The sequence below is a fragment of the Callithrix jacchus genome, chromosome 8 (assembly GCF_049354715.1).
Source record: "Callithrix jacchus isolate 240 chromosome 8, calJac240_pri, whole genome shotgun sequence".
Classification (NCBI taxonomy): domain Eukaryota; kingdom Metazoa; phylum Chordata; class Mammalia; order Primates; family Cebidae; genus Callithrix; species Callithrix jacchus.
In genome coordinates this window covers 109,856,855-110,141,327 of record NC_133509.1, presented here as the reverse complement: position 1 = coordinate 110,141,327, position 284,473 = coordinate 109,856,855, and the positions used below count along the sequence as shown (strand labels likewise).

Below are 284,473 nucleotides of genomic sequence, written 5' to 3'. Positions count from 1 at the left end.
TTGTATTTTTAGTAGAGATAGGGTTTCACCATGTTGGCCAGGCTGGTCTCGAACTCCTAACCTCAGGTGATCCACCCACCTTGGCCTCCCAAAGTGCTGGGATTACAGGCGTCAATCACTGCACCCAACCCCGTGTGTATCCTCTTATCATTCTAACCCTGGTGCTTAGCACAGTGCCTAGGCACACCAGATGCTCAAAAAATGTTTATTCACTAACAAGTTTCTCCATTTTTACCACTCTCAGCAATCTTCAACAAAATGGTTATTTGTGTATACATACTTCTCCCCATCTTGACATCTTGATCATAAGCTGCCTTTTTATATTGTTTTGAGACAGAGTCTCACTCTGCTGCCCAGGCAGTGGCATGATCTTGGCTCACTGCAGCCTCAACCTCCTAGGCCCAAGCAATCCTCCCACCTCAGCCTTCTGAGCAGCAGGAACTGCAGAAGCATGCCACTACACCAGGCTCATTTTTTGTATTTTTTGTAAAGACAGGGCTTTGTCATTTTGCCTAGGCTGGTCTTAAACTCCTGAGCTCAAGCAGTCCTCCTGCGTCAGCCTCCCAAAGTGCTGGGATTACATGGCTAAGTCACCACACCTGGCCGTAAGCTGCTTTTTAAATAAAAATTTTAAAATATCTTTTGTTTTGTTTCGTTTTGAGACAGAGTCTTGCTCTGTTGCCCAGGCTGGAGTGCAGTGGCACCATCTCGGCTCACTGCAACCTCCGCCTCCCGGGTTCAAGCAATTAGCCTCAGCCTCCTGAGTAGCTGGGATTTCATCTGTTTCCCCTTTTTTTTCCTGAATTATTTGGACGTATGACTCAGACATCATGAATCAAACACATCTTGGGGGTTGATGTGTCTTGTTAATGTTTCTCCTGGCCTTTAGCTTAGCATCTGGCCCTAACAGATAACAATTGTTAACTAAATTAATCAGAGAAAAAAGTGATTCATTCATTCAAAAATTCACTCAACAAATAGTTATTGAGCAGCCACTATATACCAGACACTGTTCTAGACATTGGGGATAGATTCTAGTGGGAGGAAACAGGGAATGAACAAGTGAATGAATGAATAAATGACAAAATTTTAATTTTTTTTTGAGATAGAGTCTCACTCTATTGCCCAGGATGGAGTGCAATGGCATAATCTCAGCTCACTGCAACCTCTGCCTCCCGAGTTCAAGCTATTCTCCTGCCTCAGCCTCCTGAGTAGCTGGGATTACAGGCATGCACCACAACACCGGCTAATTGTTGTATTTTTAGCAGAGATGGGGATTCACCATGTTGCCCAGGCTGGTCTTGAACTCCTGAGCTCAAGCAATCCACTTACCTTGGCCTCCCAAAGTACTGGGATTATAGGTGTGAGCTGCTGCACCTGGCCAAAATGACAACATTTTTGAAAGCACACTACTGCAGATTATATGAGGCAAAAAGAAAAGAAAAAACACCCCTGGTAATGGTATGCAAATAATTAAAACAGGAGACTGTGATAGCAAGTGATTAAGTGGCTACTTAGAACAGGTGGTTAGGGAGAGCCTTTCTGAGAAGGTGACTTTTATACTTCGTCTTGAATGGCAAGAAGGAACCAGCCGTGGGAAACTGAGTGAGAAAAGCAGTCCAGATGGAAAGAACAGCAACTGCAGTGTCCCTAAGGCAGAGCCAGCTTGACTGTTTGAGGAACAGAGAGAAGGGCAGCATGGCTAGAGTGGGGGGGGCAGGGGAAGTGGTGGAATGAGGTCTGAGAAGCAAGCAGAGGCCACATCCTGTAGAAATTAAGGGTTTTGTTGAAGGACTGTTTGGAATCCATTGGAGGCTTTGCAGCAGAGTGATATAATCTGTTTAAAAGATCCCTTTGAAGCCACATGCAGTGGGTCACACCTGTAATCCCAGCACTTTGGGAGGCTGAGGCAGGTGAATCACTTGAGGTCAGGAGTTTGAAATCAGCCTGGCCAGCATGGTGAAACCCCAGCTACTTGGAAGACTGAGGCGGGAGACTGAGGCAGTAGAATCACTTGAACCTGGGAGTGGTGGTTTAGTGAGCTGAGATCCTGCCACTGCACTCCAGCTTGGATGACAAAGTAAAACTCTATCTCAAAAAAAAAAAAAAATATATATATATATATATATAATTTTGTAGCCTGTGCAATATATCAATACCCCGTCTCTACAAAATAACAAAATAAAAAATTAGTTGAGCACATGTCTGTAGTCCCACCTACTTGGGAAACTGAGGCAGGAAGATCACTTGAGCCCAAAAAGTCAAGGTTGCAGCGAGCTGTGATTGCACCACGACACTCCAGCCTGGGCAACAGCAAGATCCTGTGTCAAAAAAATTTAATAAATAATGTTTTTATTTTATTATTTTTTTCTTTTTTCTTTCTTTTAATGGGGGCAGAATGCAGAGGCCACCTGGTGTAACCACCACCCAGCACCCCCAATAAATAATGTTTTTAAAAAAATAAAAGATCATTTTGGCCGTGGTGTAGAAAATAAGGCATAGAGTGGCAAGAAAACCAATGAAAAGGCAATTGCAAAAGCTTAGGTGTTTTAGGCCAGGTGGAAGCAGCAAAGATGGAGAGAAACAGAAGACACAGGAGATGTGTTGGAGGTAGAGTAGACGGGTCTTGCTGATGGATCAGATGTAGATGTGAAGGAAAGAGTCAAAGATGAAGAGAAGAAAGGCCATTCTTTTTTTTTTTTTTTTTTAATAGAGACGGAGTTTCACCATGTTGATCAGGCTGGTCTCGAACTCCTGACCTCAGGTGATCCACATGCCTCAGCCTCCCAAAGTGCTGGGATTACAGGCATGAGCCACCATGTCTGGCCAGGAAGGCCACTCTTACAGAGTGAGGGGCACCAGTGATGGAGAGAAGGCAGTCAGGGGTTCCAGCTAGTGAATAGCAGTGTGGGCATACATGACATCGGGTGGCATCAGTCAGGCTCAAACAGTTTTACTTCAGCACCAGCCTCCGATTCCTCATCTGTAAAATGGCCATGACAATGACATTCTGAGCATTTTCATTTCAAGGTTAAATGAGGAGGTGCATGAAGGATCAGTAGTGAGCTAGTGCACAGCGAGTGTCCTTACCCACTTCCCCTGCCTAGAATGCACCCTCCCACTGTGCCATCCTGGGGAGTGGGTGTACTTCCTTGCTCCTCTGGGAGTGTCACGCTCCCCAGGGAGAACCCGATTCACCCACTCACTGGTTGGGTAATTCTTGTGCTTTTGGTACTCCCGGTAGGCATAGCCAGGACAATAGGGAAATCCTTGCCCCAAGGCTAATGCTTTTTTAGGGGATGAGTGAGATCCAGGACTCTTGGGGGCCTGGACTTCCCCAAAAGGGGATAAGAAGGAGAACGGAGCAGGAAGAGTAGCAGACTGTGGGTGCTGCTCCTCTGTTTATGTGGGATCCGGGGAGGCGGGAACCCCAGAGACCCGGGGCCCTCTGCCCATGGCTCACCCCATGACCCAGTGATTCAATAAACACAAAGTGCCCCAGGAACTTGCCTTGACTTGGATTTGGGGAAATGCTTCCGGACCTCCTATAACCAGAATCAGAGAGCAGGGGCCAAGCCACCTAAAAGTAGTTCTCCCCGCTGTCTCCCTCCTGGCTCCCCAGACAGCACAAGTGCTAATTTTTTATTTTTTTTTCTAAGATGGAGTTTCATTCTTGTTGCCCAGGCTGGAGTGCCATGGCATGATCTTGACTCACTGCAGCCTCCACCTCCCAGGTTCAAGGGATTCTCCTGCCTCAGCCTCCTGAGTAGCTGAGGTTACAGGCATGTACCACCACGTCCAGCTAATTTTGTATTTTTAGTAGAGATGGGGTTTCTCCATATTAATCAGGCTGGTCTCAAACTCCCAACCTCAGGTGATCGCCCACCTCACTTCCCAAAGTGCTGGGATTATAGGCATCAGCCACTGCACCCGGTCTAATCTTTTTAAAAGTTATATATATATACACGTATGTCATATTTTATAAGTATGTATATGTATAGAAAGACTAAAAAATAGACATTATGATGTTAAAGGTATATTTTCTCTGGATGGCAGAATTGTGAATTATTTTTATCTTTGTGATTTTTCTTTATTTTCTGCAATGTATTTTTTCCCAAAAGGGCAAAATATTACAACTCAAGAACTTCTAAAATATCTTTCTTTCAAAGTGCTCAAAATCTTCCATGATTCTGATCTCTCCCTGAAACCGTTTCCATGGGAAGCATTTGTATAAGAGTGATAATAAAGCCTGGGCACAGTGGCTCACGCCTGTAATCCCAGCACTTTGGGAGGCTGAGGCGGGTGGATCACCTGAGGTCAGGAGTTCGAGACCAGCCTGACCAACATGGAGAAACCCCACCTCTACTAAAAATACAAAATTAGCCAGGTGTAGTGGCACATACCTGTAATCCCAGCTACTTGGGAGGCTGAGGCAGGAGAATTGCTTGAACCCAGGAGACAGAGGTTGCAGTGAGCTGAGATGGTACCATTGCACTCCAGCCTGGGCAACAAGAGGGAAACTATCTCAAAAAAAAAGCATGATAGTAAAGATCATTTGTTCTTTTTTTTTGAGACAGTCAAGTCTCACTCTGTCACCCAGGATGGAGTGCAGTGGCACGATCTCAGCTCAATGCAACCTCCGTCTCCAGGGTTCAAGTGATTCTCCTACCTCAGCCTCCTGAGTAGCTGGGATTACAGGTGCCTGCCACCACACCCAGTTAATTTTTATATTTTTAGTAGAGACAGGGTTTCACCATGTTGGCCAGACTGGTCTCGAACTCCTGACCTCAATTGATCTGCCCACCTCGGCCTCCCAAAACTGCTGGGATTACAGGCATGAGCCACTGCATTTGGCCCATTCATTCTTTTATGTAGTGAATATTTATGTGCTTAATGTGTATTATTGCTGGACCCTATAGTAATTGAAGATGTTTAGGATACTGTTCCTGTCCTCTTTTTAATTTAGATTTTAAAAAATTAGGCTGGGCAATGGCTAAGGCTTGTAATCCCAGCACTTCGGTAAGCCAAAGCAAGAGGATTGCATGATGCCAAGAGTCCAAGACCAGTCTGGGCAATATAGCAAGACCACACCTCTACAAAAAATAAAACTAAAACATTAGTGAAAAAACATTTAATCCGAAAAAGGTGAGGAAATGAATGAATAATATGGAAAATTAGGGGTCCTGAGGAGGATGACATAACTACCATCTGGAGACATTAAAGGTAATTACATGCCAGCAATGGGATTTCTGGCTGGGTGAGGTGGCCCACATCTATAGTATCAGCACTTTGGGAGGCTGAGGCAGGCAGATCACTTGAGGTCAGCAGTTAAAGACCTGCCTGGGCAACATAATGAGAACCTGGTTCTACAAAAAAAAAAAAAAATTAGCCAGATGTGATGGTGTGCACCTGTAGTTCCAGCTACTCAGGAGGCTGAGGCAGGAGGCTTACTTGAGCCCTGGAGGTTGAGGCTTCAGTGAGCTATGAAGGAACCACTGCACTCCAGCCTGTGTGACAGAATGACACCCCGTATCAAAAGAAATAGAATTTCTGAGCCTCTAGGGGATTGATGACTTGGATAAGCAGAGCGGGTGGAAGGGCATTCCAGGCAAGGCCAATGGCATAAGCAAAGGCACTGATGCAGAGATGTGCTAGGATTGTTTGGAAAATAGTGAGGAAGGGATATTGACTCTCTTGATTGTCATGGCTACCAAGTAAGGGTTTACCATATATGCATGTGTATATACTCCCTTGGGAGTTTTGCTCACTGTGATCCTATAAAGTCGATGGGGATTAGCATGCTCCCATTTCATAGGTGAGGAAGTGTAAAGTCTGCTGAGACAATGGCTTCTATCTGAGGCCTCCAAGTCGAAGTGGAAGATATGGAAAGATAAAGTTTTCAGATCTCCTAACCCCATGGGTGCTCACATCTGGGAAAGAACCTGTGAATACAGACAGAAGGTTTCTCATCAAGAAGAAAACCAACCCACTAAGGATATGGAGCAACATTCCACCACCCATAAATCAATGACCAAACCAACCTGCCCTCCACATGCACATAGGCTGTGTGTCATTGCTTGAGCATAGAGAAAGGTATAGAAAACTGTATACCATGCTGTCAACATTTATTTGGGTGGAGGAGGGTGCAGGAAAAGAGAGAAGGAAAGTGGGGAAAAAAGAAATACAAAGAATAAAAAGTTTTCAAGAATGCAGTTAGAAAAAGCATAAAGATGTTTGCTGCAGGCATAGTTTATAATGACAAAAAATGTGAACAACTAAAATGTTTAGGTACAGATTTTAGTTAAAAATACTTAGAGCACATATGTGCTATCAGAAATTTTCTAACTATGTTTAAAAAATAAAATAAAATTACCCATTTCCAATCATGTTCAAAAAAATTAATCAAAATTATAAAAAGCATGTACAATTATCAACATGGAATGGTGTTAGGAGAATTTTTTTTTTTTTTTTTTTTTTTTTGAGAGGGAGTCTCGCTCATTCACCAGGCTGGAGTGCATTTGCAGTGGCTTCATCTCAGTTCACTGCAACCTCTGACTCCCTGGTTTGATTCTCCTGCCTTAGCCTCCCAAGTAACTGAGATTATAGGCATGCACCACCATGCCCAGTTGCATTTTTAGTAGAGGTGAGATTTCATGATGTTGGCCAGGATGGTCTCTGTCTCCTGACCTCGTGATCCACCCGCCTCAGCCTCCCAAAGTGCTGGGATTATAGGCATGAGCCACCTCGCCTGGCTGGGAAAATATTTTTAAGTAGAAAAAAAGAAGATTATATAACAGTGTTAGTATGTTTTGTAGGAGCCCAGAGCCCAGCTCTGTTAATTTGACCTTGGAAGTCACTTTAATAAATGCTGTCAATGGCTATAGGATTTTTTGTGCCTTTCCTCTTCAATTTTGCTTCAGTATACTTAGCAGTTTTTCTTTTTCACTCTTTTTTTTTTGAGATGGAGTCTCACTCTGTGGCACAATCTCAGCTCACTGAAACCTCCACCTCCTGAGTTCAAGCGATTCTTTTGCCTCAGCTTCCCGAGTAGCTGGGACTATACTTGTGAGCCACCATGCTCAGCTAATTTTTGTATTTTTAGTAGAGATGGGGTTTCACCATGTTGGCCAGGATGTTCTTGATCTCTTGACCTCATGATGGGTCCACCTTGGTCTTTCAAAGTGCTGGAATTACCAGCATGAGTCACCAAACTTCCACTTTGCAGTTTTTCTAAATTAAATTAATTTTTTTAACAAGCAGATTGCTTTTTAAGATAAGGAAAGTTAACAAGAATTCTGATCTGCTTTAAAATTACATTTTCTTAGTCACTAGATTCAATCTCAGACATTTTCCTTCCTTGGTTTTCCTAATAGCTCTGCTGGTGCACCTGCCCACGTGGCACACCGCTTCCGTCTTGCAGGGCTGCTGCCAGCTTTGTGCACTTCCTGAAATGTCTCACCAGGGAAGACATCCTGTGGCCTGTCCTGGGGCTTATTCATAACAGACCCTACAGCCCCAAAATAAATAGCCAGGGTGTTTCCTCTTCCTAAAGGGGAAGCAGAAGCTCCTGGTGAGCAGAGGGAAGGGTGAGCCCTGTCTAGACCACCATCCCAGGGGAATTCTGTCCACAGAGTTCCCCATGGAAATCCCCAAGGCCCAGAGCAGCTCTGCTGACTCAGGCCATTCTAAGTGTGCCTCGGAACCCTGTCAGCCTTCCCTCTCCAGCACCCTCCATCCCATACCTCCTGAGGAAAACAAAAGATCCCAGAAGCACCTACCTGGGTGCAGGGGGAGCTTCCAAAAGAGAGTTTGCTCAGGTAAGGCAGTGCATCCAATTAGAGTTTCCTTGATTGATCAGGCTTTCAGGTCTCACCTTGAGCACCACCTGGAGATAATCCTCTGCTCCCATCTCTGGGAACTGCCCTGGCTGGGGTACCGCCCAAAGGGACTCCAAGAACAACAGATGCATTTTACGAGTGCAGGTAAAAGGCTCCATGTTCATTTCTGAATAAAAGAATCGAGTGCAGTGATTATAAGCCATGGGCAATTTACCCCTCAGGATGTATTTGGCAATGTCTAGTGACATCTTGGGTCTTTGCAACTGTATGCTGTGTGCTACTAACATCCGGTAAACATCCTCCAATGCTCAGGATAGCACACAGTTCCTCTCGACCCTATCAAGTAATTAACCAGTCCTAAATGTCAATAATGCTGAAATTGGGAAACCCTGGTCTAAGGTGTGCCCTGTACCTTATAGATGCAAAGAAAGGAGGTACTAGGGCATCCCAAGACTTGGATTTTCTGAAATGAAAGATCCACTGGGGGAAGGATTTTCCTAAAGAATACGAGCAATGTTTCCAAACTGCTGGCTTCCACCAAAAGCAGGGTATATCTCTATTTCTTTTTTTTTTTTTCTGCGACAGAGTCTCGCTCTGTCACCAGGCTGGAGTATAATGGCATGATCTCGGCTCACTGCAACCTCAACTCCCTTTTTTCAAGGGATTCTCCTGTCTCAGCCTCCCAAGTAGCTGGAGTTATAGGCACCCACCATCACACCGAGCTAATTTTTGTATTTTTAGTAGAGACAGGGTTTCACCATGTTGGCCAGGATGGTCTCGATCTCCTGACTTCGTGATCCACCTGCCTTGGTCTCCCAAAGTGCTGGGATTACAGGCATGAGCCACTGTGTCTGGCCTATTTCAAAAAAGACTTTTTAAAGCTATTATGCTATAAGAACTTTTCTTTCTTTTTAAATTTAGAGACAGGGTCTCTCTCACTCTGTTGTCCATGGTGGAGTGCAGTGAAATGATCATGGCTCACTGCAGCCTCAACCTCCTATGTTCAAGCTATCCTCTGGCCTCTACCTCCTGAATAGCTGGGACTACAGGCACACACCACCACACCAAGCTAGTTTTCCATTTTTTATGTTGCCAGGCTGGTCTGAACTCCTGGGCTCAAGCAGTCCTCCTGCCCAGCCTCCCAGAGTGCTGGGATTGCAGGTATAAGCTGACGTGCCTGGCCACAAGTATTTTTTTTTTTTTTTTTTTTTTTTGAGACAGATTCTCACTCTGTGGCCCAGGATGCAGTGCACTGGTGCAGTCTGTTCTCATTGCAGCCTCCACCTCCCATGTTCAAGCGATTCTACTGCCTCGGCCTCCTGAATAGCTGGGACTGCAGGCACTCACAGCCTCACCCAGATAATTTTTATATTTTTAGTAGAGGTGCGGTTTTGCCATGTTGGCCAGGCTGGTTTCAAACTCCTGACCTAAGTGATCTGCCCGCCTCAGCCTCCCAAAGTGCTAGGATTACAGGCACGAGCCACCACACCTGGCTACTTTCCTTAATTTTAGGCAAAAAAAAAAAAAAAAAAACCATGAGAAAGAATAGGGGATGGAAGGAGAAAAATCTGGATTCTGGTCACTAGCTTTGCTCTGGTTCTGAGCACTTGGTAATTAGACATAAGATTCTCCTGTCAGGAATCCGGCAAATAAAAGAAAACAATGGGATACTTATTTGTTATGTTAACCCTGATCATTGTCTGGAAGCTTGGAAATACATTTGACCATGCCTGAAAGTTATCAACACAAGACAAAGTGAACTAAAAATTCTGGTTCATTTAACACGTGGTCAAATACCTATAGTTAAAGTTGCATCCATGAATATTTGCATTAACTATGACTGCAGTGATGACATTTGCCAGATCTTTGCTTGACTTCTCCCTGCAAATCCTGGGTATTTACTTGGATATCTTGAGCCTCTGGTAGAATGCTTTTGCATGTCCTCCTCTTTCGACTCTCTTCTCAAGAGCTGCTTTGATTCGACAAGACTCCACTGAGCCCTTCAGATGTGCCCCGCAGTGTAGTAGTTGCTGTGGATACACTCATAGTACGTGGATGCTAATTTGGGATCAGTCTGGCATTTTGAGACTGAAGGCTTGAAAAAAATAGTACTGCCTCTAATGGAAGAGGACACTAAGTGAGCGAGTGGGAGCTGGGTTGGTCTGGAAGACAGTGACTCAGGGCATGAGGTGATCAGGGCATCCCAGAGGAAAATGTTTATGAAGTTGTTGGGGCTGAAGGATTGGATCTTAGGCAAGAATATGAGCTCAAGAACTAAATGTGGAAGTCTTCCACATAAAGGTGAGTCCACTGAAAAGGGCAGAAATAGAACAGAAGCCCAAGGGCTGGACCTTGAGGTGCAATTCTGAGATGAGAGGTAGGAGGCTAAGAAAGCAACAAAGGAAATGAGTAAGAACAACTGGAGAAATAGGAAGAAAGCCAGGAGAACTTGGCACTATTGCAGGTTAGGGTGAAGCGTGCTTTGCTTTGTTTTTTTCTTGTTGCTGTTTTAATTATTTTTTTCCTTTTTTAATGAGACAAGGACTCATGTTGACCAGGCTGATCTTAAACCCGTGGCCCCAAATGATCTTCCTGGCTCAACCTCCCAAGTAGCTGGGATTATAGGCACACCCCACCATACTAGCTTTTTTGGATTTTCTGTTGTTGTTGTTTTATTTTTGAAACAGGGTCTCATTCTGTCCCCCAGGCTGGAGTGCAGTGGCACAATTATAGCTCACTGCAGCTTCCACCTCCCAGGCTCAAGTGGTCCTCTCATCTCAGCCTCCCAAGTGGCTGGGACTACAGGCAAGCAGCACCACACCCAGCTAATTTTTAAATTTTTGTAGAGATGGGGTGTCATTATGTTGCCCAGCTTAGGGATTTATTTATTTATTTATTTAGAGACGGAGTCTCCCTCTGTCTCCCAGGCTGTACTGCCGTGGCACAATCTCAGCTCACGGCAACCTCCACCTTCCAAGTTCAAGCAATTCTCCTGCCTCAGCCTCCGAGTAGCTGGGATTGTAGGCACACACCACCACACCCATCAAGTTTTTGTATTTTTAGTAGAGATGGGATTTTACCATGTTGGCCAAGATGCTCTTGAACTCCTGACCTCGTGACCCTCCCACCTTGGCCTCCTGGAGTGCTGCGATTACAGGCATGAGCCACCGAGCCCAGCCAGGTTTGATTTTTTTAAGGGACAATCAATAGGTTTCAAAGCTTCATAGCATGAACACTGAGAAAAGGCCTCTAGGTGTAAGATGACAAACCATCCTAGTTTGCCCAATATTTTCCCAGTTTTAGCACTGAAAGTCCTGTATCCCAGGAAACATCTCAGTCCTGGGCAAACAGGACGGTTAAGATATGCAGAGCCTTACAGCAAGGCACTGAGCTGGGGCACTAAAAATGAATAGTTCGGCAACTGGGAATGTCAATACATACCCTCTAAAAGACCACATTTTAAAAAATCAGGTTCTGCATTTGCCACATCCTCTGGGCATGACCCTGGCCCAGACATAGGCCAGGGTTAATAAACTGAACTCACTGGATCCAGTCTTTGAAAACCTTTAATCGTTTTTGAGGGTTTTGGCCTGGAAGCATTTCCTACCATAAAATTCAGTTAAGTCAATCTCTTATTTGGCTCAAGTGCTGTTTTTCTGAATTGCCTTCACCCAATCAATTGCTTTTACTGTAAACTCAGGGGTCAAGATAGAATGGATGGCCTTTCAGAAAAGAGAGTAAACCTCAAAACTGATGCACCTGATAGAAAGATATTAAAGAAAATTAGTTCACTCCATCAAAGCTGGAGATCCGATTTTAAGGAAACTGCAACAGACCTGGGGAGCTACAAGGTACATCCCCGGCAACTTCCAGGCCCATGGCTTTTCTGAAGACCCAAGGCATTGTGTTTTAGTTAGCAGTGATCACAAGGCTCTTTTTCCAGTCATATCTTGTGGTGCTTGGAGGTTAGAGGAAATGGAACGGCTTGCATGTTTTCTGTTTTTGTTTTTTACATGCCTTTGGTTCTCCCCATTTCCTCTAAGCTGGAGGCCAAAAGCTGGCAGCTTGGGTGGACCAATTCAGCCTACGAGTGTGTTTTGTTTGGCCTACAGGTTGTTTTTTAATAATTTTGACTTCATTGCCAGCATTTACAAATCAGTAGGTTTCACCAAAAAATCCGGATTTCCTGCTTTTCTTGAAAAATTGGAAGAGCTGAAGACATGGGGACTGCAGGTCCACGTGACAACAACAGACAGGACCTGAGCAGCAAGACCCCCTTTGGATGTGGCCTGGGTGCCCCCTGAGCCCCAGCCCCACCTAGCTCTCTCCTCTCCTCTCCTTTACTTAACCTACCAGGCCCATTCCTAAATCTCCACAGAGAATGAGGCTTCCAAAATACCTCAGTCATTAGTTCTGAACCACTTGCCTTGACCTATTTCCTGCCCTACATCCCAACATGTTCCCCAGCCTTGGAGGTTCCGACGTCATGACTGCTTTCTGGTTTGTGGGTACGACTCATCCTCCTGGACCGACACCTGGTACCGTTCCCTCCCATCACTACCAGGTTACCTGTGCTTCCTGCCCACACTGCCCCTGCCCCGCCAAACCAGGAAGACACATTCATGCTCTGGGCTGCTGGTAGCCACAAAAACCAAACCACAGGCACCTCCACTTGGCCTGCTCTCGCTTTGTATCTGTCCCTGATCTTTTTTCCCACTCTCCACTCCCTTCAGGTTCCATTTGGTTTCTGACCCTTTGACTTTCTCTTTTGTTTCCATCTTTGAAATCATCCCTTGGATTTGACCACAGAGTTCAGCTCTTCTTGCTGTGACTCTTGGCCACTCTCAAGGTGGAGTTTAAACACTGTGCTTCTTCTTACAAAGTCTTCAACTCAATCCAGCCCTGGGCATTGGAAACGTATTAGTCAGTGTACTGTTGGCTGCTATAACAAATGCATCCCTAAAACAATGATAATCAGCCAGGTGTGGTGGTTCATGCCTAATAATCCCGGCACTTCGGGAGGCCAAGAAGGGTGGATCACCTGAGCTCAGGAGTTTGAGACCAGCCTGAGCAACATGATGAAACCCCATCTCTATAAGAAATACAAAAATTAGCTGGGTGCAGCCAGACACGGTGACTCATGCCTGTAATCCCAGCACTTTGGGAGGCTGAGGTGGGTGGATACAAGGTTAGGAGATAGAGATCATCCTGGTCAACACGGTGAAACCCCGTCACTACTAAAAATACACAAATTAGCCAGGTGTGATAGTGCGCACCTGTACTCCCAACTACTTGGGAGGCAGAGGTAGGAGAATCACTTGAACGGAGGCAGAGGTTGCAATGAGCTGAGATTGTGCCACTGCACTCCAGCCTGGGCAGCAAGAGTGAAACTCCATCCCAAAAAATAAAAATAAAAAAATTAGCTGGGTGCAGTGGTATGCACCTGTAGTCCCACACACTGGGAGGCTGAGGCAAGAGAATTGCTTGAGCCCGGGAGGCGGAGGTTACAGTGATTTGAGAATGTGCCGCTGCACTCCAGTTTGGGAGTGAGACTCTTTCTCAAAAAATAAACAAATAAATGAATAAATAATTTTTAAAATGATAATAATAATATCCAATTTGGCCTTAACTAGAGCATGGCAGAAATAACGAAAGGCAGTCACTGTGGTCTGAACTAAGTTCTTGTGCCAAGTTGCCAGCACATTATGTTTGTTCCTCTAATGAGGAGGACTTTGTTCGGCTCTTGGCAAACTTAAGTGGGTCTTATGTTTGGGCAATTGCCCTTATTTCATGTGCTTCTTGGTGCAGTAATGGAATCCATGAGCAGCGCATAATCGTAGTAGCCTCAAATATCAAATAATATTAGAAGTCAACAGCTATAATCTGAAAAAAATTCCCAACATTTCAGCAGCTCCACATCAGGAAAGTTTGTTTCTCATTTACATAACAGTCAAATGTAAGTTGTCCTGGTCCCAGCCTCCTTCCACCTGTGGCTCAGCCATCTTTGAGGGCCTCAGAATCCTCTTTATCCAGCTGGTGGGGAGCAAAAAGGAGAGAGTGGCGAAGGAATCCCTACTTTTTAACTGCCTCCTGGAAGTGACACACATAATTTCTACTCATATTCCATTGGTGTGAGCTAATCATGGATCCCCACCTAAACACAAAGGGAGATGGGGCATATAGACTGTGGTGAGATGCCACCCCCAGTGACAATGACATGCAATGGTAGGAAGGGCTTGAATTTTGGGCAGACAGTGGGCTATCTCTGTCACCCCATCAAGTCCAAGCAGAGGCCACATTGCTGGTTCCCTGGATGAGCAGTGCAAACTTCTGCCGCCATGAAGTAATGGTGGAAGTATGTATTCTACTTCCCATGAGGAATGAGAGGGAAACGCACATTTTCCTCCAGGATTATAGTAGCAGTCAGAACTCTCTATAGCAACTGATAGAAACCCAAATCAGCCCAAGAAAAAGGGCACATAGGTCAGGCATGGTGCTTCATGCCTAAATCTCAGAACTCTGGGAGGCCAAGGCGGGCAGATCACTTGAGGCCAGGAGTTTGAGACCAGCCTGGTCAACATGTCAAAACCCCGTCTCCACTAAAAATAACAACAACAAAAAAATTAGCTGAATATCGTGGAGCACACCTGCAATCCCAGCTACTAGAGAAGCTGAGACATGAGAATTCCTTGAACTCAGGAGGCAAGGGTTACAGTGAGCCGAGATTGTGCCACTATACTCTGACCTAGGTCACAGAGCCAGACCCTGTTTCAAAAAAAAGAGAAGAAAAAGGGCACATGTTGGCTGTCATAACTGGAAAGTCCAGGGGGTTGAGCTTGTCTAAAGTACAATTGCATCCAGGCACTTAACACAAATATTAGTTATTTCTTCCTCTCTCCATTTCCATGTCCTGGCTGAGTCCCTCTTTTCTCCTATAGACATTCGCCACATGGCAGGGAAGGTGGCTGACGGCTGCCCTTGACTCACATCATCCCAATTCCATGCTCTAAAAGGCAAAAGTTCCTTCTCCTCTAGCTCCAGCTTTTAAAACCACAGAGAAGATAGACCCGTGACCTACCAGGGAGGAAGGTGAACTATGAGTTCCTTTCCCACCACGTTGAAGTGGGGTAAGAGCAGCTTCCTCAAGGAAGCAGGTACAGTAGGACAGACAAAGCAAAAAATGACTGCCACAAACATGATGCAGACTCTCCTTTGACCACACAGCCTCTGACCATACCTCTGTGGCCAGCCCAGACCCTGAGCCTCAGTGCAGGTCCTGGGGAGATGCCTCCTGAGACCAGAGCACACCCACTGTACACTGTTTTAGTTACGGTTGTAGTTTCTGTAGGAGTTAATAAGATCTTCATGGCTTTCTATGAATTCACCAGAAGGAATTGGAAAAGGGCTTTTGATAAGTTTTTTACAAGGTTTGAAGAAAAGTTCCATCAAAGGGGTATACTTGCATAATGAAGTATCACTTGAAAATGCATGTTTTGCAGGCAGGAATTTACTTCAAATGTTGACTTACCTCATTTACTCATCCATCTAACAAATAATTATTAAACACCTATAATGAGCCCTGTTTGGAGTCAGGTGTTGGACATGCAATGATGGATAAGTTCAAGTCCATGGTCTCACCAGACTTAAGTCTCTAGTACATAAGAATACAGAGAAATACAGTTAAGGCAAAATGTGATGCCAATACCAAGTGTTTAAGATAGTATTGTTACATAAAGAAACAAGCATACAAAGACATTTCCTCCAAGCATGGAAGAAGTTCCTGATATGATCAAGAAAGAAAAATAGGAATCAAGAACCAATGGCAGCCAGGCTATCTTGGAATTCATGTCATATGGCAAAGCACTTCTGGAGTGTTGGTGCCACTGGTATGCCACATTGCCGGGTATGCTCTTGGGACCATCTGATCCCTTCTTTGATTGCTACTTAGGTTTGGTTAGAGAATCTTTTCTGTGAATACACATTTCCAACCTATTGTTAAATCAATGGCAATTGTTTCATATTTATAAAAACTTGTTTTATATTTATGGAATATTATTATGTGAGGTGAAGAAAATCTATACAGCTATCGAGCTCTTGATTTTTTTTTTTTTTTTAGATGGAGTCTTACTCTATCACCCAGGCTGGAGAACAGTGGCGTGATCTCGGCTCACTGCAACCTCCACCTCCTGGGTTCAAGTGATTCTCTTGCCTCAGCCTCGCAAGTAGCTGGAACTACTTGTGCTCACCACTATAACCAGCTAATTTTTGTATTTTTAGTAGAGAAGGGGTTTCTCCATGCTAGCCAGGCTGGTCTGGATTACAGGCATGAGCCATCACACCCAGCCTAGTAAATTTTTTATTTTGAAAGAATTTTAGATTTACAGAGAAGTTGTAAAGATAACACAGAGTTCCCAAATACCCATCATCCAGTTTCTCCTGTATTCTTATATTACCATGGTACATTTGTCAAAACTCAGAAACCCACATTGGTACATTACCAGTAACTAAACTCCCTACTTTATTCTGATTTCACCAGTTTTTCTTCTGTTTTTTCCCTGTTCCAGGATCCAAACCAGAATACCACATTGCATTTAATAGTTCTTGATTTTTGAAGATCATTATTCTTCAGGCAGGAGCCAATGCTGCTTCTTTTCCTCATTGCTGCCAATGTTTTAGACATTTCATGGTTCATTAGCACCTCTACCAGAGTGTGAGCAAGGGAAGGAAACAGCTTTGAAATGCAAATGAGCCAAATGTTGTTATTTGTTCATTTGTGGCTGTTAGCTCAGTTGCTAATGAGGCCAAGGTTACTGGCTTCACCTCTGAAAATGAGTCGCTGCCTCAGCAATGACAGGGAAAATTTTGTCCGGCTGGCCATTATTTGTACCCCAAATCCTGTTAAGCTTCTCTTAAATGCAAACTTTTCACCACTGCGAGGTAACGGTGGGAGTGGGTATCCTATTACCTTGCTACTCCAAGTGTGACTCCTGAACGAGGAGTCACCATCATCTGGACCCTTTTAGAATGCAGATGCTCCGGTGCTACCCAGACTCAAGAAGGAGTCTGCACTTTAACAAGATTCTTATCCAAGTGATTAAGAAGCATGACCATGCAACAAATATTTATTGAGAACCTACTCTGTGTCAGGTGCTGGGGTTTCAAAAGTAAAAATAAAAAGAAACATCTCTCTGTTATTCTAGAACATATAGTCTAGTAGAGAATAACAGTTACAATTATAAAGACAATTGTGATGATGGGTGCTGCCAGGGAACAAAAGAGGGCCTACTCTTGAACTGGAAGACCAGAGAAGGCTCTCAGAGAATGTCATATTTATTTTGTTGTTGTTGTTTGTTCGCTTTTGTTTTTGATTTTTTTGAGACAGAGTCTCATTCTGTTGCCCAGCCTGGAGGGCAATGGTGCCATCTCGGCTCACTGCAGCCTCTGCCTCCAGGGTTCAAGCGATTCTCCTGCCTCGGGCTCCTGAGTAGCTGGGATTACAGGCACCCGCCACCTCACCCAGCTAATTTCTGAATTTTCAGCAGAGATGAGGTTTCACTGTTTCGGCCAGGCTGGTCTCAAACTGCTGACCTCAAGTGATTTGTCCACCTCGGCTTCCCAAAGTGTTGGGATTACAGATATAAGCCACCGTGCCTGGCCCTGAGAATGTCATATTTAGCTAAGACCTGAAGAATAAGAAGATTTAGCTAGTTGAAAGAAGGAGGAAGACACAGGGAGTGAGGGTGGAGAAAAGCAAGTTAGGGATGGAGGAACTCAGAGGCAATGCATTCCATGGTGGTCTCTGCAAACTGCACGTAGTTCAATATGGCTAGAGCATCAGACACCAACCCTGCTTGAGGTGGATGATCTGGAGATTTTCCTCCCTCTCTATTCATCAGCATCATCAACACATATTATTGTGCAGCTACTATATGATGGGCACCATGATAGGTGTTGGGGATATGGGTAAAAAACATCACAAACCCATTATACACAGGACTTCAGTCTAGCTTTGCTATATACTACAACTGGAGGGAAGAGGTACACATACATCAGAGGTCCTGCAGGAATGCTCAGAAATCCCCCAAGCAGAAAAGTCCAAGGGAGGCCAAGCCTAGGATCAGATAGGGTAGGTGGAGTGTGTCAAATATTGAGAGGCTAAACAAAGAGGTCCCAGCTAAAGCATGCCATAATCAAAGAGTACATGGCTGCGGCTTACGCCTGTCATCGCAGCACTTTGGGAGGCTGAGGCGAGCAGATCACCTGAGATTGGGAATTCTAGACTGGCCTGGCCAACATGATGAAACCCTGTCTCCACTAGACACACAAAAATTAGCCAGGAATGATAGTGTGCACCTGTAGTCCCAGCTACTTGGGAGGCTGAGCCACAAGAATCACTTAAACCCGGGAGGCAGAGGTTGCAGTAAGCTGAGATCGCCCCACTGCACTCCAGCCTGGGTAACAGAGCCAGACTCTGTCTTTAAAAAAAAAAAAAAAAAGAGTCCCTTAGGGCTAGAAGGTGCTGCTGAGGAGGTCAACCTGGGCAGGGCATGAGAGGTATATTAGTTTTCTATTGCTGCATAACAAGTCACCACAAACTTAGTGACTTAAAATACACCCATTTATTGGCTCATGATTCTGTAGAATTCACAATTCAGACTCTGGCAGGCTCAGTTGAGCTCTCCATTTAGCTTTTCACAAGGCTAAAGTCAATGTATCAACCATACTGGGCTCTTATCTAGAGGTGCTGGGGGAGACCCCACTTGGCTTTTTTTGAGACTGAGTTTCACTCTTGTTGCCCAGGCTGGAGTACAATGGCACGATCTCTGCTCACTGCAACCTCTGCCTCCTGGGTTCAGGTGATTCTCTCACCTCAGCCTCCCAAGTAGCTCGGAATACAGGTGCCCACCACCATGCCTGGCTAATTTTTTTTTCTTTTTTTGTATTTTTACTAGAGATAGGGTTTAGCCATATTGGCCAGGCTGGTCTCGAACTCCTGGCCTCAAGTGATCTGCCTGCCTCGGCCACCCAAAGTTCTGGGATTGCAAACGTGAGCCACCCTGCCCAGCCAAGAGCTCACTTCTAAACCCATTCAGGTTGTTGCCAAAATCCAATTCCTCATGGCTGTAGGACTGAGATCCCTGTTCCCTTGCTCACTGCTATCTGGAGTTCACTCTCTAAGTGGATGCCCTCACATTCTTCTCAAATTGCCCCTCCATCTTCAAAGTCAGCCACAGTACATCTCATCTCTCTCCCTCATCCTTTGAATCTCTGACTTCCTCCACTGCTGCTAGCTAGAGAAAGCTCTCTGCTCTTACGATTAGGTCAGGCAGACCTGGATAATCTCCTTATCTTGAAACAGAGCATAATGATGGGACTGAAATCCCAGCACATTCAGAAGTTCCTGGGATTTGGACATCTTTTGGGAACCATTTTAGAAATGTTGTCTCCTACAAGAGCTAGGAATCAAAATAGAGGCTTGGAATACTAACTGGCAGGCCTTTGCAGCAGCCAAACTTCTGTGAGGGTAGAAGGGGGTTTGCATCCTAACGAGCCCCCTGGGAGCTGTGTCTCTGCAGTGTAGGAGTGCACGCATTTGCAAAAGGCCTCACACCCACTCTGTTACTTCAGTGATCTCCTAGGACATTCTGATGGTCAAAGTGATTTTGGAGGCCAGGTTCCTCCTTCCTCTGAATTAGGTCAGGCTGCAAATCTTTTTGCTGTCCCCATGAAGCGTCCCTATTGTGTCCCACCACAGCCCAGTTCTGGAGCTCAGTCGTGTTCTAGTCTTGGCACTCTGTGGCATTGGTGGGTGCAGCAGTGGACTTTAATGAGGGCTTGAACCATGCCCTCCATCCTCTTCCTTCACCCAGCATCTCTTCAGAGGACCTTCATCCTCGTGGCTCTCTTCCTTCTCTCTCCTCCAGTGTCCCTTCTCTCAGTTCTTTACCTCGTCCCTGCTTCTCAGAAGCCAGCTCTGTATCTCCTTTTTCCTTATGCAGGGATTCCATTTTCCCTACCTCCAGAGCAGAATGTTTGCACTTTCGATGATTTGGCTAAGGCTTTGCCTGTCACTGCCTGTCAGGACCTACCAGATTAAATCCTTAAATCAAGGCCATACTCCTCCCACACCTTTGTCTTGCAATGGGAATAAAGGTTAAGGGGTTGCCTTTTTCCACCTTCACCTGTTATGGATGGAATTAATGGAGGTACCCAGTACCACAGGAACACTGGGTGGGAGGACCACCTCCCCAAGCAGGTTACAGGGAAGCAAAGCCCTGAAAGGGTGACTAGGAGGGTAGAAACCAGATCCCAACTGAGAAAACAAGGGTTTCTTTTAATTTTGTTCTTGTTTTTGAAACAGGGTCTCTCTCTCTGTCACCCAGGCTGGAGTGCAGTGGTGTCATTTGGCTCGCTGCAGCTTCGACTTCCTGGGATCAAGTGATCCTTCCACCTCAGCCTCCCAAGTAGATGGGGTCTTGCTGTATTGCCCAGGCTGGTCTCAAACTCCTGGCCACAAGCAATCCTCCCACCTTGGCCTCCCAAAGTGCTGGAATTACAGGTGTGAGTCACTGCACTCAGCCTTTACTGGGTTTTATTATTCTTATTATTATAAGTCTCTCTCTGTTGCCCAAGCCGGAGTGCTGTGGCCCAATCTCAGCTCACTACAACCTCTGCCTCCCAAGTTCAAGTGATTCTTTTGCCTCAGCCTCCTGAGTAGCCGGGATTACAGGAACAAGCCTCTATGCCCAGCTAATTTTTTTTTTTTTTTTTTTTTGTAGAGACAAGGTCTCACTGTGTTGCCCAAGTGGACTCTAACTCCTGGGCTCAAGTGATCCTCCCCGCTTGGGCTGCTAGAGTGCTGGGATTACAGACACGAGCTACCCAGCCAAGAGTTTTTACTAATACAGAGAGGAGAGTGGGAGAAGAAGACCTGCTTTAGGAAGTGAGGAAAATGCACAGAATTGGCCTTGAAGAAAGACTGAGACACAAGTTAGTCGAGAGGAAGAGGACAAGCCCTTCCAGGCAGCACCCTATCAACCAGGAAGGCAGGAAGCGGGGACTGTTTGGCTGCTTCTTATCCAATCACTAGAGCTCTTTGACCAGAATGGAGGGCTGTCATAGAATATGCCAGGTGTTAAGGGATGAGAGGTTAACTAAAGGCCAACTTGTAAAAGGTATGGTATACAAGGCAATGAGGAGCCATAGAGGTTTTGGTGTGGCATGTCAATTTGTGCTACCAAGGTCAATTTTATTGACTTAACCTGTATGTTTGTAAGTGTGTAACTTCAGATTACACAAAACCTGGTTTTGCACACATACACACATGCATACTTCCCCCAATTCACATAAGAGCACTATTTGGTAACATAAGAACCTGCACTAAATTGTGGGTTTCCATGGTTTTTTTCCTACCGTTGGCTTAGTGATTTCTTAGTTTACTGGGAATTAGCAGCAGAGCTGCCACTAATCGGCAGTTTAATGAATATGACTAACTGGCTCTCAGTATCCATTTTCACCTTTACTGGCCTTTCTCTCTCTCTCTCTTTCTCTCTTTTTTTTAAGACATGGTCTCACTCTGTTGCCCAGGCTGGAGTACAGTGGCATGATTTCAACTCACTCCAACCTCTGTCTCCCGAGTTCAAGCAATTCCCCTGCCTCGGCCTCCCAACTAGCTGGGATTACAGGCGTGCACCACCATGCCTGGCTAATTTTTGTATTTTTAGTAGAGATGGGATTTCACCATGTTGGCCAAGCTGGTTTTGAACTCCTGATCTCAAGTGATCCACCTGCCTCAGCCTCCCAAAGCGCTGAGATTACAGAGGTGAGCCACTGTGCCCAGCATACTAGGCTTTCGTATGTTAAGAAAGCTCTCCAGCTAAAAACTCAGACTCTCTCGAGTTAGAGCTCTGGATGATGCAAGTAAGCCCATCAAATTTGATGCACTCATGGGATATTTGGAAGATAGAAGGAATTTGAGCCATGAGCCCCCTTCTTGCTACTTTGGCCACGTTCTGCTGCAAGCAATGTCAAAGAGACATGGGGATCCGTAGCAGTCCAGTGTGCAATTTCCAGATCCATGAGTATCTACTGGAACTCGAGGCAGAGGAGGTGGAGGTGATACGTAATCCCTGGATTACAGCTATGATGGTGGGAAAATCTTAAACCGAGCCATCTCATTAGCAGCATCCTGAATATGAAGGAGTTACAGGTCCCTGGGAGGTCAGTTCTGGGGTGCTCGGGTACTCAATCCAAGAAGGAGCTCAGTTCCCAACCTTCAGATAATATAAAATTATTCATTTCCAGCCGGGGTCAATGGCTCATGCCTGTAATCCCAGCACTTTGGGAGGCTGAAGCAGGTGGGTCACCTGAGGTCAGGAGTTCAAGACCAGGCTGACCAACATGGTGAAACCCCGTCTCTACGACAAATGCAAAAATTATGGTGGCAGGCTCCTGTAGTCCCAGCTACTTGGGGGACTGAGGCAGGAGACTTGCTAGAACCTGGGAAGCAGAGGTTGCAGTGAGCCATGATAGTGCCACTGCACTCCAGCCTGGATGACAGAGCAAGAGTCCATCTCAACAACAACAACATATTATTAATTTTGTTCTTGCTTACAATACCTTGGGTAGCTTCTGTTTCTGGCTCTGATCCTTGACTTCTGCAGCAAGAGGATATATACAAAAGGGTAGCTTTTCAATAAATAAACAAAAAAGTTCTTACATTTGGCACTAAAACGACAATGAATTAAGGAGTCTGGAATCAGTGGCTTCTTAGCTCATGGACATTCCTAGGCTAATGTTCCCAAACTGATACATATACCACTAGTGGCACAAGGGAAGATTTTAGCACGTGGGTGAACATTTACACAATTTCAATAAGTGTATATTTATTTTAACGTGTGCTAGAAAAAACTTCATAGGCAGCGTACCAGACCTGATTTCATGAATCAGCAACTTCATGAATATGATAGTTTATAGCAAGGCTAGAGTGGGTAGTGATTATGCCAGCAAAAATATGTTAATTAATGAACAGCATAAAATAAATAACAGATGGATAACATGAAGATTTGGCAAAAATCATGAGGATAGTATTCACACAACTGAAGTTTGGGAAACCCTTTCCTAGTTATTCATTCTCATGAGTCCCCTCACTGAAGGGCTGGGGAGATGCAAGTTGGCACCGTAAGTCATGTTCTCCCACCTGTACCACACTCCCACCCCCAAAGACCACCATTCCTTTTAAACTCCAGCAATTAATGAAAAGTCAATACTGTTCTTCAGTGTCCTAGAAGAGAACTCTGAGAACCTGAGGTTTATCACATGCCAAGGCTGAATGTGCCCATCAGCAGGACCAAAGGGTGGAGTTGGGAGGAGAAACTGCAAAATGAGTCTGTCTCCAGGAACAGCATGTATTCAGCACAGAGCCATAAGTTCAGAAATACCAGACTTGGGTGTGTTTGTTATGGAGACTTACTATAGCAAAAGGGAGGACAAAACTCGGGATTATTGTCCTCAAAGGAAAAGCTGACAAAGTCATCTCTCAAGAGTCCCTGTCAAAAGCCAGAAGCCCCAGACACGCTAACAAAATGAGGCGGCAGCTGGGAGCCAACATACCTCTCTGTCTTCATTTTCATTCCAAAGACCTCAGAAGAGATCCTGCAGATATGTGACTCTAAATGTAATGAGTACAAATTGCAAGTACTCAAAAGCTAAGCTTTGATAATGCTTAACTGCAAGAGCAAAGAGATAAGATGAGAAACTGGACTAGAGGACGTTTAGAAAAAAAGGTCTAATAGGTCAATGGTTTTCAAATGCCCATCTACACGGACCAGTGTCCTCTATGAAGGATGGCTGTGTGTTTTAAAATTGTAGATTTCCAGTCACTACCCAGAGAGGATTCTGGTGTGGGCTGGAGATGAGCTCCTGGGGTCCCAACTGCCCCAGATAGCTCAATTGGGGGCAAACCTTTTGTGCCCTTGTGCCTCATATCCGGTTACTTCATTTCATTCTTCACCAGCCTGGCCTGATTCACTTCTTCCACAGTGGTAAACAGCTAATAACTTTCTAATTCATCCCGTGCCTCTCTCTATCTCTCTCTCTCTCTCTTTTTTTTTTTTTTTTTTGAGACAGAGTTTTGTTCTTGTCACCCTGGCTGGAGTGCAATGACGCGATCTCAGCTCACTGCAGCCTCCACTTCCCAGGTTCAAGTGATTCTCCTGTCTCACCCTCCTGTGTAGCTGGATCTACAGGCATGTGCCACCACGCCCAGCTAATTTTTGTATTTTTAGTAGAGATGGGGTTTCACCATGTTGATCCAGCTGGTTTCAAACTCTTGACCTCAAGTGATCTGCCCCCCCTCAGCCTCCCAAAGTGCTGGGATTACAGGTGTGAGCCACCACGACTTGCCCTCTCCCTTTCTTTCTTTTCTTTTCTTTCTTTCTTTCTCTCTCTCTCTTTCTTTCTTTCTTCTTTTCCTTCCTTCCTTCCTTTTCGGAGTCTTGCTCTGTTGCCCAAGCTGGAGTGCAATGGCATGATCTTGGCTCACTGTAACCTCCACCTCCTGGGATCAAGTGATTCTCCTGCCTCAGCCTCCCAAGTAGCTGGGATTACAGGCACTCGCCACCATGGCCGGCTAATTTTTCTATTTTTAGTAGAGACAGGGTTTCACCTTGTTGGTCAGGCTGGCCTCAAACTCCTGACCTCAGATGATCCATCCACCTTGGCCTCCCAAAGTGCTGGGATTATAGGCATGAGCCACCATGCCTGGCCCTCTCTCTTTTTAAATTTAATCTTTTATTGTATGTTAGTCATTGCCATCATGGTTAAGTACAATTTAACACAGACACAGCATTTTTTAAAGACACACAGAAACACACATGCCTGGCCAGGCTTGGTGGCTCATGCCTGTAATCCCAGCACTTTGGGAGGCCAAGGCAGGTGGATCACTTAAGGTCAGGAATTTGAGACTAGCCTGGCCAACACGGCGAAATCTCGTCTCTACTAAAAATAGAAATATTAGCTGGGTGTGGTGGCAGGTGCCTATAATCCCAGCTACTTGGGAGGCTGAAGCAGGAGAATTGCTTGAACCTGGAAGGTGGAGGTTGCAGTGAGCTGGAATCGCTCCACTGCACTGTAGGCTGGGCAACACAGTGAGACTCTGTCTCAAAAAAAAAAAAAAAAAGAAAGAAAAAAAAAAAAAGAAAGGTCCAGTGCCTACTAGAGCAAATATGTCTCTTCTGTCTGGCCAGCATCTGTTCCTTTGGAATTTGTCTCCCTTTTCCTGTGCAGAATTCTGAAGGTCAATCAATCCCAGGTCCCATGAAGGGGGTACATGGCCTAAGCTAAGCCATTCAGACTCTCCTGGGAATTTGAATTCTGAACAGGGATTCAGGGATGAGAAAGTTGAAGTTGAATCATGAGTTAATCCTCAGGAGATCCCCTCTTGCCTGGTCAGTTCTTCCTTCAATTCCGTAAACTCCCCAATACCCTTCCTTCCTTCAGATGGCTTTTTTTTTTCCTGTTAACCCAGAATTGGTTCTTATCTCTTGAAACTGAAGATCCCCAGTATAGTTCTCCATCGTCTATAGAATAAAGCTTACAATGCTCTCACCCTATATTACCGATTCTCCCCATTCTGTTAATATCTCATGTAATGGCTCTGCCCTAACTAAGCTTTAAGCCCATGTGATGATCCTCTGTGAGCTAGCAATTAGACAGTCTGCATTTTATAGGCAAGCAGGACGTATAACTCATCTCAATAAGGCCTTGAGGTTTCATGCTAGATGATATGATATGTTTTGATCGGATTTGAGAACTAGCTCTGACATTTTATTTATTATTTATTTATTTATTTATTTATTAGAGATGGGGAAGCTTGCGATCTTGCCCAGGCTGGTCTTCAACTCATGGGCTGAAGCAATCCTCCCACTTCACTTCACCCTCCCAAAGTGCTGGGATTATAAGCGTGAGGCACAATGCCCAGCCCTACATATTCTAAAGTAAGAAAAGGTGTTGCGATATTTAGAAATGACTGCCAAATCACCATCCTTTTCTTGGGGTTGTGCTACTGTCCAATGAGCACACAGTGAGGGCAGAACTGCTAACACCTACCAAAAAGATAAATAAGGCCTGGTGCAGTGGCTCATGCCTGTAATGCCAGCACTTTGTTTGGGAGGCCGAGGTGGGCCGATCATCTGAGGTCGGGAGTTCAAGACCAGCCTGACCAACGTGGAGAAACCCTGTCTCAATTAAAAATACAAAATTAGCTGGGTGTAGTGGCACATGCCTGTAATCCCAGCTACTCGGAAGGTTGAGGCAGGAGAGTCGCTTGAACCTGGGAGGCAGAGGTTGCAGTGAGTTGAGATCACGGCATTGCACTCCAGCCTGGGCAACAAGAGCGAAACTCCATCTCAAAAAAAAAAAAAAAAAAGAAATGATAAAAATGAAAAATAGAAGTGGTTTCCAGAGACTAGGATTACCGACAACCTGGATATAAACTAAGTTCTGGGGGTATTTTAAAAAGAGTATTCTAAAGAGTATATTCTAGGCCAAGCACAGTGGATCACACCTCTAATTTCAGCATTTTGGGAGGCCAACGTGGATGGATCACCTAAGGTCAGAAATTCAAGACCAATCTGACCAATATGGTGAAACCCTGTCTCTGCTGAAAATACAAAAACCAGCCAGGTGTGGTGGTGTGTGTCCGTAATCTCAGTTACTTGGGAGGCTGAGGTGAGAGAATCACTTAAACCTGGGAGGCATAGGTTACCATGAGCCGAGACTGTGCCACTGCACTGCAGCCTGGGTAACAGAGCAAAACTTCATCTCAAAAAAAGAAGAAAGAAAAGAAAAAAAGAGTATATTCTTTTCCTTTGGTTGGAAATTAGATTTGGAAGTTTAAGATAGCAGGCCCAAGCAAACTAGCCCACTGACCTGATGAGGCCAAATCCCTCTGGATTGTTGTTTCCCAGGAATTTAAATCAAGCAGAATATATGTATCTATTCTGCAAAAGGCAAGGAGTGCAAATTCATAACAACACAAATAAAATTAAGGAAAAAAGTTGCTTCCAGATTGATAGCAAGACTATTAGTGAATTTTCTTTCCCTTCCTTATCCGCCCTGCTCCCTTGGCCAATGTTATTAGCTCCAGCCACCAATTAGCCACTGCTATCTGGAGCCACATTCACCAGGGCTTTTTCATTCCCTGATAATGGAGAAAGGTAATGAGCAAGGTAATTTCTCCTTCAAGAATGATGCAATAAGCGAGACTGTCTTGGAGTCCAATAAAGTCGGGTTCATATCCTGCTCTGGCACTTGTTGGTAGATTAACTTTGAGCAAGTTATTTCCCTTCTCGAAGTCTCAGATTTTTAATCTGTTGAATCCTTGGAATTTTGTTTTGTTTTGTTTTGTTTGAGATGGGGTCTTGCACTGTTGCCCAGGCTGGAGGGCAGTGGTGCGATCTTGGCTCATTACAACCTCTACCTCCCAGGATCGATCAATTCTCCAGCCTCAGCCTCCCAAATAGCTGGGATTACAGGCACCTGCCACCACACCCAAGTAACTTGTTTGTATTTTTAGTAGATACAGGGTTTCACTATGTTGGCCAGGCTGGTCTTGAACTCCTGACCTTGTGATCCACTCGCCTCGGCCTCCCAAAGTGCTGGGATTACAGGCATGAGCCACTGCAGCCAGCCCAGAATTTAGTTTACAGTGCCCAGTGGATTGTTGTAAAGATTAAACGTATGAAAAACTCTAGACTAGTGCCTGGCACTGAGTCAGAGCTCAGTCGATGTTCCTTTCCCTTCTCCTTTGGTGCCCTCTTCTCTGGCACCATCTGTCCATTTCTACCCCAGACCTCTAATCACATTATATACAGGCATAGCTATATGTCTATGTACATAAAAACACGTAAGTTAATATATAACCACTCATGTTCATTTCCACTTATTTGTTTAATAACTAGTTATTAAGAATTCATCTGTGCAGGCACTGTGACAAACCGGTCAGACAAGTTCCTTGTTCTCATGGAACTTACTTCCTAGTGGGGAGTATTGTAGGTGATAATGATAGGGAAGAATGGGCAGGGAAAGTAGTGCCACGTGGACTGGGCAGGTGAGGGAAAGCTTCTCTGAAGAAGGGACCTCTGAGACCTGGAGGATGAGGAGGAGCCAGCCATGAACCAGGCTAGGGAAAAGCACCAAGCTCAGGGCACAGGAAGTGCAAAGGCCTGGGGCAGGACCAGCTCGGTTCGTCTGAAGAACAGGAAGGTGCTAGTGGTGGCCTGGTGCAGTGACTCACATCTGTAATCCCAGTGCATTGGGAGGCTGAGGCGGGTGGATCACCTGAGGTCAGGAGTTCAAGACTAGCCCTGGCCAACATGGTGAAATCTCATTTCTACTAAAAATACAAAAATTAGCCAGGCGTGGTGCTGGGCACCTGTAATCCCAGCAACTTGGGAGGCTAAGGCAGTAGGATTGCTTGAACCTGGAAGTCTGAGGTTGCAGTGAGCCTAGATTGCACCATTGCACTCAAACCCGGGCATCAAATGCAAAACTCCATCTCAACAACAACAACAAAAAGGAAGGTTACAGTGGTGTCAGGGGTGAGCACAGGGAGGAAAGTAGGGGAAGAGCCAGATCCCAGAGCATCCTACTGCCCCTGGTGAGGAGGTGGGATTGAAATGGGACATATTGGAGATGCTGAAGTGGGAAAGGGATATGATTTATGCTTTGTTTTGTTTTGTTTTTTGAGATGGAGTCTTGCTCTATCACCCAGGCTGGTGTGCAGTGGTATGCTCTTGGCTCACTGCAACCTCTGCCTCCCAGGTTCAAGTAATTCTCCCATCTCAGCCTCCTGAGTAGCTGGGACCACAGGCATGCACCACTACACTCGTCTAATTTTTGAATTTTTAGTAGAGATGGGATTTCATCATGTTGGCCAGGCTGATCTCAAACTCTTGGACTCAAGTGATCTGCCTGCCTCGGCCTCCCAAAGTGCTGGGATTACAGGCATGAGCCACCATGCCTGGCTGATTTATGTTTAAAGACCTCATTCTGGTTGCTATGTTTCAAAGGGTAGATGGCAAGGGGCCAGGATGGAAGCAAGTTCTAGTGATTACAACATACACATCACACCAGGCATGCAGACACTTGGAGACAGAAAGGAGCACAGAGGAGCTCTGGTCCAGAGACATGGGAATGCCTCGGGGTCACCAGCCTTGGGAACACTGGTCCTCATCCACCTTTGCACAATGCAGTCACCTAGGGCAATATTTTTTGTTTCGTGTTGTTTTATTTTTTTGAGATGGAATCTCACTCTGTCACCAGGCTGGAGTGCAATAGAGCAATCTTGGCTCACTGCAACCTCCACCTCCCAGGTTCAAGTGATTCTCCTGCCTCAGTCTCCCAAGTAGCTGGGACTACAGGCGCACACCACCACGCCCAGATAGAGACAGGTTTCACCATGTTGCCCAGGATGGTCTCAACCTCCTGACCTCATGATCTGCCCCCCTCAGCTTCCCAAAGTACTGGGATTATAGGTGTGAGCCACTGTGCCCACCCACCTAGGGCACTGTTAACACAATTTTAGCATCTATGGCCACTGTGAACCAATGGAAGCAGAATCTCAGAGATGGGGGCCAGGCTAACAGTATTTTTACAAAACTCTTGGGATATTTTGTGGGCATCCAAGTGGAAAACCATAGTATCTGGGTAAACTCTTCAGGGCCTAAGTTCTCGCTGCTGCCTCAGAGACTTTTCCAGCATGGAACATCCATTACTACAATGTCCTTTCCTAGAATGGGCTGAAATCAGCCTCTGGGGTACCTTCCCTGCACACGCACTACTGTCGGCCAGCCTCTCCTTCCACCCCTACCAACACCCGAGGCAAAGCTTGGCCAAGGGGACTGAGGGAACACAGACACAGGGAACATGGATGGGGAGGGGGGAGTTGCCATGCTTCTGGGCATGCTCCCTGCCCCACTCCTGACTGTCTGCCAGGCTAGTACCCAGGAACACTGGCATGTGCTGCTCAGAGAGTGCAGCCTTGCAGCAGCAGCCACCATGTCCCCAGGAGGTGAACTGCTGTCTTCTCCCACCCAGTCTACTCACAGTGCCAGAGAATTTTAGAACTTCAGAGACTTTAGCATAAATAGTTTCATTCTAATTTAACCATGGGTTGGCAGGGAAGGGAGCCAAGCACTAAATATAGTCAATCTTGTATTTCTGGGGCACTCCTGGAAGCTTGAGAGGGGGAAGGGAACTTGGTCGCCTGCATTCTGGCAGGCTCTGTGCTATACAACTTACAGTCCTCGCAAAAGAGCTATGAAACAGATGTTGTTGTTCTCACTTGGAGATGAGGGAACTGAAGTTCAAAGAGGTAAAGTAACTTGACCTAGGTCACATAGCCAGTCAGTGCTGAGGGCCCCATGAAAAGCGAGGTCGGCCTCACAGCAAAGCTCATGCAGTCCATGGCTGCATCCATAGCTGCCCTTTGCTACCCCTGGGTGTCCTTCCCCAGAATCTTCCTCCAGTGCCGGGATTATCAGCATCCCTCTTTTCCATGTTACCCCATTGGAGGCCAGGAGGACCGCTGGCCCAGATTCCCAAACTCTGTGACTCCTCACCAGCCCATCACTCTGTGCTTCGTCTCCCCATGCTCCACCCATGCCTTCTACCATGGCCAAGCCTCCTCCAGCCCTTTTCTCCTCTTCTCTCCCATGTTTCCTGTAAACCCAAGCTACAGTGCGAAGCAACTCTAAAGTACTGAGAAAGAACAGAACATGTAGGTTTAAAGGTTGTCCATTGGTTGGGCACGGTAGCTTATACCTGTAACCCCAACACTTAGGGAGGCCAAGACAGGTGGATCACTTGAGGTTAGGAGTTCGAGGCCAGCCTGGCCAACAGGGTGAAACCCATCTCTACTAAAATACGAAAATTAGCCTTGCATGATGGCATGTGCCTGTAGTCTCGGCTACTTGGGAGACACGAGAATTGCTTGAGTGGGAGGCGGAAGTTGCAGTGAGCCAAGATCATGCCACTGCACTCCAGCCTGGGACACAGAGTGAGACTCCATCTCCGTACACACACACAAAAGGTTGTTCATTTAGGTTGCCTGTTTTGATGGCGGAGTAAAGAAGGGAAGCCGTCATTCCCCTGTGTCTGGATATGCTGATGACTGCTTTGCCTGCATTGCCGTGATTTTGCATGCTGATCCCTCAACACTGAGAAATTTCTCCACTCATGCAGGCTTGCAGAGATCTCTCCTTCACAGGTTGCACCCACAAGATTAGCATTTACCTAGGAAACAAACTTATTCCATAATGATCTCTTGTTGTTGCATATGAGCATATTAAAACTAGGATCCCTTGGTGTCCTTCCTCAGAATCTTCCTCCAACACCGGGACTATCAGCATCCCTCTTTTCCATGTTACCCCACTGGAGGCCAGGTGGGTCGCTGGCCCAGGTCCCTAAACCCTGTGACTCCTTGACAGCCCATCACTCTGTGCTTCCTTCTCCCCACGCTCACCCCACTAATAGACACTCCTTCTACCGTGGCCAAGCGTCCTCCAGCCCTTTACTCCTCTTCTCTCCCGTGTTTCCTGCAAAGCAACCCTAAAGTACTAAGAAAGAACCGAACATGTAGGTGTAAAGGTTGTCCATCAGTTGGGCACTTTGGGAGGCCAAGGTGGGAGGATTGCTTGAGTCCAGGAGTTTGAGACCAGCCTGGGCAACATAGTGAGACCTCCTCTCTATAAAAAAAAAAATAAAAAAAAAACTAGGCCGGGCACAGTGGCCTTGTAATCCCAGCACTTTGGGAGGCTGAGGTGGGCGGACAAGATCAGGAGGTCAAGACCAGCCTGGCCTACATGGTGAAACCCTGTCTCTACCAAAAATACAAAAATTAGCTGGGCATGGTGGTGCGCACCTATAATCCCAGCTACTTGGGAGGTTGAGGCAGGAGAATTGTTTGAATCAGGACCCAGGAAGCGGAGGTTGCAGTGAGCCAAGATCACACCACTGCACTCCAGCCTGGGTGGCAGAATGAGATTCCTTCAAAAAAAAAAACCTAACTCCCACCATCACCCACTCCAGTTGAACTAAAGGGTTATGTTTATGCTTCATGTGTGTTCCCCACATTACCCAACATTTTGGTTTTGAATACCTTCTTGTTGACTGGATGATTGGCTGGCCCTGTAGTATGCAGGGACCCCTCAATTCATACCTGAAAGGTGACACCACATGGACTGTGTAATGTCCTTATCTCGGGTGCTCTGCCAGGCCCCCTAGGGATCTTAGTTAGTCCTCACAGCCAAACCTAAACAGCATTATTCTCATTTTACAGTTAAGGAAATTCAAGATCAGAAAGGATGCCATTTGCTCCAAGGTAAGAGAGGGAGTAGAGAGCAGAAATGGGATTCCAGTCCATGGTGCTCTGGTCCACAAGGCCCAGGGAATCTGAGCCACCTCGAATGCTTCAGCTCTACCAGACTCGAGACGCCCCAAGGTGGACAGCAGGCGTGGGTTCCCCACAGGTCTTAGCACAGCACCCTACATAAGGCAGTTGTATGGTAAATGTTTGCTCAGTAAATTGTCAGAGGAAGTTTACACTGATTACCAATTGTGTGAGAACCAGCACTGGGGAAAGAGGAAGTGTTTGCACAGTGATAAGGCCTGTGTGCCTGATGATACACCCCATGCCCTGGGCCAGTGATGAGAGTGGGAGGTGGGCAGCAGAGTGGGGTGGTGTGAGACGCCTGCCCTAACAGGGCTGACAGAAGGACTGGGGTGCCCAAGAGACCTGGGATGTTGTGGAGTATAGGAGGCGCATCCTGAGGGTTGATTAGTTGGTAGCTTCCCGGCATCAAGACCTTCAGGTTTTCGCGCCAGAAGCTACAGAGACAGGGGAGTGAGAGGGAGGCAGCCTCTCAGTGGACACAGAGTCACCTGGAGGATGTGGGGGAAGCCAGCCAGAGTGGCTATGTGTGAGGAGAGGACTCAAAATGGGGATGCTGGGGAAGGAGGCATTTGGGTTTGGGAGACCTTGGGAACAGAGGTAGGATTTGAAAGAGCTTCATAGGAAGATGGAGGAGAAATATGGTCTGATTCAACAAGGAAAAGAACATTTTCTTAGAATGCCCAGGCCAAGAATGCAACAGAAAAGCATAGTTTGAAGAGATCAGATAAAACTTTTTTTTTTTGAGACGGAGTCTTGCTCTGTCATCCAGGCTGGAGTACAGTGGTGTGATCCCAGCTCACTGCCACCTCCACCTCCTGGGATCAAGCAATTCTCCCATCTCAGCTACCTGAGTAGCTGGGACACAGGTGTGCACCACCACAGTTAGGTAATTTTTGTATTTATAGTAGAGAAGGGTTTTCACCATGTTGGCCAGACTGGTCTTGAACTCCTGACCTCAAGTGATCAGCCTGCCTCAGACTCCCAAAGTGCTGGTATTATAGGTGTGAGCCGCCACGCCTGGCCCAGCAAAGATGGAATTTGATGTAAGGCAGCTATGTGATGGGAGGTTTAAGGAGTTGGTTTGAGGAGATGGTGGGCCTGATGACCATACAGGGAATGTCTTTGGGGTCACAGAAATGCAGAATGGCCGTAAAGGCGGGGCCCAAGCTGATATTTCACATCCCTGCCTCACCCTTCACTGGCTATAGGACTTTGAGCAAGTTACTTAACCTGTCTGACCCTCAATCGCCCTATAAATGAAATGGGAGTTAATAATATTACATGCCTTACACCCTTGTTGTAAGAATGAAATGAGATAAAGCATGACCTGAGCTTGGCGCAGTGCCTGGAAGAGAGAAAGGTCCAATCAACATCAGTAATAATTAATGATGGTGGAAAGATCAGGGTATGTTCCTGGAAGAGAAGGATCTAGAAATATAGTGAACAATAATAATAATAGTTAAAAAAAAATAAGCCATTGCCAGCCTGTTCTGTTTCATGACAGCTTACATTTACTAAGTGCATATCATGTGATATGTGATAGACACTGTTCTTTTTTTTTTTCTTTTTCTTGAGATGGAATTTTGCTCTTGTTGCCCAGGCTGGAGTACAACAGCATGATCTTGGCTCACCGCAACTTCCACCTCCTGGGTTCAAGTGATTCTCCTGCCTCAGCCTCCCGAGTAGCTGGGACTACAGGCATGCGCTGCCATGCCCAGCTAAGTTTGTATTTTTAGTAGAGATGGGGTTTCTCCATATTGGTCAGGCTGGTCTTGAACTCCTGATCTGAGGTGATCTGCCCACCTCAGCCTCCCAAAGTGCTGAGATTACAGGTGTGAGCCACTCCGTCTGGCAATAGACACTGCTCTAAGAAGCTGGACAGGGTGGAAATTACCCCAGCACTATAATGCTAGCATTTGGGAGGCTGAGGCAGGAGAATTACTGGAGCCCAGGTATTTGAGACCTGCCTGGCCAACAGTGAGACCTCGTCTCTACAGAAAATTTTTAAGATTAGCCAGGTATGGTGATGTGCAGCTGCTTGGGAGGCTGAGGATCTCTTGAGCCTGGCAAGTCGAATCTATAGTGAGCCATGGCCACACCACTGCACTCCAGCCTGCATACCCAATACCTTGTCTCAAAAAAAAAAAAAAAAGGACACTGTTCTAAGCATTTCACATGCTTTATTTCATTTAGTCATCCTCACAAACTTACGAAGTAGGCACTATAATTTTCTTCATCTACATGAGGAAGCAGAGATGCAGAGAGTCCAGGTAACTATCCTGAAGTCACATATTTCATGGATTGTAGAGCTTGGATTTGGCTGTGTCGTAGTCCATTTTGTGTTACTATAACAAAACGCCACAGACTGGCTAATTCATAATGAATAGAAATTTATTTGACTTACAATTACGGAGTATGGGAAGGCCAAGAGCATGGCCCCAGCATCTAGCGAAGGCCTTGATGCTGCATCATCTCATGGTGGAAGCCAGAAGGGCAAGAGAAGGTGATAGCAAAAGACATAGAGGGCCAAATTCATTTTTATAACAACCCACTCTCACCATACCAACCTCACTCCTACGATAATGACATTGACTGTTCAGGAGGGCAGAGCCCTGATGGACTAATCACCTCTTAACAGTCCCATCTCTTAACACCATCATCACAGTGCCAACTACATTTCAACATGAGTTTTGGAGGGGACATTCAAATCGTAGCATTCTACCCCGGGCCACACAAAACTCATGTCCTTCTTACATACAAGACGCATTCATTCAATCCCAATTGCCCCAAAAGTCTTAACTCATTCTAGCACCAACTCAAAGGTCCCAAGTTTCATTTGAATTAGATAGGGATGAGACTCAAGGCATAATTCATCCCAAGGCAAATTCCTCTCCAGTTGAGGGGCTGTGAAGGGAACAAGTTTATGCACTTCTAAAATACAATAGTGGGTAGGCATAGGATAGACATTCCCATTCCAAAAGGGAGAAATAAGAAATGTGTAATGTCCCAAGTAAATCCAAGACCCAGCAGTGAAAACAACATTAAGTCTTTTTTTTTTCTCTCTCTCTCTTTTAGAGACAGAGTCTTACTCTGTCACCCAGGCTGGAGTGCAGTGGCAAAATCATGGCTCACTGCAGCCTCGACCTACCAGGCGCAAGCAATCCCCCCTTCTCAGTCTCCTGAGTAGCTGAGACTACAGGCATGCAACACCACACCTAGCTAATCTTTTTTTGGTAGAGGTAGGGTCTCCCTATGTTGCCCAGGCTGGTCTCCAACTCCTGGGCTTAAGTGATCCTCCCACCTCAGCCTCCCAAAGTACTGGGATTACAGGCATGAGCCATTGCACCTGGCCACAACATTAAGTCTTAAATCTCCAGAATAATATTCCTTGACTCCATGTCTCACCCTTCTAGGCACACTGGGGTGGGGATTGGGCCCTGTGGCTTCACTGGGCTCAGTTCAACTAGCAGTTATCATGGGTTGGGGTCACATGCTTGTGGCTCTCCCAGGATGATGCTGCAAGCTGGTAGCTCTACAGTTCTGGGGTCTCAGAAGTGGTCCCATTCCCATGGCTCTACTAGGCATTGCCCTACTGGGGACCCTGGGTCAGCTCTGACCCCACATTTCTGCTCAGCACTGTCCTAGTATGAGGTTTCTGTGGGCTCTCTGTAGAATTTTTTTTTTTTTTGGCAAAAGAGTCTTTGCAGGGGTAATTAAGTTAAGGATCTTGAGATCATCCTGGATTCTCTGGATGGGTCCTAAATCCAATGAAAAGTGTCCTTATGAGACACACAGAGAACAGACACAGAGAGAAGCCCATGTGAAGACAGAGAAGAGATTGTAAGGATGCAGCCACAAGCCAAGGAATGCCTGGAACCACCAAAGAGGCAAGGAAGGATTCTCCCTTAGGGCCTTCAGAAGGACTGCATCCCTCCCAACACCTTGATTTCAGACTTCTGGCTTCTGGAACTGTGAGAGAATATATTTTCTGTTGTTTTCAGCCACCCCCTCTGTGTTCAGTTGTTACAGCAACCAAGGAAACAAACACAGTCTTTCATCTTAGTCCCAAAAGTGGCTCTGGAAAGGTCTTTGCAACAGGACTCTGACCTACAGAGGTCAGAGCCTGCAGACACTTGAGCTGTGCTTGCCAAATCCCCAGCTGGGACCCCAGACCCTGAAGGAAGTTGGTGAAGCACAGCTGTGAGTGATGGAGTATCATCATCCTTGTGAACTTGATACTTCTTCACTTCTCTTTGGATGCAGATTTGGAAGAAGTCAAAGAAAGGCTCTGTTCTCAGTTTCTGGCTTCACATTTTACAAAGAAGGAATTCAACACCTAGAAAGGGTACCAATCAGCACAAGATCACCCAGCAAGAGGGTGGCAAAGGCAAAGCCTCTGTCCAGAGCATACTCCTGTGGGATGCCCAGTCTGTATCGTCAAGGTCTGGTTGTGATCATGATGTAATAATGTTACTTTAATTTTACTGCAAAAAAAAAAAAAAGTTGGCTGCCTCTAATGACTTTGCTTGGTGGTCAGTCTTCTTGTCCCTGACCAACATGTGGGTAGTGGCTTTTCACCTCTGGCTTAGAAATGAAGATGGTTCTCTTCCCCATGGTTGAGTCTTCTGCTTTAGGGATACAAGTTGAGCATCCAAAATGCAGAAGTTGGCCATCTGTAGAACTGACAGCACTGGTTGCGGTTTTGAAACACCAAATGTTGGAGAAGTGCATCTTTAGAAAAGTTATTAATACTTCCTTTGTCCACGTGCCATGATGACTTTCTGCAAGGGAGAAGGAAAAGGCTCCCCCATGCGCCTGTGCAGAGAGCTTCCTCCTCTTCTGAAGTCCTAGCTTCCCATTTCTCCGTCTTTGCTGAAACTTGAGCTGGTAGCACGTGGCCAGCAGAGGAATGAACCTTGTCCTCAAGCTGGTACTGCAGGTACTCTACTCGCCAGAGGACAAATTCATACGATGTTCTAGGTGAAAGGGTGGCAGTGCTTCAGCAGGGGAAACAGGGATGTAAATCGAACTGAGCAATATTTATTGAGAGCATGCTACTTGAAATACATTGAAAGATTAGGTCGTGAGGCCAGGTGCGGTGGCTCACACCTGTAATCCCAGCAATTTGGGAGGCTGAGGCAGATGGATCATGAGGTCAGGAGCTCAAGACCAGCTTGACCAACAAAGTGAAACGCTGTTTCTACTAAAAATACAAAAATTAGCTGAGCATGGTGGCAGGCACCTATAATCCCAGCTCCCTAGAAGGCTGACACAGTAGAATAGCTGAAACCTGGGAGGCGGAGATTGCAGTGAGCCAAGATCGAGCCATTGTACTCCAGCCTGGGCAACAAGAGTGAAATTCTGTCTAAAAAAAAAAGAAGAGGAAAGGATAGGTGCTGAGATAGGAATGAGCAAGCATTAATTTGGTTTTCAACAACAGATATACATTGGATCACAGGGGAGTTTTAAAAAAATACTAATGCCTAGGTTATATCCCATATCAATTACATCAGAATGTCTGGGAGTGGGAGACAGGCATTAATATTTTCTGGGGGTTTTTTTGTTTCTTTTTTTGAGACAAGGCCTCACTTTGTCACCCAGGCTGGAGTGCAGTGGTGCAATCTCAGCATACTGCATTCTCCGCCTTCTGAGTTCAAGCCATTCTCCTGCCTTAGCCTCCTGAGTAGCTGGGGTCACAGGCGAATGCCACTATACCTGACTAATTTTTGTATTTTCAGTACAGACGGGATTTCGCCATGTTGGTCAGGCTGGTCTGGAACTCCTGACCTCAGGTGATCCACCCGCCTCAGCCTCCCAAAGTACTGGGATGACAGGCATGAGCCACTCGTCCCGCCAGCATCAGTATTTTCTAAAGATCCCCACGTGATTCCAATGTGCAGCAAAGTTGGGGAACCATGTACCATACCTAGATGTTTTGTTTTCATTCATCTAAGTTGGTAGTTTTTAAAACTACTCAGGTGATACTGGTATGCAGAGACTATTCATTCCAGTAGATAATAAAAAATAATGTAGGCCAGGCATGGTGGCTCATGCCTGTAATCCCAGCACTTTGGGAGGCCGAGGCGGGTGGATCACCTGAGGTCAGAAGTTCAAGAGCAGCCTGGCCACATGGTGAAACGCTATCTCTACTAAAAATACGAAAGTTAGCTGGGTGTGGTGGCAGGCGCCTGTAATCCCAGACACTTGCGAGGCTGAGGCAGGAGAATCGCTTGAACTGGGGAGACGGAGGTCACAGTGAGCTGAGATTGCACCATTGCACTTCAGCCTGGGCAACAAGAGTGAAACTCTGTCGCAAAAAGAAAAAAAACAATGCAGTCGTACAGGCCACATCAAGTTGTACAGGCCTGCTGGTACTCTTTTTCCATCTATATGATCCATCTCTCTCATAGGATGGAGTTTTGTTGAAGGATAATGACTTTTGGCAGATTTTAGAGCCAAACAGTGATGGTGGATGCCAGATACTGACCACTTAACGGCCTGGAGAGGAAAACCAAAACTTTCTCAGAGCCAGGAATGAAGATGAATAAGGGCGTAGTTTTCCACTCTAGGCCACAGAGCTTTACAGTTTCAGAGCCCTTTTGAAGTAATCCCAGGCCCTCTGAGAATCTGCACGTACTCAGGCTTCAGGCATGATCGTGTCCAGGTGCAGAACGTAGCTGGTGTTTGGGGATGGATGCATTTTGACTCTCCATTAATCCCTCTTCGGAGGCCTCAGCTCTGGGGCTATTTCTCAAAGCTCTGAGCAACTTTCCCATTTCTTTCTCAATATTTCTTTCCCTTCCTTTGTTGGTCTACAGACATAAGGTAAACCAGGGCCCCTGCAGTTCCCATTGGACCTCCCTTACCCCACCTCTTTCTCCCATAGAGTCTCATCTTTACAATTCTATTTTTCTTTTTGTCTCTTGGTTCCTCCACTCAGACTAGTTCAGTGGATGTCCTTTTCTCTCATTCCTTCCTTGGGATACTGTCTTCCTGACCTCTAGGACTTCATCTCTCTGCACCAGGACCTGGGGCCAAAGTTCTCCATAAGCAAGCAGTGCTTATGGGGCAGAGGAGATGCCTCTCTTCTTTTAATCCTGTTTTTTTTCAACTTTGTTTGTTTTTAAAGAATATGAGTAGTGGTGATGGTTCATGTAATGATTCTTTTATTTTCTGAACTTCTTGGAATATATAACTTCATCTTATATATTTTGCTTGCGTCATCTCTAAAATTCTCCCTAATAAATGCTGTTGTTGTTGTTAAATCCAGCCCACTTACGTCAATCACTAGAAGAACTGTGGTCCTGACAATCAGACTTACAGGTTATATGATAGCATCTAAGACAGATTTCTAATTGTTTTTCTTAAAAATGTCCTGTAGACAACATTGATAAAGGGGAGAAACTTTCTCAACCTGTGTTTTTCCTCCGTTCTCACAGGAACATGCAAATGAACACAGGAAAAGTTTGGTTTTTTTCGAGACAGAGTCTCCTTCTGCTCCCCAGGCTAGAGTACAGTGGTGTGATCTTGGCTCACTGCAAACTCCACCTCCTGGGTTTAAGCAATTCTTCTGCCTCAGTTTCTTAAATAGTTGGGGTTACAGGCACCCACCACCATGCCTGGCTAACTTTTGTATTTTTAGTAGAGAAGGGGTTTCGCCATGTTGGCCAGGCTGGTCTCCAACTCCTGACCTCAAGTGATCTGCCCACCTCAGCCTCCCAAAGTGCAGGGATTACAGGCATGAGTCACCGTGCCCAGACCAGAAGAAGACTTTTGAGTTTAAATGTGTGAAAGCTTTTCCTCACACACCAAGCAGCAGGGCATCCTCTGATTCAACTGCAGCACTAACTACCTGGAGATAGCATCAGATCCTACAGGATGAGGACTCTGTCCCCAAAACTTCCTCCAACCTTGCCCCCAACCAGGCCAAACTTCTAACCAATGGGTTTTAAGTGGGGTTCCCACAACTCCCTCTTTGAGTTTGACAGAACTCAGGAAACACTTAACGTTTTTTGTCTTATTATAAAGGATATAGATAGAGATGTGGAGGGAGAGGTATAGGGCAAGGAGCAGGAAGCGTCCACACCCTCCCTGGGTGCTCCACTTTCTAGGAGCCTCCATGTATTCAGTTATCTGGAAGCTCCCAAAACCAGTCCTCTTGGGCTTTTCTGGAAACTTTGTGAAGGCAGCATTCCTTCCCACAGGGAACAGCGCAGGACTCTCTCTGGGGAAGGTATTAAGACCCACCATCAGAAAGGTGGAGGAAAATTAGAGTCCTGCCTTGGGGCAGGTGAAAGGAGAGCAGAAGAAGGTCAGCGAGATTCTATGACCTAAGGCCTGCCCCTGAGGCCTGACACACCCAACGTTACAACAAAAGCTGTAACAAGGGCTACCAGAGTTATGAGCCAGAAACCTTGGAGAAAAAACCAACGGATACCACAGGGGTTCATGTTTCCCACCTAGGGAATCTGGAAAAGAAGATAAATCTGGTTTTTTAGAGGGAGTTTCAGGTTTTGCTATTGTTGTTCAGGCTGTAGTGCAATGGCGCGATCTTGGCTCACTGCAGCCTCCACCTCCTGGGTTCAAGTTATTCTCGGGCCTCAGACTCCCAAGTAGCTGGGATTACAGGTGTCCACCACCACGCCTGGCTAATTTTTTGTATTTTTAATAGAGACGATGATTCACCATGTTGGCCAGGCTGATCTTGATCTCCTGACCTCAGGTGATCCACACGCCTTGGCCTCCCAAAGTGCCATGATTACAGGCATGAGCCACCATGCTCAACTGATAAATCTTTTTTTTTTTTTTTGCCAAGCAAAATGAGTTTAGGGGAGAGGCTAGTGGGTTACAAGTTTCAGTATTAACTACTGACATCTTCATGGATGTTCTAGAAACTTTAAATTCACATATAAAACCACAAATGTCATATTAGAACTATAAGTGAGGGTAGAGAAAGGCTGCCCAAGAATTTAAAACTTCTTGGTAGAGTGGAAACTAAATCATAATACCAAATTTTATCAAATGTGATGACAAAGACTGGTCTGCAGTTAGGAACTCTCAATTCTATTTTCGGCATTAACACTGACTCATTGTATGCCTTGAGGCAAGTCACTAAACAGTTTCAGACCTCAGCTTCTCCATATAAAAAAATGGCAATTAAAAGACTGTACCTACCAGATAGAGGAACTAGCATTTATGGAGGAACTGCTCTATGTTCATCTTGTGCGAGGAGCTTTACATTATGTTGTATTTCATTCATTCAACAAGCATTTGTTGAGCACCGACTAGGGACAGGATATTGTACTTGATCTCAGGGAAAGATCAGGTAAAAATCAAAGTCCTTGCTCTTCTAGGCTTAAATTCCAGTGGGGTAGGGTGATAATAAACAAGAAAGATATGTTCAAGATACTTTCAGTGACAAGAGCTACACAGATAATAAAACTGGGGCCTGGTACAGTGGCTCATACCTGTAATCACAGCACTTTGGGAGGCAGAGGCAGGAGCATTGATGGAGCTCAGAAGTCTGAGACCAGCCTGGGCAACATATTGAGACCTCATCTCTACTAAAAAAAAAAAATTAGCCAGCTGTGGTGGCGTGTGCCTGTAGTCCCTGCTACTGGGGAGGCTGAGGTGGGAGAATCGCTTGAGCCAGAGAGATGGAGGCTAAACTGAGCTATGATGGTGCCACTGCACCCCAGCCTGGGCCCAGCCCTTTGGGAGGCCAAGGTGAGCAGACAACTTGAAGTTAGGAAGTCAAGACCAGCCTGGCCAACATGGTGAAACTCCATCTCTACTAAAAACACAAAAATTATCCAGGCACAGTGGCATGTGCCTATAATCCCAGCTACTCTGGAGGCTGAGGCAGGAGAATGGCTTGAATCCGGGAGGTGGAGGTTGCAGTGAGCCAAGATCGTGCCACTGCACTCTGGCCTCAGCAACAGAGGGAGTCTCTATCTCAAACAAAAAAAAAAAGGAAGAAAAGGAAAAAAAAAGATAATAAAACCAGATAATATACTAGAAAGTAACCCAGGGGCGGGGTTACTGATGTCGGGTGGTGACATTCAGTTGGGACCTAAATGATGAGAAGCAGTCAGCAGAGTCTACGAGACAACAGCTGAGAAGGAGAGCTCCAGGTAGGCAGCAAGGTCCACAGCTCTGATGCAGGTAGGAGCTTACACTGTTTGGAAGGCCAGGTAAGACGTTCATGGGTAGGATGAGCACAGAGAGGCAGGCACGAGCCAGAGCACAGTTCAGCCTTCAGGCTGTGGCTGAGTGTTTGGATTTTAATCTAGTTGATCCGCTTTACTTAAAAAATATATATATATATCACTGGACCTGGTAGCTCACGCCTGTAATCCCAGCAGTTTGAGATGCTGAGGCTGGGGAGATCATGAGATCAGGATTTCAAGACCAACCTTGCCAACTGGGGAAGCCCCATCTATACTAAAAATACAAAAATTAGCCACATGTAGTAGGCTCCCACCTGTAGTCCCAGCTACTTGGGAGGCTGAAGCAGGCGAATCGCTTGAACCCAGGAAGGCAGAGGTTGCAGTGAGCCAAGATCACGCCACTTGCACTCTAGCCTGGGCAACAGAGTGAGACTCCACCTCAAAAAAAAAAAAAAAAAAATTGCCGGGCGCGGTGGCTCTCGCCTATAATCCCAGCACTTTGGGAGGCCAAGGCGAGTGGATCATGAGGTCAAGAGATGGAGACCATCCTGGTCAACATGGTGAAATCCCGTCTCTACTAAAAATAAAAAAATTAGCTAGGCATGGTGGCGCACACCTGTAGTCCCAGTTACTCAGGAGGCTGAAGCAGGAGAACTGCTTGAACCCCGGCGGCAGAGGTTGCAGTGAGCCGAGATCCCGCCATTGCACTCCAGCATGGGTAACCAAGAGCAAAATTCCGTCTCAAAAAAAAAAAAAAAATTCTGGGTATATTAATGAGTATGATTATTGTCAGGCAATAATAAAAGCAGAGATAACCTTAAGGAGTCTTGTTTTCTTAACTGAGAGAAACAAACTCTTTCTGTGAAAGGTCAGATAGCAAATATTTCAGGCTTGCAGGTCACTTGAGCACATTCTTCTCTACTTTCTCCTCTTCCCAAAAAATGTTAAAGCCATTCTTAACTCTTGTGCAAAAGAAAAACAGGAGGTTGCGTGCCAGCTTGCCCTGCCTAGCTAGGCAGCAGTTTATGGATCCCTAGGTTATAGACAAGTAGAAACTGACCAGCATACGTTCTAGGACCCAACCCAGAACTGATGGGACTTCTTGATGAACTGGCTCTTTCTGGGGAGAAGGCAAGTTAAAGAGGAAATAAGAATGGTCTCATTGACTAGACAGAAGGTGGTGCCATTTACTGAGATGAGGAAGAATCGGATTCGGGAATGGGGTGGGGGAAGAGGGTAGAAGGGAAATCAAGAGTTAAGTATGAATTGCCTATTCGTCATTCAAGTGGAGATGTCAAGGAGGCAGCTCAATATAGATTCTGGAGCTTATGGGAGAAGTGAGGAGATCCACATTTGGGATAGGTCTACAGACACATTTAAAGTCATGGGGTTGGGCTGGGCACAGTGGCTCAAGCCTATAATCCCAGCACTTTGGGATGCCAAGGCGGGTGGATCACCTGAGGTCAGGAGTTTGAGACCAGCCTGACCAATGTGGTGAAACCCCATCTCTACTAAAAATACAAAAATTAGCCAGGCATGGTGGTACACACCTGTAGTACCAGCACTTTTTTTTTTTTTTTTTTTTTTGGGGACAGCGTTTTGCTCTTGTTGCCCAGGCCGGAGTGCAATGGCACCATTTCAGAACACCCACAACCAATGTCTCCCAGGTTAAAGCAATTCTTCTGCCTCAGACTCCTGAGTCGCCAGGATTACAGGCGCACACCACCATGCCCATCTAATTTTGTATTTTTTTTCTTTTTTCCTTAAAAAAATTTTTTTTCACAGGCAATTTGAGACCATAATTTTGTATTTTTAGTTCAGATGGGGTTTCTTCATGTTGGTCAGGCCGGTCTCGAACTCCCGATCTCAGGTGATCCACCCACCTCGGCCTCTCAAAGTGCTGGGATTGGCTGGGTGCAGTGGCTCACGCCTATAATCTTACACTTTGGGAGGCTGAGGCAGGTGGATCACTTGAGCCCAGAACGAGACCAGCCTGGGCGACATGTTGAAACCTCCACTCTACAAAAAAATACAAAACTAGGCAAGCACATTGGCAAGCACCTGTAGTCCCAGCTACTCTGAGAGGCTAAGGCAGGAGAATTGCTTGAATCCGAAAGGTGGAGTTTGCAGGGAGCTGAGATCAAGCCACTGCACTCCAGCCTGGTGACAGGAGTGAAACTCTTTGTCGAAGAAAAAAAAAGAAAGATTTTTTTTTTTTTTTTTTGAGACAGAGTTTCACTCTCTTTGCCCAGGCTGGAGAGTGATGGCACAGTCTCAGCTCACTGCAACCTCTACCTCCTGTGTTCAAGAGATTCTCCTGCCTCAGCCTCCCGAATAGCTACGATTACAGCTGTGCGCCAACATCCCTAGTCATTTTTGTATTTTTAGTAGAGATGTGGTTTTTCCATGTTGGTCAGGCTGGTCTAGAACTCCCAACTTCAGATGATCTGCCTGCCTCAGCCTCCCAAGGTGCTGGGATTACAGGCGTGAGCCACCGCATCCGGCTAAAAGAAAGAACATTTTAAAAAGAAAGGACTTGGCCGGGCACAGTGGCTCATGCTTGTATTCCCAGAACTTTGGGAGGCTGAGGCGGATGGATCAGGAGGTCAGGAGTTCAAGATCAGCCTGATCAACATGCTGAAACCCTGTCTCTACTAAAAATACAAAAATTAGCTGGGCATGGTGGCACGGGCCTAAAATCCCAGCTACTCAGGAGACTGAGGCGGGAGAATCACTTGAACCTGGGAAGCAGAGGTTGCAATGAGCAGAGATCATGCCACTGCACTCTAGCCCAGGCAACAGAGCAAAACTCCATTTCGAAAAAAAAAAAAAAAAAAGAGAATTGAGAGCTATAAATAATATAGAAAAGTAGTTGCTCTGCATCTCAGTTTCTTCATCTGTAAAATAAGGAATAACAGCACCTTCCTGAGGAAAGGTCAGGCCCCCAGACTGCTTTTGTCACTTTTAAGCTATGGGATTTGGGGTACTGACCAAGATTCTCTTCTTGACCAAACTCTAGCCACGCTGTTCTGATCTGTCTTCTCAACAAGGCTCTGACTTTCAGACTTCCACAACTCGTCATTGTCCAATTTTAGCAAGAATCCTGCTAAGTTAGTTTAGCCAGAATCTCCCCTTACTCCCAAATTTCCTGAGTAATTTTCCATCCACTGACCCTGATTCTTGACTGTAAATCCCTACTTTTTCTTGTATTTGGAATTGAGCCCGATCTCTCCCCCACTGCTACAAAACCCCATTGTTGTAGGCCCCTGTATTACGTATCTTGGCAGGCCCCCTTAAATAAAAGTTTGCTTTACAGTTCTTTAACAAGTGTCATGAAGTATTTTATCTTTAACATTATTGGCCTCTCAGAACCTCAGTTTCCTCATCTGTCAAATGAACACATTGCCCAGATTATTTCACAGGCGTTTTTAAAATGTCAAAGGAGATCACGACATGTGAAAATATTTTAAATTGCATTATCTATTATGTAAACCTAAGACAGAAATTTAACGAAAACACAGTTTTTTCATGGGTTGCAGATCTCTTGCTATTGGTCAGCAGAGCCTCAGGAATGCAAGTAGACAGTGAATTAGATAACTGTTTATACTGATTCCCTGCCTTCGCAGGGAAAAGGCCAATGCAAATTATCAGGATGTACTGTGTGCACTAGCAATCTTATCTTAGATCAGGGATACAACAATCAAACTAAGTGTTCCTAAGTGGACGCCTCATAAAATAATTATTGTATGGCATTTGTCAAAACTTTAAATGCTTTACAGCTCCTTTGTTTGTTCTTGTTTTGTTTGTGGGATTTCGTTTCCAGGAAAAGAATTAAATGGACTAAATTTAAAAAAATCATGTACATTACTAAGGGCAGACAGTCCATCTTCTGGATATTTCTGAAGATGCTCAATAAACGTTAATCAAAGTAGGTAATGATCCCCAATATGGGTTATTGTGTCTTCCATGTTTCTTTTCCACACTTGATCTTAGCCGAAAGGCAGAGAATCGATTCCATGTTTATTTTCATATATTCTTCATCTCTGATTATTTGATAGCATCCCAATAATAGTTTGTTAAATCAACAAACGTGTTGATATACATGCATAGTATAGTGTCTGGCATACAGTAGGTACTCCGTTGAATGAATGCATGAATTATTACCATGTCAATTTGCTTGTCTATTTGAAAATATTAATAGTTAATTTGATCCCTAAAGGGTTTGTGCACTTAAAATACACACATACTCACTTTCCCTGACAACACTTATTTGGTAAACCCTCAATTATGTTCATCTGAGACTGGATCAAACAAAACATGTTGTTTTATTCAATTTAAATACCAAATTCAAATTTGGTTTGAATATAGTCTGCCATAGGAGACGTTAAATGTTTGCCTCCCAAAAAAATTACCCTGCACATTGAGGAAGCCAGTCACTCCAGCCCAAATACCCTGCGGGGGACATGAACTGGAGATCTTGCCCGATACACATTCATCAGGTGACCTCTACAATTTCTTGTCTAAGGTACTGGTCCACACTCGCTAATAGCCAAGTTGAAATCTTTCTTCGAAATATTCCTCTCTAGTGTCTCAATGCCCCAGTTGTCATCAAGATGTAAAAGGCGCTGCGGTTGCCCTGTGCCCGGAGACACAGCCTCATTCCCCCGCCCTCGCGCCCGGGCGGCCAGTGGGTGGGCCCAGCGAAGGGCCTTGTGGCTGTTTCCTATTGGGCCTTGGTTGCTATGGTGTCACTCGCCCTAAAACTCGTGGGTACATCTCCCGGAAGTTAAAGGATAATTACTTCCAGGGCTGCCCATACTTGCCATGGCCGTCTCAGTAGTCACTAACCTCAATAAAAATAAAACTTTTGAATATTATTCTAGTAAAGCTTCTTAAACCCCTAAGCTTGCGGTTTTGACATGGTACCTATCCTTTCTTCCCTTTTCAAAAGGTTCACTATAGATTCTTTCACGATTTGCCAGACTCCAAAATGGCGCGGACGGCATCAGTAGGTCAGAGGCGAATCACGTGGGTCCTCCCGGTTCCGGAGCGGTAGAGGCCTGAGGTGGTGAAAGAGTCTCCAGCACCATGTCTGGTTTGTCTGGCCCACCAGCCCGGCGTGGCCCTCGTCCGTTGGCGTTGCTGCTTTTGTTCCTGCTCGGCCCCAGCTTGGTCCTCGCCATCTCCTTCCATCTGCCCATTAACTCTCGCAAGTGCCTCCGTGAGGAGATCCACAAGGACCTGCTAGTGACGGGCGCGTACGAGATCTCCGACCAGTCTGGGGGCGCTGGCGGCCTGCGCAGCCACCTCAAGGTGCGGCACTGGGTGACTTGGGGCTGGGAGGGAAGACGGCAGGCTTAGGCGAGGGGAGGCCCGGGTTTGGGGTGTCGGGCTGGAGGAGGCCTGGAAGTTGTTCTCGCCTCCCGGGAGCGCGAAGGACGTGCGGTGGAGCCCGCCCCCTCAGCCCGCTGGTTGCCATTGGCGGGGCGGGGCTGAGCACCTACGCCTGGGAACCCCAAGAAGGGCTGCGAGGCCTTGGCGGATGTGGTGACTCCTGAGCTGAGACGGTTGTTTTCAGGATGCTATACCAGTTTTGGTCCCAGATACCTTGAACCGTAACTTGGTTCTCCAAAGAAGCTTTGGGATGTTGAATGTTTATGGAGCTTGGCATCATAAGATACCGCGATACCTGCAGGAAAGTAATGGAGACAAAGCTAACTGATTAATAAAATATGTTATTTATTGAGCATCTGCTGTGTCAGTTACTGTGCTACTTTGCATATATTACCATTTGGTTTAGGCACTACCCTATGAAGTAGGTGGGTACTGTTAGCCCCACTTACAAATGAGGAATCAGAGAGGTGGGATAAACTAGTAAGTGTCACAGATGGAATTGATTCTTATTTAGTTTGGTGGTGAAGTATGTTGAAGGGGAAATGCTGCAACCTTATTCTCTCCTTGTTTTAAATTTGTGATTTCTGTAGTTGATTAAAGTCGATTATTGGTTACAAAATAGTCTCAGTCTCTAGTCCTTTTTGTTTGGTATGCCAGAATCTGGACTTGGCTGCTTTTATGTAAATATCAACTATGCTCTTGCATGGTGACAACTGCTGTCGTAATACCAGTTTGGTTCCATTTTGGAGCTAAGAATAGTCTGGCCTGGTCTTCGAGACATCAATATAATTTAATATCCGTCAGTATTTGGTTGCATTTTAGGTAATGTTATTCATTCACAATAAGCAAAGTGTCTTTTTTTTTCTTTGTATGGGGCTTTTCTTATATTAAATAGTAAGAAACATTTTTATTTTTTAATATAGTTTCAGATGTAATAAGACCATGACATATGTTAAAGTAGTGGAACCCAGTAGGGTGGTAATACGTGTAATTTATTTCTACTTTATTTAGGAGAAAGAAACTATTTTCTAGGCAGTTACTCTGTGACTCTTGTTCTCTTTGGGTTCCAAACTTCACTCTACTCAGGAAAATAGTGATGGCATAATTTTAGAAGCTTAGATACAGTGTTCCCAGGGTGAGAGATCATGCTTCCTACTCTTCAGAGGATGTTCATGGACTCAGGGAATTTCACCAGTGAAAGAGACCTTGCTCTCATCTCCAGTGTTGCTTTCTGATTTGTTCTTATATTTTAAAGCCCTTCAGTGGCTCACTATTGCTTGTTGATAGTTTGAATTTCTCAACATGCTTTGTTGTCTTCATGATCTGCTCCTGAGCTGTACATATGGTCACTTCCCACTTTGCATTCTATGTGGAGTCACCCTGAACAGTACCCTGAACTCACTTATTTTCTGAACTGCTTTTATTTATGTTTCGTCTTACTTATTAGCCTATTAGTATCCTCAGGGTAGGAACTATTCTCAGATTCATCCTTTCTAGAATGCCAAACCTGTTACTTTGCTTATAATAAGTTCTCAATAAGTAACAGGAACTGTAGTTTAGCATGGCCTTATGGGAATTACATTGAATCTAGGGCTGCTGAAGGGACCACAACAGCAGGACTTTAGGCTGGGCGCCATGGCTCACGCCTGTAATTCTAACACTTTGGGAGGTTGAGGTGGACAAATCACATGAGGTAAGGAGTTCGAGACCAGCCTGGCTAACATAGTGAAACCCTGTCTCTACTAAAAATACAAAAATTAACTGGACATGGTGGCACATGCCTGTAATTCCAGCCACCCCAGAGGCTAAGGCAGGAGAATTGCTTGAACCCGGGAGGTGGAGGCTGCAGTGAGCTGAGACTACACCACTGCACTCCAGCCTGTGTGACAGAACAAGACTCCATCTCAAATTAAAAAAAAAAAACCCAGCAGGATCTACACCCAGCATTTTGCCAACACTCAGTTGCTCTGTTGTGTCTGCTCTGTTCTTTTGCTACTAACCAGCTTAGTGAAAGTACAGGGGTCCTAAACCCAAATGTCAAATAGGTAATATAATTGAAGGAATTGGACCAGGGGTGTGTGTGTGTGTGTTTTATTTTTATATTCATATATGTTTTATTGCACTTTAGGTTCTGGGGTACATGTGCAGAACATGCAGAATCATTGCATAGGTATCTACATGGCAGTGTGGTTTGCTGCCTCCATCCCCCTGTGGACCAGGTATTTTTTAAAAGCAGCAGTGATGATAAACGGAATAATTGGGTGTAGTGGAAACTGTTAATTAGAGGTGACCAATACTCAGTTCTTGATGAGACTTGCCATGCAAGCATGTGGGCTCTTTTACCACATCTGATTTTTTTTTCTTTTTTCTTTTTTTTTGAGATGGGAGTCTTACTTTGCCACCCAGACTAGAGTGCAGTGGCACCGTCACAACTCTGTAGCCTCTACCTCCCCAGGGCCCAGGTGATCCTCCTACCTCAGCCTCCTGAGTACCTGGGACTACAGGCACATGCCACCGTGACCAGCTAGTTTTCATATTTTTTTTGTAGAGACAGGGTTTTGCCTTGTTACCCAAGCTGGTCTCGAACTCCTGGGCTCAAGTGATCTGCCCACCGTGCCCTCCCAAAATACTAGGATTACAGGCATGAACCACTGCACCCAGCCCACATCTGATTTTTCAAATGAAATAGGAATTCCAGATTTTGAAGTGAAAGGTCCAGATTTTTATTTTATTTATTTATTTATTTATTTTTTAAGACGGAGTTTTGCTCTTGTTGCCTAGGCTGGAGTGCAGTGGTGTGATCTCCGCTCACTGCAACCTCCACCTCTTGGCTTCAAGTGATTCTTCTGCCTCAGCCTCCCAGGTAGCTGGGATTACAGGTGCCCAGCACCAACACGCTCAGCTAATTTTGTATTTTTTAGTAGAGATGGGGTTTCTCATGTTGGTCAGACTGATCTCAAACTCCCAACCTCAGGTGATCCACCCACTTCAGCCTCCCAAAGTGTTGGGATTACAGGCATGAGCCACTGCGCCCAGCCAGCTCCTGATTTTAAATTTCACCAACCAGCTTTCAGTGCTGTAGAGCCTTGGAAATTCTGGCCCACCGGAGAACCATGGATCTCATCGTCCTCACCGTTGCTTTGCCACTCCATTCCCCTCAATAAAATGATTTGGCCCCCTAAAAATTAAATAAAATAAATTTCACCAACCAATTCAAATTGGTTTTGGCATTGATTTGTTTTCAGCGTTATGGAGAATAGTATAGTGAATTCACCTTTATATCTATTACTCAGATTCAGCAATTAACAGGATCTTTCCACACGTGTCATCTTAACTGCTTCCACCATATCATTTCATGCTAAATTGTTTTAAAGTAAATCACAGATCTCATGATATTTCAGTCCTGCATACTTCAGCATGCATCTCTTTATTTTTATTTATTTTTTTGAGACAGACTCTTGCTCTCACCCAGGCTAGAGGGCAGTGGTGCGATCTTGGCCCACTGCATCTTCACCTCCCAGGTTCAAGTGATTCTCCTGCTTCAGCCTCCCAAGTAGCTGGGACTACAAGTGCGCACCACCACACTGAGCTAATTTTTGTTATTTTTAGTAGAAATGAGGTTTCACTGTATTGGTCAGGCTGGTCTTGAACTCCTGACCTCAGTGATCCACCCGCCTTGGCCTTTCAAAGTACTGGGCTTACAGGCATGAGGCACCATGCCCAGCCTGCATCTCTTTAAAAATATAAACATAACCACAATGTTATGTGGCTATAATCACACCTCACAAAATGAACAATGGTTCTTTAATACCCAGTCCATATTCTGATGACCCCACCTGTCTCAAAAATGTCTTTTGAAAGTTAATTTGTTGTCTCTCTCAAGTGTCTAATCTAAAGCAGTCTCCTCTTCCTCGAACCTCCTTTTTTTTTTTTTTTGACATGGAATCTTCCTCTGTTGCCCAGCCAGGTTGGAGTGTAATGGTGCGATCTCAGTTCACTGCAGCCTCCGCCTCCTGGGTTCAGATAATTCTCCTGCCTCAGCCTTCCAAGTAGATGGGACTACAGGCATCTGCCACCACACCTGGCTAACTTTTGTATTTTTAGTAGAGATGGGGTTTCACCGTATTGGTCAGGCTGGTCTCAAACTCCTGACCTTCTGATCCGCCCATCTCAGCCTCCCAAAGTGCTGAGATTACAGGCATGTGCCACTGTGCCTGACCCCTCTCACCTTTTTTATGCTTGCAATTGAATTGTTGGAGTCAACTGCTCTTAAAAGAATGTCCAACATTTTGGATTTGTCTGTTTGCTTCTTAGGTGTCTTTTAATGAGTTCTTGCCCTGTATTTTGTAAAAGAAATCAGCTGTAAAGGTGTAACCAGATTCAGGTTTATCTTATTGTCAAGGGTATCACTGCAGGAACACAGTACTTTTTGTGCCCCACATTGCTGCTAAGATTGATCAGTGGATTAAGGTGTGTCTTAGTGGCTTGCTGCTGTAACAAATTACCACAAATTTACAGCTTAAAACAACAGAGATTTGTCTTACTCGTTCTAAAGGTCAGAAGTCCTAAAATCAGGGTGTTGGCAGAGTCGTGTTTTTTCTGGAGAATTGTGAGTGAGGTGGGGATCCGTGTTCTTGCCCTTTCTAGCTTCTTGAGGCCACTTCTATTTGGCGCACATCTCCTCCTCCATCTTTAAAGCCAGGAAGGGCATGGTGGCTCACGCCTGTAATCCCAGCACTTTGGGAGGTCTAGGTGGGCGAATCACTGAAGATTAGGAGTTTGAGACCAGCCTGACCAACATGGTGAAACCCTGTCTTAACCAAACATACAAAAATTAGCTGGCATGGTGGTGCACACCTGTAGTCCCAGCTACTCGGGAGACTGAGGCAGGAGAATCTCTTGAACCTGGGAGGCAGAGGTTGTATTGAGCCATAGCACTCCAACCTGGGTGACAGAGCAAGACTCTGTCTCAAAAAAAAAAATTAAAGCCAGTAGCATAGTATCTTCAACTCTGTCTTGCTCTCCTTCCCTTTTCCACCCTCCACTTTGTTCCTCACCACCCTCTCTGCCACTGTCCTCCTCTCCCATGCTATCATCTCATCCTCATACTACCTGCCTCCCTCGTTCCCTTATAAGGATCCTTGTGACAATCTTCTCCACCTCAAGACCCTTCATCTGATTTAATCACATCTGCACAATCTCTTTTGCTATGTGAGATAACACATTCATGGGTTCTAGGGATTAGGATGTGGACATCTTGAAGCATTTTTCTCTCTACCCGGGTAGTAGTAGCCTGAAGACTTCATTGTAAAGTTTCCCATTAATCTTTCACTTAGGAATTTGCTGATGACCACTGTGTGGATTTATTATTTCATTAAGGTTGTGAAATGATGATTTTCTAATTCTGTTACTCCTTCCATATTTATTAGCTGAAATTATTCTTAAGGAATTAATTAATATCATCTAATTACCCTAAAATGTATCATTTATGTAGGCAGGATAAATGCAGAATTGATTTCTTCTAATTGCTAATTTTCAGAGTAAAGAATTGTTGCCCTTGTCATTTTCAGTGTTGTCCAAGAGTTTTTAGTTTTTTTTTAAAGTATTTTACTGAACTCTTCGTGTTTGTTTCAACTTTTAGAGTCATTGTGTTTTTAGGCAGTTGTTTCCATTCTTTTTGCTCATTTTGTCCCTTTGGTTCCTTCATATTGGCACCTGCATTTTTTCAACATAATCCTGTTAGGCTTTGATAGCATCCTTGTTTTCTGGCACAACAAAGTATTTTAGGCTTATCTTGCATATATCTATTCCCTGACCTCAAAACAACTGTTTCTCTACAGAATTCTGGTTCCTTTTTGTGGGGATTGGTATTGGGAGACCACAAGCCACGTGTCATTTTTGAAAATGTGATATACCATGGAAGCCACAGAACACATCTGTGAGCTGATTCAGCCCTATAGCAGCTTTCAGTCTTTTTCAGTGTCTGTTCACTTAGTTCCACTTTTTCTTATATTTTGACAACTGCTTCAAGGATTCTCTCTGTGCATCATTTTAGCTATTGAGGTGCAACTCCTGAGTGCCAGAGCTCCTTTTCACATGCTAGGCCACATCAAGGTCTCAGATCAGCCAATGGCTTCTCTTCTCTTTGGTCACATGTCCACCCCTGGTTCAGTCAGCTGTGGTTTGATTTGAAGTAGGAGGAGAACTGGAAAGACTGGTGCAAAACCTGGTCACCTGAGCTTAGCATTTGGCAGTTGTGCTGAATGGGGCAGTCTTTTTTTTTCCCCCCTCCCCCAAGATGAAGTTTCTCTCATTTTGCCCAGGCTGGAGTGCAATGGTGTGATCTTGGCTCACCACAACCTCCACCTCCCAGATTCAAGTGATTCTCCTGCCTCAGCCTCCCGAGTAGCTGGGATTACAGGTGCACACCACCATGCCCGGCCAATTTTTGTATTTTTAGTAGAGATGAGGTTTCACCATGTTGGCCAGGCTGGTCTCAAACTCTTTATCTCAGGTGATCTGCCTGCCTCAGCCTCCCAAAGTGCTGGGATTATAGGTGTGAGTCACTGTGCCCAGCCCGAAGCAGTCTTTCTTCTAAGGGTCTGTGTGAATGTAGTGTCTTAATTAATCTGTCTGATTCACTTTCTTCCTGTCTAGGAACATCTTAGTATCCAGTGAATGAACCTGTGTTATTATACACCTCTCTGTGTTGCAGTTTTGTGTTTGCCCATTTCCTGGGATAAACTCTAAGCTGCTTGAACAGAGACTAGGTTTCATTCATCATTGCAATGCTTGCCTAATATAGGGCCTGGCGCATAGAAGGACTTCATCCTAAGGAATTAGTGAGCAGATGAACAAGCACCATCCTTGCCTCATCTCTGATCTTTCCCTCTTCTATTTTCTTTATTTCCTTCCTCCCACTCTGACTCTAGCTATACTGAACACCTTACAGTTATTTGAATATAATGTTCTCTTAACCTGGATCAGTCTTTGCCTTGCTGTGTCCCCTATGTGTTCCATTGGCTTATAACTTTTTTCTCCCCTCACCAAAAGCTGTATGAAAAGATACTGTAGCACATATACCATTACATCCTATTGTACATGGCACTTTTCGTATAGTGCAGTGTTTACTTTGTGAACTCTTCAATGCCTTACTCATCTTTGTGTCTTCAATTTAATGTACACATTGTTGTACAACTGAGTTAAACATCTTAGTCTTCTTGAGAAGCCTTGTGGTATAGTAGAAAGGGACTAGATTGGCTGGGCGGGGTGGCTCACACCTGTAATGCCAGCGCTTTGGGAGGCTGAGATGGATGGATCACAACGTCAGGAGTTCAAGACCAGCCTGGCTAACATGGTGAAACCCCATCTCTACTAAAAATACAAAAGTTAGCCAGGTGTGGTGGTACACACCTATAATCCCAGCTACTCAGGAGACTGAGGCAGGAGAATCCCTTTAACCTGGGAAACGGAGGTTGCAGTGAGCTGAGATCGCACTGTTGCACTGACTGCACCTCAAAAAAAAAAAAAGACTATATCTGAAGTAAGGTAGATTTGGTTTAGATCCCACCAGCTCCACCACCTAAAGGGTATGTGGGTCTTGCGGGGATTACTTAACCCTTCTCCTCTGGTCTCCTTTCTGTAATATAGGAATTGTAGAGCTCATATACTTGAAGGCCTGATTGAGATGGGTAAGGTTTTTATTGTGTGTGGCCCATTATGATGCTCCATAGATGTTAGTACTCTTTTCTTTCCTTTATATTGAACAAAAATTGAATTGCTCCTCAGAGTCCCTCATACTATATGTCATTGAAATAACTAGATATGGAGTATTTTAATGAGAGGAATTATAAGTAGCTTGTGATTCTTTCATTCATTCGACAAATATTTATTTGATACTTAGTATGTATCAGACCTGGCTGGGAATATGGGGATAAATGGGGTACAATGTCCTTGAGCTCTCGTGGGTAACAAAGACAAAAAAACAAGTTAAAAGAGTAAAAATTTCAGGTAGTGATCAGCACTATAATGAAAGTTCAGGCACCAGGGAGTAGTGGGTGACTAATGAGTTGAAGAGTGTTTGAGTGGTCAGGGGAGGCCTTTCTGAACAGAGAGAGAGAAATGGATTGAAATGATGGGTGATCCTCTACTGCAAAGATTTCTACTTCAGGCCTATGTTGAGATGTATTTTGTGGTAAGCTTTCCAAATCGAGTCTGTTCCATACTTCCCTACTCATTTCACTAAATGAGGCTAAATCAAGCTAACTAGTGTCAGATATAAAGATTTTGCTGTACATAATTGAAGCAGGAAGTATCAACTCATCATTCATAGTGAATATAGAATTTTCCCATTACTTCAGGTCCATTATAAATGCCTGTTGTAGGGACTCAGAATCTTAGCTGTCTTGATTTGAATTGAAAACCACATTTATTTTATTGTATTTTATTTTTGAGGCACAACTTTGCTCTTTTTGCCCAGGCTGGAGTGTAGTGGCGCGATCTCAGCTCACCACAACCTCCGCCTCCCGGGTTCAAGCGATTCTCCTGCTTCAGCCTCCCTTACAAGCATGTGCCACCATGCCCAGCTAATTTTGTATTTTTAGTAGAGATGGTGTTTCTCCATGTTAATCAGGTTGGTCTCGAACTCCCGACCTCAGCTGATCCGCCCGCCTCAGCCTCCAAAAGTGCTGGGAATATAGGCGTGAGCCACCACATTTTTATGAATACTAAATGATGCCATAATAGTTTAGTATTCATAAAATACTAGGATTCGATGCTATTTATTATTTAGAATGCTTCTTAATAGTGAAAATCTGGGGATGAGTTAATTTTAGGAGATAAGAGGAGTTGTTTTCTAAGGATGATTTATACTTTGGAAATAAATTACGGAAGGGGGAAAGCCAGTTATGAGGAATTGTCATAATCATCACCAGAAAGGATAAAGAAAGCCTGATGGTAATAATTTATTTATAACACCTTTTTAGCTTCTTCCAAATAATCTAATCAGTCTGACATTTTTTAAATTGTCATTTTCAAGAGTGCTGATGCTAATTAACAATTCATTTGGTGAAATGAGATTTTCTAAAATTTGGGTATTTATTATTTTGCTCTGGCTGGAGTGCAGTGGCATGATCATAGCTCGCTGCAATCTTGAACTCCTGGCCTCAAGTGATCCTCCCACCTCCACCTCCCTAAGCACTGAGATTACAGGCGTGAGCCACCACACCTGGCTGAAAATCTGGATCTTATACCCAGTTATGATTTTAATCCTTCCCAACTAGCTGATGGAGAAGAAAGCCAAACAGATCCCCTAAAGAATTCAGCTTTCAGTCATAGGCTTACCACAACTTAAGCCTAAAAATTATGAAGAAGTAATTTGGCAGTTGAGAAACCATTGACTTATAACTTCTTTTTTCCTCTCACAAAAAGTGTTATGAAAAGATACTATAGGCCAGGCATGATGAGAGAGAGAAGGGGTGGGTGGAGAAACAGAGTGGTAGAAGGGAGAAGAGGTGGGGGGCAGGAAAGAAGGAAAATATGCTATATAAGCTATAGTTTTCAGATTATTTTGTTTGAAATTACTGTATTTCAGCTTTTTTATTACTGGTATCTGTACTGAGGTCTGTTCTGTGCTGACAAGGAAAAAGAATAGGATGCTTTGGCCAGGCACGGTGGCTCACACCTATAATCCCAGCACTTTGGGAGGCTGAGGCAGGCGGATCAGGAGATCGAGGCCGTCCTGGCCAACCTGGTGAAATCGTGTCTCTACTAAACATGCAAAAATTAGTCTGGTGTGGTGACATGCGCCTATAGTCTTAGCTACTAGGAGGCTGAGGCAGGAGAATCACTTGAACCCAGGAGGCAGAGGTTGCAGTGAGCCAAGATTGTGCCACTGCTCTCCAGCCTGGGCAACAGAACAAGACTGTGTCTCAAAAAAAAAAGAATAGGATACTTGTTGCTCATTCATCAAAACAAGCCATCCTTTTTATCAATAACTATCCCATGAACCCTTACTTAGGCCAGACTTTTTCTGTAGGGAAAAGTACAGCCCTTTCAGTGTGAATTTAATGTGATTATTCTCCACCAGGTTAGAAACAGGTCAATAAATAGATTGCTTAGTACAGAAGGCTAATTGGTACATTAACATTTAATAATATAAATTAATTTCTTTTTGTATTATGTACAAAATTTCTAGCTTTTGTGTTTCCTTCTCCATAAAAATTAAAGGATACATTACTCCATTTAAATCTATCTTACTCAGTAAACAGTTGTCTGCAGCCTTCCCTGTTTTGAATTGATCTAGAGAAGGGGGCTGCTTCCAGTTTGAAATTGCTACACTCTGTCTTTATGATGACTTCTGAAGACTGAATCTGGTTTCTAGGAAAGTGGAACAAATATATAAAGGTAACCTGGTGGGGGTGCAGTAACTTCTATGCTGTTTCTTGTGTAAATTGCTGACTGGTAGTTTGATCCTGAGCCATTGCCCCCATATGCATACGCAGCCTGGCAGCCTGGACAGTAGAGCCCTCTGTGAAATCAGCCAGTTGGCTGCAAACCAGAATTTGGGCTCCCAAACAAGTCTCCGACTTGAGGGAGGTTGATGTCATCTACTTTATCCTGTGCTCCCAACCTCATTGTTCAACATAAAATGTGGGAAATCAAGGGACTAGTTGTTAAGAAAGAACAAGGCTTTGTTTGTGCCTATAATAAAAGGGTCACGCTGGAGGTTTTTACCGTAAATAACTTTGGAACAGTATGAAAAAAAACATTTGATCTGGCTTCACCCCCGCAGTGGTACTGTTAGGGCAGCAACTGGTCTTTCCTTCGCATTCACCTCCTTTCCTCCCTTCTCCCCTTTTCTTCCCTCCCCTCCTCTCCCAAGTGAAGCATGACGTATTGCCTATGTTAAGTTAATGTAGCAAATGCTGATAGAAGCAGGAAGAGAGCATCTATCCATTATGCCAGTGCCTGGAAATTTTCTATTTCTGTCTTTTTTAGCATTTCTAGAAAAAGCCTCCCAGCCTCCTTGATCATATTTTAGCTTAAGCAATACTTCTGTAGTATGCTATACCATCAGTGAATTGTGCTAGAAATTTGAAAGAATTTAGTGTTGCCAAATGCTGCCTTTCTAAGTTTGACTTTGTTCTGGGTAAAATCTAGATGTGATCCTTTGATTTCAGGAATATATGTGATAGACTTTGTACATGCTTTTGTTTAAAAGATCAGCTGACATTCATTGTTTGCCCATTAAATATAGCATCTAGGCCATCAGAGTTCATATTTTTCATTTTTGAGATACAGTGGTCCCTTTTTTTTTTTTTGGCAGAGTTTTGGTCTTGTTACCCAGGCTAGAGTGCAAATGGCACGATCTCAGCTCACCACAACCTCTTCCTCCCAGGTGATTTTCCTGCCTCATCCTTCCAAGTAGCTGGGATTGCAGGCATGTGTCACCACGCCTGGCTAATTTTGTATTTTTTGTAGAGACGGGGTTTCACCATGTTGGTCAGGCTGGTCTCGAACTGCCAACCTCAGGTGATCTGCCCATCTCAGGTGATCCACTCACCTCAGCCTCCCAAAGTGCTGGGATTACAGGGGTGAGCCACTGCACCTGGCCCAGTGGTCCCTTTTGAAAATGTTTCTGATACTATTTTGCTATCTAAAACCATAGTGTCTTTAATGAGTTGGTGTTCTTTCTGCCTTTTTATATCTTAGGGGATTAGGCCCTTTGGCTCAGTATTTACTTGTGAATTCTTATGAAGTAAAGCATGGAGATAATTATATATACAACCTCAATCTTCTCTCTCTTTCCTTCATATCTAATGTTGGATTCTTCATGTAATTTGTTCCTTATTTAGTTAAAAACCACATATAGGAAAAGCTGGCATCATCTTGGATTTCTCACTATCTCTTTTTATCAGCTAAAAGGATCAAACATCTGCTTTGTTAGGCATTTTGTATCCTTTTATTTTCTAAATCTTGCTGCTGCTTCCTTGAGAGTGTACCTGACTCTCCCTTTCTCTCTGTTTCCATGCAATAACCATTTAAGCCCTAATCATCTCTGGGTTTAGTGAACATAGCACAATTTCTCTATTTTGCCATCCATTAGTACTGTTAGGTTAGAAAACACAGTTAATGGGCCGAACACGGTGGCTCACGCCTGTAATCCTAGCACTTTGGGAGGCTGAGGCAGATGGACTGCCAGAGCTCAGGATTTTGAGACCAGCCTGGCCAACATGATGAAACCCCACCTCTTCTAAAACTACACACACACACACACATATAAAAGCTGGGCATGGTGGCACGCACCTGTAGTCCTAGCTGTTCTGGAGGCTGAGGCATGAGAATTGCTTGAACCCAGGAGGCAGAGGTTGCAGGGAGCCAAGATGATACCACTTGACTCCAGCCTTTATGACAAAGTGAAACTCTGTCTCAAAAAAAAAAAAAAGGAAAGAAAATATGGTTAGTGACCTAAATATTTATGGAGTTCTGAATTATCACCAACAGACAGTTACAACAATAATATAACACCTATTGAATGCCTGCTATGTGACCAACACTGTTCTAGGCAGTTTACCTGCGTAACTTTTAATCCTCACAGTACCTGGGCATGGTGGTATATCCCTGTAATCCCAGCTACTCAGGAGGCTGATACAAGAGGATCTCTTGAGCCCAGGAGTTCATGACAGCCTGGGCAACACAGTGATACCCTATCAACAAAAAAAATCTTCACAATAACCTTATGAAGTATATACAACTGTTGTCCTTGTTTTACAAATGAGATAGAGGAGTTAAGGAACATGCCCAAGTCTTCACAGCTGGTAAGCAGCATACCTGTGATTTGAGCATGGACCAGAAAGTCTGACTCTAGAACCTTCCATCTTCAAAGTACTATGTTGTGCTGTCTCTCAGAGAGAGAAAAAGCTAGATATTCCTGTTTCCATTTATTTTTATCCAGTATATAGAGCTACTGCAAAGGACTTGCTGCTGCTTAATTTCTGAGTTAGGAACTACAAGGTTGATGGTTATCTTTAAAATGTACACATTGCATACTCAGTTTATACCACAGACTGATCATAAACCTGAAGAAGATGGAGTGCAGGTAGGAGCCTCTTTGAAGCAAGTTGCGTCTTCAGATTTTCACCAGCTGCACCAAAACTACAAGCTGAGCGACCTCTCCTGCTCCCAGAAAAGAATATGTTTTTGCTTTTTTTAAAAGTGAAGCAGCTGGGCGCAGCATTTCACACGTGTAATCCCAGCACTTTGGGAGGCTGAGGGGGTGGATCACCTGAGATCAGGAGTTTGAGACCAGCCTGGCCAACATGGTGAAACCCCGACTCTACTGAAAATACAAAAATTAGCCGGGCATGGTGGTGTGTGCCTATAATCCCAGCTACTCAGGAGGCTGAGGCAGGAGAATGACTGGAACCTGGGAGGCGGAGGCTGCAGTGAGCCAAGATCATGCCACTGCACTCCAGCCTGGGCAAAAGAGTGAGACTCCGTCTCAAAAAAAAAAAGGAGTGAAGCAAGGGGAGCATAGACTGGTGGGGTATGGAGCTGACTCAGCAAATGAAAGTTATATGTGACCTGTGCCAGTGGGAAGACAGAGACTAGCCACCACCTCTGGATCCTATGTCATTTTACATGAGTAGGAATAGGCTTGTCCAAATGAGCTATTTGCATAGACTTCATAAAAAGTAAAAAGTATATGAAAATGCTTGTTTGCTTGCTTGGCTCTGAGTAGACTAAATTTCTTGAGAATTTAGAAGGGGGTATGTGTGTGTACATACAGGTTGAGAATCTTATCTGAAATGCATAGGGCCTGAAGTGTCTCAGATTTGGGTGTTTTTGGATTTTGGAATATTTGCACACACATAATGAGATATCTTGGAGATAAGGCCCAAGCCTAAATATGAAATTCCTTTGTTACATATATACTTTATGTACATAGTCTGAAGGTATTTTATACAGTATCTTTAATAATTTTGTGCATGAAACAAAGTTTTGACTTTGACCCATTACATGCAGTCAGGTGTGGACTTTTTCACTTGGAGTGTCATGTTGGCACTCAAAGTGTTTTGAATTTTAGAGCATTTCAGATTTTTGGATTAGGGATGCTCAATCTGTCTATGTATTTGACTTTATCCTTCTGGATAGTATATTTTTTAGTAAACTTCTTTTTAGAAAGTTTGAGGTTTACAAAAAAATAACAAAGATAGTATAGTTCCCATGTACCCTAGACCCAGTTTCCCCTGTTGTTAACATCTTACATTATATGATACAATTGTCACAATGAATGATCCAGTATCGATACATGATTATCAAGTAACAGAGTCCATACTTTATTCAGATTTTGGTAGTTTTTTTAGCTTATGTCCATTTTTCTGTTCCAGGATCCCATTCTGGATACATTATATTTAGTCATGTCTATTTAGGCTCCTCTAGTTTGTGACAGTTTCTCAGACTTTCCTTGTTTTTGATGATCTTGTGAGTTTTGTTTTGTTTTTTTGTTTTTGAGATGGAATCTTGCTGTCTCCCAGGCTGGAGTGTAGTGGCACAATCTTGGCTCACTGCAACCTGTGCCTCCTAAATTCAAGCAATTCTGCCTCAGCCTCCCAAGTAGCTGGGATTACAAGTACCTGCCACCATACCCAGCTAATTTTTGTGTTTTTGGTTGAGCTGGAGTTTCACCTTGTTGGCCAAGGTGGTCTCAAACTCCTGACTTCGAGTGATCCGCCCACCTCGGCCTCCCGAAGTGCTAGGATTATAGGCATGAGCCACTGTGCCCAGCCTGTGAGTTTTTTTGTTTATGTGTTTGTTTTGAGACAGGGTCTTGCTCTGTCATCCAGGCTGAAGTGCAGTGACATGATCACAACTCACTGTAGCCTTGACCTCCCAGGATCAGATGATCCTCCTGCCTCAGCCTCCTGATTAGGTAGGACTACAAGCATGTACCACCACACCTAACTAATTTTCTTAAAAATTATGTAGAGGCAGGGACTTCCTGTGTTGCCCTGGCTGGTCTTGAATTCCTGGACTCAAGTGATCCTCCTGCTTCGGCCTCCCAAAGTGCTGGGCTTACAAGGTGTGAGCCACTGAGCCTGGCAGACCTTGTGAGTTTTGAGGACCCTGGGCAAGTATTTTGCCCTCTGTTGGGCATTTGTCAGATGCTTTTCTCATGATAAGCTGAGGTTATGGGTTTTGAAGAGGAAGACCATAGAGATAAAGTGTCATTTTTTTTTTCTTGTCAAAACCATGGATTCACTTGTAAAGTGTCATTTTCATCACTTCACATCAACATGATCTGTCACCGTTGATACTGCCCTTGATCATTTGGATGAATTAGTGTTTGCCAGGTTTCTTCACAATACAATTATTCTTCTCTTTCCTTTTTTTACCCTTAATGATGTTTTCATCAGTCCACTACAGAGTTACTCTTTTTTCCCCCTTTCCATACTGTGTTCTTTAGAAGGAAGACACTTTATGTAGCCCACACTGAAGGAGTGGGGAGTTACACTTAACCCTCCTTGCGGGTGCCTACATAAATCATTTGAGAATCTTCATGGAAGATTTGTCTCTCTTCCTCATTTATTTACTTAATCATTTAGATGTAAGAGTAGATTCATGGATATTTATTGTGTACTTTGGATTATAAACCAATACTATATTTGGTTGCCCTAATTGTTTCAGCTTTAGCTATTGGGATCTCTTTCGATCGGTTCCTGTGTCCCTTTGACACACCCCCATTCTTGTATTTTTTGGATTTTGGTTTTTGTTTGCTTATTTGTTTGTTTAGAGACAGAGCCTTGCTCTGTCGCCCAGGTTGGAGTGCAGTGGTGCAATCTCCTCTCACTGCAACCTCTGCCTCCTGGATTCAAGTGATTCTCATGCCTCAGCCTCCCAAGTAGCTTGAATTACACGTGGGTGCCACCTTGCCCAACTAGTTTTTGTATTTTTAGTAGAGATGGGGTTTCTCCATGTTGGCCAAGCTGGTCTCAAACTCCTGACCTTAAATGATACCCCGCTTTGACCTCTGGTTTTTGTTTTTGAGCACCTTCTTACTTCTGCACTATTGATGCTCCAGGCTCATTTTGTACATTTCCTTCCTCAGTCTTAGGATCGTTTCTCAAAGGAGCCCTGGTTGCTTTTATTGGTGAAGGGAATTTGGTCTGGGTGGATAGTGTTATTTTTAAGGCAGCTTTTTCTGGTACCTTTTTTTTTTTTTTTTTTAAATGCAATTGTGGTACCAAGTGGCCAAAAGTAGTCCCATTCTTCCTGCAACTTTAGAGTAAGGCTGGAATTCTTTGAGCAGCAGGAGTGGTAGTGCATAGGAGCAGGGCAGAGAACCAGGTCTCAACTCGGCATTAGGTCAGGCCATTCATTATTAGGGAGGGTGAAAGCAATCATTTGAACTATACTTCTATCTTTAGCAAGACCATGGTTGAAAATGAAGAGTCTATTAGTTACAGTCCTTTCACGAGGACCTTCCTGATAAATTGTTGTTTGTGGTTACTTCCAGGAAAATTGTCCCTGAGATAAATTTGTGAGCTTTCATCAGAAAACAAATGATGTCTCTTTTAGTCTTTTAATTTTGGCTTCCAGAAAACTTAGAACCAAATTTATTATGCAAATATAATTTGCTCAATTCAGGTTCTTGAATAAGACTTGTTTCTTCCGTCAGGTGAACTCTATTCCATTTTATTTCTAATTGCCTTACTGACCTAAGCTACTTATATATCCTTTTGAAGTGTTATCTTGAATGTTTGGTAAAGGAATGAGCGCAGGTTTCAGTAGCAGGACCTGCTGTAAAATCTTTTTCCAGCCACTGCCTAGAATGGTCCAAGAAAATCAAATTGTAAATGAGTTTATCTTCCCAGTTACCTGTCTTCTCACTTCTCACAGGTTCAGTGTGAGTATTCACATACTCTTGACATCGCCTACTCTGCATATACAATTAACAGTTATTTTTCTACCTTTTTTTTTTTTTGAAATGGAGTCTAGTTTTGTTACCCAGGCTGGAATGCAGTGGTACAATCTCGGCTTACTGCAGCCTTCACCTCCCAGATTCAAGTGATTCTCCTGCCTAGGCTTCTGAGCAGCTGGAATTACAGGTGCCTGCCACCATGCCCAGCAAATTTTTTATTTTTGGCAGAGATGGGGTTTTGCCATGTTGGTCAGGCTGGGCTCAAACTCCTGACCTCAAGTGATCTGCCTGCCTCAGCCTCCCTAAGTGCTGGGGTGACAGGCGTGAGCCACCATGCCTGTCCTCCCTACTTTATAAGTTGTGAACTTTGGTTTGCCTTTCTTCAGAAGGCAATATCTAGAAACAAATCTTTATTACATCCCATTTCTTGATGTCATATGGGGAAATATTATAGCTTGGTATTACCTTTGTTTAATTAAAGAACATTATGATTAGTATTATAAGTACTTTTATTGTTATCAGGGAAGAAAAGAATCCTTTTAAGGTTTTGCTATTATAGTAGGTAAAAGTAGCAGTTATTGATTCATCAAGGTGATTCTCTAGGACAATTTAAGAAGAAAAAAAACCTCTCGATTCTTGAGAAACCAGATGATCTTTAAGGTGATCTGTAATTAGAACATTTTAATTAAAGGAAATTAAACTATCATTTCAGCCTATTAGACTTTGCTGGCTCTGGTTAATCATTGAGCTTGTCCCAGTTTCCTGTTCCCTAATTTTAGCTACTTGTTTTATGTAATTATGTTGAGGTTGGGGGATATGATTTTTTTTTTCTTTAAGGCTAATGTCTTGGCTCCTAAATAACTACAAAGTTATATGAATTAGATAGGAAACCTACTGATTTTCAGAAAAATCCTGAGATGCTTTAGAATGCCCAGACAGTCCATATGAGTTAGCCTCACCTGAAAGTTCAGTTGTCAGGTTGCCTGCCTGGATTTCCGAATAGCCAAAGAAATTCCCTCATATGGTTGTGTCATCTGAAGATTATAGAGAGTGTAGACATGTGGAGGCCCTGGGGGAACTTCTAGCATCATCACACGCTATTTCTGGAAGGTAAATTTCTTGTTGATAAAAAGTGCAGGCTACAGTAGTGGGCCCTTTGCCTTCAGCTTCTTGAAATTTGAGTTTTTGCCTTAAAATGAGTCTTTAATAATCTGCAGATGTCATAGAGAGAAGACACAATACAAATGGTTCTTCCGTGATTGCAGTTCCTTAGTACAACATGGTAGATAACAATTTAAATAGTATTTACCCCTTCAGAGTACCAGTTGGAGATGTGATTTTCCTGGAGTTTTTCAGAAAAACAGCAAAAATATTTTCTTTTTCTTTCTTTTTTTTTTTTTTTTTGAGACAGAGTTTCGCTCTTTTTGCCCAGGGCTGAAGTGCAATGGCACAATCTTGACTCACCACAACCTCTGCCTCTTGGGCTCTAGCGATTCTCCTGCCTCAGCCTTCCAAGTAGCTGGGATTACAGGCATGATCCACCACACCTGGCTAATTTTGTATTTTTAGTAGAGATGGGTGTTTCACCATGTTGGTCAGGCTGGTCTTGAACTCCTGACCTCAAGTAATCCACCTGCCTCAGCCTCCCAAAGTGCTGGGATTACATGCATGAGCCACCGTGCCTGGCCAACATAGCAGATTTCTTAATTCATTTTGTAAGGTACTTTTAGCAATGCCGTAACATGAATTTTATGACCTGTATTTAAGCTTCTTTATGATGTAGAGAGACTCCTCTCCTTAAATTAAAAGAAAAAAAAGTTTTTGAAGGACACTGTTAATATCTTGGAGGAAAATAAAGAGATTATAATCTATTCTTCCAGGAAATAAGGTGGTTGGGCAAATGTGTGCCAGATCCCGCAAGCCCTCTTAAATTGAATTGTTTGTTCTAGGCCAATGATTTAGTCTCTTTCCTTGCCTTAGCGTGGAGATGATGAAATATGTGATGACTCTTTTCAGTACTTTAACCTTGATGCTTATCATCAAAGTGAGTATCTGTGTGGGTCAGCTGATTCTGAAGAAAGGAAGAGAGGCACCACACTGGTGACTACACATTACTTAGTGATTTGGTTAGTTTGCAGACCTTTTTGACTTACATGTGTGTATGCAAGGTTCTAAAGTACTTTTTGGCTGTGCATGGTGACTCATACCTGTAATCCCAGCGTTTGGGAGACCGAGCTGGGAGGATCACTTGACCTGAGGACCAGCCTAGGCAACATAGGGAGGCCCTGTCTCTACAAAAAATAAAACAATTAGTTGGATATGGTGGTGCATACCTGTAGTCCCAGCTAATTGGAAAACTGAGGTAGGAGGGTGACTTGAGCCTATGAGGTTGAGGCTGCAGTGAGCTGTGATTATGCAACTGCACTCCAGCCTGGGCAGCTTGAGCCCAAGAGGTCAAGGCTGCAGTGATCTAGTATTTACTACCTGATTGTGCCACTGTACTCCAGCCCGGACGACAGAGTGAGGCCCTGTCTGAAAAAAAATATATAAAAATAAGGTAGTCTTTTTTATGCTGCATCTTTCAGTTTATGATTCAGAAAAAGTATCACATGAACAAGAGGCCTTTAGGAATCTTCAAGGCTAAATTTCCCTGGAAGATTGTTTAGCTCTTGCTAACTTCAAGGTCTTTACCTTGTGGCTGCCTGCCGATCTCTCTAAGGTGGAGAATGCAGACTGATCAGTGCTGTGTTACACTTGAGAGGATTCTTAACTCTGATTTGCACTGATCGAAAGATTCCAAAGATTCTTTTAGTCTTTCTTGGCCTCTATATATTCCACTTCATTCAGACATTCCTTTTGGGGGAAGGCAGCACGGGATGTGGAAAGAGTGAGTTTTAGACATTTCTCAAATCCACATAACACTATTTATTTCTATTTTTTATTTTTTATTTATTTATTCATTTTTTTTGAGACAGTTTCGCTCTTGTTACCCAGGCTGGAGTACAATGGTGTGATCTCGGCTCACTGCAACCTCTGCCTCCCAGGTTCAAGTGATTCTCCTGCCTCAGCCTCCCGAGTAGCTGACATTATGGGCACACGCCACCACGCCCAGCTAATTTTTGTATTTTTAGTAGAGATGGGGTTTCACTGTGTTGGCCAGGCTGGTCTTGAATGCCTGATCTCAGGTGATCCACCCACCTCGACCTCCCAAAGTGGTGGGATTACAGGTGTGAGCCATCATGCCTGGCTATTTATCGAGACATGTTCTTACTCTGTTGCCCAGGCTAGTGTGCAGTGGCATAATCACGGCTCACTGCAGTCTCCACCTCAGGCTCAAGTAGTCCTCTCATGTCAGCTTCCTGGGTAGCTGGGACCACAGGTGCATGTCGGCTGCACCTAGCTAATTTTATTTTTTGTACAGATGAGATCCCACTATATTACCCAGGCTGGTCTCAAACTCCCGGGCTCAAGTGATCCTCCTACCTTGGCTTCCCAGAGAGCTGGTATTACAAGTGTGAGCTACCATGCCTGGCCAACACTATTTATTAACCATGATAATGGACAAGTTACTACGTTTTCTCATTAGTAAAATAGGGATAACAAGACCAGTTTCCGTGGAGTTGTTAAGAAGATTAAAGATTATGTTTGCAAAGTGTATAGCATGATTCTTTAATACTTTTATCTTTCCAGACCACTCAGCTGCAGAACCCCAGGCTCCGATCAGTTCATGCATGTTCCTTTTCTTTGCTTCTGCATCCTGGCTACTAGGTTTTACCACTAGAAATTTGTTCATTATCTTAGCTGAGATCGCAGTGCTATCTAGCAGTCATTCTATGTAATGTTAGTCAGTTTTCTTTCTGTCCTCTGCAGAGGGCAAAACTGTTGACCCAGAAAAATGTGGTTTGGTTTTGTTTTCCTTGAGATTGTTTTTCAAATGTTGGGATTGGTTGTAAAGATTTAAAAATTAGGAGATTTCGAATAAAAGTTAAAATGTCTAGCTTCTCTTGAAAAACTGGATGATCTGAAAACCCGAGTGCCATGGTAGTCATTGGCTTTTCCTATGACACAGGCCATCTTTTCTAGTTTGCCATGTATGACTTGTGTTGGTCCGGTAGACCCAGTACATTTCTCACTGGATCTCTGTGGGCATTTACTTTTTGGTTTTGTCCTGTAGACTTTACCTCCTTAAAATCCCTCAAACTCTTCAGTTAATGCATTACTAAAAAAACTTTTTTATTAAATAAAATTATTTTAATTACATAAAATCCATCCCTTTCTCTGTATACTGAAGGCCCTCCTCCTTTCTTACTTGGAATAGTGTACTGGAGTACTGGAATAATGTCCCAACCCACCTCCTTATCTCTTGGGTTCTCTCTCTCTAGTCTGTCTTCATAGTACAGGTGGCTTAATCTTAGAGAGGTACTGGCCAGATCGTGAACTAGGATAGCACACATGTGCTGTTCTAGTTCACGATCTGGCCAGTACCTCTCCAGGCACTTAAACTCTCTGGGCCTCAGTTTCTTCCAGTGGAACATAGGGAAAATAATTTTGCCAGTAAGGTTATAGTGAGGATTAAATTTTAAATGCTTATAAAGCAGTGATACAGTATTTGACGCTTAGTAAGTGTTCAGTAAATACTAGCTGTTAGTAATATGATAATGCCATATTTTCATTTATGTTTTTCTGGACCCAGGCCTTCATATTGCTATCTCTTCTACCCTGAATGTCTTTATCTCTCTTCTTGACTGAAATTCATCCTTTAGGATGCAGCTTATGTGCTACCTGCTCTGGATGTTGGCTCACCTGACCCTCCATAATCCCATGGCACCTGTGCAACTGGTAGCATGCTTTGCACATTGCAGTGAAGCGCTCTCTCTTAGCTTTATTAAGGTATAATTGACAAATAAAAATTGTTTATATTCAAGATATGTAATGTAATGTTTTGGTGTACATATGCATTGTAAAGTGATTACCACCATCAAGCTAATTAATATATTTTATCACCCCATACAAATGTCTAACAAATACCTTAAAAGGTCCTCAGTATCACCAACCATCAGGGAAATGCAAATCAAAACCACGATGAAGGCATGTCATTTCTTATCACTCTCCTCTTCATTTAGACTCATGAGCCCTTTGAAGACAGGAACTATCTTACTCATACTTATATCCCCAGTGACCAGCACTGGTCTAGGTATCTTAAATGTTTGACAAATTAGGCCGGGTGTGATGGCTCATGCCTGTAATCCCAGCACTTTGAGAGGCTGAGGCAGGCAGATCACTTGAGGTCAGGAGTTCGAGACCAGGTGCTTGGCCACCATGGTGAAACCCCATCTCTACTAAAAACATAAAAATTAGCTGGATGTGGTGGTGCACCCCTGTAGTCCCAGCTACTCAGGAGGCTGGGGCAGGAGAATTGCTTGAACTCGGAAGGTGGAGGTTGCATTGAGCAGAGATTTCACCACTGCACTCCAGCCTAGGTGACACAGCAAGACTTCATCTAAAAAAAAAATTATTTTTTTGACAAATTAATAAATGGTGCCAGATGGCAGAAGACAGTTGACCAATATTTTTTTTTTTTTTTTTTTTTTTTGAGACGGAGTTTCGCTCTTGTTACCCAGGATGGAGTGCAATGGCGCAATCTCGGCTCACCGCAACCTCCCCCACTGGGTTCAGGCAATTCTCCTGCCTCAGCCTCCTGAGTAGCTGGGATTTCAGGCACGCACCACCGTGCCCAGCTAATTTTTTGTAATTTTTTTAGTAGAGACGGGGTTTCACCATGTTGACCAGGATGGTCTCGATCTGTTGACCTCGTGATCCACCCGCCTCCGCCTCCCAAAGTGCTGGGATTACAGGCTTGAGCCACCGCGCCCGGCTGACAGTTGACCAATATTAACTACTGTTATGATTAGGGAATTTAGAAGATGTGCCATAAAACTTTTTTTAGTTAATCTGTCATTTCAAATTTATCTAGTGGTGAAAACTTTAGTTATTATGAGTTTTTTCTAAAATTAAATAGCTTTAGCCCGGCGCGGTGGCTCAAGCCTGTAATCCCAGCACTTTGGGAGGCCGAGGCGGGTGGATCACGAGGTCAAGAGATCGAGACCATCCTGGTCAACATGGTGAAACCCCGTCTCTACCAAAAATACAAAAAATTATCTGGGCATGGTGGCGCGTGCCTGTAATCCCAGCTACTCAGGAGGCTGAGGCAGGAGAATTGCCTGAACCCAGGAGGCGGAGGTTGCAGTGAGCCGAGATCGCGCCATTGCGCTCCAGCCTGGGTAACAAGCGAAACTCCGTCTCAAAAAAAAAAAAAAAATTAAATAGCTTTATTATTATTTTTGACTGTAAACGATAAATGCCTTTTTTTTTTTTTTTTTTTTTTGAGACAGAGTCTTGCTCTGTCGCCCAGGCTGGAGTGCAGTAGTAGTACAGTATCAGCTCACTGCAACTCTACCTCCCAGGTTCAAGCAATTCTCCTGCCTCAACCTCCCAGGTAGCTGGGATTACAAGCACCTGGCACCATGCCCAGCTAATTTTTTTTTTTTTTTTTTTGTGTGTGTGTATTTTTAGTAGAGATGGGGTTTCACCATGTTGACCAGGCTGCTCTCAAACTCCTTACCTCAGGTGATCCACCCGCCTCGGCTTCCCAAAGTACTGGGATTACAGGCATAAGCCACCACACCTGGCTGAGCCACCACATCTGGCTACATGCCTTTTTAAAAAATGGGAAAAAAAAAAATTAAAAATATAAAGAGGAAGTCTTACTCCTTGAAATAACTACTGTTATAAAGTGCTTTTAAATGTATAAGCTTAAATGTGTGCTACTTAATTTTCCTGCTTAAAATTTCCCCTTAAAAGAATTATGTTTTAACAAATAGCATTAGGACATCCAGTTTAATATAATTAAGCTACTATTTTTGTGTTCCACATTGCACAGTAGCTTCCAGTCTTAAGTAATGAAATGTGCCTTCTACTAAGACAGTCATGTGCTCTAGAAAAGAAGGCTGAGATCCAGGCTGTTAAATTACCATGGAATTCCCTTGCTTTGTATGTGGGCATTTACTTACCAATGTATGCCCTTTCTTCTGTGCTGATAGGCCATTCTCTAGTAATAGAGCAGCTTTAGCAGAAGAACTAAAGCTAAGGATCTAGAAGAAAGGAGTAATCATTTATAGAAGCCAAGGATGTCTTTTTTTTTTAGGAGAAATTTCTTCTTTTTCTTGTGTGTGTTTTTTGAGACAGGGTCTTGCCGTCACCCAGGCTGCAGTGACAGAGCAAGCTTCCCAGTAGCTGGGACTAGAGGTGCGCACCACCACACCTAGCTAATTTTTGTATTTTTTATAGAGATGGGGTTTTGCCATGTTGCCCAGGCTGGTCTCTAACTCTTGAGCTCAAGCAATCCTCCTGCCTTAGCCTTCCAAAATGTTGATACTGCAGGCATGAGCCACCAAGCCTGGCCAGGAAGTTCTTGTTTGTTTCCTGTGTTTTGCTCCCACTCTACTTAGCCATTGACATAATTAACATGAAATTTGCAGGAATAGAACTCCTGGCTTTTCTTCTCTATGCATTCCTTTTTTTCCTGCTGTCCTTGTATTGTATGTTCTAATTTTATTCTCCACCCGCAACCCTTCCCTATCAAATTTGTTTTTATAGAAGAAATGTGTTTTTATATATCTTTGTCACTCGTGTATAATCTTTTGATAATTGTCTACTTTCATTTTTGTGACATGTCCCTCTACAGGGAAAGATACTACTCTGCATTCTGTAAAGTGAATTTTTGCAAATAAATCCAATGTATATAACTTGGAGCATTGGCTAGATTAACTTTTTGGTATGGTAAGACATCCTATAGCAGCAACAGATTTTAGCCTACAATGCGATTAGAATATTTGAATGAATGAAATTGCTATATTTGGATTTAATCTTCTAATCCAGTTTTTGTCTTTCGGGATGGTTGGAACATAGTCATCATAATGACTATCAGTTGTCTTTCATAGATAGTGTCTCTGTCTCCCCAGTTTCTGTAAATTCTCTTCCTGAGTGTTATTTGCTGCCTATGCCTATTCTTACTACTTATCTTATCTTAGATCACAGATTCTGCTGGCCATATTCTCTACTCCAAAGAGGATGCAACCAAGGGGAAATTTGCCTTTACCACTGAAGATTATGACATGTTTGAAGTATGTTTTGAGAGCAAGGGTGAGTAACCAGAGTGTTTCCCTGTATTAAAAATCTTCTCCAACTCTAGTGCTCCTTATTACAGTCAGCACTTAATATCTAGTTTCCTTTGTTTGTTTATTCTGATTTGGAGACCTATTACCTTGTAGTCTTTGGAGCACCTTTTAAAAGGTCGTCTAAGTGGAATAAAAGATTGAATAGGTGTAACAAGAGGATTTTTAGGGCAGTAAAAATACTCTGTATGGTACTGTAATAGTAGATTCATGTCATTATATGTTTGTCCAAACATTACATTTGGAATGTACACCAAGAGTGAATCCTAATTTTCTTTGGATTGATAATTATGTGTCCATATAGGTTCATTATTTGTAACAAATGTACCACTCTGGTGGGAGATGATGATAATTGGGGAGGCTATGCATGTGTAAGGGGAAGGGAGATATGGGAAATCTTTGTACCTTCCTCTCAGTTTTGTTGTGAACCTAAAACTGCTGTAACAAAATGAAGTCTTAAAAAAAAAAAGAAAGAAAGCTGGACACGGTGGCTCACACCTATAATCCCAGCACTTTGGGAGGCCAAGGCAGGCGTATCACTGAAGATTAGGAGTTTCAGACCAGCCTGGCCAACATGGTGAAACCCTGTCTCTACTAAAAATACAAAATTAGCTGGGTGTGGTGGCTCATGCCTATAATCCCAGCTACTCAGGAGGCTGAGGCAGGAGAATCACTTAAACCCAGAAGGTGGAAGTTGAAGTGAGCAAGATTTTGCCACTGCACTCCAGCCTGGGTGACAGACTGAGACTGTGTCTCAAAAAAATAAACAGCAACAGCAAAAAACAAAAGTGGCTGAGCATAGTGACTCATGCCTGTAATCCCATGCACTTTGGGAGGCCAAGGCAGGCAGATTACCTGAGGTCAGGAGTTCAAGACCATCCTTGCCAACATGGTGAAACCCCGTCTCTACTAAAAATACAAAAAATTAGCTGGGTGTGGTGGCGCATGCCTATAATCCCAGCTCTTAGGAGGCTGAGGCAGGAGAAGTGCCTGACAGTTCTCTGTGCAAGAGACTATATAGACTTGACTCTGACCATTCTGAGAAATGGTTGTTAGGTGATTTTGTTGTGCATATATCAAGTGTACTTACCCAAACCTAGATGGTATAGCCTGCTACCCAGCTCAGCTATATTGCTCCTAGGCTACAAACCTGTACAGCATGTGACTGTACTGAATACTGTAGGCCATTGGAACACAAAGGTATTTGTATAGCTAAACAAGCAAAGATTTAGTAAAAATACAGTATTATAATAATCTCATGGGACCACATTCATATATGCAGTTCGCCCTTCACTGAATTATCTTTATGCAGTGCATGACTGTACTGTGCTGTGACAAACAGGGAGGTAGTTGGAAGACTCTAAGTAAGAGGACAGCCTGATCATTTGGACCAGGTGAGGCTGGGAACTGCTTGGGTTTCACAACTTTTTCAATGAGGAAGGAAAAGCAAAAATTTGCATTACATCTTCTGTGGGCAATGTCATAATCAGGATTACACATCGGATTTGGGAGAACAGAACACTCTGGGTACCACGTTTTGTTTGGAGATTTGTTGTTTTCATGCTCAGAAGACATCCTGTGACTTGTCTTACTTTGTTCTGTCTTACCCTGTGCAGTCTTATTTATATTTCTCTTGCTTTCAAATTAATCTTTCCAGTCTATCCAAAAGATGTTCTTTTTTTAAATTTAATTTAACCCAGCAACATTCTTGGATTTATTTTTAAATATTTTATTTTACTTTATTTTTTTGAGGCAGAGTCTCGCTCTGTCACCCAGGCTGAAGTGCAGTGGCATGATCTCAGCTCACTGCAGCCTCCACCTCTAGGGTTCAAGCAATTCTCCTGCCTCAGCCTCCTGAGTAGATGGGATTATAGGTGTGTGCTGCCACGCCCATCTTATTTTTTTTGTATTTATAGTAGAGATGGGGTTTTACCATGTTGATCAGGCTGGTCTGGAACGCCTGACCTTGTGATCTGCCCACCTCAGCCTCCCAAAGTGCTGGGGATTATAGGCGTGAGCCACCATGCCTGGCCAACTTTTGTATTTTCAGTAGAGATGGGTTTTGCCATGTTGGCCAGGCTGGTCTCGAACTCCTGACCTCAAGTGATCCATCTGCCTCGGCCTTCCAAAGTGCTGGGATTACAGGTATGAGCCACCATGCCCCAAAAGAAGTTCTTTACTGTCTTTCAAATATGCCATACTCCGATTTTAATTTCTGAGCCTTTGCTAATGCTTTGCTATCTGCCTAGAGTACTTTGCCTAAGCCCTGCCTTTAGGTGTTCCCTCTTTAGTGAAGTCTGTCCACAACTACTATCTTCCCTCCTCTTACCTTTGCTCCATATTGGGATTATCTGAACCAATTCTTTTGGCTTAACATTTTACATTGCTTTGAATTTTCACCAAAGCTGTTTTGTGTATATGTCTTAAATCCCAATTGAATTATTTAAAGGCAGGGATTGTATCCTGGCTTAGTCCATTTTGTGCTGCTGTAACAGAATATCACAGATTGGGTAATTTATAAGCAGTAGAAATGTATTTAGTTTATGGTACTGGAGCCTGGAAAGTCCAAGATCAAGGGGCCACATCTGGTGAGGAAGGGGTATACAGAAGGTATCACATGGCGAGAGAATGCACAGGAGAGCAAGAGGAGGCTGAACTCACTTTTATAACAAACCTACTCCTGTGATAATGGTATTAATCGATTGATGAGAGCAGAGTCCTCATGACCTAATCAGTTCTTTTTTTGAGATGCAGTCTCACTTGTCACCCAGGCTGGAGTGCAGTAGTGGGATCTCGGCTCTCTGCAGCCTCCACCTTCTGAGTTGGAACCGTTCTCCTGCCTCAGCCTCCTGAGTAACTAGGACTACAGGCACCCACCACCATGCCTGGCTAATTTTTGTATTTTTGGTAGAGACAGGGTTTTACCATATTGGCCAGGATGGTCTTGATCTCCTGAACTCATGATCCGTCCACCTCGGCCTCCCAAAGTGCTGGGTTTACAGGCATGAGCCAGCACAATGGGCCTGACCTAATTAGTTCTTAAAGGTCCTACCTCTTGTTCAGGCACAGTGGCTCATGCCTGTAATCCGAGCACTTTGGGAGGCTGAGGCAGGAGGACCACTTGAGCCCAGGAGTTCCAGATCAGCCTGGAAAATATAGCAAGACCCTATCTCTACAAAAAATATGAAAATTAGCTGGGTGTGGTGACTCACACCTGTAGTCCCAGCTACATGAGAGGCTGAAGCAGGAGAATCACTTGAGCCCAGGAGTTCAAGGCTACAGTGAGCCATGATGATGCTACTGCACTCCAGCTTGGAGGACAGAGCAAGAACCTGTCTCACAAAAATTTTTTAAAATAAGTATATAAAATTAAAGCTTCTACCTCTCAACACTCTTGCATTGGGGATTAAGTTTCCAACACATGAACTTTGAGAAGGATTCATTTAAGCTGTATCCTATCCCTTTAAAATCTCTAGCACAGTTCTAATACTTAGTGAGTTCTCAGTGAGTAGTCACTGAGTTGACTTCAGTTCATTTCAGAAAACTTTCAGTGTCTCTCAGGCATCAGAGGGTACAGTACCATTCATTGTGGCTTATGGTCTCAGGAACCCCAGTGCTTAAGTGGCACTATGCTTCCTAAAACTTCTAATTTCATGCAGGTAGTTTTAAATTTTATAACTAGGTGAATTCCAGGGCATTGGGGCTGAACAGTTTTCTGGAGCTCTTTGGATCTTTTCCTTTCTCCTACTTGATGATTTAAGATTAGAATGCCTCTTCGATCCAGCTGAATCAGATTGACTCTTCTAACATGAACTCTTTCTATTATAAGAATCATCCCTAAGATTTGAACTCTTATTGTAAAGTATTTTTTCCCCTTGAGCTGTTGTAACTCTTTTAAGGGCTTGGTGGGAATAGCTCTGTAACATTTTATTCATCTGATGAAATAAGAAATACATTGATCACAATGTTTGAGTGGAATATTAGATAAAACTTGTGCTCTTTTCAGTGCTCAGATTTATATTAAGTAAATCCAAGCTTAGCACATATCCAATAATCCTAATTCATCATGGCCTTCCCTCAAAATTTGACAGGGCAACCTTTTCAGATATGGAAATATGCATTTTCAGCCCAAGTTAGTGACCATTATTTCTTGATTTATATGCCAATCAATTTCACACTGTTTTGATTTTTGAGTTTTATTTCTCAATTCAATAAGCCTGTGTGTTTTCTCTTCTGCTGTTCTGTTCCCCTGTAGCAGTTGCAGTCTCTTGTGTCCTTGCCTGCTCAGAGATGTTTACCAGCAGCATGTTCTTCTTGCTTTCCGGCACCCCACACAGATAGAGGCTTTGTCTGGAATGTTTGTGATTTTAGCCAGAGCCAGGAATTTTCTGCAACTGAGCAGGGGGAGGAGTTGTGGCTGTTTCCCTCTATTGAGTGGGCAGGGGTTCGGGGAGGGAGGGTGGGTGGGTGGGTAATTTCCCGGAATTTTAAGTATTCCACACAATGAATCCTTTTATTTCTTTCTCAGGAACAGGGCGGATACCTGACCAACTCGTGATCCTAGACATGAAGCATGGAGTGGAGGCGAAAAATTACGAAGAGGTATGTTCTACAGTAACAGCCAGAAGAGGCAGCAGTGTGCTGTGCTGTGAGGTTTCTGTGACCTCGCCAGGCCCACAGGCTGTGCTTTGCCCAAAAGGCTGTGGTTTCTTAGCAGTCATGTGACAGCCAGCCATGATCTTACTGATAAAAAAGTTGTATTAACAGCCTTGAACAATAATTCTGGCTGTGGTGTCAGCCAAAGGACTGAACTCACTGTCCCACAGAAATGTTGGTTTGGTAAAACACTCAAGCATATTGCATTAGTTCTCTCTCTCTCTTTTTTTTTTTTTTTGAGACAGAGTCTTGCTTTGTTGCCCATGCTAGAGTGCAAGTGGTATGATCTCAGCTCACTGCAACCTCTGCCTCCCGAGTTCAAGCAATTCTTCTGCCTCCCAAGTTCAAGTGATTCTCCTGCCTCAGCCTCCTAAGTAGCTGGGACTACAGGCACTTGCCACCACGCCTGGCTAATTTTTGTATTTTTAGTAGAGATGAGGTTTCACCATACTGGGCAGGCTGGTCTCCAATTCCTTACCTTGTGATCCCCCTTCCTCAGCTTCCCAGAGTGCTAGGATTACAGGTGTGAGCCATTGCACCCAGCCGGCATTAGTTCTGAGTCAGAAACTAAATATGTGTGTGTGGAGAGAGAGAGAGTGATTTTAAAATGTTTAAAGCTGAAATTCAGTTATTTTTTAATGCCCAAGGTGAAGAAAAGTGATTTGTTTTTAATTCCTAAGACTTTTTTCCAAAGACCAACAGTTGTTTCTGTCTGTCTGTCTATCTATCTATCTATCTATCTATCTATCTATCTATCTATCTGTCTATATCTAGGGCATGGATTCAGTGCTGTTTAGTCTTCAACAACTGTTCTGTCTTTGGGAAATAACAATAGTCAAAGATAATTTTCAGTTACAATCATTCAAACTTATAAGAGGGCAGGATGGAGGAAAAAGCTGCAAGAGACTAGGAATGGCGATAATAGAAATTTGATGCTGATAGGAAGTATTTATTATAGAGTAATAAAAACTGACATTTATTTGGGTGACAGGGAGATGGAGGTGTGCACAGAATGAGAAGGGCAACAGCCTTTTTCATCTCTGCGCGAGACTTTGAGGGCAGCACAAAAGGGTTCTTCAAACGAAGGGCACCTTTGAAAAACCACCAGAACTATTTAAGACTAGAGAACTGATCTTTACAGAAAGATAAGAGTATTTTTACCCAGCAGAACAGAACCCGAGGGCATGAAGGAGGAGTGGGGTACAGGAAATAGAATTGACCTTTGAAGAATGCGAACCAAGAAAATGAAGGAAAATTGGTTTAAGTGATTGAGGAAAATTGTCTAGGAATAGTGGAACAGAAGTTGCTCTCTCTTTGGTCAGGACTTTGGAAGGAAAGTATCCTAAAATGGAAGAAGATTGGAAGTGACTGGGTAATTCTGCAACAGGAAGTAGCACAATTGCAGCTCCTCCTTGTTCAGATCCTCAGTTGAATGAAACTAGGTAGTGTTACTTAGAGGCAGTAAGTAGGAGCAAGTGATACAGTTGTGAATGGGTGACAATTCCCGGTAGAGACTTTAAGTTGTTTGTTTCTGTTTCCAGGCTAGTTTAATTTAAATGAATAAAACCAAAAAACCTCTTGATTTGATGAATTTAAGAGTAAATTGAAAAATCTTTTTAAACCTTCATGATTCAGAAGAATCTTAATTATATTTATATAAGATTATGTTCAAGTGCTTTTGTAAGATATAAACACTAGGGAAAATGTTGTCGTTATTAAAGAATAGGTAAAATGATTTCCAGTTTGTGGTTACTGCTTCTATTCCCCAACTGTGGACCATTCTCAGTTAAATTTGTACTCTGCGGAATTTTACCTGTTTTGGTTTTTTTCTCCAACATGATGGTTGTTGGTATTTATTAAATAACAACACATCAGTGCCCTATTAGACAGTAGACATAGTTCCCCTGAAAAATCAGAGGACATTATTGTGAGTTTATATAAAGAATGCTTTAGACACAGTTGTTATATAGCATTTTAGAACCCCTGTACCTCCTGGAATTTCCATCATCCTTGGACTTTATAGACATTAGGAAAGGGGCTTATCTTTCCTGACCTTTTGCTTAATCCAAGAGGGGAATCCCTAGCCCAAAGGAAACTACGGTGCTTCCTTTGCCTGCTTCCTGCTTCAGATGTCTGACATGTCCTAAGCCTTTTTTTACGCATGTAGTTACAACACACCTCCAAAGTTCTGCTTCTTAACCAAGAAACTCCTCCCCACTACTGTCTTTAACATCTCTCCCCACCCTCCAACCCCTCCCCTCATGCCCCGCAACAGCAAACCAGATTGATGCAGAAGAGGAACGGCTATGACACAGTCCAAGGACCAGCCCTTTCTTCAGTCTGCAGCAAGGCTCCCTTGAACCTTCCTTAGAAATGACTATTAGCTGGTTGGGCACAGTGGCTCACGCCTGTAATCCCAGCAATTTGGGAGGCCAAGGTGGGCGGATCACCTGAGGTCTGGAGTTCAAGACCAGCCAGACCAACTTGGCAAAAACCCCATCTCTACTAAAAACACAAAAATTAGCCGGGCGTAGTGGCAGGCACCTCTAGTCCCAGCTAGTCAGGAGGCTGAAGCAGGAGAATCGCTTGAACCCCGGAGACGGAGGTTGCAGTGAGCTGAGATCTAGCCACTGCACTCCAGCTTGCGCGAGTGCAGTGAGACTCTATCTCAGAGAGAGATTGAGAGACCAGTATGGTCATAACAGAGTAAATAGGATCTTTCTAAATTTCATTTAGCCCTAACATTGACAGTTTTAACCGGACTTATTTTGGCACCTTGGTGACCTTTTGAACTTGAGAGAAAGGGAAAAGAAAAGGAAAGAAATGGCTGTTAGTTGTCTCTGAGCTAATATCTGTGACAAGAACACACATTATAGAAGCACTTTGGGCCGGGTGTGGTGTAATCCCAGCACTTTGAAAGGCTGAGGTGGGCAGATCACCTGAGGTCAGGAATTCAAGACCAGCCTGACCAACTTGGTGAAAACCCCATCTCTACTAAAAATACAAAAATTAGCCAGGCTTGGTGGCAGGCATCTGTAGTCCCAGCTACTCAGGAGGCTAAAGCAAGAGAATCGCTTGAATCTGGGATATGGAGGTTGCAGTGAGCCAAGATCGCACCACTGCACTCCAGCCTCTGCAAGAGTGCAGTGAGACTCCATCTCAAAAAAAAAAAAGAAATGGCTGTTAGTTGTCTCTGAGCTAATATCTGTGACAAGAACACACATCATGGAAGCGCTGGGCCGGGTACGGTGTAATCCCAGCACTTTGAAAGGCTGAGGTGGGCAGATCACCTGAGATCAGGAGTTCGAGACCAGCCTAGCTAACATGGTGAAACCCCATCTCTACTAAAAATACAAAAATTTGCCTGTAATTCCTGCTACTCAGGAGGCTGAGGCAGGAGAATCGCTTGAACCCGAGAGGCAGAAGTTGCAGTGAGCCAAGAGTGCACCACTGCACTCCAGCCTGGGCAACAGAGCAAGACTCTGTCTCAAAAAAAAAAAAAGAAGCACTTTGTTCCTTTGCTAATCAGAGCACACTGAGCATGTGTAGAGTTTTTGAGGCATTTAATTTCAGGCCCTTGAGATAATGGAGAGACTTTATCTCCAGAGGATTTGGAACCTTTGGCATCAGTATTAAGGGAATGTGGCACAGTCCTTTAACTTTCTTCACGTCCAACACATCTCTTCCTCATATTTGTGGACTCATAATTCTGAAATCCCATGTGGTCCTGTAAAATTGAATAGTAATTGTACCACACTACCTACCTAAATTGTTATTAGTTAATGCATGTGAAATTGTTATGTAACACAATACAAATGTAAGGTGATAGTATTTGGAAGACAGAATGCTTGTCATATTGTAAAGAAGCATTAAGTCTTGTCATTTGAAAGAGAAAAAAGGAGAGAAAGAATACCTCTGTCCTCAGAAATAAAGAAAGCTCTTGGTTTTGATTTCCTGTATTGTAGTTTATGAACCTCTGACCACTGTCTTGCTTCTGCCCTTCAGAGGGTATGTCTTTGTAGATTCAAGATGTGAACCAAGTCGCTTCTTTTTAGTTTATTATCTGTGGACTGCAGCAGTTGTTTGCAAGGACGTATTGTCTGATTGTGCAGCTGGGAGAATGCAGGCAATTACTGTCCCACAAAGAAGGAGCTATCTGACACATCTTCTAACTCCTGGGCTGTGCATCCCACAAGTAAAATACTGTTTTGCCGAGGGATTCTATTTGTCTGTCATTGCTATCAACAGATATACCAAAAACAACAGCTGCCCTGATTGGAGCAATAGCTGAAGACTTCCCAAAATTTCTGTTTCTCTGAGTGCTCTCAGGAAAGAACTTTGACCATGTACCTCAAAAATCCTTTTCTTTCTTTCTTTCTTTCTTTTTTTTTTTTTTGCAGATAGAATCTCGCTCTGTTGCCCACTGGAGTGCAGTGGTATGATCTCGGCTCACTGCAATCTCTGCCTCCTGGGTTCAAGCAATTCTCCTGTCTAAGCCTTCCAAGCAGCTGGGACTACAGGTGCATGCCAACATGCCCAGCTAAGTTTTGTGTATTTTTAGTAGAGATGGGGTTTCACCATGTTGGCCAGGCTGATCTCAATCTCTTAACCTTGTGATTTGCCCACCTTGGCCTCCCAAAGTTCTGGGATTACAGGCATGAGCCACTGGGCCCAGCCCCCACTTTTTTTTTTTTTTCTCTTTTTGAGACAGAGTCTTGCTCTGTCGCCCAGGCTCTAGTGCAGTGGTCAATCTTGCTCATTGCAACCTCTACCTCCCAGATTCAAACAATTTTCCTGCCACAGCCTCCCAAGTAGCTGGGATTATAAGCGTGCACCACCACACTCAGCTAATTTTTGTATTTTTAGTAGAGACAGCGTTTCACCATGTTGGCCAGGCTGGTCTCAAACTCCAGACCTCAAGCCATCCAGCCACCTTGGCCTCCCAAAGTGCTGGGATTACAGGCGTGAGCCACTGTACCCGGCCACAATCCTTTTCTTGATATAAGTTAAATGAAATAACATGGGTAAAGCACCTGACACATAATTAGTTTGTCATTTCAGTATATTTTATACTCGTTTTGGAAACCGGTATGGTCATAACAGAGTAAATAGGATCTTTCTAAATTTCATTTAGCCCTAACATTGATAGTTTTAACCGGACTTATTTTGGCACCTTGGTGACCTTTTGAACTTCTATGACTACTCTCATCTCCAGGAAGTAGATGTCCTTAGATCTAGGTAGGTCTGTTAATTTTTTTTTTTTTTTTTTTTTGAGACAGGGTCTTATTCTGTTACCCAGGCTAAAGTGCATGGCTCATGGCTCATGGCTCATGGCTCATTGCAGCCTCAATTTCTAGGGCGGCTCAGGTGGTTCTCCCTTTTTTTTTTTTTTTTTTTGTAGAGATGGAGTTTTCCTGTGTTGCCCAGGCTAGGCTCCAACTCCTGGGCTCAAACGATTCACCTGCCTCAGCCTCCCAAAATGCTAGGATTACAGGCATGAGCCACTGCACCCAGCGGTGTTATGTTTATCTTGCTGTTAGACTAGATCGTCTTCACATTTATTGCTGCTCCTGGAGTAGTTGGTGGGGCCTGTGGTGGGAGGTGTGGAGGCAGCAAACTACTTTGAATTTGTCTTGTCACAAGAAGCTTCTCTCTTGGATCTTGATGCTCCACCAAGGAAAAGAATCTAGAGATTCTCTAGAGGTTAGATTAATACCTCTGTTTTGAGAAGCAGTTTTTTTCAGAGAGTTAACGCCTTTTCTTGGCACAAATAACTGTGTAAACTCTTTAGATTCAAATCATCATTATAATGGGCGATTTTGATATGGTTTAAAAAGAGTTTAATTTTACTGGTATTTTGGAGGTGTTATACAGGAAAAGGCTTTGTAACGTGTAGCTTTTCCAAACAGTACCTACCATGACTGCTAAGAATGATGTTAATAGATAGGGTGGTAGAGAAGGCTTTCTCCTAGGCAGTGAGCCTCATGAAAATAGATGTAGGCCTGGCCCGGCCCAGTGGCTCACGCCTGTAACCCCAGCACTTTGGAAGGCTGAAGCAGGTGAATCACCTGAGATTAGGAATTCAAGACCAGCCTGGCCAACATGTGAAACCCTGTCTCTACTAAAAATACAAAAATTAGTCGGGCATGGTGGCAAGCACCTGTAATCCCAGCTACTCGGGAGGCTGAGGCAGGAGGATTATTTGAACCCAGGAGGCAGAGGTTGCAGTGAGCCAAGATCATGCCACTGCACTCCAGCATGGGCGACAGAGTGAGACTCCATCTCAAAAAGAAAAGAAAAAAGAAAATCGATGCAGAGTGCTGTTAGCATATAGGAAACACTTGCTTCAGGGGACCAGCAGCACTTAGCTACTTTGAGAAAGTTGGCTTCTTTGTAGAAGGCATAGAGTGGGCAGAACAGGTCAATTACAAGTGTTTACTATGTATCAGGTGTTTAAGACTCTATAAACTATAAATCATTTTAATTTCCTTGAGTTCAGGGGCCAAACTAGTGTGGAGGGAGGGATAGGATAAAATCAAAACAATTTGTGAATATGACAATATATGATTGAATGTTAATTGTGTGACACAGTAAGTGTTGTAGGGGTTCGGGGAAGAGAGAGCATGGACAGGAGTGGTTGAAGGAGGCTTGAAAGATAGGTCCAATTTGGGTACAGTGAGCATGTATGCTTTTGGAAGTCAGTTTAAATGCTGTAATGACACTGGTAGGGAGTTAAGAGACCATGGTACTGTTCATCTTGGTTGGCCACCCAAAGGGCTGAGTAACTTTACGGAATCTTTAGTTTCCTCATTTACCTTGTAACTATAACATCCTTTGATTATTTAACAACTACATTCAGCTTGCCAGGGGAATGTCACCCCCTACTGGAGAACCTGTGGTGCACATTATCTTACAGACTTGGCAAAACACCTCATGCTTCCAGCCGTGAGGGAAAGTAGAATAGAATACCAGCCTGCCTTCATGAGGCATGTATAATTTGGCATTCTTAGAGATCTTTTGTACAGTTCAATCAACTGTTTAGAAGAACAGAACAACAGAAAAGTAAGAATTTCGATACTGAGGATTTGTTTTTTAGCTTTTTGCACTATGATATAAAGTCTTAATGCTATTTATTGGATGCTTAGTCCTGAGCAAGTAAAGAGGGTCTTCTTGAGAATACTTACCATGATTTGTCTTAAAATTTTACTCTATTGCCCCATAAAAATAATAGCAATGGGAAACCTAGGAAGTTTATTAGTCAAACTTTATTAGTCAAGCAAAAAGGGCAACTTATATAGATCCTTGTAGCCTAATATAGCTTGTTCATTTCAACTTTGATTCAGGGAAAACTTAGTATAGTCATCTGGTTTTCTTTATTAAATTTCTAGTACTTACAGAATAAACTCGGATAGACTTGAATTCTGATCCCAGCTGCACCAAGCTGTGATACTTTGGGCAAGTTATTTAACGCCTCAGAGCCTTAGTTTCCTCATCTACAAAACTTAAGGATAAAAATATTCACCTTATAGGTTTGCGAGGATTAAATGAGATTATAAAATATACCACATTGTGAGCATATATGAATAGGTCTGATTCATTATACTACCTTTTTCATCCCCTTCCCCAGTTTCGTCTCAGCCTAACTTTGGAGCCTTTTATTTGCTATTATCCCCTACCCTCCCAAAGCATAAGTATGTGGCAGTCATGTGTGTACACACACACACACCCTATAGTCTAGTTTCTAGCACACCAGACTGTTTATGTCTTGACTATTCATAGTTGCTAAACATGCCTGCACTTTACTTCCTCCGTGTTTTGGTTTACAGGTTCCCCTCGGCCTTAAACGCCCTCTCAAAAGTCCTGCCCAACTTGTGAGACCCAGCTCACCCACTTCCTGTTAAGCTTCGCTTTGTCCTCCCAACTAGAACTCGGTTTTTAATGTGTATCTTTGTTGTAGAAGTTACTACATAAAGCCATATATTATGGTTATAACTTACTGTATAAGCCTCTCCATCAGATTATGAGAGCTTAAGATCGTAATTTATCTTGGTACCTTGCACATAATTAGAACTCAGAAAAAACATTAAGGCCTTAAAATGTTTAAAAAAAAAATCAAGAAACTTTTTACATTTGTTTTAAGCTGGCTACAAAAGTCTATTTTTAATTATGTATTCTTACAATAAAGTTTTTTTCTATCTTATTATTATTACTTTGTAATAGAGATGGGGTCTTGCTGTGTGTTGCCCAGGCTAGTCTCCAGCAATCCACCCGCCTTGGCTTCCCAAAGTGCTGGTATTACTGACATAAACCACTGCCCCTACCCTGCAATGAAGTGGGTTTTTTTTGTTTTGTTTTTACCACTGACTACTACTATTTCTTTATTTTTTTTTTTCGAGACAGAGTCCACTCAGCCCAGGCTGGAGTGCAGTGGTGCCTTCTTGGCTTACTGCAACCCCTGCCTCCCAGGTTCAAAGGATTCTCGTGCCTCAGCCTCCTGAGAAGCTGAAACTCCAGGAGTATGCCACCATGCCCAGCTCATTTTTGTATTTTTAATAAAGACAAGGTTTCATCATGTTGGCCAGGCTGGTCTCGAACTTTTGTCTTGAAGTGATCCACCTGCCTTGGCCTCCCAAAGTGCTGAGATTACAGGTGTGAGCCACCACACCCGACTAATTTTTTTCTTTTGTAAAAATTAACAACAGAAATTTATTTCTTACAGTTCTGGAGTCTAGGAAGTTGAAGATAAGGGCGTCTTGTGGTCAGGTTCTGGTGAGGGCCCTCTTCTGAGTGCATACTGCCTTCTCACTCTGTTCTCACATGGAGGAATGTGGAATTACTTTCCTTAATAGCATTTCATTGTTGTCTGTCAGATTTTGGTGGTTTGAACAGATCTTTGTTCTTTAATTTCCTCCAAATACTATTTTAATTTCTAGTTTTAGATTCAATGTAGAAATAGATCTATGATTGTTGTTACTGTTGAGTATCCATAGTGTACTAGGTGTTTGGAATAGCAAGTTAGATTTCAGTATTGTTTTAGTCTCTTGAGATTTCTTTAAGATTTCTAGACTTTAGTATCATGAGTGAACGTAATTATTAGGCAAAAAACTGACTTTTAGGCAATGAGACTTCATCCCACTAATGAAGTTTTGAAAATAATTTCCTGGATGAAAGATGGGATTCAACAGAGATTTTTTGTGTGGGGAGGAGTTATAGTCTCACTGTCTCCCAGGCTGGAGTACAGAGGCGTGATCTTGGCTTACTGCAGCGTTGACCTCCTGGGCTCAAGTGATCCTCCTGCCTCTAGCCTCTCAAAGTGCTGGGATTATAGGCGTGAGCCATTGTGCCTGGCCTTGGCAGAGATGTTGTTGGGGAAATAAAATCAACTTTGAAGATAGGAATTTGACTGTTTGGTTATGAATAGAGGTGTAGGGTCTGGAGTAGCACCTATACTAGGAAAGCGGTTGGGGATTGAATGATTAAGTAAACAATGTGGAATATAAGCAGTGTGGAATGCTATGCAGCAGTTAAGAAGAATAAAGTGAAGTGATAAGCACTGACTTTTTTGGAAAGATCTTATTAAATGGAAAAAAGGCTATAGAACAATGTATGTAGTATGATCTCATTTATACATATATTTTAAGTTACATTTTTCTGTGTACATTTACATACAAAAGCATAGTGTCTCAGAAGAAAAAGTGTGTAAACATAATACATCAACTTTATAACCGTTGTTACCTCTGGAAATCAATGCGGGAATGTGGAGATTGAGGAACCATGAAGGTAGACTTTTGGTTTATATTCTCTGCTTCTGGAGTTTAAATTTTTAGCAGAAGAATATATTTATGTGTTGGTTGTACAACTAAAAAATAAATTTTATTACTGGAAAGGGATTGGGTACTGCTTGCAGGGGGCTGTAATCTACAAAAGCCATCTTCAGTACCAAGTTTAATTCCATCATTGTTTTTTGGGCTTTAAGCCTCTGGACTATTGTCCTTTAACCAAAAAAAGGGAGGGGGGGGCAGGAAAGGGGGATTAAGTAGGCTTTAAAGTAATTTTTAAAAATATTATTTTCAGCTGGCAGAGACACAGCCATAGTTTCACTTCCAGTTTCTTTTGCAAATTTCTATTTAGGGAACTTTAAATAATTTATCTCTAAGAAGTATCATGCCATTTCTTTTATACTGTCTCATTCGGGAAGCTCTGGGGTGGGGAGGGAAGTATAGAGCAGGAGGAAAGATGTTAGACCAAGGCTCAGCTTGTATAGCTCCTGTATTTTTCTTGGGGAATGTTTTTGTTCTGCAGCTCTGTATGAGATCAATGAACAGATATATATTCTGGGTTAATGACAAAACCTGGCATTTGGCCATACAACTAGGAAAGTTAGCTCTGCGCATTAACCATTGGTTAAATCTTACACCCAGAAGCTGTTCTGCAGTTACCAGTCACACTGTTAACTGTAGCCAACATTTTACAAATGCAAGAAAATGTGCATCTGGTGAGAGAAAACGTAGGTGTATCATCACAAGTCTATCACCATATTTTTATGGACCTTAAATATAAACTCAGTTTTTATATCCCAATCTTAACAGCAGTTTGTTTTATTTTAAATAACTTTTGTTCACGCATTTAGTGAAGAATATAATAAGAAAACATAAAATAAATGCCTCCTGTTCATCCCTTGTTGACTGCTGTTAACACTTCATAGAGAGAAAGGACAAGGACAATGAATTGAACAAAAGAGAGGGAAAAAGTGGGCCATAGGGAATGTACAGTAAATAGGGAATGAAGAGGCAGATATAGAAACAGAATTATTAAGGCCAGGTGAGGTGGCTTATGCCTGTAATCCCAGCACTTTGGGAGGTCAAGGCGGGCAGATCACCTGAGGTCAGGCGTTCGAGACCAGCCTGGCTAACGTGGTAAAGTCTCATCTCTACTGAATATATAAAAATTAGCCTGGTATGGTGGTGCACACCTGTAATCCCAGATACTCGGGAGGCTGAGGTGGGAGGATTTAAGATCTGGAAAGCTGGCCAGGAGTGATGGTGTACACCTGTAATCCCAGCACTTTGGGAGGCCGAGGTGGGCAGATCACAAGGCCAAGAGATCCTGGCCAACATGATGAACCCTGTCTCTACTAAAAGTTCAAAAAATTAGCTGGGCATGGTGGCGCATGCCTGTAGTCCAGCAACTCAAGAGGCTGAGGCAGGAGAATCACTTGAACCCTGTAGGCGGAGGTTGCAGTGAGCCAAGATTGTGCCACTATGCTCCAGCCTGGTTTCAGAGTGATACTCCATCTAAAAAAAAAAAAAAAAGAAAAAAAAAGAAAAAAGCTCTGGAAAGCTCTGGTGGTTTATCCCATTTTAAAGACAAGTATAATCTAAGATTGCTAAGAAAAAAACATAGAATAATGAAATCTTTGCTGGTGTGATACATGCCTCTAGTTATTAGATACTCTTAGAGTTTTCTTAGGGGTCTAAGTTGAGAACAGGAGACAGTTAATTTCTTTCTCATATCCTTCATTCCTCAGTATACAGGGAATTCCCTTCGAGATTTCTTTTGATAATTGGCTGTGTTATTTCTAAAAGAAAAATCAGTGCAGTTTTCTAACATCTGTGCTCTGATATTAAACCTTAAAGTTATTGTAGGATTTATCGGAACAAACCAGAATTCTCTACTTGTGTATTTTGAATTATTACCTTAATGCTATAATAACACATGTTTAATAACATGCTGTCAGTCCTATGTACTGTCCAAGGTTTAATGAATTTAGTGGTTTTTCTTCTGAAATCAGGTTTGACCTAATATGACTCTCAAATTTATTATATTAATAATATTGTTTACTTCTTACACATGAGTGGAAGGGCAAAGTAAAGTGCTTTACTAAAGTCCAAAATCAGCTGGGCCTGGTGGCTCACACCTGTAGTCCCAACACTTTGGGAGGCTCAGGTGGGCAGATTGCTTCAGCTTAGGAGTCTGAGACCAGCCTGGCCAATATGGTAAAACCCCATCTCTACAAAAAAGTACAAAAATTAGCTGGCAGTGCGTGACTGTGGTCCCAGCTACTGGGGAAGCTGAGGCGGCAGGATGATTGCTTGAGCCCAGGAGGTTGAGCCTGCAATCAGCCGATAACATGCCACTGCACTCCAGCCTGGGCAACAAAGTGAGTGAGACCCTGTCTCAAAACAAAAAATTTTGAGACAATAGTATATCTTACTTAATAGCCTACTGTTGTTATATTACTTCTAAAGAGATTTTAGTCAAAATTAAAGTATCAAAAAAGGTCTGAAATGGAAAGATATAGTCTATAGGGAAAGAAAGAAGCCCAAATTTAAAAATGTTAGGATGATTGATAGGGAAGAATTTAAATCTGGTGAAACTTTTAAAATAAGACTCCTAAGACTGGCACAGTAGCTCACGCCTTTAATCCCAGCACTTTGGGAGTCTGAGGCGGGCGGATCACAAGGTCAGGAGATTGAGACCATCCTAGCCAACATGGTGAAACCCCATCTCTACTAAAAATACAAAAATTAGCTGGGCATGGTGGTGTGTGCCTTTAATCTCAGCTACATGGGAGGCTGAGGCAGGAGAATGGCTTGAGCTGGAGAGTTGGATGGAGGTTACAGTGAGCCAAGATCACACCACGGCACTCCAGCCTGGCGACAGAGTGAGACTCCATCTCAAAAAAAAAAAGACTCCTCCGTTGCCTTCCTTATGTTCTTGACTGAAGCAATGTTTTCAGGGAGCTGAAAATATTCATTCTTTTCCAGATTGCAAAAGTTGAGAAGCTCAAACCATTAGAGGTGGAGCTGCGACGCCTAGAAGACCTTTCAGAATCTATTGTTAATGATTTTGCCTACATGAAGAAGAGAGAAGAGGAGATGCGTGATACCAATGGTGAGGGGGAAGGCGACTCTTCTTAAGTGATCCATAAATGAGACCATTCCCAAACTTTGAATTCTGGTGTACCCTTTTCTCAGTTTTGCCAAGACGGGTAAATGGAAGGGAAGTTGCTTGCTTCACTGTTGCTGCTTCTAACGGTAAATGAGCCTTGTTAGATTTTCAAGAAAGTAGAAATTTCTACTGTGATAAATGCAGTTGACAACATCCTGTTAACCTATACCCATATCAAATAGCACCAATCTTTGTAATTTTCAACATTTATATATAGGATAATGAACTTAAAAAAAATTAGCTGAAATCCTACTATTAGACCTAGGAACAGAGTGAAGTTAATTGCCTTTACCCACCTCCCCTGCCATTGTTTAGCCAGCTGAGGAGGCTCACTTCATTATGTTTATAATGCTTTTTTTTTTTTAGAGTCAACAAACACTCGGGTCCTATACTTCAGCATCTTTTCAATGTTCTGCCTCATTGGACTAGCCACCTGGCAGGTCTTCTACCTGCGACGCTTCTTCAAGGCCAAGAAGTTGATTGAGTAATGAATGACTGAGGCACATCTTCTCCCACCTTGTACCTCAGCCAGCAGAACATCGCTGGGACGTATCTGGCCTAAGGCATCCTACCAATAGCACCATCAAGGCACGTTGGAGCTTTCTTGCCAGAACTGATCTCTTTTGGTGTGGGAGGACACGGGGTACCACCTACACCCAAAAAGTCAATGAGGGACTTCTTTTTAATTTGGTAGGATTTGGACTGGTTTTGCAACAATAGGTCTATTATTAGAGTCACCTATGACAAAAAAACAGGGGTTACCTTGATAATGCCAAAGTCAGCATTTGTCCTGGGTTCCCTTGTGTGATCTGTTTGAACCATGTTTTCTTTTCTTCTCCCACTTGCTCAGCAGCTTGGGCTTCCATTGTACTTCTTTTACCAAGATTTTATGTGACCATGTTGACTTCATTCGGATTGCCCTCTTTCAGTTTTCTTGTGAAAACACCCTTAACTTTCCCTTTACCCTTAGCTGAAATGTTTACATAGCTTCTGGTGATACGTTTTCATGACTTTATGTCTCTGAAAATGGTGATGGATGTGACACTTCATAAAAGTGAGCTTTGAACTGTAGATAACTCTTAAAGAAAATGTCATTTCAGGCAATTAAAATATTTGTGCTCAACTGCTTGAACTTTATTCGTGTATGTTTATTTAGTTCTGTGCAATTTTATCACATGTGGATTCATGTGACTACCATCACAAGAGACAGAACAGTTCTATCACACAGATCCCTTTTGCTGCCCTTTTACAGCCACAGCCACGTCCCTTATCCCCTCACCCCAACCTGTGGCTACCGCTGTTCTGTCCACCATCTCTGTAATTTTGTCATTTCAAGAATGTTCTATGAATGGAATCATATACAATGTAATCTTAACGAGGTTGATTTTTCTTCATTCAGTTAATTCTCTTGAAACCAAGTTGCATGTATCAATAGTTTGTTCCTTTTTTTCTTTTAAAAAATGTTTTATATATTTAGGGGGTATAAGTGCAGATTTCTTATGTGCATATATTGGATTGTGGTAAAGTCTGGGCAGTTCTTTTTGATTGCTGAGTAGTATTCCATGGTATGGATGTACCACAGTTTGCTTAACCATTCACCCACTAAAGGACAGAAGAGTTGTTTTCAGTTTTTTGCCCTTACTAATAAAGCTGCTGTGAACATTCATGTACAGGTTTTTATGTGAACATTTTCATTTCTGGGATAAATGCTCAAAAGGGCAATTGTTGGGTTGTGTGGTAAACATTTATTTTTGTAAGAAACTACCCTACTCTTTTTCCAGACTGGTTGTATCTTTCACATATAGCCACTCATACAATTCATACAGCAATGTATGATTGATTGTTTCTTCACATCCACACCAGCATTTGGTATTATTATCTTAACCATTCACATAGATGTGTATAATGATGCCACATATGGTTTTAATTTACATGTTCCAATGGCCAATGATGTCGAATATCTTTTCATGTGCTCATATGCCATCTATATATCCCCTTCAGTGAAATATATGTTCATGTCTTTTGTTTATTTTCTATTTAGATCATTTGTTCTTTTTACTATTGAGTTTTGAGTTTTTTATATATCCTAGCTAAAACTCCTCTGTTAGATATGTGGTTGCTTGAATTTTTAACATAACTTCTACCAAGGAAAAATAAGTAAAATTTCCAACTCTTTTTGCATGGCCACTTACTTAATTCTGTGTTCCACCTAGAGAATTAAGAGATATGATGTATAAAATAGACATCTAGGAGGGCCATTAAGAGAATAAATACTTACAAATACATGTTATGAAAGCAAAGCCAATAATCACTGTAGGAGTGAGTATGAGGTACCTAAAGGGCCAAAACTCATGTAAATAAGAGAAAATGCAGATATAAATATTTATAAAGTTATGAAAAATGCTATCACTTGAAATCTTTCCCACATCTCCCAGCGAAGTAGGTTGGAGTTTATCCTTTCTATAATCTCTTTTTAACCCTGCTATTACAGGGCTTATTTAATCACAGTGGCAAGAATTTTATGTATCTTGCAGTAAAGAAGCAGAATATTGGAATTGAACCCTGATGTATTGGCCTGGATAAAGTACAAAGGTGGAAGAGGGAGTGAGTTATGTTGTTAAAATCTCAGGATATTCTGTTAATGTTCCAGCCACTATGAACCCAAAGCTTTTTTTTTCCACTTTTGACTCCTTGTACTTTATGTGGTATTAAAGTAGTTCTGTCATTAACTTGTACAACATTGCCATCTGCTGTTGAGAATTGGTAGGTACTGCTTCTGAGAACCTGGATGCAGTTCCTCACCACAGGGGCAGCAGATGTTAAAAAAAGTCTGTTTGTACTATTACATATACTAAGTTACAGAGGATGCATCCAAATAGAGAATAATAAGTGGGCTAAGATCCATTCTCAAACTTTTTTCTTGAGACAGAGTCTTGCTGCAACACCCAGGCTGGAGTGCAATAGAATGATCTCGGTCCACTGCAACCTCCACCACCTGCGTTTAAGCGATTCTCCTGCCTCAGCTTCCCAAGTAGCTGGGACTATAGGCGCATGCCACCACACCTGGCTAATTTTTGTATTTTTAGTAGAGACAGGGTTTCACCTCAAGTGATCCGCCCGCCTCTGGCTCCCAAAGTGCTGGGATTACAGGCGTAAGCTACCACGCCCAGCCGCCATCCTTAAACTTTTAAATGTGAAATTCTATCATGTACCATTAGCCTAACAAGATTTTCTTTCATATTTCTGACTGGTGCCTTTCCCCTTTTTAGGAGCAATGAAAGCTACTGTTAGTTATGTTCTTCAGATGTGACAAAATGTCAAAGAAAAAGATAGGAAAAGAGAATATTTTATTTTGTTGATGCTTTTGTTCCCAAGTGTGACCCTAAACTTAACCTTTGTAGGAACTAACATTCTTTCATGTCCCCTCCCTTTACTCATGCCAAAACTATCAACTGGGACATTTTGTGCTTTTGTTTTAAAAGTTAATTGATATTATACTTTGGTTTTATCCAAAAAGGAAAAGTATTGCCTTTGACAAAAAACTGATATAAGAGCAAATAAGCTTTAAAAACGGGTGTTATCTGCTTTCCTCCGTTTTTGAGCATATTAACCAAAATGGTCTGTATAATATAAATGAGGACACAGTTTAAGTGAGCTTTGTTATACCATTGTCATGGACCCCTGTCATAAAGCCATTTTTTTGATTTGTTTGGGAAAGAGTCATGTGGGATTTATACAGATTCACTTGTAAATGTTGGATTGGGGGGTTTTGTGTAAATTTTCACAAATAAAGGCTAGCAGAAACCATTTTAGGTGTATATTCTGTTACTCTTGAGTATTTCTATGTCTGGATTGGTGATAATTCTTCCATATTTCTCCACTTTTAAATTATGGCAAATGATACCTGATGAATTAGAGAAAAAATATTGTTATTCTTCAGTTACTGCAGTTCTATAGTTGATATGAGCTAGTAAAAGATTATCATATTTTTATGTATGTAATATATGTATATTTTTATACATAATTAAGAATCCTTCATTATGCATCTTCAGACCAAATACAGTTCTGTAAGCTAGGCATTTTATTCCCTTTATCTTCTCTCTTTTGGAAACTGCTACTATTAGGTTGGTGCAAAAGTAATTGCGGTTTTGCAATTAAAATTGCTACTACATAGACTCATTCCTACAGAGAGCCATCTCCCTTGCCTTCCATTCCTAAAAGACCCCTCCTAATATATGACCCCTCAGCTCACTTTAGGCCTATCATATCCAATGCAAAGCCCCACTCCAGGAGGTAAACGCCATTTTCTCCTCTCCTTTCACTTACATTTGAACATTTTTCAAAGCTTTCCAAGAGCCAATATGAAGTGCTTTGCACACTCACTGACTGGCCTCTTATTTATCCTATCTGCATTCTCCCTCAAACTTTATTATGAATCCATAGTCTGTAAAGTAGTGGTTTCCATTATTTGGGTATAAATGCTTTAATATCAAAAATGTTGGCAGGGCACAGTGGCTCACGCCTGTAATCCCAGCACTTTAGGAGGCCAAGGTGGGTGGATCATGAGGTCAGGAGATCGAGACCATCCTGACTAACAAGGTGAAACTTCGTCTCTACTAAAAATACAAAAGATTAGCTGGGTATGGTGCGCACGCCTGTAGTCCCACCTACTTAGGAGGCTGAAGCAGGAGAATCAGTTGAACTTGGGAGGCAGAAGGTGCAATGAGCCAAGATTGTACCATTGCACTCCAGGCTGGGCAACAAGAGAGAAACAAAAAAAAGTTTTCAGGCCGGGCACAGTGGCTCATGCCTATAGTCCCAGCACTTTGGGAGCTGAGGTGGGTGGATCACGAGGTCAGGAGTTCAAGACCGGCATGGCCAACATGGTGAAACCCTGTCTCTACTAAAAATACAAAAAATTAGCTGGGTATGGTGGCGAGTGCCTGTAATCCCAGCTACTCAGGAGGCTGAGGCAGGACAATCACTTGAACCCAGAAGCCAGCAGTTGCAGTGAGCCAAGATCATGCCATTGCAATCCCGGCTGGGTGACAGAGCAAGACTGTGTCTCAAAAAAGAAAAAAGTTATACCTTTAGAATAAATGTTGACTATTTTTGAACTTATGAATATTCAAAGATAAGACAATTTGTTTTAGTTACATCCAATATGATGAAGAATTCAGCAGGAATGTCTCTGCTCTGTAATAGGTCATGTTTCTTCTAAGCTTGTAGTATCTATGCATTACCATTAGAACAATTCAGTTTCAGGCCAACCAAGTTATAGAAAACTAGTTCCTCGTTGCAAAGGTGCCAGGAAAAATGAATTTTAAAGCTTAGGCTGAAATCTATTCAGCCTCTTCAACATTCCCAATTTGAAGTAATTGTTTTTTTTTTCTCATTCAACTGAGAAACACTTTATTGAGCATCTTTTCTGTTTAACAAAGTTAACTGAGAATAACAGAATTAACAGTTAATAGAATTAACATATTTAAGCCAAACTAAACTCTGGAGTTTATCTAAAGAGGTAATACCTATCCTCAAAGTGCCTTCTAATTTATAGGAGGATGTAGATGGAATGGCCTCTATCTGGAATGATCTCTCTACTTTGTTTAGCCACCATTGGATTTAACATTCTGTATATTCCTCTGGGGAGTCTGCACTCACATGGCAAGTTTGGCTTGGACAGACGCCCCCCATAAATGCCTTTCTAGAATCTTGCACTTTAACAGCCCTTATACAAACTGTTTTAATTGCCTGGTGGTTTTCTGTTACATGGATTGTAAGCTGTTAAGGAAGGAATTTTTCCCAAATCCATATAACACTATTTACTTATTTGAGACAGGTTCTTGCTCTGTCACCCAGGCTGGAGTGCAGTGGCATGATCTTGGCTCACTGCAACCTCCGCCTCCTGGGTTCAAGTGATTCTCATGCCTCAGCCTCCCAAGTAGCTGGGATTACAGGCATGTACCACCACACCCAGCTAATTTTTGTATTTTTAGTAGAAATGGGTTTTCGCCATATTGGCCAGGCTGGTCTTGAACTCCAGGTTTCAAGTGTTCAACCTACCTCAGCCTCCCAAAGTGCTGGGATTACAAGCATGAGCCACCACGCCCAGCTAGCCACATGGCTTTCTCAGCTCCATCACATCCTGCTTTTTCATGGCTCAGGAGCCAGATTGCGGGGTTCAACTTCCCAGCTCCTCTTAATAGGTCGGTCACATTGAGCAGGTTACTTAGCCTCTCTGTACCTCAGTTTCTGTAAAATGGGAATGTTAAGATAATACATAGGACAATACATAATAATGTGTGGGATAATACATGAAAAACTTTTAGCATAATATCCAGAACATAACAATAAATATTCGTTATCTCTGCGATGTAGACCACATTCTCACAACTTTATAGAGTTAAAAAAACAAGCTTAGAGATGTAAAGTTGCCGAAGGTCACATAACTGATGAAACACATTGTTCACTGTATTGATGTTTTCCTACTTGATAGCAGGGAGCATGTTATTGCAGATTTCCTGTTTCCAGTGTGTGGCACCAAGTGCTCAAAAAATGTTTCATGAGATCATATGGTCAAAGATCGAGAAAAACATATAGAAGAAATTGAATCGGGAGAAAGAGAAGGGGGAAAAGTAAAGCAGGAGAGTTGACTTACAATATTTTTGGAGTTGTGTAGAAGACGGAGGGACTTAGGATGGCTCTGGGAGAAAGAACTGAGCCCAGGGACCAAGATGATAGGCAGACATTGAGGCTGTCTATATATTTTTTTCTTTTGAGACAGAGTCTCACTCTGTCGCCCAGGCTGGAGTGCAGAGGCGCGATCTTGGCTCACTGCAACCTCCGCCTCCTGGGTTCAAGTGATTCTCCTGCCTCAGCCTCTCCAGTAGCTGGGATTACAGGTGCCCACCACTACGCCCGGCTAATTTTTGAATTTTTAGAGTAGGGGTTTCACCAGGTTGGCCAGGCTGGTCTCAAACGCCTGACGTCGGCCTCCTAAAGTGCTGGGATTAGAGTACAGGTGTGAGCCAACCTGACCCGCCACATTATCTTTACTATACTATCTCTCTAAACAAGAATGCTGTCCAACTTTGGAAGGGGGAAGAAGGTATACACTGAGGCTGCTTCCCCAATCACCCTCTTGAGACAGGCCTGACGCCAAGATGAGACTGGACGACCTCTGGAACTCGAAGTTGTATGGGGACCGGACCAGGGAGGCCGAGGAGGGTCAATAGACCCGTGAGGTCGTACCGTCAGTGATGCCCTTGTTCCCGTGGGAGCTCTTCGGTTCCACGCGGTTCCCACCACGGGCCCGCCAACCCCAGCCCGAGGCCTCACTTTGCAGGCCGGGCCCGAAATCAGGAAGCCTTGGCCGTTAGACGAGCCAAGCGAGGAGGCAAAGACGGAGGAAACTCAGCCGGGCCGGAAACAGAGAGAACTGCTTCCGGGTCAGGGGGCAGTAGCTACCATGGAGCCTCGCGGGGTAGCTGGGCTGACGGATTCGCGGGCCGGTGTCTGAAGCGAGCGGGGCGCAGCGCGGCCAGCGCCGCCGGGCATACGCAGGCCGGTCCCTAAGGCCCGCGGTCGCCGCCATGTCGGTGCTGGGCGAGTACGAGCGACACTGCGATTCCATCAACTCAGACTTTGGGAGCGAGTCCGGGGGTTGCGGGGTCTCGAGTCCGGGGCCTAGCGCCAGTCAGGGGCCGCGAGCCGGCGGCAGCGCGGCGGAGCAGGAGGAGCTGCACTACATCCCCATCCGCGTTCTGGGCCGCGGCGCCTTCGGGGAAGCCACGCTGTACCGCCGCACCGAGGTAGCGGCCCTAGACATCGGCCGCCTTGCCTGGCGCTGCCGGGTCGCCCCAAGCCCCTCCTTCCCGGTCCCGCTTTCCCCGCGTCGTGAGCTTAGTCCTTAGGCTCCCACAGGGTATAAGTCTCAGGGTCTTCACCATTTTGCTCACACTCACCAGCACTGGAAATTGGTTAGATCATTGGTTTTACTAACTAGTCATTTTTGATTTACCTAAGTCACCGAACCGTCTCTGAGCTTTAGTTTCCCCATCTGTAAAATGGCTTAGTGATAATACCTTGAAATCATCTTTTTTTGTTAAAGATTATCTTAAGAATCAAACGAAGGCGCTTGTTCTGTAAATTAAAATGGTATACGAATGTGAGGTATTGCCAAAACTTACTTCCTCTCATGCAGTATATATATAGCTCTCCAAGGTCGGGGTGGAGAGGAGGGGCATAGCTTCAAAATTCCCACACCAGTGGCATCTCCGTTATTTTTGTCATTATCTTTAAGTTCAGCAGTGATCACTCAATTGGAAGCTTTTTTTGAAGCTCATTGGGAAGATTTTTGTGTGTTGGTTCTTCATCAGTGTTTATCCTACAGGGTTTATGCATGTGAAATACTTTGTTGGCATATTCTGAGCCATTAGTTCTTAATTTGGGGGGCACAAGGACCCCTTTGAGAACCTAACATAAGCAAAGTAATCTTACTCCCTCCAACACGTTTGCACATATGCACATCCTTTGGAGAGATCCATGGATCATGGAATTCCAAGTTAATAATATATACTAGTGCAAAACTCTGCAGTGATGATTCTGCTTCCAAAAACTAACAATACACTGGATTTGATTACTAAAATCTTACTTTAGGGTAAATATTTAATGAGAACTTGCTGGGGTTGCTGAAGGTGATTCATGCATCAGAAATCCATCTGCAGTTCTGGTGTGTGTTCCAAGGCAGCATACTTTTAAGGCTGAAAGATGGAGGAGAGAAGTGGTTGCGAGGGAATATTTTTAAGTGTTCTTTTTTATCCTGATGCCACATTAATGTATGATGTTAGAGTTATTCTTAGTAGTCTATTTTCTTTTTGCACTCAAAATGAGAAAGAGGAGATAAGGACTGTTATTCCTATATTTTAGTTGGAGAAACCAAGACAGTATATTTAAGTGACTTGCTCACTTAAGTTACAAGTAAATCTTGGACTAGAACTAAAGTCTTAAATCTCCTTGCCCATTTCCTTTTTATTATCCTGTTGAACTTGATTACTGGGTTTGAGTTAAATCTGATTACACTTCCTAAAAATTGCATAGTGTTATCCGTATCACCAAATATTTATTAGATCTGTGAATTTACGGAAGTTCAGAAGCACCCTTTTCCTCTAGAAGCTTATATTTCAATAGGAAAATAAATTAGCCATTGTTAGTAAACAAAGAGCATTAAGTTGCACATGTGGAGATCTGAAAAGAATGGACAAATAGCATTTCAGCTTATGAGGTCTAAATATGAAAGGCATAACCATCAGTGTTTATCCTGCAGAATTTATGCATGGGAAATACAGTAAAAGGTTCATCAGAGTCTTTTCAAAAACAATGTAAAGGCTTGGCAGAGGCATTCAAAAGGATAGGGAGAGTTATATAGATGGAGATGCTCCTGGGCTAGGAAGCAGTGTCAGCAAAGAATGAGGCCAGGCACGGTGGCTCAGGCCTGTAATCCCAACACTTGGGAGGCCAAGGTGGTCGAGTCACTTGAGGCCAGGAGTTCTAGACCAGCCTGGGCAATACAGTGATACCCCATCTCTCTCTTTTTTTTTTTTTTTTTCCTTTTTTGAAACAGAGTCTTGCTCTGTCGTGAGGTGCCAGGCTGGAGTGCAGTGGCATGATCTTTGCTCACTGCAACCTCCACCTCCCAATTTCAAGCAATTCTCCTGCCTCAGCCTCCTGAGTAGCTGGGATTACAGGCACTTGCCACCACACCCAGCTAATTTTTGTGTTTTTAGTAGAGACGGGGTTTCACCATGTTGGCCAGGATGGTCTCGATCTCTTGACCTTGTGATCTGCCTGCCTCAGCCTCCCAAAGTGCTGGGATTACAGGCGTGAGCCACCTCGCGCAGCCATACCCAATCTCTTTAAAAAAAAAAAATTTAGCTGAGTGTGGCAGTGCGTGCCTGTAGTTCTAACTGCTGGGAAGGCCAAGGTGGGAGAATTGCTTCAGCCCAGGAGTTGAAAGCTGAAGCGAGCTATGAGTGTATTCTAGTTTGGACAACAGAGTGAGACCTTATCTCTAAAAAAACAAAAATAATAAATAAAAGGATAGTAGACATCAGGAGCTACAGGTAAGTTTTCAGGAATAGAAGAAAATGTGATACATAAAAGTGTGATAGGAAATTATAGAGTTGCAAAAGGGGGCATGACTTACTCTTAGCGGAAAGGGTAAGTGAAAATCAGTAGGGAAGTCTAAATTTATAAAACTAGAGGCAAGTTTAGTATTTTCATTTTAGATGAAGCTGTGATCAGCTATAGATAATTGCTCCCCAGTTCTCTACTTCTCCAGAATTCTTGCCCTGCTATAATCACCATCATGATTAGCAGTCTGTCATAGTGTCCTCAATAGAATGTTTTTGAAATCTATCCCCAATCCATATTTTTACCTGGAACTAACATCATGCAAATTAAGTGTTACAGCAACAACGTCTTAATGCTTTACTTCCCCTGTCCTGCAATAAATTATAGTGCTGAATTCTACATATAATCTTTAAAGTCTGTTAAAAGGGAAAAATAAGAGGAGTCAGTCTCTGCCCCTCTAAGAAGTTTTCCGTCTAGGCTTACAGATGTAGGTATGGATTCGTTTGCTGTCAGGCAAGAGGAAAGCACGATACCTCTGTTACTGTGTTGTAGGATGACTCACTGGTTGTGTGGAAAGAAGTTGATTTGACCCGGCTATCTGAGAAGGAACGTCGTGATGCCTTGAATGAGATTGTTATTCTGGCACTGCTGCAGCATGACAACATTATTGCCTATTACAATCATTTTATGGACAATACCACTCTACTGATTGAGCTGGAGTACTGTAATGGTAAGGTAGACTTCAGTGGGCCTTTCTCCAGCAAGACTTTCTTAGACTCATACTTACCTTGAGGATAGGAATATAACAAGAGGCATATACAGTGATAAAAACTTTAAATGAATTTATAGAGTTTAAGAGAAACTTTTCAGGCCTTGGAGAGTTTTCAAGTGGTATACCAAATAAGGAGAGGGATTTTCCCCTGCATACCCAAATTTTCTCTTGTGATTATAGTTCCATTTTCAAACTATTTTTTCTTTGGTTGGATTTATTTTTCAAAGTTTTTCTTTATGAAATGACATTAGTTAACTGGAGTGTGGATTGGTACCACTTGATACAATATTTAATAAGATTTTACAGGTGATATTTATTTATATTGTCTTCAGCTAAAGCTATCCTATTAAAAAGTGGTCCAAAGATCATAACTGAGTGAAAATGATAATATGGGCCGGGCGTGGTGGCTCACACCTGTAATCCAAGCACTTTGGAGGCCAAGGTGGGCAGATCACCTGAGGTTGGGAGTTCAAGACCAGCCTGACCGACATGGTGAAACCCCATCTTTATAAAAAGAAAAAATGATAATATGGTAAAGCATGGCCCTATTTATCTGGTCTTTGATTTCTTCAGATCATTTTCTTGTAAGAAAGCAATATAGACTAGTTCTTAAGAAAATAGACTCTGAACCCACATCCGAAGTTTCTCTACTTTCTCTATAACCTTGGTAAGAAACTACTACTCTGTGCCTCAGTTTCCTGATTTTAAAATGAGTTTGTTGGCCAGGGACAGTGGTGCACACCTCTAATCCCAGCATTTTGGGAAGCCAAGACAGGAGGATCCCTTGAGCATAGGGTTTTGAGGACAGCCTAGGCAACATGATGAAACCCTGTTGCTACCAAAAATACAAAAAATTAGCTGGGTGTGGTGGTGTGCATCTATAGTTCCAGCTACTTGGGAGGATGAGGAGGGAAGATGGCTTGAGACCAGGAAAAAGAGGTTGCAGTGAGCTCAGACCACTGCACTCTGTCCTGGGTGATGGAGCGAGACCTTGTCTCAAAAAAAAAAAAACAGCATAGTGGGTCACACCTGTAATCCCAGCACTTTGGGTCAGAAGTTCGAGACCATCATGGCCAACATGGTGAAACCCCATTTCTACTAAAAAGACAAAAATCAACTGGGCATAGTGGTGCATGCCTGTAATCCCAGCCACTCAGGAGGCTGAGGCAGGGGAATCTCTTGAACCAGGGAGCAGAGATTGCGCTACTACTCCAGCCTGGTGACAGAGCAAGACTCTGTCTCAAAAAAGAAAAAAAAAAGAGTTTGTGGATAACAGTACCTACTTTCTAGGGTTGTTGTATTAAGTGCATAGTGCTTGGTAGGTAGGAAGTGTTTGCTACATACTGTACTAGCTGTTAATTATCTTATTGTACAAGAGAACCTCCAAAGCCCTATTCTGAACTGCCTGCTAAAGACGTCCCAACATATTTATCACTTACAACATTCTTGTGTTGACTCTTGTATATTATGATCATTGGTGATCAAAGCCATTTTCAAGATTATGTTAAAAATTTTCAAAGTAGCAGAAGCCCTAGGTAGTTAACTTCTTTCGTGATTAGGAAGAACTGGAACAAATGATACATTTATTGAAACTAAATTATTAAGTTGCAGGGGAAAAGCAGTTGTAAAAACTTAAGACGAACCATCATTACTTGCAATCTGTATTACTTGATAAAGGAAAGAGAGAAGTAAATTCACACTTATTCCACAGGAAGGAATTAGTAAAGAGAGTAATGATTGGAAACAGTCTAGGGGTAGACCCTAAATTTTGGGAAATTTTTCAGTGTGAAGTAGAAAATATGTCAATATACACCCTATAACTACAAAACATTGCATCACAGACGTGATCCCATTTTTTTCTTTTTTTCCCTGAGATGGATTCTCACTGTCACACAGCCTGGAGTGCAGTGGTGCTGTCTTGGCTCACTGCAACCTCTGCCTCCCAGGCTTCCTGAGTAGCGGGGACCACAGGCGTGTACCCCAACACCCAGCTAATTTTTTGTATTTTTGGTAGAGACAGGGTTTTGCCATGTTGCCCAAGCTGGTCTTGAACTCCTTAGCTCAAACGATTTGCTCACCTCAGCCTCCTAAAGTGCTGGGATAATAGGCATGAGCCACTGCACCCAGCCTATACCAAGTGTTATAGTAGTCACAACTGGGAGAGTTGTTACAAAAATATTGCAGAGTCCTTAAAGGGGAGTTCTAGAAAAGAAATCATCTGATTTTGAATATATACTTGTTGGGAATAACAGGAATGGTCTTTACTCTTTTCTAAAAATTTCTTTTTTTGTATTGAGCCTCTTGTGTTAGAGAGGAAAATCTTTGAAGAATATTTCTGATGCAGTCCTTGAGACATGGGAAGAGTTTTGTGCCCGTGTGAAAAGCCAAAAGAAGTAGTTGCCTATGGAGAGAAACAGAATCCTTCATTTCTTTTGTGTCATCTGTTAAAACCCTGTTACAGGAGCCAAGCTTTGATCTGTATTAAGCAATTCAAACCTGTGTCTTGTTTAATTGCAGGAGGGAACCTGTATGACAAAATCCTTCGTCAGAAGGACAAGTTGTTTGAGGAAGAGGTAATTCATATTTTTATGGAAGGAAGTTAGAATTGTAGTGTTGTAATTCTTGCATTCTAGTTCTGTATTTACTCTTCCAATAATGAAGAGTGTTTTTTTCCTTTTGTTCAGACTCCTTCCAGGCTCTGATATTCATGAGAAAGGAAACCTCTAACCAGGAAGCTGTCTATAGCTGCTTCCTAAACGTTTTACCTCCACATCATGATTCTCTGTGGGCTTTCTTTCCTGGTTCTATTACTGCATACTGGTATGCCCAGTTTTTAATAACTTTGCATTCTTCCTGAGTTTTTCCACATGTCTGCTTTACCATACTATATTTTATAATGACATTGGAACTGTTTTATGAGGAACCTGTTTTTTGTGTTTTTTTTTACCCCTTCACTTTTCTTTGCCTACTCAATCTGCAAGGAAGAGGTGTCAAGTCATGTTGAATCATAACTTCTGGTTGCAGCTTTCTTTTGTTTCGTTTGTTTGTATATGTGTGTGTGTTTACTTAAATGGAGCTTTTTGTTTCTAATTCAAGTATTTATTGTTTCTCTGCAGATGGTGGTATGGTACCTATTCCAGATTGTTTCAGCAGTGAGCTGTATCCATAAAGCTGGAATCCTTCATAGGTAAGAAGTGAAAAAATTTATGGATGGATTCTTTCCTACCAATTTAGCCCGTACCCTGGATACTCCCATCAACACTTTTCTTTTCTTGATTAAGCAGGCAAGAGTTTTTCCATTGATATCATTAGGAAAGGAAAGTAATGAGGAATGTTATTTTCATTTCCTGAGGTTAAACTGTGTTTATGATCTAGGAAGAATCTCCTCAGTAGCTAAGTACTTCCTAGTCATTTCTTTTTTTTTTCCTTTTAAGACAGAGTCTTGCTCTGTCGCCCAGGCTAGAGTGCAATGATCTTGGCTCACTGCAACCTCCACCTCCCTGGTTCAAGCGATTCTCCTGCCTCAGCCTCTTGAGAAGCTGGGGTTACAGGCACGTGCCACCATGCCTGGCTGATTTTTATATTTTTAGTAGAGACAGGGTTTCACCATGTTGGTCAGGCTGGCTCGAACTCCTGACCTAGTGATCTGCCTACCTCGGCCTCCCAAAGTGCTAGGATTACAGGCGTGAGCCACTGCACCTGGCTGTCATTTCTTTAACAGACAAAAATTTTAGAGTTCAGTTTGCTAATTTATCAGTAAAGCTTAGAAAGCCTCATAAGGAGTGTTTGGTAAGAATTCGCAGCAATAATAATTGCCAATTGTTTTTGAGTCTGTAATTAAGCTCTTTTAATTTAAATAAAAGTCTCTTCACTTTGTACGATTAAGTGTACAAATTTACCAGATCTCTGGGGAAAAAAACTTTCATTTCTAGCTAATAAAGAGAACCGTCTCAATAACATTTTCACATCATTATAACCTTCTTAAGTGAGTCATTGACTAGTGCCAGAGATTAATTATAATATACTAAGATTTCTTTTTTCATTGGTTTGTTCATTCAATTAATGTATATTTCTTGATAACTATTGAATGGCTTCTGTTGCATGTTGTTATTTTCTTTTTAAAAGTAATGAAGTATATTGTTCTGATTTATTCGCATCTTTCAATAAAGGAAGCCCTAGTGAACCAGGCATAGTTCATTTTGTTTTACATATGGTCCATTCACCCTTAGAAAAATAGCTTGTGATTTTATTTAGATGACTAAATGGCCTAAGCATATTGTTACAGGGACATGTAGCCTCTTCTCTTGCCTTAACAGATTATTCAAAACTTTGACACCAACCAAGTTTGTTAAAGTTGTCTTGATATCACTTAATTCAAGGCATAAGTAATAGTTGAAGGGGGGGGTATCTTATGGGAATTATGGTTACCTATAGCACCATTTTCCTCATCTGACCCTCTCAACTTTTTCTAATAGCTTCAGTAGTATTTCTATGCTGTGAAGTCCTAGAGGATGAAATTAATTCTCTGCCTTCACTTCTTTAAGTTCTCTTTTCATTGTTAAACAGCATGTGAAAGTGATGACCACTGTGGAATGTTTAGGACAGAATATGAGCAATGGTAAAACTCTTTTTTGTTTTGTTTGATTTTTGAGACAGGGTCTCACCCTTTGCCCAGGTTGAAGTGTAGTAGTGCAATCATGACTCACTGCAGCCTCAGAGTCCTGGGCTCAACTGATTCTCGGGTGCTTTAGCCTCCCAAGAAGCTAGGACTACAGGCGTATGCCACCAATCCTGACTAATTTCTTTTTTGTAGAAATGGGGTCTCATTATGTTGCCTAGGCTGGTCTAGAACTGCTGGCCTCAAGCAATCCTCCTGCCTTGCCCTCCCAAAGTGCTGGGATTACAGGTGTGAGCCACTGCACCCGCCCCACACTCATTTTTATTCTGTAATAATCCTGGGCAAGATGGGGGATGAAATAAAACAATTATCTGTGTGAACTTAATATGCAGCATCTTTTTTTTCAGAGATATAAAGACATTAAATATTTTTCTGACCAAGGCAAACCTGATAAAACTTGGAGATTATGGCCTAGCAAAGAAACTTAATTCTGAGTATTCCATGGCTGAGACGGTATGTGTTGCCCTTGTCTTCATTTTTATTTTATTTTCCTTTCCAGCACTGTGAAATATAACTATGTTCCCTAAATCTTGCATATTTTTCTCAGTATTCTTGGAAGTTCTCCATACTTTTAATGCAAGTCTTCAGAAATCTTTTTCCTGGGCTCACTAGCAGGCATTTACATGGTCAGGTGTCTCTTTAAGAGTCATTGTCCACATTATAGCTCTGACCTCATAGCCTTTTCCAACACTGACTAAGGACTTAATCTAAAAGCAACAAAATGCTTTACTATTTTGTCCAGCCTAGGATCTTTAGTAGATTTCACTTTATCTCTTATTTAATGTTTGAGCCCAAGGTGTTAGACGTCTCTTTTTGTATTTTCTTTGAATGTTTCTGGTTCAAAGAGAAGCCCCATATTACAAATGAAGGCTGATGCTCAGAGAACAGTCTATTCTTTCATATCATACACAGTCTGAACTGTACAGGGGTCCCCCTCACGTGATTTTTAGAAAGATCATTGATAAAGAGTAGACATAAGTTGATCTTTAGGACAGTAATCTTATCCTTTTAGGAATAAAACCCAGTTATTATTATTCTCGTTTCACAATGCTCTATCCTTAACTTGAAAACTGATTTTGGCCAATACTTTTCTTTTTTTTATGTATAATGTCAAGATATGCCTGCAAGCAATTAGACGTTTAGGGTTGGGAGTCTCTGCTTCAAGGACTCAATGGAGGCCAAAGTGAGCTTCTGAAGAAGCAATCATTTCTTTATATGGATTTTTCTCATCAAGAACAATCTCATAAAACCAAGACTTGACTTTTTTTTAGCTAGTTAAATGCAAAGAAGGAATGATGAAAATTTATAAAAGCCACATAAGCCATCTGAAACTTGCTTTGCTTTGCTGATTAAAGCTGACTATGAGTTTTATTAGAGCTGCTAGGGCATTCATTATATCTCATCTTGGGAGAGGCGTGACTTCTTAGGACATTTTTATTTCCAAATTTATTTCTGAAGTCAGAAAATCTTTTTCAAATTCAAAAGAAATTCACGGCCGGGAGCGGTGGCTCACACCTGTAATCCCAGCACTTTGGGAGGCCGAGGAGGGCAGATCATGAGGTCAGGAGTTCAAGACCAGCCTGGCCAAAATGTTGAAACTCCATCTCTACTAAAAATACAAACATTAGCCGAGCGCAATGGCAGACACCTGTATTCCCAGCTACTCGGGAGGCTGAGGCAGGAGAATCACTTGAACCTGATGGGTGGAGGTTGCAGTGAGCCAAGATCGTATTACTGCCCTCTAGCCTGGGCTACAGAGTGAGACTCCGTCTCAAAAAGAAAAAAAGAAAAAAAAAAGAAATTCACTAGCTGTGTTAGTGTAACAGATGCCAAATTGGGCCATTTTAAAAGTTTCATTACTGCATATTTTAGTCAGAACACCTAATTCCTTCATTCGGTTATCAGCTCCCCACTGCCAGCGTTTGGTTTTTTTTTTCCCATTGGTAAACTTTTACTAAGTATTTCTCTACTGTGTAAAGTCTTTAGTAGGCCTTGACTGCCTGAAGCCTATGTGATCTGGGAATCACAGTTATTGAGCTCCTCAAGTTACCACAGTTCCTTTACTTCAGAGATTGTCCCTTTATGATTGACCCAAGAGATTTGATGTGAATAAGATTTATTTAGGCCAGGTGTGGTGGCTCACGCCTGTAATCCCAGCACTTTTGGGAGGCCAAGGCAGGTGGATCACCTGAGGTTGGGAGTTTAAGACCAGCCTGGCCAACATGGAGAAACCCTGTCTCTACTAAACATACAAATTAGCCGGGTGTGGTGGTACATGCCTGTAATCCCAGCTACTTGGGAGGCTGAGGCAGGAGAATCATTTGAACCCAGGAGGCCAAGGTTGCGATGAGCCAAGATGGCGCTATTGCACTCCAGCCCTGGGCAACAAGAGTGAAACTCTGTCTCAAAAAAACAAAGTCTTTCCATGGTGGCATCATCTCATAAAAACCATTTTGGAATCTGCTGATGAATGTTTTATGGTACTTACCACTAGTTCCTGGGAAATTGAGTTAAGCTGTTGAAATGTTAACATAGTACCTCAGAAAAGAGATTATTCTTTGATTGTTTCTTTGTTGCTCAGCTTGTAGGAACCCCATATTACATGTCTCCAGAGCTCTGTCAAGGAGTAAAGTACAATTTCAAGTCTGATATCTGGGCAGTAGGCTGCGTCATTTTTGAACTGCTTACCCTAAAGAGGACATTTGATGCTACAGTAAGTTGGCATATTATCCCTGTTTTACATTTAGCAGGTTGCAAATGATATAGCTTGGCCAAGCAGATCAACTCTATTCCCAGGCTCTGATCTCTGGCAAAAATAACCTGTATTCAGGTACAGGATTCAGGTACAGGTAATCTATTATTAAAATGCTATAAACCCAGCCAGGTACAGTGGCTCATGTCTGTAATCCCAGCACTTTGGGAGGCCAAGGTGGGTGGATCACTTCAGGTCAGCCTGACCAACGTGGTCAAACCCCATCTCCACTAAAAAATACAAAACTTAGCTGGGCATGGTGGCACATACCTGTAATCCCAGCTACCTGGAAGACTGAGGGACAAGAGCTGCTTGAATCTGGGAGGTGGAGGTTGTAGTGAGCCAAGATTGTGCCACTGCACTCCAGCCTGAGCAACAGAGCAAGACTCTGTCTCAAAAAAAATGCTATAGACCTGATTAATCTCCAACTTAAATTCCCTGTTGAAATGATCATAATCAAAGTAGTTTGAATGCTGTGCATGAATTTGTTCATTGTCATTTTAAAACTGGCTTTTGGCCAGGTATGGTGGCTTATGCCTGTAATCCCAGCATTTTGGGAGGCTGAGGGGGGTGGATCACCTGAGGTCAGGAGTTTGAGACCATCCTGGTCAACATGGTGAAACCCCATCTCTACTAAAAATAAAAAAAATTAGCTGGGCACGGTGGCGCGTGCCTGTAATCCCAGCTACTCAGGAGGCTGAGGCAGGAGAATTGCCTGAACCCAGGAGGTGGAGGTTGCAGTGAGCCGAGATCGCGCCATTGCACTCTAGCCTGGGTAACAAGAGTGAAACTCCATCTCAAAAAAAAAAAACAAAAAAACATATATATATATATAAAATTAGCTGGGCATGGTGGCAGGCGCCTGTAATCCCAGCTACTCAGGAGGTTGAGGCAAGAGAATCGTTTGAATCCAGGAGAAAGAGGTTGCAGTGAACCGAGATCGCACCATTACACTCTAGCCTGGGCAACAAGAGCAAAACTCCATCTCAAAAAAGAAAAAAAAATCTTGGGTGCGGTGGCTCACGCCTATAATCCCTTTTTGGTTTATGGGATTTTGGGAGGCTGAGGTGGGCAGTTCACATGGTCAGAAGATCAAGACCATCCTGGCCAGCATGGCGAAACCCCGTCTCTACTAAAATAAAAAAAAATTACTCTCTAGGGTCAACTGGTGTGATGCTGCGGTTTGGAAAAGCCATTTTATTTCTTACACTTTAGCTACATTTTTTTTTAAGCTGATTATATAATACCCATTAAAGTGTTTTGATCTTTTTTATGAAAAATTAAACACCCTGACCCTTATTAAAGATTAGTGGTCAGGTGCAATGGCTCACACCTGTAATCCTAACGCTTTGGGAGGCCAAGGCAGGAGGATCACTTGAGGCCAGGTGTTTGAGACCAGCCTAGGAAACATGACGAAACCCCATCTCTAATAAAAATACAAAAGTTAGCTGGGCACGGTGGCTTGCACCTGTAATTCTAGCCACTCAGGAGGCTGAGGTACAAGAATCACTTGAACCTGGGAAGTGTAGACTGCAGTAAGCTGAGATCGCACCACTGCACTTCAGCCTGGGCAACAGAGCAAGATCCTGTCTCAAAAAAAAAAATAAAAATTAAATTAAATTAGAAAGTTCATCTCTTAAAAGCAAAAAATGGAATATGATGGTTCACTTTTTCAAGCAGTAGAAATTAGAACATTATTAACAGCAGCCAGATGATCATGCGACTAGCAACTACTGCATCACTTTCTTGGAAACATGTAAAAGGATGCAAATCTAGTGAACAGAATGGAATGGAGCAAAAGATAATTGTTTTAATACGTCTGGATCTTGCTCTGTTGCCCAGGCCTGGAGTGCAGTGACGTGATCATAGCTCACTGCAGTCTCAAACTCCTATGCTCAAGCAGTCATCCCCACTCAGCCTCCTGAATAGCTCAAACTCCAGGCATGCCTCACCATGCCCAGCTATTTTTTGTAGAGATGGGTTCTTACTGTGTTATCCAGGCTGGTTTTGAAATCCTGACCTCAAGTGATCCTCCTGCCTTGGCCTGTGCTAGTATTACAGGTGTGAGCCCCCATGCCCAGCATGTTTATGCCTTTTTCTAAATTGTTACTTCTTTGTGGCTTTATCCTGTAAACACTTCTGACATAGCACCAGTATCACTTGATTGTACTTAACTTTTTTTATATAGCTGTGGTTTGCCAGGTAGTCTAAAACCCTTCTAAATGTTTGCTTTATTTTCTGCAATACCTAATACATTGTGCATGTTTAATAAATATTCATTGACTGGGAAAAAAAGTTTATCTGTTAAAAAATAAAGATTGTCATAATTTTATGGACAATGAATCCCTTTAAGTCTTTTTTTCTTGTTTTAAGTAAATTAAAATGCAGCCTGACATAAAGCAGTACTTCTCAAACTTTAATAGGCATACATCTTGTTGAAATGCAGATTTTTGGGGGGATGGGGTTGATATTCTGTGGTTCTAACAAGCTCCCAGGTGATGCTGATGTCACTATTACATGGAGCACACTGAGGGGTTAAAGTGGATTCACATCCCGTTGGCTCTACCAACCAGGTGTGAGAATTTAGACAAATCCCTTCATCTCTTTGATCCTCTGTTTCATTATCTGTGACATGGTAACAATATATATTCCCCACACAGGGATTCTCTTGTAATGTATATGAATAATGCAAATGTACAGTAATGCAAATTCATTACCCTTTCATGAGACCTATTCATTTTTCTAAATCCTGAAGATTGTTCTAGTATATCATCTAATTCTCCCAAATAGTATGGTGGAAGAAAAATTACTTGGAGTTAGAGGCCGGGCATGGTGGCTCACTCCTGTAATTCCAGCATTTTGAGAGGCTGAGACAGGTGGATCATCTGAGGTCAGGAGTTTGAGACCAGCCTGACCAATATGGTGAAACCCCATCTCTACTAAAAAATACACAGGCCGAGTGCAGTGGTTCACCCCTGTAATTCCAGCACTTTGGGAGGCCAAGGTGGATGGATCACAAGGTCAAGAGATCGAGACCATTGGTGAAACCCTGTCTCTCCTAAAAATACAAAATTAGCTGGGCATGGTGGCATGCACCTGTAGTCCCAGCTACTCAGGAAGCTGAGGCACAAGAATCACTAGACCTCAGGAGGAGGAGGTTGTAGTGAGTGGAGATCACACCCACACTTGGATGGCTGAGGCAGGAGAATCACTTCAGCCCGGGAGCCAGAGGTTGCAGTGAGCCACGCACCACTGCACTCCAGTCTAGGTGACAGAGTGATACTCTGTCCTAAAAAAAAATATATATATATATATATATTATGATTGGAGTCAGACAGGCTTCGATTGGAGTTATAGCTCCACTTTTTGGGCAAGATGTTTTACATCTCTGAGCCCCATTTTTCTTATATATAAATTAATGATAACTTCCTTAAATGGTGTTAGTGAGGCTAAAAAATATCATATATGTAAAGTGCCTGTCTAGTTTGTACTAGTCTTTCAATAATATGGTAATTCAATCGAAATCTCTGTGGATAAAGCCCAGAAATCTGTATTTGTAACAAATACCCCAGATGATTCTTCTGTTCTGTATATGTTGAGGTTTGAGAGCCACTGCCCTAATTGAACAAGTGAGGAAGGTGCATTATAAACATTCTCCTTCGTGTTTAAGTGTTGATGATAATGAGGTAAGAAGCATGAAACATGGAGTATCACATAAGAATTATTTTTGACACAAAAGGATAATGCAGTGGTCTTGACTAATTATCATCTTTAGATCCCATATTGCCCATTTCCTTTAAATGAAAACTAACCCTATGGTATTACATAATATTGTTAGTATTATTGTCTTGTTATTAGTCACTGCCTTGTCTGTTGCAGCAGAGTATTGCCTGTACAGCCACAATTAGGAGGCAAGTTAGTTGGCAAGGGAACTACTTGAATCCAAGAAGCATGGCTAATCTTGCTTTCCTTTTTGTTGGGATTCATTTGAAAGGTCAGATTATAATATATTCTGAGCATTACATTATTGGCCACATAGTTACAGATTTTATGGCCAGTTGGCTTCATTCTGTCTGATAGCATCAGTGCATCCCTAACCATTTCTGGCTGATGCATACTAGTAGTTATAAAAGGAAGTCAGACTTATTCCATTTCTTTAAGTAATGGTCACAGACACCTCAGAGCCCCTACCAGTAGAGTATAGCATCATCATTATATAACCAGGAGCAATACAGTCATCATTTTCTCATAGAATCCACTCAACCTGTGTGTGAAGATCGTGCAAGGAATTCGGGCCATGGAAGTTGATTCTAGCCAGTACTCTTTGGAATTGATCCAGATGGTTCATTCATGCCTTGACCAGGTAGGTGTGACTTAAATACTCACTTCAACCTCAGTGTTTGATGTTTGGCATAGCTATAAGCCATACAAAACCACATCTACTTCCCCAAGGTAGAGTATATTTGTGGCTGTACCCATTATAGGTGTTGGTAATTCATTATAGTCATGTGCTTCAGTGAACAAATTTCTACTTTATTCTGCTTTGTAAGTACTAGTTTGGGAAATGAATTTCCCATCTAAATTGTGCTCCATTTTTATGACCAAGATTAATTTCTGAATATAGATTTCATAAAACTGCAATGAAAGATAATTTATCGTTTCTAATATGGAATGTATATACTTCTCATATCTTGTAGTTCTCTTCCTGTGTAGTTCTAGTATTATTCAAAGTATGTTTCATGAAACACTGGAGTCAGAATCACCAGGGAGTGGGGGAATTTTGTAAGTAAAAAGATTTCTGGGCCACACCCCAGACAAACTCAATCAAAATCTCTGTGGATAAAGCCCAGAAATCTTTATTTGTAACAAACACCCCAGGTGATTCTTCTGTATATGTGAGGTTTGAGAGCCCTAATTGAATTGCCCTAATTGAACAAGTGAGGAAAGTGCATTATAAACATCCTCCTTAATGTACAAGTGTTGATGATAATGAGGTGAGAAGCACATAAGAAATGATTTTTGAAACAAAAAGATAATGCAGTAGTCTTTGACTAATTATCATCTTTAGATCCCATATTGCCCATTTCCTTTAAGTGAAAACTAACCCTATTTTTACTTTTTAGGATCCTGAGCAGAGACCTACCGCAGATGAACTTCTAGATCGCCCCCTCCTCAGGAAACGCAGGAGGTAAAGCATGAAGAAGTTACTCCATTGTCTTTTCTGAGATGGTTGACTTTTAGAGGCTTGATCAGAGTACTACAAGGAAGAGTGGCGTTTCCTGATTTGGTTGCAATAGTGCTGTTTTCTACCAGCATCTCTGCTTTTATTGCTTGGGGGTAGCTTCTGACTTTCACCTCCTTAGCCTGTGCTATTTTGTTCTAAATTTTTACTGATGAGGCCCAAGAGTCCTTCAGTTCCCCATCCATTGGTTTTAAACCTAGAATTGAGGCATTAAGAGTGCAGTAAGGAAGAGGGGTGTCTGGATGTTTGTTTCTGAATTTTGTCATTATCTTTGTCAAGTTATCTAACATCCTTATTTCTTAACTTTCTCCTCTATAAAGCAAAATAAAGTAAGAAATAAAGAAGGTAATGCATAAAAAGTGGTCAGCCTAGGGTCTGGCATAGGGTGCTTATCAATTTTTGGATAGTAGTATGAATTGGACTGGGCCTTTGTTTTTTGGTTTTGTTTTTTGTTTGTTTGCTGAGACAGTCTCACCCAGGCTAGAGTACAGTGGCACAGTCCTAGCTCACTGCAGCCTTGAACTCCTGCTGCAAGTGATTCTGCTAACTCAGCCTCCCAAGTAGCTAGGACTACAGATGTTCACCATCATGCCTGGCTAATTTTTCCATTTTTGTAGAGACAGGGTCTCGTTATGTTGCTCAGGCTTGTCTCAAAGCTATTGCCTGGCCTCAAGCAATCCCCCTGCTTCAGCCTCCCAAAGTGTTAGGATTACAGACATGAGCCACTGTGCCCAGCCTGGGCCTTTGTTTTTTACTGCATTTGTTTAGGTAGTAGGTTGGAGTTGGAAGAATCTTCTTCACGTACATTTTGCCTATTTTTGAAGTTGAGTTTTATTGACTCCTCAGAGGTTATTTCCTGAGATTTATTCTATCGGATATCTTTAGAGATAGGAAGAACATCCTTTATCCCTCGGTTCCTCTAGGAGTTTTCATACCTTAATTTAAAATGTTTACCTTTCCTAAATGTTTGATTCTATATTTCATCCTATTATACTATTTTTGACTTGCTACCCTTCTTCCTCCACTACCAGTTCTTTTTTTTTCTTTTCTTTTTGAGACAGTTTCACTCCAGCCCAGGCTGGAGTGCAACGACGTGATCTCAGATCACTGCAACCTCCACCTCCCAGGTTCAAGCAATTCTCCTGCCTTAGCCATGTGCCAGCATGCCCAGCTAATTTTTTGTATTTTTTTAATAGAGAGGGTTTCACCATGTTGGCCAGGCTGGTTTGGAACTCCTGATCTCAGGTGATCCACCCACCTCGGCCTCCCAAAGTGCTGGGATTACAGGTATGCGCCACCGCACCTGGCTGGTGCTTTGTTTTTCTATCTTCCAAATATTCAAATACATACAATGCTCTTTTCAAGTCTAGCCCTTAGATACATTCTGTACATCCCTAATTCCATATTTGCTGTTTGATCAATACTTTTATTCTACTATGTCATTTAATTAATCTTACCTGGTTCTTCTCCAGTTGGTCTCTAGCCAGTGTTTTAGTGCCTGCAATTATGTACAGTACTCCAGATATAGCACCGTGACCTTCCATTTATGTTCTATGCATGTGTAGGCAGTATTACCCTTTCGGTCTGGTTAAGCATATTTAAAATTTTTATCTGGCTTATTTCCCAGCAATATAATGACTGACTTTATTTTATTTTATTTATTTTTTGAGACACAGTCTTACTCTGTTGCTCAGGCTGGAGTACAGTGGCATGATCCTGGCTCACTGCAACCTCTGCCTCCCAGGTTCAAGCAATTCTCCTGGCCTCAGCCTCTCGAGGAGCTGGGACTATAGGCAGGTGCCACTATGCCCAGCTAGTTTTTGTATTTTTTGTAGAGATGGGGTTTTACTGTCTTGGCCAGGCTGGTCTTGAACTCCTGACCTCACGTGATCCGCCTGCCTCGGCCTCCCAAAATACTAGGATTACAGGCATGAGCCACTGTGCCTGGCATAATCACTATTTTAACCTCTTATTTCTTGAGTATAGTATGGCATGAAATTTTTACTGAGCTAATTATAGATTTGCCTGCAATACTTTGTTGGAATTTTGTCCTTTGATGGAAAACATAAGACCGAGTTTTCCAGACAAAGAATATAGCATAAGCAGAATCACAGATAGACATAGGAAGTTGTGGAAAACATTCAGGAAACACAAAATTCTATTTGGCTAGATTAGTGGTTCTACACATGGGACTTTTGATGCAAAATATCAGGAGCTTTCAAAAAGTACTGATGCCTAAGCACTACTCCAATAGCCCAGCTATAATTGATTTAGGTAGAATGAGAGCCCTGCACTAGAACATGGGGTATAAACAAAAGGAAGGAAGGCTGGAAGAATAAGGAATCTTGCATGCCAGGCCAAGGAAACTGTGGTTAATTCAAGAGATAGTGCAGAAGATACAGTGGATATTACACCCACTGTCAAGAGATAGTAGATGTTTACAAGAGGGCAGTTCATGTGATGAGAGATATACATAAAGAACGGTTATTTAGCAATATTAGTCTGTGTTAAATTTGTATAGTAAAATGGATTAAGACTATAGTAAGTGAGGCTGATTAGGAGGTATTACCACAGTACAGGTGGGAAGTAGAACTGCCCAGAACTAAGGTGGTGTGACTAGAAAGGAAGAAGTGAGTACAAAAAGTACTATATAGGTAGGATCTGTAGAACTTGAATATTAAAGAAAGGGAGAGAGATGAATTAGAGATGACTGAGGTTTTAAGCCCAATTGACTGGGAGAATTGGGGAAGGGTGTTACTGCTAGTTACAGAAATAGAGGAGTCAGAAAGCAAAGCTCATTTGGGAAAAAGCTAACAAACTAATATTTGGAGATACTGAGTTTGGGAGTAAGTGGGCAGACTAGATGAAGGTGTCCATCAGATATTAAACATGTACGTCAGAGGTTCTTAAGGCTCTCTGTTCCAGCCTGAACCATTTCTCAGAGATAGAAAGCAAATGGCCCCAAACTGCTAGCCCTTGGGTATTTAATGAATTGTCTAATGAAAGGGCTATATAACTGTTTTGAGTTGTATTGAGGTACTTTGCTAAAAGTATTGTGATGTTGTAGAATGCATACAGTTTATAAGAGGATTAAATCTGTGAAATGTATTAGATACCTTTGCAATATAAAAACCTATATTTCACTCATGTATCTTTGCTTTTCTTTGATAGAGAGATGGAGGAAAAAGTCACTCTGCTTAATGCACCTACAAAGAGACCAAGGTAATGATCAAAAGACTCTTAAAAACTAATATATCCTAAATTACCACCAGTGTATGGTATTTCTTGAGTGTATAGGCATTATTTGATCCCAGGGTCCTTTGGCATCCTTTCAGGAGACAGCATCCGCTTAAATGTCAGACAGTCATTTCTAACAAGAAAGCTATAATTTCACCCTCACACTAAAGTGGCCATCATTACCATAATGAATGTTGAAAAGTGTAGGTGTTATGGGTCAGACTGGAATCTGATCTCGCCAAGCTGTGATGAAGCCCTGAGGCAGGAATTGCAAAGTCTGCTGTGATAGAGCACATTGAAATAAGTTGTCGAGGAAGAACATACTTTCTCATACCATAATTGGCAGTTCTCAGGGAATAGACTGGAAGCACTTTTCTTTGATATTGTTTTTAATGTTAAATGTGCCTTTATTCTGGGGTTTGTTGGCAGGTCAAGCACTGTAACTGAAGCACCCATTGCTGTCGTAACATCACGAACCAGTGAAGTCTATGTTTGGGGTGGTGGAAAATCCACCCCCCAGAAACTGGATGTTATAAAGAGTGGCTGTAGTGCCCGGCAGGTGTGCGCAGGGAATACCCACTTTGCTGTGGTCACAGTGGAGAAGGAACTGTACACTTGGGTGGTAAGTGAAAGCTAAGCATTTTGGAATGGTGCTATAAGCCTAATTGTTTACTGGGCCCAGGATGTCTAAGCATTTCATTAGTTGAACCCATACTAAGGAAGTAGCAACACAGGTTGATGGAATGGAAGCTCTTATGAGAGCAGGGATTTTGTCTGTTCAGTTCGCTGATGTATGCCCAGGGCCTGGTACATATTAGGTCACTTATAAATGTTTTTTGAATGAATGAATCAGAGAGGGAGAGAAAATTGTAAGACTCAGGAGACTGGGCTTTCCATTTATAGCTGGATGGTTTCAGACAAGTCACTCAATTACTCTGTTATATTGCTGTGAAGTTCAGAGCAACTGTTATCTATGAAATATCTCTGTAAACAGAGGAACCACCATACCATGTCAGGAAACCCCTGAAACCCACTGCTGTGGGTTGATAGCATGAAGATAGCTACGTTTATTTTGTGTAGAATTTATTTGTTGCCTCTAGATTCTCCCCCTCACCTTCTTTAACAAATTGTCTGTTTACTGTCTGTTTCCTTATCTCCCACTCTCTCCTCTTTCACCTAAAATGCAGCTTCCATCTCTGCCACTCAATTGAAACCGGTCTTGACAAAATGACCCATAAATTGCTCAAATAAAACAGATGCTTTTTAGTCCTTACCTAGCTTGATTTCTTGGCAGCATTTGACGTAGTTGACCACTCCCTCCTTTTGAAGCTTTGTCTTCACTTGCCTTCTGTGATAGCATGTTCTCTTGGCTTTCCTCTTGTCTCTTGCTGTGCCTTCTCAGGCTCATTTCAGGCTGCTGGAGAGCAATTAGTGTCTTAAACATTTATTGGCCAGGTGCCATATTGGCCTCATACCTTAAGTCTCAGCACTTCGGGAGGCTGGAGTGGATTGTTTGAGTCCAGGAGTTTGAGACCAGCCTGGCAAGCATGGCAAAACCCCATCTCTACCAAAAATACAAAAGTTAGCTGAGAGTAATGGCATATGCTTGTGATCCCAGCTACTCGGGAGGCTGAGGTATGAGAACCACTTGAGCCTGGGAGGTGGAGGTTACAGTGAACCAAGATTGTACCACTGCACTCCAGCCTGGGCAACAGAACAAGACCCTGTCTCAAAAAAAAAAAAAAATTACATTTATATATATATATGAGGACCTGTAGTTTAGTCATTTAATAGAAATAATTATTTCTCTCTATAAAACTGTTGCAAACCATCAAGAACTAATCTCATTGCTGTATAGCAGCCTCTTTGATGTAGCCAGATTCTTTATAACTGTTCATGCTTCAGGGAAACTGACTAAAATTTATAAAACTTGATTTCCAAGAAGCTATACTCCTATAGAAAGCAACCAAATTAGACTATATTATAAAAAATTTTTTTCACCATCACCTTAGACTTGAAGAATAAAGATTAGATTAATGAATATTAATCTGGATACTTTTTAAGTTTCTTTACCTGTTGGCAGGGTCTTTATACTACCTACTACTAAAATGTTAATCCCTTTGCCCATTTTTTTCTAATTTCTAAATTTCTAGCTCTTTTTTGTACTGTTTTTCTTCTTATCAAGTTATATTGAAAATTAGCTTTTGTCATGGAAAATTAAAACTTTATAAGACCTCTTGGCCGGGCATGGTGGCTCATGCCTATAATCCCAGCACTTTGGGAGGCTGACACAGAAGGATCACTTGAGACCAGGAGTTCAAGACTAGTGTGGGCACCATAGCAAGACCCCATGTCTTTTTAAAATTTAAGTTTAATAAAATGTAATTTTAAAAAAAAACTTCATGAAACCTCTTTATTTCACAGAATATGCAAGGAGGTACTAAGCTCCATGGTCAGCTGGGCCATGGAGATAAAGCCTCCTATCGACAGCCAAAGCATGTGGAAAAGTTGCAAGGCAAAGCTATCCATCAGGTGTCATGTGGTGATGATTTCACTGTCTGTGTGACTGGTAAGCCATCAGCAGAAAGTGTCTTAAGTGCATTTAATGTGGGATATTTGCTTAATGCTGTGCCATTTTCGCTGGGATTTTACAGCAAAAGACAGTATTCAAAGAACCAGAGGACATTGAGCAAATACACTCATTAATAATAACATGCCAAATTTGCTATAGTATTAAGGGGTGGTGAGCAAAGAAAAGACAGTTGGGTAACAGAGAAGAGGTGGGATCAGGAGAAAATGTGTGTCCCAGTTGGCAGGAAGAATAATCTTACCACCTCATCAGGCTATGGATAACACAAAATTAGCATCAAGGCCTAACTTTAGTTTTGGTCTTGTCATTACTTACTTTTGGATTCCTTGGTACTTATATTTTTATCTACATAATAAAGATGGCCCCATTAAATCCTTTTAACGTGATAATGCTACCACTTTTTAAATTGTTTAGTAGTAGTAGTACACAAAACTCTCTAAAATGGAAACAACTCTAGACCTGCACAGTCTATCCTTTTAATTTCTCAGATATAATCATTTCATGTGAGATCATTTGCTGGGGTAGTCCTCATTCCAGCCCTGTCCAACTTTCTGATTACATATAATGAGTTCTGTTTTTCTTTCTTTTGCAGATGAGGGTCAGCTTTATGCCTTCGGATCAGATTATTATGGCTGCATGGGGGTGGACAAAGTTGCTGGTCCTGAAGTGCTAGAACCCATGCAGCTGAACTTCTTCCTCAGCAATCCAGTGGAGCAGGTCTCCTGTGGAGATAATCATGTGGTGGTTCTGACACGAAACAAGGAAGTCTATTCTTGGGGCTGTGGCGAATATGGTAGGGGTAGCCTTGTCTCTGTCCACTTCTTTGCCAGTATACAACCTGACTTCAAACTTGTATGCATCTAAATACATCATGCAGCCCCTAAATGAGAAGTGTTAATTCAGTAAAAGAGAATCTTATAGAACCTCTGCACTAGGAAGGAAGCCCTCATTATAATGATTTTCATTCTTATGTGTGTTTCAGGACGACTGGGTTTGGATTCTGAAGAGGATTATTGTACACCACAAAAGGTAAAATCAGAAGCAGCTTCTTTCTGATACCTAGCTAAGTCGCACAGACTCCGATAACGTGTGCCCTTTCGTTGGCTCTGTTGTATCAGGGTGTTTATTTCCGAAATGTTTCCTGTGTGGGAGACTGACAATCTAGGATTTCTGATTTAGCATCCTGTGGTCTTGTCATCTGACTAAATTGTAGAAAACTGAGAAAGTGGATACAGCAGCTGTGGACATGTGAAGTCACATCTTACTCAGGGATGACAGCTAAAATCAACATGTACAGCAGAAAAGTCATATATAGCTGCATATACACTGGAAAACTCGAGAAGCTACTGTAAAGCAGCATACTGTCTCTCAACCCAACTCAGCCATTTTCCTCTCATGCTTCTACAGTTGATCACCAGATAAAATATTAATAGTTGTTTTTGTTTGGTGGTCATGTTGTATGAAACATACGATCTAATTACTCTCAGCCTTACCAGAGCTGGCCCTGTGATAGGCTCACAGAGGCTGACACCAGCTGGGGGAAAGGAAAAGCACAGTCACATCTCTCCAAGCTTCCACAGGGCACAGGCTTACCCATTGGAGAGTTGGCTAAATCAGCTATACCATTTACGGTTACCAGTGTTTTCGTTTGTTTTTTTCTTTTTTCTTTCCTTGGGAACTTTTAGACAAACCAGTTTTTATTTACATTTTAAAAATTAAATTATGCATTTGTGGGCACCATCCTCAGTGGGATTCCCCGCTGTTCCTTTTCTCCTGGAAAGGCTGTGGCAGAAACTGTGAAGGTTGAGGTTTCAGGTTTTACACACATCCATTGTGGCCCAACACATGCATCACCCCACCATTCTCCAGCCTTGTCTAGTTGGTCGTAAAAGGATACAAGCATTTGGAAGTTCTAGATATTACCTCAGTACTCTGTCACCTCTCCTATAAAATGACCAGATTGGGACCCCACAGTGCTATTGAGTTTCTGTAACTGTCAAGCAGCCTTCCATCTTAAAAGACAAAGTTAGCAATTTGTCAACTTTGCAATTCAAGCAATTGAATTGAAGCTTCTTTCTCAACTTTTTGACAGGTCACCCGAAGTAGGACCTCTTGCTAAGATAAACTGAGAAGGGACTGTCTTGTTTAGTTGACCTGGAACTGTCACCTTTTCCTTGATATTGTAAAACTTGAACTCTTTGTTGAAAATAGTAGCCTTGGCTGGGCACAATGGCTCACGCCTGTAATCCCAGCACTTTGGGAGGCCGAGGTGGGCAGATCACTTACGTTCAGAAGTTCAGGAGGTGGAGGTTGCAGTGAGGTGAGATCACGCCACTTCCACCTGGGTGAAATAGGGAAACTCTGTCTCAAAAAAAAAACTAAGAGGACTGTGAGCCACAACCTTTCCAACGGAGTGGTTGGGTGATCGCCATCTTAGGGAAAAGATGTTCTCGTTCTTGTCTGTGGCGCACCTGGCATGGGTGAACCCCTTCAACGCGCCTCATCTGCAGCTGGTGTATGATGGCCTCTGCAGCAGCCCTCCCAGACCCACAGGCCAGCCCCGCCGCCCTTGCAACCTGGCAGCCACCGTCGTGGAAGAGTACAGTTGTGAATTTGGCTCCTGAAGTACTATCCACTGTGTAGCTTTGGTAGGGTCTTAAGTTGCGGCACACACTGCTGTCGTTCCCCTGGATTTAGTGAAATGCTCTATGCAGGTGGACCCCCAAAAGTACAAGGGCATATTTAACAGATTCTTAGTTAAACTTAAAGAGGATAGTGTTCATGGTGTGGCTAAAGGATGGGCTCTGACTTTCATTGGCTACTCCATGCAGCCGCTCTGCGAGTTTAGCTTTTATGCAGTCTTAAAAGTCTTCTATAGCAACATGCATGGAGAGGAGAATACTTGTCTCTGGTGCACTATATTTGGCTGCCTCTGCCAGTGCTGAATTCTTTGCTGACATTGCCCTGGCTCCTATGGAAGCTGCTAAGGTTCAAATTCAACCCCAGCCAGTTTATGCCAACACTTTGAGGGATGCAGCTCCCAAAATGTATAAGGAAGAAGGCCTAAAAGCATTCTACAAGGGGGATGCTCCTCTCTGAATGAGGCAGTTACCATACACCATGATGAAGTTCACCTGCTTTGAAAGTACTGTTGAAGCACTGTACAAGTTTGTGGTTCCTAAGTCCTGCAGTGAATGTTCAAAGCCAGAGCAGCCGGTTGTAACATTTGTAGCAGGTTACATAGCTGGAGTCTTTTGTGCAGTTGTTTCTCACCCTGCTGATTCTGTGGTATCTGTGTTGAATAAAGAAAAAGGTAGCAGTGCTTCTCAGATCCTCCAGAGACTTGGATTTAAAGGTGTATGGAAGGGACTGTTTGCCCGTATCATCATGATTGGTACCCTGACTGTACTACAGTGGTTTATCTGTCTCCGTGAAGGTCTACTTCAGGCTCCCTTGCCCTCCTCCACCCGAAATGCCAGAGTCTCTGAAGAAGAAGCTTGGGTTAACTCAGTAGATAGATCAAAGCAAATATGGGCTGAATCTGCAAAGAGAAAAAGAAAGTGCAAAAGGAACTTTTGTATATTTGACAGTATAGGAAATTTTCTATTGTCTAATCCTGATATAATTACTGCAGTACTCTTGCTTAAGGCAAGAGTTTCAAATTTATTGTTGAAATAAACACAACTCTTCATGAAAAATAAAAGAAAATACTTCGTAGTCTCTAAGACACAGGACAAATCTGCAAAGAATAGAGTGGTCCTCGCTTTCCTATAGTCACTCTGCTAAATGCAGCATATCTCTTTTGAAAGAATTTGACAGCTTTTTTTCTAATACAAATTATATATTTGGGATTTCTTTTTCTGATTTGTTTTTTTCTTGCAGGTGGATGTTCCCAAGGCCCTGGTTATTGTTGCAGTTCAATGTGGCTGTGATGGGACATTTCTTTTGACCCAATCAGGAAAAGTGCTGGCCTGTGGACTCAATGAATTCAATAAGCTGGGTCTGAATCAGTGCATGTCAGGAATTATCAACCATGAAGTGAGTGTCCTGATTGGTGTTCTAACCACATTATCAGAATTTCTCTAAGTTGGAATTTCTTTGAGATGCTATTACTGGTTAGTGACCATGGCATTTGACTTAAGAATAAAGTTATGATCTCACAGGCATTGTGTGCAGCAAAAGAATCCACCCACAAATACATGCTATATAGCTCTATCTGTGTGAAATTTAAGAACAGGCAAAATTAACTTATACTGACAAATCAAAATTGTGGCTACTTCTGGAAGGAGAGTTATTAACAGAAGAGGTGGAAGGGATCCCAGGATAATGGGAATGGTCTATATCTCTATCTACAATGGTTTTATAAGTAAATGTATATAGAAAAATATGTGAAGTGTGTGATATTTTACAGTGTGTTGTACCTCAAATAAATTGATTACAAAGAATAAAATGATGAAATTTAGCTTTTACCTTGTCATTGAAATAGGAACAATTTAATGTTATGGGGGGGAAAAACCTCCACATTTCCATGCATCACCTCCCTGGAGTTTTTTAGATTTATTTCTCCCAAATCACTGATCCTTTATAGGCTTACTGAATGTGATTACCATTCTCTCTTCAAAAATGTTAGTAAATTCACCACTGGTTTTGCCTTAGTTTCCTTTTTGTGTTAATATGGTGAGTTTTTGTCATTTTCCAAAGAATAAAATTAAGAGACAGAAATTTTCTGACTCAATGAAAAGGTAAGAATTTTTAAGCAGTCTCTAAAGTAGTGATTTTCAATTAGGAGAGTACAAATTCAGGGCAAAAAGAGAGAGAGTATCTTTGTAGTTTGAAAAAAAATATTCAGAATTACTTGATTTATGTTTTCATTATAGCAGTGGATTTATTGTGAAATTTTAAAATTAAGAGGATTCTTCTTTAATACTAATTCAAAAGGAACATGAGTTTTAATAAAGTTGAGAAACACTGCCCTATAGATGAAATTAGATCACAGTAAACTGATTGCTTTATGGGCTGGAGAGAGTCCTCAAGACTAATTCTTTGCCTTGCCCTTGTTAGATATACAAGGTATATGTCAGTGATTCTATCCTTATATAAATACCTTCTGGGATGGAAAGTTCATGTTTTGTAAACCCTAATTCAGAATCTAAAACTTCGGTTGTCAGAAAATTCTGCCTCATGTGCTGCATTCTCTGATGACTTATTGAGCTTATGTCCTCTGGTATTCTGTTGGAAAAGGAAGGCTACCTGGCACCCTCTTCTTAATAATATGACTCACTTGAAGGGACTTTTGGTCACTAGGACTTTTTTCCATTCTCAACTTGATTTCCCTTCCATTTACCTCATGCATCTGCTTTATGTTTATCTTACTTATTTCAGGCATACCATGAGGTTACCTACACAACATCCTTTACCTTGGCCAAACAGTTGTCCTTTTATAAAATCCGTACCATTGCCCCAGGCAAGACTCACACAGCTGCTATTGATGGTAAGTTGATTTACAACTATATAACATGCCTTAGTAGCGCAGCCTCTTTTTTTTTTGAGATGGAGTTTCGCTGTTGTTACCCAGAGTAGAGTGCAATGGCATGATCTTGGCTCACCGCAACCTCCGCCTCCTGGGTCAAGCAATTCTCCTGCCTCAGCCTCCTGAGTAGCTGGGACTACAGGCGTGCACCACCATGCCCAGCTAATTTTTTGTATATTTAGTAGAGACAGGGTTTCACCTTGTTGACCAGGATGGTCTCGATCTCTTGACCTCGTGATACACCTGCCTCGGCCTCCCAAAATGCTGGGATTATAGGCGTGAGCCACCCCGCCCGGCACTCAGCCTCTTTTATTCTATCAAGTATTAGGTTTTCTTCATTTATATGTCATCCCAATTTCCCCTGAACATCTAGTATTATTAATGTATTCAGGTACATATTTTTATTGATAATCATTATAAATGCCTAATAAATATATCATTTTATGAGAGCACCACACCTATGATTCCAGACATCTGTTGTCTCTGGTTAGCACCTTTTATAAGTATTCAAAGGTAGTACTCGTTTTTTTCACTAAAAATACAATATTGGAGAGAGAATACAATATCAAGTCACTGACTGGATCTAACTGGTTATAGTGCCTAGATACTCTTAGCTGCCCTAGGTCCAGGATCATGTGGCTAGTTTTGTATTTGTATATTCTAACAACCAGAAGCTAGTCCACAGAAGTCTGTCTGGCTGCATCTTCTCTGGGTTCCCGTATTCATTTGTGACTGGTTATTTCTTTTTGCTTCTCCATCAGAGCGAGGCCGACTGCTGACCTTTGGCTGCAACAAGTGTGGGCAGCTGGGCGTTGGGAACTATAAGAAGCGTCTGGGAATCAACTTGTTGGGGGGACCCCTAGGTGGGAAGCAAGTGATCAGAGTCTCCTGCGGTGATGAGTTTACCATTGCTGCCACTGATGGTGAGTCTGTACATATCATTTCAAGCTTTCTGGATGGATGGCTCTGTTTCAGTTCTTGACTGGGAAAGAAATGGATTGGTTATTTGTATAGCTGAATTATGGTTGCCCTTTTTTATTTGTATTAAATTGGTGGCCATTTTATATATTGAGCTTCATTAGCTTTTCATGTATTCAACATAATGATTGTTTTTAAAGGCCAGATTTCCAGATAATGATAGGTTAATGTTCTACATTCCTCCTTTTTTCATTTCAACTTTTAACTTTTTTGGTAAAATGTTACAAGAGTTACTAGGTACTTCTATATATACCTTGCCCAGTATTTTGTTGTTTGGTTTCAATAAACGTTGATTGTGTAGCTGGAGAAAACAGCATATTTTCTCTGCTGGCTGAGGCCAACTGTACTGCAGTGATATCTGTAGGGACTGTTAAGGTTTGAAGGGCTGTTTTTTCTACATTGTGTGTCTCTCAGATTTCTGAGTTGGTCTAATTGATTTTTCTTCTCTCTTTTCTCTGTGGCTATTTCTTTTTTTTTTTTTTTTTTTTTTTTTTTAAGATAGAGTCTTGTTCTATTGCCCAGGCTAGAGTGAAGGTATGATCTTGGCTCACTCCAACTTCCACCTCCCAGGTTCAAGCGATTTTCATGCCTCAGCCTCCTAGGTAGCTGGAATTACAGGCATGCACCACCACATCCAGCCAATTTTTGTATTTTTAGTAGAGACGGGTTTTGCCATGTTGGCCAGGCTGGTCTTGAATGCCTGACCTCAGGTGATCTGCCCGCCTCGGCCTGCCAGAGTGCTGGGATTACAGGCATGAGCCACCACACCCAGTCCTCTGTGGCTATTTCTTTCTGCAGTATTGTCTGGTTCCTCACTCCTTTTTTTTTGACACAATCTCACTCTTGTTACCTAGGCTGGAGTACAAAAAGATCTTAGCTCACTGCAACCAGTGCCTCCCAGGTTCAAGTGATTCTCCTGCCTCAGCCTCCCAAGTAGCTGGGATTACAGGCACCCACCACCATGCCTGACTAATTTTTATATTTTTAGTATAGATGTGGTTTTGCCATGTTAGCCAGGCTGGTCTCAAACTTCTGACCTCAGGTGATCCACCTGCCTTGGCCTCCCAAAGTGCTGGGATTACAGGCATGAACCATCATGCCTGCCACTCCTCTTCTGTACTGCTGCTATTGCTACCCTTAATTCTCTTCACTCTTCTGCTTTCTTTTTTTCCTCTTTTTTCTTTTTCCTGCGTCATCTTCTGAACTTCTAAATTTTTGTAGCCACTTTTTTCACTTGACTGGTAACAACTCAAATTTCATTTTCTTTTTTTTTTTCTTTTTTAAGACAGAGTCTCGCTCTTTGCCCAGGCTGGAGTGCAGCTTCCACCTCCCAGGTTCAAGTGATTTGAATGCCTTTGTCTCCCCAGTAGCTGGAATTATAGGCGTGTGCCACCATGCCCAGCTAATACATTTCATCTTATTTTTTGACTCATCAACTTTTTTCTTATTGCTTGTGCTCTGAGATATCCTGGTTTTCTTTCGGCCTGTGGCTGTTGGGTACTCATGAGGGGTCTCAGGGATATTGTGAATTAAGTGATTAGTCACCATATTTAAGTAAACCAGCTTTCAGAACAGCATGTTAACTCTCTCTGCTTGTCCCAAAACAAGGGACTTTAAGGAGCAAATTGTTTAGGCCAGACTTGGATAAATAGAAACGGTATGTAGGACAGAGTCAGGATGTCACTGAATATAAATTTAGTGCAGCAGATGCAGTAGCACTTTCTGACAGGACTTCAGAGAGCTCATATTTCTTGAATAGATCTATGTAGTTCATGAGTTTAACTTCAGAATGAGGAATGTAAATTTGGATTCTGTGGCTTCGCATATTACCTCTTGATGTTCCTGTACTTCTCTGAACTGTACTTGCTGGCCTCCTTCATGTCCAGGTCCTCTTTTAGGCTCTAGGAATATAGAAATGAGTCTCAGAAAACCCCTGCTTTCAAGAAGCCCACAGTCTAGTAGAGTAGGGGACTAGCACAGGCAGGTGCTAGGTGCTATAATAGCAGCAGCTTAGTCTTCTAAGTCCTGGAGTGCTCCAAGGCTTACTCGTCTCTCCAAAGTGAGCTCATTCTCTTAAATTTCCCCTATAATTGACTTCTTTATATCACCAGCCTTGACCTTCAGACTCATTTATTCAACAGCTCCTCAACATGATGTCTAATTATAGGGTGAGCTGTATAGCCCAGTTATCTTAGACCAATCCTGATTCATGCCTTCATGCCTGTTGTCCTGGCTTAATAATTAATAGCACCCCCTTTTCATTTAAAAGAAAAAAAGCCTGATTTGGTTGAGAAGTTACAGGCATCTCAGACAAGCTTCATATACTCAAAATCAAACTTCTGATTTTCTGCCCAAACCTGTACGTCCTGCAGCTTTCCTGTCTCAGTAAATAGCAGCTTCATCCTACACCCCACATCCCATCCATATTGATTATCTTCAGAATAAATCCAGCCACTTTTCACCATCTGCACTACAGCTGGTCTCCCTGCTTCCATCCTTGCTCCCCTGCTATCAGTTCTCCTCAGTAGATGGAGGGATTCTCTTAAATACCTACTCCTTAAAACCTCCAGTGGTTTCCTCTATCAATCAGTAAGTACCAGAGTCATCAAAGTGGTCTGCATGGTCCTATGTGAGCAGGACCCCAGCCACCTCCTGACCTCTTCTGCTATCACTGCCCCTTCCTTTACTTTTTTGTTCCTGCTGCAGGAGTCTCCTTGTTCCTTGTTTGTGCTACTAACATTACTTTTGCTGTTGCTGTTCCCTCTGCCTGGAAACTCTTCCTCACTCCAGTAGATCTCTGTTCAACTGTCAAAAAGAACTTCTCTGACTTACCCTTTCTAAAATAATGATATCCCACCTCACTGTTATTCTTTGTTTCCACTTATTTTTTTCACCATTTATCTTAATAGCATTTATCACCACCTGAAATATTAGGCATTTATTTATGTATTATCAGTCTCCCCCTACTAAAATTTCAGTTCCACAAGGGCAAGGACTTGGTTTTGTTCACTGCTCTATCACCACATGCATTGCCTGTCATGAAGTAGATGTTCAGTCAGTGTTTAAATAAATGACCAAGAAAAAGTTGTGGAAGAAAAAGGTAACTTAATGGATGAATGAATGAATGGATGTCAGTACATAGGAAGAGTCGGCATTTTACACGAGAGGGATCAGGAAGAGTTTAGGCTTTATATAGGAAAATAAACAGCTTTCCCTTGTTTAATACATAGTGGGAAGTCTTTCTAGCTCTAGGATGTAAAGATGGGGAAGAACTCAGAGAATTGGGAAGCCAGTGTTCTGTTAAATGGTCTGCTGTTTAACTTTTTTCCTAGATAATCACATTTTTGCCTGGGGCAATGGTGGTAATGGCCGCCTGGCAATGACCCCCACAGAGAGACCACATGGCTCTGATATCTGTACCTCATGGCCTCGGCCTATTTTTGGATCTCTGCATCACGTCCCGGACCTATCTTGCCGTGGCTGGCATACCATTCTCATTGTTGGTAAGCATTTCATATGTGTGGGGTTGGGATGGCTTTGACAGAGGATAGACCCACGTCTAAGGTACTATTGGTCACATTCTTGGAAACAGAAATGTCCTGAAGAAAAGAAGCCATTTCTGTAAGTCTTATAATGGTCAAGGACGCCATGCCCAGTGGTGGGAATACAATGTTGTCATTTCCTGGAACTTTGCTATCTGCTATCTCTGGGTTTTTTTTTTTTGTTTTTTTTTTCGTTTGTTTTTTGAGGTGGAGTCTCCCTCTGTTACTCAGGCTGCAGTGCAGTGGCGTGATCTTGGTTCACTGCAACCTCCAGCTCCCTGCTTCAAGTGATTCCCTTGCCTCAGCCTCCTAATTCGCTGGGATTACAGGTGCACACCACCACGCCCAGCTAATTTTTTTGTATTTTTAGTAGAGATGGGGTTTTACCATGTTGGCCAGACTGATCTTGAACTCCTGATCTCAGGCAGTCTGCCTGCCTCAGCCTCCCAAAGTACTAGGATTACAGGCGCCAGCCACTACACCCAGCCTGATTATTTTTTAATATAACTTTGGGCTCTGCTTCCCCACTTAGAATTGGGTTTTTTTGTTTTTTGGGGGGGGTTTTGGTCTTTGTTTTGAGACAGAGTTTTGCTCTTGTCACCCAGGCTGGAGTACCATGATGTGATCTCAGCTCACTGCACCCTCCATCTCCTGGGTTCAAGCAATTCTCTTGCCTCAGCCTCCCAAGTAGCTAAGACTACAGGCAACCACCACCATGCCTGACTAATTTTTGTATTTTTAGTAGACACAGGGTTTCACCACGTTGGCCAGACTGGTCTGAAACATCTATCCTCAGGTGATTCACCTGCCTTGGCCTCCCAAGGTGCTGGGATTACAGGCATGAGCCACTGTATCCAGCCCTAGAATTTGTTACTTCTAATCATCCACCAATTAATTTGTTGTCTATGCTCATGCTTTCATGAGAAACATTCAGTACAATCTTTAAAAGAAATTTTAAATTGTAAGTCCTTTCTGCATAAAGATTGCTTTGTCATTAACTACTTTATAAATGCCTGTGTAAGGGGTTATAAGTCTACTTTTAGGTCAGTGGTTTGCAACCTTAGCAGCACATACATTAGAATCCTCTGAGAAGGCTTTTTTTTTTTTGAGACGGACTTCCGCTCTGTCACCCAGGTTGGAGTACAGTGGTGGAATCTCGGCTCACTGCAACCTCTGTCTCCTGGGTTCAAGTGATTTTCATGCCTCAGCCTCCCGAGTAACTGGGACTACAAGAGCACACCACCATACCTGGCTAATTTTTGTATTTTTAATAGAGATAGGGTTTCACCATATTAGCCTGGCTGGTCTCAAACTCCTGACCTCATCATCTGCCCGCCTCAGCTTCCTAAAGTGCTAGGATTACAGGCGTGAGCTACCGTGCCTGGCCAAGAAGCTTTTAAGAATACTGTTATCCAGACCCTATTGCTGACCAATTAAATCAGAATCTCTGGGGTCGAATCTACAGACCTACACAGTGTTACTTCCTTTTTTAAAAATTTGAGACAGAGTCTCACTCTGTTACCCAGAGTAGAGTGCAGTGGCACAAACATGGCTCACTGCAGCTTTCATCTGTGAAGCTCAATTGATTCTCTCACCTCAGCCTCCCAAGGAGCTGGGACTACAGGCCTGTGCCATCACACCTGGCTAAGTTTTGTATTTTTTGTAGAGATGGGGTTTTGCCATGTTGCCTAGGCTAGTCTCAAACATGGTTACTTTCTAAAGCTTCCCAGGTGATTCCAGTGACCAGCCAAGGCAGACAGTTGCTAATGTAGATAGTGGATATAGTTAGAATAGCAAGTGGTACTTAGGTTATGATATTAATTTCTAAAACTGTAAGTAATAATTCTAAAGTTATCTGGAGTCAGGAAGAGCAATTATCTCCCTATCCCAGTCTTCTCTCACTTGTCTTGCCTATATCTATATACAGTGCTTACCTACCAAATATTTTTTCTCAGAGAAAGTACTGAATTCTAAGACCATCCGTTCCAATAGCAGTGGCTTATCCATTGGAACTGGTAAGTACCAATGTTTCAGGTACCAGTGGTTTTCTGAATTGTGGGTTTTTTGGCTAGATTCCATATAGTCTCCAAAACTCAAAGGAAAATAGGAAATTTCTTTGGGAAGTAAGGAATACAGTGATTAAGAGAGATCATACTTTGGTGGATTTTACAGTAAGTTATGACTTTACATTGTGGTCGGAGAGACAGTACGTCATCTTTGCCTCCAATGCATATGGAAGTAATTAAGTAACTTGCCCAGTACTGTAATGTGACCTTTTTTTTTTTTTTTTTTTTTGAGATGGAGTTTCACTCTTGTTACCCAGGCTGGAGTGCAATGGCGCAATCTCGGCTCACCGCAACCTCCGCCTCCTTGGTTCAGGCAATTCTCCTGCCTCAGCCTCCTGAGTAGCTGGGATTACAGGCATGTGCTACCATGCCCAGCTAATTTTTGTATTTTCAGTAGAAACGGGGTTTCACCATGTTGACCAGGATGGTCTCGATCTCTTGACCTCGTGATCCACCCGCCTCGGCCTCCCAAAGTGCTGGGATTACAGGCGTGAGCCACCGCGCCTGGCGTGATGTGACTTATGTATCATTCCTTTCCTTACTATCCTAGTGGGTAATGCGTCCTCTACTTCCACAGCATTCCCAGGGGTATTCCAGTCTAAAGAAATAGTCCACCAAAACAGGCACTCAGAATAAAACTCAGCTAAACTTTCAGTGTGGTTAGGAGAATCATCCCAAATTCTCTGATAGATTTCCTTTGACTGCTGTCTTCATGGTTCTCTATTATTGGGAACCATGCCAAGAAATTATATTTTTCCTTTTTGGTTTTCTACCTGTTAGAGTCCCTGTAGTCTTTGATGTCTCAGAACCAGGATTCTGATTCATTGATTGATTGATTTTTGAGGCGCAGTCTTGCTCTATTGTCCAGGCTGGAGTGCAATGGCATGATCTTGGCTCACTGCATCCTCGGCCTCCCGGGTTCAAGCAGTTCTCCTGCCTCAGCCTCAAAGTAGCTGGGATTACAGGCGTGTACCACTATACCCAGCTAATTTTGTATTTTTAGTAGAGACAGGGTTTCACCATGTTGGCAAGGCTGGTCTTGAATTCTTGGTCTCAAGTGATCCACCCACCTCAGCCTTCCAAAGTGCTGGGATTACAGGGGTAAGCTACCGTGCCCAGCCCAGATTCTGATATTTTGTGGAATCAAAATACATAAACACTCTGAATAAAAGCAGATTAAAGCTGGGCACAGTGGCACAGCCATTAGTCCCAGGTTCTCAGGAAGCTGAGGCAAGAGGATCACTTGAGGCCAGGAGTTCAAGGCTGCAGTGCACTATGATCATAACTATGAATAGCCCCTGCAATCTGACCTGGGCAACATAGCAAGACCCTATCTCAAATAAATGAATAAATATATAAAGTAAGTCAGTCAGTCAGTCAAACAGATTAAACCCCGAAAAAGAAACAGCTGAAAACATGATCTAGAATTGTTGAACTTCAGTTTACACATATACACTGACTTATACCATATTATATATAGTTTACTTAAGTAGCCAATTGCTTGGCATCTCTGTTACATATATTAATATCTGTCAAAACTGACTGAAGATCTTTTTTCTAAGCACAGCTGTTCTAACAACTTTGTTTTGCTAGAACAGTATTTAAAGGAAAAACATAATATTAAAAGCAAATGTCCATTGGTGGGAAGATGTAAACTCAAGTAAGGACAGGGATTTGTGCCTTTTTTATTCATTAATTTTATGTACCTGCCTAGAACAATGCCTGGCAGATGGTAAATGCTCAGTAACTATTTGTTGATTAAATGTGTTATAACCATCCATTGGAGTGTGTGAACATCTCCAAATATTTCCGTAATGTGAAATGTAAAAAGCAAATTGCAGCAGATTATATGCCTTTTTATAAAACTTAAAACCAAGTAAAATAGGCCAGGCATGGTGGCTCATGCCTGTCATCCCGTGATTACTTTGGGAGACCGAGGCGGGTAAATCAGGGGGTCAGGAGATCGAGAGCATCCTAGCCAACATGGTGAAACCCTGTCTCTACTAAAATACAAAAAAAGATTAGCCGGGCATGGTGGTGCATGCTTGTAGTCCCAGCTACTCGGGAGGCTGAGACAAGGGAATAGCTTGAACCCAGGAGGCGGAGATTGCAGTGAGCCAAGATCATGCCACTGCACTCCAGCCTAGTGACAGAGCGAGACTCCATCTCAAAAAAAAAAAAAGTAAAATAAATAGTAATGTATTGTTTAAGGATGCATAAAGGTGATAAAGTTTTTAAGAAGAAATGATAAATACAAAATTAAACAGAATGGTTTCATCTGGGTAGGAGGCCAGAGAAGGAAGAAGTTTACAAGGCAGATACAGTGATACAGATAATGCTCTAGTTCAGCAGTGTTCAGTAGATCTTTCTGCAACTATGGAAATGTTCCATATCTGTGCTGTTCAGTAGAGTAGCTACCAGCTTCCTGTGGCTATTGAGCACTCAAGAGAGTAGCTCGTGTGACTGAAGAACTGAATTTTTAATACTCTTTAAGTTTAAATGGCCACATATGGCTAGTAACTCATATTGGATAGTGCAGTTTTAGTTCTTCTAGTGGCAGAGAGACCTGTGTTTATTGTTAAGCATGAAAATTTACACGTATGTTAAAATAGTCAGGTATACCTAAAATGCAGCTAAATCTTTAAAAAAAACTTAAAACAAAAAAGTAAGCTTTAGAACTCACTTTGGTAACAGTAGTTCTGCTTCCCTAGGATCTCAGCATGACCTGGTTAGTCCCCAGGCCAGCACAGCAGGTGATAATTAACCCTTCTTTACATTTATCCTTGAAAAATACCAGGCGTCAGAACAAGGATCTCTGAGGAGTAAAAGGAAAAAAAAGAAAATAACAGGCAATTTTTTTAACTTTGACAAATTAATTTTCTTAATTATATTTTTCTTTGGTCCATATTAAAATTCAGTTTCATTTCCTGACCACACATCAGCTAGTCTTCATTAAGGTTGCTTGGAATGTGCTGTATGATATGAAAGAACCAGACATTATATTATAAAAATTCATACAGATAGTCATCAGAGAATGTAACATTCACATTAAATGTTGAAGAATTGGCCAGGCGCAGTGGCTCACACCTATAATCCCAGCACTTTGGGAGGCCAAAGCGGGTGGATCACTTGAGGCCAGGAGTTCAAGGCCAGCCCGGCCAACATGGCAAAACCCCATCTCCACTAAAAATACATAAATTAGCCAGGCATGGTGGTGGACACCTGTAATCCCAACTACTCGGGAGTCTGAGGCACGAGAATCTCTTGAACCTGGGAGGTGGAGGTTGCAGTGAGCCAAGATCTCACCACTGCACTCTAGCCTGAGTGAGAGTGAAACTATGTCTCAAAAAAATAAAAATCGCCAGGTGCAGTGGCTCATACCTGTAATCCCAGCACTTTGGGAGGCCAAGGTGGGTGGATCACCTGAGGTGTGGAGTTCAAAACCAGCCTGGCCAACATGTTGAAACCCCACCTTTACTGAAAATACAAAAATTAGCCAGGTATGGTAGTGTGCACCTGTAATCCCAGCTACTCAGGAGGCTGAGACAGGAGAATTGCTTGAACCTGGGAGGCAGAGGTTGCAATGAACCAAGATTGGGCCACTGCACTCCAGCTTGGGTGACAGAGTGAGACTCCATCTCAAAAAAAAAAAAAGTCTATACAAAAAATTAAAAGAATTCAACATTCAAACAAAAAACAAAATAAAAATAAAAAGGGGAAAAAAAAAGAATTCAACATTCACATTTTCCCCAGACAGGGAGTTGATAAGTTTATCTGGCAGCTTTAAGAGGAGCTTGGCTCAAATGTTAAAGACCTTTTTATATATGCTGAATGTCTGTGGAGAATGCTGGAATCTGTATCTCTTAAAGAAGCAGAGTAAGCATGGGTGTTAGATTTGATGGGCTGTGTGGCTAGGGGGATTGTTTGGTAATGCTTTTAGAATATTAATAACCTGCTATGGATATAAGATAAACAAAATTGTTAAATGGAAGTGAATTATGGTTATAAGCATCCTGATACACAAATACAACTATACAAAATTACAAAACTTAGTTTGCATGAAAATCGAAAATTTAGTTCCTAGTATTTGAGTTGTACTGTTGCCACTGCACTTCATGCAACTTTAGGCACCTTTCCAGGGTAAGTGGGGTTGTCAGATGGTAAATCTGTGCAGCAAAGCTGTCTATTTCTGTGCTGTATATCTGTCAGTGTTTCAGAGCTCTAGCCCGGGAGGAGGAGGCGGCGGGGGCAGTGGTGGCGGCGGCAGTGGTGAAGAGGAGGACAGTCAGCAGGAATCTGAAACTCCTGACCCAAGTGGAGGCTTCCGAGGAACAATGGAAGCAGACCGAGGAATGGAAGGTTTAATCAGTCCCACAGAGGCCATGGGGAACAGTAATGGGGCCAGCAGCTCCTGTCCTGGCTGGCTTCGAAAGGTAATTCCTTTGGAAGAAGTAAGTCAAATAAAGTATCTGGCTCTTTGCAGGAGCTAGAAACAGCTGTCAGGGTCTCTCAGTTTTCAAAGTAAACTATTTTGCATCCTGAATCCAGCTTTCTGATTTTTACCTGGAAAGAAATTGCCTAATCACTAATCCTTTTTGCTTTCCAAAAAGGAATACAAAATGTTCTCATACCCTTGTTACTTAAGTGAATGTATTATAAGTACTATAACCTACCTTGATGGCAGTTTTTGTAGTGTATGTATGTAAAGATTAAGCTTATAGATTTCATACTGTCATTTATAGAAATGGAATATTAGAGCAATTGGAATGTCTTACAATAGGAAAATGGTTGATGCAAGTTGAGGTACAGAAAGTAAAAACGTTGGACTGGTCACAGTGGCTCATGCCTATAATCCCAGCACTTTCAGAGGCCAAGGCAGGAGGATCACTTGAGCCCAGGAGTTCAAGACTAGCCTGGGCAACACAGCAAGACACTGTCTGTACAAAAAAAATTTAAAAATTAGCCAGCTATGGTAGTGTGCACCTGTAGTCCCAGCTACTCGGGAGGCTGAGGCAGGATGATCACTTGAACCTGGAAGTTGGAGGCTGAAGTGAGCCAAGCTTTACCATGATTACATCACTGCAATCCAGCCTGGGAGACAAAGCAAAACCCTGTTCAAAAAAAAAAGAAAGTAAAGTTGAAGTATATTAATTTTCATGGAAAGTTAGTCATAACGTGTGACTATGCAAAGAGGATGAAATATCTGTATGATCTCATTCTTTTAGAAAGAAGAATGTCGACAGACTCTGTATTGATAATTTTTAAAGTGGTTATCTGTGAGTGATGGAATTGCTGGTGGTTTTTATTAGTTTCCTTTGCCCATTTGTATTTTCTGATTTTCTACAGTGAATATTTATGGTTTGTGAAATTTTAAATTTTTTATCACAAAAAAATTAAAAAGACCAGGCGTAGTGGCTCCCACCCATAATTCCAGAATTTTGGGATGCCAACGCAAAAGGATTGCTTGAGCCCAGGAGTTTGAGACCAGCCTGAACAACATAAGGAGATCCTATCCTTATAAAATAAATTGAAAAAATAAGGCTGGGGGCTGGGCACGGTGGCTCACGCCTATAATCCCAGCACTTTGGGAGGCCAAGACAGGTGGATCACCTGTCAGGAGTTTGAGAGTAGCCTGGCCAATCATGATGAAACCCTGTCTCTACTAAAAATACAAAAATTAGCTGTGCGTGGTAATGCACACCTATAATCCCAGCTACCTGGGAGGCTGAAGCAGGAGAATCACTTGAGTTTAGGGAGCGGAGTTTGCAGTAAGCTGAGATTGCACCACTGCATTCCAGCCTGGGTGACAGAGTGAGACTCCATCTCAAAAATTAAATAAATAAGTTAGGCTGGGCAAGGTGGCTCATGCCTGTAATCTCAACACTTCGGGAGGCCAAGGCAGGCAGATCACTTGAAGTCAGGAGTTTGAGACCAGTCCAGCCAACATCGTAAAATTCTGTCTCTACTAAAAATACAAAAAAGTTAGCCAGGCGTGGTGGTGCACACTTGTAATCTCAGCTACTTGGGAGGCTGAGGTAAGAGGACCACCTGAATTTGGGAAGCAGAGGTTGCAGTGAGTCAAGATCGTGCCACTGCACACCAGCCTGGGGGACAGAGTGAGACTCTGTTTCAAAAAAACTAATAATTAACCAAGCATGGTGACACATGCTTGTGGTCCTAGATGCTCAGGAGGCTGATGTGGAAGGATCATTTGAGTCCCAAAGGTCAAGGCTGCAATGAACCATGGTTGTGCACTTCAGCCTGGGCAACAGAGCAAGACCCTATTTAAAAAACAAAACAAAACTAGATTTAAAGCTCCTTGTCTCGTAAGACTTAACTTGATAATGATTTGAAGAGTATGAACAGGAAGCAATACACTGTTCTGTCTGCACCTTTAGCCTCAGCTTTCAGAAGTGCGGCAGCTAGCCTCACTGCCATATCCTTGGAGCTTCCCAGCTCACTGAATAGCCAGTGTAGAAAAAGTGTGTCGGGGAGACACACCAGACACTCCGGCCTGTGTTCTTTGAGTTTACTTCTGCATCACTCTTCTTCCTCCAATGAGGGGGTGGCAGTTTGCTCACAGGTAGGCTGAGATATGTTGTTAATCACAACTGTCCTGCCCACTAGAGGGTGCTGATGTCATGACAGGGAAAGCTATAGCAAAACAGAGAAGGGAATTTGGGAGAAAGCAAATGCTGCAAATAGAATAATGAGATACTAATGAGATTCTTTCTCATATATGTAGGAGCTGGAAAATGCAGAATTTATCCCCATGCCTGACAGCCCATCTCCCCTCAGTGCTGCATTTTCAGAATCTGAGAAAGATACCCTGCCCTACGAAGAGCTGCAAGGACTCAAAGTGGCCTCTGAAGCTCCTTTGGAACACAAGCCCCAAGTAGGAGCCTGGGTAACTGAGCTTTTTGTCTTTGAATCATAACTAGGTAAACAGTCACTGCAAGCTCTGCCCAGTTTTCCTGGCCTTACTCTAGCTTTTGGGTTTCAGCTGCCCTGCATTAACTCGTTATACTGTCCATTCAGCAGTACTTAAAGCCTCAACCCAAGACTAAACTGAGTTGCCTTAGAAAGGTATTTGCCTTTCCACATTTCTGACAGGCTAACACCTTTCTAGACCAAAGAATTGTCTTTTCCTTCTGCCTCAGAAATGCCAAAATTCAAATTCAGGTTTTCATGACACTGCTAGGGTGGGTTAGACACTCTAAATATAAGAAAGAAGTAATAATGGGCTGGGCACGGTGGCTCACACCTGTAATCCCAGCACTTGGGAGGCTGAGGTGGGCAGATCATGAGGTCAGGAGTTTGAGACCAACCTGACCAACATGTTGAAACCCTGTCTCTACTAAAAATACAAAAATTAGCCAGGCATGGTTGTGTCTGTAACCCCAACTATTCAGGAGGCTGAGGCAGGAGAAGCCCTTGAACCCAGGAGGCGGAGGTTGAAGTGAGCCAAGATTTCACCACTGCACTCTAGCCTGAGCAACAGAGTAAGACTCTGTCTCAAAAAAAAAAAAGTAATACTGGTAGTCTACTGAGGAAGACTACCTTGTACCATGTACACCTAACCTTGGTAGAAATGAAATTGTGGTAAAAACTATAAGCCAAGGTCATGAAACTTTTTCTATAAAAGGCAACATAATAATTATTTTAGACTTTTCCTGTTAAAGGCAGCAGTAATTATTTTAGACAGAAATGTGTACAGCCTCTTTTGTAACTACTCAACTCTGACATTGTAGCACAAAAAGCAGCTTCAAGTAGTACATAATGAATGGGCGTCCCTGGTTTCCAATTAAATTGTATTCACAAAAACAGGCAGCAGGCCAGAATTGGCCCATGGGCTATTTGCTGAACCTTCCTATAAACAGAGTACAGTGGAAAGAGAAAAATCCAGACTAGGATCATCAGAAAGCTTCCCAGAAGTGGTAATAATACCTTTGAAACTTCAAGGTGAATGTTTTCATTTCTCTGTTAGTTCACCTTCTCAAATTGTGTTAGTGGTCCTGTTTACTGACCACTTCTCAGATCTTTTCTAAAGTGTAATTCACTGCATTTCATGAATATTGACCCTTTGGGTCTCACTGTGATCTGAAAGACTTGTTCCAAACCAGATCATGCTTTTCCCTGCTTCAGCATTTTAAATGAGAAGATACCAAGGCAGTTTAAAATTTTTTACAAAGTCCTCCAAAATAGATGTTTGGTCTTCCACCTTGGCCTAATGGGGACTGAGGCACTGAGAGTTCGCTTTCCTTGTTATGTCAGTGCCCAGTGCTGTTACAATCCTAGCATTTCTGTTTTTCTTACATATATTCATGTGTACTTATGTTTTATCTTGTTAATTTAGAAGTAAAATCTGATTGCACTTAGAGGAAGTTTGGATTGAGGAGCTATGGCACCTGGGCAGAACCTCCTGCAGTCTTTCCTTCTTGTCTCTCTAGTCACCTCGGCTGAATCCTGCAGTAGCCTGTGCTGGGAAGGGAACACCACTGATTCCTCCTGCCTGTACATGCAGCTCTCTGCAGATGGAGGTTGAGAGATTGCAGGGTCTGGTGTTAAAGTGTATGGCTGAACAACAGAAGCTACAGCAAGAAAACCTCCAGATTTTTACCGAGCTGCAGAAGTTGAAGAATAAATTAGAAGGAGGGCAGCAGGTAAGAGCATTAAAAGAATAATTCAATTTCTAAGCCTGTTTTGAAGAATCACAGAAACAAAACACAATGTATTGAAATAGACTTGTTCCTTTGCAGGTCCTTACTTTTTAATGATACCACTGTTGTAATTATAATCCCAGAAGCCTTGGGCCTTGTTCAAGCACCTGTATTGAATCATTTTCATCACTTAACTTGCATTGCTTTTTGTTTTACAATACTTAATTACATATTTCTGAAAACAAAGACATTCTCCCGAACAACCACAATACTATAACCACACCTAAAAAAATTAACACTAATATTATCAGTTCTCATCCAATATCTAGCTGAGACCCCAGTTTTCCCCATAAAAATGTCCTTTATAACCATTTTTTATCGGACTAGAATCCAATCAAGAACCCCATATTGTATTTGTTTATATCTCTTATTTCTTTTCATCTAGAACAATTCCCTCCACCACCATCACCTCTTTAAAAATATTTGTTTATTTATTTATTTAGAGATAGGGTCTTGCTTTTTCACCCAGGCTGGAGTGCAGTGGCACAAACATGGCTCATTGTAGCCTTGACTTCCCAGGCTCAAGTGATCCTCCCACTTTAGCCCCCAAGTAGAAATAACTGGAACTACAGCCATGTGGTAACACGCTTGGCTTCACCATTTTTTTTTTTTTTTAAGAGACGGAGTCTCACTTTGTCGCCCAGGCTGGGAAACAGTGGTGCAGTCTCGGCTCACTGCAGCCTCCTTCCAGGTTTGAATTATTTTCCTGACTCAGCCTCCCGAGTAGCTGGGATTACAGGTGCCCAACACCCTGCCCGGCTAATTTTTGTATTTTTAGTAGAGACAGGGTTTCACCATGTTGGCCAGACTGGTCTCGAACTCCTGACCTTGTGATCCCCCCACATCGGCCTCCCAAAGTGCTGGGATTACAGGTCTGAGCCACCGCACCCAGCCTGCTTCACCTTTTTAAAAAATAATTTCATGATATTAACTTGTTGAAGAAACCAGACCAGTCGTTCAACAGAATATCCCACATTCTAGATTTCCCTTGTTTTCTTAGGGTGTTGTCTAACTCGTTTTTCTGCCACCCTGTCTTTTCTGAAAACTGGAATTTTAACCTAAGGCTTGATTAGCTTTACATTAAACATTTTTAGTGAAACTACGTCAAAGGTGATGCTGTTTGTATTCTTTCTTGAGAGCCATGCTATTGTTTATACAGAGGGAAATAGGGTTAGGCTTTTGGCTTTGCCATTTACCAGCTGTAGGTGTTTGGGCTACTTAGTTTGTTTTCTTTGAGCTCTGGTTTCTCACCTGAAAGAAAATAATACCCACCTTGCATGGTTCTTTGGAGGATTAAATGAACTAATGTTTATGAAATTACTTTAGAAAGTAATAGACAGGCTGAGCACGGTGGCTCATGCCTATAATCCCAGCACTTTGGGAGATTGCTTGAGCCTCGGAGTTCGAGACCAGCCTGGGCAACATGGTGAAATCCCATCTCTACCAAAAATAAAAATGAGCTGGGCATAATGGCACATGCCTATGGTCCCACAGTTATTCAGGAGGCTGAGGTGGGAGGATCACCTGAGCCTGTGGTGGGTGAAGCTACAGTGAGCCATGATCACACCACTGCACCTCATCCTAAGCAACACATCAAGACCCTGTCTCAAAAAAATAAAAACACATGAGGTAAGATTGGCAGCTATAGCAGGTAGAAGATTGTTTTGCGCAGGACTTTTTCCGTTTTAAAACTGAGAGTTCTGCATCCCAGAAAACCCTGCAGTCCCGGACAAACCTAGCTAGTTGGTCACCTTACCTGTAGTAAAGGTATAGACTGTATCGAAAAGAGTGCCATGAGCTTCTCACAAGATCACGGCTACAAATCCTTAGAGGCTGGCATTGAAAATATAGTACTGAACTGCTGCTGTGACTAGGTGGCACTGTTGCTAATGTGGAACTGTGTTTTATCTGGACAGGTGGGGATGCATTCCAAAGGAACTCAGACAGCAAAGGAAGAGATGGAAATGGATCCAAAGCCTGACTTAGATTCAGATTCCTGGTGCCTCCTGGGAACAGACTCCTGTCGACCCAGCCTCTAGTCTCCTGAGCCTATAGAGCCCCCAGGAAACTGGGACCCAAAGAACTCACAGCACACTTACCGAATGCAGAGAGCAGCTTTCCTGGCTTTGTTCACTTGCAGACAAGGAGCACAAGGCAGAGGCTCTGAAGCACTTTCCTTGTACTTTGGAGAGTGGCATTGCCTTTTAGATAGGATCTAGGAGTGATTTGATTGTTTTGGAGAATGGAAGGGCCCCCATGGCCCTGGCTTTGTCATCAGTGACTGCCATAGCAACAGCAGCTCTGTACCTCATCTGTTGATCCCACCTTTGAAGAGGAGACACAGTGCTCACCTTAATTGTGCTGGTAGCAGCTTATATCCCATATATCATTTTCACCATTGATTGGAAGCTGCCTTGGGAATTCAGTACCAGGCATCACCCCTCTGGGTGGGAGAGGGAAAAGTGTAAAGCTGGAGCGGGCTGGAGTCAGGCGTGTCCTGCCCAGTGTCCTCTGCAGAATGGTGAAGTAGTCTGAGCCCTCTCGGGAGCCCTGAGACCAGGAAAATAAGTGTGATGGAGTCAGTTTAGGGCTTCTTTCCAGAAAGTTCAGTTACTTTGTGCAGCTAAATGCTTTATGAGGAAAAGTAGGCTTAGGTTGCTTTTCCTCTGAGGGTTGATTGAAATTTCTTGAGTGAGGAGTAGAGAAAGGGCAGGACCCTCCTCATCACACAGCTGGAGTTTCAGGCTGTGGCCAGTGCAGGATGGGATTTCCTAGCTGTGGAAGATGCCTCTGAGGGATGAGGTATCTCAGAGAATTAAGTCCATGGGGCAGTTGGAATAGCCTTAAGAGAAAATCATGAAGGAGAAGTCTTCCCTTAGCCGCCTCTACTTGGCATCTTAGAGAGGGCTCTGAATCTTCTGCCTGTGAGACGACTTCTTGAGCCCCTGCCTTCATGGCTCTTAGGGTTCTAATCTTGATATCAACAGCCCCAACCGCTTTGTTTCTGTATGTCTAGTCAGTATTTTTCCCCTTGTGGTGTTTTATGAAGCCATGTGATAACCAGTGAATCTCTATCATCTTACCTGAGTGGCCAAAGCCAGCACCAAACCCTGGAGTCCCTGAAGCCTAACAACAGGCAGAACTTGCAAAAGGAGTTTGGCTGAGAGCTCACTTCTAATCTTGTACTCATTGTGTCTTTGTAGACAGGAACAAGCTAGCTTTGCCAAAGAGAAAGTGTCCTAGAAGGACAAAACTTCTTATAGAAAGTTCTAGACAAGTATTGGTGGTTTCCTTAAGGATGTGAGCTTTGTGTTTCCACCTAGCCTTGTAAAATGTTCCTGTAGTATTTTGTGTCAAACATCCTACCTTTGATGAGTCTAACATCCCACCTTCCTACAAAGAGCTTAATTAATTTTGTTTCATTTTCCCCAGACCAAAATGTTTGATAATCTTTTCAACATTGTGGGAGGTCCTGTGCAATGGAAATTTTGCCATTTCCCCAAAACTGGTGGCATAAAGACTGATGCTTGGGGAGAACCCCATGGCTGGGGACAGGCAACTCTGTTCAATGGGATCTTCTTTGGTTTGATGTTCCCATTGTTTTCTCAGTTCTGGGAAGCCTAGTACATTAATACTAATATAATCACTGAAACCTTTTCTTGAAATAAGAGAAGTGGCCAAACTTTGATTAAAGTTGCAAGTTCTGGGGACTTGGGATTGCCATAAACCCTAACTGTGGGTTTTGGTTCAGCATGTAAATGCAACTTTGATTTTCTTAAGGACCGATTGGCCTATCATGTCCCTGTATCCTCATGCTCATCATCTCAGCAGGCCTGAGAGGCCAGGTCAGTTTGAGTGTTCATCATGAGGATTGCTTCTGCTGTGGATCTGATGGACATGGGCATGTTGCCGAGAAGGTGGGGTGAAAGTGAGCGCCGGGGGTGGGTGAGGGCCTTGCTCTTGTTCAGAGGGGAGTCTTTCCCTAGCAGTGGAATGCTGTGGTCATTTTCTCTAGCATATTCTCTTGGGAAGTCTAGATTTGCTATTAATCCAGCTGAGAATCTAAGTTCTGTGCCTTAGAGACAATTTGCACTTTCCCATATTGTGCCTGGGACAGCCTTATGACTTTTTTTTCCACTAAACAAGTATGCAAACAGAAACCAGTTCAAAGGGGGATAGACTAAAAAATGAGGCAGTAGAAATGCCTTTGAATGGTTTTCTGTAGCTAATTCTCTTTAAATTTTGTCCTGCTTTTTTCCTTTATGCAGTGCTAGGTGTTTTTAAGTTTTCTAGTAGTATTGCTTTTGAGTTACACGATAACCTGTTACTCCTCTGCTCTAACATTGTTGCGGAAGAACTAGCTTATTGTTAGCCAGGTTGCTTGAAAGGTTGAGGGTAGAGTGGTTTGGCATTTCTGTTTTAAATAAACATTTAAACTCTCAATCAGTGCTGTGCCTCGGTAAGTCTGTGCATGGACCTTAGTCTCTGGGGATAAAACATCCAGATTCTAGGCCTTTGTGAATCTTTGATTCTGTGAGTCTTTATATAAATAATGTTCTTGGAACAGAAACAATGCAAGGGACATTTGCACAGAAATAATCTTTGCTTCTCTCCAGTTTCTTATTCTTGCCAGCAGAATCATTTCTGCTGCTACAGCTTTTTTCCCAATGAGATCTAAAAGTGCCAAAAGTGCAAAGGGAGGGAAAAAATGAGCCATTTAAAAGAAGGATGATCCCGTCTTGTACCTGCCTCCTCAGTCTCAGTGGGGGGCCTTTCCAAGTGATAATGCCAGTTTATGGTTTGTGAAACTTCTCCCTCAGAGAGATTGAATTGAATTTGGTCTCCCTGGCATAGCATAGCTAAGTTACAACTTCTCTTGGCTGAGCATTTCACTGAAGTTTAAAGCAAAAGTAGACAGTTTTCATTTCATTTGCCATATGTTCACAAACATTCATAATAGAACAATTCAGAAGCAAGAATGCATTTTAAGTAAATTCACTCAGATGAAATCCCTGAACCCCAAAAAAGTATTCGTGATGGTTAGGGCAGAGTGGGCTGTAATCAGGACTATACAACATTCCTTCCTGCTGCAAAGCCAAAAATCATTGTTTCAGTGATTAAGTGTGGAAATAAGCTGATCACTAAACCTCACAGAATCATGAACATTAGGGCGAAAAACTCCACTATGTCACATTTCTCTTACCTCCTGTGAAGCTGTGGAGAGTGATACATTGATAATGAAAGCAAACATTGGTTAGAAGGTGCTGTGCTGCATTACATACACTGCTGTCCAGAAATACTGTCTCAGCACGTCCACACACATTTTTAATAAAATGAGTTCCTATGTGAGTTTCCCTATGGAATTTTTCCCATGGATCAACCTTTTGAACTTTAGAACTTAAAATGTTTACTTGCACTAAAGGTTCTTGGATAAAGTAGTATAAGATATTAACAAGCATGCATTTATTTACTGCCATCCACTGAGCTATCCAGGAAGAGATTCAGATTTTTTTTTTTTTTGAGATGGAGTTTCGCTCTTGTTGCCCAGGCTGGAGTGAAATGGTGCGATATCAGCTCACCGCAACCTCCACCTCCCAGGTTCAAGCGATTCTCCTATCTCAGCCTTTTTTTTTTTTTTTTTTTTTTTGTATTTTTAGTAGAGACGGGGTTTCTCCATGTTGGTCAGGCTGGTCTCAAACTCCTGACCTCAGGTGATCCACCCGCCTCAGCCTCCCAAAGTACTGGGATTACAGGCATGAGCTACCTCAGCTGGCCCAAGATTTAGACTTTTTTTTAAAAAAAAAAAGGTTCTTACGTCTTCCCAGAGACCAGATCAAGCTAAATTTAAAAGATGAAAGCTATTTCTAATATAACCAAGGCCTAAACATATAGAGATTAAAGGGAACCCTAAGGCATTGACTACTGTTTTATTTCCTTTTTCTTTTTTTTTTGAGACGGAGTTTTGCTCTTGTTACCCAGGCTAGAGTGCAATGGCGCAATCTCGGCTCACCGCACCCTCCGCCTCCTTGGTTCAGGCAATTCTCCTGCCTCAGCCTCCTGAGTAGCTGGGATTACAGGCACATGCCACCGTGCCCAGCTAATTTTTTGTATTTTTAGTAGAGACGGGGTTTCACCATGTTGACTAGGATGGTCTTGATCTCCTGACCTCGTTCGTGATCCACCCGCCTCGGCCTCCCAAAGTGCTGGGATTACAGGCTTGAGCCACTGCACCTGGCCTGTTTTATTTCTTTAGCAAAATGAGAGTGAATAACTGCTTCATTGTCTATAGAAAGCACTCTCCACATATAACAACACTTGTTCTATCTGGAGGGCCCTGATCTGTGACCTTACTAACATTATCCAGGGATCCCAAATCCAAGTGCCTATGGGACCAGGCAAATAAGGTAGAGAAGTGAAGTAGGCCCGGTGAGACTGTGGTGGTCTGCTGCTACCATTCCCATTTGAAGGAGCATCTGATTCTAAACCCCACCCAATCTGTGCTGTGCAGGTTGCTGGCCCAGTGTTTAAAGAACTCCCAGTTTTTCAAGAGATGTTCCATATACCAAGTTTTTGTTGTTGTTGTTATTTGTTTTGAGACAGAGTCATGCTCTATTGCCCAGCCTGGACTGCAGTGGCGTGACCTTGGCTCACTGCAACCTCCACCTCCCAGTTTCAAGCAATGTCTCAGCCTCCCGAGTAGCTAGGATTATAGGTGCACACCACCACATCTGGCTAATTTTTGTATTTTTAGTAGAGACGGGATTTCACCATCTTGCAAGCCGGTCTTGAACTCCTCAGCTTGTGATCCACCCGCCTCAGCCTCCCAAAGTGCTGGAATTACAGGTGTGAGCTATATCCCAGTTTTTAAATGTCAGCTATATCCCATATCCCAGTTTTTAAATGTCAAATTATATTTTGAATGGTAGGCCAGCTAAATAAAACATCTGTGGAGCAAAGCATTCCATATGTTGCCATTTTGTGACCTTGGCCACAGCTTATTCTTGCCATCTATTGCAATATAATAGTTTACATTTCCACTTAAAGCACACATTTCATTGAACTTGCCTAGAGAATGTACATATTAGGTTTATCCAGTATCTCTGTGTGAGCTTTCCTTAAGGGGGCTAACCAAAAGCGTTATGATGTGATATCTCCTTTCCTTTGAAACAATTAACAAGAATGCAAAGAATTAGCCAGGCATGGCAGCACACACCTGTAATCCCAGCTACTCAGGAGGGCTGAGGTAGGTGAATCACTTGAACCTGGGAGATGGAGGTTGCAGTGAGCCGAGATCACGCCATTGCACTCCAGCCTAAGTGACAGAGCGAGCCTCTGTCTCTCAAAAACAAAAAAGTGCAAAGAAGTAAGTATTTATATATAAAATCCTATATATTTAAATATATAGGATTTTTTTCCCAGCCTATGTCCTGTAACTTCACCATTCAAGCCTTAATTCACATTTCAAATTGGTCTGTTAGCCCAGCCACTCAGCAGAAGCTGCAGAGGAAATGGAACAAGAGTGAGTGGCCATTTGTTATTTAGTAAAATAGGATTTTGTTGTCTGTCTAGCCCTGTTGCCTAGCTCAAATTGACCAGTTTTTCTCCAGTATTTTAAAGTAACAATGTGAGTAATGCAGAACAGTAATTCTAGGATTTCTATCTGTTGTGCTAACTTCACTCCTATCTGAATCGATAATACTCTCACAGACATTAACTTATCAGTTCTCTCATTTCACTAGTCTTCTTTTTGTTTAATTTTAAATCTCCAGATCTCATTAATTGAGGGTCTAACTTGTGCTAGGCAATAGCTACACAGAGAAAATTAAAAAGATTTGATCCCTTTCCCTTCAAAGTTTATGCTCTGAAATAGAAGTTGACTGTGCTACAATTTGCAAGGGCATGTGACACTGTGCAATGTCCCAGCTTTGTTTTGTTTTGAGATGGGGTCTTGCTTTGTTGTCAAGGCTGCTCTTAAACTCCTGGCCTCAAGCAGTCCTCCCACTTCAGCCTCCAAAAGTGCTAGGATTATAGGAATGAGCCACCATGCCCAGCCTGTCTCAGCTCACTTTTATGGTAGATTTTGCTGCCTCTAAACAGTCATTTAGCCCAACCAATTTGAAAGTAGAGTGCTAGTAACAACTAAAATGGAGGTTTCTTTCTTTTTTAACATATGAAACGCATTAGAAAAGAACAAGTAGAGAGAAGTATAATATCTGCCCCCCGCAACACCCATCCCCACCCTGTGAAGTACATAAAGATCTTTCCTTTATTACACAGTACACCACAGGGAAGGTTAGGAGACACTGGTGCCTTAACCTCACATACTTGTATTGGTTTTTGGCCAGGATCATGCACCAGAGAGACCAAGGATAGATTTTCATTAATAATGTCTTACAGGAAAATTGTATTGTCTTTTATAAATGAGTTACCATCTCGGTCATCATGCCCCTCTGACACCAACACATCCTAATATCTCCAACTTCTATAAAAGCAAGAGTTAACAGGAACTATGGACATACATGCAGTGACAAGAAGGCACAACCAGATGCAGGCACTTCACTAGCACAAACCACAAGTCAGGCATGCAAGAAGAGAACTTTAATGGAGCCTGTTCCCAACTCTTCAGTGTCTTCACCCATCAATTCTGAGTGCGATAACATAAAGCATACCAGCTGAGGTTGTAATTTAGTGGGAAGCTGGGGCTTCCTTCTGCCTCCTGCTGCTTAGCAGTGGCTCTCTCCTCAGATTTTAGCTTTGCAGGCAGATCTGGGAGCTGTTTCGTTTCTTTCTGCTTTGTATCAAATTCTACTCCCATTTACTCCTAAAGAAAAGCAGAGCTTTCTGAACTATCCAAAAGTTTCCACTGTCATCTGCTCAACTGTAATGCTTCCTTGGAGGTGGAGGGCGGTTCTTGATGGTCTTACACTTGGGAATGTGTTGCTCAGCCACCTTGGGAGCAAAGTGGCGGCTATAGTGAGGACACTGAATGTAGTCTGGGTTTTCTGAAGGCAGGATGGGAGGCAAGTCTGAAGGGTTTCCACCTTTGGCAATTACCTGCTGGACCTCTCGAGCCTGGCGGAGGGTACGGATAAAATATTCGTGCTTCTGTCTCCAGTTGCTCTTCCGAGGAGGTTCAGCCTGTAATGTAAAAGGGATACTGATCTTTCAACTTGGCACTTGTCTCCTTACTGAGTCTCCATTAGAATAACAGTAAGAAAATGAAAAGGGTACTAATCTGCAAGATCAAAGAGAACAGGAAAGGAGCAATAGTGGTAACTGACTTGCCAGAGTTGAGGCAAACGAAGGGCCTGCAAAGAGCGTACTGCTGAGAGGCAAGCTGCTTTCCCAGCAGAACTCCAGAGAAGTTCAGTGCTTGGAAGTACCAGATGGTGCAAAGTAAGGAGGTACAGGACTGAAAACAGGCAGGACCCCACAGCTCCTCCCACCTTGCACATCCAAGTGTCCAACACCCAAGCACACTTAGAGAAGAACAAGGATTTATTCTCTGGAGAAATTGAACCAGACAAATTTCCGACTCAGGAAATCCAGACAAGTGAAACTTGGGGGTTAATCTGGGGACTGAAAATGGGGATTAAGTAGAAGTGTACATACCAAATTATGGAAATGTCAGCCCCCTTCTCCTGCTCAGCCCCCAGAGTATCAAGCATATTGGCATCCTCTTAGGAAAAAGAGGGGTTCTTTGGATACATGGAGCAGTCTAGAGAAAAGCCCTCAGATACCTTGGAGAACCCTAATTAAAAGGCTATTTAGTAACCTTAATATGAAGGTCCTTAGTCAACAAGCCCCACTTAAGATTAAATATGAAAGGACAGCCAGGAATCATCAAATATTTGCTAAAGCTCTAACAAGAAAAAGGGCCCAAAAAGTCAACAAACAAAAAACGCAGGAAGCAGCAACAAGGCAGATAGAGGAAGAAAACTTTTTTTTAACATGAAATCGTATCAACAAAATGAGTATTAGAAGAGGTTGTGTCCGTAAAACAAGAAGCGTATACTGTGAAAAAAGGACAACCAGAGAACCAGAAAGAACTATTAAACTATAAATTTAAACTTTGATAGCTAAAAATAAAAATCAAATAGAAATGTTGTCAAAAATTTCTCAGAATGGGAAAAAAGATGAGGATGGAAAGTGAAAAGATAAGATTGGAAAATTAGAAAGTTAATCCTGGAAGTCCAACATGTGACCAGTAAGAGTTCCAAAAGGAACAGAGAAAGCATGAGGAGAAAATTATTAAAGACATAATACAATTAACATTCCTAGAATTAACGGTCACACATCTTGAGATTGAAATGGCTTACCAAGTATCCAGCACAATTATTGTAAAGTTTCAGAATTTCAAAATAAATAGAGAATCCCAAAGCCTTTCAGAAAAAGAAAAAAGAAAACACGGGTTTCTTGTAATGGAACAGAAATCAAAATGACATTCGATTTCTCAATAATACACTGGATGCTAAAAGCTAGTGGGAAATATCTTAAAAGTTCTAACAGAAAATCATTTTCCTCCTAGAATTCTGTACCCAGCCAAATCATCAAATGGGAGTCTATTAGATAGATACTACCATTCATTCCAAGACAATATACCTGCTGTGCACCTTTCTTAGCTTCAGCAACGCAAGGAGTAATGCAAGAAAAAGGAAGACACGGAATGCTGCAAACAGGGGAGCCAACACAGAAGAGAAGCAAAGAGAAGTCCCAAGACAATGGGCTTGCACCAGGCCTAGAAAATAACCAGTCCAGGTTGAAGCAGAAGGGATCAGAGTGGTGGAAGGGAGGTTTTCAGAATTAAAAAATCAAACTGATAGATTATGAGAGGTGTTTGAGCATTACAAAAACATTAACAGATGTCTGATATCAGATGGATCATTGCGGGTAAAAATAAGGAGAGGTATGTAGAAAATGAAGAAAATGAAAACATAACGTCCATTATTAACTCTAGGTACATGTGGGCAGAGACAACATTTATTCACTCATTAAAGAACAAAATTTACATGATCATTACAATGTGAAAGCTGACTTCTTTTAACCAAAAATTGTGATTCGACTACAGTGGAAGGGTAAGAGAAGGAGAAAAGTAGGAGAGGGGGATATGAAAGAGAATTTCACTCACAGCTTCCATAAGAAGTTACCAGGTAGGCCAAGCACCATGGCTCATGCCTGTAATCCCAGCACTCTGGGAGGTCAAGGTGGGCAGATCACTTGAGGTCAGGAGTTCAAGACCAGCTTGGCCAACATGGTGAAACCCTGTCTCTACTAAAAATACAAAAATTAGCCAGGCGTGGTGGCACACATGTATAATCCCAGCTACTCAGGAGGCTGAGGCACAAAAATTGCTTGAACCTGGGAGGTGGAGGTTGCAGTAAGCCAAGATGGCACCACTGCACTCCAGCCTGCATGATAGAGACTCTGTCTCAAAAAAAAAACAAAAAACAGGTAATGTGGAAAATTGATAAATCAAGAAAATAAGCATATTATTTAGAAATATGGAAGGGCAGACCAGAAGAACCATCTAACAGAACTGAAGGCTGCCTCTGGGGGCTGGACTAGGGGCTCCACTGTAGGTCACTCAGTACAACATGACTTTTTAAATGCATACAAATACTATTAAATTTTTAAAAAAGAAAAAGAGCAGACAAATAGCTCCTGGTGATCTGGCATTGTTAATGATGAATAGTAGGAAGAGAGATTTTATCAAAGGAAAAGAAAGTGTCCTTGGGGAAAGTCTTACCGAAACAGACAAGAAGGCAAGAGAGTGTTAGACATGGTGTCCCAGAACCTTTAAAAGAATTTGATTAGGGGAAAGTTCCTCAAGTGTATGAAACACTTTAGTAATTTACTTCTTATACTCGAATTCCTATAATTTTATTCCTCACTGTACTGAAATTCTATTCAGTTAACACTTATTAAGCATAAAGCACAAAGATATGTTCCCTGTCCTTGAAAATGCTTATTAGTTCAGGAGAGAGATGAGGTATACATCCACTGGAAGTTACGTGAAAATTAAAGGATACCAGGAAAATCACCTGTTCTTAATTACTCTAGAGGAATGACAGGAAGATACAACCACTCAGTTTCCAAAGGCACAGTACTGTGGAATAAGACTTGAGACATTACCAGGGTGGTGTGGGTACAGCTTAGTCTAGTTCCCTTCTGTCTTGGTGTCCTCAGTGTCATACATTCTGCCAAACTAGCTGCCATAAAGCTGGAGCGTCTGATCTCAGGAACCTAATTATTTTACTTCACTGCAACTGTATTTACAAATTTAAGAAACACAAGATGTTTTAGGCTCTGGCCAAAAATAAATCGCTATAGTGGGACAGAGTGAATCCCCAGTGGATTATTGGGTTGAACAGAAAGAAAACAGGAAAAAACAGTAAGTGGCCATCATATTATTATCTGCAAGAGCAAAATGTTGATTTCTTTTTTGAAAACTAGATTTCAGGGAGGTTGTCTCTGAATACAGATGGGACTTGCTTGTGATTTCCCCAAACTGTACTGAAAGAAAGAACTCTAACTGTAAACAATTTTTTCTAACAACCATCATATAAATGTGAGTTTTTAAAGCCTCCAGCAAATACACAGAAACTGTAAAGTGCTGATGGACAAGAGGTGCCAGCACAGCAGAGCGAGGGTTGGAAAGAAATGAAAGCAGAATGACACTTTCTTATTTTTCTGGAATAACTAGATGGGCGATCGAGATCATATGGTCTACACTTCCCAAACTTCAATCATTTGTTCTTTCACTTAATCCTTACAATTAATTAAGATTTTTCTGTAAGTTCGTGATCCCTGGAAATCAGGGGCTTAATATATTGTCCTATTTTCCTAATATAACACTAAATGACTAATAAATTTTTCTAATAAACACTAAACACTAAGACTATTAAAATAAAGTTTGTCCGCATGCCACACTGAGAAATACCCATTCTATAAACCAAGTGGCACAACCTTGACAGGTCATTCATTTATGAGACAATCTTTTCCAGATATGTTGTCCAAATGTGCCTACGAAGTTAGCCTAAATTTATCATGTAAGCGTTGTGAAGCCCTTACTTTTTACAACCTAGTTTTTCTAAAGTGAGAAATAATTGGCAGGGGCATGGTTTGTAAGATAACCAGAAAGAAAGTCTGTTTTACCGTCAAGGTGTTTATACTCTAAATGGGGTGAAAAAGAATTCCAAACTTAGTTGTATTTCATCTATTTACTCAGAAGCTATGTCAACACTGAGCTGATCTTAAAAGAGTAGACAGTTAAAGCAGTGTCACAGATCCTAGTCTTGGGAGGTGGCAGAATACATTGCAAAGAGTGAGGAGTTCTCTCCAGGTAACGAAAATGCTGCATTTTTCCTTTTTGTGTCCTTTAAATTTTCTACAGTAAACGTTTATTACTTTTATAATCCAAAGGGCACAAATTCTAGGTCTAGATTTTTTTAGTCATTCCAACCAAGAGTTAAATGCTGACCCTGCCACTTAAAGCTGTTTGTGACCTCAAGCAACTCACTTAGGCTATCCAAGTCTTGATTTTTACATTGATACAATGAGAGATAATGAGAGAATCACATGAAAGCTCCCATCACAATGCTGGCAAACAGTAGTAATCAAGAAATGTTAATTTTAGATGTCAATTCTTCCTACATGATACATGAATTTTCCCTAAAGAAAACTGATGACGACATAACAGACCCCTACAATGATCCCCACATCAAGTCACATCCATAAGGCTCTTGTTACCTTGGCTGAAGCTGGCCCCTTCCAGTTCAAGTACTGCTCTAGTTCTGTGCCCTTAGCCCGGGCCCTGGAGGAGTCGAACACTTTCCTCTTGGACTCCCGCATCCTGCTGCAGACTGTGGAGTGTCTCTCCAGCCTGAGCAAGAGGAATTTGCGCCCACAGTGGCTGCACTCGCCCAGTTGTGGCTCTTCAATGGAGCCGCCGGACCCTGAGGAGTCTGGTGCCATGGACAGGCTGGAATTTCTGGTGGATCCCTGCAAAGAACCGCCTGGTGTTTCTAAAGGCGGAGAGAACTTCTCCATCGACGGCTCTGAGACTCGGTCTCGAATTTTGTTATTGCTTGCCACCAGCCTTTCCCTTTTGAGCCTCTGGATTCTATAATCAGAGAGCTGGAATGGACTCGAATTTTGTTGAGACCATCCCCAAGCTTCATCCTGTCTCCTGTCTCTACCGAATTCTTCCTGAAACTCAGAGTCTGGGGAGAAGATAGGTTTGTACATGGTGTTGCTATTATTACCTTTAACTCTTCTCCTGGGTAGCATAATTTTCTGTAGCTCTCTGTTTTCATTTTCCTTGGCCTGTTCCTTTTGCTTCTGGATCTTTCTGAGTTCCTCCTCTGTCTTCTTCAGCTTTCCCCTCAGAAGACTCTGCTTCCTCCGGATTTCCTCCTCTAAGTTCTCTCCTGCAGCTTCTAGTCTTCGGATCTGCACCAGCTCAGTCCTCTCGAAGTTTACCGCGGCCCTCTCCTCCTGCACCGCAGCAAGAACAGTACCAGTCACGGAAAAGTTGACCTGGTCCCTCACACCAGGGTTGCTGGATGAAAACGCTCTCAGCTCAGGGGGCCTTGGGTAGACATTCTGGTCCCCATCCATGCCAGCCTCACCCATACTGCACGACTTCCGATGGACCACAGGTTTCAGTGGGTACGCCCGGTCCACCCCAACTCGTTTCTTTGTCAAGGGAATAAAGTCCTGGTTATTGGCTTTGGGATACCAGGATTGAGGGCCTGACGAGTAAAACGAACACTTTCCTTGGCCCTGGGAATCACTTCCTGGATCTTGCTGGCTGATTTCAGTACAGTGGGGATAGGAGTAGCTCCGCGCTTTTACGTGTGTGTTCCATTTGGGGTGAGGGTAGACTTTATCCAGCGTCAACTCTTTGTTGCTCAAAAGCTTCTTCTGGAAACTGTTCCTCAGGTGCCCCTTCAGGGACTGCTGGGAAGAGTCACCTTGTTCGGAAGAGTCACCTTGTTCGTAAGAGTCTTGCTTGGCTGAGTGGGGCCCTGGAGCTTCTGTTGTATTATGTGGGAGCATAACGCCCACAGGCAGATGTGAGGCCAACTGGAGACCAGCCATTCAGGGCCTGGACTGACGCCTATGAGAGATTTAAACCAGATACATGGGAAGGGTTTGTCTGAGATTCACTCTTGGCTGCTAAAGCAAACTATTTCTACATTTGCCCTGCCCACATTTCCTGAAACTTTTCTAGGGACAGTGGTGCTCGATCTGCCAAAGTTTCCCTTCAATAAGCATTCGGTGAGTGATGATGATGCACAAGACACTGTGTTAGGCCCTGAGGATAGAAAAAACGAAGGTGCCACAGGTGTTTCTACTACCTGGCTTTCTTTCCTCCACCACCAGCCTCTGCCACGCACAGTACACTCTATAGTAGGTGGAAAAAGCATCGGATTGAAAGTCAGGATTTAGGCTTGTAACAGCACAAGTGACTTCTGCCTTGCTGGGCCCTGTTTCTTCACCTGTAAATTGAAGGGCTCCCTCCGAGTCCAGCCTCGCCATTTTGCAGGTGAGACAGCTGTGCCCCAGAGGTACTGAGTGGCACAAAGAGCTCTCAGGTCTTCCCTCCTACTGGAACCATGCTTGACTCCAAAGAGCACAGAGGCTGCTGGGTCCTGGAGCAGGTGCCTGGCTGGCAAACCCTCATCCCAGGAGTCCCCGTGGCGCAGACGGTAAAAGTTTTGTAATCTGAGCGTTGAGGCCACCTGACCTGGCTGCGGCCTGTTTTAGATCCCGAAGGCTGAAGTCACGTTCTGTCACGAAGGGTCAACTGTGGCGCCCCCACTGCGGACTCCGCCTTTGGGGACAAGCCCTCTCGCCCTCCTGCCCTTCGGGCCCTTGGGAAGTGGAGGTACTGACCCCAAGTCTCCCCGCCCTTCTGCATACCTCAGGCCCTGCGTACCCAGAACTTGTACCTGCGAACCGCTCCTGCTCAGGGGAACCCCCAGGCCCCAGTTTCCCAAATCTGACCTCCCCCGAGACCGACGGCCGCGCAGGCGCTCTCAGCTGGGCTCTGTTATTCCCGGTGCCTGGAGACGGAGTCACTGGCGCGCCGAGCCCCGCCCCTCGCCGCGAACTCCTCGGGGAGGCGCGCGCAGGCGCCGTGCACCAGCGACCCCAGGCGGCCAGGGGCTGGGGTGCGGTCAGTCCGGGCGTCACTTGACCCAGTGTCCGGCCAACTCTGCAGCTCGGTCCAGCCCTGCCCTTGGGGAACAGGGGAGGGGCGGGAAGAGTCTTTCTGGGGCTCCATCAAAGAAGAACTTGTACTTTACTGAGAACGATGCTCCCAGACCCTGGGGTGTGCCTTTCTCGGGCAAAGGGCGGGGGCCCTGGCTGTGCCCCCGCGTGTTTCCGCCGCAGGATGCAGGCGTCCGCCCGCCTGGCGGGAGCGGGGCTGCTGCTGGCCTTTCTCGGCGCGCTCGGCTGCGCTGGGCGGGCCCCAGGTATGGCTGCACGCGCGCGCTCGCTGCTTGTCCTCGCCAAGGCTTTGGAACTTGCTGTCGACGTTTTTGCTACGCTGTATCTTTCCGGGGTAGCTTTTGTGGCCAATCTAATTATTTTGATATTATAATGTTTTACTCTCACGTGGTAACTCTGGCCGTCTCTACTTAGGGCCCAGGAATGACTCAGCCAAATGTAATGATGATAAAGTTAACTACCAGATGAAAAATAATCAGTATAACCTGGTTTCAACACTAAATGATACTCTATAACTTGTTGACATCAAAAGAAGGTTTATTTTTCTTCGTTTTGGTTCATCTGTGTAAACCGTTTGGAACAGGCAGTTCACTTATTCCCTGTAACTGCTCAATTCATGCACATGGAAAATAATGTAGACAGTAGTCATCAGTGTTAATACTTCACATTACAGCTGTTACATGTTACAAAGAAATTCCTTGGTGGACCCTCCAGGTCAGTCCTGTTTTTGTTTTTGTTTTTAATTCTTCGTTTTCATCCCTAGTTGACTCCACCGCCTCTCCATGTGTGCAGCCTCTCCATGTGTGCAGCTTCAGACACTCCCCACTCAGGGTCTGCCCGCGGCAGAATTTACCAGCTTGCCCCTCTCTCTCTCTCTCTCTTTCCCACCCCCTTCCCTCTCCTGTGAGAAAGAAGGGCCATTTTCTTTCCATGAGCTCTCTTCTCCGCCTCCCCGGTTCAAGAGATTCTCCTGCCTCTTCAGCCTCCTCAGTAGCTGGGACTATAGGCACAGGCCAGCACGGGTTCAAGAGATTCTCCTGCCTCAGCCTCCTCAGTAGCTGGGACTATAGGCACAGGCCAGCACGGGTTCAAGAGATTCTCCTGCCTCAGCCTCCTCAGTAGCTGGGACTATAGGCACAGGCCAGCACGCCCGGCTAATTTTCGTATTTTTAGTAGTCTTGACTTCACGATCCACCTGCCTTGACCTTCCAAAGTTACAGGCAGGAGCCACCATGCCCAGCCCCGAATTAGTTTTTTTCAGTACCCTCCGGGAACTGACTTTGTCACTTTACCCCTGCATTTTGTTATTACTATTTTTATTTTTTTTAATTTTTGACTCAGAGTTCTGCTAGATACCCCTGCATTTTGTTTTTGTTTTTGTTTTTTTGGGTTTTTTGTTTGTTTGTTTTTGAGACAGAGTCTCGCTCTGTTGCCCAGGCTGGAGTGTAATAGCACTATCTGGGCTCACTGCAACCTCCACCTCCCAGATTCAAGTGATTCTCTTGCCTCAGCCTTCCACTCAGGGACTACAGGCATGTGCCACCATGCCCAGCTTTTTTTTTTGTATTTTTAGTAGAGACAGGGTTTCACCATGTTGGCCAGGATGGTCTCAATCTCTTGACCATGTGGTCTGCCCACCTCAGCCTCCCAAGGTGCTGGGATTACAGGTGGGAGCCACTGCACCTGGCCTTTTTTGTTGTTTTGTGGTTTTTTTGTCTGTTTGTTTTGAGACAGAATCTTGCCCTGTTTCCAGGCTGGAGTGCAGTGGTGCAATCTTGGCTCACTGCACCCTCCGCCTCTTGGGTTCAAGTGATTCTCCTACCTCAGCCTCCTGAGCTAGTATTACAGGTGTCTGCCACTATGTCTGACTAATTTTTTTCTATTTTTTTTAGAGAGGGGGTTTCACCATGTTGGCCAGGCGGGTCTTGAACTCCTGAGCTCATGTGATCTACCTGCCTTGGCCTCCCAGAAATGCTGGGATTACAAGTGTGAGCCACTGCGCCCGTTCTTCGTTTTTGAGACAGGGTCTCACTCTGTCACCCAGGCTGGAGTGCAGTGGCACAATCACGGCTCACTGCAGCCTCAACTTCCACTGCTCAAGCAATCTTCCCACCTCAGCCTCAGGAGTAGCTGGAACTATAGGTGTGTGCCCCCCACACCCAGCTAACTTTTTTTTTTCTGTAGAGACAGAGTCTCCCTTTGTTACCCAGGCTGGACTCAAACATCCGGAGTTAAGAGATCCTCCCGCCTCAGTCTCACAAAGTACTGAGATTACAGATGTGAGCTACAACACCCTGCCTGCATCTTGTTAACTTCAAATTGTACCTCTCCATAAACTCCATCTCTTTGGTTTTAAGATACTCAACTTTCCCCTCCAAAACAAACTACTTCCCTTGACCTAACTTTCATGTTACAGTCCCATTCATTTCTCCTCTTCTCCCCACAAGACTTCTTTTTTTTTTTTTTGAGACAGTTTCACTCTTGTTACCCAGGCTGGAGTGCAATGGTGCCATCTCTGCTCACCGCAACCTCCGCTTCCTAGGTTCAGGCAATTCTCCTGCCTCAGCCTCCCGAGTAGCTGGGATTACAGGCACACGCCACCATGCCCAGCTAATTTTTTGTATTTTTAGTAGAGACGGGGTTTCACCATGTTGACCAGGATGGTCTCGATCTCTTGACCTCGTGATCCACCCGCCTCAGCCTCCCGAAGTGCTGGGATTACAGGCTTGAGCCACCGCGCCCGGCCTCTCCACTTTATTTAACTACAGAGCTACCAGTGACCTTCCAAAGACAAAAGCTTCATTTCTTCATCCTACTCATATGACATTATTGATTATCCACCCACTTAAAACGCTCTTCTCAGTTGCTCCTGTGCCCTCTTGGTTTCTTCTTTCGTGTCCTTGCTCCATTTTCTTCCAAGTCTCTGGCATATAATATCTTTTCCCCATCTGCCCCCTAAATTTAAGTGTGTTTTGAAGCCCTCATATTTCATATATATATATATATATATATATATATATATATATATATATATGTAGTTCCAGACATTCTTTTCTTGAATGATTTCAACCAAATGCTGAAATTTCAGGTTTCACCTGTGTTTAAATGACAGCCAACTTAGCTTTAGTCTTTCTCATAAGTTACGGACTCAAATTTCAGACTGCCCATTTGACACCTCCACAAGATTGTGCCTCAGGAACCTCAAATTCTATATGATAACATAAACTCGTGATCCTCTCTCTTTCTCAGATCTGCTTCTCCAGTGTGCCTGTTCATGCCCACAGCATCAGTCTTCCATGCTTCCCTCTTTGTTGCCTATTCCTTATTTTCTTTTTTCGTTTGTTTATTTTGAGACCAAGTTTTACTATTGTTGCCCAGGCTGGAGTGTGATGGCACGATCTCGGCTCACCGCAACCTCCGCCCCTGGGTTGAAGCGATTCTCCTGCCTCAGCCTCATGAGTAGCTGGGATTACAGGCATGCACCCACACGCCCAGCTAATTATGTATTTTTAGTAGAGATGGGGTTTCTCCATATTGGTCAGACTGGTCTTGAACTCCCAACCTCAGGTGATCCGCCTGCCTTGGACTCCCAAAGTGCTAGGATTACAGGCAAGAGCCACTGTGCCTGACCATTGCCTCTTCTTTCTAACTGATCACAGGTTTTATTGAGTTTACTTTTTTAAAAAATTTGAGACAGTCTTGCTCTTGTCACCCAGGCTGGGGTGCAGTGGCACGATCTCAGCTCACTGCAACCTCTGCCTCTCAGGTTCAAGCAATCCTCCTGCCTCAGCCTCCCTAGTAGCTGGGACTACAGGTGCATGCCGCCATGCCTGGCTAATTTTTGTATTTTTAGTAGAAATGGGGTTTCACCATGTTGGCCAGGCTGATCTTGACCTCAGGTGATCCACCCATCTCAGCCTCCCAAAGTGCTGAGATTACATGCTTGAGCCACTGCACCCAGCCTATTCATTCACTTCTGCAACGTCTCTCATATATGACTCTTCCTTTACATTTCTGCTGCCCCAAGTGAGTTTTTCTTCACTTCTCCTTGGGATGGCATAGCCATCCTAACTTCTCTTCTTGCCTTCAATATCTGCTCTTCAGACCCATCCTTCATGCTGCTGCCAGAATAATTATCCTAAATATTTCTTCCCCCTGAGCTTTATTAAGATATAATTGACAAGTACAAATTATATCTATATTTGCAGTGTACAAAGTGATGATTTGATACATGTATGCATTGTGCAGTGATTAAATCAAGCTAATTACTAAATATCTCTAACCCTCTCATATCCCTCCCCAGTGGCTTCTTCTCTACCTAGAGAATAAAGTTGAAATGCATGAGTTAGCATGGCATTTCTACCTCCCAGATTAGGCCCAGCCTACCTTTTCAGTCTTGCCTCCCCTTAATAAGCCCCCGGGGTCCAACCCAGTGAGTCTCAACCCTAGCTGTGTGTTAAGACTACTTGGAAAGCAATATCTAAGGGTGAGGCCTGAGCATTAATTATTATTATTATTTTTTGAGATGGAGTCTCCCTCTGTCGCCCAGGCTGGAGTACAGTGGTGTGATCTCGGCTCACTACAACCTCCGCCTCCCAGGTTCAAGCGATTCTTCTGCCTCAGCCTCCTGAGTAACTGGGATTACAGGTGTGTGCCACCACTCCTGGCTAATTTTTGTATTTTTAGTAGAGATGCAGTTTCACCAGGTTGGTCAGGCTGGTCTCGAACTCCTGACCTTGTGATCTGTCTGCCTCAGCCTCCCAAAGTGCTCAGATGACAGGCGTGAGCCACTGCACCCAGTCGAGCATTAGTATTTTTTAAAGTTTCCTCAAAGATCCTAATGCACAAGCAGGGTGGTGAACCTCTGGTCTAGCCACAACTGACTGCTTGTACTTCTTCATCTTCATGGTGCTACCTTACTCTAAGCTCCACGGACTGAGAGCTGGTAGAGCATATCATTCATGGGAGTTGACTCTAGACTGACTCTCAGGAACCACATCCCAGCTCCATCACTTACTGGCTGTGTGACCTTGGATTAAATGTTGTTTCCTCCAAAAACCCTTTCCCAGTCTTCCCAGTCAGAATTAATTTCTTTGCTCGTTCGTAATATTTTCTGTTCTTGTGATAGCACAGGGCTGGTTCCTGATGAGCTCTCAGTGGATTTTCATGGAATTAAATTACCATGCTGTACATTTTATTGTCATTATTTGAATGCATATATACCCCTTACACTAAGTTAAAAACTCTTTGAGGGCAAACATTATAATTCATCTTTGTATATCTTAGAGTGCCCCATACATATTAGACACTCAGTAGGTTTTGAATTCTATAGAGAAACTTTTTTTTTCTTGAGACAGAGTCTTGCTCTGTCACCCAGGCTAGAGTGCAGTGGCATGATCTCGGCTCACTGCAACCTCTGCCTCCCTCGTTCAAGGAATTCCCTGCTTCAGCCTCCTCATAGCTGGGATTACAGGTGCCCGCCACCACACCCGGCTAATTTTTGTATTTTCAATAGAGATGGGGTCTCACCATCTTAGCCAGGCTGGTCTTGAACTCCTGACCTCATGATCCACCCACCTTGGCCTCCCAGCGTGCTTGGATTACAAGCATGAGCCACCGCGCCCAGCTGAGAAACTATTTTTTAAAATCAATTTTAGAGAAAGAAATACCATCAGCCAGATACTGTGTTTAGAGTTATTTTCAGATATTGCCAAGCACAATATTCAATCCGGCTCGTCCACCACCAACCCTCCACCTCTCAACACTAACGTTTTACGATTCTCTAGGATATGGATCCTCACTCTGTAGCAGGAAACTAGCAGATTGATGAATTTCCATGGCTACCATCACAAACCCATCTCTCATTGCCAAGTCTGCCAACCTGGCATATTCATATAAGGAGTCTTATGAAGGGGTGTAGTATATACAAGCAATCCACAAAGGTCCAATAAACACCACAGTTTTTTTTTCCCACACACATTATGAATCATAAGGGTAGCTGGATTCAAATGTCTACACATCAACTCTAATTTTAACCATCTTCATCCAAATCCCCTGACAATTCCCTTTTCCCAAAATAAATTTATGTAGTTTGGCCATTTGGCTTAGATTGACAGATTCAGCTGTAATTCTGGAGCCATGAGTTATTTTGCTTGTGCTCTTACTTTATTTGTTTAGTTATTTGTTCAAGCATTATTTGACATTTTCATAGTAAGGGAGACCAGTGAGTAGTTTCCAGAAGCCCAGAAGGAGAAATAACCTCCATTGGGACCTCCTGTGCACTTATGTCCCTGTATCCCCTATTCCAGATTAGCTATGACCCAAAATTTAAGGAGAACTGAATGAAAAGGGATAGAAAGGTTATATGTATCCTACTCAACTTATATATGATGTTTATTTTTATTTCTTTATATATTTGAGACAGAGTCTTGCTCTATCACCCAGGCTGGAGTACAGTGGGGCAATTTTGGCTCACTGTAGCCTTCACCTCCCAGGTTCAAACGATTCTCCTGCCTCAGTGTCCCAAAGAGCTGGGATTACAGGCACCCACCACCACACCCAGTCAATTTTTGTATTTTTGGTAGAAATGGTTTTTCACCATGTTGGCCAGGCTGGTCTCGAACTCCTGACCTGAAGTGATCTGTCCGCGTCAGCCTCTCAAAATGCTGGGATTACAAGCTATTTATGGTATCTAATGTGTACTGTTTGTCTCTCACTTCCAGAATTAAGCTCCTCCAGGACAGGGATCCTGTCTTGTTGACTAACGTTTGCCAGGTCACCTAGAACAGGTGCCTGGCACACAGTAGCTGTCAGTCGGTATTTAATTGAATGTATCCCAATGTACTTCGTCTATGCCTTTCTCTCCATGAGAAAATGAGAAGAGGGGTGCGCTTGGTGAATAAAATGGGATGAGGGCAAGATGTTTGGAGGCCCAGCCGAGATCCTGGACAGATCCCCAACCCAAAGCTTTTTGGGTTGCCGGACAGCCGCGTCCTGAAGTCCCATCTTCTGGGCGGGCTCGGGCCGATGCGCTGTCTCTGATTGGTCATGTGGAGGTGATGGGCATGAGAGACAGCGAAGGGGCAGCTGCAGACTAAACTTCCGGGCGCGGAGGTTTGCGCGCCTTGGTGAGCCGTTGGCTTGGTGGTCCCTGTGTGGTCCCGGCGGCTGGTGGGGAAGACAAGGAGGGTGAGCCGGGAGGGGTCCCCGGAGTGTGCTTGTCAGGTCGATTAGCACTAAAATGTTAGTAGCAGGGGATTCTGGGGGTTAGTAGCGGGAGAGAGCGGGACCCGGCATGGATGTAAGGGAGGTCATTGGTCAGCAGGTGATTTCCCCAGAAGAGGCTTCAGCCGGCAGCTGCGAACCGAAGCTTCCTCCCCCGGCGTCTGGCTCCTCCTTGACACACGCCTTATCACATCCACTCACAGCGAGGTCGCAGTGCTTAAGGACGAACAGGTGTGGGTGTGGCCCTTTCTGACTCAGGCTTGCGGGTCCTGGAATAGTCCTTCACTCTTCTGCTTTCCTGGTTTCTGACAGGTTTGAGCATGGCAGAAGGAGACACCCTGATATCAGTGGATTATGAAGTTTTTGGGAGGGTCCAAGGGGTGTTTTTCCGCAAGTATACTCAGGTATGTGGCCTGCAGGCTTTGGGGACGTAACCTAGGTTGTGAGCATGGGAACAAGGGACATGTTCCTGACAACTGTGAACTGGAAGCCGCTGGCTGTTTGGTAGCTGCATGGCAAAGAGGGAGTTTGTAGAGCAATGAGTAGAAAATGCTGTGCAATCGGTAAAACATGGTGTAAATGGAAGATCATTCTGCTGTTATTATCGGTCTTTTTCTAACAGTGGCGCCTGAGCATCTAGACACACGTTTTTGTTTTTTTTTTTTTTAAGATGGAGTTTCGCTCTTGTTACCCAGGCTGGAGTGCAATGGCACGATCTCGGCACACCGCAACCTCAGCCTCCTGGGTTCAGGCAATTCTCCTGCCTCAGCCTCCTGAGAAGCTGGGATTACAGGCACGCGCCACCATGCCCAGCTAATTTTTTGTATTTTTAGTAGAGACGGGGTTTCACCATGTTGACCAGAATGGTCTCGATCTCTTGACCTCGTGATCCACCCGCCTGGACCTCCCAAAGTGCTGGGATTACAGGCTTGAGCCACCGCGCCCGGCTAGACACACGTATTAATGAGCTTCTCCCTTCCAAGGGGAATAGAGGGCTTTTGCAGTTCTCACTGTGTGGCATCATCCAACCAAATCAGATTTCTTAGAGGAAGGCTAACATTGACCGAAGAGCAGCCTCTATCTCTGCTTTTGTGTGGCTAATCTTCCCTCAACAGGCACACACAAATGCAAGCTTGTTTCCTCTGCCTTCCGCAGGCATTGGCTACTGCCTTCCCAATATGTCTCTAATCTCACAGATAATGAGTTAGAACTGCAGGACTTCTTAAGTGTCTCATTCTTGGGACTGTGGTACTCACAATTCAAATTGTAACCTGAATCTTAGGAATATGAGTGTGAATTGTCAGTGCCTCTTTTTCTTTTTTTTTTTCTGGAGTGTGGTGGCAGGGTCACAGCTCATTGCAGCCTCAACCTCCCAGGCTCAAATGATCCTCCTTCCAAGTAGCTGGGACCACAGGCGCATGCCATCACACCCACTTTTTTTTGTTTTGTTTTGTTTTTAATAGAGAGCTATGTTGGCCAGGCTGGTCTCAAACTCCTGACCTCAGGTGATCCACCTGCCTCAGTGTCCCGAAGTGCTGGGATTATAGGCGAGGGCCACTGTGCTTATTCTAAATATTTAATATAAATGGAATCATTCAAATGTGTCCTTTTTGTGTGACTGGCTCCTTTCACTTAACGTATTGTTTTCAAGGTTATCTACACTGTAGCATGTATTAGTATTCCATTCCTTTTTATGGTTGAATAATATCCCATTATATGGATATACCACATTTTTTTATCCATTCATCAATTGATGGAAATTTGAGTTTCTGATTTCTGGCCGTTATGAATCATAATGCTATGAACACATATGCACATATTTTTGTGTAGACGTTTTCAGTTCCATTGATTATGTAAATACTAGTCGATTTCTGGGTCATATGGTAACTTTATTTTTAACTTTTTGAGGAATTGCCAAACTTTTCCAAAGTAGCTATACAGTTTCATGTTATCACTGGCAATGTGCGAGAATTCCAATTTGTCCGCATCCTTGCCAACAGTGGTTGCTGTCTTCTATGTTAGCCATCCTAGTGGGGATGAGGTAATATTTCATTGCAGTTGTTTGTTTTTCAGATACTAATACATTTAAAAGGATTTGAGTCATACAAGAAATGTCCTCCAACTACAGTGGAAGTAAACCACATAAAAAAATTAAAAAGATAACTGGAAAATCCCTAAATATATGGAAACCATATAGCACACTTATTTCTAAAATTGTGGTAGAATACATAAAACATAGAAATTACTGTTTTAACCATTTTTAAATGTACAATTCAGTGGCCTTAAGTACATTCACATTGTTTTTTTACATCCACAGAATGCTTTTCATCTTCTAAAAGTGAAACTGTATTCATGAAACACTAACTCTCCATTTTCTCCTTCTTCCAAGCCCTTGACAATCATAAATCTATATTCTGTTAATTCAACTACTCTGGTTACCTCATATGAGTGGAATTTGACAGAATTTGTCGTTTTGTGGCTGGCTTATTTCACTTAGCATAATATCCTCAAGGTTCATTCATGTTATATAATGAAAGTAAAAACAATTTCCTTTCTTTGTAAAGCTGAATAATATCCTGTTGTACGTGTATACTTTCAGGGTGGTTTTGATTTGCCTTCCTAATGACTAGTGATGTTGAGCATCGTTTCATTTGCTTATTGGCATATTTTATGTCTTCTTTGGAGAAATGTCCATTCAAATATTTTTGCCCATTTTTCGTTATTTGCCTTCTTATTTTCGAGTTGTAAGAATGTTTTTATTCTGGATACTAGTCCCTTAACAGATACATGATTTACAAATATTTTTCCTATTTTGTGGGTTGTCTTTTTACTTTCTTGATAGTGTCTATGAAGTACAAAAGTTTTTACTTTTGATGAAGTCAAATTTATCTGTTCTTTTTTTTTGCTTGTACTTTTAGTGTTATATCTAAGAAATCTTTGCCTAATCCAAGGTCATGAAGGTTCATGCTTGTGTTTTTTTGTTTGTTTGTTTTGCTTTTGTTTTTTGTAGCAACTGGGTTTCACCATGTTGCCCAGGCTCATCCTGACCTCAAGCAATTTGCCCACCTCAGCCTCTCAAAGTGCTTGGATTACATGTGTGAGCCACTACACCCAGCTGTCATGCCTATGTTTTCTTCAAAGTTTCATAGTTTTACACTCTTAGATTGAGGTCTTTGTTCCAGTTTGAGTTATTTTTTATGTGATGTGAAGTAGGAGAGCCAGCTTTATTCTTTTGTATATGAATATCCAGTTGTCCCAGCACCATTTGTTGAAATGAGTATCATTTCCCACATTCATTTGTCACGACACCTTTTTCAAAAATCAACATAATGTAAGGGTTTATTTCTGGACTCTCAGTACTATTCTGGTATAGGTTTGTTCCCTTCAAATCTCATGTTGAAATTTGAACCCCAGTGTTGAAGGTGGGGCATAATGGGAGGTGTTTGAGTCATGGGGGCAGGTCCCTCATGAGTAGATAATGCCCTTCCTGGGGGTGGAATGGTCAATTAGTTCTCACTCAATTAGTTCCCTCAAGAACTAGTTAAAAAGAGTCCAGTACCTTACCTCTTCCTACCCCTCTCACTTCCTCTTTAACCACATGATCTCTGCATGTGCAGAATCCCCTTTGCCTTCCACCATGAGTGGAAACAGCCTAAGGCCCTCACCCAGTGCCAGTGACAGTCCTATGCTTGTACAGTCTACAGAATCATGAGCCAAATAAACCTCTTTTCTTTATAAATTACCCAGCCTTACGTAGTTCTTTATAGCAACACAAAACAGACTAAGCCACTATCCTTATGCTCATACCATACTGTCTCAGTTACTGCAGCTTTGTAGTAAGTTTTGAAATTGGGAAATATGAATCCTTCAAGTTTGTTTTTCCTTTTCAAGATTATTTTTAGCTATCTTGGGTCCCTTATGTTTCTATGTAAATTTTAATAACAGTTTTTCAATTTCTGCAAAAGCACTGGCATTTTCATAGAGATTGAGTTGAATTTGTAGATCAATTGGGGAGTATTATCATCTTAACAATATTAAGTCTTCCAATCCATCAATAAGGAATGTCTTTACATTTATTTAGATCCTCTTTAATTTCTTTCAAGAATGTTTTATAGCTTTCCATATATGTCTTGCAGTTCCTTTTTTTTTTTTTTGAGACGGAGTTTCGCTCTTGTTACCCAGGCTGGAGTGCAATGGCATGATCTCGGCTCACCGCAACCTCCGCCTCCTGGGTTCAGGCAATTCTCCTGCCTCAGCCTCCTGAGTAGCTGGGATTACAGGCACGCGCCACCGTGCCCAGCTAATTTTTTATATTTTTAGTAGAGACGGGGTTTCACCATGTTTACCAGAATGGTCTCGATCTCTTGACCTCGTGATCCACCCGCCTCGGCCTCCCAAAGTGCTGGGATTACAGGCTTTAGCCACCGTACCCGGCCTACAATTGATTTTTGTATAACAATCTTATATCCTACAACCTTGTGAAACTGTTTATTAGCTCTAATATGTGCCTGTGTATGTTCTTTAGGACTTCTGTATACAAGATATGTCATCTGTAAGTAGAGGTAGTTTTACTTTTTCCTTTTCAATCTGAATGACTTTTCTTTTTCTCTGCTGTAGAAGACCCTCAAATATAACATTGGGTAGAGTAGTAACAGCAGACATCCTTGTCTTGTTCCTGATCTTAATGAGAACGTTTTCAGTCTTTCACCACTAAGTATGATGTTAGCAGTGGGTTTTTCATAGATCTAGTTTGTTGAGTATTTTTATTATAAAAGAGGCATTGGTTTTTGTCAAATGATTTTTTTTTGCCGTCTATTACGATGACCATATAGCTTTGTTTTATTAATATGGTATATTAAATTGATTACTTCTTATATATTGAACCAACCTTGTATTTTTGAAAGAAATCCTAACTTGTTATGGTGTACAATTCTTTTTATATGTTGCTGGATTTGGTTTGCTTGTATTTTGCTGACAATTTTTGCATCTCTGTTCATAAGAGTATGGTTTTTTGGTTGCTTTTTCTTGTGACAGCTTTAGCTTTTTGGGGGGTTATTTGTTTTTTCTTTTACCTTGGGCTTTTTTTTTCTCCTTATTTTTTATTTTTATTTTTTAGCTTTGGTTTTAGTATGAGAATAATACTGACTTAATAGGATGTGTTGGGAAGTGCTTCTTCTTTTTTTAATGCTTAATTCTTGTTTTGGATCCTCTTCTTTTTTTTGGAAGAGTTTGTGAAGGGTTGGTAAAGGATTTTTTGCTTTGAGATGGAGTCTTGCTCTGTCACCAGGCTGTAGTGCAGTGGCACGATCTCAGCTTACTACAACTTCTGCCTTCCGGGTCCAAGCGATTCTCCTGCCTCAGCCTCTCAAGCAGCTGGGACTACAGGCATGTGCCACCATGCCCAGCTAAATTTTGTATTTTTAGTAGAGATGAGGTTTCACCATGTTGGCCAGGATGGTCTTGATCTCCTGACTTCATGATCTGCCCGACTCAGCCTCCCAAAGTGTTGGGATTGCAGGCATCAGCCACTGAGCCCTGCCTAAGGATTGTTTTTTAAACATTGGGTAGAATTTAGCCATCTGGTCCTGGGCTTTTCTTTGTGGGAAGTTTTTTGATTAAAAATTCGATCTTTTGGCCGGGCGCGGTGGCTCACGCCTATAATCCCAGCACTTTGGGAGGCCGAGGCAGGTGGATCACAAGATTAAGAGATCGAGACCATCCTGGAGGTGAAACCCCATCTCTACTAAAAATACGAAAATTAGCTGGGCATGGTGGTACGCGCCTGTAGTCCCAGCTACTCGGGAGGCTGAGGCAGGAGAATTGCTTGAACCCAGAAGGCGGAGGTTGCAGTGAGCCGAGATCATGCCATTGCACTCCAGTCTGGGTAACAACAGCAAAACTCTGTCTCAAAAAAAAAAAAAAATTGATCTCTTTACTTGGTATAGGTTTATTCAGGCTTTCTGTTTCTTCTTCATTCAGTTTTGGTTGTTTGTCTTTCTAGATATTAGGTTTTTTTTCATCCAAGTTAATCTAATTTGTTGGCATATAATTGTTCATAGAATTCCCTCATATCCTTTTTATCTTTGTAAGGTTGGTGATAATGTCTTCTCTTTTATTTCTGATTTTAGTAATTTGAGGCTTTCATCCTCTTTATCAGTCTAGCTAAAGGTTGTCAATTTTGTTGATCTTGTCAAAGAAGCAACTTTTGTTTTATTGATTTTCTTTATTCTTCCACTTTCCATTAATTTCTGCTCTAATCTTTATTTCCTTGTTTCTGTTTATTTTGAATTTAGTTTGCTCTTCTTCTGCTATCCCAAGGTGGATATCTTGGTTACTGATTTGAAGAGACTTTTTTTTTAGATTGCAACTACGGTTGGTGATTATGTTCCTTAAAATGTTGTCAGATGATTGTTTAAGCAGAAATGTGGTTATGAGGTAGAATTAGCTTTTTGACATTTTCTTAGGAAATAAAAACCCTGTTTACTTGTTCAATAGATATTCACAACTGAACATGAGTCAACAACATTATGCCATCATTAAAAAAATAAGAACAGAATTGAGCACACAAATGAAACCAGTAGGAAACACCCATTCTCAGTACTGGTTAAACTTTGGAGTGTTCTGTTCACTCTCAAGAGTTCAGATAAATCACACTGCAGATTTTTAAAGATTTACTTGACTATTACAACCTCCTGTTTAAAACTGCACATTTTTATAGCTATTTACTATTTAAGATAACTCTTAAGAACTAGAGATAGTCAGCTCCCCTAGGTTAATTTGAAGCAGAAGAGGGCAGTTGTTATACCAAGTCAGTTGGATGTGGAATCTTACTCAAAATTAATTCCCAGCAGTATTCTTTTATGCTATCATCTTTGGCACTTAGCAGTGCATCGGGTAGGTATCTTCTATTTTTCTTCATTCCTTGATTTCCTCTGTATCCCTCAAACGGTTATTTATTTGACTGGAGTCTATTTTGTTCATTAAGCAAACATGTCTTTGCTTTGAACTTGTCTTCGATTTGATGGATACTTCAATTCCTCATCAAACATTTTTTTTGCTATGCATAACGTTTTCTTTGGCCACCTCCAGCAATTTCCCACATTGACAAAGTTACTGATCTGGCATTTTGACATGCAATCATGTTAACTCCTATTTTCTTTTGTAATCCAACACCTTCTATTAGATAGATTACTTTAACAATCAGTGAGTTAATATTCTAATCATAAATTTATACAAAAATAAAATTAGCTCCAAAGCATTGCTACCTTTCCTAAACATTCAGTCTTGCCATAGTATAATAAAAGGAAAGAACTTTAAAAAGGACAAGCCACCATAATGATCAGATGCTTTTCATAAGCCTAAAGGCATTGTGATTATTAGGTAAGAGAAGAAAGTCAAGCGAAAACCTGATAGTTACGTAGTCTCATGGTTTGCTGTTGAGAGGCTGATTGCAAGCTGCTTTCCTTTTCTAGGAAAATAACAAAGTGGGCTTTGGATACAATATAAAGATGTTGGGTTAGACAGTTTCACTACAGTAAGAACAATGGGATGAGTTGCCCAGGAAATAACAAACAAATTAAGCAAACATGTCTTTGCTTTGAACTTGAAATACTTTCTAATGATCTTTGAAGATATAATGAACACTAATTCATCTGGATTTGTTTAGGTGTGGTCCTGGTTTAAAGGCAAGGGGAAGGATCAAATAACTTCATGCTTTTTCCCAATAGATTCTTGATTAGGGGAAGGGAAAATGAGCAAGATACAGTTCAGTATTCTAACAACAATCAGCCTTAGGAGATCATTTTAAAGGCATCTGTTTTGGACTTAAGTTTTTGGTACTTAACAAAATTGACTACACACTGAAAAATTCTAGTGCCTGGGTTTATAGGGTGGAAGAAGGAGGACATGGAATCAAGTGGCCAACACTTCATGTGAAGATCAGCAATGAGATCCTTCCTGCTGTCTTTCTGTTTTGACTGTTCTGGGCAATATCAAATTAGTTTCAGTGGCTTGATTCTAGGCCAAGAGTCTGGCAACAGATGGTAGTCTTTGTTTTCTTCAGTCTTACTGGATTTCTCTCTTTTTTCTCCCTCTTAGGCTGAGGGTAAAAAGCTGGGATTGGTAGGCTGGGTCCAGAACACTGACCAGGGCACAGTGCAAGGACAATTGCAAGGTCCCATCTCCAAAGTGCGTCATATGCAGGAATGGCTGGAAACAAGAGGAAGTCCCAAATCACACATCGACAAAGCAAACTTCAACAATGAGAAAGTCATCTTAAAGTTGGATTACTCAGACTTCCAAATTATAAAATAATGGTCTCACTTTAAACATCTCAGTGGTTTGGTTTTTATTGTTAATAGAGATAGAACTATTGTGTGTTAATATTAGCATTAGTCAATAAGTTATTTTAATGTCAGATATTTGAATGTTATTACATTACCTGTATGATGGAAGGATTACAACTGTACACAAATCTAATCAATAAAAACTTTAGAACCCTCTGCTTAGAGTACTTTTAAAAAATCTTCAGTGAACTTCCTTTTGGGTGAAATAAGAGGTATTTATTCAATAAACATTTGTGGGAAGAGGATTTGAAGTAATTTAAAGAGGTCTGAAAGAAAAAAGTTATGTTGGCTGGGCACAGTGGCTCATGCCTGTAATCTCAGCACTTTGGGAGGCCAAGATGGGCAGACCAACTGAGGTCGGGAGTTCGAGACCAGCTTGACCAACATGGAGAAACCCCATCTCTACTAAAAATACAAAATTAGCTGGGTGTGGTGGCGCATGCTTGTAATCCTAACTAACTTGGGAGGCTGAGGCAGGAGAACCACTTGAACCTGGGAGGCGGAGGTTGGGGTGAGCCAAGATCATGCCATTGCACTCCAGCCTGGGCATCAATAGCAAACTCTGTCTCAAAAAAAAAAAAAGGAAAAGAGAAAAAGTTATGTTACTTTGAGTCATTTCTTCAAATGGTTTCCATGAAATTGTCTTCAAGAAATTGCATGCCTAATGAGAACAAATACTGCAAGTTCAATTTGTTAGCTGCTCACATGATGTTCTGGATGAATTACTTTCAGTTTTCTGGAACTTCTGCTGTTGTTTCTTTTCTCTGGGTAAGGAATTCACAAAAGTTATGTTATGGGCTGAACTGTGTCCCTGCCAAATTCATATGTGAAAGTCCCAATCCCCAGTACCTCAGAAAGTGACGATTTGGACACAGGGCAGTTAAAGAGCTGAAGGTTACATGAGGCTGTGAGGGTGGGCCCTAATCCAATCTGACTGGTGTCCTTATAAGAGAACATACTGGACATAGACACATGTGCAAAATGAAAGATCCTGTGAAAATGGCCATCTACAAGCCAAGGAGAGAGGCCTTAGAAGAAATAATTGCTGCCAATACCTTGATCTCAGACTTCTCTTCAGAACTAAGAGGAAATAAACTGCTGTATGAGCTACTCAGTCTGAGGTACTTTGTTATGGCAGCCCTAGCAATAGTAATAATTATCAGTATTTTACTTAATCAGTGAGTTGAGTTTGGTTCACCACTAAATGAGCATATATCAAATGCTTACCAGGTCTGACAAATTTGTTATAAATTTAATAGGGGAAGTGAAAATGAGCAAGATACAGTCCAGTATTCTAACAATAATCAGCCACTTTAAATTCTCAATGAAAACGAGTTAGCCAAATCTAAGGACTGGTTAACAATTCCAGAACACTTTATTCTCACAACATTTTCAGAGTTCTGTCTTCTTTAGTTATAAAAGAAGCTGTGGTGGCATTGGGGAGATCTCAAGTCAGTGAAGAGAGTCTTGGTGTTGTCATCTGTAAATTAAGAGTTGAGCTACAGTTTCTGAGCCTTTTTCAGTTCCAAATGCTATAATTCTAAGATGGAAGCCTCTGGAATATTCATTCATTCAGTACCATAGGTCAGGCACTGTTCTTGGTCACTGGGATACAGCAGTAAACAAAATAGACAAAATCCTTACCTTCACCTAGGTTACATTCTAGGGAGAGAAGACAATCCGCAAACACATAAAATATATATTGAATTAGGCCGGGCACGGTGGCTCACGCCTATAATCCCAGCACTTTGGGAGACTGAGGCGGGTGGATCACGAGGTCAAGAGATGGAGACCATCCTGGTCAACAAGATGAAACTTCGTCTCTACTAAAAATACTAAAATTAGCTGGGCATGGTGGTGCGTGCCTGTAGTCCCACCTACTCGGGAGGCTGAGGCAGGAGAACTGCTTGAACCCAGAAGGCGGAGGTTGCAGTGAGCCGAGATCGTGCCATTTCACTCCAGTCTGGGTAACAAGAGCGAAACTCCGTCTCAAAAAATATATATAGAGAGAGAGAGAATTAAACGGTAGTAAGAGCAAAGGTGAAAATGACAAAAAGGGAAAGGGAAAAAAACACAAAAACAAAAGTCAAAGTTACTGCATAATCTTTCACACCATGCAAAAAATGAGGATCGAGAATCGTAGGTACCATTCACTAAACCCTGGGATGCGGATCCTTGGCTGGAACACCTGGCGCGCATGTGCACTGGCGTGTCGCGGCCTGGCGCGCCCCCTCCGAAGCGCATGCTCGTGGGCTCTTACGTGCACGAGCCTCAAGACCCAAGGTGCGCGCATCAGCGTCCGAGGCGGTTGGCGTTTGGGAGTTGGTTAAGCGGGACTCGAGGTGACTCTAGGGGAAGCACGCGACGAAAAGACGATTCCGGGAGCTCTTCTAACACCAGAAGAACCCTGGTGCAGCTTTCGGAGCCAGATGCGCAAGGGCCCGGGAGGCCCGGCGGCCTGGCAGCGGGGCGGGCCCAGTGTGGGGACGCGGACGGGGCAGGCTGGGGAGGGGCTGGGCCTGGCTGGAAGGCGGCGCTGCCCGGGGCTCGACCCGCGAGGCGCTCCCAGGCCCCTGGGCCCTGGATTCGGGCCCATGCGTCCCGTCCGTCCCAGGCGCTGGGAGACGTCATCAGGAAATCGTTGGGCTTACATTAATCGGAATACTTATTAAACCTTTACCCCTCACTTGCTGCCGGCTACAGAGTGCATTAGTTTAGAAAGCAGCAGAAGCTCTGCAGTTAGAGCCCTGATTTTCCCGAGTTTGGAAAACCAGCGCCACTGCCTGCATAGGGCCCAACTACACGGCTCTCTGATGGAGAAGAGGGGAATACCTTTAATGCCAATAGAATCTTACGGTCTGGTTTTTTCGTTTTTTGTTTTTTTACTTGCAGGAAAAGTTAAAATCAAGTTCAGGCAGCTCCATGCCATCATTATTGCCAAAGTAGTTTATGCCCATCTGTAAAGACCAAAAGAGTATTAATAATAATGACCTTCTGGCCCGGGCGCAGTGGCTCACACCTGTAATTCCAGCACTTTGGGAGGCCAAGGCGGGAGGATCACTTGAGCTCAGGAGTTCGAGACCAACCTGGCCAACATGGTGAAACCTCGTCTCTACATAAAAGATAAAAATTAGCCAGGCGTGGTGGTGGGCGCCTATAATCCCAGCTACTCGGGGGGTTGAGGCTGGAGGATTGCTTGAGCCTGAGAGAAAAAGAAAGGCTGCACTGAGCCGAGACTCTCATTGCACTCCAGCCTGGGTGACAGAGCGAGACCCTGTTTAAAAAAAAAAAAAGAATAATAACGACCTTATAAAAACATCAAAGATTAAACAGGATTTAACAATCAAATGGCAAAGAAAGGTTTATATGGAAAGGAATTTTCCTTCTTTATCTTTTCCCTTTCTTGGCCTCTTTCCCCTGAGGTGACTATGCTTAATTATAATAATGATAATCTCCTAATGCCCCCAACCTTTCCTTGACAACAATTTGATTTTTAAAATTTCTTCCTGTTGCTTCACCTTATTACAATGTCTTAGCAATTCACTTTAAGTATTTTTCTAAAAGTCATGGTTATTGTGTAATGCATAAATGTTATGAAACTACCTTGGAAATTTTTGTCATGAATAATTTCTAGCTAATGTTTCTTAGCTGTATTTAATTTAGGCATCTGTTTTTGGTGAAGTGGTTAGAATTTCGAATCCTGTCTTTACCAGTCAACTTCAAGTGTAATTATGATTTCACTTTAGGGCATGTGGAATTTAGAAAGGAGCATTGAAAATTATGAAATTATGAATGTTTCTTTGGATGTTAATTTATTGCACCAAGCATGAGCTGTGCCTAGAGATCAGAGGTATAACTTTGTTTTGCTTTGGTTTCACAATTCAGTTTAATAAGAGCAATTTCATTTACCTCAGATGCTATTTCTTCATAATGCTTGAAAGAAATGTGTAATACTGTGTAATGCTGAAGCTTTGATTATGTGTGTGTGTGTGTGGTTTTTTTCTCCTATAGGCAATTATTTCCAGTCAGAGAAGGAAACCAGTGCCTGGCATTCTCACCATCTTTCTACCTGCCATGATCAAGTGCTTGTCAGCTGAAGTACAAGCCAAATTGCGTTCAGGTTTGGCCATAAGCTCCTTGGGCCAATGTGTTGAGGAACTTGCCCTCAACAGTATTGATGCTGAAGCAAAATGTGTGGCTGTCAGGGTGAATATGGAAACCTTCCAAGTTCAAGTGATAGACAATGGATTTGGAATGGGGAGTGATGATGTAGACAAAGTGGGAAATCGTTATTTCACCAGTAAATGCCACTCGGTACAGGACTTGGAGAATCCAAGGTTTTATGGTTTCCGAGGAGAGGCCTTGGCAAGTATTGCTGACATGGCCAGCACTGTGGAAATTTCATCCAAGAAAAACAGGACAATGAAAACTTTTGTGAAACTGTTTCAGAATGGAAAAGCCCTGAAAGCTTGTGAAGCTGATGTGACTAGACCAAGCGCTGGGACAACTGTAACAGTGTATAACCTATTTTACCAGCTGCCTGTACGGAGGAAATGCATGGACCCTAGGCTGGAGTTTGAGAAGGTTAGGCAGAGGATAGAAGCTCTCTCACTCATGCACCCTTCCATTTCTTTCTCTTTGAGAAATGATGTTTCCGGTTCCATGGTTCTTCAGCTCCCCAGAACCAAAGACGTATGTTCCCGATTTTGTCAAATTTATGGATTGGGGAAGTCCCAAAAGTTAAGAGAAATAAGTTTTAAATATAAAGAGTTTGAGCTTAATGGCTATATCAGCTCTGAAGCACATTACAATAAGAATATGCAGTTTTTATTTGTGAACAAAAGACTAATTTTAAGGACAAAGCTACATAAACTCATTGACTTTTTATTAAGGAAAGAAAGTATTATATGCAAGCCAAAGAATGGTTCCAGCAGTAGACAAATGAATTCAAGTCCTCGGCCCCGGTCTACCCCAGAACTCTATGGTATATATGTAATTAATGTGCAGTGCCAGTTCTGTGAGTATGATGTGTGCATGGAGCCAGCCAAAACTCTGATTGAGTTTCAGAACTGGGACACTCTCTTGTATTGCATTCAGGAAGGAGTGAAAATGTTTTTAAAGCAAGAAAAATTATTTGTGGAATTATCAGGTGAGGATATTAAGGAATTTAGTGAAGATAACGGTTTTAGTTTATTTGGTGCTACTCTTCAGAAGCATGTGACTTCCAATGAGAGGAGTAACCAGGGCAGTTTCCAGGAAGCGTGTAATAATATTTTAGATTCCTATGAGGTGTTTAATTTGCAGTCAAAAGCTGTGAAAAGAAAAGCTACTACAGAAAACATAAACACACAGAATTCTAGGGATTTAGAAGCTATCAGAAGAAATACAAATAATTCACTTTTGTACACTTGTGAATCAGGTGGTCCAGGCCACAACAAAATGACAGAGCCATCGTCACAAAACAAAGACAGCTCTTGCTCAGAATCAAAGATGTTAGAACAAGAGGCAATTGTTGCATCAGAAACAGGAGAAAATGAGAAACATAAAAAATCTTGCCTGGAACATAGCTTTTTAGAAAATCCATGTGGAACCAGTTCGGAAATGTTTTTAAGCCCCTCTCAGACACCACGTCACTTTGAAGAGAGCAGAGAGAATCTAACAATATGGAAAGAAAGTACTGTTAATGGCATGGCTGCCAACATCTTGAAAAATAGTAGAATTCAGAATCAACCAGAGAAATTTAAAGATGCTACTGAAGTGGGATGCCAGCCTCTGCCTTCTGAGGCAACATTATTGGGAGTACATAGTGCTCAGACAGAGAAAGAGAAAAGACAAAAAGAACCTAGCAACTGTGGAGGAAGAAATGTTTTTAGTTATGGACGAGTTAAATTATGTTCCACTGGCTTTATAACTCATGTGGTACAAAATGAGAAAACTAAATCAACAGAAACAGAACATTCATTTAAAAGTTATGTTAGACCTGGTCCCACAAGTGCCCAAGAAACATTTGGAAATAGAACACATCATTCAGTTGAAACTCCAGACATAAAACATTTAGCCAGCACTTTAAGTAAAGAATCTGCTCAATTACCCAACAAAAAAATTTGCAGAACAAATATAAGTTATGGGCTAGAGAATGAACCTACAGCAACTTATAAAATGTTTTCTACTTTTCAGGAAGGTAGCAAAAAATCACAAACAGGTTGCATGTTATCTGATACATCCCCCTCTTTCCCCTGGTATAGAAGTGTTTCAAATGATATTAAGAAAACAGATAAATTAATCGGTTCCTCCAAACCAATTGTCCGTAAGAAGCTAAGCTTGAGTTCACAACTAGGATCATTAGAGAAGTTCAAGAGGCAATATGGAAAGATTGAAAATCCACAGGATACAGAAGTAGAGGAAAGTAATGTCGAAGTCACTACCAATCTCTGTCCTCAAGTTGAACCTGACATTCTGCTGAAGGACAAGAACCGCTTAGACAATGCTGATGTTTGTAAAATCACTACTACGAAGCATAGTTATTCAAATAGTAGTTGGCAACCAGCAAGCCACATCCTTTACTCAGAGAAGTGTCCATTCTCCAAGGATGAAGATTGTTTAGAACAGATGCCTGGTTTGAGAGAAAACCCTATGACCCTGAAAGAGTTCTCTCTCTTTAATAGAAAACCTCTGGACCTTGAGAAATCATCTGAATCACTAGCCTCTAAATTATCCAGACTGAAGGATTCTGAAAAAGAAACTCAAACAATGGAGATGACGAGTCCTTTTAATGAACTTCCAAATTCAGATTCTAGTAGGAAAGACAGCGAGTTGTACAATGTATTAACACAAGATTTTTGTATGTTATTTAAAAACAAGCATGAAAAAGTAGAGAATGGTGTCATTCCAGTATCAGATTCTGCCACACAGGGTAATTCCTTTAATAAAAGTAGTGAAACACACTCTAACAGCAGTACAACAGAGAACTCTGTGATATCACAAACTCCTTTGGTATTGCCCTGTAATAATTCTAAAGTTATCGGTAAAGATTCAGATGTTCTTCTAAGAGCTTCAGAAGAACAGATAGGAAGTCCTGACTCTCCCAGTGGAATGTTAATGAATCTGGTAGAAGATGCCACAGGTGACCAAAATGGAATTTGTTTTCAAAGTGAGGAATCTAAAGCAAGAACTTGTTCCGAAAATGAAGAGTCAAACACGTGTTGTTCGGATTGGCAGCAGCATTTTGATGTAGCCTTGGGAAGAATGGTTTATGTCAACAAAATGACTGGACTCAGCACATTCATTGCCCCAACTGAGGACGTTCGGGCTGCTTGTACTAAAGACCTGACGACTGTGGCTGTGGATGTTGTACTTGAGAATGGTAAGTATGTAGTGTTCATGTGCATGAGATGCTCTTGGAGATGGGAATGCTGGACAAGGAATAAGACCCTCATTATCCAAAGAGATGATCTCAATAGATAGAACATTTTAAAGACCACTTATAAAACATGTTGTGTTTTCATGCTATATGAAGATTCTCTAGGTCCAACACTAATTTTTTTTTTTTTGAGACAGAGTCTTGCTCTGTCACCCAGGCTGGAGTGCAGTGGCGCAATCTCTCAGCTCACTGCAACCTCTGACCCCCAGTTCAAGTAATTCTCCTGCCTCAGCCTCCCATGTAGCTTGGATTACAAGAACACACCACCACGCCCAGCTAAATTTTTGTATTTTTAGTAGAGACAGAGTTTCACCATGTTGGCCAGGCTGGTCTCAAACTCCCAGCCTCAAGTGTTCCACCTGCCTTGGCCTCCCAAAGTGCTGGGAGTACAGGTGTGAGCCATCGTGCCCAGCCTCTAGGTCCAACACTATTTAAATAGAGAAGTACAGTGAAGGGATTTAAGTGCGTATATATATGTCTATGGGTGTGTATATGTGTAAGAAAGGGGGTGATGAGTATATACCAAGAACAACAATGTAAAAGGTGGAGGAGACTGTCAAATTTTAATGAAAATGATACTATTAATAGTTGGGAAGGTCCACAGTACTTTCCTACCTTGTTTTCCCTTCTTCTCAGATGCCCAGCTCTCCTAAAAATATGTCTTTAAAGGCACGTGCAGTGTCAGCATGGTATTGTACTGGAAGTTTCTCTGCATGGCTTCCAGGTTAAGGGCCAGAATGATTCTGTAACCATCCTAGGTTTCCCAGTAAACTCTGTGGCTTAGTACAGTACTATATTTATGAACTTTTTCTTTCTAGAAAGTAGGACTTGTCCATGAACTTTTCAAAATATAGGTCAAGTATGTATTTTCATGACTATACTTTTCAAATGTACTTTATTTATTTATTTATTTTGAGACGGGGTCTCACGCTGTCACCCAGGCTGGAGTGCAGTGGTATTGATCTAGGCTCACTGCAACCTCCGCCTCCCAGGTTCAAGCAATTCTGCCTCAGCCACCTGAGTAGCTGGGATTACAGGTGTGCACCACCATGCCCAGCTAATTTTTGTATTTTTAGTAGAGATGGGGTTTCACCATGTTGGTCAGGCTGGTCTCGAACTCCTGACCTTGTGATCCACCTGCCTCGGCCTCCCAAAGTGCTGGGATTACAAGTGTGAGCCACCGCGCCCAACCTCAAATGTATACCTTATTATAAGGCATATGGTAAAATCTCCTTCATCTCTTTATAGTGTAAGTAGCTGTTATGCAGGAAGACAATAGTATGGCTATTAGATAGTACCACAGGGTTACATTAGAGCCTGCACTAGTACTCTGGGCTCTTGGTGGACATTTAAAGTGACATCGACCTGGCAGTGTTTTGAGAACCAGATGTTTAGAGGTGATAAAGTTGATTTCCATTTGGCTGTAATTTTGGCTTTGCACTACGAGGATAAACATTACATCTGTATACATATTAAAAGTTTTGAATGCTGCAAAAGAATGGAACTTGTATAAATGTAGTTATAAGTCAATTTATAATTTCTCCTGAGGATAAGTATCTTTAGTAGGAAGCTGTGATTTCTTTAAGGTTAAATAAGACCTTTACTTTTCAGTGTTTTTCTGTTTTTTTCCTTGTGGAAAAAAAAAATCACTGTAGTAACTTCAGTAGTATTTCAGTAGTATTAGGAGAAAACTCATTTCTTTGACTAAGATTCCTCTGACTATCAAGTTGGTCTTAAAGCCACATTATGTGCTTTTCAATCTATGTAGTTTTATGTCCTGATTTATACTGAATGTTTATCAGAGGTAAATCTACAGCACTGGCACCTCATCTTCCTGAGATGCAACTGCTTCTGATATGGTGCCAAAAAAATAACTGCATTACATGACACTGTGAGATAGCTGTTGCTAAAAGGAAGGGGGAAATCTTAACTGCCGTACTCAACATAAATATCTCTTCCTGTTGAATCTAGATATTTAAAACACTTTAGCTTACTTAGCATTCTGGATTAGCATACCTTTTAGTGAACTTTTGAGTGTCATGTTAACTCATAGATTCTAATGAAAAATATTTTTGGTGTAGAAGTTCTGTGGGTCTGGCGCAGTGGCTAACACCTGAAATCCCAGCACTTTGGGAGGCCAAGGCAAGTGGATCATGAGGTCAGGAGATTGAGACCATCCTGGCTAACACAGTGAAACCCCATCTCTACTAAAAATACAAAAAATCAGCCAGGCGTAGTGGCACAAGCCTGTAGTCCCAGCTACTCGGGAGGCTGAGTCCTTGAACCCAGGAGGCAGAGGTTGCAGTGAGCCGAGATCGTGCCTGCATGATCTAGCCTGGGCACTCTAGCCTGGGCAACAGAGTGAGACTTTGTCTCAAAAAAGAATAAAAGGAGTTCCATGAAGAGATGGCTCCTCAGTACCCTGCTACCTTTCTGGAAATGGCTGATATACATTAGGACATTAGGACATTGTCAAACTTTACACAAAGGTGTTATATGAGCTAAATTGTAAAAGATAGTTTTTTTCTTGTTGCCCAGGCTGGAGTACAATGGTGTGATCTCAGCTCACCACAACCTCTGCCTCCTAGGTTCAAGTGATTCTCCTGCCTCAGCCTCCTGAGTAGCTGGGATTACAGGCATGTGCCACCACACCTGGCTAACTTAGTATTTTTAGTAGAGATGGGATTTCTCCGTGTTGGTCAGGCTGGTCTCGAACTCCTGACCTCAGGTGATCTGCCCGCCTCAGCCTCCCAAAATGCTGGGATTACAGGTGTGAGCCACCAGCCTAAAAGATAAATTTTAATGTATAGAAGAGAGGATCTATAAAGGTGATTTTGAGGAGTAGTGTCAAGTCCCCAAGCCTTGGTAGTTTTTTCTTTAAAATATTTAACACAGTTCCTTCTGTTAGTAGTTATAAACCTGTTTCACTTCATTATCTTAATTTTATCATTCTTAACCTCTCCAGGTGTAGTCCAACAGATTTATCTGTCATGTTTTGCTCCTGTTCTAAAGTTGTCAAATTAAGCATTGCTTCTAAAACTCAAATCTGATCTTCCTTCATGGAGAACAGCAGCATTTGGGCCAGACCTTATTAGACTCAAATTTGAATTGAGAACCTTTCATTTGTCCATCTGTTCACTTATTCATGCAACATTTGTTGATCATCCACACTGTGCGAGGTGCTGCCACATTGCAGGTTAACTGACTTTGCTTTCAGGAGTTCACAGTACTATTAGGGAAGACAGCTATCTAAACATAATTGTAATGTAATGAGACAAATGTTAGGATAGAGACATACATTGGGGATAAGACAGTCAAGCTGGAGAATTGTGAAGGTTGTAGCAAGTTGTGGGTGACAGTTAAATACTGCTGCTCTATGTCTAACACGGGGCTTCTCTGGATGATTTTTCATTGTAGGGTTTGTCCTATGCATTGAAGGGTATTTAGCAGCACCTGTGGCCTTTATCTGCTAGATGCTAGTAGAATGTTGTGTCAGTGACAAGTGTCTCAAGACATTGCCAGATGTTCCCTTGGGCAAAGTCACCTCCCAGTGAGAATCACAGTGACCTATTCTAGGCCTTCATTCTGTCTGGTATAAATGGATAATGGAACTAAACATTAATGGAGAGTCCTAAATTGACAGCATAATTTCATTAAAGGACTTCTGATTCTCAATGTAGTGTTTAGTAGTCTGCTTTATGTCTTGACTCAGTTTGTGTAGAAAGAGGTTTTATGTAATTAAATTTTTAAATAGTTTACTTGTATTTTAAGTTCAAATTTCTAGGTTTTTCTTTCTTATATTTAGGATCTCAGTACAGGTGTCATCCTTTTAGAAGCGACCTTGTTCTTCCTTTCCTTCCGAGAGCTCGAGCAGAGAGGACGGTGATGAGACAGGAAAACAGAGGTAGGGGTGGCAGAGACTGCTGGGGCACCCAGTACACATCGTACCACCTAACTCAAAATACAAAGCAGGCTTGCATTAAGCTTGATCGGTGCCAGCTGTGCTGTACTGGAATCAGGAATTCCCCACGGCCCTATTTAACAGCAGAACTAAGTAATTCAGTGCATGCATTTAGATCAGAAATTACTTTTCCAGACTTGAGGTCAATACTTGGTGATTATGCGTAGTCTGTGGTGTCTTTGTGATTGGGGGACATGTTTCTTATTTTTAAAAAGGCTGGACTGGCACTTCCGAGTTACTGTAGTTTTATCTAAGCAAAAATCTTCAGAAAAAGCTACAGACAGCTATTTTGTGTGTGTGTCTAAAAATAGATAAGCTATATATTTTGCCTAAAGGCAGTAAGGCTACAAATTTGAGCCATAGCTTCTCCACCAGTGTTCCAAAATATCTCTTGTAAACAGTTTGGAGAAAAGCTATAATGCCAGAAGATACAGTCACCAACTCTAGTTTAAAAAGTAATAGATCAAAACAATTTAGAGATATAGCAAACACTGCACATTTGTAGAAAACAGAAACAATGTTTGTGATCTTTGGTCTTGAGGTTACAGCTCACCAAATAGGAAATGCCATTCCCTCCTTTTCTGTGGTTTTTGATGCCAACTTTACCTGTTCCCTTTTGCCCTAGATACTGTGGATGATACTCCTCGTAGCGAATCACTTCAGTCCTTGTTCTCAGAATGGGACAATCCAGTATTTGCCCGTTATCCAGAGGTGGGTCTGTAGCAGTTTTTCTTTGCCTGTTATTTTAAACTTTGAGTTTCAAGACGGGTACAGCTGCATGCCCTTATAGCCTCAGCTACTCAGGAGGTTGAGGTGGGAGGATCACTTGAGGCCAGGATTTCAAGGCTGTAGTGTGCTGATTGCACCTGTGAATAGCCACTGCACTGTAGCCTGGGCAGCATAGTGAGACTCCATCTCTTTTTTTTTTTCTTTCTTTTATTTGAGACGGAGTTTCGCTTTTTCGCCCAGGCTGGAGTGCAGTGGCGTGATCTTGGCTCACTGCTACCTCCGCATTCTGGTTTCAAGCAATTCCCCTGCCTCAGCCCCCTGAGTACTGGGACTACAGGCGTGCACCAACACGCCTGGCTAATTTTTGTATTTTTAATAGAGACGAGGTTTCACCATGTTGGCCAGGCTGGTCTTCGTGATCCTCCTGCCTTGGCCTCCCAAAGTGCTGAGATTACAGGCTTGAGCCACCATACCCCGCACTCCATCTTAAAAAAAAAACAGTAAATAAATTAAAAATAAAATCTGAATTTTATTTAAGCTGAGTATGGTCATGCAAGACTATACTAATTTGTAATTATGATTGGAAACTGGGCATATTTCCAAGTAATTTATTTGGAAGTTAATGAGAGGAAAAATCAAATTTATAGCATTTTGGGAGCTCAGGCATTTTGGATTAAACATGTATAATCAATCTGAGAATAGTGAATGTGTTTACCACTCTCAGAAACTCTGACTTGTAGCTTTGGCACAGTATTCAGGGTGGCGATAATAACACTGTTACCATTAGATAAAGCCACGCATCTTCTACTGGAGGAACAGTTGGCCTGGGTGGATGTTCTGTCCTGGGTGTGTTTTCACAGAATGTACTGTGCATGCTGTAAACAGGGTGTATGATAGATGAGCATTTGATTCCTGATTCTTTCCTCGAGATATCATTTCAGGACTTGATCATGGAGCATAGACAAATTATTGTTCTGAAACAGTATTGGGTTTTTTTTGTCAGTAACTTTGTTTATATGCAAAAATTGGTATTTAAGACTCATCATTCATAGATTCTTTTGAATTTCTCTAAATTCCCTGAATTCAACCCACCTCTACTAGGCTATATAAAAATGAATGTTTTTAAAGCACCGATATCTTTGGTAAAACAGTTCTGCAGACACAAAAATTAAAATTTATATTATGTTTTGCCGAGTCTTCTAGGTTGCTGTGGATGTAAGCAGTGGCCAGGCTGAGAGCTTAGCGGTTAAAATTCACAACATCTTATATCCCTATCGTTTCACCAAAGAAATGATTCATTCAATGCAGGTAAAAGATTGATTTTGAAATCTCATAAATATATATAAGGCCTAAGCTAGACTAACTCTTCTGAAATTGGATTTATTTAATTATGTAGACTACCTTGGTCAAGGCACGTGTGTGTGTGTGTGTGTGTGTGTGTGTGCGTGCGTGCACACATGTGCGTGGGTGCACACATATCTTATAACTTTTATCATCAGAAGAAAAAGCAAGGAATTCATTATAATTACAAAGAAAAAAATGTCCTTAGTAGTGTGAGTAGGTTTGGAGGGAATGAATTATGGATTCAGGCTCACAGTTTCAAGGATTCTCAAGGTTCTCCTGAAGAAGATTGTATGTTGACTTTATATTTGGCAATAATTTACAAATCAATAAGTGCTTTAGTGACCTTGTCCTTAAGTGTACAACAGTGCCCTCTTAGAAATGACCCTCTATTGTGTGAGGCTACACAGGCTTGGGAAAGCCCATATTGAGGAGTTCCATTAACAAGAGAGACCCTTTGTCTGATCTGCTCTTCTTCTTTGCCCTCTGCTTACCACCTTGGCTGTCTTAGTCTCTTGGTTTTCAGTATGGAAACAAATTAGGAGGTTAACAGATCTAGGTAAATTCCTAACCTGGCATTCACCTGGTACCAGAGCAGGCAAGAAATTGATCTAGAAATAGAACCTGGGGCAGTGGTATAGGCTAGGGGGTATTGAGGAGCCTCATGTACCTAGACAGGGAGGAACCACCAAGGTCTAAAGCTACCAGTGGCTTTTAACTTCTTTAATTGATTAGCTCCTCCAAAATAGTTTTCTTTGCTTTTGTAAAATTTTTAAAAATGTATTTCAGCCTTTATGTTACCAATTCTGGTAACATTAACTTTTCTAAGAGTCACTCTGTTGGGAGCATCTCAGCCCTTCTCTAAAGTCTTTCTAGCACAGCACTCTTAGATGTGGGACCCTGTCTTCCCCTGTTGCCTCCCTCCTCTTGTATCTTCTGATCACGCCACTTGCCCATTCTTTCATCCTTCTAGTGACTTTTTCAGGTTCATCAAAACCTTACCCAGTCTCAGGGATAGAAGTGTGATAAGGCAAATAACTCTAAATAAGTACAGTTCTGTGCCTTTTTATTCAGTGTTATACCACTTATTTGAATGTCTGACAGGTTCTCCAGCAAGTGGATAACAAGTTTATTGCCTGCTTGATGAGCACTAACACTGAAGAGAATGGCAAGGCAGGTAAGAATGGAGTTTAGCCTCAATGACTAACCAGCTGGTCTTCTTATAACCTTTTTTTAATGATTATTTTTGGTATATAATACAGTTTCAATGATTTGGATGGATTAGGGAAAGACAATCTAAATTAAGAATATTATGAAGGCTGGATATACTAGCTAACCCCTGTAATCCCAACACTTTTGGAGGGGAGGGAGGTGGATTGCTTGAGGCCAGAGTTTAAGACCAGCCTGGGCAACATGGCAAAACCCCATCTCTACTAAAAATACAAAAATTGGCTGGGCATGGTGGCGTGCACCTGTAGTCCCAGCTACTCAGGAGGCTAAGACACAAGAATTGCTTGAACTTGGGAGGCAGAGGATGCAGTGAGCCAAGATTGTGCTAATACACTCCAGCCCAGGCAAACAGACATTTAGTTTTATGTTCAGACACATACATAAGCTCAGGATACACGTTAAACTATCAAGAGTATTTACTTTGGGAGTGAAAATGGGAGTGTGCAAAGGAGATAATTCTTCTTGTACTCTTTTAAATATTTTCTATTTTTTGACCTTTTAATAATATTTTCGTATTTTCCTTTTACAATAATAGAAAGTATATATAATGAACTCTGCTAGGTTTATCAAGATTTACACAGACCCTCTTGGTGACCTGCTTTAATTAAACAATAATAGTTTGTAAATACATTAACTCATTCAACAAATATTGATTGAGCGCCCATTGTATGCCAGGGACTATGCCAGGCCCTAGGGATACAATGATGGGAAAATACATATATGTGAGAGAAAAAAACAGTTCCACAAACATGAAATTTTAATTCTAGCTCTTGTAATGGAGGGAGAGATACAAGCTGCTATAAGAACCTGCATTGAGAGATACGATTTCGTCAGGGAGTTCAGGAAAGTGCTTCTTGGTAAAATGAGTCTGAAGTATGAATATGAATTAACTAAGTAAAGAAAGGAAGGAATAACATACACAATTATGATTTCCTGTTCTCAGTGAGTGGAAGCAGTGCCAGGGGAACTGGAGATGAGGCTAGAGAAGTAGGTAGGAGTCAGATTTTAAATGCCAGCTACAAGCTTTGCTTTGTCCCAACACCATTGGAAACCATTAAAAGCTTTGTTTGTTTGTTTGTTGGTTTGTTTGTCTGTTTGTTTGTTTTTGGGGTGGTACATGTTGTATCACATTTGCATTTTAAAAAGATTGCTCTGGTTGCAGTGTGGAGAATACAGTAGGAGTGGGGTGGAGTTCCAGTTAACTGTTGAGTGACTGTTAAAAGAATATTGCAAAATCTGAGACATGGTTAGGTGGGACCAGGGTGGACTAGAGAGCAGTGAATGTATTGGAAAGATATTTAGGAGATAGAGTCAGGAGGGCTTGGTGATAGATTGGGTATGAGAGGGTATGTAAAAGATGACTTCTGGTTTTCTGGCCTCCAAAGCTGAGTGGATGATGTCGCAGGACCTGGCTTGCAGGCAGAGCAGGCAGTGAGGATGAAAATAATGAGTTCAGTCTAAGTTCTCTTTGAAATGCTCCAGAACAGATGTCAAGAATGTGGATGGATATTTCATGTCTGGCCTAGGGAAGTGTTCTGACATGGAAATATAAATTTGAGTCATCAGATGCAGAAAAGTGGTCACTGACCCCTGGATATAAATGTTATCACCTAGGGGAAAAAAAATGAAGAGTGAGGAGAAGTCTTGAATCTAGAATAATTCTAGCATGTAAGAGCTGAGTAGAAGAGGATGAACCAGCAAAAGAAATTGTGAAGGAACAGCTAGAGAAACCGGAAGAAAACAGAAGAATGTTGTGTTGGAAGGCCAAGACATCATGCCAAACACTGCAAGACATTAAGTAAGATGAGGATCATCTGATTTTGTGACAGTAGAAACCAGGGATTTTAGCAAGTGAGAGTTGTTTCGGAGAATAGACGGGACAGGGTGTTTGTTGATGGTGCTAATGGAGGCTGCAAGGAGATACTTAGAAATGTGCCTGTGACATGGAAGAGAGGGACTAAAGAGGGTGAGGGTGAGGGTGAGAGAGGACTTTTTTTTTAATGGAAGAATCTTGAGCATATTTACAAAGGATGCCTGATAGGATAAGTTTCCTGAAAGGCCTGAGTGGCTGAGCCCTGATCACCAGTTGAGGGCTGGCTCCAGCTTGGTAGCACCTGCAGGCAAGCACTTCTAAAGTTACAGAGCATTTTCTCTAAGGAATTTCAAAATATTCCTTTTACCTTGTTTAGTAAATGTCATGGTAGATCAAAGGCAAATTAACCTAAAGTTCTGTCAGAATTATCATGAATATAGAATTCGTAAAGATCAAATTCCTGTAGTTTTACTATTTCTAGAAAAGTAATAATATTTTTTTGAAAGTTTTTATTACCTAAAATTCTTTGTTGTTTTTGAGATGTCAGTATGTCTCCTAATGGTGCTCAAGATGGATGTAGCCACAAAATCTGCAGTTGTCGAAAGAAGCAAAATGGTTCTGTTAAAATTTCTTTTTCTTTATCTCTCTCTTCTCTCCTCTCTTCTCTCCTTCCTCTCCTCTCCTGTCCTCTCTTCCTCCTCTTCTTCCTCCTCTTCCTCCTCCTCCTCCCCTCCCCTCACTCTCCCCTCCACCTTCCCTCCCCTTCCCTCCCCTTCTCCTCCTCTCCTTCACCCTCTTCTCTCCCCCTCCCCTTACCCCTTCCCCTCCCCTCCCCCTTTCTCCCCTCCCCTTTCCTCCCCTCCCCCTTCCCTCCTTCTCCCCTTCCCCCTCACCTCCCCTCCCCTTTTCTCCACTCCCCCTCACCTCCCCTCCCCTTTTCTCCACTCCCCCTCCCCTTCCCTCTCCCCTCTCCACTCCCATCCCCCTCCCATCTGCTCCCCCTTCTCTTCTCTCCCCCTCCCCCTTCCCTCCCCTCTCCTTCCCTTTCCCCTCCCCCTTACCTCCCCTCTTCCCTCCTCTTCCCTCTCCCCTCCCCCTCCTTTCCTCTTCCTCTCCCCCTCTCCCCCCCTTTCCTATCCCCTCCTCCTCCCCTCCTTTTCCTCTCCCCTTCCCTCTCCCCTCTCCCCCTCCCTCCCTCCCCTCCCCTCCCCTCCTCTCCTCTCCACCTTCTCCTCTTCTCCCCCCTCCTCTCCTCTCCCCCTTCCCTCTCCCCTCCCCCCTCCCCTCCCCCTCTCCTTTCTCCTCTCCCCTCCCTATTCCCCCCTCCCCTTTCCCTCCCCTTTCTCCTCTCCCCTCCCCATTCCCCTCTCCCCTCTCCCCTCCTCCTTCCCTTCCCCTCCCATTCCCCCTCCCCTCCCCTCCCCCTCCCCTCCTCCCTGTTGCCCAGGTGGGAGTATAGTGGCACAATCTCTGCTCACTGCAATCTCCACCTCTTGTATTCAAGGGATTTTCCTGCCTCAGCAGGGATGTACCACCACTTCTGGCTAATTTTTATATTTTTAGTAGAGACCAGGTTTCACCATGTCGGACAGGCTGATCTTGAACTCCTGACCTCAAGTGGTCTACCCTCCTCACCCTCCCAAAGTGTTGGAATTACAAGCATAAGCCACAGAGCCCAGCCAAAATCTGCGTTTTAATAAGATCCCCAGGTGGTATGTGTGCCTATGAATGTTTGAGAAGCCCAGGTCTAAGGCAGGACAAACACCACCTGAGGGGAATCCAGGCATCGCCTGTTGCTGTACAGCTGGGGAGATGAGAATAGTTTTTACATTTTGTAATGGTTGGAAAAAAAAGAAAAAGATTTCTTGACACATCAATATTTTATGAAATTAGTATTTCGGTGTCGATAAATAAAGTTTTCTTGGAACACAGCTACAATATTTACATATTGTCTACGGCTGCTTTGTCTCAAAAAGAATTGTTGAGTAGTCATGACAGAAATCGTGTGGCCCAAGCAGCCTAAAATGTTTATGATCTGGCCCTTCAGAAAACATTCACCGGCTTCTGATCTAAAGTGCATTAGAGGGACATTCTTCGTGGGTTTCCAAGGAACTTGTACACCAAGGTTAGCTGATTGTAACAATCTGTGGTTTAATGATCCTTTATCATATTAAAGTTGATCAATAAAGCAAAATCAGTATTTAAACAAAGGCATTATATATTCAAGCTTCAAACTTGAGGAAATGCCACTTTGACTTTGTTTTTTTTCTTTGAGATGGAGTCTCGCTCTGTCCAGGCTGGAGTGCAGTGGCATGATCTTGGCTCACTGCAACTCTGCCTCCCAGGTTGAAGCAATTCTTCTGCCTTGGCCTTCTGAGTAGCTGGGACTACAGGCGCCTGCCACCATGCCCAGCTAATTTTTATACTTTTAATAGAGAGGGGGTTTTACCATGTTGGCCGGGTTGGTCTTGATCTCTTGACCTCATGATCCACCTGCTTGGCCTCCTGACCCTGACCCTGACTTTTCTTTTCTCTTTTTTTTTTTTTTTTTTTTTTTTTCTGAGACAAGAGTCTCGCTCTGTCGCCCAGGCTGGAGTGCAATGACATAATCTTGGCTCACTGCAACCTCCGCCTCCTGGGTTCAAGTGATTCTCCTGCCTCAGCCTCCCGAGTAGCCGGGATTACAGGCATGTGCCACCACACCCAGCTAATTTTTTGTATTTTTAGTAGAGACTGGGTTTCATCATGTTGACCAGGATGGTCTTGAACTCCTGACCTCAGGTGATGCGTCTGCCTCAGCCTCCCAAAGTGCTGAAATTACAGGCGTGAGCCACCATGCCCAGCCTGACTTTGTTTTCTAAATGAGATACTGATGAATTAAAGAGTTTCTTAGTTTACCTTTTGTTTTCTAAAAAATGAAATTATGGGGAAAATCATAAACTTAATCAGATAAAAATTAGTAATACTGGTTATCTCTGGGGAGGGAAACTAGGAGGGGTGGAGCAAGGGCATAAAGGAGACCTAATTATATTTCCTTTTGTGCCTTTCAGAATTGGATCTGGGATCCAAACTTATGGGATAAGTTTGCTTTCATTTTTCCCATAATTTCATTTTTTAGGAAATAAAAGGTTCAATTGTTACTATTCAAAATGTTTTTTCTTAGGCTGTTGTTAGATAGTTTGAATTAAGCCTTCTCTCTCCTCAACACACATGATGGTTGTCCTGTTGTCATCTTGCTCTGGGAATCTGAAAGTCCACAATCCTTGCTCATCTAGGTGGGAACCTGCTCGTGCTGGTGGATCAGCATGCTGCCCATGAGCGTGTACGCCTAGAGCAGCTTATCAATGGTAAGGATCTTTGCAAGCAGAAAGAAATTGAGACTCCCAGCAGAATCAGTGCACCTCAAAAAGCTTTTCTAACTGACTGTGTGAGGAAGCACGCTTTGTACTGTATGTTCAAAAATTAAGCTACAGTCTTCCAGTTTGGCCTGTGTTATAACTGAAAGAATGTAGTAGTTCACTAATTCAAAAATGTGGGTCTTATTTATGTGGTCAGAGGTGTATTTGCCACACATTTATAATCAACCCAGAGGTGCCAAGGACAGGCTGCTTACTCTGACATCCAGCACAAAGATCTGTTCCTCCATATGCCCGGTGATCTTGGCATGCCTTCCCGTACCCCTTCAGGCAGAGACTACTGGCAGCTCAGAAGGCCCAGTGTACTGTTTTGATTTTAAATTTTAGTTGGCTTTTGAATATACAGTATAATCAAATAGATTCAATTCTGAAAGGCACAAAAGGGAATAATAAGAAAGTCTCCTTTCTACCCTTCCTCCATCCCTCCTTGTTTCTCTTCCCCAGAGACAACCAACATCACTGGTTTTTAAATCTAGCTTTCCAAAGCAATATATGCTTTTTAATTTTTTTTTTGATACCCATTTTTTTCATCATGAGACTGTTTGCCAAGTTGCAAAATACTAGGAAAGTCTTTACTCCTGTGGCCTATGAGTAATGTCAAAGAGTTAGGCGAGGACCTCAGGAGGTGCTTCATGGACTAGAAGGGCAACGATATTACTGTTATTTTCACTTTTCCTTATAAAACGATGGCCTAAAAGTTGGGAAAGATATAGTAAAAACAGTGTTAGAAAAACTTACTTCTACAGGCCCTGCACCATTTGAGAATAATACTAATTCTCTCCAGAGACTGGGAGACCCTGCTCAAGGAAAGGGAAGCCTTCTGGAGCCATGAGATTGTGTGGTAAACCCACATATGTCCCTGGTAATCCACATTATTCACCTCTGTCATCAAAACCACATTTATTAACTACAGGAACATTGCATTGTTCCTCTGAATGTAAGATGCAAGTCTTATATTTCTTATTTTGGAAAATACTACCCAAATTGGTTAATAGGCTGAGTATTAGCTTGACTTTAAAAATGGAAATCCAAAGTCTAAAATTGAACATTAAACATTCTGCTATGCACTAGAATGATTATATCAAGGCTGTGCTGTATTTTTGTCTGAATCTAGACTTCCCTTCCTACCCTTAACCCATTCATCTTTCTGCCAATAGATTCCTACGAGAAACAACAGGCACAGGGCTCTGGTCGGAAGAAATTACTGTCTTCTACTCTAATTCCTCCGCTAGAGATAACAGTGACAGAGGAACAAAGGAGACTCTTACGGTTCGTACCACCGTAAGAATGTGATGTTGACGGTATCAGTTCTCACAATAATTCTGTGAGGAATAAGCATAACTATTGTTCCGTTTTTCAGATGAGACCAAGAGAGGTTGCAAGACTTGTCTAAGGTCGTAGCAGTTATTAAGTAGTGGAGCAGACACTCAAAGGCTGGTCATCTAACTCCACAGGCTGGTTTTTTCCTTTTTTAAAATATGTTTTTTTCTGCATCTAATCCTCCATTAGAATAATTAATTAATTAATAATTATTTGAGACAAGGTCTTGCTCTGTTGTCCAGGCTGGAGTGCAGTGGTGCGATCTCCGCTCACTGCAACCTCCACCTTCCAGGCTCAAGCAATCCTCCTACTTCAGCCTCCCAAGTAGGTGGAACTACAGGTGGGCACCACCATGATGGGCCAATTTTTGTAATTTTTTGGTAGAGATGGGGTTTCACCATGTTGCCCGGGCTGGTCTTGAACTCCTAGACTCAAGCAGTCCTCCCGCTTTGGCCTCACAAAGTGCTGGGATTACAGGCATGAGCCACTGCACCCAGCCTCTTCTTTCCACTGTGTCCCAGCTGGTGAGTATAGGATAGTGTTTCCCTGATAATTTTTTCCAGCAGTTGGCTTAGAACACCCTTTTCATTTCTTGGAACAGTCTGTGTTTATGCCATGCTTTGTGAAAGCAAAGTTTCTGCAGTAATTGCTCCCATTCTGCTTTGCCTTGGTGCATTCTAGACTCTTAGTTTTCATTACCATAATCATAATGGGAAGAAAGTAACACACTGGGATGCAAGGAAGGGGCAAATCATATAGTGAGTCACAAGATAGGACATCTATTTTGCCTCTTCTGAGCAGCACAAATTATTGAAATTGAAAAAGAGAAGTTTCTCCCAATGTATTTCAAGTTTGGGAATATGATACTGCCAGTAAATCTTTTTTCCCTGTGACATAATTTATATTAGAGGCAGATCTATTTACTTACATCTGGTTAATCAGGACTTCTCAGTTCCCTGGTTGTTAATTACCTCCCTGCTTTAATGCCGATCCAAATCACTCTCAGACCTTTTCTTTGTGCCAGACTCTCTTAAGTGCCAGCAGCCAGAAGTTAGCAGTTCCTCAGTGAAGAAAACACACTTAGAAACAAGATTTAGACACAAATTGATCCTCAGTGGAAAAGAGAAAAACAGTAAAGGTTACTATAATCCAAAAAGGAAATTTGATAATAAAAAATCCCGAACAAACACACATAAGTGTGAGAAAAACAATACAATTTTTAAGCCCAGTGGCAGCTTTTGAAAACTATCAAGTAGTACTTAGAACGAGTACTGAAATGTGAATGAAGTACCACTTTTTTTTTTTTTTTTTTTTTTACATTTGAGGTTATTTCTTTAGGTGTTACCACAAAAATCTGGAAGATCTGGGCCTTGAATTTGTATTTCCAGACACTAGTGATTCTCTGGTCCTTGTGGGAAAAGTACCACTCTGTTTCGTGGAAAGAGAAGCCAATGAACTTCGGAGAGGAAGATCTACTGTGACCAGGAGTATGGTGGAGGTAAGACACAGCTGCAGATGTTAAGGAAATTGCTGAGTGATGGTAACCTTGTATTTTGCCTGTAGATTCTCTGAATTCATCTTTTCTTCAACAAACATTCATGGTATTTACCTGCTGTGTGCCAGGAGCTAGAAATTCAGAGATGAATTAGCTCAAAATAAGGAAGAAAGGCATTTAAAGAATATGTCAGTGAACTTTGGCTAGTAGAGGTATGTGTTTTACTTTCTTCCCAGTACACTTATGGTAATAAAAATTAAGAGTCTAGAATGCATCCAGGTAGTTTTTCAGAAGTGTTACGAAAACATGGAATGACTCCCATGCCTGGGGAGGTGGAGTCAATGAAACTGTCACAGAAAAGCTGTTTTCTTAAGACAAGTTTTTACTTTTGAGCGACCAGGTCTCACTCTGTTGCCTAAGCTGGAGTGCAGTGGTGCAATCATAGAACACTGTAGTCTTGATCTCCTGGGCACAAGCAATCTTCCCACCTCGGCCTCCCAACACACATAAGTGTGAGAAAAACAATACAATTTTTAAACCCAGTGGCAGCTTTTGAAAACTATCAAGTAGTACTTAGAACCAGTACTGAAATGTGAATGAAATTGTGGATAAAATCTCTTTTATCCACAAGTAACTCCCAAGTAACTCAGACTACAGGCATACACCACCATGCCTGGCTAATTTTTTCCTTTCTTTTTTTTTTTTTTTTTTTTGTAGAGATGGGGTCTTGCTTTGTTGCCTGGGCTGAACTCCTGGTCTCAAGCAATCCCCCTGTGTTGGCTTCCCAAAGCCCTGGCATAACAGGCATGAGCCACTGCGTGCAGCAAGAAAAGTCTTCTAGAATACTGGGAAACTACCAAGTACAGAAGAGGGGAGAAGGGCATTCTAGACAGAGGAACACATATCAGAGACTTGAAGCAGATCCTAAACTATCAACAGATATGGCTCAAATTAAGATCTACAGTTGACCCTTAGACAACTTGGGTCTGAACTGCACATGTACACTTATATGCAGATTTTCTTCTACCTCTGCCACTCCTAAGACAGTAAGACCAACACTTCCTCTTCCTCCTTCTTAGCCTATTCATTGTGAAAATGATGAGGATAAAGATCTTTATGATGATTTCTTTCTTTCTTTTTTTTAAGATAGGGTTTCACCATGTTGGTCAGGCTGGTCTTGAACTCCCGACCTCAGATGATCCGCCCGCCTTGGCCTCCAAAGTGCTTGGATTACAGGCGTGAGCCACCATACCCGGCTCTATGATGATTCATTTCTACCTAATGAATAATAAATATATTTTCTTTTCCTTATGATTTTCTTAACATTTTCTTTTTCTTTCCTTCCTTCCTTCCTTCCTTCCTTCCTTCCTTCCTTCCTTCCTTCCTTCCTTCCTTCCTTCCCTCCCTCCCTCCCTCCCCCATTTCTTTTCTTTCTTTCTTTCTTTCTTTTTTTTCTTTTCTTTCTTTTATTTCTTTCTTCTTTCCCCAGGCTGGAGTGCACTGGTGCAGTCTTGGCTCACTGCAACCTCTACCTCCCCAGTTCAAGCGATTCTCCTGCCTCAGCCTCCCGAGTAGCTGGGATTACAGGTGCACACCACCATGCCTGGCTAATTTTTGTATTTTTAGTAGAGACACAGTGTCACGATGTTGGTCAGGCTAGTCTTGAACTCCTGACCTCAACTGATCCACCTGCCTTGGCCTCTTAAAGTACTGGGATTATAGGTGTGAGCCGCTATGCCTGGCCAACATTTTCTTTTCTCTAGCTTACTTTATTGTAAGAATACAATGTATAATATGTACAACACAAAAAATATGTGTTAATCAATTGTTAATGTTACTGGTAAGGTTTCTGGTCAATGGTAGGCTATTGGTAGTTAAGACTTGAGGAAATCAGGCCAGGTGCAGTGGCTCATGCCTGTAATCTCAGCATTTTGGGAGGCTGAGGCAAGCAGATCATTTGAGGTAAGGAGCTAGAGACCAGCCTGGCTAACATGGTGAGACCCCTATCTCTACTAAAAATACAAAAAATTAGCCAGGCATGGTGGTTTGTGCCTGTAATCCCAGCTACTCTGGAGGCTGAGGCATGAAAATTGCTACAACCACTGGAGGCAGAGGCTGTAGTGATCCAAGATCGTGCCACTGCACTCCAGCCTGAGTGACAGAGTGAGACTCCATCTCAAAAAAAAAAAGGTTTGGGGAAATCAGAAGTTATACTTGGATCTTTGACTGAATGGGGGTCAGCTAGATGGGTTGTCAGGGTTAAATCATAAAGGAATTTAGCTTATTCTGCTGAGTATTTTGCGTTTCATCTTATAGGCAGCCAATGAAGAATTGTAAGCAGGAGAGTAAGGTACATTTTAGATTGCATTCCAAATATGATTACTTTACATATACATTTTGGGGTAAAGGTTTGAAAAGCTGCTGCTGAAATGTGGCATTGGAGGTGTTGGAGGGGACCATTACTTCTTATTTTGATTATGTTTCTTTTTTTTGACAGCAAATATCATTTATTTTGTCTTGTTGCCTTTATCCTCTCCTTTCCTGTTTTCTATTATGGTTTTCTTTATTTCTCTTTTTTCTCTTTCTGCTGGTTTAGAAGTTATATATTCCATTTGTATCCTTTTAGAGATTAGCCTTAAATTTTAGCATGCATACTTATCAAAGTTTAAAAGTAATTCATTTCTCTATCCTCTTCCTGACTTTCCAAAATCGTACAAACCCTTCATCTCACATCACCCTCCTCCCATCTTCCATGTAGCTGTCTAGTACTTTAATTCCATCTTGTTTTTAATCCCTGATGGTCAATTATTTCATAGTCAATCTTTATTTAGATTAAACAAAGGGTTCACCAGAGTCTTTGTTAACCATTGCCTCTTGCATCCTACTTATTCTGTGTTCTTTTGTATTCTGTATAATTGTTTTTTAACTTAAGTAAATCTCTTAAAAGATATTTTATCCACAAACAAATCTTGAGACAAAAAAATAAAAATAAACAGAAGTTATTTTATTAAGAGTCCATGGCCCAGGCACCGTGGCTCCTAGCACTTTGGGAGTCCGAGGCAGGTGGATCACCTGAGGTCAGGAGTTCGAGATCAGCCTGGCCAACATGGTGAAACCCTGTCTCTACCAAAAATACAAAAATTAGCCGGGCATGGTGGCCGCACTTGTAATCTCAGCTACTTGGGAGGCTGAGGCAGAAGAATTGCCAGAACCCGGGAGGCAGAGGTTGCAGTGAGCTGAGATCACATCATTGCGCTCCGGCCTGGGTGATAAGAGTAGAACTCTGTCTCAAAAAAAAAAAAGTCCATGAATGATCAGCTATCTTTTAAAATATCTTTATTTTGCCTTCATACATGCATGATTATCTAGCTAAAAACAGAATTTCACATTGCCATTTATCCCCCTGCATTTTGAAAATATTCTACTACTTTTGACTTTCTATTTTATTTATTTATTTATCTATCTATCTATCTATCTATCTATCTATTTATTTATTTATTTATTTTTTTGAGATAGAGTCTCACTCTGTTGTCCAGGCTGGAGTGCTGTGGGGTGACCTCAGCTCATTGCAGCCTAAGCCTCCCAGGTTCAACTGATTCTCCTGCCTAAGCCTACCAAGTATCTGGGTTTATAGGTGCTCACCACTACACGCAGCTTATTTTTTTTGTCTTTAGTAGAGACAGGGTTTCACCATGTTGGCCAAGCTGGTCTTGGACTTGTGACCTTAGGTGATCTGCCTGCCACAGCTTCCCAAAATTCTGGGATTATAGGTGTGAGCCCCTGCGCCCAGCCCGACTTTCTGTTTTAGCTGTTGAAGAAGTCCTTTGTCATTTCAGTTATTACTCTATAGGTAATCTGATTTTCCCTCCGGTTGCTTTTAAGATGTTCACTTTATCTTCGGTGTTCTGTAATTTCCCTATAATGTATCTTTGTATGGATTTATTTTCATTTCCTTCTGGAGATTCACTATGCTTCTTTAGTTTAGAAAGTGTGCAGTCATTATTAACTCAAACGTTGTTTCTTCTATATTCTCTCTCTTGTCTCTTGGAAATTTTGCCAGATATCTACTAGGCCTTATCTTTCTACTCTCCATGCCTCTTCAGCTGTCTTCCATATTTCCCATTGCTTTCTCTCTCTCTGATACATTCTGGGAAATCTCCTCACTTATCTTCTGGTGAACTAAAGTATCTCTTCATCTTCTGTTTAATTATATGTTCAGCTTATCCACTGAGTTTTTTATTTCAGTGACTACATTTTTAATTTCAATGAATATATTTTTTATTTCTAGAAGTTGTTTTTTTTTTCCCCAAATCTCCCTTTTCCTTTTTCATGGTGTCCTGCTTTTTTCATTATTGTTTCTACTCCTTTATCTCAGCTTTCTTTATTTGGAGCACAGGCACATCCATATCAACCCTGTGTGAAAGTCTGAAGTGCTTTAGTATATCTAAAATTAGAAGACAGATATAGTGGATAAATTGAGTCAGGGAGAGCAGCTGAGGGGTTATTTCAGTGGTTCAGATAAGAGAAGATGAGGATTGGACTGAGTCAGTAGCAGAGGGAGCAGAGAGGATATTTGAGACAGAATTTGGGAGGCAGAAGCTAGAGGACTTGGTGAGCAATCGAATGTGAAAGGAATAAAGGAGAAAAGAGAAGCAACAGTGATTCTGAGGGTTGTAGCTTGCGCAGCTGGAAGGATGGTGGTGCCATTGACAGAGAAGGGACACAGATGAAGAACAAACCTGTCTGGGGGTTCCATCATGAAACTGGGTTTGGACACAGTGAATGGGCCTTCAGATGGAATGCCCAGTGGATAGGCAGACTTAAACGATCTAGTACTTGGCAAAGAAATCTGGGCTGTACCTATCAATCTTAGAGTTAACAGCATATATATTTTGATAATATCAGAAGCTGGAGAAGGGCCTTGATGAAGCGAGATTGTCCAGGGAGAATATGGAGAGTAAAAAGGAACAGAGAAAAGGGTGGAGCCTGTGGAACATCAGCATCTAGGGTGCATATGTTTTGGCAAAGGTCTGGAAAGCTCTGCTGAAAAGAGGAAATTCTAAGAATGGCTGAAAATATTTGGTTGGAGAGGAAGGAGGAAAACCAGGAAAAAGTAATATTGCCAAAACCAAGAAAAGTTGTAAACAATAAGGGAAGGGTCAATAATGGCTATGAAGTAGAGCCCAAAACCTTGGGCTTGGCTGTCTCGAGGATATCAATTGTCTTGTGGAATCATTTCCTGGGGATGAGATGGGCAGAAGATAGAGTGTAGTGAGTCAGGAGTGCATGAAGCGGGAGGAAATGAAGCTAAGTAGACAGCTCTTTCTAGAACTTTGGCTACATACACACAGAAAAAGAGAGATGGGTTGATAACTAAAGGTTAGGGGTGTGGGAAGTGTGGTGGGACTCAAGGCTGAGGAAGGGCTTTTGTTTGCTTTAAGACAAAAAAGACCTAAGCACGTTTGCAGGCCAAGGATGAAACATTCGAGAGGAAGAGAGCTGCCAGTCAGCTCTTGGATCATCTTGGCTTTGCCCTTTCCAGAATCGCCTTTGGATCAGACAGACTTTGCTCTGCTTCCAGCGAAGCTCTTTCCTCCCCACAGATGTACTTTCTCTAAGACTCCTGCTCCAAATTGTCCTAAATCCAAAAGATAGGATCTGTTAGAGTCTTTTATTGTAATTCAGTCCCTAAATATGTAACCAGAAAATTATAAGAAAAGCTTTTTCTGAAGGAACTTCAAAGACTACTGTTAAGGAGTTTACTTCCAATGGAAACAAACCTTCTGGTTTCAGAAAATCTGGATTATGCTATGTCAGGTTGATCAGGAAAGATTTTGTGTGATTCTGGAAGAAGCTGGAACAGTTTTAGTGTTTTGAAGAGGTAGCTACTTGAATCCTAGCAGCTGAAAGATCATTAATACATCTTTCTATAAAGCTCTATCTTCTAGCCTGATGAATGAGGCTTTAAAAATATTAAATTAGGCCAGGAGCGGTGGCTCATGCCTGTAATCTCAGGACTTTGGGAGGCCGAGGCAGACTAATCATTTGAGGTCAGGAGTTTGAGAACAGCCTGGCCAACATGGTGAAACTCCACCTCTACTAAAAAATATAAAAATTAGCCAGGCATGGTAGCGGGTGCCTGTAATCCCAGCTACTCAGGAGTGTAAGGCAGGAGAATTGCTTGAATCTAGGAGGTGGAGGTTGCAGTGAGCCAAGATTGTGCCATTGCACTCCAGCCTGGGCAACAGAGCAAGACTCCATCTCAAAAGATTAAATATAATAAACAAAATAAGAATATTAAATTATCCAGCATTAAATGATGTAAAATGGATTGAAATGAGTCCCATCTACCCTTCGCTAGGCTTACAAACGGATGTTTTACCATCCCAGATATACAAACACAAGAGAGAATAGCAGAGCAGTTAGTTTGCTCTCCAGCCACACTAAGCTTTGTTAGTGGATTGAGTATTATGAGAACATCTTTCCGTTTAGGTTTGTTTGGGAAAACGTGGTTTTTAAATTATAGATAATATAGTATCTACTACCTAGTTCTTGGTAACTGTGTTCATTTATAGGAGTGGCAGACTAGAGTATAGATGAAGGAGGGAAGAGAATTTCCTGAGTCTGATTTTAAAAGAAAATGTACCATGTTGTAATCTTAGGAGGCAGATTTCAGGTAGCCATTTCCAGAGTAAAGAAATATTATCTTATAAAGAAATCATTAAATGTGCAACAGGTTTTTTTCTTTTTACCTCCAGAGGTTAAACAAATTGGTAGCATGAAATAGTGTCTGCTTTAAATTTCTTTAAAGTTCTTTGGTAAATATTAATATCCACAGGGATATAACTGTTAAAAAGTTTACCCCAGGGACAGAGACATGCAAGGGAGGAGAAATTTCTCAACAAAATGCCTCAGAAAATAAACTTTCTGACCTGAAGGGAATTGTCCCCAAAAAGCCCGTGGGAACTAAAGTGACTGTTTACTTATGTTTATGATATTTAAGCAAGTGTTATACTGAGCAGTGGTTGTATTGAAGGTTGTTTTGTATTTATTCTCAGTTTGTGTGTAATATTACACTTGTTCTGGCTAAGATTATACACACAAACAGACAGCCTTTTAGTGAGAAGCCTTCCTGATGTTTTGAATTGGTTGAATCATCAGAGCTACTCTCACTAGCTACATAACCTCATTCGTTGAGAACCTATCTCTGGAGGAAGTTGCAATAGCTAAATGTATTCTCTGTTTAATAAGAGTTCCATTCAGTTGCTTGTTTTTTTTCATATTCAAAGTACCTTACAACAGATAAATTTGTACCCAAATGCTATATTGCTGGAACTCTTTCCTTCAGGAGGCATGATGTAAAGAAGGAAATTGAGATCTTTTGTAAACTATCAAAGGGAAGTAAAACATAACAGTAGATTAAAGCCTATTTTCCTTTTGCTTTGTAGGAATTTATCCGAGAACAAGTGGAGGTAAGCTTTTCTCTTATTTGGGGGTTTCACGCAGAAGTGCCACACATACAAGGCTTCATTGCCCCATTTCTTTCCTATTAACAATGTGTTTATGCATTAGCTACTCCAGACCACAGGAGGCATCCAAGGGATATTGCCACTGACTGTCCAGAAGGTGTTGGCATCCCAGGCCTGCCATGGTAAGCCCTTTAATATAGCAGTGATCGAGCACCTCTACATAGAGAGCCCTGGCAGGGGTGCTGGGATTACAAAAGAAGCAGAAGGCACATTTCCCACTTGACTCTGAGAATACAGTTTAGATTAAGAAACTGAATATACATTTAAAAATCACTTTTACAAAAACAAAATTCCAGCACACAAATTTTCCTATAATACTTCCTGACCTATATGAATGGAGGAATTACTTCTAGAGGAGATGCATTTTGAGTTGAATTTTGAATGAGCTGAGGAACATGGATTCACATCATGGAAGGAGGAATTCACTGCAGGGAGAGGAAACAGCCTGTGCAGAGACACAGAGCAGCAACAAGTTGGTTATATGAGAAGCAGCAAAGAGTATGAAGAAACTAGGCAGGTAAGAAAGAACAGAAGCCTAGAAGGTCACAGCAAAACTTTTGGATTTGATACAGAAGGCATTAGAATTAGCAAGCGTTCTTTTTTTTTTTTCTTTCCAACTTTTATTTTAGGTTCGGGGGGTACACATGCACTTTGTTGCGTGGGTGAATTGCGTGTTGTAGGAGTTTGGTGTACAGATTATTTTGTCACCCAGGTAATGAGCATAGTACCCAATAGGTAGTTTTTCCATCCTTACCCTCCTCCCATCCTCCACCCTCAAGTAGGCCTAGGTGTCTATTATCCCTTCTTTGTGTTCAATATGTATTCAGTGTTTAGCTCCCACTTGTAAGTAAGAACATAGAGTATTTGGTTTTCTAATTCACTTAGGATCATGGCCTCCAGCACTGTCTATGTTTTTGCAAAGAACATGATCTCGTCCTTTTTTATGGCTATATAGTATTACATGATGTATATGTACCACATTTTCTTTATCTAGTCCTCCATTGATGGGCATTTAGGTTGATTCCATGTCTTTGCTAATGTAAATACTGCTGCAGTGAGTATAACACATGCACGTGTCTTTATGGTAGAATGATTTCTATTTCTTTGGGCATATTCCCAGTAATGGGATTGCTGGGTTGAATGGCAGTTTGTTTTAAGCTCTTTAAGAAATCTCTAAACTGTTTCCACAGTGGCTGAACTAATTTATATTTCTCACCAACAGTGTATAAGTGTTCTCTGCAGCCTTGCCAGCATGTTATTTTTTTACTTTTTAACAGTAGCCATTCTGACTGGTATGAGGTGGTATCTCACTGTGATTTTGATTTGCATTTCTCTGATGATTAGTGATGCTGAGCATTTTTCATAGGCTTGTTGGCCATGTGTATGTCTTCTTTTGAGAAGTGTATATTCATGTCCTTTGCCCATTTTTTTTTAATAGGGTGTTTTTGGTTTTTGCTTGTTGACTTATTTAAGTTCCTTATAGATTCTGGATATCAGACCTCTGTTGGATGCAGTTTGCAAATATTTTCTCCCATTCTGTAAGTTGTCCCTTTATTCTGTTGAGAGTTTATTTTGCTGTGGAGACGCTCTTTAGTTTAATTAAGTCTCAGTTGTCAATTTTCATTTTTGTTGCAATTGCTTTTAGAGTCTTTCTCATTAAATCTTTGCCAAGGCCTATGTCCAGAATGGTATTTCTGAGGTTTTCTTCTAGGGTTTTTATAAAAAGATGGAATGCTTCAGGAATTTGCATGTCATCCTTGTTCAGGAACCATGCTAATCTTCTCCGTATTATTCCAGTGTTATTACATGTGCTGCCAAAGCAAACACCTTTGAGGATTCTTGAGCAGGGTAATATGATACAATATAGAAAATGGGGATTTGGGTGTGTGGTGTGCACCTGCAATCCCAGCTACTCAGGAGGCTGAGGCAGGGGGTCTAGGAGTTTGAGACCAGCTAGGGCAACACCGTGAGACTCTGTCTCATAAATGAGTGAATGAATGAATAAAAGAATCAAAGAAAATGGTATTAGAGGAATATACTTCAGGGATCATGACAGTTACAGAATCCCCTGCAACTATCATTGTGGTCAGCACAATGGGGTCTCCAACCCAATGATCCCCTCCCCATTTTATCCTTCTCCCTCAGCCTTCTTCTTTCTTCACTTCCTGTCCTTCCCAGCTTTATAACCATACCCCATCATTAGTCTCTCTCCTGCAAAAATCCTGAAGTCCTTCCCCCTTCATCCTATCATTACTCCTTACATATACTCGAACATAGCTTGACTCTGCCCCCACCCAAAATCTCATTTTGAATTATAATCCTCATAATCCTCATGTGTCAAGGGTGGGACCAGGTAGAGGTGACTGGATCATGGGGGCAGTTTCCCCCATGCTGTTCTCATGATAGTGAGTAAGTCTCATGAGAGCTGATGGTTTTATAAGCGTCTGGCATTTCCCCTGCTTGCACTCACTCTGCCCCGCCGCTCTGTAAGGAAAGTGCCTCCTTCTCCTTTGCCTTCCGCCATGACTGTTAAGTTTTCTGAGGCGTCCCCAGCCATGCGGAACTGTGAGTCATTTAAACGGTCTTTCTGTTATAAATTACCCAGTCTTGGGCATTTCTTCATAGCAGGGTGAGAACAGACTAATACTCCTCCATCACCAAATTTCATCATTGCCACTTTCAAAATGTATCTTAAATGCATCTGATTCAGCCTGTCTCCTCCCTCATTCTTGCCACTGTTGAGTCCTCTTACTTAGTTCCTCATATCCACTGTTAACTCCCTTTCAAGCCACTCTTCTCTCAGTACCCAGAGGAATCTTTTTGAAATATCCCTCAGAGCATGTTATTCTTCTAACTAAAATGTGTCAGTGATGACCCATTGCTCTTGGGATAGAAATGTAATTTTTTCCTGTGGCCCACAAGGGTCTTCGTGGTTTGGCCCCTGCTTGCCTCACCAGCGCCACGTCACATCACTCTCCACTTTCTTCTTTACATCCTGGCCTGCTTTTTTGGTCTTACACTTCCTGTAGGCTAAACATCTGTCAGCCTTGGGGCCTCTGCCCTGGGCTTTTCCTCTATGTGAAACACTTTTCTCTCCTTCAATTAGCCGTGTCTTTCCTAACCTAAGGCCTCAGCTTAAATACCATTTTGCCAGGAAAGCCTTCCTTGAGCTCCTAAACTAGGTTTGGTTCTTCCTATTATATATTTATATCCCATATTTTATAGTACTTACACTTATCATTTAAATTATTGTGTCCCCAAAACCTAAAATCCAATAAAAAATTAAAAAAAAATAAAATAAATTATTGTGTAATTATCTGCTTCATGTTTGTCTCCCCTATTAGAGCTATAGATCGTAAGCGCCATGAGGGTGGAAATTATCTGTCTCATTAACTGCCTGGTGAAGCTCCCAATACAAAGTATACACTTAATAAACATTTGTTGACTGGGTAAATTATGCATAAAGGCAGGTTATAACAATATGAGTTTAGGAAGATTATTTTGGAAATTAGAAAAAAGAAGCAAATAAAGTGAACATTGTAAGGAAACAATCAGAGATTGCTATTGGATGATCCATGGACAAAGATAATCTCACTTCACAAACCTATAAGGAGTAGGCAAAAGTACTCCTCTTGCCTCTTGGAGAAAAACCCTGAAAGCAAGATCCTACAGAGATTAGAAAGACAAATACTCCATAAGAAAAAGCTGAGAGACAGGTCAGTCCTGAAGCCTGAGTTTCATCCATGGTCATAAGCACCAATTTTAAGCAGGATTAAAGCCTCATTAAAGAAGCCTAAGAAACATGTTACTTTTTCCAGATATTTGGCACTGACCCAAGGTCAGCACTGGTTCCCCACCATATACACTATAACCTTCTTGTTTTTCTCTTTCATTTAGGGGCCGTTAAGTTTAATGATGGCTTGAGCTTAGAGGAGAGTTGCCGCCTTATTGAAGCTCTGTCCTTGTGCCAGCTGCCATTCCAGTGTGCTCACGGGAGACCTTCTATGTTGCCATTAGCTGACATAGACCACTTGGAGCAGGAAAAACAGGTACATTAATGACTAATAGGAGCAGGAGGGAGCAAAGTTTATCTTCTCTTTCTTTTCTGGCTTTTACTATCCAGCTGTAATCTGTCTTAATCCTTTCCAAAATAGGGGAGTTTTGCAAAATCTGCATTGCAAGTTTCACATAAAGCCTCACCTATTTCATCTTCCAGTTCAAATCCAAATAGAGCTTAGACTGAACTGTTAGGTCACCCACATAATGGCTTTGTATTTTAAAACTGAACACATGTACAGACTTACATATCCTGAATACCTGTGGCCTGCTGGCTCTAGGTTTGATAAGATGCAGTTCTCCCTGAAGCTACTGAAAGTTGGTAGAAGCACAGCAAATTCACTATTGGCATGATATAGCCTCAACATCTGGTTTCTTGATAGTACCTGCTGGAAATGGTGATCTGTGACTGTAGCTGGCCATCCCCAAGGATCTTGAGTTATGGTTTGAGGATTATCAGGCAGGGACCCAAGCCTGGGGGTCTTTACCTTATGCTTTGGCCCTGATTACCCAGCAACCTGCAAACTACGATGTGGATAATGCAGTGGATAATGAAGGCACAGAGTGGCTTCAATTAAGAACTTCTGTCCTTGCTACAGTCTTCAGTGAAGGGGAACATGGAGAGCATAACAGGAATGCCCCTGTTGCTGCTTTCCAAAATCTTTTCTTTTGCTAACCTTTCCCTGCGAAGGAATATAAAATCTTTTCTTGCATGGAGATTTCCCGTACTAATGTTTTCTGATTCAACTAGTTGATTTTACTTCATTAAAACCTCTTTGTTTCACAAAGAAAAATATGAGGAAAGTTTTGTCCCCATTGCTGAAGAGCTGCCATTGATCCTTAAAAAAGTCTATAATCTCTATTGAATCTAGAAGTTAGAATTCTAAATGGATTATAACAGCATACTTTGGAAATATTTGTGTGCTACCTAGATTTTCATACTGCTAATTGAAGTTATTCTTTCTTCCCATAGATTAAACCCAATCTCACTAAACTTCGCAAAATGGCCCAGGCCTGGCGTCTGTTTGGAAAAGCAGAGTGTGATACAAGGCAGAGCTTGCAGCAATCCATGGCTCCCTGTGAGCCACCATGAGAACAAAATCACTTGTCTAAAAAGAACAAAGGGATGTTCACTGTTTGCCTCTGAGCAGAGAGCAGCAGCAGCAGGTACCAGCGCAGCCCTGACTGAATCAGCCCAGTGTCCCTGAGCAGCTTAGACAGCAGGGCTCTTTGTATCAGTCAGTCTTGAGCAGATGATTCCTCTTGTTGAGTAGCCAGTTGGAATTCAAGCCTAAAGACAGCTCATTCATTTGCATCCGTGGACACAGAAGGTTGCCATATAATGTCTACCTTTTGCTGCTTATTTAATGATAAAATTTAATGACTGATCGGTTGCTTGTTGTTTGAAGGTTGTGATTTTTGTTTTCATACAGTTTTTTTTTTTTCAAGCTTCACATTTGCGTGTATCTAATTCAGCTGATGCTCAAGTCCAAAGGATAGTCTGCCTTCCCAGGCTGCCCCCAGGGTGTCTCCATTGCTCCCCTCTTTTCCCTTCAGTCTTCTTCACTTCCCTGTGCTGCTGCTTCGTGTGCTACATCTCAGGCTTAAAGAGTTTCTCTACTTTCAGTGAAAACATTCCCTGAGGTCTTTCAGCAGGCCTCTAGTTACTTTAGGGATTAAAAACTATTGATAAAAAGAAGGACAAGGGGTCAGGTACAGTGGCTCATGCCTGTAATGCTAGGCTGAGGTGGGAGGATCACCTGAGTCAGGAGTTCAAGACCAGCCTGACCAACGTGGTGAAACCCCATATCTACTTAAATAATAGATAGATAGTTAGATAGATAGATAGATAGATAGATAGATAGATAGATAGATAGATAGATAGGACAAGGATAGAACAGAGAAAACTTAAAGTCCTGTTCCTGGTTTTTTGTTTTGTTTTGTTTAAAAACTCAGAGACTGATGTTCATATCCCAAATTATTAAGATGGTGAAAATCCTGTGAGGTTTTTTTTTTTCTTGAGACAGAGTCTCTTTTGCCCAGGCTGGAGTTCAATGGCGTGATCTTAGCTCACTGCAAACTCCGTCCACCCCCTCCCCTGCCCTCTGCGTTCAAGCAATTTTCCTGCCTCAGCCTCCTGAGTAGCTGGGATTACAGGTGCGCACCACCACACCTGGCTAATTTTTGTATTTTTAATAGAGACAAGGTTTCACCATGTTGATCAGGCTGGTCTCGAACTCCTGACCTTGTAATCTGCCTGCCTCACCCTCCCAAAGAGCTGGGATTACAGGCATGAGCCACCATGCCTGGCCAAGCCTGTTTTTTAAAATATGATTATTTTTTCTTTTTCTTCCCAGCTAATATATTCTATCATATAAAATATGATTTTTGGGGGGGTACTTTATAAAGTATCTCTTTATGTGAAAGCACTTGTCATATCAAAACACAGCATATATTCAACCTAACCAAATATGTTTACACTTTTTCTTTCAGGAGACAAGGATTCTTTGGGTCACTTTCAAATGGTATCGTGGTGTTACTACATTATGCCTATCTATTGCCCTTATAATTTCACTTGGGACCAGGACTGATCATTCTGCAAATGCTTTTTATGCCATTCTCAATCTATTTCCCCCGACCTTTTCACATGATTTGTGGTTAATAGGACTCAATAGAGTAAAATTGCACAGTAGGAAAAAAAAAGCAAAAAGCAAAAAGCCAGCTGGTAATGTTTGTTACAACTGGGGTGCTATACAATTAGTAAGATGATGCAATGAGAATTTCCACTTTTGTATTTCCTGACCTGCCTGCTCAAAGTGGCTTTTTTATCAATGGAATGATTTTCCTCATTTTTTAATACAGGAAACCAATTTGTGCTCATGGAAGAAAGGTTCCTTTGCCAGCAGCCTTGAAGTGAATCTTACAGGAGCAGTGAAAGTATTGCATTCATTAGCTTCTGACCCAGAGGAGGTTCAAGGAAAACCTTCACTTGTTTTCAAGGGGATCCTTGTAGATTTACATAATTGGAACCCTGAAGAACAGGCCCTACTGTCTAAAAATGGCTTTTATTCTTCTAAAGACATATAAATGGGTGTTTTATAGACGGGAAGACATGACCTTAGAAAGGAGGGAGTTTTCAGAGGATTTGCCAGACTGTCAGGGGCTCTGCCTCCAGGCCCAATGTAGCAGCGTGGCCTCAGGGCCTCCGCCTCCCTGCTCAAGGGCTACAGGGAAACCAACTGTCCTGGGAGTTTTAAAAATCTTTTAAGGTCAGACTCATTTGAGGGGTTTAAAAAAGTGTCTCAATGCCTCCTATTAGGATTTCAGAAGGGTTTGCAATATGTAATCCCAACTACTGTTTTCTTGAGAGTAGCAGAGGATTAGAAAAAGCTCTCCATAAATTATGTAACCAGGCTTCCTGGCTAGCCTGACTCAATCAATGTAAGAGATTATTATTCTATTTTCATAATTTATAAGTGTAGGGGCATGCATCAGCATAAAAACAACCTATTAGAGAAAAATATCTAATAGATTACCTTTATCACTTATTAAGGTTTTGTGTTGTTTTTAATTCAGATGCCATAAGAACAAAGATACATGTAATTTATAATAGTAATCATTCACACCTATATTGTGCTTTAAGGTTTACAAAATAATTTTTCTCATACTTTATCTTAATTCCTTAACAGTCTGTGAGGTAAGGTGGTAGTTTTATCACCATTTTACAAAGTGGGAAATAAAGGTGGAGAACAGTCCTTTTAGGAACCTGGTTATCCCCTTTGTATAATAAAACTTCCGAAGCTCAGAGTTGTTCACTGGTTTACTGAAGGCTTATTTATCAGAGTCAGAATTCAGACCCAGGCCTGTGTGACTTCAAATTGCACGCTCCTTCCTGTTATTAGCCTCATGCTGTCCCTTATATTTTTAATTTGTTAGGAATTCATTAGTTTATAAACTTGGTGATTCAACTTTATTAGATTCTGGTCGCTGAAGGCTTTAGTAACTTCAGAGTAAAACTTGAGAGATGAGATGTGAAATGCAGCCTTTCTTGAGAGTTCCTTTTTCTGTGACATTCATCAACACTCCATTGAGACTGAAGGTTCCTCTGGCTGCCTCTACCTTCAAGAGGCTTAGCTTTAGTCACTGAGAAAGACGAGGAAACTAATGATAGAATATAGTAGCTTCCTCTGGTGTTAGGGATCACAGTCGCAGCTAGTTACAGCTAGCCCTTTATTATTGAAAGAGGAGGAGCTAACAGCCCCACTATCAAAATTAAGACTAGAGATGGCAATAGGAGCTAGTGTTAGAAAAGCTTAAGGCAAAGCATAAAGTGTAGGCTAGAACGAAGCTGGAGAATGAGCAGGGGCCTTGGGCAGCATCCAGAACCTGGCTGGGGACCTGGAACTACATGAGATATAAGAATGGAGGGGTTCTAGCAGTCGGAGATCAGATACAAATAAACACCTGGGATCTGGGCAAGGCAGACAGTGAAAAAAACCAAGGCAAGCAAAACGGTGAGAGCAGGAGGGGGCCCAGGGCCACGTTCTTGAGATGTGGATGGGGCTGAGGAAGCCATGCCAAGTGAGGAGAACAGACGCGGCTCAGCAGTTCATAGTGAGCCCTGACAAGCCAGTTCAGCTGAAGCTTCGGGTGGGAGCCAGTCATGGCACAGTTGAGTGAGGGAAGAGCAGTTTCAGGCACCCAGAGCCAGACTCCCACAACTTGTTTTCCACCTTAAGAGCCACCCATTCCATCCAAACCCCTTGCAAAAGTCTGCTAACAGAGAACCTCCCAGTGTACTGGCCACTTGCCGTCATGCCTGTCTTTACTCTCTAAGATGAAGCTGCCTGTCAACAGTGAGATGGCAAACAGGTGGGTCCAGAAGAGGGGAAAGAAGGAAGTCTGGAAAAACAAAATGCTGAAGAATCTGCACCAAATAAAGCCTTGTTTCCTTCTTCCTTCCATCCCTCCATTCATCATTCAGTAAATATTTTGTGAGTCCCTTCTAAATGTATTGTATCAGAACTTGTGGGGGCTATAAAGGAAAAAATTATCACATGGCTTAGGATGTTTCCAACTCTTGGATCATTTTCACCCCAGGCCCATTAGTTACAGAGCACTCAGGCTTACCCAGAAGCATCGGATATGGTCCAGGCAGGATCCAACTGTGTGGGAATCGCAGTGTGCTGCATGTGGGACTCCATCGAGCCAGCCTTGCTGGAGGAGCAGCCTGAGGAAGTGGGATTTGTACCCCCTTGCCTGGCTCTGCCCTCACAATTTGCTTTTATCTACTTCCAAAGTAAGGAATGTCCCATGATGGGCCAGGCAAACAATCCAAAAAAAAGTGGCTTGGAGGCCGGATGTGGTGGCTCACGCCTGTAATCCAAGCGCTTTGGAGGCCAAGGCAGGTGGATCACCTGAGGTTGGGAGTTCAAGACCAGCCTGACCAACATGGTGAAACCCCATCTTAAAAAAAAAAACTAATAAAATAAAATAAAGATAATAAAAAAAAAAAGTGCCTTGGAGTTAGCTACTGCAATTAGCAGTTTCTCATTATTCAACATTGCATTACCGCTTTTTCATATTAGTTAATGCAGAATTTTATTTTTATGTATTTATTATCTTCCCAGACCTAGTGTTTTAGGAAGAATATTACATATAAATGATGACTTTTAGGAATCTTACCAAGTTTTTGTTTCTTCAGCACTAAGTGGCTTCTTTTCTAGGAAGGTCTTAATTCTAAATGTAATATGCTTGAAAAAACTATTGAAAGAATCCATCTCTTGAGCATAGTATTTAATATACATATCAGGCAGTCACCATCTCAAGAGTGATTAGGCTCAAGCACTGCCCTCCGTCATGTGAGGGATGCCAAGAGACAGGAAGCTTAGATTTTAGCTCTTTATTAGGTTGGTGCAAAAGTAATTGCAGTTTTTGCCATTAATAATAATAATCGCCTAGCCATTGTGCAGTATCTTGCAAGTGCTCTTTGGCAAATGAAAGAATAATTCAAAGCAAAGTAGGCCAGATATAAAACACTTCCAAATCACATTTCAAAATTGTTTTTTCATGCCATCTAGGTGCATGTCTGCTAAGGGAGTTTTTGCAAGGACAGGTGGAGAGTATGATGCCTTTGAAATAATCACGTCACCATCTGGTATTATCTTTATGGCAGAGCAGTTCTGATGTAGTTGTAGTGTTACAGATCATGTATTTCCATGATGGAACTGTGACTGGCAGCCTTCATTAGCCTAAAGACTGATGCAACAGATTGCTTTGCGAAATAGTTTTGAAGCACATCCATGAAATGTATGATCCTATGGGTACCAGCATTGATTTCTTTGAGGTATCATTTTACACTTCAGTTTTTCCTCGTAGAGTATTTTTCAAAGACGTCTCTTCTGAGGCTAAATTAGGAATTTCTGTTCCTTATTCAAGTTCCAAGAATTGTGCCTCTCCTGCCCTCTACCCAAACTGGAAGATAGAAACCGTGGGAAAAAGTGTCTTTACAAACTGCACTGTTATCTAACTTGGTTTATTTAGCATATTCAGGAAGACTTTGTCATTCATGAAATCCTAGTTCTATTAATTCTCTCCAAGCTACAACAGTTGTTTCTGTTTGTTTTTTGCTGAGTTTCTGGGTTCTGCCAGCAAGGCGGGGTGCGGGGGAGGTGGGCACCCCGATACCAAGGCTGATAGGCAGTGAGTTGACATGGAACTTGTTTCCTCCTGTTCAGTTCAGGTTCTCTCCTTCTGATATTTACCCCTCCTCAAATAGGGAATGGGAGAGAGGGGAAACAGGAAGATGAGCCTCTATAGAATTTACTTAATTGGGGTCATAAAGATTCTAAAACTATGCATTACTGCAGTTCTGTTCTAGCTGCTGTAAGAGTCGACCAGAAAGAGACAGAGCTTCTACTTATTAACCTTCATCCATCTTCGTCATGCCTGGGAAGGATGTTGGTGCTAATTTTAGACACAGAGACTAAGATGCACAAAGGACAAGTATCATAAAACATTTTTGGAGCCAGAAACAGATTTAAGTTCCTTGCCTCTCTGCTGCTCTTACTCCAAACCACACAATTGTACCCAAGTGAATTGCTGTTAGAATTGGTGCCTTTGGAGGAGACAATTGCTCGTAATTGGTAGCTATAAGCCACTTCACTGAGAAAGCGTGGGTCTTAGATGCTTTAAGAATCATCGACAGACTGAGCCTGAGCAAGTCAGGCTTTTCTGAGTCACATAGCTTTTAGGTCAGTGTAAAATACTGACTTTCTGGGGTCTTATTTTTTCCCTCTCTGGAAGACCTAAGGCAAAGATTTCTCTCAAAGAGATATCAAAGAATAGAGGCCTTTCCCTTAGAACCTAACTCTTCACAGTGTTAATCAAAATGTGGTTATCAGATCACCTGTTCAAAGCCTACGGGGTGCTTACTTGTTAAACATGCAGATTCTTAGTGCTTCCTCCACCCACACAGACACTGCATAAGAGGCCCAGCTTCAGACCACTAGTTCCTAAACGTGGCAGAAATCTGGATCACCTGGGAGGCTTTTAGGTTAAAAACTGTCAATGACTAAAGTAGTACACATTAAGAGAGGAAACAATACGTAAACATAAACATACCAACAAAATTAGAGGCTGTCCCTCTGCTTGCCGTGCTTGGTATAATACTTCTATACTGTTTCCCTATGCATGTACATATAATTTTGTTTTGTTTTTATGAGACAGAGGCTTACCCACTCTTTTACCCAGGCTAAAGTGCAGTGGCCCAGTCTCTGCTCACTGCACCCTCTACCTCCTGAGTAGCTGGGATTACACGTACCCGCCACTAAACCTGGCTAATTTTTCTATTTTTAGTGGAGACGGGGTTTTGCTACTTTGACCAGGCTGGTCTTGAACTCCTCACCTCAAGTGATCTGCCCTCCATGGCCTCTCAAAGTGCTGGGATTACCAGGGTGAGCCACTGTGCCCAGCCAATGTTGTTTTGTTTTAATGAAATGAGTCCATATTATGCATATTACTCTGCAGCTTGTGTTTTTTCCCCAGCTTTTTTTAACTAACAATATAAAAATGCACTTCCTTGCAAATCTATCCTATTCTTTTAACACCAGGATCACAACTCAAATGCTTACAGGGGTTAGGCAGATAACATAAATGTTAAATTGATCCAGTAGGAACTGCAGAAAACTGGAGATGTTCCATCTAACGCCATCAGACGTTAGCCAACCACAGATCAACTATTACCATTTGGAAATGTTGGCCCAGAGTTGCCAAATTTGAGTTTTCAAGAAAAGCAAGAAATCTGAATTTTTGAAATGTGCCATCTCCAGATTTTTAAATATTGGTAACAAATTCACATTAAATGCAGCGCGAACCAGCCCAAGTGTCTTCACCTCAGACACTGCCCCTCCAGCCATCCTTTTGAAACTTCTATTGCCATGTATACGTAATGTTCCATGGTGTAACCGTCAGTACTTCTTCAACCTTTCTCCTGTTGCTGGACACTTAGGCTATGACATTCCAACTACTGCACTGAACATTCTGTATAAATCTTTGTGCTTGTACAAAGAATTCTAGAAATACAGGTTCCAAATTGCCCTCTAAAAGGTTGTAACAATTTATACTCCTATAAATACTGCATGAGACTGTCCTTTTCTGGGAAGCTTTAGACAGATTCCCAGGTGGTAACCCAGGTATCAGATGCACTACATCTGTGCTGAAACCCAAGTCCGTATGTGTGAGTGAGCAGAGTCACTCTCAGGTGATTCTGATGATCAGAGAGGTTTTGGAACTACTGTTTTAGCCTATTAACAAGCTGTTTGGGGCCATTACCAGTGAATTGTAAAGGAAACTATACTTTCATTTGTACTTTTGTGTTTTATCTTTTTAGAGACAGGGTCTTGCTCTGTCATCCAGGCTGGAGTACAGTGATACAATCATAGCTCACTGTAGCCTTGAACTCATGGGCTCAAGTGATTCTCCCACCTCAGCCTCCAGAGTAGCAAGGCCACAGGCATGGGCCACGTCTGGCTAGTTTTTTAAAATATTTTTTGCAGAAACAGGATCTTGCTATGTTGCCAGGCTAGTCTCAAACTCCAGGCCTCAAACAGTTCTCCTGCCTCGGCCTCCCAAAGTGCCTGGATTACAAATGGGAGCCACTGCATCTGGCCAGTATTTCCATGTTTTATTTTTCCCTCTTAACTACAGCCCTCTATACAAACACAAAAAAGGCTCTGCTGCTGCTGTTTCAAGCAGTTCTGTCAGTGTGGGACAATAAATTAACTAACTAAGGAACCTTCAAGTAGCTTTTATTCGCACAGCCTCGGAAGAAGTGTCGTAGCCATTTCTGAGCAAAAATCTGTATCCCAGCAAGGTATTCAGTGTTATGTTTAACACACTACTGAACCAGAAAGTTTAAGTTCTTGACACAGACGCAACCAGGTCACTAAGAGGCTCCAAAATCAATAGGTTAAGCCCTGCTGCACTGTTAAGATCTGAAAGGCAAGACACAGTCCTGGATGTGTGCCCTTGTTAAGGGGTGACTAAAAAAGCAGGCAGCAGTATCAAGGATTTTTTTAGGTTGACTCCTGTGCATTCCCACATTGCAAGGATGTGTTTCAGCAGCAGCACTCAAGTCTCCTCTTCCTTCTGTATCTGCCTAAGCAATCTCTGCTTAGGATAAGTGCGGTTGGTCATAGGACATGATCGTCAGGATGGTAGAGTTCACTCATCAGGCGGTAGATGTAGGAAGGTGCATTCCCACCAATGTTGGAAATAAAGAGGGTAATGAGCTCTGGGGGGACGTAGTCAAACACAGGGCAATGCACGCTGACCTTCTCCAGAATGTCCCCTGAAAGGCAAGCAAACATGCTAAAGGTAAAACTGAGGCTCCCTCTCTCATAAATTGATTATATTTATGTAGTAGCATATAGATTCCAGGATGGAGAATGCAGGCATATTAGCTCCCCAAGGATGGGAAGCTATGGAAAAATGTGAACCAGAAGAGATGACTTCAGATCATGACACTCCCTTCTTACACCTCCCCCATGCCTCTGCACAGCCCTTAGAATAAAATTCAAACTCAGGATTGAAGTCTAAGATCTGGGCCCTCCCTACAACACCACAAGAATTATAATTTGGACCACTCTCCCCCTTACTCATTACTATCTAGCCATGTATGGCCATCTTTTTCTAACAGGCCAAGCCCCTGCACCAGTGCATGGAAAACTTTCCCTGATCTTCATATAGCAGACTCTATTCATTCAAGACTCAGCTGAAATGTCATGTCATTAAGACTCTTCCTCAATGTCAGTTAGGCCCCTAGCCACTTTGTATCACACCACCCTTGCTTGATTTCTTCTCATGACCTAATACTTTCTCATCTGTCTTCCACAATAGAATGTAAGTTCTGTGGGAACAGGGTTTTATTTCTTTCATTCATTGTTATATCCTCAGTGCCTAGAAAAGTGCTGGATACATTGTAGATGCTCGATAACTATTTCTTGAAGAATAAATGTTTATATAAATGGATGAAGTTATTCAACTTCCAAGAAGAACTAGTACCCCAACTACTCTGCCTCACTCTCAGCGGGTGTGTAAGGCCATCTTAGCCAAGGCTGCAGGCATAATGAGCTGAGCTGCTGCCTTTAGAAGAAGCCAGAGAAAAGAACTCCAACACATGAGACTATCCAGGCTACAGGTGGGTTTTCTAAGTAGGAACATTTCACAGCCTGCTTCCTTTGGCAGTCAATCCACCAAAACAACTCCCAATAGCAACTGAAAACAAGGTCATTTTCCTAATTGGTTGTCTGTATCTCAAACAACATGCAAAGCCAAACAGAGACAATGCTAGATGATCCAACCCACCATAGCCCCAACAAATCTAAAATATAGTTGTCTCAACAAATTAACATGGATTTGATTAGGTCCTCAAGCACTTTGAGTTTGCTAAAGAAAACAGTCCCCACAAGTAGTGTGATAAAAAACACAACCTGACAGCATTCAGGTCTACTGACCACCAAAACAACAAAGACCACAACACATGCACAAACCCTGAAAACACACAACACACACATGCAAGCACATATGCACACAGAGCTTCTGTACCTTCTGTGAAAGGCAGGACTTCTTCAGGAGCCACAAACTTATGAAATGAGTCTTCTTCATTGGGGAACTAGAAAGGAAAAAATTTTTAAAACTAGAGACCCGGCAATTCTACTCCTAGATACATACCTGGAGAAATGAAAACACCTGTCCACACAGAAAACTTAGACACAGATGCTTACAGCAGCATTAGTAACAAAAGCCAAATGTGGAACCAACCCAAATGCCCATCAGCAATGAATAGATTAATAAATTGTGGTATGTTCATATAATGGAATATTCAGCCTTGAAAGGTAATTCTGACATATCACAAGGATGAATTTTGAAAACATTGTGCTAAGTGACAAAAGTCAGGCACAACATGTCACATATGATTCCTTTTATACAAAATGGGCAAACCCATAGACAGAAGCAGATTAGAGGAGATGGGGGAAAAGGAGAAATGGAGCGATTACTTAAGGGGTACAGGGTGTTTTTCTAGAGTGGAGAAAAAGTTTTGAAACTAGAGAGTGGTGGTTGTATAATGCTAAGAATGTACTAGATCCCACTAAATTGTATACTTTAAAATGGTTAATTGTATGTTATGTGAATTTTACCTCAATTTTAAAAATAGAGACCTAAAATAGGTTGATGTTTTCAAAGCAAACAGCTTCTATCACTGATGAAATGGCCATTCACTTAGTCCCTGCTTGTATTCAGGTTACAAAGGACACGCGCTGGAACAATAACCAAACTGATTGTATGATCCTAGTTTCAACCTGCTTGGCACTTTCAGAAATGGTCAGGCGACAGGAACAGTGGCAATCATAAGCAAAGGGCATTTTACAACTACATACTGTCCTTACAATCTTGAGGGTATAATCCATTGAGTAAATGCAGATCAATGGAGGCCCTGGACTGAGTTAGTTGAAGTCCCAGAGTTAAAGCCTACCCTTTGGCTTCCTTCTTCCTGCTGGCTTCTAGCTTGAGACAGACAGACATACCTGTGGGGAAAGTTTGAACATAGGTGCACAGACAATGAGTGGGGTGGAATGGTGTTTTGCTGCCAGTGCCAGAGTGTGAGTTCCTGTCACAGCTCTCAGGGCCCCATTGGCCAGGATGGTCTTCGTGCCAATGATCACCTTTGGAACAATAAGAAAAGTGTGAGCCATCCTGGGGTGGAGCCTTAAAAGGGCCATTGGCCACAAAAAGCTGAATGTTCAGGCCTCAGAACTGGTATCATGAGGGGTCACAGACTAGTAGAGGGGAAGGGATCCCTGGCTCAGTACAAATTCTAGCTTAAAAGTGGGTTTCTGGGCCAGGCGCGGTGGCTCAAGCCTGTAATCCCAGCACTTTGGGGGAGGCTGAGGTGGGTGGATCACGAGGTCAAGAGATCGAGACCATCCTAGTCCACATGGTGAAACCCCGTCTCTACTAAAAATACAAAAAATTAGCTGGGCATGGTGGTGCATGCCTGTAATCCCAGCTACTCAGGAGGCTGAGGCAGGAGAATTGCCTGAACCCAGGAGGCGGAGGTTGCAGTGAGCCGAGATCATGCCATTCCACTCCAGCCTGGGTAACAAGAGCAAAACTCTGTCTCAAAAAAAACAGTGGGTTTCCAAGGAAAGAGTGAATGTAAAATGGAACAAGAAACTGCAAAACCTATTGTTCTTAGTCCCATATTTTCTGGAAATTGAGATGCCACACCTTCTGAGAAGCCAGGAACCTTTTCATTCACTATCTACAGCTGCCAAGCTCTTTGAGCATAAGGCAGGAGCCCCGTAGCCAATCACTAGCAACTGATACTCTTGCCTTAGTGCTATTTAATACTTCATTCTTTTCAGTGCTTCAACCAAATGTAGAGGCTACTCCAAGAGAGGAACAATGATGCAGAAAAAGGGAAAAGAAATTCAGTTAAAAAAGGCCCAAGTATGTACTTTGAAAGGTGCTAGAAATTTTTTTCTCTCACCATGAATATTACAGGAGATAAACATCAATATTTTAGAAACATAATCTTCATGAATTCAACGTAACTCCAAATATACTCACCTTGTTGACTCTTGACATAACAGCAAAAATGGCAGCATCAGTCATGACAGTTGTCTCAATACCTGCTTTGGACAAATTGACAGCCACTTCATGACCCTGCAAGGGAAGAGAAAGGCCGATTCTAAGAGAAAGAGTGAGAAATACTGAAAATTGCTCTCAAATGTAACTGGGTCTGGGGAATTGTGTGATATGGGCATATCCAACACTTAATATCCAACAGATAACTCATTTTTTGGACTACCATAGCTCTGGTAAACTGTAGGGAAGCCCAAGGGAAGCTAATAAATGTCTGTAATACTCCACAGCAGCGCTAGAGTGGCCACAAAACTGGAAATACAAGGTGCTTGTATAATAGAATCAAGATTGCTGACAAGATAGCTCCTGGCTCATTATTTTACAACATCCTGCATCCTTAAATATTTCCTTTTTGAGACCTATTATTTACTTAGGATTGAGTGAGGTCACACCAAGCATCAGTCATCCCCAAGGTAATTTACCCTGTTTTGATTCCTAAAAGAACCAACTTATCTTTCCTTGGACTCAGCCGTTCACCTACCTATTTTTTTTTTTTTTTTTTGAGACAGAGTCTAGCTCTGTCACCTAGGCTGGAGTGCAGCAGCATGATCTTGGCTCACTGCAACCTCTGCCTTCCAGGTTCAAGCAATTCTCCTGCCTCAACCTTCCGAGTAGCTGGGATTATAGGCATGTGCCAGCACGCCTGGCTAATTTTTTTTTTTTTTTTAAACGGAGTCTCCCTCTGTCTCCAGGCTGGAGTGCACAATCTCGGCTCACTGCAACCTCCGCCTCCTGGGTTCAAGGGATTCTCCTGCCTCAGCCTCCCGAGTAGCTGGGACTACAGGTATGCACCACCACACCCAGCTAATTTTTGTATTTTTAGTAGAGTCCAGGTTTCATCATGTTGGCCAGGATGGTCTCAATTTTTTGACCTTGTGATCCACCCACCTTGGCCTCCCAAAGTGCTGGGATTACGGGTGTGAGCAACCGCGCCTGGCCTAATTTTTGTATTTTTAGTAGAGATGGGGTTTCATCATGTTGGACAGATTGGTCTCAAACTCCTGACCTCAGGTAATCTGCCGGCCTCAGCCTCTCAAAGATCTGGGATTACAGGCATGAGCCACTGTGCCCAGCCCCAACTTTCTTAAACCATTGTTTAAGAATGTTCACAGGATGAACAACTTGAAAATTCCCTTAATGTTTTACTTTATCTTCTCAATGTCTCAAAGTCTTGCTTATCAATTCAAGCTTGGAATGGCCCTACCCGTCCCTTGTTTATTTCTTCTTCGTTTTTCATTTTTCATAGCAACTCCAGCAGTCTTCTTACCTGGCAGAAAGGAGCACACTCTGCTACAATGACATGGAATTTTCTCTTTCGGGCAGCCTCTTTGAGGAAGGCCTCTACAGTTCGGGAGAAGCCAATGGTCATAATCACCTCGTTGGAGTGAATGTGCTCCAGAGCCTGGGCTGCAATGTTTTCTGTTGTCCCTTCTGTAAGAACAGTTTTGCAAGGAAAATATGAAACTTCTCTGCTATATCACAAACACATAACGAGTGTATAGAAAAAGATGTCTGCCCTTCACATGCACTGCCCATCTAGCAGACCCTGGCCCCACAGGATTAATGTGCCTAAAGTGAAAGTCACAATGTTGCCCAGGCTGCTGTTGAACTCCTGGTCTCAAGCAATCCACTCACCTTGGCCTCCCAAAGTTCTGGGATTACAGGTGTGAGCTACTGTGCCCAGCTGTCACAATTTCTTACTTTCTTTTTTTTTTTTTTGAGACAAAGTCTCACTCTGTGGCCCAGGTTGGAGTGCAGTGGCATGATCGCAGCTCACTGTAACTTCTACCTCCCAGGTCCAAGCGATTCTCATGCTCCAGCCTCCCAAGTAGCTAGGATTACAGGCATACGTCATTCACGCCCAGCTAATTTTTGTATTTTTAGTAGAGACAGGGTTTCACCATGTTGGAAATCCTGACCTCAAGTGATCCTCCTGCCTCCGCCACCCAGAGTGCTGGGATTACAGGCAAGAGCCACTGGGCCTGGCCCACAATATCTTAGAAGCACCACTCCTGAGGGATTTTCTGCCTGCCCTCTTCCAGAAGTACCCCTACCTATCAACCACCTCTCTGTCACTACACAGCTCATTACAAGTGATTCTGAAGACAATGAATTCAGCCAAGGAATGGCAATCTGGGAAATCCTAAAGTGCTGAGAATCGGCTAAACAAAGCTTCTGCCTAAAAGAACTCTTCCTCCAAAAGGTGGCCACAACACTTCCACATGAGAGAATGGCCACAGAAGAAAAATGGGGGAGGAATTTGGAAGCAGCTTCTTCATACTCTGATTATAAAAATGAGTATCTGCCGATCACTTGGGCCGCAATGACAAGGAAGATGGAGGTAGTATATTGTAGTGTGTATAAAAATTCAGATAGTGAAGGAGGTCTATCAACCTTGATTCTCTAGGGAGTTCATTTTCTTTACAATGAACATAAAGTTCTGTCATAGTCTGCCACTTCACAGATCTGCAGTCTATCAAGAGTTGGTCTGTAAGGGAAAGTAGAGAGGGTTACTTTCGTCCTATCACCTGTTCCAACATTTCCTAATCAGGAAGGAGGACAAACTTCTGAGAACCAGAAGACTGATAATCTCCCATCTCTGCTAATGAATAACCTTCAGGGGCTTCTGTTCCCGTATTTGCCTGTGACCAGTCTCATCTTCGCAGCGGTCAGGCCTCTTACCCAGCTCCACTAGCAGCTCATTAATTGCCTCAATGATGTTGGACTGGAGTTGGGCATAATGGAAGCTGAAATCCTCGTTCAGGCCTCCGGAGGTCAACAGTTTGTGTAGGGACTCCTGCTGATCACTCTCATCGCTGCGTCCATGGAGTCTATGGAGGCAACAAGACCCAAAGAGAGAGGTGGGGAGAAGGAGTGGTCAGGCAGGTAACAAGGGCTGCTCAGCTCCAATAAAGTCTCCGAGCAGGGAGAGGGGCCCGTGCAAAGTGTCACTGGATCCTACCCGGGGCCCAGGACGCAAACCTAACCTGCCATACTCCTCCCGGATAATCTTGAGCACTCTCCGCACCATGTTGCCCACGGTGGTCTCGGAGGGCTGAGCGGCCGTCATCCTCCTGCCCTCTCTGCGGATCAGCTCCATCAGCTCCCCTACAGTCCAAAAGAGACAGGATAAGAGCAGCCAACGCGAAGTGAGGCCTCGGAAACTTTCAGCCATGGGATCGGGAACAGACAGGTGCCGGGATCGCCGGCGGAGGCAGGCCGGCCTCACCCGCGTTGCTCCAGCGGTGGTCTGTGATGATCTGGCGCAGCAGCCCCAGGGTATCCCGAGCCATTTCCTCGGAGCTGCGGGGCCCACCACCCCGCTTCAGGGTCTCCACGAAGCTCTCGATCCTCTCTGACAACTCTGAGCCCTTCACTGCGGCTCCAGGCATCTCTAAGGTAGCTGCCTTTCGCCTTCAGCGGCTGAATCCACACCTGCCAGACCACACAGTTTACACTTCCGGGGCGGGCGAGGTCGGCTTCCGCTGTGAGGGGAGGGGGAAAATCTCAAGTTTGAGAGGAGGCAGGCCACGCCTCTAGTTGCTGCTCTCCCGCCCCCTTCCTCTGTCTAAGCCAATCAGAGACGTGGGACTCGGGTCACTCAGTTCCAACCGGGCGTCCGCGCGCCTCCGGGGCTGGAGGACCGGACGCGGCCTCTCTTGGCTCAGCCGAAGGTGAGCAGAAGTAACCCGTCCGGCCTATAGAGGGTGGCTGGTCCCGTTGCTATGGAAGCAACAAGTCTCTAGGCGACCCCCGACCACGATTGAAGGCTACACTGAAGAAGTTGCGGCACTCCTTCCTGGCTTCCCAGCTCGGGGACCGCCTCGTGCCCTGACACTGACGCTCTGAATGCGTGTCCAAGGTCGGTTGCCTCTTGGGCAGACGCCTCACTTTTGTTCTGTTACATTACTTGGTACTGTTTGCGCCTGTGTCTAGTAGGTTCACCTCTCTGAAAACAAGGACCATATCTTTTGTTGCTTTGTCTTCTCAAGGCCTAACACATCTAATAGAAGACGGCAGAATTAGGTCTAAACCACTGTTTTTCAGCTAACAGGAGTCTAACAAAACCGGGAAAAAAAAGAAGACGGCAGAATTAGAGATGAGGAAGACTGCTTACATTAAGGAGATTCAAAGTGGGAGCCAATGCAGAAGCAAAGATGACATCCTCTGATATGGACAGAATTGTCTTCCTACAGAGAGGCCGGAGAGTATAACATAATACCAGGAGTTACCATTCACCTAAAGTTTACCGGATGTTGGGCACTGTGTGAATTGTCTCAGTTAATAAAGTATGAAATAGGTCCTCTTATCCCCATTTTACAGATTGGAAAACAGACCCACAGAATTTAAGCAGGTAATAAAGGGATGAGTTCATACTTAAATCCAGGACTATATGAACCCAAAGTCTGTGTGTAATAGAAATCTCTATTTCCTTAAGATAAGTTCTTCAAAGTGGAATCCTTAGGCAAGCAGATTTAAAGACTTTTGTTACAATTGACGAATTGCCCTCCAAAAAGATTAGGTCAATACCAAAGTTAGCCAAAGGCAGTACAAAGAAAAGAAAATTACAGATCAATATCTGTCATGAACATAGAGACAAAAGTTTGCAACAAATTACTAGCACATCAAATCCTGCAATACATTAAAAAAAAAAAAGAAGAATATGTAATTACAAAGTAAAACCTAAACGTGGAATGCAAAGCTGGTTAAACACTTTAAAAAACAATATAATATACCATATTAACAATCTAAGAAGTAAAACCACATGATCATGTGGATTGATGCAGGAGGAAGCATTTAACGAAACTGAATATTCATGTTAAAAACTCTCAGAAAACTAGAACAAAAAGCAACTTCTTGAACTTGATAAAGGTTATCTACGAAATCCTACACCTAAAAATATTTCATAGTAAAAGATTGCTTTCTCCCTAAGATCAGCACAGGCGAGGATGTCTACTTTCACCACTCCTATTTAACATCATATGTGAAGTCCTAACCCTTGCAATAAGGCAAGAAAAAGAAAAAGCGTAATAAATGGAAAGAAAGAAATTGTCCCTGTTCGCAGAAGACATGATAGTCTACACAGAAAATCCCAGAGTCAACAGCAACAAAAACAAAACCACCTGGAACTAATAAGTTTAGCAGGGATACAAAAATTATATTTCTGTGTACTAGCAATGAACATCAGAAATTGAAGTTGAAAATATAGTATTCTTTTTTTTTTTTTTTTTTTTTGAGACGGAGTTTCACTCTTGTTACCCGGGCTGGAGTGCAATGGCACAATCTCGGCTCACCACAACCTCCGCCTCCTGGGTTCAGGCAATTTCCTGCCTCAGCCTCCTGAGTAGCTGGGATTACAGGCATGTGCCACCATGCCCAGCTAATTTTTTGTATTTTTAGTAGAGACGGGGTTTCACCACGTTGACCAGGATGGTCTCGATCTCTTGACCTCGTGATCCACCCGCCTTGGCCTCCCAAAGTGCTGGGATTACAGGCGTGAGCCACCGCGCCCGGCCGAAAATATAGTTTTCTAAAAAGCCATAAACTATTTCTCAATTTTTCTGTTAGTTTTTATTTATTTGTTTATTTTGAGACAGGGTCTCACTCTGTTGTCCAGGCTGGAGTGCAGTGGTATTCTCACTGCCTACTGCAGCCTCAACACACCCCAGGTTCAAGTAATCCTCTCACCTCAGCCTCTTGTGTAGTTGGGACTATAGGCACACACCACCATGCCTGGCTAATTGTGTGTTAATTTTTAAATGTCTTTAAAATTGTATCAATTTACATGCTGGTTAGCATTTATCATATTATAGCCAATTTTGAATATTGTCATTTTTTTAAATATATATCAAGTCATTAAAAAAAGTAAGGTATATAGGCCAGGCATAGTGGCTCACACCTGATCCTGGTACTTTGGGAGGCTGAAGGGCAGATCACCTGAAGGTCAAGAGTTTGAGACCAGCCTGGCCAACATGACAAAACCCTGTGTCTACTAATACAAAAATTAGCTGGGCATGGTGACACATGCCTATAGTCCCAGCTACTTGGGAGGCCGACACAGGAGAATCACCTGAACCTGGGAGGTGGAGGTTGCAGTGAGCTGAGATCACATCACTGCACTCTAGCCTAGGTGACAGAGCGAGACTTTGTCTAAAAAAAAAAAAAAACAAAAAAGGTATATATTATTTTATATATACTGAAGAATGTATATGTGTGTGTATGCAAGTTATAAAGCATGATGACAAAATGAACAGGTTAAGGAATGTGAACCAGTTCCTCACTTTGAAACTAAAATATTCAAATTAGTAGAGATAGAAAGTAGAGTTGTATTGGTTGGACACAGTAGCTCACACCTGAATCCCAGCACTTTGGGAGGCCAACGTGGGAGGATGGCTTGGGCACAAGAGTTGTGAGACGAGCCTTGACAACATGGAGACCCCATCTGTACAAAAAATTTAAAAAATAACCAGGTGTGGTGATGCATTCATGTACTCCCAAGTAGTTTGGGAGGCTGATGGGGGGGATCTCTTGAGCCTGGGAGGTGGAGGCTATAGTGAGCTATGTATGATCCTGCAGTGAGCTATGATCCTGCCACTGCACCCCAGCTTGGGCTCCAGGCAAGACCCTGTCTCAAAAAAGAAAAAGAAAAGAAAGTAGAACTGTAGTTGCCAGGGTTGAGGGGAGGGGGAGAGTTACTGTTTAATGGCTACAGAGTTTTAGTTTTGCAAGTTGAAAGAGTTCTAGAGCTAGATGGTGGATAATGGTTGTGCATTTATATTGCACAACAATGTGAATGTACTTGATGCCAGTTTTCACTAAACTGTACACTTAAAAAGAGTTAAGGCCAGGTGTGGTGGCTTACGCCTGTAATCCTAGCACTTTGGGAGGCCAAGGTGGGTGGGTCACAAGGCCAGGATTTTGAGACAGCCTGGCCAGCATGGTGAAACCAGTCTCTACTAAAAATACAAAACTTAGATGGGCATGGTGGCACATGCCTGTAGTCCCCGCTACTCAGGAGGTTGAGGCAGGAGAATCTTTTGAACCCAGGAGACAGAGGTTGCAGTGAGCCGAGATTGCGCCATTACACTCCAGCCTGGGCAACAGAGCGAGACTCCGTCCAAAAAAAAAAGGGGTAAAGATGATAAAATTTATGTTTAGTGTTATTTTACAATTAAGGAAATATGTGGTATATTTCACTTTTTTCTGCTCAATATGACATTCATAAAATTTACCCATGTTGTTACATGTACCTGTGATTCTCTTATTTGCAGTGGTGAACTTGTACTGGTGAGAACTTGTAGTTCTCATATTTGCACTAATATTTCATGTGACTATAGCATAATTTATGTATTTCTTTTTTTCAACAGACATTTGGGTTGTTTCCAATCTTTTGAGGGGGAGTGGGTGCATATAACTATAAATAGTGTGCTGTGTATGTCTTGGCACTAATATAAGTGGAATAGCTGGATCATCGGCTATATGAATGTTCAACTTTACAAATAGATCTAGTTGTATAAAGTGGTTCACTTAATTTATGCTCCCTCCATATTTAAAGAGTTTCAGCTGATCCACATCCTTACCGACATGTGATATTATCAAATATCTTCTTATTTGGGAATCAGCCAGGTATAAAAGGATATTTTATTATGGTCTTAATTTGCATTTTCCTGATTACTGTTTATTTTTTTCATGTGTTTATTGGCCATGAGTTTTTTGTGAATTGTCTGTTTGCGCCTTTTACCTACTGTTTTTGGCTTAAAAATATTTCCAAATAGGTTTGTAGGAGTTCTTTATATATTCTTGATACAATATTTTTTCAATTATTTATTGTATAAATAAGTATCTTCTCCCAACTATGGCTTGTCTTCTTTACTTTGAGATGTCTTTGAACAGAGTTCATGATTTTAATGTGTTCAAAGGTATCAGCCTTGTCTTTTATACTTAATGCCTTTTTTATCTTATTTAAGAGAAACACAGTATAAGGCAGTGTTAGAAAACTTTAAATACAGGATTAAGATCAAATCGGTAAGGCATCACAAATTGTAAAAAGGCATTTTGGCTGCATTCAGCACAGCAAACGGACAGAATCTGAGTGAGCAACAGCCTTGGGAAAGTGGTGTGTCAGGGCTGCCCACAGGGCGAGTGCAGCCTAGGAAAGGGTGGTGCTGCTCGGCCAGGGTGGCCTGCGCTTTCGAGACCTTGCTCAGGAAAGGCCCCATGTGAGGTAACTGGGTTGAGTCCGTGGGTCTCCAGTGCTGGGAGCTCCCACCACACCCTTGGCCCACAGCAACTGCCGCTCCCCAAGCTGGTCTGAGGAGCAGCTGGTCAGTCTGGCTTACAGGGTACTGCTGCTGGGGCCACCCCGTGTGCAGTCTCTTGACTAGCCTTCCCCACTGCCAGGTCCAAGGCCAGCAGCACCCAGACCAGCAGCTTCCACAAGAACTTCTTGCCCCTCGTCCTTGCCTCAAGCTACTAAAACTCGCAGGGTGTTACCCAGTAAAACACTTAGTGCTAATCCAAGCTGATTTTCTGACCGATGACTTTTATCATAAACAGAAGCTTCCACCACCCTTCTAATACTACAGCATTCTTTGGGTGTCCCTAAATGTTTTCACTGTTTGAGAAAATATTACGATGCAGCGGCAGAAACATCATCGAAGCCACTGGTGTGATTTCAGACATTCAGCCAAGCACAGTGGATTTGCCAGGTGTTGAGATTACATACCTATAATCCCAACAATTTGGGAGGCCAAGGTAGGAGGATCACTTGAAGTGAGGAGTTCTAGACCAGTCTGGGAAAAATAGCAAGACCCTATCTCTACAAGAAATTTTACAGATTAGCCAAGTGTGGTGGCATGTGCCTGTAGTGCCAGCTACTTGGGAGGCTGAGGTAAGAGATTTGCTTCAGCCTAGGAGTTTGAAGTTGCAGTGAGCTGTGATAGCACCACTGCACTCCAGCCTAAGTGACAGAGTGAGACTTCAACTCAGAAAAATAAAAATAAAATAAAAAATCCATCCAGGTGCAGTGGCTCACACCTGTAATCCTTGTACTTTGGGAGGCCAAGGCAGGAGGATCGCTTGAGCTCTGAAGCTTCATCACTGAATTTGCCTATTTCTGAATCAATATGATATTCTCTTAACTATTGTATTTTTTTTTTTTTTTAAAGGAGGCTTACTGAAGCCTCAACTTCCCAGGCTCAGGTGATTGATCCTCACACCTCAGCCTCCCAAGTAGTTGGGATTTACAGACACAAGCCTTTTGTATTTTTTGTAAAGATTCGGTTTTACCATGTTGCTCAGGCTGGTCTTGAACTTCTGGGCTCAAGTTATCCACCTGTCTTGGCCTCCCATGGATTACAGACATGAACCACTAAACCCAGCAGCTATTGTTTTGTTGAACAAAAGTTTTGGTCTCTGGTAAGAAATTTTTTCTTGCTTCATTATTTTCTTTAAGAATTATTTAACTAGCTTTGGGCCTTTGCATTTTTATTATATATTCTATTTTATTTTATTTATTTGTTTATTTATTGAGACAGAGTCTTTCTCTGTCACCAGGCTGGAGTGCAGTGGTGCGATCTTGGCTCACTGCAACCTCCAGCTCCTGGTTCAAGCAATTCTCCTGCCTCAGCCTCTAGAGTAGCTGGGATTACAGGAATACGCTATTGTGCCCAGCTAATTTTTGTATTTTTAGTAGAGATGGGGTTTCACCATGTTGGCCAGGATAATGTCAATCCCCTGACCTCATGATCCGGCCACCTTGGCCTCCCAAAGTGCTGGGATTACAGGTGTGAGCCACCATGCCTAGCCTATTTATTATTATTATTATTTATTTGAGATGGAGTCTCACTGTGTCACCCAGGCTGGAATGCAATGGGACAATCTCAATGTGATCTACTCACCCCAGCCCCCCAAAGTGCTGGGACTACAGGTGTGAGCCACCATGCCCAGCCAATATTTTATTTTATTTTCTAGTGACAGAGTCTCATTCTGTTGCTTAAGCTGGAATGCAGCGGTGCAATCTTGGCTCACTGCAGCTTTGACCTCGTGGGATCAAGCAGTCCTCCTGCCTCAGCCTCCCACATAGCTGGGACTCTAGATGTACCACCATACCCCGATAATTTTTTTTTATTTTTTGTAGAGACAGGGTTTCACTCTGTTTCACTCTGTTTCCCAGGCTGGTCTTGAACTCCTGGCCTGAAGCGATCCTGCCTCACCCTCCCAAAGTACTTGGATTACAGGCATGGCCACTGGCTCAGCCATTTCCATATATATTTTAAAAACAACATTGCTGAAAGATATTTAAATTAAAAACTTTACTGAGATTTTGGTTGGAATTGCTTTATGTATCCGTTTTAAGAGAATTGACAACTTTAAGATAATAAGATACCAAGTCTTTCAATGAAGATGGTATTTTACCATCTTTCAGTACAATTTTATAATTTTCTCTATGTAGGCTTTGTACATCTCATGTAAGACCTATTACTATCCACTTTCTATGTTTGTTGCTGTTGTAGATGATTATCGGTTTTTTTGTTTTGTATTTTTAGTAGAGACAGGGTTTCACCATGTTAGCCAAGCTGGTCTCGATCCCCTGACCTCATGATCCACCCACCTCAGCCTCCCAAAGTGCTGGGATTACAGGTGTGAGCCACTGTGCCTGGCAATTATCATTCTTTTTCATCATTGCCAACTTGAAAGTGAAAATACAACTCCTTTTAATTTTCATTATTTGCTTATTAGTCAAGATGAACATTTTTTATATATTTATTGACCATTTGCATTTCTTCTCTTATGAATTTCTGCTCATATGGTTTGCCCCTTTTTCTAATGCAATGTGTGGCAGATATTTTGGTCATCCACCCAATATTCATTTCTTTCTTCTTCCTTATTAACAAAACTGATTTTGTTTGGTTTCTGTCTATAGATAAAGTGACTGTAACTAATGGATAAATCCAAATTGGTCTAAACCAATCATGCTAATTCCATTCTCCTGTTTTTACAAATTGGTGTAGGGTAACTTATTTTCTAGCCAGCAGGATATGAAAGAGGTCTGTTTGGGATTTCCTGGAAAGGGTTCCCTGCTCTTAAGAAGGAAGTAGAAAAGATTACTTAGTCTCTTCTATGGCTAAGAAGAGAATTTTGAATATGATGCCTGGACATACTGCAGCTATCTTGTGACCTGAGGTCTCAAGACTTGGGAATAAAGTTAACATGCTGAGGAAGGGAAAACAGAAAAACAGAAAGAAGCTGGGTGTGGTGGCTCACACATGTAATCTCAACACTTTGGGAGGCTGAGGTGGGAGGATCACTTGAGGCTAGGAGTTTGAGACCAGCCTGGGCAACACAGTGAGACCCGCTTTCCCCCTTACAAAAAAAGGAAGAAACGAAAAACAGAAAGGACCTAGGCCCTTGACAATATCAACAGTTAGTGGGTATTATATATATATTAACTCTTTTCATTCTTACAACAACCTTGAGATAGGTGCTATTAATGTAACCATTTTCAAAAAGGAAAGGAGGCAAAAATAGGGTAACTTGCTCAATATTACACACCTAGCAAGTGGAAGAACTGGAATGCAAACACAGCAGTCTAGCTTCAGAGCCTGCACTGTTAGTCTATGCGCTGTGGTATCTTTTATTAAAATTGTATGAAATCAGCATATCCAGAAGTTGCCCTGCTTTTAGATGTATTATATAAAATGATACATTTCTCTATTGTTTATGTAATTTTGAATTACAGCCCAAAGCAACTTGATGTTAGGTATTTATCTGTTTTTAGTTGATTTGTATCGTCTATTTATATACTGTATTTTGGATAGCAACCATTGGACTGCCATTTTTGTTGCAGTATTAGTATTTTTAGAAATTTTGTCCCAATTCTCATATATTCCTGTGAGAGTGCAAATTAAAGCACCTTTTATTAGCACCTTTTAGTAGCTATTTTAGTTGGGGAAACAGCAAAAGATTTAAAAATGTTCATTTATACCCTTTGAGCCAGCATATCCATGTTTGGAATGCATTCTAAGGAAATAATCAGAAATAGGCATACCGTTATCCACAATAATATTTTTCTTTTTCTTTTTCTTTTTTTTTGAGACAGAGTCTTACTCTGTTGCCCAGGCTAGAGTGCAGTGGCATGATCTTGGCTCACTGCAACCTCCACCTGCTGGGTTCAAGTAATTCTCCTGCCTCAGCCTCCTGACTAGCTGAGATTACAGGCCTGTGTCACCACCCCTGGCTAATTTTTGTATTTTTAGTAGTGATAGGGTTTCACCATGTTGGCCAGACTGGTCTCAAACTCCTGACCTCAAATGATCCACCTGCCTCGGCATCCTAAAGTGCTGGGATTACAAACATGAGCCACCGCACCTGGCTCACAATACTATTTTTACTTTATTATTTCTAACACAAAAATCAGAAACCTAAAAATTAAAAACTAGGAGATTGGTCTAGAACATTATAGTCCAAAAAGTACTTTAAACCTGACTGTTACCATGCTTGTGATCTATATTACCTTGATATAAAGTAATCTTATTAAAATTTGAAGCTGAAATGATACCAGCTTTATTCTCCTCATGTGTTAAACTTGGAAGATGAGCTACTTTTTTTTTTTGAGACGGAGTCTCACTCTGTTGCCCAGGCTGGAATGCAGTGGCATTATCTCGCCTCATGGCAACCTCTGCCTCCCAGGTTCAAGCAATTCTCTTTCCTCAGCTTCCTGAGTAGCTGGGATTACAGACATGTGCCACCATGCCCGGGATTCATTCTTTCTTTCTTTCTTTCTTTCTTTCTTTCTTTCTTTCTTTCTTTCTTTCTTTCTTTCTTTCTTTCTTTCTTTCCCTTCCTTCCTTCCTTCCTTCCTTCCTTCCTTCCTTCCTTCCTTCCTTCCTTCCTTCCTTCCTTTCTTCTTTCCTTCCTTTCTTTTTTTGTATTTTTAGTGTAGATGGGGTTTCACCATGTTGGCCAGGCTGGTCTTGGACGTCTGACCACGTGATCCACCCGCCTTGGCCTCCCAAAGTGCTGGGATTACAGGTGTGAGCCACCGCGCCTGGCTGAGCTACTTTCTGTTGAAGGTAATTCTTGTTTTTGAGACTGGAAAGCTGAAAGGTACCTCAGGTGCTTTATAGTTTCCATGTGTCTTTGTGATTCTTCAAAACTGAAATGGAAGTTATGATTGTGTATTTGTTATAATTATTTTCAACATAAGCAAACCAAAGAATGTTATAGTACAGTCATACAATGGAATATCGGTTTTGGGGATTTTGATATGGTAAATGCTTAGCAAAGGAGAACTGTTGATAACATATTGTCAGGTTTAAAAGGCAGATTGCACACAATCACTCTTGAAAATCATTGGGTAGTTCCTTTGAAAACTAAAAATGAACTTGTAATGCAAACCAGCAATTGCATTTTTGGTCATTTATCCCAGAGAAATGAAGAACATCCACATAGGAACTTGTACATGAATGTTCATGGCAGCTTTATTCATAATAGCCAAAAACTGGAAACTATCCAATGTCTTCCAACTGGTGAATGTTTACACAAACTATGTCCATCCATACCATGGAATACAGCTTGGCAATAGAAAGGAGTGAAATGTTGATACATGCAACAACTTAGACTAACCTCAAGGAAATTGTACTGAGTGAAAAAACCCATCTCAAAAGTATAGGCCAGGTGTGGTGGCTCGTGCTTGTAATCACAGCACTTTGGGATATTGAGGCAGGCGGATCACTTGAGCCCAGGAGTTCAAGACCAGCCTGGGCAATATGATGAAACCCTGTTTCTACTAAAAATACACATACAAAAAAATTAGCCAGGCGTGGTGGCATGCGCCTGTAATCCCAGCTACTCAGGAGGGTGAGGCACAAGATGACTTGAACCCGGGAGGCAGAGCTGAGATTGTGCCACTGCACTCCAGGCTGAACAACAGAGTGAGACCCTGTCTCAGAAAAAAAAAAAAGTATACATACTGCATAACTTATGTAATAATCATGAAATAATTATAGAAATACAGAATAGATTAGTGATTTCCAGGAGTTCCAGATGGGTGGGGTATGTGTCTACAAAGGTGTAACGCTAGGAGTCTTGTGATATTAATAGTTCAGTTGGGTTTCTTGATTGTGGTAGTGGTTATGCAGGGCTACCTGTGATAAAACTGTGTGCACACACACACACACACACACACGGAATGCACGTATGACTGGTGAAATCTGAATAAACTCTATGGATTGTACCAATTCCCTTTTCTTGATTTTGACATTGTATCATGGTTGTATAAAATGTTAGCATCATAGTAGTCTGGGAGAAGGATCAAGAGAGAGAAGGGTGTACATTTCTTTGCAACCTCTGTGAATCTACAATTTATTTCAAAATAGTTAAAATGAAACCAGGATTTATGAAATAAAAACATCTATTTAAAATAAAACTATAAAGCATTACATTTGGGGACTGGTCATTTTTTTAAGAGACAGGGTTCTCTGTCCCCCGAGCTGGAGTGCAGGGGTCCAATCATAGCTTACTGTAGCCTCAAACTGATCCTCCCACTTCAGCCTCCCAAGTAGTGAGGACTGCAGCTACAGGTGTGGGCCACCGCTTCTGGCTATTTTTTTTTTTTTTTTTACAGATAGGATCTTGCTATGTTTCCCAGACTGATCTTGATCTCCTTGGCTCAAGTGATCCTCCATCTTAGCCTCCCAAAGCACTGGGATTATAAGCATGAGCCACTGTGCCAAGCAAATTTTTAAATAACTCTAGCTGTAATTGTTAAATGACACAATGCTAAAATAGATAATGAAAAAGGCTGTTTAAAGTCTAAATTTTCTAAAGCAGGATATAAAAATAGTATATTTGGTGGGACCTCAATTTCATTCTAAAAATATGTTACTTGTCTATATTATTATATATATAAATATACACACTACACATATTCTTATACATACATATATATGTATATGGGTGTGTGTGTGTATAATGACATATATCATGACATTAACAGTGACCTCTCTGGATAGTACGATTACAGGTTTATCAGAGACAACTGCTCCCAAAGCTACTCTCCCCTCCTACAGTAAGTAATAGAGTTTTTGCTGAGCAAGTAGCCTCCCAGAATAAAGACTACATTTCCCAGTCTCCTTCACAGGTAGATGTGTCACGTGACTATGTTCTTACCAATGGAAAGGTATGGAAGTATAAATATTTTGTTGCTGCTTCTGAGAACCTTCCCTAGGAGATAGCTGGGATGAGTCCTTGGCCTCTTTATCCCTTTCTCTTTCTTGCTGCATTTCTGCTTTGCCAGCTTAGATGATGAGGATATAGGTCATACTGTAGGGATGAGAAAGGAGTGAGCTAGAAGGAGCCTGGGCACTCTAGGTCTCTGAGGAGTGAAGCTCTCATACCAGCCTGGGATATTTACATTTGGGCTTCATACAGCTGAGAGCTAAATAAACTTCGGTCTTGTTTAACTTCCACAGTTATCTTGGAGTTTCCATCACTTTCAGTCACACCCAACCCTAATAAAATGCAAGAATGATTTTTATTTTTATTTGTGTACTGTTCTGTATTTTCCAAAATTTCTACAATCAACATATGCCATTCATAATGATAAAAGTTATTTTTAAGAAACATAAGAAATCTATCAGTCCCTTTCTTTCAGCCAGAAATATGATTATGTTGATCAAATCTTCCAGATTTTCCAGAAAAGTCCCAATTCCAGACATGATGGCTGATCGCATAATTATCAAATAACGGTTTCCTGGACTTAATTTGGAGAATACGGTGATTATGATGATAATTCTCAACTGGGGCCGGGGAGGCTTACTAAAATGTTTGTGACTTTATCCTCCTGTTCTAAAGAATCTGCTTTAGGCCATAGGATCACTTCCTTTTCCTGAAGGGCTTTGACTCAGCACTTGGGCATGTGAATGTGCTACTGTTTTTATCCTTCTCTGATTGTTTTGGTGGATAAGTCATGTCTCTGTGCAACCTGAGAACAAGTGCTATTGTAGTAGACACCTGTTGTTTTTGTCTACCCTGCACAAGCTTTCCGTTGGGAACTGCCCTTCCTCATCTCATGTGATTTGGTTGGAACTGTCAATCCCAGCACCTCCTCGTGCCCCAAGTGGCCTCTAACCACAGGCCTGGCCCACCACACCTGGGTCTGGTCCATCATCCAACTTCCACGCTGATTTGTCATGCAAAGCCAGTCAGTCCTTCCCTGTGATTCACTATATGGACCTGGGAAGAAAGCAGGTTTCTGTCCTCATCTGCTGTAAAGAGGTTGGCTTTGGACTAGCAATGGCTATCTTTCCTGCCTCGTGGGGTGAGCTTGTCTAGTGTAGGAGAAAGTCAGCCAACTGCTCCAGGAGAAGCAAGTACAGCCCAGTCCTAGACAGAGAGAGAAAGAACAAATGAGCTGATGATTTTCGATGAGCTGATGTGGGCCCTTAGATCTAGCCATGCCTGAAGGGAGAGCCTTTGGCTTAACTTTTTGAGTTGCTAGAGCCTTAACTAAGCTGCTTGTGTCCTCCCAGGAGCCCAAGCCTATTTTCAGTTAAGGGAGGAGTTCATTATTTGATTGTTTCTGCTAAACAAGAAGCTAATCTTGCTGTAAATATGGATTTATATTTTGTAGCATCTGGCTCTGCTCTTGAGCTTCCCTGACACTTGATCATGGTCAATTGCTAGGAATTGTTTGTTTTCTGCGGGTTTTATTTTTGAGGAGTCTCGCTTTTGTCACCCAGGCTGGAGTAAAGTGATGCAATCTCAGCTCACTGCAATCTCCGACTCCTGGATTCAAGTGATTCTCTTGCCTCAGCGCCTCAACTAGCTGCGATTACAGGCATGCGCCACCACGCCCAGCTAATTTTTATATTTTTAGTAGAAATGGGGTTTCACCATGTTGGCCAGGCTAGTCTCAAACTCCTGACTTCAGGTGATTCGTCCACCTTGGCCTCCCAAATTGCTAAGATTATAGGCATGAGGCCAATTGCTAGGAATTTGAAGAGAAAGTCTAATGACAGACACAGGTAGTGGTACCAGGGTATGTGATTAGAAAATAAATGATCCGGCCGGGCGCGGTGGCTCAAGCCTGTAATCCCAGCACTTTGGGAGGCCGAGGCGGGTGGATCACGAGGTCAACAGATCGAGACCATCCTGGTCAACATGGTGAAACCTCGTCTCTACTAAAAATACAAAAAATTAGCTGGGCACGGTGGCATGTGCCTGTAATCCCAGCCACTCAGGAGGCTGAGGCAGGAGAATTGCCTGAACCCAGGGGGCGGAGGTTGTGGTGAGCCGAGATCGCGCCATTGCACTCCAGCCTGGGTAACGAGAGCGAAACTCCGTCTCAAAAAAAAAAAAAAAAAAAAAAAAGAAAATAAATGATCCTACCCTATTGTTAGTAGGATTGTGTATTAACTGTTGCTCTTCATAGATCAACATATTTAATGTGTAACAAATACTTATTATGCACCTTTATACTAAGCACCAACATTGCATACTGGAAAACAGGCCCTGTGCAAGGAGAAATGCAATACTAATAAACAGCATCATCCCTTACACTTTAGAGGATTTTTGCCTTTTGGTTAGAGACTTTCGTTTTCCTTATCTCTTTTGGTGTCTACAACAGCCCTGTGAGATGGGTTGGGTCTAGTCAGCAGATAGTTATTCTACAACTGATAGGTCCATTCTGCTAAGTGAGAATGTCCAAACATTAGGTACACAAAACAATATAGTCTGATTCTGGAAAAAAAAAAAAAAGTAAAAATCAAGGCCCAGTGGCCAGTTATTCTCTTAGTCACTAATGCTCAATCATTTAAAAGCTGGGATTTGGAAGTCACATACATCTCCTAGAGTTTGCCCCTCAAAAGCCCCATCTCCACTGATCTTGTCTGTCAGTGAAGATGTTAATAACAGTGACCTCTGATAAATGGTAAAGCTCAAAGATTTAGAGACATCTGATGCTACTGACCTTTTTTTTTTTTTAAAAAAAAGTCTCATTCTGTCATCCAGGCTGGAGTGCAGTGGCGCAATCTCGTCTCCCTGCAACTTCTGCCTCCTGGGTTCAAATGATTTTCCTGCCTTAGCCTCCTGAGTAGCTGGGACTACACGCATGTGACACCACACCTGGCTAAGTTTTGTATTTTTAGTAGAGATGGGGTTTCATCATGTTGGCCAGGCTTGTCTTGAACTCCTGGCCTCAGGTGATACGCTGGACTTGGCCTCCCAAAGTGCTGGGATTACAGGCTGAACCATGGCGCCCAACCTGCTACTGATCAGTAACTAGCTGAGAACGTCTCTTTCAAGGACTCCTTGCCTGGTGTTGCAGCCCAGTCTGGATGCCTGTGTCCTGGGTCCCAGCAGCTTCCTGCCGCTCTTGGAGCAGATGTGGCCCTTGGTGACCAACCTGCAGGTGGAGGCCCTCAGAGGGCCTCCCTCCCTCCCTCCACCCATCCCAGGAATAGTTTCTGTCCCTGGTTTGATGCCCGTGGCCAGGAATATTCTGACAGACAGTCATTGTCTAACATCAGAGGGTAGTCTGATTAATTGGTTACTGAGCAGGGTTTTCAGGGGAGAAGGCAAAACTTCTCAAGCTGCTGTCTCCATTGCACAGAATGTTGGGGTGGGGACAACAGAGGTCAGAAAATTCTTTCCAATCTCAGCTAATTTCCCTTCTTCATCTTGAGGAAGAAGAATCGAGTGGCCCGCATTGAAGCACTGATGAAGCACCTGCATTGTGCCAGAGACTTTATATAATCTCCTCGAAGGCTCCCAGGGCTCTGTAGGTAATGCTAACATCTTCCTTTTACAGCAGACGAATTTGAAGCCCAGGTTGTGTGACATGCCTACACAGCTGGTGGGGACCAAGTGTAGGGTCTAACCCAGGGTGTCTGTCTCCTCTGATTCCACCATAGCCACACCCTTCTCATTAGAATGGGAGGAATGTCCTTGAGAGGTCAGACAGGGGCCAGGTTCCCACCAGCCTCTGAAGGCTTCAGGACTCTAATGATAGAAGCTCTGCATTCCTCTCCTTGTCCGCCGAGTATGGAGCTGACAGGTGAAACTGGCATGGGTGCCGAGAAGGCTGGGCATCAGGCTTCTGAGAGCCGAACCCCAGCCTCAATAATATGCCTGGCATACACCTGAGGGCACCGGGGAATGCAGAGGAAGAGTCCTGCTGGGTTCTGTGCACAGGCCACCAGTCCCCGTCCCCTAAGGGAAGAGAGCGCAGAAACTTCCCAAGGCTCATAGGCCCCAGACTAGGGTGGACGGCTCCGCAGAGCCCGGTGGCCAGTTGCACTCTGTGGGAAAGCCTTGGCCCTGGCCCGGCCGGGAGCCACGCTGGTGCCGCCTCCTGCCCACGGCTTGGCTCAGCGGTTCCCAAGTGGCTTTACTTCCTCCCCTCGCTTGCCCCCACCTCCCACAGTCCCCAGGGGGACAGGGAGGCCATTGGCAGAGTTGACTCTCAGTCCCCGAGTCCCACAGGCCCCTGCACGCCCCCTCCCCACACACCTCAGAGCCAGGCTTCCCCAGAAAGAGCAGGAGGGGACTCTAGCCCTCCCCAGGGAGCTCCTACCCCAGGCCCGTTTAGGGCTGGCCGGCCCCCTCCCCACTCCTTCCGCTATCCACTAAGGCTCCACTCTGGGCTGCAATAACAGGGCTCTGGGTATGGGCTGTTGTTTTTGCAGCTGGGATGGGGCGGAGCAGCAGCGGGAAGGCGTCTCGCGCACCGACAGTCTGAGAAAGCCCTGAGCCCACATTCCCACTAGGGCCGGGGCAGCTCCGTCAGGCTAGTGATGGAGCTGTTGCTGGGGGCAGAGGCGCCTGGTGAGTGTCGAGGGCAGGCCGAGAAAGAGGCTAGCCTGTAGGGCCAAGAGAGTTAAGGGGAGCCTGGGAGCCCCAAGCCCTGTCTGAGCCGCCTCCTTCAGCAGACTGTGGCCTCCCTCCTTTGTAACTGCAGCTGGACCAAGCCTCTCCCCGCTCGCCCAGCCCCCGCACACATCTGGGAGACGCTGGAGAAAGCTTCCTTAAAACCAACAACAAACACAACAAAATATCTCATTTACTAGGGGGGAAATGGTAGGAACTAAAAAGAATAAAACGGAGGTCACTCCTAGGCCCCTCACTCAAAAATATTCATTATGAACATTTTGACATATTTCCCTATAAGTTATTTTTAAAATGGTGGTACAATCGACATAATATAAAATTTACTTTTTTTTTGAGAGGGAGTGCTGGAGTGCAGTGGCACGATTTCGGCTCACTGCAATCTCTGCCTCCTCCCAGGTTCAAGCAATTCTCCTGCCTCAGCTTCCTGAGTAGCTGGGATTACAGGCGCAAGCCACCGTGCCCAGCTAATTTTTTTTGTATTCTTAATAGAGGTGAGGTTTCACCATATTGGCCAGGCTGGTCTCAAACTCCTGACCTTGTGATCTGCCCACCTCAGCCTCCCAAAGTGCTACTTTGGGATTACAGGCATGAGCCACCACACCCAGCCCTAAAACTTACCATTTTAACCATCATTATGTGTACAGTGGCATTCATACATTCACACTGTTTTACCGTCAGCACGAGCCGTCAGCACCAGCCAGCTCTTCCCAAACTCTGTACCTGTGAAATACCAACTCCCCATTCCCACCTCCCCCCAGCCTCTGGCAACCTCCATTCTACTTTCTGTCTCTCTTTGGCAACTCTAGGCACCTCGAATAAGCGGAATTTGTCCTTTTCTCTTTGGCTTCTTTCACTGAGCATATCAGTTTCAAGGTGACACATGTTGGACCATGTGTCAGAATTTCCTTCCTTTTAAAGGCTGAGTAATATTCCGTTGTGTGTCACATTTTGTTGATCCATTCATAACCTGTTTTTCCAACATGATCAAGATTATACTTGTCAGGTGTTAAATATCCTGATTTTTTTTTACTCAGATGTTGCCATGTCATTAAAATTTTTTTCTAAACATGTTTTTTTTTTAAGACAGGATATCACTCTGTCATCCAAGCTGGGATGACTGTGGCAGAATCACAGCTTACTGCAACCTTGACCTCCCAGGTTCAGGTTCAGACCTCCCACCTTAGCCTCCCAGGTAGCTGAGACTACAGGCCCATGCCACCACACCCAGATTTTTTTTTTTTATTTTTTGTAGAGATGGGATTTTGCCACATTGCCCAGGCTGGTCTCAAACTCCTGGACTTAAGTGATCCACCCTCTTTAGCCTCCCGAAGTTCTAGGATTACAAGTGTGAGCCACCACATCAGGCCCTAAACATGATTTTTAGTGCTGCCCTTTCATTGCTTGTAGATGGAATAGCAGAATGTATTTCAGCAGTCTCCTATTCTTAAATACTGAGAAACTCTCCTTGCTTGGTTTATTTGTTTGTCATTATAAATGACCGAGAGAAAAACATCTTGGTAGAAATTTCTGGGGGATCCTCTGTGGTCCTGCCTGACTTCCAGCATCTCAGGTGATTTTCCAAGGGAGAATCCCAGGAGTGGAATTGCTCATCAAAGTGATAAACACTCCTCAGTCTCTTGATAACTATCCCCCAAAACTTTCGGGAAAATCATGTCCATTCGTCCTCCATGAGCAGCATAGGAAACCCAGAGCCTTTTCCTCTGTTCACCACACATTCAGCAAATTTCTGAGCACCCATGGACCTGGCATTGAGGACCCGGGGTGCTCAGAAAAACAGGCAGGGGTTCAGCGACCCAACCATCTCCTCCCAATGCCCCCTGCAGCTCCCTGTCTTAAATCCTTGATGACTTGGAGCTGAGTGGCTCAGGCAAGAGCCAGCCTGGGCAAGGAAGCAACTAATGGCGTGGGGGTACAGCATCTCTCTCCCAGGTGTGGCCTAAGGCTGGCCTAGGTCTACTCTGCAGATTCCTTAGTGGCTGCCCAGCCAGCCCCCTACAGAGGAGTAGCTAGGTAAATGACAGCTGTTGAGGGTTTTCTATAGGCCAGGCCCACTGCAGTTACCTTGATTGTCTCAATTTTGCTGACCAGGTGATCAGGTATTGTTTGGCACCATGTTTAAGTCACACAGCTGGTGTGTAGTACAGCTGGGGTTTATCATCAGGTCTCTCTAACTCCAGAGCTCATGCTCTAGGTGGTTCCCATGTCCTGCTGCTTCTCCCAGGGGCTCTTCCGGCATCCCAAGTCTGGGAGAAGAAAAGGAAGCACTGCAGGCCAGTGCCTTGCTGAGGTTTAGGCCAGAGACCTCTGGCCACAGGGAACGAGGAGCACTCCATGCCCCAGAGGGACCTGGCTAGGGCAGGAATAGGGCAACGAGGGCAGGGGCAGCAGGCTCCATGCTGCACACAGAAAGCCTAATTGTGTACAGATGGTGCTCTTTGGAAAAATAAGTATCATGAGGTTGTCTTGTTTTGGACAATCTGATGTCCCAGAGACCCAGTGCCAAAAAAAAAAAAAACACAGCTGACACGGCTGAGGAAGTGGAGCCAGCATTGCTGAAGCCTCCAGGTGAAGCTGGCCCTTTAGGGGTGGGGAATAAGATCTCCTGCAGGCTCCCAAACTGGAACCTGGGGCTGACGGCTCCTAGGGGTTCAGGTCTTGGGCTGGGAAATTATTCCACATACAGATGGGAGCAGATTAGAGGAGCTCAGAACCCTGCCCCCGACCACAGCCTTGAGGGTCACATGCAGAGGGACCTCACCACATCCAGAAGCCTGGAGATCCACCTGAGCCCTAGGAGCAGGCACGGAGGCAGCCAGGTTGGGGGCTGGCCAGGCCTCGGGCTGTCAGAGCACCCTACAAGGCAGGGAAGGCTGCTCAGCATGAACCCAAGCCAGGAGGGAGATCTTTTTTCCAGAACAAGACTCCCTGTGGGGCGCAGGGCAGAAGTCAGTGGGCTCAAGAATCTGGGACGTGCCTGCCTGACTCGGCTCAGGTCAAGAGGGCAGCCCACTGGCCTGGCCTCACCAGCCAAAGCCAACACAGGAAATGCCAGCCAGACCTCAACATCCAGGCACCCAATTGGCTCTGTCTGCCAGGGAGCATCGGCCTTCCCGGGCTCAGTTGTTGGCAATGCTGGCCGTAGGGAACCATGGCGTTAGTGCTCGCTTAGGGGATTCGGGGTCCCTGGGCCTGTCCTCGTGGGCTCTAAGCCGCAGGACAGGAGGAGCTGGGCAAACACACAGGAGACCAGCAGGCAGCAGAAGGGAGCCAGGCGTTTCCCTGGACGGCAGCCACCAGGCTGTTGTTGGGATCCAGTTTCAGGCTCCTTCGAGGAGAGCTGCATGGGGTCATCCCCTCCGCGACGCCCCAGGAAGGAGACTGATGAGCAGACAGTTGTTAACGCCGCCGCCGCCACCGTGGTGATTAAGGCCGCAGTAATTGGCCTCGCAGCCAGGCAGGGGCAGCCAGGCAGGGGCTGAGCCTGACAGCCGGCAGCCGCCAGGGTCTGCAGAGCAGGGGAGGGGGCCGCCAGTGCTGTAGCTGTGTGCACTGATGGGATTAGGTTGTGAATTGACACTCAATCCTCCTTAGTGATTTCCTTCCTGGGGCCCCAGCCAGGGCCAGGACTGTGGGGATGGGAGTGGGTTGCCGGCAGAGAGCAGACATAAGCCTTTCCAGGCTCCTTTAAGCTGGCCACTAGCTGGGGTAGGGGTGCAGGGTCTTCATCTGGGACTGAGCTTGGCCAAAGCTTGCTCTGTAGTCCCTCCACAACTGCCCAGCCGGCCCCACATGGGGGATGAGCTTTTCCGGAAGGTACCCTCTTTCCCACATTCCCACTAGTACCTGGCACTAGTCATGCCTTGCAGGTAACCTCTGTACTCCCAACATGGAGCCTGGCACAGAATAGGTTTGCTAAGGACATTGGCGAACAGAATGGATCAATGTCGTCTTCCCTGATTGGCCTAAGTGCCTTGTGGGAGAATCTGTGTGACCCCCTCCAAGGTCTGGGTGCATTTTTCTACAATCTCAGGAGTGAAGAGCTCTCCAAAGACCACTAGGTCCCTGGCCCTGCCTCTCTGAGAGCATCCCTCCAGCCCTCTCTGCTGGGCAGCCGTGCCACACTCCTGAGTTCACCCCTGCATGTGCCCGTGTGCGTGAGCATGTGTGTGCTTCTGTCCGCCCAGGAGGGACACTGGATATTTCCTTCTCCATACATCTTCTGCGTCCTCTCGCTTTCCAGGGTCCCTCCCTTGGAGGTCCTGGGCAGGAAGGAGGAACGCTAGGTGTGTGGTGTGGAGGCCTCTGGGTCAGGACCTTTCCAGAGCTTGCCTTGTTTACACTTCAGGCCGAGGCCAGGCCACACTGGCCTCCTACCTGCTTGTCCCCTCGGGCTCTTCCCTGCAGGAGTGCCCCAGGCCCTCTGTGAGTAAGAGCTGGCTCTTGGCTGCTCTGGGCCATGGCTGGAATAAGGGGCTTCCCCCTCACTGCGGCATGTGCTGGAGGCCGGGGCGCTAGAGACTGCAGCAGCCATGGAGGCAGCGCAGGCACCCAGCTGTCAGCCTCAGTCGGCAGAGGCAGAGCCAGCCCCCACTGGTGGTGTCAGGCAAGAAATGCCCCCCAGGCCTGGGGACACGTGCATATCTCAGGCACGTTCAGGCTGAAATGCAACCCGTCCTGCCTTCTTGCCAGGTTTGCCTTGAAAACCCCTCCACTGCCAGTTGCCCAGCTCTGTCCAGCCCAGGCCTCCAGGGCCCCAGGCTCCACTGCCCGAGGAAAACCCGAGCCCTTCAGGGAGGAGAGGCACCGACTGCCACATTCCAAGCAGAACTCACTCCCTCCCTGGCCTGCCGCCACCACTTCCTTCTCATCCTCCAGCCTCTCTCCCCCATCCCAACCTCCTTCCCCAAGGGTTTTCTAGCCCTCTGCCAGTCACATCCACCCGCTCCAGAGAAGAGGCTGAAAGCTGTGGTAGAATGAGAACGAGGCCTGGCTGTGCAGCTCAGGGCAGCTGTGAAACCTCTCTGAGCTTCAGTTTCCTCATCTTTAAAATGGGAGTAGAGAATGTCCACACCGTAGTTACTGGCTTTGGAAGGATATCAACGATGTATTGCTGAGCTAAAACAGCAGGCATTGGAGATGCTCTGGAGGAAGCCAATCAATTGCGGTCAGAAGCTGCCCCCAGAGTCTGGTGTGGTGAGAGCAGGACAGAGGAGTAATGGGTGTGTGGTGGGGAGAGAAATCTCCTTTTTACTAATATACCTTGACTTTTGTTTCAGCAAGTATGTACCCCTTTTGTGATTTAAAAAAAATTTAAAGATTTTCTTTTCCAGAGCTGTTACCAGCTTTAAATGCTAATGTGTATTTGAATGACTGAAGGAGCCTGGGCATGTATGGCTGGGACAGGCTGCTCTCTTTCCCTGGAGCTGACTGAGGTCTCCTCACTTGTCTACCTGCTTCCCTGAAGGGGTTAAAGCAGCAGCACTTCTGGAACTGAGAGAAGGGAGCCCAAAAGCCCCAGTGAGGCCAGAGGTCCACCAGGCTACAGTGGGGTGGCATGGGGGGGGCACCTCCACCCCGCCTGGGCCCTCCTTGTCTCCTGGCTGCTGAGGCCGCCCAGCAGGCCACTAGGGCCGCCCACTCTGCCCGGCTGGAGACCTGCTTCCAATTACCCATGAAATCTGAGCTGGAAGAGACCTATTAAAGCCCCATTTAGTTTGATCCCCCTGGGGGCCAGGGATCTTTTCCGGCGACATCCCCCTCCTTGTCCGACTGGGACTCCAAGCCCTTTGGATGTTATCTCCTCCTGGGTCAATATTGTGACAACTCCAGCTGTGACCCAGGCCACCCCGGAGCCAGAGCTGGTCTGGGCCTGGCCTGGCGAGGTGCAGGGGGTGGGGGTGGAAACCCAGCTCCTCCCCACCTTGGGGTTCCCGCTGCCCACTCCTCTCCTTCGTTTTCCTTTTCTTCAGCTGCAGCAGGACCATCCCACTTTCAGCCCGAGCCCAGCCTGGCCTGTACCCCACGTTCCAGGCTAGTTCGCAGGTCACCAAGTAGCTCCTGGTCCTACCTGGTCATCCCCTGGGAAGCTCTTACTGGTAGAGACTGTCTTTCCCATATTCCCAGTTGTGCCTGATACAGGGTTGCACGTTTCATAACACCCCGTTACATAAGAAATAATAAATAATGGTGATTAATGACCTCCTCCCTTCGTCCCTAGGCTCGCCTGGGTCAGACCTCCCAGGGAAGGCACAGGGGCTCCTGGAGGAGGAAGGGAGGGAGCAAGGAGTGCAGGGGGCACCTGCTGTCCCTCCACATCCTCCCCGAGCACCTCTGCACGTCCTCTCCATGGGCCACTCCCTAGAGAGCAAGAGGAAGCCACCAGGAAGGGTAAGCAGAGGCCCCAAAGCCCTCCAAAGAGGGAGGCCCCAGACAGAGGGAGGTCCCAGGGCTCCTGTGACCCTGCCCACAGGGCACACCCTCTCTGTGCAGTTGGCCTTGTCTCCTCGGGACCACCCCGGTGGAGGGATGGTGCCTACCGAGGCCCCTGGCTCCTGCCTCCCTCCCTGTGGCCGCACCCGATTTGGACCTCTAAGCACCTCTCCTGGGTGGGACGGGGCTGGGCCTTTGGGGGTGGTCCTCTGGGGGAATTTGTGGCTTCTTTCCCAAACTCTGGAGCAGCAGGGAGGGAGTGAGGAAGCCACTTTGGGGGCACGGCTGGGGCAGCCACTTGGAGGTGAGAGGAGGGCAGCAGGAAATGGAGGATAAGAAGGTTCTGGAGGAAGCAGAGAAGGGAAGGAGCTTGGGAGCAGTGCCCAGAAGCATGCCTGGCCAATCCTCTCCGCCAGACTCCCCTTCGGGTCCCCTCAGAGTTGCAGAGACCCCAAGACAGAGCCAGGACTGTGTGGGGAGGGAGAACTTCTAAAGGTCATTCCGGCCAATCTCCTGCCTCCGACCACCTCCACTCACCCCATGGGTGGAGATGAATCCTTTTGTCTGGATCTTTGTGGGCACAGATTTTGTGGCCTTTGCCACTGAAGAACTCTTTCCTTAAGTCTAGCTAAACCTTCCTTGCTACAGTTTAAACCTGTATTTCCTTATTCCGTCTAAAGTGGGTTCACACAAATGTATTTTCCTGCTGCATCAACCTGTTGCTTCGTTCAAACAAAGTTCACTCCCCAGAGGAAAGAGCACATTCCCTCTGGCATCTCCTGGGCAGTCTGGCCCCACCACCATCCCTCCACCAGGCACAAACTTGCAGGCCCAGAAAGGGAGCCTGTGGCCTGGGGACCAGGGCAGAGCCATTACCCTTTGCTGAGCTGTCCTGAGTCCTCCTCCTCCTGGGTACTACTTCAATGGGCGACAGGGTGTGCTGAGGGCTGGTGGCAGCCAAGGGCCAGGCCACCCTGGGGCCAGACCCCTGCCACTCACAGCTGCTCCTGCTGCAGCCCGGCAACCTCACAGGAATGCTTCATTTATCTCTGTCAAAAGGCAGGAGGTGGTGTGAAGCCTTCCTCACTTCCCTGGAGGTTGAGGGTGGGGAGGTGTGGAAGGCAGACTGGCCGTGGCCTTCCCCAGTACCCCTGTGCTGGGCAGAAGGAAGCTCACCAGTACACATACACCCACAAGCACAGAGAAATTCACCAGCAGGTACAAGCACACACCTGCAATGCACATCAATGTATGCACACATTCGGGTGTATATGCACAGGCTCACCTGCACAAAAACGTTCAAATGCACATGTGTGCACCCACTTTCACACATGCACAGGCATGTTCATTTCTCCACGTAGGTCCCATCTCCATGTACATGACTGCTTGTATCTTCACATGAACATCTGTTCATCCACACACAATGACACAGTCTATGAGTGTGCACACGGGGATATTAATGGAGGCTGTTAGTTACCGCTTCCTTCAAATTTGTGGAATGTATCTGGAAGCTGTTCAAAACGACAGTCTCCCTCTCTGAGCCTGCAAGTTTGTGCCTGGTGGTGGGGATGGTGGTGGGGGCGGTGGTGGGGTTGGTGGTGGTGGTGGTGGTGGGGGTGGCAGTGGAGGGGTGGTGGTGGGGATGGTGGTGGGGATGGTGGGGGGGTGGGGGTGGAGGGATGGTGGTGGGGATGCTGGTGGTGTGGGTGGTGGTGGAGGGATGGTGGTGGGGGCGGTGGTGGGGACCATGATGGGAGTGGTGGTGGGGTGGTGGGGGGGATGGTGCTGGTGGTGGGGGTGGTGGGGGTGGTGGTAGAGGGATGGTGGTGGGGGTGGTGGTGGTGGTGGTGGTGGTGGTGGAGGGATGGTGGTGGTGTGGGTGGTGGTGGAGGGGTGGTGGGGGCTTGGAGGTGGTTGTGGGGGTGAGGGGATGGTGGTGGGGACGGTGGTGAGGGTGGTGATGGGGGTGGTGGTGGAGGGATGGTGGTGGGGGGGGTGGGGTCGGGGTGGTGGTGGGATGGTGGTGGTGGGGTTGGGGATGGTTGTAGGCCAGAGTGCCCAGGAGATGCCAGATGGAATGGTGCTCTTTCCTCTGGAGGGTGAACTTTGGAGGAGCGAAGCACCAGGTTAACAGGTTAATGCTGCAGGAGGATCCATTTGTGTGAACCCACTTTATATCAAACAAGATGCCCCGTAGAGAGCAGGGGCAAGGGGAAGGAAAGGAAGAACACTGGGCCCCTAAGGGAAGTCTCTCCTATGCCCTTTGGGAGCCATTGGCCTCTCAGGATGTCAAGAGATGCCAGGCCTTGCAGAGTGGAGAGAGTTCCAAGAGGTGAGCATGGTGGTAGTACATTCCAGGACAAGGGGTGGCCTGAGCAGGGCTTGGAGGGGGGAAGGTTCAGGCCAAGTTTGGCAAGAGGCTAGGAGACCACTTTATTGGAGCAGAGGGTTCTCTGGCTCAGCCTAGGGGATGATGAAGCCAAAGAGTGCAAAAGGGCTTTTTGCAATGGAGCCCGGGGAACATTTCTGAGCAGGAGACTGGAAGGATCTGAGTGGCTCTTTGGGAAGCTTCATTCACTCAGTACCTCCTACATGCTTTGTGCTAAGGGAGCACAGAGGGGAGATGAAGGATCCTGCCTGGAGCAGGTGGGAAGGGCAGGAACAGCTCCCCATTTGACATGGGCCTCAAAGGATGGATCAGAGTCATCCAGACAAGGAAGGATGGGAAGGATGACCAAAGCTGGCAATGGAACCTGGCAGCTGTGTGTATGTGTGCTGGGAAGGACGGCTGGGCTGTTCATTCATGTGTACCCCGCAGAGCCAAGCACAGGTTGTCCTGAGGAGCTGAACACAGTGTCTGTACCAGAACCAAGGAATCCAGGCAGCTATGACAGTCCCCCAGGACATGCAAAAAGAAGCAAGTGAACACTGCCTGATGCTACCCTGGGCCAGGCTGACTGACCCCAGGGAGAAGAGGAGCTGAGTGACAGCCATCAGGGAGGGTGCAAGACAGGTGCCAGGGCCAGCTGGCTGGCCCACCAGGGACACCCACTCAGGTCTCAGGGGCAACAGCCATTTATTTCCCCACCCAGATAGAGAACATATTGGAGGTATGAGGAGCTACCTGGCTCTGATGCTTTGACACCTCCTGTCTGTGGGAAACCCACACCAAAGACATTCTCGCCAGCCCACCCACCCTACCCCCACCATCCTGCTGTGGTCGAATGGCCAAGGGCCCAGTCCTCCGGCTGCAGCCCCATTACGGCCCCCTCTAGCCTCTATCTCTTCAGAGCGGGAAACACCACATCCCAGCTGTCTGTCCCAAATCCACCTGGAGGCTGGCCAGCTTGGCTGAAGCCCAGCTTAGTTAGGCCAGACCCAGGAGACACTGCCGGGAACAGGCAAGGACTGGAAGGAAGCGGCCGGGCCAGACACGGACCCCTCTCTGGGGCTTACCCAATAGGGTTCCTCCTGGCACACCCATGGGCTTGCCCATTGCCACACGCTTCTGAGCCCCTGGTCCCTTGGGCTGTGGGCTCTAGGCCTCTCCCTGCAGCCCTGAAGAGATACAGGTTGCCATGACAACCGCACTCCACCCTGATGGCGAAAGGCTTGGGGAGGCCTGGCCTTGGGCCCCACTTGGGACACAAGGGAATCTGGTTGGGAACCCGGAGTTCCGTTTTGCAGACTTGAAAGCTTGACAGCAGGCTTACACAGAGACCCTCACCCTGAGAACAACTCCCTCCTTCCTCCTCGGCCTCCCACCTCCTGCAGCTAACAGCTTTCATCAGCACCAGCAGCTGCTACAGGCTCAGGGGCAGCCTGGGGCCACCGCCACCACAGTGGGAGGTGGAAGGAGGCCAGGCGCATGGGGCTGAGGGCCGCTCCACCCTCCCTGTTCTGGGCAGCAGGCACTGCTCATCCTCCAGACCCCAGTCCCACGGGCCTCCAGCTCCTGAACAGGCTTCTCTCTCCCTTCTCCTTGGCTTTATCCTTTACCCACACCGCTCCCAACTGGGAGACACTTTTCTGTTTATGATGGCAACTAGGGGCCACAATTAGAGGCACTTCCAGAAATGTTTGCCATGTTCCATGCAAATTCCCTCTTTGCCCCTTTTGCCTACTAAAAAGAAGAGCCAGAGAAACCCAGGGTCAGGGGTCAAAGAGCAGGACAGGGACAACCAGAGGAGGAGCGAGACAACCACCTGAGAGATAGTCCCCAAAGGCCACCTGGTCAGAGGGCAGGAGACACAGGAGAGGACTGGAGACAGAGGCCCAGGGTTGGGCGACACACAGTGGGGGCAAACCTGGAAACAGGTGGCCAGCACCAAGACAATCTAATGAGGGCAGCGAGCTGGCCCCTTCCCCTTCCTCACTCCCTCTCTAGGCCAGGCCTGGGGCTCTCAAAGGTCACCTGCTCGTGTAGGAGGCAGTTAAGAGTGTGAGCTTTGGGGCCAGACACTGAGGTCTGCCCCTGATAGACTGTGCACTGCCCCCTCCCTATGCCTGGCTTTCATCATCTGGAAAGGGGGCTCCTATTGCACCCACTCTTCTGGTGAGGCTTCAATAACTGAACACATATGAAGTGTGCAGCGGAGCTCCTGGCACCTGGAAGCAATTCTAGGTTAAGCTATTATGACACCTGTTTTTGAGCCATGATTTCCTTGTTAGTGAAAGGGAGATTAATAATACTAGTAGTCCCCGGGACTGTGGGGACTGGGTGGAGTGAGCCCCTCAGGGTGGTGCATTCAAAAGATGTCAGTGCAGATCCCACCCTAAGCCCGCCTGGCCCCCTGGGCTCTGGGACGGGTGTCAGGCCCAGTCAGGCAACAGGTGGCAGGGCCAGCAGGGCACAGGTACAGCCTTGCTGGGGATGTGGGGGTCGGGGGGGCAGTCCCTCCTGTTTCCTTTCCCCAGCTGCTGGCTGTGCCTGGGAGGAAGGCTGGGTGGAGGGAAGCAGCAGGCCCAGCCACGTGCAGCCCTGGGCTGAGTAAGCGCCCCACTTCCTGCCGCCACTGTCAGCAGCTTCAGCCACCATGGCCAGCGGGAGTCTCACAATGCTTACTGTGGTAGGAGCTCGGGGACTGGGCAGGGTCACTTCCCAGAATTGTCCTTGCCGCTGGCTCCCCCCAGCACACCTGGCCACTCGCCTACTGGCCTGGGGAACCATGGGGTGCCTGGCCTGGCCTGCAGGCACCATCTTGGGCGACAGCCGGCACCAAGGCCTCACCAGGCCAGGAGGTGAGACCTTGGCTGGGGCACTTGCTCTGGGGTCTAGACACAGAACAAGGCTGGGACCGCAAGAGAGCCACCAGGCTGGGTATGAGTTTTGGCCCAAGCTTGCTGTGCCCTCAGCCAGGCAGCAACATGAGTGACCACTATGTGCAGGACTCTGCATCAGGGCTGGGCTCGGGCCACAGTCCCTGCAGCCCTCCCTGGCAACATCTCCCGAGATTTTGGTGGGCTTCGGGCATCAAAGACCCCAGCAGGCACACAGCCAGGAGAAATGCAAATGGCCAACACTCATGCAGAGAATCGTTCAACTGGACCAGCCAATAACGGAGGAAATATGTCCAGAGCCAAACCGGAGGCAGGACTTTCATGGAACTCGTGGGCAAAGACGTCAAAGAATGACAGAACCAGGGACTATCTTGTCACTCTTGGGACTGCACACTAGACTGATCTTTTTGTAGGGCAAGTTGACAGTAAGTATCGAAAGCCTTTGACCCAGAAATTCTACTTCTAGGAATTGAAAGGACGTGAACAGCAACTACACATAGAGATGCTCGTCACAGCACTGTTAATAATGGAGAAAACACTAGGTATATCCTAAATGCCCGATTATGAGTAACTTTGAAAACAAAAATTTTAGCCAGGCACAGTGGCTCATGTCTGTAATCCCAGCACTTTGGGAGGCCAAGGCAAGCGGATCATTTGAGGTCAGGAGTTCGAGACCAGCCTGGCCAACGTGGTGAAACCCCGTCTCTACTAAAAATGCAAAAATTAGCCATGCGTGATGGTGGGTTCCTGTAATCCCAGCTACTTGAGAAGTAGAGGCAGGAGAATTGCTTGAACCTGGGAGGCAGAGGTTGCAGTAAGCCACTGCACTCCAGTCTGGGGTACAGAGTGCGACTCCATCTTAAAAAAAAGAAAGAAAAGAAAAATTCAGCCACGCAGTTGTAAGTATTCCCTGGGTAAGTGGAAAGTATTTATCAATATGTAAGTATTAAGAATGATGCCGAACAGCGCACTCTCAAACTTCAATGTGCACAGGAAGTCCCTGGGGATCTTGTTAAGCTGCAGATTCTGATTCAACAGGTCTGTGATGAGAGCTGAAGTTCTGCATTTCAACGAGCTTCCAGGTGATGCCAATGCTGCTGGTTCCCGGAACACAGTTTGAGCCTCGATGCTGTAGAATTTTCACCACTGATAGGAAAAGGCGTTCCCAAAATATAATAAAATGAAGAAAAGCATGCTGTAAAACAGCACGATGTCATTTTATTTGTTTTTTTATTTTTTGAGACAGAGTCTCACTCTGTCACTCAGGCTAAAGTGCAGCGGTGTGATCAGAGCTCACTGCACCCTCAAACTCCTGGGCTTAAGTGATCTTCCTACCTCAGCCTCCCAAGTAGCTGGGACTACAGCCATGTACCACCATGCCCAGCTAAGTTTTTAAATTTTTTGTAGAGATGGGAGTCTCACTATGTTGCCCAGACTGGTCTTAAACTAGCCTCAAGCAATCCTCCCACTTGACCTCCTAAAGTGCTGGGATTACAGGTATGAGCAACCACACCTGCCATGATACCATTTTTATAAGGAAAACAATATATACATGCATAGAAAATATCCAGAAGGATATAACAAAATATTGATAAGGGCTTTCTCTGAGTGATAAGATTGGATAATTTTTGTTTTATTATTTATGCTAATTTGTATTTCATACATTGATTATATATTAATTATTTAATTAAGACAAAGTATGTTTTGACTTCGAGGTCATACTCCTGAATGTAAAGGGTAGTTCTCGCTTGAAGGGGAAGCATTGCTGGACCAATTTTGAAAAGTGTGTCACTTGGTGCAGGAGCCAGCGCTGAGCTGGGAAGGCCTGGCTGGGCAGAGGTCTGGGAACAGGGTTCTCTTGACCTGGACCATGCAGCTTCGAATATAAGAGGAATTCCCAGGTGGTGGAAGGTAAGATGAGCTGTCTATGTGGAGGCTGGCACAGGATGGAAACTGAGGCCCCAGCCTTTGACTCAGAAGGGCAGCTGTCTCAGGCTCCAGATGCTGACCCATTCTCAAACCTTTGGCATTTGTTTCTCCTCTGATCTTCCTTCCCCTGAGTATCCAACTGAGACCAATGAGGTGGTAGCAGCAGTAGTCAGAAAGAGAGAGACCCACCCCCCAACACCCCTGCCTCCGGGAAGGCAAATCTGGTTTTGAGGGCAGAGATCAGATTTCCAGGATGGCTCCTGCAGAAGTTCTTTCTCTAGGACCAACCTCTGAAAGTCCAGATTTTGCTTCAGTGGGGGACAGGTTCCTCTTACAAAGTGGATACTACATGCTCCTACTTGAGGATGATGTGATTCCAGAGAGGGGCATCAAGCATTTGCTCAGGATTTTGTGAGGTAACCTGCTGGATGACCTTGGGTGGTCCCTGAAAAATCTCACCAGCTGAGGTTTCTCAGCCATAACAGAAACTACTATTTTATAGTAGTAGGGCTGTGGGCTTCAGATGGCCGTTTTGTTTGGTTGGTTGGGTTTTTTTTTTTGAGACAGGGTCTCCCTCTGTCACCCAGGCTGTAGGGTAATGGTGTGATCTCGGCTCACTGCAACCTCCGCCTCCTAGGCTCAAGCTGTCCTCTCACTGAGCCTCCTGAGTAGCTGGGACCACAGGCATGTGCCACCATACGGCTAATTTTTTGTATTTTTGGTAGAGATGGGGGTCTCCCTATGTTGCCCAGGTTGATCTGAAACTTGACCTCAAGGGATCCACCTGCTTCAGCCTCCCAAAGTGCTGGGATTACAGGTGGAAGCCTCCATGCCTGGCCTCAATATATTTTTTTTTAATTTCTGTATTTGGCCAGGCGCAGTGGCTCATGCCTGTAATCCCAGCACTTTGGGAGGCCAAGACGGGTGGATCACTTGAGGTCAAGAGTTCGAGACCAACCTGGCCAACTTGGCGAAACCCCGTCTCTACTAAAAAGACAAAAATTAGCTTGGCGTGGTGACACACATCTGTAGTCCCAGCTACTTGGGAGGCTGATGTGGGAGAATCACTTGAACCCAGGAGGTAGAGGTTGCAGTGAGCCAGGACCGCATCACGGCACTCTAGCCTGGGTGATAGAGTGAGACCCTGTCTAAAAAAAAAAAAAGAGCCAGGTGTGGTGGCTCACACCTATAATCCCAGCACTTTGGGAGGCCGAGGTTGGGGGATCACTTGAGGTTAGGAGTTTGAGATCAGCCCAACATGGCGAAACCCAGTCTCTACCTAAAATATAAAAATTAGCTGGGCATGGTGGCACGTGCCTGTAATCCCAACTACTCTGGAGGCTGAGGCACTAGAATAGCTTAAACCTGGGAGGTGGAGGCTGCAGTGAGCCAAGATTGCACCATTGCACTCCAGCCTGGGCTACAAGACTTCTTTTGGCAGAAAGACTCTGCCAAAAAAAAAAAAAAAATCTCGGAAATCTCTGCGTGTTGTAAAAGGATGTGCCAAGGCTGAAAAGTCTCCCTATTCTTCTTGTTCGTTTTCAGAGAGAAGACGGCAGGAACCTTCCATATTGCCCTCAGTGGCTTGCCAGCTGAGGTTCTGCTTGCCTAGATGTCACCCCTAACCTGACCATGGGCTTAAAATGTTTATTTTTCTATGTCACTGGTTCATCTCAAGCATGAACATATGAGATGTTTTGGGGGCGTGTTGAAGATGAATTTAGCTGGACTCAAACACAGCCTTTAATAACATTGAATCATGGAGTGAGAAAACTGTCCCATTTCCAGTTCTCTTTCCAACCTTCTAATGAGTCAAAAGAAAGCCTCAGTTAGGAGGTAATATGTCTCTAACACCTCACTAACACTTGCTAGTTTTCCTTTTAAACAAAAAGAAATTGGGCCTCAGGTTTAGATTCTCTGCCAGCAAATTCAGCTATAATTTAATTGATTTTTATAGTTACCTTTCTATTTAAGGTAGTGATACAAAGTTTCCTTTAAAAATAGTTTTAAGAAAAAAGGGCTAATTAGCGTAACAAATACAGTAGTCCCGCTTATCCAGCTTTACCTTCTATGGTTTCCTTACCTGTGGTACAGTACAGTTAGATGTTTTGAAAGAGAAATAGAGAAAGCGAGATGGACCACATTTACATAACTTTCTTTATAATGTATTGTTATCCTTGTTCTTTTTTTTCTTTTCTTTTTTTGAGACAGAATCTCTCTCTGTTGCCCCAGCTGGAGGGTGATGGCACAATTTTGGCTCACTGCAAACTCCACCTCCCGGGTTCAAGCAATTATCCTGCCTCAGACTCTCAAGTACCTGGGATTACAGGCATGCACCACCATGCCCAGATAATTTTTGTATTTTTGTATTTTTAGAAATGGGGTTTTACCATGTTGGCCAGGCTGGTCTCGAACTCCTGACCTCAGGTGATCTACCCACCTTGGCCTTCCAAAGTGCTGGGATTACAGGCTTGAGCCACCTCTCGTGGCCTTTTCTTCTTTTCTTTTCTTTTTTTTAATAGAGACAGGGTATTACTATGTTCCCCAGGCTGGTCTCAAACTCCTGGTCTCAAGGAATCCTCCCACTTTAGTCTCTCAAAGTGCTGAGATTACAGGCATGAGCCACTGAGCCTGGTCTGTTCTATTTTATTATTACTTATTGTTGTTAATCTCTTATCATGCCTCATTTATAAATTAAACTTTATCATAGGTATGTAGGTATAGAGAAAAACAGACTATTTAGGTTTAGGTACTATCCATGGTTTCAGGCATCCACAGGGGGTCTTGGAACATATCCCTGATAAATAAGGGGAACTACTGTAAATACGTAATACTACAGATAGAGATATGGTTTAGCTGTGTCCCCACCCAAATTTCATCTTGTAATGTAGCTCCTATAATTCCCATACGTCATGGGAGTGTCCCAATGGAAGGTAATTGAATCATGAGGGGTGGGTCTTTCCCATGCTGTTCTCATAATAGTAAGTCTCACAAGACCTGATGGTTTATAAAGGGAAGTTCCCCGGCACAAGCTCTCTCTTGCCTGCCGCCATGTAAAATGTCCCTTTGGTCTTCATCTTCTGCTATGATTGTGAGGCTTCCCCAGCCATGTGGAACTGTGAGTCCATTAAACTTCTTTCCTTAATAAATTACCCAGTCTCTAGTATGTCTTTATTAGCAGCGTGAGAATGGACTAATACAGATGGTATTTAGATATGGCAAGCATCATGAATGTGGCACATGGTTATTGGTAATTTTGGTCTCTGGTGAGATGCAGACATCCCTAGAAGGCGTAATACCTCCAATAGACTCTTCTGAGACTCCCGCCAATTGCTGCTTTACTATCTCTGTGTGATTCCTTAACTTTTCTTCCTTTTATTGCTGAATTTTTAGCTCCTCAAAGGCTGAGAGTATGTCTTAGGCCTTAGAATCTCTGCCAGTGCCCAGGGCCTAGAACAAGGCAGGTGTCATTCAAAAAGTGCTAAGTGGCTGAGCAAGGTGGCTCACACTTGTAGTCCCACAACTTTGGGAAGCTGAGTCAGGAAGATTGCTTGAGCTCAGGAGCTCAAGACCAGCCTAGGCAGCATGGTGAGACTTCATCTCTACAAATAAAAGAATTAGCCAAGCATGGTGGTGCACCCTGTGGTCTCAGCTACTTGAGAGGCTGAGGCAGGAGGATCCCTTGAGCCCAGGAGTTTGAGGCTGCAGTGAGCCGAGATCGTGCCACTGCACTCTAGCCTGGGTGACCGAGCAAGACTCTGTCTCAAACAAACAAACAAAAAAACAAAAGAAAACAAACAACAGTGTTAAGGGACCTGAGGTCAGAGGCCAGACTCCGTGCAGCATAAGGAACCAGGAGACTGAGTTCTGGTTCTGACCCCTAATCTTGCTAGCTGTGTGGGTCTGGACAAGTTCTTCAGTTTCTCTGAGGCTCTATCTCCTCATTCATCTGCCTCACATCAGTGTTTCCAGCACAAAGTATATGAAAGGAGTTTGAAATCATACATCCCCATAAGGGATTATTAATACTATCGTTGGTTGAATCACAAATCTATTGTCACTGAAAACGTTTCCAGTGCAGACAACCAGAAGTAAAAATGAGAAAAAGAGGGAGGTGCTGAGAGGGAATGAGAAGCAAAAGGCCTGGAAACGGGGGGCTGGGCCCTTTCAATCTGATCTGGGTGTGGGACCACCTGCAAATTGCCTGATATGGTTCGGCTGTGTCCCCACCCAAATCTCATGTTGAACTGTAGCTCCCATAATCTCCATGTGTCATGGGAGGGACCCAGGGAGAGGTAACTGGATCATGGGGGTGGGTTTTCCCATGCTGTTCTCAGGATAGTAAGTCTCACGAGATCTGATGGCATTTCTCCTGCACACGCTCTCTTGCCTGTCACCATGTAAGACATGCCTTTGCTCCTCCTTCACCCTTTGCCACGATTGTGAGGCCTTCCCCGCCATGTGGAACTCTGAGTCCATTAAACCTCTTTTTCTTTCTAAATTACCCAGGCTCAGGTATTTCTTCATAGCGGTGTGAAAATGGACTAATATGCTACTCTCTGTGACCTCAGCATAGGCCTTCCCCAACACTGGGACCCCAGCAGTGCCTTGTACAAAAAGTATGGTCTTGCATCATGCAACTAGTGTTCAAGTTCCAGCTCAGCCACCTACTGACTGGGTGACCTGATGTACGTTACCCAACCTCTCTGTCCTCATGATTCTCATCACTAAAGTGGGACCAGTGCCAACCTCTCAAGCCTGTTGTGAGAAACGAATGAGCTCACACATGTATACATGAGCCCTGACACGTAGTAAGTTCTTGGTGAATATAGGTTCCAGGGGATTCTGCAGGCTCCTGGAAGAAAGATACGGAAATGATTCAGGTGCATGATGTCATCTGGAGCACTGAATTCATCATCTGGGAGAACTAGACTCCCCAGAGCTTTCCTGACCTGAAGCTAGAGCTGGAAAATAAGAGAGTAAAATCACAGATGTCAGTTTCCAACTCCTCCTCTATTCTCACCCCACACCCTCCCACTGCCTCCTTCTTACACCCAAAGTAGGGGCTAATCCTGCTCCTTAGGACCTCTTGGGCTATAGACTCAAGGTCTTGCTCTTCCAGATGAGGGAAGCTGGAGGCAGAGGAGGATCTTTGGAGAAGCAGCCAAGTGTTCTTTGACTCATAGAGAGCCCAGGGCCTGAGGGGACAGCTGGAGGTCCACCGTCTGTCTGCTGAAAACTCTGCTAGACTTTCTGTCTCCTCCACCCCTGGGGATCCAACCATAAGAGGAACTAATCTGGCTCCCCTCTGCACCCCTTGCCCCCAACACGGTTTCCTTCCTGTACTCCCTGGGAGATGAGAGCTAGAAGGGAGGGATGTGTCTGGGGAGGCTGGTCTAGCTCAGCTGGACCACAACATCTGTATCCTTAGCTGGGGCCTCCTTGTTCCTGCTTCAAACTGGGAGGGAACGGGAGAGCCCTGGTTCTTCCCAGGAAACTGATGTGACTCACTTCCCAGGATGAGCCATGGGAGAATGCAGTCTTTTCTCTATGACACTCACATAGAACCATGGGACTAATTTTCTCACCTTTAGAAGGCAAAAATGGGAAATAGCACATTTTAATAGAAAACTCCAAAATAATAGTGGTTTAACAAGATAGAAGTTTATTTCTCCAACACATAAAAATAATTCTGGATGTAAGCAGGTCAGGGCTGGTATGGCAGTTCCATACAGTTTTCAAGGTACCAATTTCCTTCCAACTCATTCTCATGGCCCAGGATGACTGCAAGAGCTCCTACCACCAGGTTTGAGTTCCAGGCAATGTCTGGCAGACAGGAAAGCAGTAAGACATTCTCCTTCCTTTAAGGATACTTCCCAAAGGTCAAGTCTAACACTTTCACTTACACCCAGACCCTAAGAAGTTCTAAGGGGTCAGGGATTGGCCAAAAGGTAGTTCCAAGCCACAGCCAGCTCCAAAGAAGGCTGAGAAACAAATTATTTTATCGTGATGACACTTGGTCCCATGCCTCTCCTTTCACAATCACTGTCCTGATTCAGGCCACTCAGCTCTGCAGTAACCACAGATCTTGTTTTCCTGCCTCTGGGACAAACCCTTCACCTGTCCTCAGGTGTTGTTTCTCCAAAACACACATCTGGCTATATCATTCCCCTGCTCAAGAACCTTCGATGACTCCCTGGTGCCCTTGGGATAAACTGTGACTTCTCAGTGTGGTCGTCAAAGCTCTTTACAACCTGACCTCAGCCAGCCTCATCTCCAGGCATAGCCCCTCCCCTCCCCTGCACATAGTCTAGCCCCATCAGATTCCTAGATGTTCCTCAAATAACCCATACCGTGTCCAGCTTCACTCCCTGTACAATGCCCTGCCTTTCTATTCCTGACAAGCTTCAATCCGTCCTGTAAGATGCTGCACAAGCATTACATTCTCCAGGTGACAGCTTTCCTGACCCCTTGTCTGCTCCCTCGGTGGGCCCCCTCAGAAGTCTCCCGAACACTCTGCCTTCCACACGCCTGAATGTGCTCAAGAGGACAGGCCACCCGGAGCCTGCAGACCTGCTCAGCTGCCTGCAACCACGAGTCTGCGTCAGAGCCCCGGGAAGTTCTTTTTTGCACAGACTTGGTATTAAGCCAATGTTAAGCTGTTTTCTCTGGACTGGAAGCTGCTTGAGAGCCATCACTCTCTTGATGTCCCCAGCACTGAGCCAGAGCTAGCACCGTGCAGGGATGAATGCAAGAAGGACTCATAGGACACTCAGCTCCTTGTCTCCTTCCTCCTTAGCTCAGGCCACCCCTGCCAGGAGCCTTCGCTCCTTGTCAGGGATGAACTCAGAGCCTGCCATGCAGATGTTCTGGTCCTGCAGAGTCAACCACCCTGCTGCCCCCACCTCTGAAGCACAGAGGACAACTGACCAGGCTGTAGCGCTCCAAGGGATGACAGTAAAATGGAACAGATCCCAGCTCTCCCAGGGTTCTCACCCAGATCCATGCTGCTCCAATTAGGAGTTTAGTCCATAGACTCCTCTGACCTCCTACTCCCTAGTAGAGACGGCGTCACTCCTGACAAGTACAGAAGCCCCTTGCCATCCCCCAGGATCCCCGGATCAGGATGAGCAGTGGGTCTCCTGCCAAGCAGAGACTCCAGACCTTCACCCCACTGCCAGTTCTGGGATGCCGAGCCACAGCCTTCGGGGCCAGATTGGCTACCTCCCGACTCTGCAGCCTTTGGACACAGTGTGCGGAGGATGAGGGGCCGCTTCCTCAGCCTCTGAGACATAGGGAGCCCAAGTCCCTCCCCTACTTACTCAGGGAAGTCCTTCAGTTACCACCCAGAAAGCAGGCATTGCTGGGTTTTCCCCACTTTGGCGGAGTCCCCTGCAGAAGACTTTAGTCACACTCTCACCTTGAAGACATGTTGTGGCATTAAAACCGCCTTCTCCAAGAAGCCCCAGGCCCTGGTCCTGGGGCCCATCTCCTCTACCTTTTCACAGAATCTTCTAGCAGGGCTTGATGCCTTCCCTAAGGGAAGGGATGGTCAGGATTCCCAGGCCAGGGAAATCCAATATAGACTTTGATCCCCCACCTCTATACACACACAGCCTGGAGCATTGTCTTCCCCACTGCTCATACTCCCTTAGCACTTTGCACCTTGACCATGTTCATCAGAGGCTGATTCATAATTATCTGTGGTTGTCTAGGAACTGGGACCACCTCTGTCTGCTGATGCACCTGGCACAGAGAACAGCTCCCATGGACGTGGGTGCCCTCTTCTCTCTCTTCTTATCCCCAGATCCTTCTCTATGGAGAAGCGGGTCTTCGATGTTGACTTCTCCCCTTGGAGAACCGAGAAATAACCCAGAGACTCTCCTGTTCTGGGACGGCTTCCCTGATGGGTGACCAGGGTGAGGTATGCTAGAAGCTTGGAGGAAATGGATTTTCTCCCGGAAGTAATCAAGATCACTGAAGTTATTAAGCATTACAGTGTACCGTGCTGCATGATCAGCTTCCACTGCTTTAAGGCACACAGCTTGCCTCTGAGATGGGTTAGGAAGCTGCAAAGACTTGCCCAGGGTCACACAGCGGTAAGAAGCAGGCTCTTAATCCCTCCCCGACACTGTCTCCTGAGTCAGCTTCAGCTGATCCTCGTCGGTTTCTCTCGCTTCTGTTACTTGCAGGCTGCAGGACCTGGGACCTCGCATGACTTACTTCACCTCCCTCAACCTCCATTTTCTCAGGAGAAATGTGGGCACAATAATACTTCCCTTGAAGGTGGTTGAGAGCTTTCCAAGTATTGAGCATGTGAAGCAGGAGCCTGCACATAGTAGGTGCAAATGGCGGGAACTACCGCCTGCCAGCGTCCCCCAGGCCTCCCCAGTGGAGCAGGGGCAGAGGAAGGCTGATGCACTGCCCCCTCCGAGAACCACCCAGCTGTCAACCCCAGGCGGGACCGCCCCGAGCGATGGCGGGGCTCTCCATTTCTCCAAACGTTCCGTTCCTCATCACAGTCAATTAATTACAAATAGCTTCCTCTACTCCTGTATCACTTACACAACAGAGAGAAAGGGGTGATTGTTCCCGAGGAAGATGGTCTCCCGGAGCCCCTATTGCCAGAGCCGCTGAGAGATGCAATGGGGATAGGAAAAGGGCTTAGGAGAAGGGGGGCACATTCCCAGGAACTAAGGATGCAGTGGGTCCCAGGCAGGTGGGAAGGGACTGGCTGTGTCCACCCCTGGTGGGCAACAGACAGGCAGGGGACCAAGGCTTAGAAAGGGCCCTGCGTTGTATAAGATCAGAAAAGGAAGATAGCTCAGAGCTGAACAGCAGCTCACCAAGCCATCCCTCGCTGGGGAGGGACTGTCAACCTATGAGGTACCTGGAACACAGCAGGCGCCCAGCCTCTGGATTTCAGGAGAGCTTTCTACACTACTGGGATACAAACAAATGCCCTCTCTCAAATCAGCCATGGCTGGCACTTCAGCCCTCCAGGTTTCTTTCTTTTCATTTCTTTCTTCCTCTCTCTCTTTCCCTTTCTTTCTTCTCTTTCTCTCTTCCTCCCTCCCTCCCTCACCCCTTTCTTTTTCTTTCTTTCTCTTTCTTCTTTTTTTTTTTTGAGACGGAGTTTCACTCTCGTTACCCAGGCTGGAGTGCAATGGCACGATCTCGACTCACCGCAACCTCTGCCTCCTGGGTTCAGGCAATTCTCCTGCCTCAGCCTCCTGAGTAGCTGGGATTACAGGCTTGAGCCACTGCGCCCGGCCCTCTTTCTTCTTTTCTTTTCTTTTCCCTCCCTTCCTCCCTTCCTCCCTTCCTCCCTTCCTCCCTTCCTCCCTTCCTCCCTTCCTTCCTTCCTTCCTTCCTTCCTTCCTTCCTTCCTTCCTTCCTTCCTTCTTTTTTCTTTCTTTCTTTCTTTCTTTCTTTCTTTCTTTCTTTCTTTTTCTTTCTTTTGTTTTTTGTTTGTTTGTTTCCCAGAGACAGGATCTCACTCTGTCGCCCAGGCTGGAAAGCAGTGGTGTGATCACAGCTCACTGCAGCCTCAACCTCCTGGGCTCAAGCGATCCTCCCCACTCAGTCTCTTGAGTAGCTGGGACCACAGGGGCATGCAACCACTAATTTTTTTTTTTCATAGAGGCGGGGTCTCACTTTGTTGGCCAGGTGGGTCTCAAACTGCCCCCAGGTTTCTATAAAGCCCAGGCTGTTGAAGCTGGGTCCTGCAGGACCCTGGGAGGAGACTCAGTCTAGGAGGCTGTCTGGACACGAGAGGCTGGGGCTGCGGCTCCCAGAGCCTCCCTATGTCCTTGATGGTCCTTGACTTTGCTGCCACCCTTAAGCCAGGTCCCTCCATGAAAGCATAGGGCCAAGCATGCACAGAGTGTCCCTTTGTCACTGCTCTTAGCACAGCTGAGACAAGCTGGCATTTTCACAAAGGGCTTTACTAAATACTAAGGGAGAACAAAAGGGAAATAATTACAGAAAACACGAAAAACCCAGCCCTGGCTGCCAAGTTCCCAAAGTACAGGTTTCCATTCCTTTGGTGACGACACGTCACCCAAGAAGCCTGGGGCAAGGCCATGGGCACCTCGCCTCCTTCCCTTGCTCCCAGCTCTTGTGGCGGATGCCATCTTGTTTCCCATCCCTGGAAACACTTGGTCACCCATAGGCTCTTCTCCTGGTCCCCTTCCAACCGGGCCCCACCCCAGGCCTCCCAGAGGGTTCTGGTCTCTGGCCTGAGACATAAGTCTTGTCCCCTGGTGGCTGGTGGGGCTGTGGTGACCAACCCAGCACATGATTACACAGTAACAAGAGGTGGTTCTCCCACAGTCCCCATCCCTCACCATCAGAGGGGCCCACCCAAGTTGAAAGTTCTTGAGTGTGGGGTCTAGGAGGGGGCACCTCTGAACAGCTGAAGGGTACGTGAGTAAGGAAGGGGCAGACTTGGGACACTTTCCTCATGAAGAAGGACTAGTCTCTGAGGATTGGCCAAACACAAAACACATCAATTAAGCCTTACTCTGTGCCAGGCACTGAGCAAAGTGTGGGGGCTACAGGGTAAACAAGAGACACAGTACCTGCCCTCTTAGATCTTGTCATCTTTTACGCAAGACAGATAAGCAACTGGGCAATTATGATACTGAAGGCCAGGTGCCATGATGGAGGGGCATTCAAGGTACTGTGGGGACCTGGATGAGGCATGTCTTACCCAGTGCTGGTGGCCAGGGAAGCCACGGAGTCCTGCCTAGAATAAGTGCATGGAGAGACGAAGAGCTCAGAATGGAGGCTGGGGTGGGTCCACAGGAAATCGCAGCCCAGGAGGCAGGGGAAGAAGGCAGAGGAGGCCAACCAAGCATCTGCTTGCTGGTAACTTTGAGTAGCTGCTGGCTATAATGCAGGTTCTGTCTATAAAGTGAAAAGGCCCTTGGCCCAGAGCTGCCCACTGTTACCCCTCTCCGCCAGCCAGGAAGGGGAAGATTTTAATCCTTAGATGCTCCACCTCTCAGCCACCGAAGTCCAGGGCTCAGGAACAGAGTCAGAAGAAGACAGTGTTTACCCAGGACCACTTGAGACACCTCTCCAGACGCAGGTGCTGAATTGTCCTTAAGAGAGAACAGGTCATCCTTAAGAGAGGATGGTTGGGCTTGGGAAAAGTTCAGAGAACCAAGACAACAAAGAGGCTAGAAGCTCGGAAATTGGCTAGAAAATGGGAAAATGAGTCAGGAAGCTGAAAGGCCAGAAGCTGGGATGGTTGCAGCAGGTGTTTCAGGCTAAGACCATGACTAATAGAAGATACGGGACACTGTGTTTGCAGGATGCCTTGGGGGCCAGGGGCTGGCCTGCAGACTGGAAGCCATGACTGCTCAGGGTCCGCTGCATTGCCGTGGCCCCGTGTTTCTACAGCCAGCCCCTCATGTCAGCTCCTAGGATCAGGGCTTCTTCCTCCCACACATCAACCGTCGCAAGTGTATCGAGCATCCATTCTGTTCCAGCATGGGGAAGACCCAGAAATGGCTCAAGACATCAGCCCTACCTTCAACCTCCTTACAGTCAGGTTGGGAGCTACAGCTCAGGTTCACTGGAAAGACCTTTGGGGAAAGATCTTGGCTTGATCCCCATCACTGTTCCTTTTTTAGTAGTTAATGACGTGATTATTGGAAAATTACATAAACTCCCTGGGGCTCCATCTTTTCATCTTCAAAATGGAAATCATGAAAACCTATCACTATAGGGCTGGGATCAGAATTCAATGAGTCAAGGTAGTTAGAGCACCAGGCACGCTGTTTGGCACATAATAGGGGTTCAATAAATTTTACTTCTCTTCCTGAAACAATGGCAAGGACTGTGGTGATAAATAGTGAAGTGTTGAGTTGTGGGCACTGATTCTGCCACCCCCTTAGCACCTGGCTCTACTTCAAGGGCTTCACTGACGGTTGAGGACTGAGTGCTTGCACTGTGATGGTGAGAATTAGTGTTGTGTGCGCCTATGCAGATCGCTCCATTTCCTTTCTCCACTGCCATGGGCAGAAGCATAAGATTCTTTATTTTCTATCTCATGTCCATGCTACAGAACTCAGCTCTGTAACTTAGTTTTTTCTTTTTTTTTCTTTTCGAGACGGAATCTCGCTCTGTCTCCCAGACTGGAGTGCAGAGGCACTATCTCAGCTCACTGCAATCTCTGCCTCCTGAGTTCAAGCAATTCTCCTGCCTCAGCCTTCCAAGTAGCTGTGATTACAGGCGCCCACCACCACACCTGGCTGATTTTGTATTTTTAGTAAAGGCGGGGTTTCACCATGTTGGCCAGGCTGGTCTCGAACTCCCAACCTCAGGTGATCTGTCCAGCCCAGCCTCCCAAAGTGCTGGGATTACAGGCGCAAGCAACTTTGCCTGGCCTAGATGTAGAATTTTTATTTGTCTAACACAAGTCAAAAATTAAATTAGAAATCATGCCCAACTGCTACCGTGTCTTGCACCACAGATGCTTTCTCAGTCCTCGCACAAGCCTGTGGGGTAAGTGCGGTTGTCATTTCCACTCTTACAGATGGAGGAAGCCGGGGCTCTGAAAGCAAAGCAAGCTGCTTGAGGCAATGTGGCTGGTCAATAGTGAGGTCACCGTACAAGGTAGCATAGCCTGGGCAAGATGGCAAGACCCAATCTTTACCAAAAAAAAAAAAAAAAGCTTTTTCAATTGCAGCAATAGCTAGTTCTAAAGCCAACTACACTTCAATATAAACTTTCTTCTTTTCTTTTTGAGACAGAGTCTTGCTCTGTCACCAGGTTGGAATGTGGTGACACAATCTCAGCTCACTGCAACCTCTGCCTCCTGGGTTCAAGCGATTCTCCTGCCTCAGCCTCCCCAGCAGCTGGGATTACAGGTATACACCACCACAGCTGGCTAATGTTTGTATTTTTAGTACAGACAGGGTTTCACCATGTTGGCCAGGATGGTCTCAATCTTCTGACCTCATGATGTGCCCGCCTTGGCTTCCCAAAGTGCTGGGATTACAGGCATGAGCCACTGCACCTGGTCAGAAAAAAGTTTTTAAATTAACTGGGCGTGGTGGCACGCAGTTGTAGTCCCAGTTATTCTGGAGGCTGAGGCAGGAGGATCCCTTGCCTAGGAGTTAGAGGCTACAGTGAGCTGTGATCATACCACTGCACTGTAGCCTGGAAGAGACAGCAAGATCTTGTCTCTAAAAATTAAAAAAAAAAAAAAAAAAAAACAACCAAGGGAGCAGAACTACTAGCACACCTGCTCTGGACTGGGTGTGAGCAAGAACAAACTGTGATTCAATCCATGGAAATGGTGGAGACTTCTTGGCCTTTGCTACCAACCTTGCCCTCAGCTAATTCATCTTACAACCCAGGAAGCTGGGTTTAGAAGGGTATGGTCCCAGTTTAGGGACAAAAGACTGAGGTGCACTTGTGGGAACCACAGATGTTGCCCAATGTGTTGTGTTCACTCAGGAAAGAGAGCTTCAGCATCCCCAGCCATGGGTATGTCCCTACTCCATGAACGTATCATATCCCTAGCACCTAGAGCAGTGCCTGGAGCAGAGAAGGGCTCAGGCAATATGTGCTGAATGAAAAAACAAATCAATGAATACAAGCCAGGCACGGTGGCTCACACCTGTAATCCCAGCACTTTGGGAGGCTGAAGTGGGTGGATCACTTGAAGCCAGGAGTTTGTGACCAGTCTGGCCAACATGACAAAACCGTGTCTTTACTAAAAATACAAAACGTGGCCAGGCATGGTGGCATACACCTGTAATCCCAGCTACTTGGGAGGTTGAGGCACAAGAATCACTTGAACCCAAGAGGCAGATGTTGCAGTGAGCTGAGATTGCATCACTGTCCTCCAGCCTGGGCAACAGAGCAAGACTGTCTCAGGAAAAAAAAAAGAATACAAACATATTTGCAATATACACATCCCATGCATAAGTGCTAGAAAAACTCAGTTATAGATAAGCATATACAATGCAGATACTTAAGCACACAAACACACACTTCTGCACAATACACACCTGTGCCCACATTACACAAATCCATACCCAAACTGAAGACACACACGAACACATTCAAATGTATACAAAGATGTTATGGGCAACATATATGATAAAGATATGCACGAATACACACCTACTCACCCTCATGCACATGCACAGTGACCCTCCACAATGACCCTAGGCCCAGCAAGGAGTTTGTCTACCCTAAGAACCCCAGCTTGTTGAAGCTCGTCAGAATGTTCCTTACAGACCCCGCGGAGCCAGCCGGTGACTGGCCCCTGCCTCCTGAACCTCCAGGCTTAGGGCTCGCCAGGCAGGGAGGCCGCATCTCTGGCAGCCCCTCGTGGGTGGGCAGGCAGGCAGCGGACGCAGAGGTCACTGGGGTGAGAGCTGGGGCTGCCCTGGCCTCCCTGCTCCTGGCTGGAATGTGAGCTCTAGTGGCCACTTCCCAGGCCTCCCTCCTCCCCCACAGCCACCCACCAACCCCAGGCCCAGCCAACTCGTGACTCCCAATCCTGCCAGGTTCCTGCAGCCTGGGAGCTGGACACAGAAGGCAGTGAGAGGGGTGGTGGTAAAGAAAGATCCAGACTAAGGGAGGCACACACAAACGCACAGAGAGAGGCACAGTCTTCACACATAGAGACAGACATACACACGCAGAGAGAGGCAGGCAGGCAGACTCACAGGCTACTGAAAGATACACATTTAGACACTTCCAGACACACCCAGACACACAGCGGACACGTACAATCACACAAGCATACAGAGGTACGGAGAGACCTGACCCCCACAGAGTGGTATACACACAGGCACTCAGACCACACAGAGGCTCGGACACACAGCACACGTGGATATTCACAGACTCGCAAATGCCCAAGCACATGCGCAGATGCACACGGACCCCCGCGCAGCGAATCATTTCCTCCTTGGCCAGGGACCAGGAGGAGATACCTAGGTGAGGCCACTCTCCACCCCAGGGGGCTGGCCCTGCGGGGAGGGCCTGAGAAGACTGTTTCCCAAGAAGGCAACAGGCCTGATTCTCCAGCCAGGTGCCCTGAGGGGTTTCCCGTGGGCGGCCCACCGTGTCAGTGCCTGGCTAGGAAGATGGTGGGTCGGGTGAGAGACGGTTCTGGAGTCACGTAGGCTTGGGTTTTGTCTCTGCCAGTTCCTTGTACACACACAACACACACACGATACACAACACACGCACACTTTCCAAGAATGCCTATGCCCATTAGATATATGCAGGCAGGGGCCCTCTCGGACCCTCGGTTTCTTCATCTATATAATGGGGCTGGTAATCCCTTGGCCCTCAGGGGCGTGGGCACCGCTGCCTTCCCAGGGATCCGGGACTGCCCTTCCTGCAGAGGCTGCTAGATCATGAGCCTTGACGGCTGGCGCTGGACTCCACACCTGGATGCCTCCAACCCAGGTGGCGGCCCCCAGAGCCGGAGCGGGGCTGTGGGCCCAGTGGGCGGGCGCAGCGCATACCGGGGAGCTGCGAGCTGGGCTCGGCGAGGCGTCCGGACCCGGCCAGCGCCCTTCACGCACTGCGGGCTCCCGCGCAGCCGGCGGGCCGGGCGCTCCGGGAACTCGGCTAGCGAACCTCGTCTGCGGTGGGCGGGGCCGGCCCAGAGCCCCGCCCCGGCTCAGCCCCTGAAACCCAGGCGCGGACCGGCTGCAGTCCCAGAAGAGAGCTGCTGTCTGCGGAGGAAACCGCATCTTCGGACGGCCGCCCAGCCACGGGAGGACCTGGGGTGGCACTGGGCGCTCAACGGACCCTCCCCGGGACCCGCCTGCCCCTTGGCGCCCCGCCCCGCCGGGCCGCTCCCCGTCGGGTTCCGCAGCCACAGCCTTACCTGCGGGCACCCGACTCTCCCCGGCTTCCAGAAGATGCTGGAACCACCGGCCGGGGCCTCGGGGCAGCAGTGAGGGGAGCATCCAGCTCCCTACTCAGCTCTTCTCGTCCTGTGCCAGGGGCTCCCCGGGGGATGAGCGTGGTGGTTTTCCCTCGGAGCCCTCTGGCTCGGGACGTCTGAGAAGATGCCGGCCATGAGGCTATTCCCTTGCTTCCTGCAGCTCCTGGCCGGGCTGGCGCTGCCTGCTGTGCCCCCCCAGGTAAGAGCTACCCTCACGTAGCCCGGCTCCCCTGATCTCCCCACCCCAGCACTGCAAGGGGACTCTGAAATCACAGACCCTCTCCAGGGAGCAGCAACTCCAAGGATGTCCACACACTTCCTAAAGGCCAGACTGCACTTCTTTCCTTTGGGAAGAGATCTCAGGCTGGCTGTCCCCCAGGTCCTGGGGGCTGTCTTGGTGGGGGCAGGGAAGCCACAGGGAGGGAGGGAGGTTTCCTGTCTGGCCTCTGGAGTCCTGGTAGCTTTGCTAAAAGCATCTGTCCACTAATCCCAGGCGGGTCCCTGGCCTTGTGGTCAGGGTCGAGGCCCCATGGCCAGCCAGGCGTCCCCAGGACCTCTGACCTGGCCTGGTGGGGGCGGTGGGGGAACCGGCTGAAGAGGCTGATGGTGGAGTGGCTGGGCCCTCCCCCTAGCAGGGCTCAGGACTGAGCTGTGGGCTCCTGGGTGGGCCAGGGATGAGACAAGGGGTCCCGCTGTGTCTTCTCTCCTGGGTGGGTGGCCGGAGGTCCTGAGTGCAGGGCCTGGGGAAGTGAGCAGGGCCCTTTTCCCAGGAGCCGGGTGAGTCTGGCTGGGAGCCAGCTTGGGCAGCGAAATCCTGACAAAGGCAATGAGCTCCCTTCCCACTGCGTTGTCCGGCTGTCCTGGGAGTCCCCAGCCTCAGCCCAAGAGTAGGAGTGGGCTGGGCAGTCCCTGAGGAGCCTGAGCAGCCCAGCCGCCCGACTGCCTGCTGCAGGGCTGGCCAGAGGTGTAACATTACCGGCTGGCTGCACCAGCTCATGGCGCCACCCGCTCCAGCCCCTCAGCTCCCACCAGCTGATCACCTCCCCCTGGGCTCTGGCACCCAGCCAAGGTGGGCAGTGCAGGGCCCAGCAGGGTTGGTCTGGAAGCTGGGTAGGAGGGAGACCCACGGGATTGGAAGATCTTGAGGACACAACAGACCAAGGGTCTCTAAAAGCTTCTAGCCTGCATTCTTTCCCAAATGAGGAAAACTGAGGCTAGAGAGGGGTGGGACCTTACCTACCCAGGGCTCAGTGGGTTTTTAGTTGTACTCAAGCTGCCCTGAGACAGGGCGGAGCATGTGTGGCCAGTGGGAAGGAACACAAAGAGGCCCCAAGCTTCTTGCCATCACACTTGGCTCAAGAGTGCAGAGCCCCAAGGTGTTCCCGGCTCATCTCTGCACCTTTCTGTCCACAGCAATGGGCCTTGTCTGCTGGGAATGGCTCGTCAGAGGTGGAAGGTAAGCTGGCCAGACTGGGGGTATGCGTGCTCCCCAAGCCTCTCTCTTCCTTCCTCTAAAGCCAGGTGTGGCATGAAGTGTGGGTGCAGGTTGATAAAAGTTGAGGAGAGCTTACAAGCTAGACATCCTGGCCGATAACATTGGCCCAGAGACTGGAGAGGTAGGGGCTGGGGTCACCAGCATACAGAGTGGGCCTGGGGCCAGGGTAGCCAACGTTCATCCAGCGGGCTCAGAGCCCTTCCCCAGCATGATTTCAGTGTATGGACGGGGTCTTGGAGGACAGGGTGGGCAGTGTGTGCCAGAGGCCAGAATGGGATCTGGGAGCTGGATGCAGTGGGCAGTCAAGAGGATCAGGGACACAGGAGGGACCCTTTCCAGCAGCCCAGCCCTGGTGGAACTGCTGGGATCTGACCATGCCTTTTCATTGATTATAAACAGACAGAACATGAGTCGCGCCCTCCCTGGCCCCTCCACTCCCTGCCCTAGTTGCATCAAGAGGAATCTTCAAAGTGCAACGAGACGTTTGCCAAAGAGACATACGTGCAGAAGGCAGGAGGCCCATGCCAGGCCCCCTGCCTCGCTCCTCCCTTCCTGCCTCACTAAGACGTGCAGAGCGGCCACACACCACCTCTGAGGCTTCCCATGTGCTGTGGGAGAGGGGGCGTGTAGGGACATGCACACGCACACGCGTGATAGCCATCTGCGTGCTGGGAACACCCTCTGCTGGCCTGCCTGCGTGGCAGCCAGCCTCTCCTTGGCCTGGCCATCCTCTGACACCTAAGGCTCAGGCCCCTAGACCCCTGAGCAGGTCAAGGAGGCAGCTGCCCTTGACTTCACTGATGCCTCCCTTGCTGTGTCTCTGGAACTGGCACAATATTCTTCACCTTGGGATTTGGGGGAGGACCCATCCCCTATCTCCATTCCATGCCCTTTTCAATGCTTTTGGTGTAGGTCAGGCCACAGCTACTGTAGATGCTCAGTTTCCTCATCTGTAAAATGGGAGCCTTAGACTATGCGATGTCGATGGTTTCTTCTTTTTGCAAGATTGGAAAAGGGACCTGTTCTCTTACTCCAGGGAGGAGAAATGGGTGTACATACCACCCAGACGAGGAAGTCTGGAAGTGTAGATTCGTTAGGTCCCCTCTCCTGTCACACTCGTCAGTCAGGGAGCCTGCATTCTGACCAGGAGAAGCGCAGTGAGCTCTGCATTCCAGCTCTCAAAATCTGAAAATGTCACCCCCTCCAGAGCAAGAGACAGCATGGCCAGCCGTGGGCATTGATTGTTACTATTCAGGGTAACAGTGCGGGGCATTTTCTGTCGTTCCGTCCTGACCGTGGGCTGTGAGTAGGAAGGCGCTGTACTCCATGTTTTACAGGTGCAGGACCTGAGGCTCAGAGAGGCCCTGGGGGTCGCCCCAAGCCTCAGACACTCCTCGTGTCTGAGAGTGGCAGAACCAAGTTCTCCCAATAGCTCCGTGGCTGAGTGGGCATAAGCAGGGTGTCCCTTGTGGCAGGCTGTCTGTGTGCCCTGCCAGGGACCATGGAGAGGACACCTATGGACTTGGGCTGGTCTCCAATGGCTCTGCCCAGCCCTGTGGACCCTCCCCAATGCCCTCCACAGAAACTTGCTCTCAGGATGAAGCATGTCCCTTCTTGGGTATCCCCCATCCCAGGCGGTAGGCAGGCAGGTGGGAGGCTCACCCACAAGGCTGGTGAGAGAGCTGAGGACCCACTCGAGCCCTGGGGGACCACCCAGCCCTGGCAGTGCCTGAGGGGGCCATAGCTTCCCGTTGCTCTTGCCCTCACCCCCATCTGGAGCAGGTCTGGGGCCAGCGGAAGTGCTCCCGGGTTTAGCTGAGCAGAGCTCTTTCCTGAGGGACACATCTGGGAGTGGCGGCTGCACTCCCTCAGACCGGCCCCTCACCCAGCCCCTCGGCCCCTCACCCAGCCCCTTTGTTTCTCCCACACACCCATACGGGGCCTTGGGATGAACTGCCCTCTTTCCTGGTGGCTGCCAGGTGAAAGAGGCTCCAGCCCACCTCCTTCTCTGCCCTCCCCAAACACGGTTCCGTCATGGCCTGGAAAGTGGCAGATTCCAGGGTTTCAGGGCCCCTAGCCTGCATGGTGGGATGTGGGGTGAGGAAAGGAAATCCCTTATCCTGCTGCCGGGGCCCAGCCAGCTCTGCCAAAGGTGGCCATGGCCCCACAGTCCAGCTGGGTGGGCGTCTGTTCGCAGGATGGGAGGGGCTGGGGCGCCCCTTCTCTGCTGCTGTCCCCTCCCTGATGGCTGGACCCAGGGCAGGAACCTGACTCTTCTGTGGTGCTTTCGAAGCTCGTTATTCCTCAGCTGTTATTTATGTTTTCCAAAGTGGAGATTAAACGTTCAGAGTCACGTAGCGCTCATGAAGATTTTAAACTAAACACACAGCTCAAGGAGTTGTGATAGGGAGGCGTTCTCTGACCCTGGGTTGCGAAGGCTGAGCTGTGATAGGGAGGCGCTCTCTGACCCTGGGTTGTGAGGGAGGCTTCCCTGCACTCTGGGTGCCTGTGGGGAGAGAGATCCTGTTTCCCACTGGGTTCCAGGGCAGTATCCAGTGGCATGGAGAGGTAGAGTCAGGGGAGGCCTATGGATTCCCGCCACTGCCAGCCCCTAGCCCAGCCCTAGTGTCCTCTAAGCAGAGCGAGGCAGAACGGAGAACAGACAAGCAGATAAGCACCGTTTATTGCCTCTGAGTGCCTAGCCAGCTCCACAGAGGACACATCACCTCTGGGTATTTTCCACCAGCTTGCAGCCTTTCCCCAGGGCCTCTGCTAGGACTGAAGTTTATTTTTCTTCTGAGATTACCAGGAGGCTCATGTCCTCACAGGCTCAGCAGAATGGACCTTGGCCCCTTCTGCCTCCTAGGCAGAGGCATGGAAGATGTGAGGGGTTGCTGGGAGAGGCCATTATTCCATGGGGAGGCTGCAGGGCCCCTGGTGAGCCAGCTCCCCATTCTTCCCCACAAGCTGACAATGACCATCAGATGCAAAGCAGGATGACCCAGGCCCGGGCTGTTTTTCTGTCCAAGCTCTCGGGGCTGGGCTGGGTTGCAGGCACTGATTCACAGGCGGCTGCTCTATGAAAGACCATAGCAACCATTTATTCCCAACCTTCTTTTTCCCCAGCCGAGGAAACTCATCTACCCAGAAAGGTTAAGTGATCTCCCCAAGATCACACAGCCAGTGTAGGGCCGGGACTGGAAGCCAGGTCTCTGACTCTGGCCACTCTCCCTGTGGGCCTCTATTTGGGGCTTGACCCCAGGCCTTCCCCTGAAAGAGCAGCATCTTTTGAGGGATTCGAGATCAGCCCCCAAAAGATCCTCTTCACAATCGCCAGGACATCATGGGGGTCAGGGATGTCCCGGGTGACCGTCAGTGAATTGTCATCTAATGAACCAGGAATGACTTAGCCTGTGTTTACGGGAGCATCCATCTCTGTCCTCATAGAGCCTCGAGCTGGTTGTAAAGGAGATAAGAGCCACCAAAGAGGGAGATAAGGCAACCCCTCGGGGCCAAGTGGTGCTCAAATGAGGCTCATCTGTGCACACTGAAACAGCTGGGGAAGGCTTCAGAGAGGAGGTGGAGGGGCCTTGGAAAATGGAGGGTGGGCTTTTCTGGATAGAAATGAGAGGAGGGGAAAGAACAGCAGCTGTAGGGACTGCAGAGTGCACAAGCCCAGAGCTGGGAACGGATGTGGTGCTGCCCTGTCTCAGTGTGAGCCCCACTTGGACTAAATGGAGAGGAGGGTCGGGCCAGTGCTGGATGTGGTCTTGGTCACCAGGCAGAGGAGCTGGCAGAGTGGGGCAGGAAATGAGGGAGCCATGGAAGGTGTTTGAGCAAAGGAATAGGGAAGGCCAACCCTCCCTGCATGACTCCAGGAATCACTGTTTCCTGCAAGTTCTCCAAGGCGGAGGAATTACCGAGTGGGGCTTGAGAGATTGAGAGGGCCTGGGCAGCTTCCGGGGGTACAATCCTTGAAGCTCCAGGGAGCCAAAGCGGATATGGGTGCCTGAGCTGAGGACAGAGCAGAGCTTGGGCCTTGAGAGACTCTGTTCCATGGGGATTTCCATCCCGCAGATGAGCTGAGTGGCCCACAGGCATTCTGGAGGGATCACATCAGAAGTTCAGAGTCGAGGGAACTCGGATGGGGCTAGGGGCTGAACCTGGAAGGCCAGCAGGGCCTGGGGAGCCAAGTCTGGGGCTTCAAGGGGCAGGTCCCTGCTGGTCTGACCCAGCCTCCCTGCCTCCTCGCAGTGGTGCCCTTCCAGGAAGTGTGGGGCCGCAGCTACTGCCGGGCGCTGGAGAGGCTGGTGGACATTGTGTCCGAGTACCCCAGTGAGGTGGAGCACATGTTCAGCCCATCCTGCGTCTCCCTGCTGCGCTGCACCGGCTGCTGTGGTGATGAGAACCTGCACTGTGTGCCAGTGGAGACAGTCAATGTCACCATGCAGGTAGGTCCACACCCTGCCCAGGAAGCCACTGAATCTGCCCCTGGAAGGGACCTGGAGAGGGAAGGAGAGAGGCCAAGGTCCCAGGACTGGAGCCTGATTCCCAGGCCAGTGCTCCTACTACCCCAGACCCCGAACCCCCGATGGCTCCGAGCCCACTCACCTCTACCCCCACCAGCTTTCTCAGCCTCACGCTGAGCCCTATCCCAAGACTTGGGGTGTCTAGTTAAAGCTGGAAACAAATCTGCCTAGATTAAAGTTCCCGTTTACACCAGGAGCGTTTGGTGCCTTTCCAAGCAAGCGCAATTAACATGTCACACACACAGTGGTTTTATTGAGCACTTACTGGGTAATGCCAAGCACTGTCCTAGGCATACCACAAGTGGTATGTCATTCAGTCCTTCAAGGCGGGCATCATTCCCATTTCACAGATGCGGAACTCAAGGTTCAGAGATGTTATTTCACTTGTTCAGCGGGCAAAGGAGTCAAGATCTAAACATGGGTCTCTCTGACTCCAGAACACAGGCCCCCTTCCTGTGCTATCGCTGTGCTAGTTTCTCCTGCATAGGGAGGGGCCTCCCTCAGATCCCCATGCAGGTGGGAGAGCTGTTTGCCCCATGCTCAGAGTGGAGTGAGGGCCGTAGTCCACAGGTTAGCAGGAAACAGTCAGGTTCTCCTTATAAAGAGAGAGAGAAGAGTGCCGGAAACTCCCCAGTCCAGGCGTCAACTCTTTCTTCCTTCAGCTCCTAAAGATCAGCTCTGGGGACCGGCCGTCTTACGTGGAGCTGGCGTTCTCTCAGCACGTGGGCTGCGAGTGCCGGTAGGTCTCGGGGTTGGGGCGGGTAGCAGGGAAAGGCTCCCATGCCCTTGGCAGCCTCAGCAAAGATGGGTCCCAGGGCAGAGGCAAAGGCCGCCTATCCCTACTGCAGGCTGCACTTTTTTCCAGGCTGAGGGAGACCAAGAGAGCAGGACCAGAGGTGGCTGCCAGTCATTTTGCACCCCCACCAGCCAATTTTGCCAAGGGAGGTGGTCCCAGCAGCTGGGGTACAGCTGCTGAGATACGGCAAGGGAAGAGAGAGTGTGGATCCCTCCCAGACTCACAGGGGTTCAGTGCATGTCATTCCCCTTCCCTGGGGATGACAGGCAGCTGCCACGGGCCTCTGGAAGAAGTGCCTGGAGGCAGAGACATTGCAAGTCTGGACTTAGTTCTGGGCTAAGCTGTGCTCGCACAGGAGGGGGCAAACTGGGCTGAGAAGCAGCAAGAAGGACAAGCTCGGGTAGAAAATGGGCGGATGAAGGGTGGCTGCGATTTCCTTGATGTCGCAGCATTCCCACTACACCCCCTCCCAGTCCACAGAGCTTCTGACTAGCACCAGTTTTGCTGCCTTATGCCCAGGGCACTTGGAACATTGGTTAGCAGGAACAACAGGCCTGGCACTGCCAACCAGGTTCAGGGAAGAGAGGAATGGGCTGAGCCACTGCTCCTGGCACCACTGGGCCATGGATGAAGGCACCAGACTAGAAGTCCAGAACCCTAGCCAGGGCGGGAGGAGGGAAGACCACCACGTACTGTTCTGTGCCTAGGCCCACAGGAGCCACTTGAATGTTTCTCATTTAGTCACATACTTTTATTGAGTACCTAGTGCATGCCAGGCACTGTCTTAGATGCTTGGGATGCAGGGGTGAGCAAGGTCCCTGCTCTCCTAACAACCCTAGGAGGTAGATGCTATTGTCATCTACCCATTTTATAGATGAGAAAATCAAGGCTCAATAGTTTCATGACTGACCACAGCTAGTGAGTGTGGGAGGAGGGATTCTGAGCCCTGACCTAGCTCCTAAGCCTTCGTTTTTCAGGTTACCTCTCATGGCCGAGACCACGCTCTCTAATAGCCCCCAGGCTTGGCTTGGCTCCTGGGCAGGGCTGAGCCCAGGGTCTAGCCTTTCTTCACCATGACAGTGTTGGGGGCCCTGCCTCAGCCTGTTTCCTCCCCCTCCTTCCAAGCCAGAGCTTAGCCATATAACAGTAGCTTGGTAATGAACCCTCTTGGGCACAATGCTGGGTAGTGACCCAAAGCTACCTTCTACATCCCCTTTGCTCTGACAGCCACTCTCTGGGGACAGGCAGATGAAGAGACTGAGGTTCCAAGAGTGTGGAACCTTACTTGCCCAATATGGAGAGGTATAACCACACAGTCCCCAGAGGCCCTGGTACCTTGCCCTGGCTCCCAAGGGAGGAAGCAGCCGAGGGCAGCATGCCCTGGTCCCAAAGCTGACTGGTACCAAGCTGCCTCGTGCCTCCACCCTCTGTTCCCCAGGGGGAGATTGTGGCCAGGCAACAGCCACAGCCCTGGGAGGCAGAGACCGGACATGCCTGGTGACTTCAGGGCTGATGCTCCCTCCCCACCTCCGACCCTGTGGCTCACTCCCCGTGTTGTTCTGGGCTGGGGTGGGTGTGGGGGGGACGGCGCTGTGCCCCGACAGGCAGCCAGTCCATTGCCTTGCCATCATCTCTAATCCTTGAGGAAATTCCCAGAATGCACCCTGGAAGAAAGGGGGAAAAGCGGAAAAAGTGAGAAAGGAAAAGCAGCAGAGAACAGATAGAAACGACCCCAGATTTGATGTCAAAAGGCTGAGGAGTGCAGAAGCGAGTGGCAGGGGTCCCCAGGAGGTTGATTTGTCCCTCTCATGACTGGAGTGGGAGCCAAGCCCGGAGGCTCTCGCCACCTCTCCCTTGCCAGCTCCATGCTACCCCCTAGTGGTGTCAGTGTCAGCTGCAGGACCAGGACTCAGGATGTTGGAGGGGACAGGTCTGGGAGGCAGGGAGCCCCACTTACTGCTTTCCTAACGATCCTCTGCCCCTCTGTCTGTCTGTTTCCCTAGGCCTCTGCGGGAGAAGATGAAGCCAGAAAGGTAAGTGGCTTAGCTGGGGCTCGGGGCTCTCTCGGGCCTGCCAGCCTCCGTCCTAGCATGGGGGCCCCCAGCCACCTTGTCCTGACGCTTTTGGCTTATTGCAGGAGGAGACCCAAGGGCAGGGGGAAGAGGAGGAGAGAGAAGCAGAGACCCAAAGACTGCCACCTGTGAGTGCGCGGGGTCCCAGGGATGGCAAGGAGGCTGGGCCCAAGGGGAGCCCCGCCCTGCTGCCAGGGTTAGGTCAGGGAGGGGGAGAGGCAGGACTGAGGCCAGTCTTGGGAGCAGAACAGGAGCCACGCCTTCTCAAGACTCTAGGGCCCCGGAAGCATCAGGACCTTGGTTTTTGTCCCGGCTTAGCCCTAGGTTTCCATTGACCTTGAATGAACCACTTCACCTTTCTCAGCCTAGCTTTTCTCTGTGTCAGATGAAGGGCAGGAGGTCTAGCAAACATTCAGTCACTCTACAAACATTTACCGAGCACTTACTGTGCGCCAAGTACCTCTGTGAGCAAACAGAGTTCCTGCACTTTAGTGTTTACCTTCTAGTGATGAAAAGTCTGTCATCAGCTGCGCTGTTATCTGGGGTCACTTCCTAGCAGCCCTGGGGAACATGTGCCCCTCGCCACTGGCTCCCAGGCCAATATTTTTGCCTTCGGGTCCTCCTGCTTCTTCTAACCTCCTTGGTACCTGATGGGCAGCAGACTAGAGCCCCAGGCCTGAGTGTGGCTGGGAGAGAAGGATTAGAGGAGGGAAAACCCAAATCTGTGAGTGTAAATAGAAAAAAGAAAGTATTTCACATGCACAGTAAAGCAGTCACACAGTGCCCTCCTTCAGGGGCTGCGTCTCCTCCTCGCACACGACTCCAGGAAGTCATTTTGTGCCGTGGAGGGGAGATGACGCAAGTCCTGACCCCATGAGCCCCACTCCATGGAGAATCCTGCGGAATGTGGCCCCCTAGGGTTTATGCCCATGTAGCAATTTGGGGCAGGAGCTGGCAGTGAAGTCCATTCAGGGCCGCATTACCAGCCAGCAGCTGAGGCAGAAAGTGTCCTATAGCTCCATTTCCCAAAGCAGTGGTCTTCAGACATTTCACTTGGGAATCTCCTGAAAGAATTTCAAAAGTGGCCAGGCGTGGTGGCTCACGCCTGTAATCCCAACACTTTGGGAGGCCCAGGTAGGTGGATCACTTGAGGTCAGGAGTTCAAGACCAGTCTGACAAACATGGTGCAACCCCATCTCTACTAAAACTACAAAATTAGCCAGGCGTAGTGGCCCCCTGCCTCTAATCCCAGCTACATGGAAGGCTGAGGCAGAAAAATCTCTTGAACCTGGGAGGCGAACGTTGTAGTGAGCCGAGATCACGCCATTGCACTCCAGCCCGAGCAACAGAGGGAGACTCCATCTCAAAAAAAAAAAAAAAAAAAAGAAGAATTCCAAAAGCCCATGTGCTCCCTTGCACGTTTTTAAGTTGACATTGAACATTTTCATCAGAATTATAAGTCAACCCAGGCTCAGCAGCTGATGCATGTAATCCCAGCATTTTGGCAGGCCAAGGTGATTGAGGCCAGGAGTTTGAGACCAGCCTGGGCAACATGGTGAAACCTTGTCTCTACAAATAAATACAAAAACTAGCTGGACATGGCCCTGTGTGCCTATAGTCCCAACTACTCAGGAGGCTGAGATGGGAGGATCACCTGAGCCTGGGAGGTCAAGGCTGCAGTGAGCCAAGATCGAACCACTGCACTTCAGCCTGGGTGACAGAGCGAGACTCTGTCTTAAACAAACAAAAAAAAAAGTACAAGTCATTACAAAGGATATAATTTCTGGCATATTAGAAATACTGATATTTTAATATGAAGCTATTATGTAATACACTCTTGAGATTGTATCCTCTGAAATATGCCATACTATTACTCACCATCATCTGCTTGAAAAAACTGAACCAGAAAAAAGAATTCAGCTCCTTTCATAATTATATATTTACATTGTTTCGTTCTTCCTGGAGCTTACATTTCCATTTCACTCCCTGCCCCCCCAGAATTCAGCCTAGTGCAACAGCACTTTTAATTTTCAGGAGTCTTTTACTGATTCCCTTGTCATATTTATCTGCCACAAAACATGATATATGAGTTTGAATCATTTCAAATTTCCTGTGAGTACAAACCTAAATTAAATTTTCTCCTGGAATAAATTATCAAGATAATTCTTAGTAGCACCACTTGGTTAAAGCAGCACAAATATGTCCTATTTTAATAAATGGTCAACATAAAAGTACTATAGTTTTATTTGGAATGCATCTCAACCAGATAGATGTGACACGCTCATTTCAATTAGTGAATGAATCCATTAATGAATGTTACTTCCTGCCAGACTGAGACCGGATTCTGCATTCATTTCATTCCTGTTTATCATTTTTTATTGATGAGAAGGTTGAGAAACCATGTTCACATAAATAAGTAAATGAGACTAGATGTCACCCAGTGACTTGAACTCCTTCCAAATGATTTGCCAGAAATCTCAAGGTGCTCTGCTAAGAAAGAGTTACTACTCACGATATCCTGGCTGACAACTCTTTTAAGTTGTTCTTCAATTTTGTTGAAAGCCTTGGTTACCCAGTCATTAGCCATATTTTCTTTCTTAAGACCTATACCAATATCTCAAATTGTCCTTTTTTTCATGTCCCCAGAATACTTTTACCTGGCAGCAAAGCACTTTATGAGGATTTAGAATGAGCAAGATACGTTTCTTTCAAAAGGGAGAAAAGTGGCCAGGTGCAGTGGCTCACGCCTGTAATCCCAGCACTTTGGGAGGCCGAGGTGGGTAGATCACCTGAGGTCAGGAGTTCAAGACCAGCCTGGCCAAGAAGGTGAAACACCATCTCTACCAAAAACATAAAAATTAGCCTGGTGTGGTGGCGTATGCTGGCAATCCTAGCTACTCAGGAAGCTGAGACAGGAAAAGTGCTTGAACCCAGGAAGCAGAGGTTGTAGTGAGATTGCGGCGCTGTGCTCTAGCCTGGGTGATGGAGCAAGACTCTGTCTCAAAAAAAAAGGAGAAAAGCATTGTGGCCAGAGAAGCAGATCTCAGCCACTGTCTCACAAAAATGATTTTAAGGCAATGTAGACCTGGAGGCTGAAAATGGATTTCTTTAAATCTGTCAATACTCAGTCTTCACGTGCATCTAGCGGAACCTGCTCCCCTGTTTCAAGACTGCTGTCTTAGGGTAATTGGAGGCATGATTGCCTGAAGCATGTTGAGGTTCAAATGTGGCTCTGTCACCGACTGGCCATGTGGCCATAGGCAAGCTTCTTCACCTCTCTGGGCCTCAGTTTCTTTATCTTCAAAAGAATAATCAGGGTCCTTGCCTCATGGAAGGTTGTTGAGGGTTAAGAAGATGGTGCTTGGCGCAGGGCTGGGCACCTGGGTAAGTGCTTGGTGAAGGGTAGCTCCCAGCTTCTGCTCAACTTGAGGCAAGCAGGGACCCAGGAGTGCTGCACCCTCCCCGTGCTCCCTGTCCAGCTCCTCCTCCAGGCCTGCCCCCTCCTCCAAGGGAGGAGACCATGCCCCCCACAGCGTGCTGATGCCCGCCTGTCTGCGTTTGGTCTCTGGCAGGTGCGGTGACGCTGTTCCCCGGAGGTAACCGGCCCGTTGGAGGAGAGAGACCCTGTACCCGGCTCGTGTATTTATTATCGTCACACTCCCAGTGACCTCCTGCTGGTACCTGCCCTCTATTTATTAGCCAGCTGTTTTCCTGCTGAATGCCTCGCTCCCTCCAAGATGAGGGGCAGGGAGGAACAGGACCCTCAGGAATTCAGTGCCTTCAACAACATGAGAGAAAGAGAGAAGCCAGCCACAGACCCTTGGGAGCTTCCACTTGGGAAGAAGCAAGACATGTTGCCGTGTGATGGGCAAGCTAGGCCCCAGAGGCCCTGGGGGTCTCCAGGGGCCTGGAGAAGGAGAGAATGGGGCCCTGCTGCCTGTTCTTGGGCTTCGGGCTCTACACAGACAAGCAACCTTTGCTTTCAGAGCTCCTGTCCAAAGAAGGGATGAGGAGCCTGCTGGGGCCACCACCGCCTGGCTGGTGGGAAAGTGGGCATTGGGCAGAGGGGATCCATCTACTTCCCCCTCTTCTTGGCAGTAGCTCTTCACTCTAAAGATTGGAACATTCAGCTCTGGAGAACCATGGTTGCCCGGGGGCTTTCGCCACTCCTTGTCCCCTGTGATCTCCCCTCGCACTTTGACACCTGCTTGTGCTGGGACATTGTTCTTTCCGGACAAGGTACCACCATCCTGCCCCCTCTAAGAGACGTGTGCAAGGCTGGGCGCAGTGGATCACACCTGTAATCCCAGCACTTTGGGAGGCTGAGACGGATAGATCAATAGGTCAGGAGTTCGAGACCAGCCTGACCAACGTGGAGAAACCCTGTCTCTACTAAAAATACAAAAAATTAGCCAGGCGTGGTGGTGTGTGCCTATAATCCCAGCTACTTGGGAGGCTGAGGCAGGAGAATCGCTTGAACCCGGGAGGCAGAGCTCAAGGTGAGCCAAGATTACACCATCGCACTCCAGCCTAGGCAATAAGAGCGAAACTCCGTCTCAAAAAAATAAAAAAGAGAGACATGTGCAGAGTGGGCCCCGGGTCGTACAAAGAGCTGCCTAGATGAGGAGCAGCCCAGCCAATGGGGATGAGGTCATCAAGGGAGGAGCCTGTGTGTCCCAGCTGAAGGCAGTGGCAGGGAGCAGGTTCCCCGAGGGTCCTGGCACTCCCACAAGCTGCCCCTGCAGGGCCATCTGACTGCCAAGCCAGATTCTCTTGAATAAAGTATTCTAGTGTGGAAAAGGCTGATCTGGGGGGGTGTGTCTTCCCAGGTGGTGAGTGTCGGCTAGAAACAGAAGCAGGGCAAACCCAGGGATGGGGGCTTAACAGGAAGAGCATAGCACCTTTGCAGAGGCTCAGTTTCCTTATCTCAAAAGCCTTGCTCTGGCGACGAGACGGCATGTCACAGCTCATGACAACATGTTAGCTTTCTCTTTCCTTCCTCCTTTTGACAGTTGAGGACACTGAGGCCCAAGAAGGTAAAATGGCTGATGGAGAGTCAATAGCACAGAAGGTCAGAGGCCTAGCTTTGTAACTCACCGAGTGACACTGGGCTTCCCTCTGCCTCCACGTTTCATCTCTGACCTGAGGAGCCTGGCTAGATGGCTCTTCTGTCTTTGCACATTTCTAGTGGGGCGCAGGCTCAAGTCTCAGTGGCCCTGGGTGGTCATCGAGACTGTTCCCATAGAGGCCACTTCAAGGCTGCCCTGGGGGTTGTCCAGCCTGCTCCTACAGTACCCTGGGGTCACCCCTCCTCTAACGAGGAGCTCCCAAGATGTAGTTTTGGTTCCAAAGTTGAGGAGAGGCCACTTTTTAACAGCACCAAGAGTGAAACTCCTCCAGCCCTCCTGGGAGACATCCTGGCTGTGTCTCAGGGTGCTGTATGGCAGCATCTCCAGCCTGCTTGGGCCGCCACATGGACAAAGGGACCAGCAGATGCTGCCCTGATTTCTCTGCCTTTTACTCCCAGTTCCTTCTGTCTTCCTCCCCAGTGCATTGGCATGAAAAAAAAAAAATCTTCCTTTTTTTTTTTAATATATTTTCTTGAAACAGAGTCTTGTTCTGTCGCCCAGGTTGGAATGCAGTGGCACAATCTCAGCTCACTGCAACCTCCACCTCCCAGATTCAAGCTATTCTTCTGCATCAGCCTCCTGAGTAGCTGGGATTACAAACACCCACCACCACACCTGGCTAATTTTTGTATTTTTAGTAGAGTCGGGGTTTTACCATGTTGGCCAGGCTGGTCTTGAACTCCTGACTTTGTGATCTGCCCTCCTCAGCCTCCCAAAGTGCTGGGATGACAGGTATGAGCCACTATGCCAGGCCTATTTTTTTTAATCCAAACCATTTACCAAACTCCCATCT

General features: G+C 44.3%; 7 protein-coding genes, 2 long non-coding RNA genes, 1 other non-coding gene and 2 pseudogenes across 61 annotated transcripts; 8 read left to right on the top strand and 4 right to left on the bottom strand.

The window, feature by feature from the left end:
• Nucleotides 1-25,876: 25,876 nt before the first annotated feature.
• On the top strand, nucleotides 25,877-26,011 carry LOC118145410 (U4atac minor spliceosomal RNA; annotated as a pseudogene).
• Nucleotides 26,012-47,515: 21,504 nt separating this feature from the next.
• Nucleotides 47,516-94,424, top strand: TMED10 (transmembrane p24 trafficking protein 10). The gene is made up of 5 exons (XM_002754119.7): nucleotides 47,516-47,774; nucleotides 72,867-72,978; nucleotides 77,539-77,612; nucleotides 90,434-90,560; nucleotides 90,984-94,424. The coding sequence occupies exons 1-5, from the start codon at nucleotides 47,550-47,552 to the stop codon at nucleotides 91,103-91,105; spliced, it is 660 nt and encodes a 219-aa protein (XP_002754165.1). The 5' UTR covers nucleotides 47,516-47,549; the 3' UTR covers nucleotides 91,106-94,424.
• On the bottom strand, nucleotides 93,963-98,047 carry LOC103795855 (uncharacterized). Its single transcript, XR_623494.5, has 3 exons — nucleotides 97,869-98,047; nucleotides 96,681-96,869; nucleotides 93,963-94,521 (listed from the first exon to the last, which is right to left on the bottom strand). It is a non-coding gene; the product is annotated as an uncharacterized LOC103795855 (long non-coding RNA).
• Nucleotides 98,048-98,075: 28 nt separating this feature from the next.
• Nucleotides 98,076-151,868, top strand: NEK9 (NIMA related kinase 9). Of its 7 annotated transcripts, none has more exons than XR_013521404.1 (22): nucleotides 98,076-98,428; nucleotides 101,301-101,478; nucleotides 104,038-104,093; nucleotides 104,637-104,707; nucleotides 106,546-106,651; nucleotides 108,780-108,911; nucleotides 113,203-113,313; nucleotides 114,074-114,138; nucleotides 117,364-117,414; nucleotides 117,859-118,051; nucleotides 119,854-119,998; nucleotides 120,612-120,812; nucleotides 121,002-121,048; nucleotides 123,902-124,057; nucleotides 125,402-125,510; nucleotides 126,311-126,472; nucleotides 129,860-130,030; nucleotides 132,025-132,084; nucleotides 136,345-136,568; nucleotides 138,881-139,042; nucleotides 140,492-140,798; nucleotides 142,772-145,298. XR_013521404.1 is itself a non-coding variant. In XM_035261050.3 (22 exons), exons 1-22 carry the CDS (start codon nucleotides 98,210-98,212, stop codon nucleotides 151,426-151,428), a joined length of 2,877 nt encoding a protein of 958 aa, XP_035116941.1. In that variant the 5' UTR covers nucleotides 98,076-98,209; the 3' UTR covers nucleotides 151,429-151,868. The 7 variants fall into 7 exon arrangements, 6 of the variants coding, with proteins under 6 accessions (XP_035116941.1, XP_035116940.1, XP_009004601.1 ...); XM_035261050.3 differs by lacking the exon at nucleotides 142,772-145,298 and adding an exon at nucleotides 151,384-151,868 and having other exon boundaries at nucleotides 140,586-140,798; XM_035261049.3 differs by having other exon boundaries at nucleotides 138,881-139,030; nucleotides 140,586-140,798.
• ZC2HC1C (zinc finger C2HC-type containing 1C) lies at nucleotides 121,659-156,939 on the bottom strand. Of its 18 annotated transcripts, XR_013521408.1 has the most exons (6): nucleotides 156,867-156,939; nucleotides 154,605-155,976; nucleotides 149,910-149,993; nucleotides 134,819-134,950; nucleotides 128,358-128,428; nucleotides 121,659-123,560 (listed from the first exon to the last, which is right to left on the bottom strand). XR_013521408.1 is itself a non-coding variant. In XM_035261060.3 (5 exons), the coding sequence occupies exons 2-5, from the start codon at nucleotides 155,955-155,957 to the stop codon at nucleotides 123,539-123,541; spliced, it is 1,530 nt and encodes a 509-aa protein (XP_035116951.2). In that variant the 5' UTR covers nucleotides 155,958-155,976; nucleotides 156,783-156,939; the 3' UTR covers nucleotides 121,659-123,538. The 18 variants fall into 18 exon arrangements, 13 of the variants coding, with proteins under 13 accessions (XP_035116951.2, XP_078191592.1, XP_078191591.1 ...); XR_013521406.1 differs by having other exon boundaries at nucleotides 154,605-156,939; XR_013521407.1 differs by lacking the exon at nucleotides 128,358-128,428 and having other exon boundaries at nucleotides 156,783-156,939.
• A 102-nt stretch (nucleotides 156,940-157,041) lies between these two features.
• Nucleotides 157,042-172,819, top strand: ACYP1 (acylphosphatase 1). Of its 4 annotated transcripts, none has more exons than XM_003734042.6 (3): nucleotides 157,042-157,339; nucleotides 164,631-164,722; nucleotides 172,416-172,819. In XM_003734042.6, the coding sequence occupies exons 1-3, from the start codon at nucleotides 157,177-157,179 to the stop codon at nucleotides 172,629-172,631; spliced, it is 471 nt and encodes a 156-aa protein (XP_003734090.4). In that variant the 5' UTR covers nucleotides 157,042-157,176; the 3' UTR covers nucleotides 172,632-172,819. The 4 variants fall into 4 exon arrangements, with proteins under 4 accessions (XP_003734090.4, XP_017832719.1, XP_009004599.1 ...); XM_017977230.4 differs by lacking the exon at nucleotides 157,042-157,339 and adding an exon at nucleotides 164,183-164,221; XM_009006351.5 differs by lacking the exon at nucleotides 157,042-157,339 and adding an exon at nucleotides 164,207-164,282.
• A 2,094-nt stretch (nucleotides 172,820-174,913) lies between these two features.
• On the top strand, nucleotides 174,914-208,367 carry MLH3 (mutL homolog 3). Of its 23 annotated transcripts, XM_035261042.3 has the most exons (14): nucleotides 175,342-175,519; nucleotides 176,410-176,513; nucleotides 176,675-180,026; nucleotides 183,889-183,987; nucleotides 184,670-184,755; nucleotides 185,977-186,081; nucleotides 187,219-187,291; nucleotides 192,433-192,504; nucleotides 193,731-193,842; nucleotides 195,232-195,391; nucleotides 202,837-202,860; nucleotides 202,961-203,039; nucleotides 206,815-206,966; nucleotides 207,947-208,367. In XM_035261042.3, exons 3-14 carry the CDS (start codon nucleotides 176,738-176,740, stop codon nucleotides 208,064-208,066), a joined length of 4,371 nt encoding a protein of 1,456 aa, XP_035116933.2. In that variant the 5' UTR covers nucleotides 175,342-175,519; nucleotides 176,410-176,513; nucleotides 176,675-176,737; the 3' UTR covers nucleotides 208,067-208,367. The 23 variants fall into 23 exon arrangements, 13 of the variants coding, with proteins under 13 accessions (XP_035116935.2, XP_078191586.1, XP_078191589.1 ...); XR_013521397.1 differs by lacking the exons at nucleotides 175,342-175,519; nucleotides 176,410-176,513 and adding an exon at nucleotides 174,914-174,946 and having other exon boundaries at nucleotides 195,232-195,600; XM_035261044.3 differs by lacking the exons at nucleotides 175,342-175,519; nucleotides 176,410-176,513 and adding an exon at nucleotides 174,914-174,946.
• Nucleotides 204,638-204,744, bottom strand: LOC118145267 (U6 spliceosomal RNA). Its single transcript, XR_004730394.1, has one exon. It is a non-coding gene; the product is annotated as a U6 spliceosomal RNA (small nuclear RNA).
• Nucleotides 208,368-212,860: 4,493 nt separating the features above from the next.
• Nucleotides 212,861-223,641, bottom strand: EIF2B2 (eukaryotic translation initiation factor 2B subunit beta). Of its 2 annotated transcripts, XM_017977229.3 has the most exons (8): nucleotides 223,409-223,641; nucleotides 223,167-223,287; nucleotides 222,862-223,010; nucleotides 221,447-221,610; nucleotides 220,105-220,200; nucleotides 219,060-219,197; nucleotides 218,080-218,146; nucleotides 212,861-216,823 (listed from the first exon to the last, which is right to left on the bottom strand). In XM_017977229.3, the coding sequence occupies exons 1-8, from the start codon at nucleotides 223,569-223,571 to the stop codon at nucleotides 216,666-216,668; spliced, it is 1,056 nt and encodes a 351-aa protein (XP_017832718.2). In that variant the 5' UTR covers nucleotides 223,572-223,641; the 3' UTR covers nucleotides 212,861-216,665. The 2 variants fall into 2 exon arrangements, with proteins under 2 accessions (XP_017832718.2, XP_035116930.1); XM_035261039.3 differs by lacking the exon at nucleotides 219,060-219,197.
• Nucleotides 223,642-223,934: 293 nt separating this feature from the next.
• LOC118144988 (uncharacterized) lies at nucleotides 223,935-246,440 on the top strand. Its single transcript, XR_013521410.1, has 4 exons — nucleotides 223,935-224,041; nucleotides 235,869-235,956; nucleotides 238,866-238,964; nucleotides 246,308-246,440. It is a non-coding gene; the product is annotated as an uncharacterized LOC118144988 (long non-coding RNA).
• A 22,169-nt stretch (nucleotides 246,441-268,609) lies between these two features.
• LOC144577238 (uncharacterized) lies at nucleotides 268,610-269,779 on the top strand (annotated as a pseudogene). Its single transcript, XR_013520620.1, has 2 exons — nucleotides 268,610-268,695; nucleotides 269,173-269,779. The product of XR_013520620.1 is annotated as an uncharacterized LOC144577238 (transcript).
• Nucleotides 269,429-283,351, top strand: PGF (placental growth factor). Of its 2 annotated transcripts, XM_002754114.4 has the most exons (7): nucleotides 269,429-269,858; nucleotides 271,073-271,115; nucleotides 275,409-275,605; nucleotides 276,346-276,422; nucleotides 278,483-278,512; nucleotides 278,617-278,679; nucleotides 282,124-283,351. In XM_002754114.4, the coding sequence occupies exons 1-7, from the start codon at nucleotides 269,784-269,786 to the stop codon at nucleotides 282,149-282,151; spliced, it is 513 nt and encodes a 170-aa protein (XP_002754160.1). In that variant the 5' UTR covers nucleotides 269,429-269,783; the 3' UTR covers nucleotides 282,152-283,351. The 2 variants fall into 2 exon arrangements, with proteins under 2 accessions (XP_002754160.1, XP_002754161.1); XM_002754115.5 differs by lacking the exon at nucleotides 278,617-278,679.
• Nucleotides 283,352-284,473: the final 1,122 nt, after the last annotated feature.

What these genes read in the sequence shown, in the direction of transcription:
- TMED10 (XM_002754119.7), top strand. Translation starts at nt 47,550, where the DNA reads ATGTCTGGTTTGTCTGGCCCACCAGCCCGGCGTGGCCCTCGTCCGTTG. An exon ending in AGTATGTTTTGAGAGCAAGG is followed by an intron (nt 72,979 to 77,538) that starts GTGAGTAACCAG and finishes TTTCTTTCTCAG; the next exon opens with GAACAGGGCGGATACCTGAC. An exon ending in AGGCGAAAAATTACGAAGAG is followed by an intron (nt 77,613 to 90,433) that starts GTATGTTCTACA and finishes ATTCTTTTCCAG; the next exon opens with ATTGCAAAAGTTGAGAAGCT.
- NEK9 (XM_009006353.5), top strand. Translation starts at nt 98,210, where the DNA reads ATGTCGGTGCTGGGCGAGTACGAGCGACACTGCGATTCCATCAACTCA. An exon ending in TGAGCTGGAGTACTGTAATG is followed by an intron (nt 101,479 to 104,037) that starts GTAAGGTAGACT and finishes GTTTAATTGCAG; the next exon opens with GAGGGAACCTGTATGACAAA. An exon ending in ATTATTGTACACCACAAAAG is followed by an intron (nt 121,049 to 123,901) that starts GTAAAATCAGAA and finishes TTTTTCTTGCAG; the next exon opens with GTGGATGTTCCCAAGGCCCT.
- ZC2HC1C (XM_035261054.3), bottom strand. Translation starts at nt 155,957, where the DNA reads ATGGCTGGTCTCCAGTTGGCCTCACATCTGCCTGTGGGCGTTATGCTC. An exon ending in AGGGGCCAGCTTCAGCCAAG is followed by an intron (nt 149,994 to 154,604) that starts GTAACAAGAGCC and finishes TTTACATTACAG; the next exon opens with GCTGAACCTCCTCGGAAGAG.
- ACYP1 (XM_003734042.6), top strand. Translation starts at nt 157,177, where the DNA reads ATGCTCCCAGACCCTGGGGTGTGCCTTTCTCGGGCAAAGGGCGGGGGC. An exon ending in CTGCGCTGGGCGGGCCCCAG is followed by an intron (nt 157,340 to 164,630) that starts GTATGGCTGCAC and finishes GGTTTCTGACAG; the next exon opens with GTTTGAGCATGGCAGAAGGA. An exon ending in TTTTCCGCAAGTATACTCAG is followed by an intron (nt 164,723 to 172,415) that starts GTATGTGGCCTG and finishes TCTCCCTCTTAG; the next exon opens with GCTGAGGGTAAAAAGCTGGG.
- MLH3 (XM_035261044.3), top strand. Translation starts at nt 176,738, where the DNA reads ATGATCAAGTGCTTGTCAGCTGAAGTACAAGCCAAATTGCGTTCAGGT. An exon ending in TATTTGCCCGTTATCCAGAG is followed by an intron (nt 184,756 to 185,976) that starts GTGGGTCTGTAG and finishes CGAGTCTTCTAG; the next exon opens with GTTGCTGTGGATGTAAGCAG. An exon ending in GAACAAAGGAGACTCTTACG is followed by an intron (nt 193,843 to 195,231) that starts GTTCGTACCACC and finishes TTATTTCTTTAG; the next exon opens with GTGTTACCACAAAAATCTGG.
- EIF2B2 (XM_017977229.3), bottom strand. Translation starts at nt 223,571, where the DNA reads ATGCCTGGAGCCGCAGTGAAGGGCTCAGAGTTGTCAGAGAGGATCGAG. An exon ending in TGTTCAAACTTTCCCCACAG is followed by an intron (nt 218,147 to 219,059) that starts GTATGTCTGTCT and finishes TTTCCTTTCTAG; the next exon opens with TTCCCCAATGAAGAAGACTC. An exon ending in AGTCCTGCCTTTCACAGAAG is followed by an intron (nt 216,824 to 218,079) that starts GTACAGAAGCTC and finishes CTTGCCTTTCAG; the next exon opens with GGGACATTCTGGAGAAGGTC.
- PGF (XM_002754114.4), top strand. Translation starts at nt 269,784, where the DNA reads ATGCCGGCCATGAGGCTATTCCCTTGCTTCCTGCAGCTCCTGGCCGGG. An exon ending in CAGTCAATGTCACCATGCAG is followed by an intron (nt 275,606 to 276,345) that starts GTAGGTCCACAC and finishes TTCTTCCTTCAG; the next exon opens with CTCCTAAAGATCAGCTCTGG. An exon ending in CACGTGGGCTGCGAGTGCCG is followed by an intron (nt 276,423 to 278,482) that starts GTAGGTCTCGGG and finishes CTGTTTCCCTAG; the next exon opens with GCCTCTGCGGGAGAAGATGA.